At 39.8% G+C, this 288,358-nt stretch overlaps 3 protein-coding genes across 7 annotated transcripts; all 3 read left to right on the forward strand.

Moving 5' to 3' along the window:
• The first annotated feature begins 332 nt into the window (after positions 1-332).
• On the forward strand, positions 333-165,461 carry znf423 (zinc finger protein 423). Of its 3 annotated transcripts, XM_058750851.1 has the most exons (9): positions 333-4,932; positions 31,944-32,003; positions 45,518-45,721; positions 76,151-79,584; positions 80,291-80,375; positions 87,678-87,698; positions 140,008-140,139; positions 142,793-142,908; positions 164,198-165,461. In XM_058750851.1, the coding sequence occupies exons 1-9, from the start codon at positions 4,893-4,895 to the stop codon at positions 164,225-164,227; spliced, it is 4,122 nt and encodes a 1,373-aa protein (XP_058606834.1). In that variant the 5' UTR covers positions 333-4,892; the 3' UTR covers positions 164,228-165,461. The 3 variants fall into 3 exon arrangements, with proteins under 3 accessions (XP_058606834.1, XP_058606835.1, XP_058606833.1); XM_058750852.1 differs by lacking the exon at positions 31,944-32,003; XM_058750850.1 differs by lacking the exons at positions 333-4,932; positions 87,678-87,698 and having other exon boundaries at positions 164,198-165,456.
• A 1,648-nt stretch (positions 165,462-167,109) lies between these two features.
• On the forward strand, positions 167,110-195,993 carry si:ch211-212o1.2 (uncharacterized protein LOC492735 homolog). 3 transcript variants are annotated; one of them, XM_058751572.1, is made up of 7 exons: positions 167,110-167,256; positions 167,488-167,652; positions 183,969-184,088; positions 184,264-184,355; positions 189,050-189,194; positions 190,315-190,527; positions 194,427-195,993. In XM_058751572.1, exons 1-7 carry the CDS (start codon positions 167,247-167,249, stop codon positions 194,546-194,548), a joined length of 867 nt encoding a protein of 288 aa, XP_058607555.1. In that variant the 5' UTR covers positions 167,110-167,246; the 3' UTR covers positions 194,549-195,993. The 3 variants fall into 3 exon arrangements, with proteins under 3 accessions (XP_058607555.1, XP_058607556.1, XP_058607557.1); XM_058751573.1 differs by lacking the exon at positions 167,110-167,256 and adding an exon at positions 167,264-167,384; XM_058751574.1 differs by lacking the exons at positions 167,110-167,256; positions 167,488-167,652 and adding an exon at positions 180,510-181,328.
• Positions 195,994-221,502: 25,509 nt separating this feature from the next.
• Positions 221,503-227,060, forward strand: cbln1 (cerebellin 1 precursor). The gene is made up of 3 exons (XM_058751694.1): positions 221,503-222,114; positions 222,540-222,659; positions 225,596-227,060. Exons 1-3 carry the CDS (start codon positions 221,860-221,862, stop codon positions 225,791-225,793), a joined length of 573 nt encoding a protein of 190 aa, XP_058607677.1. The 5' UTR covers positions 221,503-221,859; the 3' UTR covers positions 225,794-227,060.
• Positions 227,061-288,358: the final 61,298 nt, after the last annotated feature.

A 288,358-nucleotide genomic window follows, 5' to 3' on the forward strand; every position in this document is an offset into this window, starting at 1 on the left:
TGTGTCCCACGACATGCAATTCAGTTACTGTTAAAATTCCGCAATCACACAGAATCACTTTTTTTCCCCACAGAGACACACAGTTGCCATTCCGGCACAACTGGATATCAATCAAAATGTATCACTATGAATATTCTTGGCATTATTGTGTTAGAATTCACAGATACCCAGGTCGTCTCTAAACGCGATGTGCTTCTTTGTTAGGACAGCACCACACTGAGCTCCTGTATGCTGCTGTGAGTGAGATCTTCATTAGAAACCTTGAGCCCTTCACCAGGATCTGTGCCAGGTACTCGGTCTAACAGCCAAACATGTTGATAATTAAACCCCTGTAATCGAGAGGTGTTATCACAACAATTAACAGCAAAAATGTGAGGGTATGAGCGAGAGTCTCAGAACGTGTGGCTTTGTACGCAGTTCCTCCCTTTTTTTTTATTTGATGGAAAGATTTTACCTTCACTCTAATCCTTCTGCTATTTGTTTAAGTGCAGAATTAACTATGCGTTTTTGTTTTGAGTGTACATTTTGCGCAGTATTCCTCTATCAAACCATCTTGGGAGGGATTTGATGTGGGGGGAAAGCGTACGAAAACATAATTTCTCTTCCCGTCTTTTTTCCTGAAAGCACATTTGTCTCTCTCCTACTTTCCCTAATTCTCCAGACGTGTTCCAACCGTTCTCTTTTTTCCCCTCTCCCTCCCCAAAGTTGGCTTCCTCTGCCCTCGTTCCTAGGCATCAGCTGAAGACCCAGCAAGGCCCCCATACACAATGAGCTTTAATTGGGTTAAGTTTGTCCGCCACAGATAACATTTCTCTTTCTGTGGAGAATAAAACAAATTGCTGGCACTAATGGCACTGTTTAATGTAGCTCTTTTTATTATGGATGGAGGAAATTAGGAGGAGACTCCCAACAGAGAGCTGATGTCGTGGGAGTGAGTGCATTGTTGCAGCTCATCAGAAAAGCGTTTTTGCTGGAGCGCCGGCCTCCTCGCCGCCGTTGCTCATCTCTCTCTCACTAAGCCCTTTCATGTGCCCTTTTGAAAACACGGCCATGTACCTAAGAATTGGAGCGTTAAAGCGTATAGCCTGTGCGATCTGACGTGATCGGGCCCTGCGTTTGGCGCCATGTGTTCCGAACCTGTTCTCCGTCCGCTGTTTTTTATGCTTTAATGCCCTAAGTCCATAAAGCTGGTGTTTCTTTGTGTAAGTCTGGGGCAAGAGCCAGGGAAACGGGGGCTGGAGGGGGGCTTGTTATTGAGGTTTTGGCACAAGACGCGGTAAGCCTAAAAGCCTGAAATTTGTTCTGCATTGCTTTCGTTTCTGAAGAGGGTCCCCCTTTTTCAAGTCAGACGTCTCACTGCAGCAAGCTAATGGGATGCGAGGACAGATGCACACCCTGGCATTTAACACGCCAACACCTGAGAGTGTTTGGAAGACAATCAGCAGTAAAAATGTAATGTTCAATCTGGATTTTTATGGTGGCTAATCAGGACTGATGAAGTAGAGGGTACATTAAAGTGCAGCCGAGCGGTCAGCCCCAATCTGCGTTCCTGCTCTCCACCTCTCCCTCGTGTGCCCATGTGCACTCGGCATCAGCACGGCTGTCTGGGTCCGGGGTCACTGTAACAAACAAAACGTGCTGTTTTAAGCGCCGCGCTGTCCTTATATGGACAATTAGTGCTGTACGGCGGCATATTTTAGCAATCCTATATTTTGCTGATGTACACGTTGAGACAATTAAAAGCTTCTGGCAATGCTTTCCTGACATTTTTTGCTTTCATAATAGATTCTATCAGGTCAGGTCACCGCAGCTCGGTCCCGAAAGTAAAACCCAAATCGAAGGAAGCTAATAAAATGACTCATTTTTTTGGCTCTGCTTCAGATCCATTAGCTGGAAACGCATTTGTATTTTAAACCTCCTCATACGGATTGACAGAAGTGACACCGCGAGTGTGCGCCTCTCCTGTACTTTGTTAACGAGACAAAAGAGTGTTGGCTTTGCAGTATTTAAATCAGTTATGTCTAATTATTTCATACAAAAATAGCCTATCTAGGGCAAAGCCAATGAGATGTAACATTGTCTGTGGAGGGGGGACCTGGAGGAGTTGGCGTGAGTTCAGCTGAACAGAACAGAACAGAACAGAGAGAATACGCTGTAGGCAACATAAATATAACATGAACTCTCCAGGCTTGTGACAGTACAATGGGGGAGTGTTTAAGGGTGCTTTCTGGGTCTGCACTGTCCAATGGATGATAGTCGCATAAGAATAGCAGCATACCTAGGTACGGTGAGAGAGGAGACGGATGAGAGAAAGGACAAAACGCTGTTGAGTTATTGCTAAATTTTGAATAATCGTTGCATGAATAATGTAAGGGCATCAATCTACCACCGTCCCTGCTGCGTGAAGGAAAATACTAGCCAATACTGAGGCCATTTGAATTCAGTTAGCAGTGAAATGATGTGTTGCAAATGCCTCCGTCCTTATAATGTCCAATGAGAGATTTTCTTCCTCTTCTAAATGTTCAATATTTTTCAAATCGCATGCAGTCATCCAAGCTCAAAAAATGATTTGCCACTCATTAAAATTGTCCTAAAATAGCAACGGCGTCTATTCCAAACAGGACCACCGCATTTGCAGTTCACACCTCTTTTTCTCCAGCGTCTTAATTAATTTCATCCACATGTCTTGTAAGTCTTATTCTGAACTGTTCATTGTGGCACAAGAAAAATGCAAATCCGTAAAAAGATGACAGAGGGTGTAATCGCGTGCTATGTGATTTCACAATGCCACTCTTTCAAACCATTCATGTCTCGGCTGTCCTTGACCCTTAAGGAGCTTGTAATGTGGGCTATTTTCCTCCTTTGAATTTATCCGAGAAAAAGGGACCACTGTGGTGAGCTTTCGCCCTTTCGTGCCAGCGGCCTCTCTCTCTGGGACACCAGAAGCACATTTAAAAGCGGTCTCCAGGCGTGCGCTCAGACGAGACAAGAGGGGCCCCGGTCCTCCACGGGGGGGGTCAATTTTAAAGGCCGCTCCGTGGCTCCGCGGGGTGCCCGGCTCAATCTGCAGGACGTCCTGCTGACCGAGACAGGGTGCCCACCATGTTATCCATGACAACGGCCGAGCAGCTCCGGCGCGCCGCGTGTGATTTTGACCATTTCTTAGGTTGATTTTTGCACAAATGATCCTCTTTCTGCGACTGCGCTTCTGCAGCACATGCAGACGGCCAGACAGACGCTATGGGGACTAAAAATACTGTCGAAAAGGCCTAATCCTGCCAAAAAGAACGCAACAAAGATCCTAGGAAGAGGGGTTAAAAGTTAATTAAAACATATCCCATAATACCAATGAAAATAAAACAACACATCTGATAATATCAAACATTATTTGCATATGCAGATCTTTTTCAAAAATAAAATGCATGCACTTGATGTTGCAAAGGCTAAACAGTTTTTTTTTTTTTTTTAACTCCAACAAAGAGAAATTACAAATCTGATCTGTTTACTCACCCTGTTGTTGATTCAAAACTTTCTTTTTCTCAGTCACCATTCACTTTCATTGTACGGGGGAAAAGATGCAATGAAAGTGAGTGGTGACTGAGACTGTCAGACCTTAACATAGGCTACAGCCTAACATCTTTTGTGTTGAGCAGAAGAAAGTCAAACGGGTTTGGAACAACGTGAGGGTGAGTAATTGATGACACTGTTTTTTTTTTGTTTTGTTTTTTTTTTTGGTTGTGCTGAACTATCCCTTTAAATCCTAAATCTTATCCGTTTAAACGCAGATAAACGTGTTGCAAAGGCGACGTAGAAATGAGAAATGTTCTAAACAAACCCCCCAAATAGTCAAAATGTCATCGTATCCAATCGTCAGTTAAACGCTGGAGTGAACCCGAGACGATGGCAGCAGTACAAGGAGCGCAAAAAGCGAATCCAGTCCGTCTTTTTTCTTGCACGCTGCAGAGTTTCCTCGAAGCTCCGTGTTTTGGCCCCGATCCGTGCTCCAAGTTAAGCTGTAGTTTCCATGGCTGACCATGGTTTGGTGCTGTTGGCTCTCTCTGTCTGCTCAACCCAGGCTGTGCGGAGCTCCCTGCGGGATCAGAGCGCTCCCCCGCCGGGACCCTACTCTCACATCCTCCTGCTGGGACACGGCTACATTTCCAGCCAAGCCTGGCTTTATTATGTGTGTCTGCGCTGCAGCCCCGCCAGCAGTCGGATCGGGAGGCGGAGGGAAGACCAGAGTCAGGACAAAGAAAAAGGGAGAGAGAGGCTAGCGACTAGAAATATTTACGGCTTTTAGGACGATAAACAAGAAGAAGAAGAAAAATCCCCTCAGGTAAAAATGCTGCGTAAAATGCCATTGAGAGTGGCACCTTCGGAAAAATAACAGCGAAGGAGGGCGGTTCGGCGGGATCACAACGAAAAGAGACAGTTGCGACAACTGTAAAAAGGAGGAAAAACATTGTGAATCAATTCCGAAACACCGTCGAAGTGGCTTTAGCACATTATCGGCAAGTATTGGCACCTCTCGCCACTGATCAGGTGTAATTTGGGCACGCTCCGCTTCTTCAAACTCTGAGCGCGCGTGCCCGCTCCGCCGTCAGCGTCTGCCGTTACGGAGGAACAAAAGAGCGTTCGTTTCTCGAGCACGGGAAAAGCCGCAAGTTATTCGTTAAATCTACAGGTTGGAGAAGTTCAATCATTGGAATATCAGTTTCCATTGCCGTACTCTCTCTTCCTTCGAACGCTTCTGGACTAGAGAGACTGAAGTTGCCGCATTGCAACAGGCAAAGTGAAGAAATCTCCCAAGTATCAGCGCGTGACCTGTCAATATTTCTCGGAGAGGACAAGATACCCTTTAAAGAAAGTAAAATATTGTTGTTAACACGGAGATGTCTAGACGCAAGCAGGCCAAACCGCGCTCCGTTAAAGGTAAGCGTTTTATGTTGGTATACGAGAGGGAACAACTCACATGACCAATGAGATTTCATGGGTAAAAGTGGCGGGGATTGTGAAATTCATCTATTTAATGTGTTTGCTTTCAATAGTGACATTATGTTCAGAGACTTCAAGGAGGATTTTTGACATCGAAAGATAATTAAGAAATAAAAACACTTTCATTTTGATGCCAGGTGCCACCAGGTCTTGTGGTTGGCAGCATAAGTTATCACTTATAGGGAAGGTGCTGTACCTGAACGATTAGTGCTCGAGTTTATTTTAGGTTATTTATTAATATCATTATTATTAGTAGTAGTATTTTAAATGGTATTTAAACAATTTGATTAAATTATATTTGTTTTTGTAATTAAACAACATCACTTTAAACTCATAAATATTATTACATAATGTTTTGTTAAATTATTTAATTTAATATTTTTCTTTTTTAAATATGTATTTGTTTATTTTTTAAATGTAAAAATATATATTTTTATTAATAATACTGCTACTGCTCACAAAATAGACATTTAAATAAGTGTATTCCCATTTTGTCCTCTTTGTGGAAATCCTAAATATTCTGAGATGTTTTTGCAACTCAATTTAGAAACCCCCCTCTCAGTCTGTAGTAGTATTGTGAATGGAATTTGATTCTCTATAGATCTCTGTTTGGTTTTTTGTTTTTTCCCCTCTTTGCTGTTTATTCTCTCGGAATTTATTCCCGGTTGTGACTTTGACATGGCAGAATCAGTCACACACAGTCTCATCTCATTCACGCCCCTCCTACAAGACTCAACACTCACAGGCAGGTGAATTTAGGAGCAATAAGGCCTGCTGCTATTTTGTCTTGTCCACCATCAATGTGCGGCAGATATTGTGCTGCCGGTCGAGATATCACTTGGCACCCTCACCCCAATAGAAACCAGATGGGCTTTCGGGTGGCCATGTGGCCCATATTAGTACCCCCTCCCCCAAATAATAACCAGTTTTTTGTTTTAATTAACGGCCGCAATCTGCAGAGGTTCATCAAGAGAGAATAAAATGGTCGTAAATTTACCTAGAGTGTAAGTGGATAATATTCATGGCGGTTGAACTGGAAATACAACGTGTTAAGAATCGGTTATTGTCATAGATATTTAACATTGACAGAGCCTGCTGGGTGCAGATCAATCCTAAACAATGTTGTTGAGTTGTTTAGGAGAGAGAGAGAGAGAGAGCAGTCTTTTTGACCCTGTAATCAATAACATAATATTTTTTTTATTTTGACCAGCTTTTATTTTTCACATGCATGAAGTGATTATTAAATATTATGCAAATAAATATGCATCTTTTTTTTTTTCTCCCCCAGTCATTAACTAATAATGTTTTTGGTTTGTTCTGTTTTTTTTTTTCTTCAAGGCAATTGCAAATCAAATGTTTTGTTGTATTGCAACAAATACTATTGCAGTTTTCTATCGAATATGCATTGGCCTGCTGCAGCACAGAGGTTTGGGGGTAAACAGTGATTGTATTGACTCAGCGATGCACGTCAATCAGAGGCCAATTAAATATGTAAGCAAGGCTCGCTCTGTCCCTATCTCAACCCAGCACCTTTAGCTTTGATTGCTATGCTCGGAGATTAGAAGGGCAGCAACAATATATCTGAGTGTGGTATGCACAAAATCATTCATGTTTTTTTCTGTCCTGGTGTCTAGTGTATTGGCTCGCTCTTCCAGAGGTTAAGCTTGTTTGTCATTAATTTCTGCTTTGATATCTTCAAATCTGCAGGTGTTGTGGCTGTAGAAAACATATGAGAGGGGGGTTCCTCAAAAAAGCGTTGCCCATTGTCACGTTAGACCGGGGATTATTTTCCAGTAAAGGAAGTCATGCTCTCACATCACATTACATTAGAAACTGTGATTGCCAGTGTTACTCGCGCACGCAAGAGCGAGAGAGAGATTATTTCGAGAGGAAAAAGACAGCGAGTGTTCGTCAGAGGGGGAAAGGGAGCTGCGCTTATCAAAATATTATTTCTCTCAATTAATCCCTTTTTAATGTGTGTCTATGCACTGAGTGCTCGGCTGTGGCATTCCTGTTTCATATCTCCACCGTCCCCATGAGTGTTTCATGCATTATGTAGCGATGATTATTACTTAATTACACATTAATAAATCCCCTTCATTTGCAGGACATTAAGAGGGGGATGAATGCACACGACAGGAAGGGAGACAGTGAGGGCACTTATTTCAATTTTTCAGTGTTGTTTACAGTCAGTCGAATCAAATTGGACATTTTATTCTATGAAAGGTAGAAAACATTTGAGTAATGCTCATCTGAAGCTCACTGAGAATGAAATCTAATGGCATTATTCCCCCCTCTGCCCACTGACACCAGGGTCTTTTTGGGTACGTGGGTATGTGGATGGGTTTGTACCTGGTTCACATGTTGAAATGTCTTTCAGGAATGCATTTAGCTCTTCCTGCTGAATACGTATCCTTTAGCAAGGGTTTCGATTGGGAATTGGGTAATTACTCGCTGTTTTGAATGTAAATTTTCAGACGTGCATTTCAGCAACTGAGGGACTGTGGGAAGGAAGGGATTTTCATACATAGATACAAAACACAACAGCGAGTTGTTTTTGCAGGTACATCTAGATAGAAAATGAGGAATGTCATTTTGTAGATTTCTGAAGTGAGGTTTGAAGTTGTGGATTTTTCCGTCTTTAAAGAACACTGCTGAGATTTTCTGTTGTGTGATTTCAGTGATATTAGCTATCACTTACACTTATCCTTGCACACTTTTTTTCTGGGGGAGCTGTGTTACATGTTAAGAAAAGAGACAATTAAGCTGTAATGTGCTGTTGCATTGATATTTTTTGGTGTGTGTTTATGTAGCGGTACAGATCTCATCTTTTTACTTTCCTCTCTTTCTGGCACCATCTGGTTTTAACGTTAAATGGCTTTTTTATTGTCACCTAGACTTTTGGCAACAGCGCAGAAGTTTCATTGGTCAGTGGGCTGTTGTAAAATACTGAAGTGAGTTACCATAGGGCTGCAGAGCCACAAATGAAGAGATCAGGGAACGAGAACCCCCAGCGTTCTTATGCATCCGCATTTGTGTTTTTCATTTTTGCTTTTATTGGTGTGCTGTTTCCAATTTTTTTGCGGACCTAATCACTCTATTGCATCTGTTGCACATTTTCAAATGATGGTTCATTGAGAATAATAGATTGAATTTATTTTAAGTCAATATTTCCATTCACTTTTCTGTTGTAGTGCCTGAAACATTTCTGTTAAATGTTTTCCTAATTATGTGTTTAATTAAACATTCTTTTAGTGCTTTTTGTATTTTGTATTTTTTTTATTGTAGATTTTATTTTTTAAGAAATGACAATAATAATCTGAAATTGAGAAAGCATTTGTTTCAGTTCTAGACTGTTTATGTGAAGAGTGTAGTATTTATTTTGTGTGTGTGTGTGTGTGTGTGTGTGTTGACTGTTAGAGGGTGTGATTTTGAGGTAATGGGAGATGAACCACAAAATTGATTTTTATGCTCTTGCTTTTTTTGTTTTCATTGACTTCACAGCATGAACAATTAGTTAAACAACTCTAAAAGTATTTCATCAGAACCAGGAAAAAAACGTAATTGCGCACAGTTTGACAGCAGCTGAGGTCTTTTTTTAATGGCTTTCTTTGCATGTTGATGCGACTGGTATCATGATATTAAGAGGCACGCTTTTCTTCCGCTCTTTAACTTTCTTTTCAACTCAAATTGTTATACCTTGACACATCTCGAAGCAGTGACCCCTATTGGTGTGGAGATCATGGCGTAATTCATCTGGTCTGTGATGGGGAGGAAAAGGCGGGTGGGTTTGGATGTGGGTTTCTCCCCGGTGGGCAGTGTGTCTGCCAATGACAACTCCTTATCAGCAGCCTGCCTGCTAGTTTTGTGGGGAAGAATCTGTCTTAATGTAAGAGCTCATTCGTAGGCTCTGCCATTGTACCGGCTTAGCCACATGCTTTATCAGAAGGCCTGGGCTCAGTGGCCCGGAACCGGCGCTCGCTGCGGACCCGCTCCATGCCACGCTTCACTTCTAAAGAGAAGGCGTCGCTCTGACGCCCGCTGTTATTAATTCTGTTTGTGTGGTTGGCATTCCCTGCGCCCCCCTCTTCCTTCCCCACCAAGCCTGCCAGCCAAGGCTCCCCTGTCAGGCCTTCCCGGAGGATCGCGGCCGTTCTAAGATGCTGCGCTCTGGAACCCGGATTGGGCTGCTGCAGAGGGCAGATTAAAACGTGCTGGAACAACGCACAGAGAAAGAGTCTCTCAAAGCTGCTCATACCCATGTAGATTAAACATGGCAGCCATTTTCACCTAGTCCGCTGAGAACGTCGTAGACTTTTGTCTAGAAAGCACGTCGTGGTACGTCTTGGAAGTATTCTTTTACATTTTAGAAAATTAAGTTTGGTGACCTAGAATAGGAATTTGAGTGACGTTTCGTACCGTAAGGCTCGTTTTATAATTTGGGCCTGTCAGACTGTCGATGTTATGAGGTGGGGAGTGGGTTACTACTGTTAAAAAATTTGGGGTCAGTAAGATTATATAAAAAAATTAAAAATAAATTAATTTTATTCAGCAAGGATGCATTAAATGGAAAAATGACAGTAAAGACATTTATAATGTTGAGATTTCTATTTCAGATAAATGCTGTTCTTTTTAAACTTGTAATTTATGAAAAAGTTTCCTCAGAAGTGTTAAGCAGCACAACCTTTTTTTTTGTACATTGATAATAATAATAAGAATGTTTCTTGAGCAGCATATTAGAATAATTTATGAAGGATAAATCAGTGACACTGAAGACTTGAGTAATGGCTGTTGAAAATTCAGCTTTGCTATCACAGGAATAAATTACATTTCCAAACATATTAAAATAGAAAAAATATTTCAGAATATTTCATTTTTTTCCCCCTGTATTTTAATTATAAGCTTTTTTGAGCAAAAGATACTTCACTGACCTCAAACTTTTGAATGGTAGTTTATGTCAAAAGTTAGAAGTGTTTGTCTGTGTGTAATTGACTTTTCCTGATATTCAAAGATGCATTAACACTCTCTCTCTGCTCTTTCTCCTCTCCGGGTGGCTGCTCTACGACCCTGCCCCGTCTCGCTGGGCTGTACATTAAACATAAGGAAAGGGGGCAATTAAGCCCACTCTCTACACCTGGCTGATGCATATATTTATTGGCCTGTCTCCCTGCTGGACAGGCTTCAGGCCCTGGTCTGAGCTTTTTGGGGGTGGTGATTGAAGGGCTGCAGAGGTCATTAATGAGGAGTGCTGGTGCTGGTTTGACCCCTGCTGTGCCCCCCAGAGTCCCCTCTGACCCTTCACCAGGTCATCTGGTCTCCTATGGCAGAGCACTCAGGGAGCCGTCCTAGACCAGTGAAGGACTGGTATAGCTGGAGGTGAAATATTTCTGTGTGTGTGTGTGCATGCATGTGCCCACGCACTGAGAAATCTCTTGAACGCTTGTGGCTCTCTCCAGAGCTGAACCTATCGATTTCACAAGGCCTAAAAAAGTTTTCTAGCAGCAAGAACAAAACCGCTAAAACAAAGATACGCTTACAGAGTTGAGCAGCCTTGCCCTTTCAAACACAGATGGAGTTTGACTCTGCAAAACGAAACTTTTGAGTAATTTGCAGAGTTCATCCTATGTCAGAATGTCTGGCTGTACCTTGTTTCAGATCTTCTAGACAATTACGTCGGCGAATAAAGAGGCGTAATTGATTTGGCAGAAAGATAAAAGACGACTCTGACCCTTCACTTATCAATTAAAGTAACTAGTTTTAAAAATACAGACATGGCTAATGATAGCAAAGCGGCGCTTGTCAGTCTGCTGTTTCGTCACGGGCAGATTATGTGTGCAAACCACGGGTCTCTGAGTTGGGTTAGTAATGCCTTGATAAATTGATTTTAAGGCGTGAAGCTTCTTCGCTTTATCCTGAGGCTAGTCTGGAACCTAGCATAGAAGTCTTTTTGGCTTAGAAAGAATTAGCCTCTCATTGTAAAAGACCCTCGGTTCTGCTAGCCCGCCTGACTCCAGAGAAAGACGAGCCCTTGATCCTGGAGTCAGGCGTGTTTTTCCTTATTTTTCTTCATTTAATTCCCCGTCAAACAGCAAGCCCCCCCCCCCCGCAAAGTCGGGGATAATAACCCGTGCAAACAGCGGGGCTATACTGAAGAAACAATTAAAGTCGCTCTTCGTTCGAGAGCGCTCACACACACATACGCTCACAAAGGGAGAATAAAAGGGAGGGGAGACAAGAAAAAAGCGGAATAATGACATTTACAAAACAGCCGTTCTTCTACAATGTGTTCATTTGTTGGTTAAAAGTCAGGTTTTTCCATTGTGTGCAGTACACTTAGCATGTGTGCTTTTTTGGAGGGCTGCTCCTGTATTCAAGAAGTTCCCAGAGGAACTGAATGAGGCAAAGAGTGATTATTACACTCTCCTCTCTGACTTCTCTCCGTTCACCTCATCTCACCCTTCTGCCTGACTGTACAAGCTCAAGGTTAGAAAAATTAATATTGAAATAAATTGATATTGTATCATTATTTTTATATAAAGATATAAACTTTTTTGAAAAATAAATATATAATACATATAATTTTTGTTTGTATAAAACATGCAAACATATATATAAAACTAACACTTTGTAAAAGATGGGATATATACTTTTTGTATCTTAAATCTTAGGCCTAATGTATTATATTGCATATGGAGTAATACATAGAAAGGGGGGGTTGTGGAATAGGGCACAGCGATTAAATGAAAAATGGCACTTCATGCCAAAAAAGATGTTTAACATAACAGACTTGAACCTGCGTCCCTGTGTGCACACCGGCTCTTACGTGTCGCATATGTGTCACTCACTGCACCATGGCTCTCACAGGTTTGCTATTTCTAAAAGTAGCAATTTTCCCCCAAAATCTGTGTTTTAGATGGTTTATTAGAGTATGTGAGAGTTTTTTGGTGCTTATCTGGGAGTGTTGTGTCAAGAGAGATGACTCGGGCCACATTTATAGAGGTGTGTAGACGCAAATTCACATCTACCTCTCTGCCAGCACATACATGACGGATCTGCATTTCAATGCATCTGACGTGTGTATGTTTGTGTTAGAGCACTGCCAGAGAGACGGAATTCACTCCAAACTGTGTCAAAACGCTCGCCATATCCAAACCAAATCAGTTAACCTTATGTTATATCTCGTCGGCTTAGTCCCCAGGTAAAGTTCTCCATGCTACAGCCACAGCGTGTATTTAATCATCCATCTGCCGGCGCTCAGACGTGTGTGTGTGTGTGAGTGTGTGCTGTGGGCTGCTCTGATAGGTGTGTATCTGTGTTGTTGTGGTTGAACATGATGGGGAAGAGAGTCTCTTTCAGCTACTGCAAAACAAAAAAAATCCAGGGCCAAGAGAAGTGCGCAGAAATTATTAACCATCCACACACTCCGCGCTCCCAATTCTTCTTTATTCTCTCTTTCCTGCTCAGCTTCTCTCGGCTAATAAATGCTTCATGTCACCATCAAACAGGGCCCGACTTGCTCCAGGAGAGGCAGATAGAGGGAGCGGAAAGAAAGAGAATTGGAGATCGCAGGGCGTGGGGGTTGTGTACAGTGGGGCCTTAGTGTTGATGGATGGATAGATGGATGGGTGGATGGACAGATGTTAAAAATGTAAAGTTTTGACCTGTTCTGTAGTGATGGACAGGGGACCAGGCTGTCCGATTCTCTTTCTTCTATCTGGATCCAGCTCAATCATTAAACTCTGATAAAATCCGATATCAGAGGTTTTGCACCACACTATCTTGAGGCAAAGTGTAAAACACAATACTTTACACATTGGTACTAGAGTGATCAATCCGTAATTGTAATTAGTTGGAACACTTTAGTCCATTTATGTTGCACTCATTAAGTGTTATTTTATGGCTTCATTTATTGGCTTCATTTATTGACAATATCAGAAGTAACAGTGCGTTACATAATCACAATTAGCATGTTGAAAAGGTTATAGTATTTTTTTTTTTTTACGTCAACTGTTACCAGCGGTTTTCAAAATAATTTGTTTGGTGTTCAAGAAAAGAAAGAAATTCATACAGGTTTGGAATAACATTACGGTGAGTAAATGATGACAGGATTTTAATTTTTGGGTGAACTATCCCTTTAACTTATTAACTAACAAATGCAAATGAAAAACTCTCCTTTCCTTGTAATGGACAAGTGATTTTAATTAGAATTAACTTATGTAGCATAATAATCTAACACTAACTTTTTAATAAGCAACTAGTATAATTAAATCTCTATGTGTTTAATTGACCATAATTTGCAGTAAATGTATACAATCTATTTATATAATTTAAATAAATTGTATTTAATTTAATGCTCTACATTACAAATGATTCAATCTGTTTATTTAGTAACTCTCAGTAAAAAGTAATAATGTAACTACTTTTAAAAGTATTGTTCACTACCAGCACCGCTTGTGTCTATTTATCTATGTTTTGAGACCGACTTCATTAAAAATTCTCATATACTGGAAAGGAAGACCCTTGAGGTCAAGGACTGAGCGTTATCCCCCCGAACGCACACACTTTCTTTCTATATCTTGTGGTCATGTCCCATAATAAGGGTCGCTGTAAGTGTGGGTAGAGTTCATTTAATAAGAACCCCTCCCACAAAATCCCCATACACAAACAAACATGCGCTGGCACAGTCTCCGGCGGGCTAAACAAACAGTAGAAGGGTCTCCGAAGGAGCGTGATTGCAGAGTTAATCTGTCCTCTAGTGATGCAGGCCGGCCACAAAGCTCCTTCAGAGAGGGACACATTGTAATGCCTAATCAAGTCTGTATCAAACTAAATAATGCTGTAGCGTGAAATTGGAAGCCGAAGTCAAAAAGCACTCCCCAGCCTGTACTACAGGATAAGGCAATTAAGACTCTCTCTCTCTCTTTTTTTCTCTCTCTCGTTCTTCCTGTCTCCTGAGCAGTCAGGCTGTACTCTTACGTCTTTGTGTGGAACAGCCCTGTTCTCTTTCTCCCTCCTGTTCGGTTGATGGTATTGTTGGTGGTGTACTGGGACCATCTATTTCTGGAGGGTCCCGAAGGCGCTGTGATCCAGGGAGGCCGTCCTCCTAGGTCAGGGGCGTTCGGCACGGGGCCCTCCACCTGCCAGAGGGTGTAAAGCAGGCATTTTGGTCGTTTTGTCTTCTCGAGTACTCTACAGATAAATCAATGGAATACTCGGGGATCTGCTCTGTTGTGCATTTATGGTCTATGAGCAAATGCGTCAGAAGGATGTCTTTAGCAAAATGTTATGCTGTTTTTTTTTTTTACCCACATGGCATGTCAAGTTAAAAATGCTTCTTTAAAAACACATCACATATCACAAAAACACATCTTCTTAAAAACACATCACAATACCCCTGTATTCTGTTCCATTTAGTTGCTCACCATCTAGATGAGTGAAAACATCCTAATTCTTGCAATTTTGCGATGAAGCCTTGGACTAAGTCAATGTCTACAGATAAGGCCAAATAAAAATCAATCAATTTTCCAATTAAAATTTGAGGAAGTCCAAAGATCTAACAGTGAATATTTCGATCTTTATATTTTCACTTTAATAGGACCCCAATATATTTGCACTTTAATGGATTTCACCCCAAAATGTAAATTGTCATCATCACTTACTTAACCTCATATCACTCCAAGACTGTATGACTTTAGTGGCACATAAAAAGATGGGTCACAAAATGTTTTTGTCCATACATTGGAAGTCAATGGGGTCCAATGTTTTGTCCTTCTTCAAAAAGTCGTCTTTTCGTGTTTCTCAGAAGAAAGTTAGTCATACAGGCTTGGAACGATATGAGGTTAGTAAAATACTGAAGTAAAAGACAGAATTTTCATATTTGGGTCAAATATTACTTTAAATTTGACATGCAAATTAAGGCTGAACACCCTTAATAAGGTGTTTATTAGCATTAATCTAATATTTTGAGAGTTTAAGGGCAACTCTTATAAGCGTTTAAGAAACTGAGGAAAAACAAGATCTGCTAAAGCCCAAATATTTGACAGTATCAACCCACACAAAACTGATTTAATGATATTCAGTATTGAGAATGCTGACTCTGTTTTCTTCATTTTTTCTCCTTCAGTTTTTCCTTTTATTTATTTTTAAGAAAATCAGACAATATATTGTGCACGTGAATCTGAAACTGTTCTTCTTTTTTTAAACAGTTATTTGCATAAACAGATCATAAGGCAGCACAGCAATTTCAACTTGATTTAATCAATAGGAGGGTCATATAAAAATGATAGACATGCAGGATTTGGCCCGCGGGCTGCTAGTTGAGCATCCAGCGGGCTACAGCATTGACACAAATTGCTGTCTGATGAACTGCTGAAAATAATGCAGAAACCAGTCAAAGCTGAAAATTTAACTCCTTTATGGCCTGTTTAGATGTAGTTAATGCTGAATTTTAATTGGTTGTAAAATGTTTTGAAATTTGAAAGTCCAGTGATGGAATTATTGTGCTTGCATGATAGTCCGTTGTGGTCACTTTCGAATTCTAATGGCCATTCTTAGTGTAAAAGGTGATTTTTAGATTAGGTGGGACGTGTGTGGCAGTTTTGGGCTTTGCCATTGCTGTCCCCATCGCAGCCGCCCACCCGTCCCGTCCCCGTTTGATGGCATCATGGCGGGAAGAACGTGATTATGGTGCTCTCCCTAGCGAGCAGCGATCTGAACCTTGTGTCACAGTCGCTGACAGCCCCACACAGCCGACGGGATTTAATCACGTCTGCTCTCCCTCCATGTTCTCTCTTTTCCTCATTCGCTTTATATCGCTCAGACTCGGCTTCTCTCTGCCTTCCTCGATCCTTCTCTCTCTCTCTCTCTCTCTCTCTCTCTGCACAGGTATATTGGAAACATTTTTCCTCTTGTCTTTGACAGGCGAGACAGATGAAAAACAAATTTCAGATCTGATCTGAGCGCCCCTTTAATCTTTGACTATGTTTTCTTCTAGTGAACACCGAAGCTCCGCCGTGCTCTTAACTTGTGTGTGTGATGCCATTGTGGTTTACGTTTTTCTTGAATCTTTGAGTTGGAGAATGTGCCTGGGTGCGTTTCTAAGCACATTTGTGCCTCTGAGTGTGTGTTTATGAGAGTGAGTGTGTTTAGAGTCAAAGAGTGTCAAGATAAATATATAAACTTCAGTGTTCTGCACTGTGTTGAAAGGCAGAATTGTGGTAAACTGATAAGACCCTGACTGCACTGTGTGTGTGTGTGTGTGTGTGTGAGAGGGGAATGCAGAGGAAGAAGGAGAGTTGACACTGCACCCAGGGCTTTCCTCAGGAAACGGCTGCTGACGGCTTTTAGCCAGAACCTCGCATCGCACGGCCAGGAATGTGCCATGTGTGCGGCGAGGAGGGAGGAGTGTGAGAGACAAAGAATGTGTCTACGTGTGTGACTTTGTGTCTTTTTAATGTTTGTGTCTTCTTGCTGGTAAATGCTATGATTTAGACTGGCATCACGGTGGAGGGTATAATTTCTGGGCCACTAGTGGCGAAAAACAGAATTGTAAATGTAAAGATTAGTTTCAAACATGTTTCCCAAACACTCCCATTTGCCATTCTGCCACACTGTTTGCCAGTGTATGACTTTTTTTCTTTCTTTCTTTCTGTTTGATTTTTTTTTTTTTTTTTTTTCTATCTTCAGTTTCATGTTACAGCTCAGATACATAGTTTGGGAATGCTAAATTTTTTGCCCTCTATTGACATCCTTCGAGATGTAATTGCTCTGAAATCTTTTTTATGAATTGTGAATCATTTAGCTCTGTTAAAATAGTTGTTTTGTCCTAAACCACTTTTTTATATAGTTATTTATTTTATTTTATTTTTTTATTAATGTGAAATTATTATACACATTTTTTCATATGCTGCCTTTTATGTCACAATTCAGGATAGTTACCCTTTTGAGATATGGGAGATATTTGAGACTTCCTTGCTTTGGACAAGCAGATAGTCCTGTCCCAAACATGCGCCATACATTAATTGCTGTGTTGGGTCATTCAAACATAGTATTGTTTTGAGAGTGTTTTAACCCACCATAGTCATTTCTGCTCATTAAACTCTGAGAGGAGAAAGTGTTTTAACATCAAAAAATGACACAAATCATTTTTAAGCTAAATATGTTTTGCTTTCAAGGCTTTGACTGAATAGATATTGTCAGATTACGCTAGAACATGTTGTATTTGCGCTTCTCTGTGCGGCATTTGTTTGTCTGTCTCATCTTCATCTTCCGTCACATAAGAGGTGTTGTGGATCTCTAGTTGGCTCTTGTAAAAACATCAAAGTTACCCTCACTTCAAGCATTCTCGCAAACATGCAGCACACCTTAACTTATGTGAAGGAGAGACAAAGAAAGAGATAGAGAGAAAGAAAGAAAAAGCATAGAGAAATAGAAAGCACAACACTATGAGTCTCTTCTGACCCGAGCCGTCCAAGTTCTCCCAAGAGCACAAAAACTCAGGAAGACAACACAAGTGCTCTTGCCATCCTCCCACTCTTGTATCTGCTCTCTTTTTTCCCTGTACACCATTTCCTTCTTTTACAGTGTTGACTTCCTGTCCCTTAGTCCTCTAGATTTCTTTGCTTAGATTCACTGGTTAGGGTCGTATGATGTATATGGATGTGCTATGAAAAAAAAAAAACTGCTGTCTGAAATAAGCAGTCTAAATAACATCGAAATAATTTGTACTTTTATATTTTTCATTTATTTGAGCTATTTAAAAAAAAAAAAAAAATTCCAGCATCTCGAGCCGTACATAGTCTAAATAACATCGAAATAATTTGTACTTTATATTTTTCATTTATTTGAGCTATTTAAAAAATAATAATAATTCCAGCATATCGAGCCGTACATGTTTTTGAACCGTTCATTCATTCATAATTTTCCAGTGCAGTATATTATTGTGTTGTAATTAGTAAATGTAGAACTGTGTTAGATTATGTGCCTAGTGTCACCATATGTGTTTTTAAAGCGAGAGTCTGGACTCTTCTGCATTTTTAGAGTGATGTAGTGGTAAGCCTTCGGTTTGGGTCCAGTCAATCCTCATTGTGTCCCTTTGCCATGTAAGCCTCGGTTTTCTCCCCCCCCACCCCCCCTTTTGCGTGTTTTTGGCCAGTGCTGCTGGTTTGTGTTTTTAAGGCCATTTTGTGCAGCGGAGCAGTTTCAGTGCTGATAAAAGTATTTGGTTAATCAGCTTCCCTCGCTGTCCCTCGGCCTAGGTTTGGAGGACAGGCTATTGAAGTTGAAGCCCTTGTGGGAAAAGCCCAGGCTGAGAGATTGGCACAGTGCGCTACCAATGTTTGACCTGCGAGATGCAGCTGGCAGCCAATGCGTTCGAATTGCGAGGGTCTGAGGGCGAGGCTGTCAGCTGCGTCCCGTCCAGCAGGAAATGCCTGTACCGCCCTCACGGGCCGGCCTCCAAAGCCTGATTGGACACAGTGACCCAGTTGAGCGATAAGGGCCCAGCAAAACTCCCGCTGTCCACGCTTCCGTGCTGCGCTCGGGGAATACTCATCCCTGTCACTCCATCTCTGCTGTCATTCCACTGCAACTGGAGTGTGTGTGTGTGTGTGTGTTTTCAGGGGCGGAGCTGTCACAGAATCCGGCCCGCATTCAAAACAGCCCTGGCTACAGGGAAGGAGTGAAAGAGAGACATAGACATATTGAGGAAACGGGCTCCTCCTACTGCTGTCAATGCTGGTGTGTCGGTGACAAATGACTGCCTGAGTGTAAATATTAGTTTTTTATGCCACATCTCTCGCTGTCAGGATGGCAGCAGTTGTTTAGATGGTGATATTTTGTAGGTGTGGAAATCAGCAGGGACCTGGCGATACAATATTGCAGTATATTGATATGCTCTTCATGTTTAGTTTATAATTGAATTAATTCAAACTTGTGAAAAATCTTTTACTCATTTCTCATTCATTTTCAGAGAGACTATACTTTTTTTTTATTTTACTCATTTCTTATTCATTTACAGAGAGACTATAATTTTTCTTTTTTCAAATTATAGGCTTATTTATACTAGTGCTGGGAAACGATTAATCATGATTAATTGCGCTCAAAATAAACGTTTTTGTTTATATAATATATGTGTATGTACTGTGTATATTTTGAAAATATTTATATGTATATATTTATTCACATAATTAATTATGTAAATATATTTAATATATAATCATAACATTTTTCTTAAATATATATATATATGCATGTGTGTGTATTTATGTATACACAATATATATACACACACATATATTATGTGTACACAACTTTTATTTTGGATGCGATTAATTGTTGCCCAGCACTAATTTATACTTTGAAATGTTATTTGATTTATATTTTTATTTTAAATAATAGACTTATTTGTAAAGTTATGTTATAAGTTAAGTTATAGACTTATTTATATTTATTTTGTATTGATTATAGATTTCAGTTATAGATTTATTTAATGTTTTAGCTGTATATCTAGCTCAATCTGACTTTGCGTGTCTCGTTTTTTTAGATACTTTTTTACTTTTTTGGTGGTCAGTCTAGAGAAAAAATGTGAATAATGTGAAAGTAATATGAAATATGTGTCAATTTTTGGCACTATTGCCAAACTGCTCACAGTACAATACACATCATACAACATTTGCCAAATACAGTATTATGAGGTAAAATATCACTACATTTTTATAGTTTTTCTCCTCCTCACCTCTAATATTGTATGGCTCTCAGACCTGATGCAGCAGAAATGGTGCAGTAATTCTGCAGCAACGAGTGTTACTACCTGCAGCCATTGCTGAGGTCCAGCGGACTATATTGTGCTTATCGCTGTAGTAAACACACACTAATATCATATACTATACAGAATGAGCAGTACATTTCAGCTCAAAGTATTTGTGTGTGTTTTATGTGCTGCAGCCACCGTTTATGTGTATGTGTCCGTTCTCCATGTAGTTGAGTCCCCTCTTTTGAATGGCTTCATACCGCTGTGTCCGGGTATTGATCTTCGGTGGTTGCCTGTGATGTGTGTAGTGCTTACGGGAAAGAGCGTATGTATTTTTATATGCGTGTTGGCAGGAGTGAATTGCACCATTCAGAGAGCAGGCCTACGAACGGCGTTCTCTTGGGTGTGTTTGTGCCCGCGTGTGTTTGAGTAAGTGCATGGGCTTCTTTTAGCGTGCTTGCCTCTCTCCGATCGTGTGTGTGTGTATGTGTGTCTGTTCTGGCTCAGGTACGCCTCCCCCCTCTGTGCTGCAGCAAGATGACGGTGTCTCTGGAGGTCTGCAGGCCAGCGTCTGGAGACACAGCCGTGCGTGTTCCCGTCATTCTCCCTGCTATTAAAAGCTATTAAGCCATGCAGAACAAGTCAGGCTTTTATCTATTATTAATTATCTGGAAATGAAAGACACTCTGCCTCTCCTTCTCCCGCTCTCCCTCTCTCCTTCATGGCGAGACTGTTCGTCAGTATAGGATGACCGTTAAGGCGTCATTAACCCAGAAACATGGCAGTGATGGACAGCATGCTAGCATCTCTTCATTTATAATGTGTTTTTCTCTGTCCCGGAGAACACGGGCAATGTGAAGCCACACATAGCGGCCATTAAATCAGCTCTACTGCAGGACTTACGGGATGCCTCTGATTTCCTTTATTAAATGTTGATTGCCTTGCCTTATGCTTTTTAACACGGGGTTCAGTGGTCGAAAGGGTTCCTATTGACTTGGGTTGGGTTCATCAGTAGGCCCAGATGGAGTGTGCAGGCTTTTTTGTGCTGATTTTGGCAAAAATATTCAGCACAATTAATTATTTGCAATGAAATTTGTTAAATATTTGTAGCAGGGGTGTTGTTTGGCGCAACGTGAAGCAGAACTATCCAGTCTGTCTGTCTATCTATCCATCGTTCTATCATTCTATCTACCTATCGTTAGTTCTATTTTGCGTTTGTACTATCGTTGGTTCTGTCGTTCTGTCATTCTATCACTGTCTATAAATGCTATCTATCTATCGTTCAGTCGTTCTATTGTTCTATCTTGCATTCTATCTTTCATTCTAGTGTTCTATCTATTGTTTGTTCTGTGGTTTGTTCTATCTATTATTCTATCATTCTGTCTGTCATTCTATCACTCTATTAGTCTGTCCTTTTATTTTATTGAACTTATTTTACACACTTTTTTTGTCAAAATTCACTAAAAACTAAAATTGACATGACTGATTTTACATAATAATATGATATTTGATCAAGCAAGTGTGGTTATGTAATGTTGGCTGATAATATCGGCCTATTACCAAAATGACTATAAAAAATACCCAATATTCAATTAATAATTATGTTTACTAATAGTCTTAGCAGACAAACTTTTCATTGTTTTTATTGCTAAGTGTAAGCTTTTAAATTTAGGTGTGGGTATCCAATCACATTTTAGACCCTGTAGCCATTTTACCAGACTGCCACCATTCGCCACCAACTAGGTTTTCCTTTTGTAATTTCTTTAATTATACATGGCAAAACCCCAGAATTCACCACTACTCTGTGTGTGTCACACATGTTTTTTGTGATGATGTTTGTGCCACATGTTGGACAGGAGGAGATCAAACGCCCCACCCTCAGAGCTATGGACCCCGACATGATTAATCCAGAGCAAGCGTGTGTGTGCGCGACAGTCTGGGGCCCGGGCTCCCAATTCTTAGGGACACGCAACAGGCCCCTGATCGTGATGCATGATGTTGCGGCGGCAGCCATTGGCCCTGCATGGGCCCATTCTAATGAGGGGGCCGGACTGCAGTGCACTCTGGGCCCAAACAGCTCGCCGCTGGACACTAATCCCAGGGTGCCGTGGTTTTGTACTGACAGAATCACACACGCTTTGCTCAGGAAGCAACACACACACACACACACACACACACACACACACTCGTACACAAACAAGGCAGGAGCACAAAGACACAGGGGTATGAACCCATTCAAATGCATGGGCTCAAACACGCACAGGGCGCACACACATACACACACACTGAGCTGCAAATGGGGGGCTGCTAATGGCTTCCAGTGGGAGAGAAGGAGAGCAAGGCTTTATCCCTTAAGTGTAGAAGACTTAATCATACAGAATGGCCCGGGGCCAGTAACAGGGCTGTACGGCACGCCCCTCCACACACGCATTAGGTATTCTGCAGCTGAATCTCCTGCAGACGGCTGCAGCAGAGCCGGGCCCAGGTGAGACTCCCTCTGAGCGCTCGCTCACTCGCTTTCTCCCTTCCCTTCCATCTCTCTCTTTTTCTCTCCATGTCAAACACACATACCAACAGTGGTCCACAAGAGCTTTTTATTGTAATGTCATTGGAGGTGCGTCTGCATAATATTCTCGCCCTCCCTCCGCCCATCTATTAGTCTTTTTGTCTTTCTCAAAATTTATATTCATACAAGCCGTACTAGCACGACTGTTTAAATAACAATCTTTCTTTTCGTTTTCTTTTTTTCTTAACCTTCTCTCTATTCTTTCCTCCCCACTCTTTTCTGGCATGGCGCTGCAGTGCGATGCCGATCTTTGAAGCTTTACCTGCAGTGTGTGAGGCCCTTACTGGGAGAAGCAGGGGGCCGGCGTGCATGTGTGCGAGTGTGAGGGTCCGCATATGCACGTGTGCTCGTTAAGGGCCCTCGCAGCATCAGGTCTGAGGGCGAGGATGTTTCTTCTCGCTGGGTTAAGAGATGCGATCTCGTTCTTTGTACGCGCAGCATCTCCTCATTGTCGGAATCTCTCACTCGCAGTGAAACGCATCCCTGATTTGATAAAGTGGCGGATCCTGATGGAATTCCTCTTTGGTTCAGGAGGAGTGTGTTCTGGTAATCCTGCTAGTCGCAACGACAAGGGTTATATAAACAGATGCTAACCGAATTCACCCCCAGTTCCCCATTTTTCTTGCCGTGGTTATGTCCGGGGGGGGAATTTGATGTGAGTTTCATGCTCGTCAAGCCTCTTATGGACAGCTATCCACACCTGCTTTCTTTTTGTATAGCTCTACGTTGAATAAACCAGTGTAGCAACAACTGCTGTTTTGTTCTTTCTTTCTTTTTTTTTAAAGACTTTTTTGAGGCTTTTTTTCCCACAGTGGGAAATAAGGCAGGAAATTATGAGAGGAAAAGGGAATCAGGAAATATATTGTGAGTTAGATTTGAACCTTTGTGACCACCGTGCCTCAATAATAATTTTCGAGTTCATAATTTTGAATCAAAATGTTGTAATCCCATCTTAATCAGTGAAATGTTTGTATGCTGGACTTCTCTAATCATTTAGTTCATATAAACCCCACCCTTTTCTTACATTTGACCTCAAGCTTGCATTCAGATTTGCCTTCATCCAATCAGCAACTGATGGATCTAATCGAGTGCCCGGCCTTTTTTTCTTTTTTAATAATATTTCTCTCAGATGTACTTCACATCTGAGAAGCTCTGTCACTACTTCTGTTACATCACAACATTAAAAGAATATTAAAATTTTGTCATCATTTAATTACCCTCATGTTGTTCCAAATCTATATGAATTTCTTTCTCCTGTTAAGCACAAAATACATTTTTAATAATGTTGGTTACCAAAAAGTGTCTGGTAGCCATTTACTTTCGTAGTATAGACAAAAATACTATGGAAGTCAGTGGCTGCCAGTAGCTGTTTGGTTACCTGCATTCTTTAAAATATCTTTTATGTACAACAGAAGAACGAAACTCAGAAAGCCATTCTCTTTCAAATATTATTATCGTAAAAGTCGAGCTGCAGTTGGCCTCGCCATTGTGCTCATGCCCCAAAAAGTGCATTGATTTCCTCTGGAAAGTATAAACATTGTGCATCTGTGGCGCTAATAAAACATTTCTCTGTTTGTTTGAAAATCTCGACCAGCAACACTGGCTAAACCAATGGTGTGAGTTTGGGGCAGAATCTGGATCTATTTGGCCAACCAATGGCACACCTGATTTGGAAACCTGTTTGAAAACAGTATTTATTTTTTGCAGTTCCATTTGGTAACACTGGTGACACAGAAATTATACAAGCCAGACCTTTTACAAGTTCAGATACAAGCTGTGCGTGTTCATCTGTGCGTACTTATTGTGATTTCCCCATACCCTTGTTATTTTGGTAGATAAGCATCGCCCGTTGTTAATTTAAAGCGCTCATTTTGAAAACAATTAAAGGCTGTGTCATTCTCCCACCGGCTGGCAAGCGTTTTGGCGGCTAAATGTGAGTGTTGTGTTTGCCATGTTGTTACGACGCGCTTGTTTGATCTCTACCCTCGTCCTATTCTCCGCTCTGCTACGCTGATCACTGTGTTGCCGTCAGCTACACTCACATATATTTGTCTCTGTGATTGTGTGTGTGTGAGTGTGTGTGTGTGTGTGTGTGTGTGTGTGTGTGGTGACGGTGCTGTTTAACACTGCTTAACAGGACCCAGAAATGCAAATAACGCTGCATGCTCACTCCAACACAGCAGTAATTAACTGAGGAGGAATTTCAATAATATAGAAATAAATTGTGTCAAGGATTTGTGTGTGTGTGTGAGTGAGATGTAGAGAGGGAGTTTGAAGATGGCCCTTGGGGGAAATGTGTTTTTTCCTTTTTCTTTCTTCCTTTAAATAATAGTTTAAATGGAAAAAGAAACAGCAGTCCACCCCTGCAATGGTGCTAAAAAGGGGGAGATTTCCCCAGGATGCTGATTATTTATTAACCCCTTCCTACCTGAGATTAACACTCACTCACACACACACACACACACAGTTTGTTTTATTCATAGTTTAGCTTGTTTATAAAAAGAATATTATCACATATTTTATTTTAGTAAAACTTACTAAGGCTGACCAAACAGTGCTTTTATTTATGTAATAAAACAATTATATATTTTTTATGCATTCAAAACAGTCCTCAAAGTGAATTAATATATACTAATATTTAGGTACTGCGTATCTGAGTTCAGTAGCTGTACCAATGGGCACATAGCGTGGGCACAAAACTAAATTGTCCTCCCTTTTAGATGATAATTCAATGATATATTGCCCACTGAACTAAAAATACCCCCAGTTTGCATTTCATAAATCTGGTCACCATATAGCATGATAAGGTCCAGATCCATCTAGAGTTACAGACATTGAGAGACCGCAGTATGTAAAAGCATGCAAATGCACTGGTCAGTGGTGTCCATTTTGGATCTTGAAATGGAGGCACGGCGTCAATCTCTACTCCTCCCTCCAGCTCCTGTGTAGCTCCGGAGCATGTTAAGGAAATGGAGAGTATCCAAGGTAACATTTAAAACATGCTGTTATCATTAGAACGTGCACCCCACTGTATAAAGCTTTTACAAGCAGGAGCTGTTCTGGAGGAAGGAAGCAGTGTCAGTGCCTGCAATGTGGAGCCTTCCTTTCACCAGTGCACAGTGCCAAAAATGAATAAGGTATGCAGTGAGTTTGTAGTGGTAGGCCGATATTGGCAACATAATATAGCTGTATACGCTAACATTTGAAAGTTTGCATTGAAAATTCAGCTTTGCCATCACTGGAATAAATTACTTTTTAAAATATACTGAAATGGGGATTAGCAAATGAGATGTACACTGAATTTAAAATAAGTTGTTTGCAATATTTAATCACAATTAACACATTAACACATAAAATTAACATTTTAGAGATGCACACTGTGTATTTGTAATATACAGGTTGTCAACTGATATTGGAGATATTTTTATTGGTTGATATTGGGTATTTAATTGTGCATGCTTATTTCTTCTATTTTTACATTTATATTTGCCAACGTCTAATGTTTACTTAAAGTTATTCTTTAAAAACATGTATAATTTAATTAATAACACTTTTAAACTATTTAAAATTATTATTGTACATTATAATGCTGTGATGCCTAAATCCTCTTGTTGCATTTTTAGTTTTAAGTGTTTAATTCTTTAGACAAAACGGTATAGAATTATTGATAACTTTATCAGTTATCAATGTAAATACTTAAAAAATATATATATATGTGTATGTATGTATGTATGTATGTGTGTGTGTATTGGCCTGGCTGATATCAGTCAGTCACTAATATGAGTATTTACTATATCGATTAGTCACTAGTATAAGTATTTACTACTTTGGGGCTGTGAAAGTTGGTGATTGGTTGACAGTCACATGATATGCCCATTATATCTCACATTCCCTCTTCATCTCACACTTCCTATGGCTAAAGCCCCCCCATCGCGTCGCAGTTCACAACAGCAGCGCTTTCCGCACACAGGGCGCCAGGGGATGAAGACAAGATACACAGAAATAAATATGCTCAGCTAATGAGGGAGAGCAGGAAGAGGCTTTTAATAGAATGCTGCTTTTAAAACTCCTTCTAATGACTTTTTTTTTCTTCTTCTCCCAATCGTCCTCTTCTTTTGTTTCTTTCCGTGCGGGGTTGTGTTTGGCTATGCGGATCCTAGTGTGAGGTCTTAATATCCTCTTGGGTTTTATGTTTTATTCTTCGTCTTATTTTTCGGAGGGTTGGAGAGTTTGAGTCACTCAGGACTGCAAGTGTGTACTGAGGGCCATCTGTAGTCCAGTGGTCGGCAGCTGGACGGCCCATCCCTGTAGATGAGCGCCAGCCACACCTTGATGTGTTTGGGTTTTTGTAACAGTGATAATTTATATTCTGTAGCATCTGCAATCACTTTCATATAGCTGTTCATTCACTGATATCTCTGACCATTGACTTCACAGTGGGTCTGGAGTTGTAGATCTCTCTCTGTGTGTGTGTGAGACAGAGAGCAAGTAAGTATGTCTTACTTGGCTCGAGCCCAGTGCAGTGCAGTAGTGTGTAGGAGGCAGAGGTCTGCCAGTGCCGCCGGCAGCTTTGTTTTTAGACAGGGATCGGGGCTCAACTGTGTGTGGTGCTGTTGTGCTGAAGCCCGGGGCTGAACGGAGCTGTCTCTGTGTGTGTGTGTGTGTGTGTGTGTGTGTGTGTGTTTGAGGAGACGTAGGGCATTTGTCTACCGTAACCCTCTTCCTCCTCCGCACTCCTGCGCTCTTTCTCTCTGCCTGACTACACTCCAATATCCTTCCTCTAATGAAGCGGGAAATGGGGGATGAGTGGCGCTCTGATTGGGAGTAATTTAGCGTTTTTTCCTCCTCCGTTGGGAAGACGTGTCTTCAGGAATGTGACGTCCCTCGCCTGGTTCAGGAGTCTTAAGTGTTCGCCGTGGTGCAGCTGAGATTTAGGTGATGCTTCAGTTTAAATTTTGGGACTGCACCAAGATAGGATGTTCTGGATGATTGTGAAGGTGTTGATGGGGTAGTACGTAGCCATCCAGATCAGAAGAGCCCACCTTGAAGTCTTTGTGATACTCTGGTCTCTATGTATAGCGTGGGTTCCTTCTTCAAAAGACCTTTTTTTTTTTTTAAAGTCAGTTCCTTCAAAAAAAGGAAAAGCATATTAGGGCTGAACGTTTAATTGTAAAAAAAAACAAACAAACAAAAAAATAATAATCATGATATGCTTTGGTACGATTATCAAATTAAATAAATAAATAATAAAATATGTGCTGTGTTTCAGAGTGAAGCACAATATTGTGATCTTTTACATGTGCGCAGTCCAGGGGTAGCTTGTTGGTTTAACCTTTGAAAATTATGAAATTAAGACCGCCATAAATATTATTATTGAAATTTTACAGTACTGTAATCTAAAATTATTATGATGTTTGTATTTATAGTGAAATAATAATAATTAAATTAAGTACAAATAATATAAATAAATAATTTTTTAAATTGCAGTCACTGTCAATTTTTAGCACTGTGAATTTTTATCAGAAAAAAATGCATTTGCACTTTCCCCAATTCCAGTGAAATATAAAAAAAATTATATTTATTTTGGTTAATATTTTATTTAATAGTAGAAATAATAATAATAATAATAATAATAAAAGTAATCTTATTATACTTATAAAATGATTAAACTTTAAAATAATTAGCATAATAATAATATTAATATATTAATAATATTAATATTAATAATAATTATTAATTGTAATCCTAATTACTATTTTAATGTCGTATTGATATTTAATTCATTATTTTGGCCGTGTTGTGCAGCCATACAAACAAGCACATTAAACTTGGGAGCTTAAAAAAAAAAAAAAAAAATAAATAAATTAATTGCAGAAAAATCACAGATTATTTTTCTTCCAATTTGTGCAGCCCTAACACCTCTCTTCAACGAGCCACAGAATTTCAGGTATCTTTAATGTCTGTAGCACAAATGTTACAGTATTAGTTGCTCACTGTGGAACACAAGGACAATATTTCAATGTTTCATCTTTTTTTAATGTACATTTCAGAAGGGAAATTTTGACACTTTGGACAAAATCAAACTGCTACTTTTTCAAAATATCTTCATTTGTTTTTCACAGACGATATGCATAGAGGTGAACTATCCCTTTAATACTTAGGGTTAGGGGTTTGTGTAAATCTCTAACCATGAATATGAGCAAGTAATCCCCACTAATTATCTCTTCTTAAGGAAGGTAGAAGTGTTGTGTGAGTGTGGGTGTCCGAGTGTGCTTAGCTCCTGCAGTGTAGGTTGGGTTTCTGGAGAGATACTGTGTGTGTGTGTGTGTGTGTGTGTGTGTTTGTAAGTGTGTGCAGTTTTGTTGTATGAGTAGCAGCACTCATAGTGGATCTTACAGACTACCGGGAGCATACCATAAAGCCAGGGGGAGAGAAGCCCAGCCCTGCACAGTGGAGAACAAGAGAGCAAGATCTGACTAGAAAAAGCAGCATGATATCTCCCCTGATAAACAGTACAGCACCGCATCGAAGCGACTCACTATTCTGTGAACAGAGAAAGAACACACAAATACAAACTTATAGTGAAGAGAAGAGGTGGTCAGAGAAGAGTAGGAGAGCATGTAAGCTGGGTAGATGCATTCTGATTTTATCCTGATCAGGGCCACAGTAAGCAATTGTTGGGTCCGGTATAAATGTTCATCACGGACCCCACCATGATTGTGTTCCGGTTGAAATCCCCCCCCTTCCTGATTACAAATGAAATGAATTGCGCTGTGCTAAATATGCAAGGTAAGATACTGCCTGGCTGCAGTCTTGTTCATTTTTGAATTACAAACCAATTTATTACTTTGCCTGACAAGTATTCAATATTTAAATCACACTAATGTATTTTACAATGTAATATACTCAATTGGTAATTTACAAATGGGTAATTTTAAAAATCTTTTTAGGCTTTCTGATTTGCGTTGTTTTCATTCTTTATTTTTAACTAATAACTTACTTACTCTTAACTATTTACAATAAAGCCCAAGATCTACTCAGAATCATAAGATTTAAAATAAAAAATAAATAAATAATAAATAAATCTCTAAAATTACATAAAGAATATACATTGTGACAGAAACTGATTTAAATTCTCACAAAAGTTTTATTTTTGTATTTAATTAAATCAAATTTGTTATTTAATTAAATTTTATTCTAATTTATGTCTAATAAAATGTATAGTTCATTATACTAAATAAACTGTTTAAAAATATTTGTATTATTATTTAGTTTTGCTTTGTTTGCACACTTGTTAGAACTTGAACTAATGTTTAACCTGGGAAAACAAACTGAATTTAAATAAATAACTGTAAATGTAGTAGTTATATTTTTAATAATAATAAGAAGAATACTTGAGTATGAGCAATAGTAAGCACCATTATTATTATCATTAATATTTAATGTGAAAACAATAAATTCAAATCGTCTTGTTTTATTTATTTGTTTTCTTTTACATAATTTTCCAGGTTACACAATGATACCTTTTTATATGGGCTTTCTTGAACATTTTAAAGCTGTTTTTCATGAAAGTACACTCAAGGAACACTATATCACCATATTTTGTGAATGACCCAACCACTTGATGTTTGTAATCTGTTTATGAATTAGCCTACACGTATTCCAGTTCTACTCAACACTGCCTCCAAGTCTGGAACAAGAATAAACAGAAGCAAAAATCCAGCCAAACGTCATTTTAGAGTGGGAATTTGAGTAACAGAGGGGAAAAATGTGAGAGACTTTTAAACAAAGGACAAGAGAAAGGCAAAGAGAGGTGTGACGTATCCCTTGACTTTGAAAGGAGTGGAAGAGAAGACCTCAGTGTCCTGTTAGCAAAGGCCTTCTGTTGTTTCTGGGCTCAAGTGCTTGGCGTCCGGTAACAGGCCAGTCATTCTGACCTGGCTCGGCTCCTCGGGCCTTGACGGCAGGCTTTGCACTGGAACTCCTGGCTGGAGCGTCTGCGGTCCTGATATTCCACAGCACTGAGAGGGAAAACAGGGGCCTGTTGGCCTTGGCTTGGGAGTAGAATATGGAATAGGGAGGTGGTAGTGGAATCGAGTTCACACCGACCACCCTGCTGGGAGCAGCTTCAGCGAGGATGGTGTACGGTGGCCCAGACAGCACTTTCTGCCGTGGTGTGTGTGTTTTTCAGAGGAAAAGAGAGTCTGTGTGTAATTAAGGAACTGATAATGTGGAAGGAATGCAGTATGGCTGTCAGGGACAGTGCAGTTTGTGCCTTACTCTTTCTCTCTCTCTCCCTCACTCTGTCTTTCTCTCCTTTTGTCTCTCATTTTTCCCCGCTTTCTCTGAGAGTCTTTTCCTGAGAGGAAGTGGGTTTAGTGAGACTGCAGTGATGCCCAATGCCAGTGGGAGCATATCTAACCACAATTTCCTTTACACAGAGCAGATTCAGTCTCTCTCTCGTGCTTTCTCTGGCTCTATCTGTCTTTCTTGTTCCCACTTTTGTTTCTTTTCTCACATAAACTCTATTTAAAGGAACCGTTCACTCAAATAATAAACGTCTATCATTTATACTCACTCATATTAGTGTAAACTTGTATGACATCCATTCTCCTGTGAACAAAAGAAAAAAATAGCATTTACATTTATTTAGCAGTGACTGAAAGCGACTTAAGTGAAGTATTAGGCAGAATATGCTTTCCTATTTTATTTTATTTTATTTTATTTTACTTTTTTAAGCCTGACTGCTCCAATCCCTATTGACTTTCATTATAACTGAAAAAAAGCTTGCCTCTTAATACCTCCTTTCGTATTCCACATAAAAAAAACTCAAGGGTTTGAAACAACATGAGAGTGAGTAAATAATAACATAAGTTTAATTTTGGCTTAATTAACGCTTTAAATATTCATGTGGTTAGTTTGATAACTTAATTATGTCTTAGCCCTTTTTGAACCTCATCATTGATGTTTATCTTTCCTGCTTTTTGTTCCTTATCTTCATGGACATTGTTTGCTGAGTGTGAAGACGTCTACACTTAATATAGACCATTCATGCTGAAAAAGTGCTGTTATAAATTACTCGACATATTCCTTCATGCACTGATGCCTCTAATGCGGAGAGGTTACACAAATAACTGACTGTGTTTGTTGAAAAGTTACAGTGTGTGTTTCCATTCTAGACTGTGTGCCAAAGTGCTTGCTACGGGGAGTTTTGTAGAGACCGGTAATGTGTATGTGTGTGAGTGTGTGTTTATGGTGGTGAGGCTGTGGGGGGTGGTCCAAGTTCTTATTGTGTCCTGAACACTGCTGCTTCCTGTTTGTGTGCCAGTGGTGCTTCCTTCCTTGTCTATGCCCAGGAAAACCTTCATCACACATTCCTCCTCTCATCTCACTGCCTCCCGTTACCTGTTTTTGCACCTCCAAAATTAGCACATAGACAAACAAAGAGCACATTCACACAATAAAGCCCTTTGATGTGTATCCAACAATCAGATCGAATGCATCATAGGCTCACGATGGGCCGCCGTTTATGTGGCGCGCTTCTGAGAAGAATGCCGAAAATGTTTGTGTGCCTGAAATGTGTGGTTTGGCTTCACAAACGCTCTAATACGCTCTCTCTCTCTTTTTCGGTAGCGGTGGAAGAGGCCGAGTCTACAGAGTGCGCCAGTGGTTGGGACTCCTCTGTTCAGACAGGTATGATTTCGCTAGCGTGGCGTCCTGCACGATACATCCAACCCCCTGCTCCCTCGGAGACGACCCGCTGCATCACAATCTCTAATATCAATTCCACATGGCCTGCAACCCTGCGCACAGAGGGAGGGAGGAAGGGAGGAAAGGAGGGAGAGTTTTTCATAAGGCACAAGAGGATGGCGTCCAGGTGCATGCTGGACTGGAGGCTTAGAGGCGCTTCCTGTCTGAACGCAAAGGCTCTTTGCCGCACTCAGAATGTAATATCGCACGACTTGACGAGTTTGATTACACCTCCTCTCTGGAGAGGAAAATTTCTATCTGGCAAAATCCGAGCGGGCTGTTTTAGATCGTGCATCTTTCTGAATATTAGATTTTGCTTTTCAACCTATTACCTCAGAAGCCCTTTTCACTACTCGAGCGTTTTCAAATGAGGAGACGTATCTGTACGGATTTGGATGGGACGGGAGCGTGAAAATATTACTATGGCATCAGCCGAGCTGCTTTTTTGGACTGCATGTTATCCTACAAACTACACAGCTGTGCATTTTTTGGATTATGAATAAATTAGTCCTTGCACTGAAAGATACAGGATACAGTAGTGTGGGATGTGATAGCATTCACCTGTTGAGATTTGATTGGATTGTGAAAAGTGGTTTCTATATGACAGGTTAGTGGCAGTAGGGGGTGATGACAGTCGAAAAGGAAGTTTATGAAAGTTATTTTAATGAAATATTACAAAGGCAAACTTTTTTGTGCAGGAAAGTGTATTTAGAAGATAGATTTCATGATCATTTTAAAGTTGCGATCCAGATCACGTGGGTTACTATTGACTGGATTTCATCTAGGAAATATTGTTTGAGCAACAGTAAATGTGACTGCACTTTTAGACACAAAAAAACACAAAAATTATTATAATTTTTTTTCTCCACTGGATGAACCTTTATGGGATCTAATGTTATCAATATGCAATTGAGGCCATTCCCGAACCCGTTCCCCCTTCTCCCTATCATTTCCTGTCATCCCTCTAGTATCCCTATCAATAAACATGTCTAAAAAGGCCTAAGTAAAATAATATATCGCCTTTATTGGAATCTTATTGGCCATTAGGGTATTAAAATCACTGAAGTCAGAAATGGAGAGTGTGTTTGTGCTTTTGTAAGTGTGTGTATGTGCGTGTTGCATCCTGGTGAGCTCAGCAGAGAGAAGGGAGTAAGAGAGAGCGGCCCCCGTGGGCCAGAGGGGATGACGTGGGCCCCTCCTAACCGGCCCTGAGGGAGTGCTGCAGGGGTGCTGACTGAGGTCCTGGGTGGTTGCAAAGTGCTGCGTGTGTGAGATACAGCAGGAAGGGGAGTCCCAGGGCTCTCGCTAAACCCTCCGCTCTTCCTCCTCAACTCCTCCCTCCATCCCTCTCTCCTTCATTTCTCGTGCTGTAACCCCATTTGCTCGCGCTAATCAGCCTTTTTTTTTCCACCTCTGTTCCGGGTGGACTTGGTCGCATTCCGCATCACCTCCTCTTTCTTCCTTTCTCTTTCCTCTTTGTCTCCCTTTTTTTCCTTCTTTCTCTCAATCCCTTCCCCCTATCCATACTCTCTCCTGTGTTTGTTTGTGCTGCTGTGCTAGGGCTCAGGGGGCCGCTCGCCATCTCTTATTTAAAAAGATAAAAAACCTTCCTTCCCTTTATTCCCTAGGAGATGATGTCGACAAGGACACTGGCAGGCTTTTCCTGGTATTAAATTCACTTCATTTCCTCTTTCTCCTCGGTGGAAAATGTGTGCTGAGTTTGGAGCGAGTGCAGCGGGGGGGTTGGAGTTAAGGGGTGGAGAGGTTAAAGGAAAGAGTTAGAGCCCCGCCCCCCCACCCGCGGGCCCCCAAGGACCTGATTGAGGCCCCTTCGGTCTGTCCCGCTGGGGGAGCGGGCCGGAGGTACACCCCCCGTTTCCCTCTCTCTCTCTCTCTCTCTCTCTCTCTCTCTCTCTTTCTCTCTCTCTGTGTCTTTCTCTCTCCACCCCGTGCTCCCTGAGATAGAAAAACAACCCGTCCCTCCCTGGCCCAGAGGGGAAGAAGAGAAGGAAAGGAGAAAAGAGAGAAAATGAGCCAGGTCTGACACTGGAGACTCGGAGAGATGGTGGTGTGGAGGGGGGGGGGTCGGTCGAAGGAAAGGAAGAGGAGGGAGAGAGCGAGAGTTTATAGAGACAGATGCAGACGCTTGTCATTTTTCGAAAGACGGAGCAGGGAGGGGGGAATTGTTTTTTATAAGTGCCATCAGAGCTGTGAAGTTGAGCATTGTTTTTCCTGCTTCCTGTCAAAGAGCTGGAGCGGTGCTTTTGGATGCATTCTCACACACACACACACACACACACACACACACACACACACTTTGAAACAATAGCTCTAGAGACTTTGCTTTGTCAACATATAGGACATCGTCTGATGCACATTTGCAAGGATCAAGTACATTATTACTCACACACACATCGATGCACACAAGCACCCAATTTGTGTGCGTGTCCCCGACTATGATTCATTGTGGAAAAAGGCTGCTCATATCCCTGTGCGCTGGCCGATAGGGGCTGTAATGGTCTTGAATTGAATTATTTTATTCATTTCCTCCCTTAGCTATTGGTGGGCCGGCAGGACCTCTTAACGCAGCCAATCGGATGGCTCCGTCTGCTCTCCCTCGGTCTCACCCACACTGGGCGAGTCATTGTGACCTCACCCGTAATGTGAGCTTTTTGGTCACCTGTGTATTCCTCAGGCAGAAAGGGAGCTGTTGTGTTCTGGTTTTATTTGGCAGCGGGGCACCGAACCAGGCCTATTTATGACCCTCTTAATAGCCTATGCTGTCAAACTCGGCACACGTTAAACTTTTGTCGAGGCCAGAATGAAAGAGAGCGAAAGAAAGGTATGTGCTGCAGTCAGTGCAGTACAGAGCTGTTTTTGGAGGCTTGGTTGGGCCAGAAGTTCAGATTTTTACCTGCTAACATTTTCATTGGCTCCAATTTAAATATATATTAAACAAGAAATTAATTTAGTCTTTTTTGGGACATAATAACACATTATCATGCATTATTTTCAAAATTACTAATCAGCAGTTTGCCTGAATGACTAGCTGACTAATCAGTGTTAAGGAAAGGCCTGTATAATGAGTTGATTTTTGGGTTCACCTGATCTTAGTCAGATGCCTTTCTTGAAGAGTGTTTACAAGAAATGTGTTCCTGAGGGGTCTCAACACTTCAATTAAAGTCAGACTATTGTTACTTTGATGTGGTGTTTTTTTAATTTATTGAATTAGTTTTTTTTTTACGTTCCCCAAAAGTTTGCCTTAAGAGATTAATGTTTATTTAGTCAGGATACAAAAAAAAAAAAAAAAAAGTGACCGCTAAAACTTTGTTACAAAAAAAAATAAAAAATAAATAATGGGCAACAGCTAAGACTTTACAAAAATTCAAATAATGTTAAAATAAATGCTGTTGTTTTGAACTTTCTATTCATCAAAATCCTGTAAAAACAGAACTAAGATAAGAAAAAAGAAACCAAAATTTAATTTAGAAAACAAGTAAATTGTGATAACGTTTACCAATATTACTGTTTTTACTGTATTTTTTTAATCAAATAAATGCAACTAAACTATTTATTAATTTTAGTCAGTCAACAGTAATAATGATTTTTTTTCTCTGAACTCTGTGAAAGCATTTATTTTCTCCCCAATTTCTCTAGAAAATGATGTCATAAGGTGTGAAATATTTACATTTATTTGTTTGATGCTTTCAAGCCTATCACAAGTCATTCATACAGATTTGCTAGAACCAGCTTGGTAACAATCTTTGTGACGTATTTGATTCACTACATAACATTAGCCCGATTAGGCAAGAGCTAGTTCATTTTGGCCCGTAACTGGCCATTTTTTGTTTGGTTCTACTGAGGCAACTGTTGAGAACCAGAGGATTGGCTAGATCTGTTAGATGATTTTGTGTGTGTATACACACACTCGCACACAGAGTGAAATATCAGTCAGTCTCCTGGCCCCTGCACATGCTCTGTCCCCTCTGGAATCTAACCTGAGCTGGATTCAGCCATGCATTCTCCGTTTGGTGGCTGGAACGAGGGATGAGAGGAGGGAGGGTGGGAGGAGGACAGGAGCGATGATGACCGTCGGCTACATCGCAGCCCCAAAATGGCCTTCTTTCTCCATGATGCAGTGGGCAGTTTAGAAAAGAGGACACAACCAAGAGATCCATCTCTCTATCCCTCAAGTGCTTTTGTGTGTCTTCCTCTCTCTCCGTTCATGTCTCGCTGTCTGTCTCGCTCTCTCATTTGTGTCCCTCTCTATTTTTCTTCATCTCCTTGCACGAACCTCTGGAGGTCCATAATATATTTTTAATTTCCCCAAGGCAGCGACAGGAAAACAGTTTTAATGTGTGAAGAGGAGGTGTGCGTCTCTGTGTGTGTATGCATTAGCATGTTGCCGCGCGTGTATATTTCCACGTCGAAGTGTGTACGCGACGCTCGCACGTTCGCGTGTCGACTTGCGGAACCACGGGCTGGAACAGGTGATGGCATCGGTGAGCAGCTGTACGGCTGTTTGTGTTTCTTTGTGATTTAATTCCCATCCTTCCATGACGCGCTCTTTCATCATCTCCAACTCATTTTTTTCTTTTTTTTCTTCTCTGTGTCTGGGTGCACGAGCGTTGGGTGCTGGGTCTCTAGAGGAGGGGAGACTGGTACAGTGTGGCTGGCAAGCGGGGGTCCCGAGGGGCCATGCGGTATTGTGGAAACACAGCTAGCGGAGGCCAGCGGAGCCAGAGAGAGAGGTCTGCTTGCTTTAAATAGGTCCCGTGTTTACTGCGTTAGGCCCTACACTCCCCCGAGAGACCACGTGCACGCATTGCACCTGCTCAAGCTCTGGGCCATCAGGGGCCCTTGTCCCAACTCCAAACCGGAATACGCACAGTACGGATGTAGATGTACCAAACATGTGGCCTTATAGCTAGTGGTCAACCAACATGGGTTATTTAATGGCTCATGGCAATTTATGGAGGACAGAATGACCAGTATATGTATCAATATATACTCCAAAATGGCAAGATTGGTGGCTGATGCTAATAATCTCAAATTTGCAGATTAATCAGTTACATTTGTGACACTTTTTATTTTATTTTATTTTATACAATTTATTTGACTTCATTTTGACAAGATAGCTACATGCTATCGTTAAATGTTAATTTGTTAGTGTTAAAATAGTACATTCAGTAGCATGTTGCTGTTGTTGAAATTGATGTTAAGTATTGTGAAAATTCACTGAAAGTGCTATCAACTTCTGAAATTTTAGTATTGTAACAACATTAATCATTACATATAACTCTTCTGCATGGACTGTATACCCCTGATACAACAGGGTGCAAAAAGTGCTGGTGCCGTGGAGTCCATATTAAACCTGGATCGCCTCTCCACTGTGTCTTGACGCGGTCCAACATCATTAATGTTTTCTATCAGAGAGCGTGTCTGTGCCAGTTTTCAGGGACAGGATGAGCGATGGATTTCGACAGGTAGGCTGTGTTCATGTGATGAGATCAGACATCCCTAATCGAGCTCAGAGCAGCACTACAATTCCTTTGGTCTTTCTGACTAATGCAGCCTTGATCTGGTTTACATTTGGCCACGTCTGGTTCGAGTGTGTGTCCGTGTGTGTGTGTATTTGTGGTGTAGTTGAAAGACAGCCTTGTGCTTTAATGTTTTCATAGGAAAAAAAGTCTTGTTGAAGTTGGAGCTGATATTTTTCCAGTACTGCACGAGGTTTAGTTGTATTCTGATGTGTGTGTACCTCCTCTCGCCTCCTGTTACTTGTATACGACACACGCAACTTCTCTTCTGATCTCTGGTTTTGTCTCCTGCTTTCTTCTCTCCATTGTATAACACGCGAGTGTGACCTCATATGTGGATTTCCCCTTTTAGTACTTTGAAATAATCAAACATACATTCTATTGCGCTTAAACGCACACACGGCACAGCATAACTAAGAGCAGACACAGTGGCGGAAGGGGAAATGGAGTTTTAAGGGTTCTGGTCGTAAAGAGAGTTCCCTAGCTAAGGTCTCAAAACGTTTTAGCCGAGTTGCTGACTTGCCGTCTTGGTGAAGCAAAACCCACAATGCAAAATGGAAAGCTTTTTATTGCATTATTTAAAGATCACGTGAAATCAAAATTGAAATCGGAAATTTGTGGCTTTTAGTCCATGTCTTTTAGTATCTATGTGCTAGTGCACTCTCTTGACTCTTTTAGTTAATATATGCACTTAAATTTCACGTTGTTTTTTTTTTGTTTCCAGGATACAAATGAAAAAGTTTGACTCATAGTGTGCTTATTCATTTTGTCCAATCAGACATTTTTATCCAAAATTCAACTCGAAAAAAACTACGCTTGTCATGCAGATTTATGTAATTTTATATTTAACATTTTATTGTGCAAGGTGGGTGATTACAAAGACAGCATAGTTGTGCCGTTAGATCTGTGGACGCTTAGTGGCACTAAAGCATCTTCTTGATCCTTTGTCGCTTTGTCATTTTGTTGTTCCTCCCGTCGGTCTGGAGGATGCCTTGCGGTGTCCATTAAGGGCAGCATCACACCAATGCTAATTATTTCCCGCTCTCACGATGGAAGCTCCACCACACTTAAAAAAAAAAAAAAAACACATATCAACCTAACGAGGGGTAATTAGCAGGTCCCTGTAAGGCGGGGCTGTGCTCGGCAACATGACTGCTCTGTGGATTCTGCTAATTCACTTCTCCTCATCTAATTACCCCACACAAACATGGCTGTTTGTCTTTCCTGAGAGAGAAAGTGTTTTGGGGGATTTTGGTATCTTGGCGATTGTAGCACCCCCCTCAAACCACCACCACTATCTCACACATGCATGACCTGAGGCTCAACCTTACGTAAAACAAACACAACCCTGCTTAATATAAAAAGTACGAAGGGCTATTAGTAGAACTATGAATATTATACAGTATCATAAGGAAAAACAATCATTAATATATAATGATAACGATAAACTGCTCAAATCAGAGTTTCAGTCAGACCATGTTGTAAGTGCATGTGGTTTAAAAAGTTGGCCAAGCTTTATGAATATTAATATTTTTCTTTTGCATTAGAATATGCAATCTACCATTTTTAGAAAGGATGCCGACCCTTGGGACTGCATTTAATGACTGCAACTCTTGAGCACCATTGAATTACTTCGTAACGTATGAATATGAATATTTCTTCTGTTAAAAATTGCTGAAGCTATTTTTGAGAAATTTTTTGAAGCATCTTTTTACGTATGTGCAAATGGATATGTCTTAGAATTGGAGATAAAACTTTATTTTTTTTCAGCCAGCTGCAATTCTTGAGACCAAAAAAAAAAAAAAAATGTTTTGTTGTTATCCCCCCCCCCATTTTTTTATTGTAATTTTTTTAACTTCAATTTTGAAGGTATACGTGTGTAAAAGTGATAGATCATGAAGTAATATATATTATAAAATATTTTTCTATTTATGATGCATTCATCAGCATCTTAAATCCTCAACAAAAAATATATATATTTTGGTTTAAAAAAATATGTACATTTATAACACTATACTTTGTATTATATCACATTTGTATCAAATTACAAAAAAACTAGTTAACGCTAATGCAAGGGTGTTTTTAATGCAGCGTCTATGGAAGGGATGGTAAATTTGAGATCGTTCTCTCTTCTGACTGCCGTTATAAGTCTCTGTCTGCTTTCGAAGTCAACCCAACTATGACGGCTTCCGCTGCTGAGAAACCAGGAAATGTGAAAAAGGTCTATACCGACTAGCTAGACTCGAGGCTAGGCTCAAACCGAGTCCAATTTAAGCACCAAGCAGATGTGTAGCTCTGACAGAACTATACAATTATGTACACACTCACTTTTTTAGAATGAGTAAGTTTGTTAATTAAGAGTGAATTTGTGTGTGTGTGTGTTGGTTGTACATTTTATAATACCCTTGTGTAGTGCGTTTATGTTGTTTGTATCTGTTGTGTAGGTTTATGGTGGGTAAATGTGTGTGAGTTTTTGGTGCTGGGACAGGCTGTCTCTTTGAGATAATGGCCCGCAGAGTGAGGGACAGGGGCTCCAGCTGGCTGTGAGAGAGTGAGGTGGGCTCCGGGCACATCCCCTGCTGAGGACCCCCAAACACTCATTAACACATCGCTCTAGCACATGAAAGAGGACAGCAGCACGCACTCTAACTTAAAGTATTGATAAAATACTCTCTCACATACATGAACAAAGGTGGGGTGGAAATTGTTTGCCACCTGGGACGGCAAAGTCTCAAAAGAGCACGTGTGTGTGTGTGTGTGTTTGGTGAAGTCTTTGTCATCAACATACCAAGGTCATTATTCTCAAAAACTGCAGTAATCACTTTTACTCTGATAAATGGAGCTTTCAATCAAGTTCGCAACACCGTTGTCCACTCACTAACCCTCACCAAACACGCACACACAGAAGCGTTGTGTCTCTTTGGCTTGTTTCTCACCTAGCCCTCTCACAGTAGAGGGAGTCTAGGCCCTGTTGTGTGCCAGTATGCCTGTGTGTGCGTCTGTCCTCCAACTCCAGTGTTGCAAAAGGACACTGAAGGGACAAAATTGCCCCCCATACTCATTTGAACCACAACAGCCCACCTGAAGCACAACATTATAAAAATATTAAACATCACATTATGTCGCTAACACATTTCTATTACATTAACAACACAGATAGCAGCTCACTTACCACAGACTTGCTAGCTTGACAGCTATTACAGTAATGAAACAAAAATAGCAGCACGGTTTCTGTCAGGAGTGGCACGTGTTGGAGATATATGTTAGCGGAGTATGGAGCAGAGAATTATTTGAGCGCTAAGAATATATCGGAGAGCATAAAAAGAACCGGTTCTTTTGAATGACTTTCTTTAAAATCATTAGTCTCTTTGGATGGTATTTTCAACAGCCCAGATTTCATTGAGCTTGACTGTACCACAGCCAGTCTGTGTTTAAAAACAGCTTGCTGCTTCAGAATGATTCCTCTTAGCCTGTTTGCCTTGACCTTAAGTCACTTCTAGGTTTTGCCTGTGAGGACGGTAAAGGGAGAGTGTAGCTAAAATCTGTCATTACTTGCTCTCATGTTGAAAGCTGTATGGATTTATTTCTTCTCAGGTACACAAAATGAAAAATGTGTGCTTTTTATTCTTTTCAGTCCAGCTGCAATTGGAACTGGAGCTCTCAAGCTTCATAAAGGACACAAAAACACATGGATGTACCAAAAGTTTGGTCCATAATGACACGCATGCTATATTTCCAGTTTTTTTAAATCATACAATCACTTTTTTTGTGAAAAACTGGTTAAAATGTAAGCAATGGATCATTCAAGTTCAAATTATTCGATTCAGTTTTCAGAACTAGTCTGAATGATTTGTTCATGAATTAGACTCACAGACCCAATGATTTAGGGAAGAATATCAGTAAAAAAAACTTTAAATATTTGTCTTTTGGTGCAAAAGGTATTGTATGGCTTCATTAGACTTGCCCGAGATGTGTGAACCACCTTTAGGGTAATTTTATGGTTCTTTTATGTCTTTTTTGAAGTTCCCATTTTATTGTAATGTAAGCAAAACAGCATGGATAACACAGTCTTCCCTTTTTCTCACAGAAGAAAGTCATATGGCAAAAACATTGGTGAGGGTGAGCAAATAACTGTTATTTTTTGCGTATCCTATCTCTTTAAACATTTCATCCGTCAAATGCGCAAAATAAAAAGCAAGGCGCTTTGGGTGAACCCCGATCTCGAAACGTTCATGGACCTCACCTCGACCCCTGCCCCACCCCATGTCCATCAGCCTCTCTTCACACCATGCGTCGTGTTTACGCACGCGTTTGTGCTTGTGTGTGTTTGTCAAGGCCGCGGTCGGAGGTGGAACGACCGCAGCTGAGGTGCGTGATGCGTGTGTATCAATCTTCCACTGCAGAGAGAGAAATGGAGCCCTGTAATGACGGTGGCCCTGCACTCTAATGGAGTGTGTTCTGGAGGGCCCCCTCTAGAGACTCCCCTCCCCTCTTCCCTCCTGAGAGGGCATACGCTTACGGGAAAGGAGGGGGAAGAGACACAGTAATGAAAGGAAGATGCAAAAAGAGAATGAAAAAGAAGGATGGAGGAGTTTAAAAGGCAGGTTAGCGACGTCGAGCGCTTCGCCGGTCACTTTTATCCTCGTTTCCGTGTACACCAGCAAGCCCCGCTTACGACCAGAGAGGTGGAGGGATGGAGAGAGGAGAAGGGTAGGGAAAGGTCCCCTCCTGCTCCTCCCTCGTTGCCATGGTAGCAGGTTGTGCTGGCATGTGCCTTGGTTGGCAGTGCCTGTACCTCTGGCATGAGGGTACCTGGGGGAATCAGGGTGTGTGTGCGAGTGTGTGTGATTGAGTGAGGAGAGGTAGGGAGTGTTCGAGGGTTACTGCCACCATCCATTTTCCCCGAGATTAGAAGCTCTCATGGATGAAATAGTGTAGTTAATGCACCTTTTGTGTGTTTGTGGGTGTGTGTATGTGTGTAACCGCTGCTCAGGGCTCTATCAGTGTAGTGTCAGTTAGGGGCTGTTCTCCTCCCTGTCCAGACGGTGTTCTCACCACTGGACAGATGGCCATACCCCTCCTACCCCCTAGCCCAGCCCGCACCACCCTCCAAACCACCACGACGCCCCCACCTTCACCCCCACCTCTCTACCCTCTGCTCTGGTGGGGGCGAAATAAACTAGAGCACCTCGGCGCTTCCTTATCCAAATGCCCCTCCAGATACCGAGCCCATTGGCCCCCCCCTCACCCATCTCCACCTGCAGTCCGGACTGGGCCGGGGCCCAAAGCGAGGCCCAGGCTCTCCTCTGGCCGGGCTCCGATCCGCAGGCCCCATTAGCGTGGGCTGCTGCGGTGCGGCGTAATGCAGCGCCAGGCCTGGCCAAATTAGAGCTGATCAGAATGTGTGGAGCACAGGAATGGCCACCTCCTGCTTCTCTCTGATTGCACAAGTCCAGGATGATTAGACAGGATGTTAAGCCCAGGGGAGCCGGTGAGCAGCCCTCCCTCTCTCCGGCCCACACTTCCTCCCTCCTTTTTCCCGCTCCCGCTCCCTCTGCCCTCACGTTTCCTCCTTTCCCTGCTCTTTTTTCTCAGCTCCTCGGTTTCCCTTGTTGCCGATGTTGGTTTTTTTTCTGCCTATTTGATTTCTTTTATTCAGTAACACGTTTCATATTCTTTTCCATTTCAGTGTATTGGAGCCGATCGCACTTACACGTGAAATGGAAAACTGGTTGCGTATTGCATCAGAAGTTGCGTTAACTAAACACGTTCCATCATTTAACAAATTTGAAAAACATTGATGGATAATTCAGTCATTTCTGTTGTGCGCTATTGCGTTTAGATACATTGCCACAGTGAAGGATGCTATTAGGGAATAAAGGTGAAAAACAGCTCCCTCGCGTTTGGATAGACTGGGATTGACATGAGTGCAGATTTAGGGATTGAAACGAGAGATTCCAAGTGTAGTCCAGTGGAATAATTTATGGGATATTGATTATAAAGTCAGGTGAACTGATCGTTTGCCCTCTGTTGTTCACATTTAAGTCGTGATGAAACAGAAGTAGCGACAGATCTTTTATTCCGCTTTGCATATGTATATCTGTAGGGTTTTGGTTTTATCTCAATGCGATTTTGCAATCAAATCATAAGAATGTGAATTTGAATTATTTTGTTATATATATATATATATATATATATATATATATATATATATATATATATATATATATATATATATATTACTTGTGTCATATGCGGATAACAAAACATATTAGCATTGACACTTCTGCAGAGTGTGGTCAGTGTGGTATCTAACCACCTCCATATGTGGTCTAGGTAATCACAATGCAATCACATGGCTTTTAAAGTGGTCAAGTGCTATCCGATTGTGATCCGACCACCAAAAGCGCATGTTAATGGCAGGTGTGACGGGGGCCTTTGTGTCTTAATTTGGATCAATCTTATCAGGTTCTCTTTGCTCTCATTCTGTCTCACAATCTCTTACCACCCCACATTTTGTACGCTGCCTTGCCTCTCTTCCTCGGTCTCTCTCTCTTTCCCTCTCACTCAATCTTGCTCTCTCCTCCCTCTTCCTCCAGTCTCGTGTGTAGTCCTTTCAGCGTAGAGCCTTTAATGTGATAATAAGGTGTGAAAATGGAGCCACAATGGCGGAAGGAGGATTGCAGTGGCAGATTTCTCCACTGGTCCTTACTGTGTGCCACGAGCGACTGGGTGGCTTGCGCTCAAGCGGCTCTCGAAGCCTCGGGCCCCTCTCTTACACTTCAGTCTAGCGGCTCACGGGAGCTTTGATGTAGTTTTGACTCAGACTAGGCACACTTAGGGTAGGGATTTATGCTGAGAGGCTGAGAAAGGTGATCTCTTTTAGGTCATTTTTAACAGTGGGGTTATTCCAAAAATGTATTGCATTTTCTATCAATTAGTGACTCTCAAATATAGCATTGGGAAGTTTAATTGGTTCTTATAAATGATTCTTTATCTCATATGCAGCATTGGAATGTATGATTCATTCTAGTGAATTGGTTCATCTTAAATTCTACTCTCTTTTTCTTTCTCTCTCTCTCAAATGTAGATTTGTAGAGCGAGTCTTATTGGTATATTCTTTATGTAACATTTGGAAAGTTTGATTCATTCTAGTGAATTGGTTAATCCTAAATGCTACTCTCTCTTTCTTTCTCTCCCTCTCTCAAATGTAGATTTGTAAAGTCTTATTGGTTTTTTCCTGCATGTTCTTTGTAACATTTGGAAAGTTTGATTCATTCTAGTAAGTCATTCATTTGGATCATTAACTGAAGTATAAAATGATTCGCTGATTTGAATTCCTGCCGAGTAATTTTTGTACTAAAAATAGCATTTTATGTAAAAATTTATGTCTAGATAAAAATGTCTAGATTCAGATTTTTAATTTTTTTTTGGATTTTAGATTTCTAGTCATTTTGATTTTCGTTTTTTATTAGTTGCATATTATGTCATTTTATTAGTTCAATTTTGACAGCAACCCAATCAGTTTATTCAACCCTCAATGTGCTTGAGAATAAAGCTTTTATAACGTGTGTGTGTGCATTTATGTATGTATGTTTGTGTGAATATGTATATGAATACTACTTTTTCAAAAAAGAAACTTGACTTTAGTTTATAAGTTCTATCTTGGCAACCTGCAGTCTCAAAATAGCTTCCCAACACCGGATACAACCTGCTTTTTTTTTTTTTATTGATTTAAGTTTTGACAAGTACAGTAATTTTTGCTGCCCGTGACATTTGCAAAAGTTCTGCATCAGCACATATATGAAGTACAACACATAACAGGCCAGAAATAATTATTAAAGTTTGATTCACCTGTCAATAGCAATCCCTTAACCTCACATCTTGCCCCTTTCTCTTTGCGGTGCGTGTGTATAGATGCAGCAGTATCAGAGCGAGACTCTGATAGAAAGGAGAGCCGGGCGGCGGTTGAGGACGGAGAACAGAGTGTGACCAGTCATGACGAGAGGGTGGGAGAGGAGGATTTAGATGATGACTCCATCTTCACCTGTGACAACTGCCAACAGGACTTTGAGTGCCTGGCAGACCTGACCGAGCACCGTACCAACCACTGCCCAGCAGGTTTGTGCGTGTGTGTGTGTGTGTGTGTGCGTGTGTGTGTTGTTTCTCCACTGTCTTGAAAGGAGAAGTGTCAGTTTAATGTGTCACATGTATGTTTACTTTTGTAGATTGCCTCTTGAGTTAGACTTATAAATGAATGATTGTTACTTAAGACAAACTTTTTTTTACCTACAACAATCATGCAGCTTATCAAACAATTTTGCATTACATTTATAGGTAAGACTTCCTGTTTATCCTGTACAATGGCAGGCGGTGGAGTGTTTGGTAAAGCTACTTGAAAACAGTCATTATTTTTTGCAATTTCGTGTGGTTATGCTATTGGCAAAGAAATTCTACGTGGCTTTAAGTTCTTATTTCTGAGGAAATCATATTGGCAGGAGGCAGAAGTTGGTATAGTTTTCGCGGTGGTGGGGTTACTCAGAGGCCGTTGGCTGTTCTGGAGTCAGTATGCTCCCTCAGGAGAGTGGTGTTTTAAAGCTAACACGCAGTACACGCACACAATAGCCGTTATTACAATCGCGGTAATTAATGAAACGCTGAAAGCGGCCCTGCAGGGGCATCTGCTTCCTAGCAGATTAATCAAGGGCCTCTCCTTAACGAGCATAAAAACTGAGGAGAAGAGGGGGAGAGGTAGATATATCTAGAGAGAGAGTGAGAGAGAGCATGTCACTCCAGCAGTCATATGCAGTATATTTATTGAATAAACTTGCAGTGTCTTTTCAGTTGTATAAAATCCTCAAAGTCACAAAATATGATGCTAGTGGATTATTAATATCCACAGCCTCATCATACCAGAGCACACATGTTTCTGAGGGGACACAATACAGCATGACACAACCCTCTTCTCCATCGCCTTCCTTTATTTTGGCAACTTACCAAGTAATGAAATCATGGCACTGGATCTCAGTTTTGGAGTCATCAGAGAGCTGCATGTTGCATTGTGGAGGGGAAAAATAAAGAGTGAAATGAAATGACAAAATGCAGTTATTCCCAGGAGTGTGCGATCTGGAGATTGCAAAATAATCTGGTGCTGTGTCTGGGGGTTTAGACCAATCACAAAACCTTCTTCATCTTTTTATGATTATTATTATTATTATTATTTATATTATGAGTGTCATTTTAGGAGTATTTATATACTATAATAATTTTTATAAATATTTTGGATTTATTAGCTTTTATTTTATATTTTTAATTTTAATTTTTGTTTAATTTTTAGAAATTGTATGTGCTTAAAAAAAATACTATTTAGGATTGATTTATTTGTATTTCAAACTTTATTTTATTTTAGTTTAATTGCCACGTCAACATTTTCATCTAATATTTACTTTTTATTTAAGCTTTATTTCTATTAACAAAAATGTTAATAGTTTTATTTAATGATATTATCCTGATTATTATTACTATTTATTATTATTATGAGTAGTAGTAATAATAATAATAATAATAATTATTATTATTATTATTATTATGTAAAATGTTCTATCAAATGAATATCAAATTAGATTATTATTATTATTATTACATTTAGAATTATGGACATTTTAATTATTTTAAGTAGTAGTAGTAGTAATGATGATGATGATGATGATGATGATGATGATGATAATAATAATAATAATAATAATAATAATAATAATAATAATAATAATAATAGCAGTAAATAAAAAAATAATTTGCAATCCCTTTCAAGTTCTTGACACACTCCTGGGAACTGGTCTAGTGGGGGAGAGAGTAGTGTGCTGCTGGTGACTTCATCTGATAAGGGACAAACACACGCCATTTTGTGTGTGTGCGTGTGTGTGTGTGTGTGTGTGTGTGTGAGGGAGGCCATGTTGAGCAGTGGATGGTTCCCATGGCCCCAAGGAGAGCCTGGCCAATATCAGCACACCAGCAGAAGGCTCATAAAGCCACTCTATCAATTTACGGTTATTATTATGACCGCATGCCCGTCAGAGCAGGAATATTCTCGAGCACAGCCGTGCCACGCCATGCCACGAAATGAAATTTCTATTCCCTTAACAGTAGACACCGTGGCTATAGAATTACACCTGGAATCCCATCATGTGTTTGTGCGTGCATGTGTGTTTGAGCGTGTCCATCTCGTATTTGTGTACCGTCTTCTTGTTTAGCTTCTCGACAATAATATAACCTCTGATATGGTCGCTACCCGTCTCTACCATCATTGTCTTTCTCTGCCTGTCCCTCCATCCTTCTCTTTTTCTTCTCCTCCCTCGCTGCCATTGATCGCTGCTAATATGAGTTCCACAGGAGACGATATTGGAGACGAGGAACGTCTGCCTTTCCGTCCCTCCAAATGTCTTTGGCTCTGCCTTCCCCCATTACACTCAACTCCTAGCGTTTCCATCTCCTCCTGTTTTGTCTTATATATCACTTTAACTTGTTGTGCTCTCTTTCTGCTTAAGATTTACAGTGGGGTTCAAAAGTCTGACGTCACATTGAAAATCAGGGATACAAAATCTTTTTGTTAAGCCTAGAAATAGAGAAGTTGACTAATGTAAACAAAGAAACATGATGTGAAGTGAATAAAAGATGAAAGATTTTTCACTATTTCTTGATAAGATTTCTGACGCTGATCATGTGACTCTTTGCACAGACAGTAAGATGTTCCTGCCTCATCAGTTTTACTTGTGGAGTTCATGCAGTTCAAATTCTGCTGTCATTAATGCAACATTAATCAAGTTCAAATAATTATTTTATTTTATAACGTTTCACTCAAGTTATGCTCATAATATAATGTGTTAAATTATAAAAGTGCATTTTCAGTAGCGGCCCCAGATGTTTGGACCCCACTGTATGTTTTTTAAGAATGAGTTAATGTGTTGTTACTGTATAAGTGTTATATTTTTGTGTTGAATAAACATTCAATTGTACTTCTAGAAATTAAGTTTTGGTTCTCTCTCTTTTTTACAGTTTAGTTTGTCGTAAGATTTCTTTAAAAAAAGTGTTTTAAAGAAAAGTCTGCATTTGGTCCAAAGTACAGTAAAAACAGGTACAATTATGAAATATAATTGCAGTTTTAGTAACCCTTTTCTGTTTTAATATACTTTAAAATGTAATATTTCTGTGATGGCAAAGCTGACTTTTCAGCAGCCATTACTCCAGTTTTCAGTGTCACATGATCCTTCAGAAATTATTCTTATATCCTGATTTGGTGCTCAAAAATTTCTTATCAATTTCTTATCAATCTTACCGACCCCAACTTTTGAACGGTAGTGTAAATGACCCTGCGTCCCAATATCATGTCTGTTTACAGGATTGCAATGTAAGTGAGTGTTTGTGTGCACTTTGCTGGCAGTTGGACGACATTATATCGTCTTGTGTATGAATATTTGTCTGTGTGTGAATATTTCGGGTCATGAGTGTGGATTAGTGTTTGTGTGCACAAGTATGTGAATGTGTGTGGGTGAAACGTGAGTGTGTGTGTGTGTGTGAGTGTCGTACTGTGGGCTGATTCTGAGGGGAGGCTCTACTGGAGGAGGAATCTGGAACACTGGCTCCCTGAGGAGCGCTTGGAAAAAACCTCAGATCAAATGGAGAACATTCACTGCGCTGCTCCGCTCCACTGCCCTGCAACCGGCCAAGGTTGGGCCCTGGCTGTTAACAACACTCACCTCACTCTCTCGCTCTTTCTTTCTCTCTTTCTCCCTCTCGCCCCCTTTCCTTATGTCCCCTGTGGCGTTGTGCAGCTGACCCCTCCCTCTCTAGTCTGGAACAGAAGGCCTTATAGCCTCCTGGGTTTGGCTCAGTTGAAGAAAGAGGCCCAGTTTAGACTCCACAGCACCAGTAGGCCCGTTCAGGTGTCCTCTCAGCCTGGTTTTGGTTATATGTATTTTTATTGGTCCACCTCGACAGTGTGTTGTATATAGCAGTGTTGACCACCCTGTGAGCTTCCTAAACTCATGTGGCAGGACAGGGGGTGAGCAGGAGGCACGGAGACACGCGTGCACACGCAGAGGTGACCGCTGCATGGCAGCTGAGCTCTTCTAGGCTGAAATGAAAATTCATTGGATGACATCCTTTGACCCATTTCTCACTCGATCAGTTCATATTTTGATCTGTATAGAAAATAAATGTCGGGTTGTGTGTTGCTGTTGGAGAATGGACGAGAAATACTGAAAGACTATGGGGAGTAAGCCAGAGAATGGTTGAGTGAAGCAGGCAGCCGTGTGGGTAAACGAGAGAGCTGTCAGTCAGCTGGGGGGGCGGGCTCTCCACCTGTCAGATACAAATAGGAGGCGAGTGCTAATTAACCCGCCTTCAGAAGACTGAGGGGAACGGCAAGCGCTCCAGAGAGACAGACTGAGAGAGGGAGAGAGAGAGAGAGAGAGAGAGAGTGGTGGTGGGGGGGTTTGCAGTCAGTAGAAATAGCTCTACACCACTCACACTCTCTCTGTCACTGTTCCGAGAAGCAAAGAGAGGGTGGGAAGACAAATGGCTTCTTTTTTATTTTTTTGGCCTTTTTGCCACTTTTATTTATAGGTGTAGTCAGGAAGGACATGAAATGATTGGTAGAATAAGGGGGAATGGGGTCAGTAAATGTCACCAGCTGGATTCAAACTTGCACTCCTATGCGTTAACCACTAGGCCACAGGCCTGACAGTGAGATGTACTTGTCATCACACTTTTTGATTCAGATTTATAATATTCACACATTCACAAGATTTATTCTAACAATATTTCAATATTTTCTGATATTTTTACCTGGCAAACATTTTGCTTTGTTGGTTTTAGTAACAACATTTTTACTGGAATTAATATTTAAACATTTGTATATATTTTTATACTATTTAAAAAATTGTTTAAATTAATTATTGAAATTAATTTAGTTTTTTTTAAAATGAATTTAGTTTTTATTTTTATTAAATGTATTAGCAATTAGTAAATTTAATATTATTACACTTAATTCAATTTAGTTTTCATGCACTTAATTTTATTTAAAAATGCATTGAATGTTTTAATAATTTATAATTCATAAAACTAGTATAGTTAATAAATATTTAAAAAATATATTTTAAAAATGAACACAGAAGTTTGTGAATGATGACAGTGGCAAATCTGCTGATTTTTCTCCTGCGTTTCTCCCATGATAATAGTATCCCTTTTGTTCTTTCTCTTTAAGACTGTAACATTCAATGCACACCAACTCATTTACTTCTATAGACACTCTCACACACACAGAGCGGTGTGCCCTCTCCTCTGTTGGCAGGCTAGGTGGGGAGTTGTGTGTCTGGCAGGCAGTTGAAGTGTAATGGGGGTGTGTGACGGGGCCTCGGGGTGGTTCGGTCCCTTGAGAGAGTAGTCACCCCCTTCATTCTTCCACTAAACACACACTCGCCCAGGGCACTTCACGCTATGAATACATATCCCTTTTCCACTTATCCATCCTTCCATCCATCCGTCTGTATGTCTGTCCGGGCCAACCGAAGACCCCCCAGCTCCTGCCTGTCGTCACGACGGCAGCTGAATCCAGGGAGGCCAAGACTTTTATTAAAGTAGCAGATCATTTTCCCTCTCCCTTCATCCTACAGAGAAAGAGGAGAGTAGTTGGTAACTTAATCTTGCTGTGCTGAGAAAAAAGCTGGACAAGGACAAACTCGGATATTAGTACCCTAAATGAGTTTTATTGCCATTAGCCTAAATTATTTTGTGAATAAATGTGGCTGGACATCTCTATGTATGTTGAAGAAAAGATTTATTAAATTAAGCACTTTTACCATGGAAAATAAACTTGGTTAGGGAATACAAATAAGAATGCTCTTACACGCTTACAGTGGAAGTTTGGTGCCCCCTTTCCACCGACAGGGGGCCAAACTGGAACCATTCCGCATGTCTCTATTGAGCTGGAAGAATTGCCAATGCACTGGCCCCTAAAACCTTCTGAATCAAATAGGAATCATTAGAAACTAAGGTTTATTTTTATTTTATTTTATTTTTTTATTTTATCCGTGTATGTGTGTAAAATACATATACATTTTAAGAAATACTGTTGCATTACGCTGAATTAAATTACTTTTGATGTTAAGATGTGTTCTTGAAAATGTCTATGGCTCATAAACAAAGACTTTGTGAAGTTTTTTGTGGACAGCTTTTAACGTAATCAGTTATATCATTGCTCAACTGTCAAGTCAGCAGAAACGTGGTCCATAGAGAGGTTTGCTGATCCCTGGTTGATCTCGTTGGAAAAGTGTAGCCTCCATACGGCGACATACCCCATATTGCCTCATAGATCTCCATTGGAAGCATGTCTTTTTTGTTTTTACAAATCGCGAGACGAGCTGAAATTGTTGTCTGTGGTAATCGTCAGCATGCCACATGCGTCTTGAGCTGTATTTGTTTTGCGTGCGTTTGCGGCACCTATATCAGAGGAGAGCGTGTGCACGCTTATGCGTATCTCTGTGTGTTTGCACAAATCAGACTACGCGTGTTTTCTCAAAGTGAGAGCTGCTTTGTGTGTTGGTCCTCCCTTACCCCCTCCATTCCCTCTCTCTCTCTCTGTCTCTCTCTCTCAGAGCCAGAGGGTGGCCTGAAGATTCCTCCACTAAGCCTTTGGCACAGATACAAATGCAGTCACAGCTGGTTGTAAACTCAGGTTTTCCAGGGAGAGCAAGAGCCCTGCCTCCATAAGAGAGAGAGATTGAGGGGAGGGGAGGGGGCACAGCATGCAGGGAGAGAGAGAAAGGGAGGGGGTGAGACGAAGGAGGGTTGTTTCAAAGCACACTGGAAGTCATTTTTCATCACAGGGTTCATTTTTCACGATGAAGTTCTTTTCTCTCTCCTTTTTCTCTTTCCCCGTCGCTGTCTTTCAGCGTCTCTTTTTCGTTTCCTCTCCACCTCCTTCCATACGTGACTCTACTTATCTCGTGTTTTTCCCCCCTCGCTCGCTTTCCTAGCCCTAGATTTTCCTCTTCCCCCTCTTATAAAATATGGATGGCACCAGTTTTGGGAGAGTTGAGAGGCTCTCTGGCAGAGAGAGCAGTGCTCTGTCTCTGTAGAGACTCGGTTTGTGCATGCACCTAAACACTTCACTGAGCAATCTGTCAACATGTCAGCAACACATGTTTTGTAAAAAAAAAAAAAAAAGGAGGAGAGAGAGAAAAAAAAAAGAAGGAAAAAAGCGCTTCCAGAGGGAGTAATGGCTCCCACCAGGACTCCGAAAATGCTTTGAATTCAGCAGATTTCTATTGCGGGGGGACTCCCCTGGGGTGCCTTTTTTACAATGCCTGCATTTCAGAAATTTGAGCCAAAGACCCCTGGGGGCGTCCTTTCATAATGCCTGAAAATGTAGGGTTATATTGTGTGCAGTTCCCCATGGGGCCTTTATTAATACCTGAATTCTGAGGGACTGGAAATTACACAGGGACTCTGTGGGGGCCTGCGCTCGCACCAGGAAGGGAGAAAAACTCTGTGGGGACGTTCTCTCTTCTCTTCTCTTCTCTTCCTTTTCCTTCCATCCTCTCCTCTCCTCTCTCCATTTTTTTCTTTCCTGCTCCACGCAAGAGCGAAATAAAAGAATTTGCCAAAGGACACAAAAAAGGAGCGTGTGTGTGTTGGCGGCAGCGTACTTGTATTCAGCTTGCCTTCTCGGAGGGAAAAAATCAGCCGATTAAAAATGTAACTCTCTCTCTTTCTTTCTATCTCTCTCCCTCTCTCTCTCTCGGCTGCTGTGTCGAGCAGGCGGGCGGAAGAGGGGAGAGTAAATATTTGGTCTGTCTGCGTGTGCCCAGGAAGAAGCCAAAATCTGTTGGAATATCCACACACGGTTTTTTCCCGCTCGCGGAGAGAGAGAGAGTTAATATTCCTGCCACCAAACACACTCATTTGTATTCATTGGCTATAGGAAGGGTGTGTACGGACAAATAAATGTACAGATAATCAAAGTACACAATTACAAATCTATTTCTTTTGGTGCTCATCCACACCAATGCGCATAATTCCTACCATGCTTATTTGTGCAACCTCTGGCCATGCGTCCTCTTTGTTTTTAGGTTAAAATCATCTCTCTTTTTTTCGTCTCATACTAATACATAAATAAATATTACTCATTCATACATAAAGATCTGTGCACGCCTCAGGAAGTGCACTAGTTTGAAATGAATTTTCTGCAGATTTAAATGAAACTTTTCGTTCCTGGATGTTGATGCTCAACTTTGAGCCCCAAAGTCAGTCGATGCACTCCCTTTGAACGATTCCAGGGGGCGTAGGTCCGTTCTAAGATGGCCACCCTTTGTTGGTTTTCCACAGGGACCAAGTCTTTGTCAGAGGCTCTGTGGGCGGAGGAGGTCAGGTGTTCCGGTCTTCCTTCGATCGCGTCGCATCTTAGTTAGGGTTTTGTCTGAGAATGTGACCCCCGGTTGGTGGGCGTGACCTCAGTGATCCCGGGCGTTGGAGAATAGAGCCATCACCAGGTTCTTCGCAGGGAGCCGCGGTAATGAGGAACAGCCTGTTCTCTCCGATTCAGTCCTGTCACCCCCTCCTTCTCCTTCCGTCTCTCACCCTGTAGTGGATAACCCAAACTGCCCTCTTTCTCCCCATCTCCCTCTCTCCAGCTCTCCTGCAGTGTTCTTTCTCCCTTTCTCATTTTCTTTTCACTCACTCCCCACCTCCTGTTGAGTTCGGCCCATTTGCCCCCAACTCCCTCGCTCTCTCAATCTCTGGCTTCTCCATTATGGTTTGTGGCTACTAGCTGTGCTCCTCCACTCCTCACTGGCTCCCTATAGCCAGCTTAGCGTGGGCCGAGTGTGGGCGTGGATTGGGCCCCTGCAGGTCCGGCCCTCAAGATGCGCCGTTGCCAGTATTGTTACCATACAGTACCGAGATGCGGTCAGGTGGCGTCGTATGTCAACACACCCTGGAGCTGCAGACCTTGGGTACACACACACACCTAGACCGACTTACTCCTTCACATTCTCACACTCAAGGGGCCCAAATTGTGCACGCACACACACACACACACTCACATACATACACACACTTGGTGCAGTGGAGCCAAAGGGCAGTGTGCCAGGGGGAGAGCTGTTATAATAGTTTTAACCCTGCGCTCAGGTGTGGCTCGCCTTTGTCAAGTGAAATGTCAGGAAAAGCAGTGCCCCTGGGACGTGCGCACGGAGAGAAACGGGCAAGGCTGTCTGAATCCACACTCTTTTCAAAGAGCCCCAGCCTTTCCCCCTTTGCAGACAGACCAGAGTCCATTAACCACAGCCGCCAGCCTACACGCTCACACACTCGCCCGTATTGACACACACTCACTGATTCAGCACGCAGACATGTGCATGCTAGTAGAGATGGACCGTACACGCCCATAAGTGCTTTTCCGTTTGTCATGTTTTGTTACTTTTAAAATGATGTGCGATGGAAGGCTGTTCCTGAACCTAGTAAGTCTACGTAGGCATTTGAAATAAAATGGACCCTCAAAAGTGAGATTTGGAACGCTTGACATAGGCAGCAACTCACAAATAGAGCTGCTAAAGTGAAGCACAATTGACCCTCACAGAATTTGATGCTAAGCTAATGACATGATGCTCTAAGCATGTTTTCATCCCCAAACCAGTTAAACACAAACTCCAGCCTGCAGCCAATCACCATGCTTATTGCCTTGACACAACACTGAAACAAATACTGACCCTTAACTCTACTCTAAACCCTAACCATAACCTTTGTATAACATTGGTAGCACATTCTAATTACTGTTTGTTGCTGTTGGATACATCCATGACTTTTCTAAACTCTAAACTATATCCATGAAGCCTGATCTTTTGTTTACACATGACTGAATATTTGAGTTAACCAAAAATCAGCTGCGTCCAGGGTTTGAGCACAAAAATACACCATGTACACAGATTTTTGGGTTAAATTGTTTATTTTTAATTAGATTTGAACCATTTTATCAATGCTTTTCTATATAGATCTTTTTATTTATATTTATATTTAAATATATTATGTTTTCTTTTGCTGCGTTCCTCCAGAACAGTTTCTACCTATAAGTTAGGAAATCATAATTGACATCCATCCAGTGATTTTCATTGCAATCATTTGGAATCTGTCTGTAATTTAACATTTTCTTGAGTTGTTTTTATTGTTGTTGTTCATAATTAGTAAACGCTATTCATACACATTCAATTTTATAGTCACCGTTCACATCTTATCAATGACAGTTTGTTTCTCACATGTAATGAGGTGAAAAAACGAGCCCACTAGGTTTTGGAACAGAACTTGTATCTGTGTAAGTGTCCTATCTCTAGGTCTCATGAAGTGGTGGCCGATTGCAGTGTGTTTTGTAATAACATAGAATGCTGCCCTACTTTACTGTCAATATTATATCTCCTAAGACCCTCACAAGCTTCACATGCTCTTAAATGCATCACATATCTCATTTTCATATTCTCATTTCCGTAGTTACGAGAAATCACAGCTAATATTTTGCACACGGCCCTCACTCTGTGAAAGTGTCCGCAATTGATAGAGAACCTCTTTTCCAATCTTCCCATGAGGACAGCCCCCCTCGGGGACCTCTGCCAGCCTCAGGCAGGCTCTCAAACACCCATTACGCCCTCCCTCTATCTCTCTCGCACATACACGCACTCATACACGGTGACGTCAGTGGCTGGTTGCTCCCCTGGGTGCCGAGAGCAGTCTTTGTTCCCCCTCGTTTTCCCCCTCCCCTCCAGTCCTGCTCCTCTCCATGTCCTTTGTCCCTGGAAATAGCCATCCAGCTAAGTGCCTGATTGGAATCCTTCGCATCTTGGCAGGGTCGCAAGGGGGGGCCTCTGAAACCGTGAGGGAGTGAGAGATGGATGGATAGCAGGAGAAAGAACAGGACAGGTCTAGATTTAGAGCGTAATATCGGACGAGGGAGGGCATATACGTAGTTTTTTTCCTTCTTCCAGCGGAATTAGTGAGGTGCGTATTGTTTTGTCAAGGCTAGGGACAGTGGAGCATCCCGGGAGAAACAGAGGAAGGGAAATGCGTGATGGGGGTTGAGTGTTCAAAGGACACGGCCCTCTATTGGGGTTAAAGATCTGGAGAATCCTTCTGCTGTTCCTCTGAGCTCAGATCCTACCCGATCCACCCTGCCTTTGTAAAATATTTAAACCTGTTTCTCATTTCTGGGGAGGATAGGAAACTCACTGCTGAATAAGTAACCAGACTTGGGGGTGGGTGGCGTCACCGACACGAACTCCACCTTGGAAAAGGCGATAAATCCAACACGCACAACCCGATGAGAAAAAACAAAACTTGTCACATTATTAGCCTTGGTGTCTGGCCATCGCCGCCTTTCCCTTCTTTTTCTTTCTTTCTTCCATTTTCTTTTATTCTTTCTTTCTTTTTTCCCTCTGTTTAATGAGAGCAGCTCCAGTGGAGCGCAGTAGGGCCATGGCGGACCTGCTCTCTGGCTGGCTGGTGGGAGCGCCCTGCTCAAGTAATGAACTCCCCCAGGACACAGCACAGCAATGCGGGCCTGTTTCCACGCTCTGTTCCCAGGGCAGGCCGGGACTGCTGTTGCCGCCGCCGCCGCCACTGCTGGGTGGGGAGACGGAGAGAAAGAGAGGGAAATGGAGAAACTGGTTACCCCCCCGGTCTGCTGCCAAAGCGCGCGGCCTGCGAACGGCTAGATAAAGTGAAGTGGGGGTTTGGAGGAGAGGGAGCAAGCGAGGGAGCGTCGGGAGGCTCCGACAGCTGTGGGGAGCTTTGGGTTGACTGGTGAGGGGCTGATAATGGGTCGGTATGGATCAGAGATGAGTAATAATCCACAAGCATGCCGGAAAAGTTGAGGAGAGATGAAATGAGTGCAGTTGTGTGTGTTGGTTTGGGATTGTGACAAACACAGTGTAGTGGCACCATGTGTCCAGCTGGTAAACATTGCATCCTGGCATGGTAGAAAATGGTGGGATTTGATATTTAATACTTAAATGTTATGTTCTTTTTTTTGTTTATGAAGTCATTTGCAGGATATAGGCAGACCTAGACTCTTTCTTTCACATTTTCTGCACTGATTTTTTTTTTGGAATTCTTAGGAATGGATTTGTGTGTGTATTATATATGTATGTATGTATGTGTGTGTGTGTGTGTGAGTACACTGTAAAAAGAAAAGAAAAGAAAAGAAAAGAAAAGTTGAGCCAGCTTAAAATTTTAAGGCAACCAGCTTCAGCAGATTTTTGAGTTTGCTCAACTTATTTTTGTGGGAGATTCTCAAATTTTTGTTGTATAAACTTAAAACAACAAATTGAGAAAACTCAAAAATCTGCTGAAGCTGGTTGCCTTAATTTTAAGTTTTTTTTTATTTTTTACAGTGTATATGTTTGTGTGTGTGTGTATGTATGTATGTATGTGTGTGTGTGTGTATATATATATATATATATATATATATATGCATACATTTTTTTTTTTAATTAAGTATTTAAATATGGTCAAATATGGTTATTATGTTGGTCAAAATATTTAATATATTATATTAATATATTAACACTCAAGGTGCAGGATGTATATTAAACATTGTGAATGACTCAGAATTTTAGTTTTTCTGTTTTGCAACCTCTGATTACTTGGCTGGGTTGTAGAAAGTGGTTGTACATCATAAAAAGCAAAATTGTGATTATTTGTGGCTATTTGCTCATGTGAGTTCTGTTGTTCAAATATAACAAGACCCCACAAAAACAACAACAACAACAACAACAAAAATTAATTAGTTTTGTGACAAAAACCATCCCTTGTTTTTCCCCCTATGATTTTGTTTGTGAGACTTTTTGTGCTCAGTTTAACGTGGCTTTTTGTTTTGTGACTGTCCCTTTAAGCGACCAATCAATCTATAAGACAAAACAAATCTGCTGTCCAAATCATGGACATCAGTAACCGAAACCCTCAGAGCAGAAAGCAAGCCCAGTGTCTTCTGGGATAGCAGAGGAATCAGTGGTGATTTTGTTGTGATTAGGTTGCGATGGAGAGTTTCCACCACTGGGTTTGGGTCAGAATGGATAAACTTCTTGATGTAGACGAGGCAGCATCATTACCCCAGAGCCTCAAAAATGCGATATGTGCATGTCAGAGAAGCTTGGCAGGACACTATAGAGATCCAATCGCGCATAGACAAGAAGTTGTTCCACTATTTGAGCCAAGTCTTAAATCTAATTTTGGCCACAATCCGCAATCAATGAAAAATCCTCAATGTGATATTTCAGAACTTTGGAGAGTTGGAAAATGAACTCTGCAGCAGCAGTCATGAAGTGAAGAGACAGTTTAGTGAGGACGGCGTGACTTGTTGCCCGATGTAGACCGACCCCTTGTATTTCTCTCTCAACGAGAGTCATTTCACAGCTCAGACACATCAGAGGCCCTTGTCAGACACTTTCCAGAGATAACAACATTTCTTACAAATGAAATAAGGTATGAACGATTTGTTTTTTTTCCCGCTCCGACGTAATAATACCCATATGTCCTTAATTATTCATATTTTAGTAATGCAGTCTCTTAATGGCTGGAAACACAAGTAAGTAATAAAACACTTGGGGGTTTGATTTAATTTAATTTTTTTTTTCATATTAATTTAATTTTGGGGCATGTGTGCGAGCTTGTGCAGCAGGAAACGCACCCCTTCCATATTGGCTTTGTGCTTTTGCTTTTGTGTGTGGTGAAGAGAGAGAATAAAAGAAAGGCGAGAAACAGGTTAGGTAGACAGGTAAGTCATTATGCAGACATACAGGCCTATGTGTCTTTTCCTTTCCACACTTTCCAAACTTTTCCTTTCTTTACTTCTATTCCTGTGTATAGCAACACCTCTGTCGTCATTTGCACATCTTCTGTCCTTATTTTTTAAATTGCTCCTAAACTATGCGTTTAAGAACAGGTATAAGTGTATTAGTGCTTTTGTACTCTTTTGATTATTGGTCACATTTTTATACAAACCCATAAAACCCTACCTATTTGTATAAAGGGCTCAACAGTATGACTTTAGCCTTCCATTTTCACTGGCTCCACCACAAAAGAATGATCAATTTCTATTTCTATTTTAGTTAATATGTATACTTTTATGTTTGCTAGAAATATTTGGGTTTTTCATTGAATTAAGTAAATTAAATAAAAACATTTCGTTTTTTGTTTTTTTATTATTAAATGGAAATTTAAAAAAAATACATTTGTTTAAATAAAAATGCAAAAGGATAAGATAAAAATAAAAAAGAGCTTTTTAAAAAGTAGGAAATTATAACTACAATGTATGGCTGTACATTCGTGAATACACTTTTGATGTTAGAATGTTATTTTTTTTTGGGGGGGGGTGGCCAGTGATTGTTTTGTAGGCCTTTTGAGCCTTGTGTTGTTTTTGCCTAGTGGATGATAAAAATCCAGTAGACTTGCATTGTCATATTTGATCTTCTTTATCTTGGACCAGTACACAATCACCCACCACGCAGAGCACCATACATAGACCATCCTAGCATCATGGCAGGGACTTTTTCCTCATCATATTTGCATTAAAAATGTATAACTGTAGTTGTAAGTGATTTTAATGATTAAACCCACACCTCTCCAGTGGTTGAGTTTGATAGCATGCCATTGATGAAGGCAACACACATCTGTGTGAAGTTCTTCCATAGGATAGGGTAGGACGAAGGAGGGAGGGGGCGTACATGAAAGCCGGATCATCGTTGAAGCCATTTTAATGTTTCTGTTCTCCCGCGTTATTAAAAAGTGGTGGCGGGGCCGCATTTGATGTCACGATGGGGCTGCACTTTTACTGTTAGTCCCACTGCAATCCTTTTTTCTGCCGTGGAGTCCGAGCAGCTAGTGGTCGCCATTGATCTACTGCACCCGTCATGCTGCCCTCTACCACACTGTGTGCCTCATTGTGTGTGTGTGTGTATGTGTATGTGTATGAGCTGACTTTTTTATTCATATATGAGCAGGCATTTGTATTCATGCTTGCATGTGCATTTCATGCATTTTACATATGTGTGAGTGTCTATACACATTGTATGTTTGAATGCATGTCTGTCTGGAGGTCAGCTTGCTTCTCCTTCCCAGAGAACAGCCCCTGGGGCGATGCTAGAAGTTCCCAACAAAAAGTTTTTTATTTTTTATTTTTTTCAAGTCGTCCAGTCACAGTGGACAGCCATCCCTCCCGTGGGCCAGCAGGGGGGCTCCCTGCATGGGCTGGGGCCTTGCGGGTCGAGGGGGAGGACCAGAACCAGAACGGGATCTGGCAGCGTTTGTGCGTCCTGGTAGGGGTTGGAGTGTGTGTGTGAAGGACTAGCGCAAAGGCAACCCCAGGAGCCAATGGATTGGAGAAGTTTTCACATTGCCTCCATCCTCTCTTTCCCTCTCCCCACGCTTTAGCGGATGTAGGCCGTAATTACTGGACCCCCTGGCTTCCCTTTCTCCCGACCGCAGCCTTTGATCTGTTTCATGTCGGGCAGATTTTTTTTCCCACTCGCTGTACCTTTGTCTCGTCCTCCCTTTCTTTTCTCTGCCGCTCCTTTTCCCCCGGCTGAGCCCCCTTTGATGGAGACAGTTTGCGCTCTTTAATACACAAAGAGAATTTTCTCTCTCCCCACCCTCCATTTTGTTTTAAAGTTGGGTCCTTTTTGTTGACAACCACATTGAACTTGATATGGATTTTTTCTTCCTGTTTGCTAGTTTATTTGGTGTTTTCTCCGTCCTCATGACCTTGATTAAAGGCATGGCCCTCTTTTTTGCCCCCTCTGTCACTGTGTTAAAAGTGAAATAAACTCACAAAGCTAATGGCTGGCCACTCTTTGGGTCGTCCTGGCGTCCTTTTTTGCGTTTGAACAGTGGAGAAACAAGATACAGGCGACGTGTGTTTTAGTTTAATGCGTGTTCTTAACGTTGTGTGTGTAGGAGAGAGTCTCAGGGAGTGCATAGGTTTAACAAAAATAATAATCCACTGATGAAAACAGTCCAAAGTGAATAAGCGGCCCTCACCTGTTGGCGGTCGCGCATTGTCTGTTGTTTAGCGCGCGTCCCGCCGGGCGTTGATCCATAGCCTCCCGCGTGCATGGGAGTGGGGGTTGTGTTTGTTTGTAAAGTAATGGCATTGTTAGCATAATGCTGGGTTGATTTGCTATTTGGTGTGGCTATTCTTTTGGGCTAATTGCCACGCCACATAGCGCTCCAGCAACGTTAAAGGGCCGGTGTGAGATTCTATGAACGCTCAAATCTGATAGGCGCTATCGGAGCGGGTGTGGGTATGGTCCAGCGATCAGCTTTTGTTAACAGATCCCAGACAGCCAGTCCATTGTGAATTTGCTGTTTGCTTGTTGAAAGATTTTGTGTGTGTGTATGTGTGTGATTTTTATTTATTTATTTTTTTCCAGATTTTCTGTTCTTGTCTTTTGATTGATGTTTCTCTCTTTCTTGCTCTCTGTCTGTATGAAACTTAATGGCAGCGGTTAAAAGTAAAGTTCAGCAAAAAATTACAATTCAGTCATTATTTCCCTACCCTGGTGTGGTATGACTTTGTTCTGTGAAATGCAAAAAGAGATGCTAGTTTGGATATTCAAGCTGTCCTTTCCCATACAACAAATTAGGAATGAATGATGTCCAAAAATGACCAAATACCATAAAAGTGGTTCATCAGACTCATGTAATAAAAGTTTTCTGAAGCTGTATTATAGTTTTTCTGTGTGTAACAGATTCTGTTCTGTTCTGAAAAGTCATTATTCATTAAAATCATATTTTTTTATGAGATTTGAGAGCTATGATGGAGGGAAAGATTTTCAGTGAATAATGAATATACATTTTTTTTTTACATTTCTAAAGTTTATACATTAGTAATATTCTTTTTTTTTTTAGTATTCTGTATTATGTATACGTATTGAAGAAAAAAATCTGTTCCTCACACCAGGCTTTAGGAGGCACACCAGGTTTGAGAAAAGTGCAAAATGCCACTGGTTCTCACATCTCTTCTCTGGTTCTCTACTTAACACCAGCTTTTAATATGCAGCAGTATGAATGTAACTTGAGACCCAAGGTTTCAGAATAGTGAATAATGACTTGGTCTGGCTTATTGCTGATTTGCTTTTTTTCATTTTTGGAACCACCATTTATTGTAAAATAAAAAGCCGTTTGAATATCCATCTCTTTTTGTGTTACATGGAATAAATTCATACGGGTTTGGGATGATACAAGGGTGAGTAATTGATGACACAATTTTCTTTTTGGGTGAGCTATCTCTTTAAATGCAGCTGTTTGAGTTTGTGTTGTAAGTGATTGTGTGTGTGAGAATCGAGAGAGACAGTCAGACAGTGCGTGCTGCAGTAATGACAGTGGTGAGGTGCAGCTGTTTGTGTTTATATGTGTTGTATTGGAGTGTGTGAGAGGTTGAGCAGCAGACAGGCAGTGAGAGGCCGTGTGTGCTGCTGTAATGACAGTGCTGAGGTGCAGCTCTCTCTGCGTCCTTGAACCCCGGCTGGGTGCTCTGGTGTCACCCTGGGGAGTGCACCGTTTAATACCACAGTAATTATCCTGTCCTTATTCACCACATTGCCGTCCAGGTGTCTCCTTCACCCTGCCTCGCAGCGTGTGTGTATCTGTGCGCATGGACGTGTATGTGTTTTAGTGTTTTTTTTATAGTGCCGCTGCCCTGTATTTTTATACCTCTTAATATTCATGACACCTTTTCATTAACTCATGTGGGGGTGTGTGTGTGTCTGTCAGGTTTTTTCGCTGTTTGTGTGTTGACGTTATGTGCGCGGTTCTACGTGTGCTAGTTCCTGTTTACTCAACTGTTTGTGCATTAATGTCAAAGCATGTGTTTGTGTGTGTAGTTCTTGTGTGTAGGCGTATATGCACGTGTGTATGTGATGTCTTTCTCTCCAGATCTCCAGCTTACCGTCTGTCTGCTCTCCCAGTCTGTGTGACTAATGGCAGGTCCAGGTGTTCCTCTCAGTTCTGGGGGTCCCTTGAGGTGCCGATGGCTCCCTCTGTGGCAGCATGGGCAGGAGGTACCCGCCTCTCTCTGCCTGTGTGGAGGTTCCCCAGGGTCCAGGAGCCTCATGAGGGCCCCAGCCTTAACCCCCCACTCTCAGCTCCTCTTATAGCTTAGATATTAAAGTGCAATATTAGCTGCTGAAGTGCATTAGCTCATGTTGTGTTAGCCTGCTGTCTGAACTTAGTGTGATGAGATAAAGTTCAAAAACTGCCAAGAAAACACGCCTTTCTATTGTATTTTCTTTGCGTGCTGCACTTAAAAACAAACAGCGCTGCTAGTTTACTTGGATTCAAGAATGAATGACTCATATGAGCCAGTTCTTTTAATAAATCATTCACAAAATCAGTTTGAATCAGTCAGATGAATCATTCACTGAATGAACTCGCTGCACTCCTGTACTCCACTACTGCTCAAAAGTTTGAGATTGGCAAGATTTTTACATGTTTTCGAAATAAGTCTTTTATGCTCACCAAGGCTGCATTTGATTGATGAAAAATACAGTAAAAACAGTAATAATGTGAAATATTATTACGATTTAACAGTTTAAAGTTCAAAAGAACAGCATTTATTTGAAATAGACATTTTTTTGTGACTGTGTAAAACTCTTTACTATCACTTTTGATAAATTAAATTCATCCTTGCTGAACTATTAATTTCTTTCTTTCAAAAGAAAAAAAACTGCCATACTGCCCCGAAACTTGTTCATTTCAGAATGTGTATAGATACAGATATATGTATCTATACACAAACTGAATACGCGCGTGTGTATTCAGTTTAAAGGAAAAGGTTTATTTTTTTTATTTTTTTTAAAAAGGCACATACAGACACACATAGCACAAGTCTATAAAATAGCAATCTTTACCTGTTCTCCCCTCACCTGACTTTAGGGGGCGATACACATGCCAGTGTTTCCTAACCCTGGCCCTGGATTAACTCCAGCACTGCACATTTTGCCACTTCCTAATTAAATACACCTGATTCATCTCAGAGTTGAGGAAACACTGCTCAACACAAATCACATACTGTATAGTGCAGTACAGTTGGTTCATAGGGTGACAGATTCTAATCTATTCTGTGTTCCTGTTCCCCTTCTTTCTTTTTCAATTTATTCAACTATCACTCTTTTGGCTTATGAATAAAAAATTTAAAAAAAGCATTGGATTGTCTGATTTAGCCCCAGCTCTTTAGTGCACTACACTGCTCCAGTGGTCATCTCCTGCACTGCGGGTTTGTGCAGGTGTAAGTGGATTACTGTAGCGTCAACTTGTCAGCTGGGAGCACTTGTTTGAGGGCTTGAGGTGGATTAAACACTCATCAGAAATAAGGTGCTTAGGCTGTCATGCCCCAGAGACAGTTATATGCTAAGCGAAGTGCGATGGCTATTACTATCATGCCCGTTTTTACACTGAATTTGGGCAGTATGCTAACAGCTAATTGTTCTATCATATTTAGCACAAGTAATGCTAAGTTTTGTGATGTGGATGGCAGGGTGTGCTCATATTGTAGTTAGCATGAAGCGTTCTCCATTAGCCTCCTCCTGTAGCTCAGGAGCCTGCGGGCACATAGACTATTTTTAACAATGAGGTTTGGCTGATTGAGTTCAGGGAAAAGAGGGGTGGTCAGAGACAGACACTGTAGACTGTAGAACCTCTGCATATACTGCAAATTGTCGCACTGTCAGCGACAGGACCTCCGAGATTTTTTTTAGGGGGCCAGGCTTTGACTTACCTTTCAGATAAAGAAATTATTACCATATCTAGTTTGTATCAAACATGTTCACTAGACCACGCTTTTTAAGGTAGTTCATGATTTTTCGGGCACATAGTATTTTGTAAATTCAGAAGACACACACCTCCTAAGATTTTTGCAAGTGGACTTTGAATGGCAGATATTTTTAAATACATATACATATACAGTCATGGCCAAAAATATCGGCACCCTTGGTAAATATGATCAAAGGTAGCTGTGAAAATTAATCTGCATTAATCCTTTTGATCTTTTATTTTAAAAATTCACAAAAATTGAACCTTTCATTGGATAATAAGAATTTAAAATGGGGGGAAATATCATTATGAAATAAAAGTTTTTCTCTAATACACATTGGCCACAATTAACGGCACCCTTTTATTCAATACTTTTTGAAAACTCCATTTGCCAGTTTAACAGCTCTAAATGTTCCCCTATAATGCCTGATGAGGTTAGAGAACACCTGACAAGAGATCAGAGACCATTCCTTCATCCAGAATCACTCCAGACCCTTTAGATTCCCAGCTCCATGTTGGTGTATCTTCTCTTCAGTTCACTCCACTCATTTTCTATAGGGTTCAGGTCAGAGGACTGAAATGGCCAGCAGAAGCTTGGTTTTGTGCTCAGTGAGCCATTTTTGTGTTGTTTTTGAGGTTTGTGTTTGGATTATTGTACGGTTGGAAGATCCAAACATGGCCCATTATAAGATTTCTAACAGAGTCAGTTACTTTTTGATTTTTTTATCTGTTGGTATTTGATAGAATCAGTGATGTCATGTGTCTAAACAAGATGTCCAGAACCTTCAGCAGAAATATAGGCCCACAACATCAAAAATACAGCAGTATATTTCATTGTACACATGGGGTACTTTTTATCCCTGTGTTCACCAAACCCATCTTCAGTGTTTGCTGCTAAAAAGCTAATTTTTTAGTTTCATCTGACCATACAAGCCAGTCCCATTTTAAGTTCCAGTCGTGTCTGATAACTGAATATGCTGGAGAATGTTTTTAGATGAGCGAGGAGAATTTCTCTTGAAACCCTCCCAAACAACATGTGGTGAAGTAGGTGCTGTTTGACAATTTTTTTTTTTTTAAAGGTTTTCTGACCCCGAGACTCAACTATTTTCTGCAATTCTCCAGCTGTGGTCCTTGGAGAGTCTTTAGCCACTCAAACTCTCCTTCTTGCCGTGCATTAGGATGAAATAGACACACGTCCTCTTCCAGGCAATTTCGTAACATTTTATGTTGATTGGAAATTCTTAATTATTGCCCTGATGGTGGAAATGGGAATTTTCACTGCTCTAGCTCTTTTCTTAAAGCCACTTCACTAATTTGTGATGCTCAATTATCTTTTGCTGCACATCAGAAATATATTCTTTGATTATATATTTGTGTGTGTATTTATTTATTTTATTTTCCTCTGGTGCCCCATGGCCCCTGTAGTGTCAAAAACTGTATAACAATAATAAATTATATTATGTATTATTTTAATTTTTTCCTGTGGTGCCCCATGGCTCCTGTAGTGTCAATGCAAAAACAATTTAAATAACAATATACTTTTGTTTATTTATTTATTTATATATATATATATATATATATATATATATATGTGTGTGTGTAAAATTTACATTTTAATTTTTACTATCACAAAGTAGACTAGGACTTCCATTAGTGCCCCTGCTTGTAGTCTGTATGTTGTATATTCTGATGAAATAGCAAGGGTCACTTTGTTATGAGAGGGAGCAGGTGAGCTTTAACCTAAACCTTTTTTTTTTTTTTTTTTTCGGAATCAGCTTGATCAAGTAGAGCCAAGAGGCAGAATACAGTGTGTGATCTGCTTAGAGGCCTATATGCCTCCGAGCACAGATCATAGAGAAAAAGACATAGACAGACGGGTACAGTAAGTGATGGGAGAAACGAACTGGGACACATTTAAACACATTCACCTTCTCTCTCCTCTCTCCCATCTTTTATGCACATGCTCTCTCGCTCTCACTCATAAAAAACATACAAACAAACGCAAATGCACATCTCAGTGATGGAGGGTCATGTTCCAGGTTATGTGAGGTAGGTGTTTGTGTGTGTGGGACTCTAGAAGGGAACAAAGTGCTTGTTTAGCACCGCTTTCCTGCATGGCTAGGCAGGCAGCTGCTTCCCATTGACTCGGTACACAGTGGGAACCTGACTGCACTCACTGTACACTTCCAACCAGTAAAACTTGTGACATACACAACTACCAAACAGAAGACAAAAAGAGCGATCAAGAGAGACATCAAATGAGTGCTGTCGCCAGAAAGTTTTCCAGGATTTTTTGTGTATTTGACTCAAATCTGTTTTGTTTTTTTGTAGTCTGACCAGTTAAATAAATAAATAATAACCAAACCATATCCATATAAGATTAAAGAAAAATGTCCCCCACCATTTAATACACAGTGTGTATGTATCTGGAACTGCATCCTAATATGCATTTTCTCCCCTCTTTTTCCCCTTTTTAATCATATAATGAATTACACTACCATTGATATTCATAATTAAAAAATAAAATAAAATAAGACTTTTAATCTGTGAGGATGCATTAACTACACTTTCTGTTTCAAATAAATGCTGTTCTTTTAAACTTTATATTAATCAAAGAAATCCTGAAAAATTAATGTTTCCACACAAATATCAAGCAGCACAATTGATGATAATTAGAAATGTTTCTATAAGCACCAAATCAGCATATCAGAATGATTTTTGAAGGATCCTGTGACACTAATAACATTTGATAAAATATTAAAATAGAAAACATTCATTTTAAATTGTAATGATACTTCAGAGTATTGCTGTTTTACTGTAGTTTTGATTAAATAACTGCTTCTATGATGAGCATAAGAGACTTCTTTTAAGTGTATGTGGTATTCATGATCTAATGAATGAGTGGGCGAGTCAGCCGTTTATGGATGAATGTGTAAGATGACTTCATAACTCAAAATTTCCCATTTTTCATCATCTTTCCACACTTTCCACAACTACTCTTGTTGTTGTATGAAAGTCAGGCAGTGTTCATCATTTCTAAAATGACAAGCCAGATAGAACAAACTTTCTTTCTTACATTGTCACTCTATGCTCAACCGAACGTAGCAAGTATAGTAAAGGGAGCCAAACTTTGAAGGAAAACAGCAAAAGAGAGAAAAGAGAGCGGCAGAAGCCAAACGTCTCATCTCTGATGCTGGAGTTGTGAAGAGGCTTGTTTTGGTACACTTCACATGTAATTAATCTGCAGCTGTTTAACAGTGCGGGCCCCCGCCGCTCGCGCAGACTGAGCAACACAAGAGTCAAACGGAGCTTAACCACTGCCAGTGCCCCTGTCGTCACGCAACCTCTCCCTCAGTCTTCATCTCTCCTTCATCTCACCTTCCCTCTCTCCGTCAGACACACACAGAGTACTTACGTTTCACCTTTGCGCCCCTAAAAATGCTTAGCGTGTAAATCATCCTCGCTAAAACGCCATTGGCTTTTCCGCATCTAAACATTATTAATGGTTGAAGGCTTTTAATTGGGTTTACAGCAACTTTATCTTCTGTAGAAAGGCTTTAGAAGTGATTTCATCTGTTTCTGGTTAGTGTTTAAAGGAGTGCTCTGGGTTAAATACAAGGTAAGCTTTATCGGCAACATCTGTGGCATGCTCTCAGTTACCACTGAAAATAATTTTGCTTCTCCAATTTATAAAGACAAAAAAGTGCTAACTGAATTTTACTTACAGTAGAACTCTATATGGGGCAGTGTTCTACAATTTCCATTGTAGATGTGAAACAGTCAGTCTGCTGTTTTGCACCTGTTAACAAATGCAGAGTTGGAATTGTTTCTGTAGTAATTCACAGCATCTGTTGCAGATGTTTTTTCATTCATTAGCAAACTTTCAAGTCTGACTCCCTGTCCCAGATGATGTACTTCATGTGTACCATTTGTAATTTTTGGTTTCATAAGGGTGCACTTGAGTACCCCCTTTGGGGTTTTATGCATCCTTGATGCACATTTTTGGGGAGTTTATGACCTGATTCATGTTCAGTTTTGATTCAGTTATTGAGGTTATTTAGATTCAATTGCGATTTATTGTATTTAATCCAGTTGATCTTTTACAGTAACTCTATTTTAAGTAACTGCCCAATCACTTTGATCACCGATTCACTTTGGCATAATTTCTGTTATGTCTGTGTATGTATGTGTGTGTGTGTGTGTGTGTGCGTTTTTGTGCGTTTTGTGTATAATGACAAAGGTATGATATAGGTATTACAAGGTGAAGGTGACTTTTCAGGACATTGACCCATGTCCCCACTTTTCAAAACGCTTATAAATCATACAGAGTGAGGTTTTTTTGGGGAAAGTTGAAATGCACAGTCTCCTGTGGGGTAGGTTTAGGTGTAGGGTTGGTGTAGGGCAATAGCACATACAGTAAGTACAGTATAAAAACCATTATGCCTATGGGATGTCCCCACTTTTCACAAAAACGAACGTGTGTGTGTTTATTTTTTTAATAAACATATGAATTAAATGATCTTTCTGCGTAAAGTAGAGTGCATGGAGCAGAAATTTCCAAACTTTTTGCTACAAAAACTTCATTGAAGGCAGTGGGCCAAAAGCATTACTGTAAATCCAATTATATTATTTATAAATTATGATATGGAATGGCGGGCCAGATCTGAGGTCACAGAGCTACACAGACCCATTAAATAAATCTCAGTCAAAAAATTGGAGATTTTAAGAATTAATATCAAGATTGTTCAAATGAACGTGGTTTTTGCAATCAGTCTAGAAAATCTAGTGTGGAAAACATGTGGTATCACATTGGTGTCAGCGATCTGCTCATTCTTCTGCCCATCATTTCCTGTCCTCTCTCCAGCCTCTCTTGTCGTCATGTTAGCACTGCACCCATCTGTACAGCACTCTGTGGTCTCTAGAGGTGAGTGAGTGGTCAGGCTCCAGAACGTGTTCCATTTCTCTTGCTCACCTGGGGGTCGCCAGAGGGGAGATGGGGAGCAGGCTGTCAGCTGTCCTTGCCTTCCCAACCCCCTGCCCCTCACCTTCTGCCCTGGGAATGAGTCCGGCTGCTCGGACGCTTATGGGCGCCAAGTACTCCATATGGGCCGTGGGCAGCAAGAGTGTGTGTCCTCCAGGATTCCGGCCCCTGACAGACAGTCCGTCCTGTGACATCACTGCAGTACACATATGTGTGTGTGTGCGCTAGGGTACATTTGAGTGTAAATACATGGGTTTCCTCCAGGATTATGGTTCCTGACAGACTGGCTACACAATGACATCACCTTGGCATGTGTTTGCGTGTTTGTGTCCTTTAGGAAAAGACCCCTAACAGACTGTGTCCCTGGAGCCCCCTGTAGGGTACCGAGAGCAATGCCAGGGGTCCTGCGAGCACAGACTGGAGAGTGTCAGCTTGATGGAGCAGAGACCGTTAGGGACGGCAAACATGAGTTTGTGTGTATGTGCGTGTTTGTGTGTCCACTAGGACCAGGCCCCTGACAGACTGTCTCCCTTGAGCGGCGGTGGGGTACGGCAGAGGCAGAGAGTGTGTCAGCATAGAAACCCAAAGGAACATGGCAAAACAGTTGGGGGGGGAGAAATACAGGAGTCTGTTTGCTTGTGTGTGTGTGTGTGTATGTATGTGTATGTGCGTGTGTGTGTGTGTATTTCAGTTTCGGTAAACAGGTGTTTGGTCTCAGAGACTCTGCTCCCAGAGGACTGCTGGCCATGTGGTCAGTTCCTGCGTGCCGTCCCCCCTCCCTTCTTGTTCTCGCACTCTTGTCCTCACTCTTCCACTCTTTCTTACCCTCTTAGCAACATAGCTTTGTCCTCTGTTGTGTTTGGTTATGACTGTCCTGTTGCCTAGGGGAGAGAGGAAGGAAGGAAGATAGGGAAGAGGGAGGTCTCCGCAAGAAGTCCAGAAAAAGAAACGGGAGAGATGAACGGAGAGAATTAAGATGAACTGCCAGTAAAAACTCCTATAGTCCTATACTCTGGAAGTTGTTTTCCCCTGGCTCTTGCTTCAGGCCTGTCTGGCCAGCGTGCTGGGTTGCCCAGTGGGAGCCCGGGGTGTAAGTTGTTTTTCTGCCCCCTACAGTGTGTTTCTCCTGCCCCGGGCTGTGGGCAGAGGGCCAGGGGGAAGGGGCTGTGAGCTGGGCAGGGGGGCTGCTGGGAAAGGTGGAGGTTTTGGGCAGGGGGCCAGGCTCAAAGGTGGAGGGGGTGGAGGAGGGGTGAGAGGTCAGGGATGTGGAATGTGACAAGGTGAAGTGATAAGACTCAGGTCTAGTTAGACCATGATTCTACCAAATCGCTTTTTCCTATGTTGTGATATTGCAACATGTCGGAATGATTATATTTATGAGTTGAGTGCACATGAACATCACCTAGAAGTCACCAGTAGAAGTTTTTTTTTTTTTTTTTTAAGCTTTGACTTGGGCAGAATTGAATTAGTTTAATTATAAAAAGTTGTTTCCCACCCAGTTACAGGCACTTTTGTCCTTACTTGTAGAATAAATAAATAAATAAATAGTCTTTTTTTAATTTTTTTTAAATTGACACATATTAAACAATAAATGTCACAAATGATTTATTTAAACTATCATATAGTTTGTATTATGCGCTATTGATGTAAATAATAGTGATAAAGTTTGCCGATTTGCAGCATTATGGATAGGCACCATTTTTAATCTGACATGAATAAAAATTCTTAGATGTGATGTCCATTCAATAGGTTATCATATCTTTAGGCCTTAAGTCATGTCTAATCATACCTTGTCTTCTGAGTTTTTGTTTTGTTTGGACTCTTTTGGAATGAGGTAATTTTAGTGTTTAATCGGCTGAACAGTTAGCGAAATGAAACAACCTTGTACAGGCTCTATGTCTAGCCTCATTTTTTTTGTCAAATTTAATATGGCATTTACCCTTACTAAGGTCCATTACTATTATAATTAGCATAGCTTGAGGCTAACAGCATTAGCATGTTGACGTTTGCGGTCACTGATAACATACTTATACTTTAGAATAGGTTCTCGGTGTAGCTCTGAAATGAAACATTTGTGGAAAAAATATTAAGCTTCTCCAGCAAAAATACACAACATTTTGGTGCAAAATGCACTGTTTCTGGTTTTCCACGACTGCACTTTTTGGGTATTTTTGAAGCAAAATACTTAAAAAGCATTTTAGGACAAAGTGAGATGTTAGTAGTGGCATCTAAACTAGATGGATGATGAGATTAATCAGGCCAAAACCAGAATGTTTTCCTTCATTTGTCAAGTTTGAATAGAATATGTTGGAATGAATGTGAAACTAGTTTAGTGTTGGTGCGGTTGTTGTTGAAGTGGGCATATTTAACCTCGTCTCCCATGTAGCATAAATTTCAGTGTGTTAATCATCGTGGAACGGCTGTATTGTTTTTGGATGGTGTGTTGTTCCAGAAGGGGAACAGCAGTGCTGTATGTCATAAGTGTGGGTCTGCTGTATATGCCTCCAAGCGCTAATGAACACACTAGCCTGTTTTGGCTCTGACGTTTGGCTCGTGTCGGTAGGGGCATTCACAAAATCCACAGCTCTGGTGTTGGGAGAGATGGAGGAGATCTCTTTTTTTCCCCCCTTCTCTATCTGGCTCCCACCCCCCCTTCCTCTATCTGTCCTTGTGTCTGATAAAGAGGAGAGAGGACAGACATCAGACCGAGCACGTCTTCATTACCGTCTTTCACCACGCTTCCGGCCCCGCATGCCAGTGCTTTGGCTAGCCCATTAACTGGCCCGATGTGGTTTAGCCCAGCCCGGTCCGATGGAGGCATGGGGGTCTGTGCAGGGTGGGGGGGTCTGCTCTTGAACCTCCTAGAATTATCTGCAGATTAGGTGCTGGGGTGGCTGCCGCCATCACCATGTGTTTCTGTTATCATGGTCCCAATTACCAGGCCCCGTTCGAGGCGGGGTGGCAGGCCCATCCCTGGACATCAGAATGTGTCCTTCTGCCAGTCCTGTCTTCCCATTCTTCCCTCCCTCGCTACACCCCTCCATCCTGTGCTCCACCCCTCCACATGGGACAGGCTGGCAAGGAGAAGGCCAGCGCCAGGGGCAACCATCAGAGCAGCCTGTTAATTCGGTAATGAGTCACAACATGAAAGAAAGTTTGGGGATGGAATGTGGAACAAGTGAGAAACAAACTGTCAGAGAGGGAGAAAATCTGAAAAGAAAGGGAAGGTCGGTCAAGCCTGTAAATGTGGAAAGAACAGGAGCGTGGAAGGAGCCTCATGTTTTCGCGCCCGCTCCAGTCGCCAGTTCTTTTCTCTCTCTCTCTCTCCCCCCTCACTTTTTTCTTTCTGTTTCTTTTCTAATTTAACTTTTCATTGAAATTTCTTACCCTGTTTAGTGCTCTTGCCAAGTCCCCCGGCGGACAGATGACAAAAGCCCCCTAAAAGCCATGTGATCTTCCATTTTCCGACAGCCACACTTCTGAGGATTAAAGCTATTTAATGACTATAATCTCCCTCTTTCTCAAAAGTGATTTCTCACATTCTGTCGCAGTCAGAGGGATTGCATTAGCATTAATAGATTTATAATTCGCCAGAATGACCACATGTGCCAGGAGGTTTTTTTTTTTCTTTTGGGCTCCATTCTTTTCCTCTACTCTGCCTCTTTTTTCGCTCCTTTTTTCTGGCTCTGAACTCAAGCAAGTGTTTCTTTGTATCTCTTGCACTGTGGTACATGTCTGTGTCTCAGCAGGACGGCCTACCTGTCAGTCGGCACCCCCACCATCATCACCATACCCACCCCCTCTCACCTCCACAGTGGCTGGATCAGAGAATGGCCTGTCAGGGGCCACGGTCTCATTGTGCAGCCAAAGAATTCACCACGGTTAAGTCCCTTATGGGCTTTTCATCTGGGCTCTTTCATTGGACCACTGCAACACTTTCTCTCCCGTGTTGCAAGGGTTTTAGGTTGTGTTGGGATGGCTCTTATCCTGACACGGACACAAAAGCATGAGAACAGAACGGGGGAGGGCACTGTACTTGAAGGAGGGAGGGGAAAGTGGCAGAGGAGGTGTGTGAGAGGTGGGCCGGGATGTCTTACGCTAAATGTAATCTGTGAAAGTGAGTGAGACTGAAACAGAAAATGAAAGGGATACAGAAGAGGGTACTCATGGGCACAAACATGAGTCCTTTCTTTTTTTTTATTAGACATTCTGTGTATATTCTTGTCATTTTGTCTGTATTCTCTATTTTTATTTTATTTTAGTTGATATATTAATTAAAAGACAACATATTTATAGCTTTGTTATGCATTAAAAATGGCATAAGGCAAAAAACTTACAGTGACATCATCCTTTCAAGAAGTGAATTTTTTAAACATTTTTTAAAATCACTTTTTTCTTATATTCTGTTTAACAGTAGGGGAAGTAAATCCCATCATAAAGCTTGAGATGCCACAACATAATTTATTAAATACTTAAATGATAAATCTGAATTATCTTAACCTGGAAAAGGCTCCCATTTGATGGAATGACCTCTTTAAGTATTTTCCTGATGTCACACTTTCTTCTCTTATTTTACTCCTTTACTGATATCTCTATTTTTAACTTTTTCTTTACTCCAGCTCTGAATTCATTTCTCGCTTAGAGCTAAATTCATAATTCATGGTTTTACAAATTTCTACCCACAAACCCCCGTGGAGATTTATTTGTTCTGCACAGCACCTACATTTTAAAGTGGATCGATTCATCACTTGAATTTATTTTCTACAAATTCTGCTGTGCTCACCTTTGTGTAATGGGAGAGTAGTGGGCGGAAGTAAAATCCTACAACTGCCATATGGAGTTGAAGTTATTAGTTTATACAATACACGCTGAGGTGATGCACTTTCTTTGTTCTTTTTTTTCCTTTTCCCATTGCGTTGGGTCGTAGATTGTGACTCTGTTTCAGTGGGTTTTTCATTTCTAATTAGAATACTGAGCATAGGAGGCCATTGTTACATTTGGCTTGTGAGTGCGGATGGAGCTTTTAGGGGATGTGGAGCATTATCCTCTGTAAACATACATTTTTTTGGGATCTGTTATACCAGAGGCTTTTTCAACGCATTAAGAGTGAACATACAACTTAGAGAAAATAAAGCAAACAAACAGTGCACTGATAGAAAATTCTGTGTTTGTCTGAGCCGCAGTGGGACTTTGTGCTCGCAGCATCCCTGCTCAATAAGTCATGAGCTCTCTCCCTTGCTTTCCTTCGGAGTCTGCTAGTTCAGATGCTAAATAGATGACGTGTGGACTGTGTCAGGCCCCATCAGATTGCACAAAGCAGGACAGAATTAAGAGCAACCCGCTTTGTATATCTTTGTATAATGTATGCCTGCATTAATCTAGACTGGCCGTGTGTTTGCACAAACAGCGAAAAAACATAAATAATCCAGTGCTATGATTTTGTATGCGTTGTCCAGTAAGAGGGCCTTCCTTTCTGAATGTGCTCTAATCACTTTTGAGAAGCTTTTCAATCTGGTGACCATAATGAAAATATGATAAAGCAGATCCAAATCTGGGGGATATGGGCATGAGCTTGTTTGCTGAGGGAGGATAAGAGGATAAAAAAATACATCTTTGTCCTTATTTCTCTACTCCTTTGGGGTTTGCTGTCTTTAGTTCTTTGCTTCTATTTTGATATTTTCTCTGCCTCTTTAACATTTTAATTCTGTCTGTGTTTTGCATTGCAGATGGTGATGATGACCCGGGGCTCTCCTGGGTGGCGTCCTCTCCCTCTAGCAAAGACGTGGCATCGCCGTCACAGATGCTAGGGGATGGCTGCTGCGATATGGGCATGGGCACAGGGGAGGAAGAAGGGGGCTCTGGCCTGCCTTATCCCTGCCAGTTCTGCGACAAGTCCTTCAGTCGCCTCAGCTACCTGAAGCGCCACGAGCAGATCCACAGTGACAAGCTGCCCTTCAAATGCACCTTCTGCAGTCGTTTGTTCAAACACAAGCGTAGCCGGGATCGTCACGTCAAGCTGCACACCGGTGACAAGAAGTACAGTTGCCAGGAGTGCGAGGCAGCATTTTCTCGCAGCGATCATCTCAAGATCCACCTTAAGACACACAGTTCCAGCAAACCATTCAAGTGCAGCATTTGCAAGCGTGGCTTCTCTTCCACCTCCTCTCTCCAGAGCCACATGCAAGCTCATCGGAAGAACAAGGAACACCTGGCAAAGAAAGACCAGGGTAAGCGAGATGGATCTAGCAGTGATGTAGCTGACCAGGACCAGGACCTATACATGTGTGATTACTGCGAGGAGACATTCAGTCAGACAGATGAACTTGAGAAACACGTGCTGACGCAGCATCCCCAGCTCTCAGACCGCGCAGAGCTTCAATGCATCCACTGCCCTGAAATCTTCAGCGATGAAGGCACTCTACTCACCCATATTGACAGAACGCATGCCAACAAGAAACACAAGTGCCCCATGTGCGCTGAGCAGTTCCCATCTGTAGAGGATGTCTATTGCCATCTTGACAGTCACCGGCAGCCAGACTCCAGCAACCACAGTGCCAGTCCTGATCCAGTCTTGGGAAGCGTGGCATCAATGAGCAGCGCTACCCCTGATTCCAGTGCCTCCCTGGAGAGAGGATCAACCCCAGACTCCACTCTTAAGCCTGGACAGAGCAGACGAAAGCTTGCACCTTCTTCTGATCATGATGATGGAAGCTGGTCAGGCAAAGTGACCTACAGTTGTCCATATTGCTCCAAGAGAGATTTCAACAGCCTGGCTGTCCTGGAGATTCATCTGAAGACTATCCATGCAGACAAACCTCAGCAGAGCCACACTTGCCAGTTATGTCTGGAAACCCTGCCTACTCTCTATAACCTTAATGAGCATGTGCGCAAAGCACATAGATCCAGTGGGAGCTCTGCGTCAAACTTTCCCCTTCTGCAGTTCAGTAATGTTTCGGCCTTTCATTGCAACTACTGTCCTGACATGTTTGCAGACATCAACAGCCTGCAAGAGCACATTCGTGTTTCTCACTGCTTATCTGGTGGTGGTGTTGTTGCTGGATCCACCACTTTGGAGGGCAACCATGCTTTCTTCTGCAACCAGTGCTCCATGGGTTTCCTTACAGAGTCCTCACTCACTGAGCACATCCAACAGACCCATTGCAGCAGTGGGGGAGGTGTGACCAAGATGGAGTCCCCAGTCTTGCAGCCATCGCAGTCCTTCATGGAAGTGTATTCTTGCCCTTACTGCACCAACTCACCCATCTTCGGTTCCCTCCTCAAACTCACTAAACACATTAAGGAGAATCACAAGAACATCCCACTCGCCAACAACAAGCGCAAAGTCAAAGTGGCAGATTTGAGCCCAGCCTCATCTGACGTGGAGATATCCTCGCCCAAACGCCATAGGGTAACTGGTGACAGCACTCCAGCAGTTGCTAATGGAGACTATCCCTGCAATCAGTGTGACCTTCGATTCACCAGCTTTGAGGGCTTCCAAGCCCATCTCAAGTCCCACCTGGAACTGTTACTGAGGAGGCAGTCTTGCCCACAGTGCAACAAAGAGGACTTTGATTCTCAAGAGGCACTGCTTCAGCACTTGACTATTCACTACACCACCACTTCCACTCAGTACGTCTGTGAGAGCTGTGACAAACAGTTCTCTTCTGTAGACGATCTGCAAAAGCACTTGCTAGACATGCATACCTTTGTGCTGTACCACTGCACACTGTGTCAGGAGGTCTTTGATTCAAAGGTGTCCATACAAGTCCACCTGGCCGTCAAGCACAGCAATGAGAAGAAAATGTATCGCTGTACGGCCTGTGCTTGGGACTTCCGCAAAGAAAGTGACCTGCAGTTACACGTGAAGCACAGTCATTTGGGTCACCCTACCAGTACTGGGGCAACCGGAAAAGCCCGCAAATGCATATTCTGTGGGGAGACATTTGGCACGGAAGTAGAGCTCCAGTGTCACATCACTACTCACAGTAAAAAGTATAACTGCCGGCTCTGTGGGAAGGCCTTCCACGCCATTGTCCTTTTGGAAAGACATCTCAGAGAGAAGCACTGCATTTTTGATGGAGGAAATGGCAATGGAAATGGAGGAAGCCAAAATGGAACGCCCAATGGTGTGACTCAAAGCTCTAAGCGGTCCACAGCAGGATCGACTGCAGCTGCTGAGCAAGCAGATTTGCAGAACATGCTATTAAAAGGAGGAAATCAGGAAACAGCGAACAGCCATGAAGCTAGTGGTGGTGAAGAGGAGCTTGATGCCTCAGAGCCAATGTATGCCTGCGACATCTGTGGTGCGGCCTACACCATGGAGTCTCTGCTTCAAAATCACCGCCTTCGAGACCACAATATCAGGCCTGGTGAGGACGATGCATGCTCAAGAAAAAAGAAGGCCGACTTCATCAAGGGAAACCACAAGTGCAATGTTTGCTCACGGACCTTCTTTTCTGAGAACGGCTTGAGGGAACATGCTCAGACGCACCGTGGCCCAGCAAAACACTACATGTGTCCCATCTGCGGCGAACGCTTCCCTTCTCTGCTTACTCTCACTGAGCACAAGGTCACCCACAGCAAGAGCCTGGACACAGGCACCTGCCGTATCTGTAAGATGCCCCTGCAGAGTGAGGAAGAGTTCATTGAGCACTGCCAGATGCACCCTGACCTGAGGAACTCCCTCACAGGCTTCCGCTGTGTAGTTTGCATGCAAACTGTCACTTCAACGCTCGAACTGAAGATTCATGGAACTTTTCACATGCAGAAGCTCTCGTCTTCTGGGGTCAGTGGCGGAGGAGGAGGATCAGCCTCATCATCTCCCAATGGCCAGCTGCAGGCTCACAAACTCTATAAATGTGCCCTGTGTCTCAAAGATTTCAAGAATAAGCAAGAACTGGTCAAGATAGATGTGAACGGCCTGCCTTATGGTCTTTGTGCTGGCTGCATGAGTCGGGGTACAAATGGCCAATCCCCAACTGTTGTTGTCACCCCACAAGAGGCTGGGGAGAAGGGCACCACTGGACTGCGCTGCCCAGAGTGTGCTGTTAAATTTGAGACCCTGGAAGACCTGGAAAGCCACGTTCAGGTGGACCATCCCGAGATGAGCCCTGAGACCAGTGGAGCTAAGAAAGTTACCGATGCTTCACCTGTCCCTAAAGTAAGTGTCAAAGCCTCACCCTCATGATAACCTGATAAAACTGTCTCAATTATATGTACTTTTGTCTGAAAAGTGTACTTGATAGTTCAATATGAAAACAGAAGATCAAAGATGACTCTTAGCCATTGTCAACAAGCATTGGGCTGTTTGACAGAAATGTTCTATCACAAAATGGTTTTGTATTTGCTTAGGGTATTTTTTAGGTCATTTGAGGTTTTCCTCTAGTTCTCAAATTTGTGTTCTTTCTCTACCTTTTCTCTTTTTGTGTTTCTTTTCCTATTATCCCTTTTCTTTTGGCAGTTCAAAGAAGAATTTTATGCAATTTCTTTTGAAAAGGGGAGACATTGCCAGCAACCATTTTCTGGCAGTATTTTTAGTGTATAAGTTCCCTGTGTTCCCAAAGTGTTCTGAGTCAAAGAGAGATGTGTGAATTCATGGCTACATTACTGCTGGCCCCAGAGGGTTCAGCAGCCTCATCCTGCTGGGCTATTGTACAGCCTGTTCGCTTCACTAGATATTGACAGTGAACTTCCAGGGACGCTCAATCTTTACCTGTGCTTTTGTCTCAGCACAGTGTAACAGATAGGAGAATCTCTGCCTTTTCCCCTCTCGTTGCAGCATAGGATAGGTCTGTTGTTTGCAAGCGTGTAGAGAATTAAAAAAAGCCTTTTCAATGTGAATTCCAATCCTGTATCTTTTTTTGTAGAAGAAGACGTATCAGTGCATCAAATGCCAAATGACCTTTGAGACAGAACGAGAGATCCAGATCCATGTTGCCAATCATATGATCGGTAAGTCAACCTCATAGTTTCCTTTGCTAGTGCGCGTGCGTTCGTGTGTATTTATGTGTGTGTGTGTGTTTGGCTGCTTGCCAGTCGCTCCTCCTGCTTTCCTACCCTTATTTGCTGCCTTAGTCTTGCCCCAGCACTCTCTCTCACTCCCTGCACACAGGTGTGAGACAGACAGGTGAAATGAACAGCTCTATTTCTGGAAGTGCAGACATCGCTCTCAACAGCTGTTCCATTGTTTAACACTTGACTACGCAGCTGAGGCCTCGGCTGCAGGTCTGATTGCTCTGTTAACTCTTCACCATGCAGCCGAGACCAGGACTGCAGGTCTCGCTCCTTCAGCAAAGGCCAACATACAATTAGGATCTCTTTTATTACCCTTCATTTCATTCCTGTAGCCTGTCGTGGACAATTACACGCATTTTGCTTTTTGTTGCAGATATTTTACAAATAGAGTAACTACATGTGTACGTGGAGGGGGTGTTATTTACCGATGTTGGAATTCTAATTATGATAGGTTAAGTGGACTAATAAAGGGCTCAATGGCTTATGTTATAGGAATGCATTTCCTCAAATACTAGCATGCCATAGACTGCTGGGTGGGACTTGTTAATGATTGGCTCCTGGTGGATGATATTTTCCATCCCGTGTTTATTGTTTCTTTGGCTAGTGGCCCTGGCTGCAGTGTATGAGCTTAACTGAACAGTTCCTCTGTAGTTGTTTTATATGCCTCCTTCCTTGGTGTTGTTATTCTTTAAGTAATAATTGCTGCTGCAGCACACTGTAGTGTAGATTAACGAGCTGGGCCTGTGAGTAATTTCACAGAACAAACGGCGCAATGCTCTGAGCCTCAGCAACTTCCCGGCCTTCTCCAGACCTGACAGCCGATACTAGAGCGGAGCAGCCTGATATATTCTTAGAGTCCTAGTGAGCATGCTGCATCTGTCTTTAGAAAGGCCATTGTGCCTAACCACATAGACTTGTGTGTGGTGTGTGTGTTCGCAATCTACACTTTTCTTTTTGTCTGTCCTTATTTTAGGTGGGAGGAATTTTGAGTTTAATTCAAAGGCCCTTCGGTTCCATGTTCATTTTCTCCTTCATATAATGAGCATGGAAGTGCTTAGCACCCAATTATTCCCATATTAACCGCCCTGACTTTAACCTCCCATCCACCTATCTCTCTCCCATCCCTCTTTCCCATCTCACCTGACCCTTCACCATTCAATCACAACCTAACTGCATCCAACCTGCCCAATCTCAGACCAACACAATCCAATTTGGACCACGCTGAGTGCTCTCTCCTTTCATCCCTCCATCCTCTCTCTCTTTTCCTCTCTGAAGATACTGATGCTAGAGATAAAGGCTGCATGTGAGACGGCAAGGCGGATCGTATGTCTCTCCCCATCGCCATGAAGGGAATTTTGGGTTAATTAACATCATAATTGTCAGAAAAGCTGGAGGAGATTAATTATGGAATTGAGGCAGATTATTTTAAGTGCCGTTGTTATTTTATTATTTTTTCCACCCCTCTTCAAAGATTGATGACGTCTTTGAATAATGAAAAGGGAGTCGTGTATTAACCTTTATCAGACTCTGCGTTAGGCGCCAGAAAATTGAAGCGAGATCACAAAGGAGTTCTAGATTTAGCGCTTTTGCACTCTGTCTTCCTCTTTCTTTTTGAGATTACGAAGCAATCATTAAATAGCTACACTATCTGTCAGCTTTGATATATGACTAGTGAGGCTATTATAAGACTTTGATATTTTAGCCTGTCTTTTATGCTGGAATTTACAAGCATGCACAGTGCTTTTTTTTCTTTTTCCATATACTTATACAGAAGGTATACTTGCATCATGCATCTGTGATCACTTGTAAAACATTTGGAGTGACCAAGGTCCAGATAACAGTAATGAGACTTTATTTTTATTTGGCTTTATGTAGGCTGACAACCACAATCAGCCTCATACTTTAATCTCAGTCATAAGTGCTGGTCAGATTTTAAAAGCACTTTTTTTCAATTTCTAGAACAATGTAGTTGAAATCAATTTAGATGTTATTTATGCACAAATGCATTTATAAAAATATCTTGGTCTTTAATGTCTTAAGCAATTCAAGCAATGAAATTCACTATAATTCATGTTAAGTCAAGAATGGTCCTTTCTTATAATAATTGTGTGCTGCAATTTAGGAATCAGTCATTTTGTAGACAGCCTCATTTATATTATGTGTGCTTTCTGATTTGTCACGTCAGTATCAAACAATTACTGAAATAGCTGAATTTTGACAGCAAATGGACTCAGTGTAGTTTCACTGTGACATATATTTAATTGTTGCTGATTATTTGACTTGAACTTACTAATTGAGTGAGCATTTAGTAGGCTACATGTTCTTCTCCTGCCGTGTTAAATAGAACAATTTAGCTTTGTGCTTTTTCCTCACAGTTTGGCAGCTGTGGAAATCGCACGAATTTGATCTCTCCGCCTCCCGTGTTTCATCAGTGCATTCACTATGCATATTCATGCGTGCATCTCTGCCAAAAGCAGCTGAGTGTGTGAGTGTGGTCGTTGCATATACGTTGAATGTAGTTGTTGTGTGGAAGTCCCTATGCATTCCTACCCACACATACTTGCTCTTATATATGATTGACACTTCTGATAAAAGCTTGCATGCATACACAGACAGACACATTCTGTCAACCTTTTTTGCAACATCCTCCCTGCTCGTGGAGACACAGACACACGGTTCCCAGTTTCAGTCGTCCTACCTTTTTGCCGAGGTGTGATCATACCTCACCTAGCCTCCCACATCGCCCCCACTTTCCCTTCCTCTCACTCTTTCCCGCTTTGTCCCCCTCCCCTCTCTCGCTCTCACAGTCACCAGTAGGCTGAGGTGACACCTCATCTCAATCAGTTTACCTCCTCAAACCTGCAACATCTGCTCCCCTCTCTTCCTCTCCTCTCCTCTTTTCTCTTGTGTCCTTCCTGTGAGCGCCCCACCACTGTGTGAGCACGCTGCCTGTGTCATTTTCTGTACCGTCACTTTGCTCCACCGGCAGCCCAAGAGGAACGTGCACCAATCACGAGAGACTTTCCTCCCACAAATTAAAAAAAAAAACCCACACACACCTTTAACATTCGTTTTACACACCTGAAGGCTTCCTAAGGCATGCTTCAGGTGGTTAGGGCACCTTGAGGTTTTGTGACTTGATCTTTAATTTAGGTTTAGATTATGTTGGTGTCGTTTCAAATCTTCGCCGCCTGCGTTTGCATGTAAGCGGCGTTGAGCATAGGTGAGGGAATCGATAAAGATTTCGAGCTGTTGCGGTTTGCTGCAAAAGAGCTTGATTACACTGAGATGGGAGGGGTGGAAAAAGCCTAGTGTTTTAATTAATCCGACTGGTGAGGCAGGCGAATGCGATCAGAGCTCCGTTCTCCAGGAGGCGGTGAGCCTGGAGGAATGTGGGTTTATTTTTCCCTGCCTGTTGATTGAAGCCGTGTGATTATTTAATGTAGACGTTTGTCTCTGTGCGGAGAGACCGCGTAACGATTTTCCTTAGCACGGAGGCGGCAATCCGCGTGTACGGGAAAAATGAATTTCATTAGCGCTGCCCTGATTTCATCAAACAACCGACGGCTCCAGACTGCACCGGGTCATGCAGACTTTTATTTACTGTGTGGTTTTTATACTGCATTATCATTAGTTTCATGTTGCAGTGATCGTCTGTTCAGCTTCTGTTCAGGTTCTTCTCTCATAGGCTCAAGGCTCTGTCAACCTGCACAGCGGACGCATCCCATTGGTCTGTTTGAACTTGATTCATTTTTTTTTTTTTATTCTGAAAATAAATAAGCTTTTCTGAAATGGAGACTTTCTACTGCACACTACTACCCCATCCGGAAACACATACTCCATAATGTGAGAGCCGGTGTAAAACCTCTCATTTCCCCTGTGAGGAGACAGATACTGCACTACACATTTCACTGCCCCACACCAAGACCTGTCTCAGCCATGACACAGACTGGACTGAAGGAGTAGAGCTGAGAATTGTGGTGGGTTGTGGTGTTTATTTGTGTGACTGCTGATGGAATGCAAAGAGACCGTTATAGAGGGAACCTAAACAGGCTGATAAATAGAATACATGATGTGCTCTGATGTTATATTTCACCCAGTTTACTCAAACATAAAAACTGGCATTATTTACTTTTAGGCCATTTTTTTGCCATTTTTTGCCACCTATACAGTATTTGTTACAGATGTTACACAGCCTTTGCCTTTTCACCCAATAAGAGTTTACATGGCTCCACAGTAAGGTTTTAAGGATGTTCATTTCGTAAATATAATAATATTGCTTTCGGTTTGTCAAAATAGATTTAAGTTTAAAGATTAAAAAAGGAAGATTGCTTAAAAATGCTGAAAATAAAACGTATAATTTAATTCACTTTTAGTGTTTTTAAATTATACACACACACACACACGTTTGTTTTTGTGAAAAGTGGGGACAACCCATAGGCGTAATGGTTTTTATACTGTACAAACTGTGTGCGCTATTGCCCTACACCAACCCTACACCTAACCCTACCCCTTACAGGAAACTTTGTGCTATTTCATATTTTCCATGCACTCCATTCTGTGATTTATAAGCGTTTTGAAAAGTGGGGACATGGGGTAATGTCCTGAAAAGTCACCTTCTCCTTGTAATACCTATGTCATACCCTTGTCATTATACATTTATGTCCTCATTTGTCACAAAAATGCGCGCGCGCACACACACACACACACACACACACACAATAAATCTATTTCTAGAATATTACATTCTCTTTACCAAAAATAATTTCAAAACATTTTTAATTGTAAACATTGTTGGATGAACTATCCCTTTATTTCACTCCATTATGGATCAGAATACAGCATGTATTATGCAGGTGTGCATCATAAAAGTTCCTCAGCATCTATCTAATAAAGCAAAAAAGATTGAAAATTACACTTTGGCAGTACAAGCACATAAAAGACGCCATTTTGATTTGTTCCTGTAATGACAGGGGTGCAGATGAAAATGAGAAGGGAAGCTCGATCCAGCTCAGTGAGTTTATATTCATATTAATATAACAGAACCCCTCTGAGCCAGGCTGTTAGTTTGGGGGCAAAAAGATGTCGTGTCCCACTGTCGGGCCACCCTCACGGGGATGTGCCCGCATGGTCACAGACATCTCAGTGCACTGCTTTTAATTTTAGTCTTCATTTAGCACAGCACCCCTTGATGATCACCTCTGCGCAGCGGCGCGCCCTGCTGGTGGGGGGAGAGCCGACGCAAGCGTGCACTCTTGAGAGTGAACGCTAGAAATCACGCACACGTATACGTACATACACACTCTCACACCTGCAGGGGGCACCCCGTGGGTCTACAACTGCGCAGCGGAAAACAATAAAGCCTGCAGAAAAAAAAATCCCCAGTGCTCCTGAGAGACCTTCACACAAAAGATTGTGCACCGAAAAATCATAGTAATAAAAATACAGACAGACTGACAGATAAGCAAGACGAGAGGGAAAATAAGCTTGAGTAGCAAACAAGCAGACACAAAACACAAGGTCTCTCAAACAATACAGTGAGGAACTTGGCCTAGTATTCCACACTTCCACCTTGACACGTTCTTGACACTTCTTGTGATAAGGTGTGATGTTTTATAATGTTTGTGCTTTGCTAGACGCACATAGCCTGGATTGTTTTTCAGGCCTCAATGCAGTCCTTGGGGTTTGACAAGTTTCCTGTATTTTTCTTTGCTTTTCATGTTGGGTGAGAGTATAGGAACAGTAGGAGAGGCGAGCAGAAGGAGGCTTTACTCATTTCACCTCTCCATCCACTTCCTCCCCCCCACACCTCTATCTCCATCCGTCCATTTGGGCACGTCGCAAGGAAAAGCATGCAGACACTAATGTTGCACTAATCACCGGCGTACAGAACTCACAGCACGTCCACTCTCCTCTCAATCGCCCTTAATCAGCCAACACATTTCAATTAGCATATTGTGTTTAACCTCCCTTTCATCTGCCTTTATTAGTGGATTGAGCTGTAGTCAGCCTCTTCACCCCCCTCCGTCCAACGCTGATTCTCCCTCACTCGTCTCAGCTGTATCATTTCTCTCTCTCTCTCCCCGTTTCACTTTTACAGGGTCTCTTGTATCGCACCGCTGTGATCTGTGAAAGGTTCAGGATTGAACGTTAGAGGACAAGTTGTTAAAGGGATAGTCCACACAAAAGGTCCGTTTTGTCATGTCGTTACAAACTTGTACTGTATGAATTCCTTTCTTCTGTGGAACACGAAAGCTACTTGGAAGAATGTTGGTAACTCAACAGTTGCGGTTTCCATTGACTTCCATTGTATGGACAAAAAAATTGGAACCAAAACTCGGTTATCAGCATTCTTCAAAATATCTTCTCCTGTCTTCTGCACAAGATGCATACAGGTTTGGAACGACATGAATGATGACACAATTGTAATTTTTGGGAGGGACTAGTTCATGCAAAAATAAAAATTCTGTCCTCATTTACTGATGCTTTTTTCAAACCTGTTTTTTTTTTTTTTGTCTATACAGTGAAAGTCAATGGGGTCCAGTGTTGTTTTAGACCCAATTGCCTTTCAATTATATGGTCAAAAACAGTTGAACAATTCTTCAAAATATTCTTTTGCATTCTGCAGATAAAAGAACGTCATACAGGTTTGGATACGAGGGTGAGTTCATTTTTGGGTGAACTATCCCTTTAAGTTTGTTCATTTGTATGTGACAAACATTCTGGAAGCATGGTAGGATAATGTATTCTAAAATAATAGTTTATCAAATGTTGGCATCATTTAATCATCCTAATATTCGTCCAAACATGTATGATGTTTTTTTTTTTTTTCATCTGTGGAACATAAAACCAGAAGTTTAGGAGTAATTTGTGGTCTTTTTCTAGTAATAAAAGTGGGTATGGGTGTTTTTAAGCTAAAATGACAAAAATATAATTAAAGTGGTTCGTATGATTTATTTGGAATGGCAAGAGGGTGAGTAAATGATGACAAAAGTATCATTTTAGAAGGAACTCACACCATAACAATGGTTATTTTTCTAGTTCTAGTGTATTTTGACAATTTAAGACATGGAAAACCATGGCAGCCCAGTCTCCCTCCATACAGTCTCCATGAGTGAGCCATGACCCCCATGTCTGACCCCTCCTCCACCATCTAACCCTCATGTGATCATAGAGCTGCTGACTAACTGTCACCCTGCCTTCTCTTTCCACCCTCCCTGCCTGTCGGACGGCCCATAGGAGAGCCCGCCCAGCTGCAAGGTTTGTTCCCCCTTATCTCTCTCCATTCTTAGCTAGATTACCTGAATGAATGACCCCCCTCAAGCACACATACATCTCTCACTGCTTGAGTAGAAGGACCGGGGCTATAGTACAGAACAGTGCATGATTGGTCACATAAAGGGGTCATGCCATACTTTTTTCATTTGTCACTCATTTATTTTCCCTCAGGTCCCCATAATTTAGTTTTCATGCTCATTTTCCATACCCTCAGAATTAAACAGACCGTTTTTGCAGCATGTGAAATGAGAAATGGCTTTTACTCAGGAGCCTCCACCCTTCAGCAACAGTCTTGGCAAAGCCGGATTTACGTTGTGACAGGATTAAAATAATAATGTGTTGTGGACTTTCCTCACATCTTGCGTTTTTGTTCGTTTTATATCAAGTGGAGTAATAGTTTTTTCTTGTCATGGTGGTTTAGTTCCTACTTCCTCCATGTTAACACAGAATAGGAGTTGTTTCCATATAAATGTGGGTGGTTGTGGTGTATTCAGTGAGCCAAAACAAAATGTTTTTGGAGCTTTGTTAGAGTAAATGAATCTATCTATCTATCTATCTATCTATCTATCTATCTATCTATCTATCTATCTATCTATCTATCTATCTATCTATCTATCTATCTATCTATCTATCTATCTATCTATCTATCTATCTATCTATCTATCTATCTATCTATCTAGTAAATTTTTTCACAACTTTCAAAGTGTTTCTCTAGTTTCATAAAATTCATTCTTTGAATACATTTTGTAGAATTTAAATTCTGTTTATTTCAATTCTTCTATACATTCAAATTTAAAATGTAATTCTATTTCTTGTTTCAAATTCAGAAACTTACTTGAAATTTAAAAGACATTTATTTTAGAATAAACAGTTCATGAGACTCTCATTTCAGTTGTAGAATATGATGTAAAAAGGAACTTAAAAGGGTGCTTTTGCTTATATTATCATGTCATTTGGTTTCCATACCCCATTCGTTCTGCCAGTTTACACACAAACACACACATACACCCACACACACTTTGTCATAGTGGTTATTTGTGCATGGGGCTGGGCCAGGGGCATGAACGCACATACACCTGAATGAGGCTGCTCTCCAGAGAGCATCGCTAATGTCACCGTTGATTCTTAGTTATTCATCCCAGTGATTCTGATGCCTGGAGCACGAGTCGCACGTGTGTTGTCAAGGCAACGCCACATAGATGCTTGCCGTTTGACCCCAGGGTGTTCTCTGTGATGTCATAATAGTCTTCTTGTCTCAACTGTGGGTGCACTTTTCCATATTTGAATCTCTGTCTTGTCACATCACAGCTATTATTTGTCGAAAATCTGTTTTCATGTACACAAACAGTCACGCAAGTCAGATTAGAGTGAAGGATTGTGGGAGCAATTGTTGTCTCGTTGTGATAAAGATGACCGGTGCTTATTTTTTTAACTGAAAGTGATGCCACAGAGCAGTGCATGCTTTTTATTTTGCTGGAGGTGATGCCCAGCTCATGCTGTAGAGAGACACACACACACACACTTACACAAATACACAGACACATGCACGGAGGCTGGCTACTAAAGGAGACCTGGCGCGGTCTCTCTGTGTCAGCGCAGACTTAATGAGGCAGCACACAAGAAGCTTTAGGAGTCAATGGATGTAGATAATGTGGATGAGGGTTCACTTCACTGAGCGCCTGTACGCGAGCAAGCCAGTGTCTAGCCTAGGGCCACACTGTGTGTGCGTGTGTGTAGCCATACTCCAGCCCCCTCCATTCTGTAGTCATGAGAGCAAAAGAAATCATCATTCCTTCACATTGCATGTCACTCCCTGTTATCCAGCCCCTGATGTCTCTATTGTGCACACCGAGCCGATGTTAGGTTGAGTGGCTTTGGTGAGAGCAGTTATTCCTCAGTGTTCTGATGTTTTAAAAGGGTTGGGTTGGTTTTTATGGCTTGTTAATGGTGTGGCGCTCTCTACTGCAGCCCATGTGGCAAGTACGTGAGCATGGGAACAGATGACAGCCCCTCATGCACATCATAGACCACCTGGAGCTAGTCAGGCGGAACCTCATAGGAGCCGGGCAACGTTTGAGGGGGATGATGGAGGGTGCGCTGCTAGAGGTGAATAGAGAGAGGGAGAGAGAAAGATTGAGGGAGTTGAGCTTGACCAAATCAGTGCAACACACGTGCACGGTTAAACACATGCACATCTGCATATGTTTGAGTTTTACTATCCAGGTGTTCCGAATACTTGATTCTGATTGGTCATTCTGCACTCAAATATTTTTGTGTAATGACTGCTAAACTAAATAGCTGTACTATATGTATAGTATCTGTGCACTGTCTCATTCAATATTTATGTTTTATTTATTAATTTGGTGTGCTTCAAACTATATCATGCTTTACTTATTACTTATTATAGCATAACCATACACTACTGTTCAAAAGTTTGGGGTCGGTAAGATTTTTTAATGTTTTTGGTGCGTATAGTGTTTTGTGCTTACCAAGGCTGCTTTTATTTGATTAAAAATGCAGTAATAAACATCTAAATTGTGAAATATTATTGCAATTCAAAATAAGTATATTTTGTGTATTTTTTTTCCTGTGATGGCGAAGCTATATTTCAACAGCCGTTACTCCAGTCTTCAGAATCACAATAAATAAATAAATAATTAAAATAATAATCATTCTAAAATGCTACTTTGGTTCTCAAGAACCATTTTTATTGTTAACAGTTGTGCTTATTAGTAGAATGGAAAACTGTACATGGAAATGACATACCGTGAGCCTCAAACACCATTGTTTCCTCCTCCTTATATAAATCTCGTGAATAAAAGACCACTGAAAAATAGGCGAATCAGAACATAACACCGACTGTGACGTAACAGTCGGGATCACTAATAGTTATGCCCCCAACATTTGCATAACGTATACCAGCCCATGTTCTATGCCAGACGCCAGCCGAACCATCAGAAGTTCTGCAGGTATTGTGAAGAAACAAGCGAGAACAACAGCAAAAATGGCAGATCATGGAAATAAATGTTATGTTCCAGGCTGTGCAGGGGATGTGATGTGCAGGGATGGGTTGGTGTCTGTATTCAGAAAGGCACGGAAAGCAAAAAACGTGTTCTAATAAAATAACGCGAGCACTAAAGGGACATGGTTAGCTCCTTGCTAGCGGTAGCCTGTTAAATTACATAAGATTTCACTTACCACAAACAGAGTAAGGAGAGATGACTGAGGATGATGGCGAATGATTTACAGATCCTGAGCACCACTGACAAGCATCTGATCTTGTAAAATGTGTGGTAAGTACTGCTGCTCCATAGTATAAACAGAGTTCGTGCAATCGCGAATCTCCAAAGTGAAAGTGAAACTAAAAAGCAATCGTGCATTTGAAAGCAGTTTCAATGCCCAGCATATTATTAGCGGCTCCCTGATGCCCGCATTTTATTTACAGTATAAATACCCAATGATATAACTGCGCGAGAAAGTATTTTTATATATAGAAAAATATTTTCCCTGTGTTTCCTTCCTGGAAGCTACTGAAATGAGCTGCGCTGTGAAACAGCCAATCAGAGTAGAGCTCAACATTATTATTCATGACCCTTCCAGATAAGCCAATAACAGACCGTTTCATTCTAGGGAGAAATCCTAGGGTTGTAAATGGACATGTAAAATGGTTTCTGGAGAATTTTTGCCCTTACCTAAGCCACATACCTTCTATGTAGATATCAGAGAACAATTTAAAATATTGTATCAATGCATTCTATGGCACCTTTAAACGGAAGTGTATTCAGAATATACAAGGAATGTAAAAATTCTGTTCAATAACCCAATTATTATTTTCATTGATTGACTGATAACCAATATATAGCTGATGTTATTATATTCTATAAATTTTTTTCTATAAAAAACATTCACTATAAAACACGAAAAATTATAATCGGTTGTTTTAAATGGCAAATATTTATTTGTGAGTGTTTTTAAAAGGTTGCATTCGACAGTGTTACGAGTAATTTATGTGTTAAATATGTAATTCGTAGTGTTATTGATAGTGTTATGTTAATTTAAAGACAAAATAAATAACTAGTATGATACTTATATATCATGCATTTTTACTGTACTGTATGTAGATATATGTATGAATTCACATTCAAGTTCAAACATGCTGTGGTAGCACATGACCCCTAACTTTCTCCATGACCAAATACCACCGATTTCATTCCTTTACTGTCTGTCTCTTTCTTACTTCTTTCCTCCTTTGAATAGCCCCCACAGAGAATGTCATGTTGAAAAGGGAGTGAGGCAGTAATGTTTTGCCGAAATGTTTGTTTGCAAGGCTGACTGATGTCTGATCCCCCTGAGAGCTCATTTTGCCACGTTTGCGCTTGATTTGCTTCTTATGCTGTTTATTAAAGGTAATTACAAGCTGTTTGGAGATCTATAAGAGAACTGCTCAGGGGGAGCCTCCTCCAAAAGGTGTGGGAACAGAATGGAAAATGAGGTACACTTGCGGGCGACGTGGCGAAATCGCATGGGTAGGGGTTGCAGGTGTGCTTAGAGAAAATACTGCGGAGGAACGTGTCTATAGTTGATCGGGTTTACTGATACCGCAATCTCTGACACCGGAAGCACTAGATTCGAATGAATCTTTGACATGCTGGTATGTTAGCAGCATGTGTGAACATCTTTCTCAGGTAAATCTGGTAGAGGTGCAGCTTCCCCGTTTCCCCCCTTTCCCTCCCCGCCGTCCCAGATCCGTCCAGGTGTGTCTCAGCCAGCTGCCGTGGAGGGGAAGGAGCGGCGATATCAGGAGCTTGTCAGCCTCCCAACCCTCCCTTCTCCGTGCCGTGCGGTAATTGTTAAAAAGACAAACAAGCTGCCTGCCTATCTGTGCATAATGAAAGAGGGCCAGCCGCAATTTGCTCCTCACTTAATTTGTTAAGTATTCTGAATTTATTTTCTCGAGTGACAGTGTGGCATCTGTCGTAGCTGGCGATGAGGACTTACGTGCACATGACGTTACACAATGGATGCGTGATGAGGGGGAGGAAATGTGATAAGAGTGGAGTATTAAAAGGTTAGTTCACCCAAAGATAAAGATTCTGTAGGTATTTATTTATAAATATTCTTTCTCCATGTTCTTTCTAAGCAGTTACAATGAATAGACTGAATCTTTAAACTTTCAAAACGGACACAATAAAAGTGTTATAAAAGTGTTCCATATGATTCAGTCACTATATATTCCAAGTCTTCTGAAGCCTTGTGATAACTTTGTGTGAGGAACAGAATGGATCTATGCCATTATTGTTAGATTTCCTCACGAGAATTCCTAAAAGAACTAGTAATGTCCAATTTGTGAATGAATCATTCTTTTGTGTTGGATCTTTTCAATGAATTACTTGATACAGTGAATGATTCATTCATGAATCAGACTTTTTTGGTTCTACTTAACTTAAATGTTGGTCTTTCCCTCTTAAAAAGCTTATCATATGTCTTCAGAAGGCTTGAAATGTGGAGCATGAGCCATTTGGACCATTTTGATCATCCTTTTTGAAGCTTTAAAGTCCCCATTCATAGTTATCGCAAGGAAAAGCGGCTAGACAAAGAAAGTCAGACAGTTTTGGAACACCAAGAGGGTGAGTAATTCATTTAAGAATGAATATGTCTCATTTTTAGTTGAACTGTCACTTTAAGGAGGTCAGTCAAGGTGTGCAGGGGTCAAGGAGTGTGCGATTTAGCAGAAGAAAAGGTGGGGACAAGGTATAGATTTTGTAAGAACCCAAGTTCACTTTAGTTGTCGTCAGAAAAGCAGAGCGGTGCAGGTGATACAGCGGTGCCAGGTAACCTCTGCAAATAAAGCCCCCTAAATACTGCCTGATAATTAACATCTGCTGTCTGGTGTGATCTTGCCTCTGCACATCAGCTCAGTGTGTGAGTATATACTGTGTGTGTGTGTGTGTGTGTGTGTGTGTGTGTGGGAGGAAGGAATAAGCGGATGTCACAGCTCATCAGTGCTCTATGTGAGATGCGCAGGAATCAGGGGAAGGCACACTCTCGATGGAAGGGCGGGGGCGGAGGTCCCAGAGAGACGGGTGGAGGCCCCTCAGTGTATGTGCGTGCGCTCAAGCCCGTGTGTGGGAGAAGGGGCCACCTGGGGTCGGACTCTTCAAAGGCCGCTCTCTGAGGAGCGGTGAGAGGTGCCTGTATGACAGGAATCCTGGCTTTGATCCGGAATAGGAGTCAGAGTGGGAGAGGAGATAGAAGGCAGGAAGGATGAATACAGAAGGGAATTCAGAGGTGTGACTTGTAGATAAAAAAAACAGAAGTTGTGGGACACGGTAGATCTAAGATAGGCCTATCCCCTGTTAGGTTTCTTTTAAGGATTCTCTCTAAATCTTCACTTTTACCCTGTGGGTATGCCTCTAACATGCCTCTGCTGTTTGTCTGTCTCCTTGTTTTGTTGTATGTATAACTCTGCGTTCAGAGGCATTCTGTGTTTATGTTTCTCGCTTTGAGTTACATCTGGATTGTTTAGAGCATTCATTTCATTAACTAGTGGTATATTGTTCAGAAGTTTTAAACTTGAACTTGCAACTTTTCCCAGCTTGTTTTGAATACAGACTGTTACCTCAAATCATGTGATTTATTGAGGAAAGTTGTTCTATTACATTTTAAAAGTTTGAACTTAGGACGCACAATTATTGTTACCATATCAGATATTAGAGATTAAAAAGTATATTACATTATGCAATGCATGTATTATATATGGCCACATTCACACAGCAGCAGAATATGGTTGTCACTCCTGTATTTGAGTCCTTAATACGGTTACGTTCACACACAGTTCGGTTATTTACGGGTGTGATAACCGCATTCTGTTACCGAACTCACACCTGTAAATTTTCAGGACTCAAAACAGCATTCTTGGAAAACATGCGCTGTGTGAACAGAACAGGACTGGACTACTAGTTGTCCGTCACGTCACACAGCACGACAGAGAGCCGCTCTGCTGCACAAACGAGCATCTACAGTGTGTTTTCATGTGTTTTCGGTAACTTACAGTGACGGAGAAATGAGCTGCGTGTCATCTGAAAGTTTTAGATCCAGTCAGTTTTCCAAAGGATCCGCTCCCATCAGTTTTGTGTTCTGCACACGATTCAAATGCTCCGCTCTCCACCCAAATTTAAAAGCTGCTGTCAGTTAATGAAGATTTGACGAAGAGCTCGTGGCTTGATTGGACTCTTGTCGTGTCTTGTCGTGAAAACTTTCAGTTTTATGGACGTCGCCATCTTTGATTTTACTTTGGTCACTGTCGCTATGGTTACTGGTAAGGAATACGGGCTTGACTCCCGTTGCATGTTCATACAGACAGTATTCTAAATACAACTGTAAGCTGCTGTGTGAACGAGACATTTCCAGACTCACACCTGTAAAGTAAATGCGGTTGTCAATTCCAAAAACTGACAGTGTGAACGTAGCCTCTGTGATATTATATAAAATATATTTTATTTATTTTTTTATTTTAGTGTATGTTTATTTCTACTATTTTACATTTAGATTACATTTGCCATCATTTAATGCTCACTTGAAGGTAATCTTGCTAATCAGTAAAAACGGTAAACATTTAATAGCAGTTGATTTATAATATTTAGCAAACCTCAAAATTAAAAACTATTTTTTTTCTTACTATAAATAGTAAGGCTCTGATGCCTAAATTATAATATTGTCCATCCCTAGTTTAAACTTGTGCTTTTCTCTCGGTGGGCTTAAAAAAAAAAAAATAAACTCTTTTATTTAAAAGAAAACTCTTTATTTATTATTATTTTTTATTTTTTTTTATAAGTAATCTAGAAGTTTTGGGATGTAGAAGGAACTCTGTGATTGGCTCAGTTTTATCATGCTGTGTCCTCACTGGTTATTCAGCATCGCCAACATATTCAGATATTTCACCTTGAATTTGTTGAACAATTTCAGATGGAAAACGTATGAAGAGATTAAGAGAATGAGTGAGGGTAGAAGATTATTGGGTATCATAAAAAAACGAGGGATGTGACGGGCGGGTGAAATGGGGAGGGATCCGTGGGACAGAGGGGAAATGGGGGAGATTTGGCAAGGAACAAGGGATGAGATGAGAGGAATGCATGATCAGTGCTTTTCCCTCCCTACTCGGTACAGAGATGTTGCGGGAGGAATAGATACAGAGGGAGGGAGAAAGAGAGAGAGAGATGAACTGACCGGGTGCTGATGAGGGAGGTTGACCTTCGGAAGTGAGTGAGAGCGAGCGAGGAGGATGAGGCTGGCTGACAGGGGCTCTCCTGGTTTTTGGCAGCCTCTCAGTCTGCGCGGTGAGCAGCTGGACTTCATTAGGCGCTGGTGTTAATTACTGGGTCCAGGCTGCAGCCGCCCGCCCGCCCGCACGCACAAAACACTCACCGTAATTCAGCCAGGGTCACCTTGAAATTGATCATTTACCATCAGAGAGAGGAAGACGGACTGAGTAGAATGAATGAACGAGTGACACAAACTATTTGGTCTGTTTCAAAACCTAGTAAGGCACGTTCCCAACATTGAAGACTCCTAAAAGCTATTCATCATTTATGGCCTAATTCTAAGGCTATTTGAATCCTTTGTGGAGAATGCAATACCATAACGCATTCCGATAAGCTCAGTGGAAAAAATTAATCAAAGATGGTGGATGAGCCAAGAGAAACATTGACTTTTAAATATTTACATTTCATTCAGTACCGAAAAGTATAGATAGAAATGGTGTGCTGTGTATCATGTTTATTGTCTAGTGGCTTAGCGTAACGCTTTGGAATATGTTGATGCCAGTGTACAGTGTTTAACCCCCCACACACACACACACAATTGTTTTTACTGATTTTAGGAAAGAATCTTCACATTCCATGATGGTTAGGTTTCTCTTTTGGAAAGTTAGGCATCGAGGCAGCTCACTAGGTTTTGAAACAGGTTTTTGAGTTTGTGTCTACTAAAAGAGCTGTGAAACAAAAACAGCTGTTCTGTCGCTAGTGACAGAAACGGCGAGTGTTAAACGCTACAGCTGTAGCAGACGCCGCGTATCGTCAGATACCGGGTGAAGTCGCAGTCAAGGCAGCGATCACTGTGGCTTGGTTTCCTGTGACACTGGCCTGCAAGGTCAACCTCCCTGCGGCGGATGACTCAGCTGACCAAACCTGGGAAAAGGACTGTTCAGGACTTGGAATGTGTGGGAGAGAAAGCTGGCAGAAAGCACAACATTTGGAGATTATTTTCCGTCCACTGCTGTGGGACTTCTTCACACTTATGATAGCTCCGTCGCACACATACACGCACAGTTATACAATTACTTTAAGTTATTCTTTGGAGTGAAGCTCGCGGTCCTACCTTGGCGACACTATGGTAATTACAGTACAAGAGGACAAAGAGAGACAAATGGAAGTCGAGGAGGTACGAGAGAGAGAGGAGGAGGATGTAATAGTCGGCCCGACTCGCACATGGTCCCTCCGTACCAGAGGCATACAATAGAGCGCTTTTATTCAGCATCCTCGCAAAACAAAAGTCTACCACTCTCTGCTCTCAATAATACAAAGGTCTGATACAATCTCCTTCTTAATTCTCAACCATGTCAGTTTTTCAGGAATGTTTTTGCCTCCTCCCTGAAGAAAATCAATGCATTCTGATTTGGTAATTTCCCAGGGTGCCACGCTCTGCGCTCCCTGCGCTGAGAGAGGTGACAAATCCGGTCATGGCGGCGTGAACCTTCCCCCCCTCCCTTCCCATCTTCCTCTGTTTCCACCCTGCTTTTGTTTGTGTTTCTCTCTCTCTCTCTCTCTCGATCTCTCTCTCGCCGTCTCTGGGTGTTGCGACAGAGTGCGAGCTTAGAATTTGTTGGAATTTCGCAGCCCTTCCCGGTGCTCTGGTGAAAAACACTCATTTGTGACGGTGCCAAGCTGCTAATGGCGGATGGCGGGGTCCGTGCCGAATCCCACCTCCGCTCCCCCGCGCTCGTTATTCCGTGCTCGGCGCCGCTCGCACCCCTCCCCTACATCTGCCAAACTCAGCTGCGAGGGAGCGGCATAATTATCCCGCCGGAGCCTCAGACGCCTCCATGCCGTCACAACTGGGGCTTCATTAGAGACCCGCAAGAATGCCCCTGTGTGTGTATGTATGTGTGTGTGCGAGAGAATGTGTTACGTTTATTTGAAGATATTTGCACGCGTCCCTTTGTGTGTTTGCGTGTTGTGTATGCGCGCGAGTGTGTAGCGAAGCATGGATAGTTGCTCCGAGAGTTTTATGTCCATGGCTTGCAGCGCGAGTGTTACTTTGGTGCCGTTCGCGTGCATGTTTGCGAGTCCTGTCTGTGCTAATATTCTGGTGAGTACGCCATTAATGAGTGTGTGGCGTGTGGGTGTGCAAGGAGCTGATGAGTCGGGCTCAGAGGTAATTTGACTTCTTAGAGCTACAGACCCCTGTGCCAACCCCCCCAGCCCCCTCCACCAGCTGAGCAGTCCCTGAGGAAGGCCGGGTTTAACAGGGCCTAGATTCCCCCACTTACAACACACACATGCCGCAATGACACACACTTATATACTGTCAAAGAAACGCGCACTTCAAATGCATGTTCATAATGAGACATTGGCCTCTTCTAAAGGCGCCTGTCCGTGTGCGCATCTCTCTGAGACTTACTTGTCTTGTGTGAGAGTTTACTTGTAGGCTAAAGTGTGAATAGCAAGCACATATGTCAGTGTGTGAATATAAAGTCAGTAAAGCCATGAAACATAGGTTTAAATTTATGTTCAGGTAGTTTTGAGGAGCTTTCAGGAAGTATCACAACATTTAGTTTGATTTCTTCTTTTAGTTTTTGCACCATTTTAAGACTAAATCTCCCCTGCCTTTCTCATTTTAGTCGAATCTCTGCTTTGTCCATGGACCATCCACAGTGCACTTCTGTGTTGCTTGAATCAAATTGCCTGACTTGTAATGTAACTTCCAAGTCAGGTTTTTACCAGTGTGTTTGGAAACTTAAGTACAAAATTACTTTGTAATTACTATTATTATTATTATTTTACAAAAAAAAGAAATGTTATTTCGTGTTTTGTACAACCATTCACATGGACAGTGTATATTTATTTCTCTTTTTGGATAGAAATGAATACTTTTCGTCAGCATGGGTGCATTGATTAAAATACTTTTTCATTGTTACAAAAGATTTCTATATCAAATAAATTCTGTTGTTTTTTTAGCCTTCAAATACTCCTTAAAAATGCATCATGATTTTGCAACTTTGATAATAAGAGATTCATGAGCACCAAATCAGCATATTAGAATGCTTTCTGAAGGTTCGTGTGACACTGAAGACTGGAGTAATGGCAGCTGAAAATTCAGCTTTGCCATCCCAGAAATAAATTGCATTTTAAAATATATTAATATAGAAAAAAAAGTTTTTTAAACTTTTTAATAATATTTCACAATATATATTTTTTTCTTTTCTTTTCTTGAGCAAATAAATGCAGCCTTGGTGAGCATAAGAGTCTTCTTTCAAAAACCGACCCTAAACGGTAGTTCTATAACTGTATATAAATATATATTATACCTGATCTGTTATTGTTGTTTAATCTATTTGAGATAAAGAGAAACTGTAGTCATCTTACATGTCAGGCAGACACACTGAGAGTACGGTTATTGGCCAGAATAAGCTGCGACGTGAACCAGACTAAGACTGTAATGACCTGATTTGAGTATTGAGCCGAAGGTATCTGAAAATGCTAGCTTAGAATCAGAGGATTTGTTGTTGTAGGGTTTTTTCCCTCTCATTAAGTCTCTCTTTTCTCTCTCATTTCTCTTCTTATGTCTCTTTCACCTCCTCTCCTTTTCTCTCTGCTCTCTGAAGAGTCTGGAGACTCTAATTGTAATGATGTTTTGGGTTCTTTTCATCTCTGCCACACATTGATGTTGTAATTGTAGGTCTGTGTGTGTGTGAAAGAGGGAAAGAGGAGGGTTATTACTGTCCGCTGTTCTCTCAGGCCACCGACCGCGCTGTCGTAGACGGCCGTTAGCGCTCCACGCATGCCAGTGCATGTGATGTGGGGCTGGCTATTGCATCACCTTGCCGCTACTACATGCTGCTCTCCCATAGAACTCCAAAACTTGGAAAGACATGTATATTCCTTTTCTGTACTTCTTAAAGAGAAGAGAAATCACTTTTTAAGTCACTTTAAACACATTTGTGCACAATTTGGCATTGCATTGTGTTCTTTTTATGCATTTACTCATGTTTTGCCCTCATGTCAGCCAGAATAGTTTCATGCGAACACTGAGACATCCGTGTGAGGAAGAGAGCTTCAGATTTTCCATTTGAAACTCGGCAGGGACATCAGACCACCTTGGAGGAACCACAAGCCTCCTCTGCGTACCCTCCACCCCAAAGGAAAGCCAGAACTTCTCAGTTCCAGGCCAAAGCAAGCATCCTCTCCCCTCCTGGGCCAGATCTTCTAGCGCAGTTACACTCCAGTGTTCGCCCAAGGACAGAGGGGAAGTTAAGCATGAAAGCTACTTGATACTCTCTCCTCACTTTTATGCACCAGACTAACCATTTTGAACTAGATCTCAGTGTTGGGAACAAGACAGGCATGTTTTCACTCTTTGATGACCTTTGAATGTGGGGTCAGAGGTCAGAGGGTAAACACTGTGCTGACTAGCTGCATTTCCTGCAGGCGTTAATTGTGCTGCTGGCACCTTATTGACAGTGTTTCTTGCTCTCCATACTGTGCACATTTTGTCTCGCTCACACCTCAGCCCCCTCCTTCCTCTGTCAGTAAATCCCCTTTATACTGGAGGGACATGAGGGAATGGTAGAGATGGATGAAGAGGGAGGAATGGATGGATAGATGGGGAGGGAGGAGGGCAAACTGTGAGTTAGGCTTCTACGTAAGTGTCAGTCATATTAAAAGCCGCTGACAGCTTTCGCTTCCAGACCAAACTCTGGACAAATAGCTCTCCAATCAATAGTTTCCCAACAGCAATATTTGGTATCAATGCGTGTCCTTCTCATTACACGATGAGGCCAGAGTCTCCCTGGGCTCTGAATAATTTATCCCCCTGACGTGGAGAGAATAGCAAAGAAGGAAAAGCCGCCCTATCTCTCTCATACTCTACTGCTTCGTTCCAAAACCTAGTGAGCTGCCTCCGTAGGCAGCATTTTAAAGCATTATAGCCATGAAGTCTGTTCCAAAATGTAGGCAGCGTAATTATGCTGCCTCCTAAGATACATAATTTTGGCTAAATTCTAAGGCAACATTGCATTCGCAGAGAAAGTAATCCCAGAATGTGCTGCGACAACTTTAGTTAAAAAAAAAAAAAAAGCAAGATGAAGGAGAAATGAGAGAAATATTGAATCTAAATAAACATTCAACACTGAAAAGTGTTGAAAAAAAAATACATTTAAAAAAGGATGAATTATAATACATTTAAAATGGGCTGTTTAAGCTCAAATAATATTTCAGAATTGAATTAAGAAAGCTTTTTAAAATCCCAATTCTGTTCCCGAATTTAAATCTGTGCAAAAAGGATATTGAATAGCAATTTAAATTAAGTATTCGATATTTATTTTTAATTTTTGAATGTAGGTAAAAAGAATCATTTGAAAGAGTTGGCATTTTAAAAAGTCCTATAGCAATTTTTTAAAGTTTTGGTCCAGAATGTCTGAAACTTTTAATAGATGGATGGATGGATATGTTTGAGTATTACATTTTTAGCTTAGCGGTTTGCTAGCAGTAAACTATTGTTGTTGCGTATGTATAGCATTTCCAGTCACTTATGAGGTTACATTTCAGTTGTCTAAATAGGCAGATGCTTTCCAAGACAACAAGGCAGTTCACTAGGTTTTGCAACAGAGCCCACCACACTTAGCTCCCCATAGCTCATACAATGCACTCACCTCTTTCCCTGTGTTCTCGGCCTGTCCCTTTCTCCTCTTCATTGACACAAATCTTTCCCTCTCTTTCTTATGCTTTTCTCATCATCTTATTTTTAGTTTTCCTCCAGCAGCCCCACTTCTCTTTTTAAGTAGCTTTGCATACATTAATCGCTTGCCATGCCAGGTGCTGCTGGGTAGTATTTGCCTAGACTCAGCAGTACGTATGCGTTTATGGGGTGAGCAGGGTCTATGAGGGTCCTCCATAAGAAGAGGATCAACATATCCATAGGCGTTACGCATCTTGCCGTCGCCTCTCCGGGGAAAGGGCGCTCGAAGAGCAAACTCATTTTAAACACACTTACTCCACTCCGACCGCATCTCTCGCTCATTATGGCGGCAGCCAATAGCGTGGGATCCGTGTGGAGGTGAGCCATCTTGAATAAGTGGTAGAGAACATTAGCGAAGAAGAAGATAATGGAGGTCTGGAAGGCTGGCTAATGAGTGCTATCCTCTCAGGAACAGACCCTCAGCCTTATCCCTCTCTCTCCCTGATCAAATGCGCCGAGGAGAAAGCAGGAGGAAAAGGTTCCCGCTCCATCTTCCGTTATCTTTCGTGACCCTTCCCCCCTCACCCGCCCTCGCCTCCTAATCATCGCTAAGTATTATAAATGTTAGCTTAAACCAGGCAATCATCGCTACACCATAATAATAAACTTTTATTGCCGTGTTCCTATTAGTGAGTTAATGTTGTCTGCTGATGGCGTGTAATTGTGCTCTTTTCTCGGCTTTGCGAGTCCCACATTTCCCTCATGCCCAATCAGCTACGCACGGGGAGAGAAAATAAATAGCCTAATGCTGTTTTAATTACTGAAAACATAAAGCATGAAGCCTACGCCTTCCCTCCTCTCCTCTCCTTTAGCTACCTGCAGCTCTCAACACCGCACTCGCAACCAGCGGCACTGACCGGCAGAACGAGCGGGGCCACGGCTCGCGCCCGCCCACTCTGTGGAGGAGCCGCAGATACCTTTAGGGACATTCGGAAGAGTTTGGACGCATTTGTGCTTCCATCATTAGCAAAGTATGCTCTTACAAGAACGTTCTTGGGGGCAAACTCGCTTAACAGTCGCAGCACAAATACCTGCATCAGATTCCTGCGTTTTGTGAACCTGATTTGCAAATAGACGGGCGACCGCAATACTTTGTGGTGAGTTCGTTCTAGGTGTTGTTTTGCGGTCTTAGCTGGTCATTATGTTCACTATCTCTTCTTAGTATGCACACACACTCCCACCGAAGCACAAACATACACAAGCCCCTGTAATCTACCCTGAGAACTCGGCATTGGTAATCTAGTACATTCTTTGACAATGCTTACTACAATGCAATTAGTCGCATATCACACACATTCTCAAACACAAAACCGCCTCCTGCGGTGTTTACAGCGCGCTAACATCCCGCCCATACCATCACACACTCAATCATTGACACACACACTCTGCACTTCCATGGTGTGGCGGTGTTTCTAAGGAAACAGAGCGTTCGACTTGTCTTTGTGGCTCCCAGTCAGCCGCCTTCCCAGACGCCACTGTTCTTATTTTAACTCGCACCCTTCACACCTCCGCCGAGGCCGGAGAACACGCTCGCCCCACTAGACATGACACTGAAGCAGATGTTAAAAGCGCTCTTGCAGTAATTAATCTGATACCTGTGCTATAACTGTTGATTTAAAAAAGGGGGCTCCAAACTACACAGAGTTATAAATAGATTATGGTAAAAATGACCTAACTTGTGCAAAGAAATGTTAAAACACTGACAAAACGGCTCGTTTTTATTTTTAGACATTAAGTAAATCCAAGCAGCATCTGCAGTGGTTCACAGCTCAGAAGTTTCAGCTGTGCTGGGTTGTTTAAAGGGGTCATTGGATGCAAAATTCACTTTACAAGTTGTTTGAACATAAATGTGTTTTGGAAGTGTGTGTACACATCCATCCTATAATGATAAAAATCCACCCAGTGGTTTTTTTAAATCCCTATTTTAAAATCCCCTTTCTCAAATCAGGCTGTTCTGAGGTTCCTGTCAGAATGACGTAGTTATGTACAGGCCCCTCCCACGATAGTTGATTGACAAGGCTGTCTTACCTTAGACCCGCCCTGCTGTTCGCCATTGTGTCAGCTCAGGTGCAGGGGAAGACAAGATGTCTCAGATTAAGTGATTGAGGTGTTTTGTTGTAGGATGTAATAATGAATGTAGCAGTCGTCATTTACTCCCGACATCTGAGCTGCTGAAGTGGCAGAGGATTAACGTTACTTTCGCTTTGAAGCAGGGGTGTAGCTATCATTTCAGAAGTGAGGGGACAGAAATGTTATATATATATATATATATATATATATATATATATATATATATATATATATATATATATATATAAACGTTATAATATAACATTTATATATATATATATATATATATATATATATATATATATATATATATATATATATATATACATATACATGTGTGTGTGTGTATGTATGTATACATGTGTGTGTGTGTGTGTGTGCGTATATATATAACCTACCAGTCAAAAGTTTTTGAACAGTAAGATTTTTAATGTTTTTTTAAAGAAGTCTCTTCTGTTCACCGAGCCTGCATTTATTTGATCCTAAATACAGCAAAAGCAGTAATATTGTGAAATATTTTTACTAAAAACAACTGCTTTCTATTTGAACATATTTTAAAATGTAATTTATTCCTGTGATCAAAGCTGAATTTTCAGAATCATTAGTCTTCAGTGTCACATGATCCTTCAGAAATAATTCTGATTTGCTGCTCAAGAAAACTTTTTAAATTATTATTATTGTCAATATTTAAAACAGTTGAGTACATTTTTTCAGCATTCTTTGATGAATAGAAGGATCCATAGATCAGCATGTATCTGAAATAAAATGCTTTTGTAACATTATACACACTATACCATTCAAAAGCTTAGTCAATATATAATATTTTTTTTACAAATATTTTTTTTTTGGAAAAGAAATGATAGAAATCAATACTTTTATTTAGCAAGGTTGCTTTAAATTGATCAAAAGTGATGATAAAGACATTTATAATGTTGCAAAAGATTTCTATTTCAGATAAAGGTGAGCAGAAGAGAATTCTTTAAAAAACATTAACAATCTTACTGTTTAAAACGTTTGGACAGGTAGTGTATAGGCAACTTTAATTTTTCTCTAATTTCTAGCTTTTAATTGGCTTAGAAATCAGATACACTGCTGGACAATAACCAATAATAATGATTTGTTTATATACTACAAACACTTTTTTCACATAATAAGGCAGAATAGTTTCTATACTGTAATAAATGCTATGTCAATTAGCACTGCATTGTTCATATACTCTATTTATTTCCTGGAGATGACTTGAAAAACACAAATAAGCCATATATTGTCACAATCACATTCAATGTCTTCATGTCTCCAAGCGTTTCTGTTTTTCTGTGAAAACAACTGTTTTCATATGGCGATAGCTGGAGCTTTTGACCATATTAGGGATTTCCTTTTCTGCATGAGAGTGCCCTCCGGCTTCGAGTATGAATGAAACATACACTGTATGCTCCGTGATGTTATTCTGGGTCCGAATAAAATATCAGGTCATGCACAGACTATCCTGTCTCTTTGAATTTAAATCTATAATTATTCACACCGGCTCTTGAAAACCTCTATGCGAACACACTTGCCCGAAAAAGTATGGAGGACGAATTTACGTGATATTAAAAGTGGGGGGGGTCCGTGTCCCCCACGTGATCTACGCCCCTGCTTTGAAGTGAATGCGCCGATCCCCAATCTACATAAATGCGTCTATGTTCGCTCGAATCATTCGTGATCCAGCTTTATCTACAGAAGAAGTGGCAAAGAAGCAATATTTTTTACATTTATTTATTTATATATATATATATATATATATATATATATATATATATATATATATATATATATATATATATATATATTATTTATTTATTTATTTATTTATTTATTACCTATTTGGGTTCTCAGAGAACCCTGTTGTAAAATACTAATACAACAAATGATCACATTAAAGTTCTTTGACTGGTGTACACTTTTCGCCAGTTGTTTGTAATTTAGTTTATTGTGTTTTTATATGGATTGTATTTGCCAGTGTTATTTTAGTGTTATTTATATGTTTATAGTATTTTTATATATATTTTGAATTTGCTTTTATTTTTATATTTTCATATATTAAATTAATTTTAATTTTAGTAATATTTTGTATGCTTTTGTCATTTTATTAGTTTTATTAACTTATTTCAGTTAGTTGCCAAAGCAGCATTTCTAAGTTCTAAGTTAATTTCTAAGTTTTTTTTTAATTTTTTATTATTATTATTATTTTATTGAATATTTATATTTTATTTTAAAATTGTATTAATAGTTTTAGATTTAGTCAATAACTACTTCCATTTCTGAAAACTGTTTGAATAATTACTGGTAAATTACTGGTAATTATCTTTCATTGTATATACCTACTTGAATTTTGTTAGGTCAAATGAACTTATCAAAATAATTTTGGAAAATTTTGGAAAAGTTGTTAACTTACCATTTATTATTTTTACACAAATATCACTGGGAGCTCTCATACCCAAACATAAAAACAGTCAATCTCAATAAAACGTGAAGGTTGTAAAGACGAAGCCGGCAGGGATGGACACAGATTTGTTGTAGAGTGGAAAGGCAGTAAACCACCCTGAGGATGTCATTGTGACTTGAGGTTTCGGTAGACATCGGATGACAGGCAGAGATTTGGAATAATTATGGGAGATTTTCTGCCTTCATCTCATATTCTCTTCATTTTCAATTCCACATAATGTGTCCTTCCCTGTAGCGAAGTAATCATATTACAGTTTGTATCTATTTAAATGTGTGTGTGTTTTGAAGACTGAAAGAGAGTTAAAAGTGCTAACTTTTAGCAGATGTTGTCTTGACACGTATGTGTGTGCATATTAAAGATGCGGTTCTGCTCTTTTCTGGGTGTATATGGATAAGAGCTGGAGGGGCAGATTAAAGGTGTGGGGATTGTGCCCCGAGGCCTGCTCCAGTCTGCCACAATCCCTTATCCAGCCTCGACCCAGACAGCATTGATCCACACGAGTACGTGCGTGTACAAAGCTTATTAACCCTTGTAAAAAACTACCTGGTCTCTGGCTGGTCAACTATATAACACATAGAGAGAGTCTTTTTGGAATCATCATTTAATACCACATGGCATAGGCCGGTGGAATTTGTTTCTGTTACTTGCAATTGTTGGTCCAAGTAGGTTAGGGGTGCACAGTCATTGCTGGCAGAAATTGTCGTACCAATTTTTATGTATCTTCCAAAGACTGAAAGAGCAGTCCAACTGTGCTATGGGTTCACGTATGGGCAAACACAGACACACTCTCGCTAAAGTCTCTTTGTGTCAGGGCTTCAATGCCACAGACTGTTTTATAAGTTTTCTAGGTACTGTAGCAAGAAAAAGCAACACTGTAAAACTATGAAAATGCACACTAAAAAGCTTAGAAGTCCTGATGTTTTGTTTGATACATCGTACGAAGAATAAAAAATAAATACATACAAATTTTGCTCAGCTTGGCTTTGTGTTTATATCTAGATATGCTGTATCTCTTACATTTTGTTTTGTTTTTCCAGCAGACATGCAACGTTTTTGAACATCTGTTTGAATACATATCACATCATATATTAAATACCTTCCTCTATAAAATTAAATTACGATTTTTGGTGTCATGCAAGATCTCATCTTCCTGCACACCTGATCAAACTGCAGCATATTATCGTAATATCTTGTTTTAGCTAATCAAAAAAGCTTTTCGCAAACAGTTAGCATTATGCTAAGCTAGTTAACTAAGCAATTAGCATGTCAACCAAAGGTTTAATGAAAACAATAAAGTGTATTATGATTTATTTTCATGATTAAGAATAAATAAAGGTATTTTTTTTTTACAATTTATAATCAGACACCAAAGATAAACCAATAAAAAAACATAGCTAAGGAAGGGAAAAGGGCTAATTGCCTAGCATTATGCTTCAATACCAGAGCTAACACTTTAATTTGACATGTCACTCAATATAACATTAGCAAATGCTGACGTGAGTCTTGTGTGAGGGCTTTAACACACTTTAAGCAGTTGACCCATTTGTGTGTCATTATAGGAATGTTGTTTTGTCACACAAAATAGTACTTGTGACGTACTGTAGTGAGGAACCATTTACAAAGAGGAAATAAACATCTGCGGAGTGAGGGGTCGAAATATAATGGCAAAAATCAAAGCAAAGTGCTGCGGTTACTACATAGGCCGTGCAAGTTACCCTTTGTCTTCCTTTCTTTCCTTTTCCTCTCTCACACCCACACGTACATACCCACAGTTACGAATAAAAGTATGCAAATATCGCAGCATGTTTGATTCTCTGACTCTGTGTGAGGTCCCCACAGACTCATCAAGACTTTAGCACCTCCATCAAGTCAGAGCGGAGAGAAAGAGGAGGTCTCAGCTACACCTTACATCACACACCCCAGTGGGTGTGAGTGTGTGTGTGTGTGTGTGTGTGTGTGGTCTCACTGAGCTGCTGATGTGGAAGCTTGGTTTGTTAAAAAAGGGAGAAAATGATAAAAAAAAAAAAAAAAGTCTTGGGTCCAGGGGTGTGAAAATGGACCTATATCACTGTCAAGGACACCTTTAATTACAACAGCAGGGGTTCTGTGTGAGGGTGTGCCTGGAGATGGAGGAGTTGACAGGGCAGAAGGAATTATGGGTAGAACTTGGAGTAGAACTTGTTAGAACTCAGTTTGACTCTTTGAGTCAGACTCTCTCTATATAGTTTTATAGCAATTTTGAATTTATTTTTAATTATATATTTAAATTATTTTATATTTTAAAGGTGCCATAGAATGGAAAACTGTATTTACGTTGGCATAGTTAAATAATAACAGTTCTGTACATGGAAATGACATACCGTGAGCCTCAAACACCATTGTTTCCTCCTCCTTATGTAAATCTCGTGAATAAAAAAGACCACTGAAAAATAGGCGAATCGGAACATAGCACTGACTGTGATGTAACAGTCGGGATCACTACGCCCCCAACATTTGCATAACGTCTACCCGCCCATGTTCTAGGCCTGCCGCCAGACGAACCTACACAGCCGAATCATCAGAAGTTCTGCAGGTATTGTAAAGAAACAAGCGAGGACAACAGCAAAAATGGCAGATCATGGAAATAAATGTTATGTTCCAGGCTGTGCAGGGGATGTGATGTGCAGGGATGGGTTGGTGTCTGTATTCAGAAAGGCATGGAAAGCAAATAATGCATTCTAATACAATAACGCGAGCCACTAAAGGGACATGGTTAGCTTGTTAGCAGTAGTCTGTTGCATTACAGTACATAAGATTTCACTTACAACATAAACAGTAAGGAGAGATGACTGAGGATGATGGCGAATGATTTACAGATCCTGAGCACCACAGACAAGCATCTGATCTTGTAAAATGTGTGGTAAGTACTCCCGCTCCATAGTATAAACAGAGTACGTGCGATCGCGAATCTCGAAAGTGAAACTATAACGCGATCGACTGATCGTTCGAAAGCAGTTTCAATGCCCCGCATATTAATAGCGGCTCCCTGATGCCCGCATTTTATATACAGTATAATTACCCGACGATATAACTGCGAGAGAAAGTATTGAAATATATATTTTCCTCCCTGTGCTTTCTTCCTGCTGTGAGCTATTGAAATGAGCCGCACTGTAAAACAGCCAATCAGAGCAGAGCTCAACATTGAGCTGCACTGAGAAACAGCCAATCAGAGCAGAGCTCATTATTATTCATGACCCTTCCAAATAAGCCAATAACAAACCATTTAATTCTAGGGAGAAATCCTAGGGTTGTAACAGCACATGTAAATCCGTTTCTGGAGATTTTTTTGCCCTTACCTAAGCCACATACCTTCTATGTAGATATCAGAGAACAATTTAAAATACTGTATCAATGCATTCTATGGCACCTTTTGAATTGCAATTTTATCATATTTTTTAATGTTATCTTTCATGAGTGAATACACCCATATGACCACACTACACATTCTCCCCAACCCATACATAAGCTTATAAAAGAACTGGAAGCTCTTTAGACACATACATTATCATTTAAAAGAAAAGATTATGATTTAAAAAAATCAAAAATTCAAACACGTCTTCTATGCTCACAAAGGCTGCATTTATTTAATTACAAAAAACAATGTTATTAATATTATACTATTATTACACTTCATAAGAACAACATTTATTTGAAATAGAACATTTTTGTAACATTTTAAAGTCTTTACTGTGACTTGATAAATTTAATACATCATTGCTGAATAAAAGTAATAAAAAACTTTTAAACGGTACTAAAAATTATTTTTATAAAATTAAAAAATATATATTTTGGATCAAAACAGATTTACTGCTATTTAAAGAAAGTAGATTAAAAAAATAAACAAAACAAAATGTTCATTTGAGTTGTGATGATGATGATGAGTGTGTGTACATGGCCATTTTAGCACCTGTCTGTCCGCTCATGCACACACTCTGCTGAAGACTAACACCCTTGAATTCAGCCACGTTAAGGTGCTGAACGCTAACGACCTCTTACACGTCTTAACTAGGTGCGTTGCAGTAGTGACAAGTGATTAAAGTTATCGCTTCCATGTTAATCTGAATTTTTATCTTACCTGCTGCAGTCTTGAAGACATTTTGATACATATTTTTTATATTTATTATAATTTTTTTAATGTGGCATATGTAGCTCAAACCCTCAATTAAATGCTCTGTTTGTGTGTGTGTGTGATAGAGTTGTTCGCTTTCAGTTTTGAATTATGCGTCATTAGAAACTTGTTGCATTAAACTACCATTAGACATCAAACCTGTTAATTAAACCTCAGATTTTGTGTTTGGATATTTCTTTGCATTGAAGTTAATATGTTCTAGGTCATGTCGGAACGCCTGTCTTGTTAGAAGCTCCTCTGTTCTCATGCTCTGACGTCTCCCTTCCTCAAAGTGTACAAATATATGCAAACGAGAACATTCGTCTGAAAGGCACTCTTTAGTTCTTCATTAGCGGAGGGTGAAGCTACAAAGAGCACAAACAATATGGGGAAAAAAAATGCGATGGAATGAATCAAAGCGGTGAGAGCTTTGTCAGACGAGCAGAAGCAGATACGCTGCCTGCCGCCCCATTTCCTCGGCAGAGCGGCTGAATTAGCATGATAATCATTCTCATCGTTTACAAGGGCGAAATGTTTCAGTTTAATGCCTTGCTTGTGTTACAAGCCATGCACTTAATTAGACGGTAATGACTCCGGCGAGGCGAGCGGAGAGAGGAAGAGAGGGGAAGACAGGAGTTGAGGGGATGAGGAGTGAGAGCCCTTCACATCCAAGAGCCCTGCCACATTCACCCACTCCACCTGTCAGCCATCCACACACACACACTGCATGCTGCGTCCTGTAGCCATGGCGACAGTTTACACAGGTAAACAGTGAGGCACAGTCTAGTGTCATTGTGACCCTAGGTCACTTCCTTTATGCGCTGTAGGGTATTGGCATATCAGGATAAACAGACCTTTTTGCTTTTATGTAATGTTATATCCTGTCCTCCTCTGATTCTACCCGTTTTTATCATTCTTTGGTGTTACCGAAAGAGTGTTTATGTCTGTCTGTCCGTCCACCAGTCTGCTAATCTATAATATACAGTATATAGCTATATATTATTTTATTATTGATTCATTATTATATTATTTCTTCTTTTTATTTAATTTATTCATTTATTTTTGTCAAAAATATTATTTTTATTTATTTTTTATGCTCCAACAAATTTATCAGTGATACTCATATAGGTAATGCATGTTCAATCACTGATGCAATAACAGCTTGTATACATCTCTCTCTCTCTCTCTAAAATACAATAAGGTAAAAAATAAACAATTCAAACAATTATAAAATGTATACATTTTATAATTGTTTGAATTGTTTATTTTTTACTTGTATTTTTTTAAGATTTTTTTTTTAGTCATCATTATATCTACACTACATATCCTCACTAACCCATGCACATTATTGTATGAAAGTACTAGAGCTACTTTATACATATAAATGCAGAAAGATCTTTAGATCCTTTCGACCTTCTCTCCTGTCCCATACCCATCTTTTTCCTCCTCCTCCTCCTTCTTGTAATAGGATGTCAGGGATCATGTTCTCCCTTCTTGCTGAGGAAGACAAAGACTGTGTAGTTAGAAGTGACTGAGTACTTTTACCATTAGAGAATGCGGGCTTGAATCCAACATGAGAGCAGGCCTTTGGGTACAGGCTGGCTCGCCGCGTTAAGCCCAGAGCCTGTTGTCTCGCTGGCTGTTGGATTGGAGCGATACGCAGGTCCATATCTCACCCCGTGCCCTGGCTCTGAGCTCTCCGCCCTGGGCCAAGAGGTCTATCCTTCCCTGCCCACGACTCCTGACGGCCATCCGATAGAGGATGTGAGTTTAGAGCATGTCATTCTGGATATATTGCCGTACCGCGTGAGTGTGTCTGCAGAAGTATAAAAGCCTGGTTGGGAGCAGGGCTGTTTCGTCTCTGCCGTTGATCCTGCTCATGCTGTTCTTTGAAACGGCTGATAAATGCGGATCTTCAGTCACACTCTAATTACAGCAGCTTAAGTGCTTTAACCACTGTTATCGCAAACTGTTCTATTCTCTGAACCCTGTCAAAATACACACACACGCATACGTGCACACCAGAGCGTTTGTTTGTGCGTTTACGCGTCACGTTTGTGTTTGCACGACTGTTCGTTTACACAGGCCGCGGGAACCAGAGTGCCTGTGCGTTCTTGCGGGCGAGGGACTTATCTCCACATGTGTGCGAGCAGAAGTAGGATGTGATGGCACTTGATGTTCTGTCGAACGCATTTTTCACAGCGCATAATTTAAAAGTTTCCTCCTGTTTGCATCTCCCGCCGTTTCTGTCGACTCCCCTCCCTCTCTCGCTCCTTCCATCAGAGGGTTGTACCTCAGTGACAGCCCCCCGCGCCCTCAGACTGCCTGCGGTCTGCCTATTAGCGGCGGTGACGGCATCCGATTCGGCCATAACGCTTCATTTGCAATATGGATTTAATGTGTGACACAGAGAGGAGGTGTCGATGGACTAATGTCTCATCTTTTTATCTTACTCTCTTTCTGTCTTGGTCTCTGGAGTGTAATTGGTTTCTGTCCTGGGTAGCGTCGCTAGCTCCGAGTGCAGAGCGAGGCGAAGGCAGACAGTGCGCAGTGGTTGGCGATGCCTGGGAGAGTTAGGTGTGTGTGTGTGGTTTGGGTGAATCAGGAGAGGTGTGTTTCCAGAGTGGAGGTGATTCTTAATGGGGTGTGGAGTGTGTGTTTATCAGCTCCCTGATCGCTGTTTATTGCCCAGTCGTGTGGAACTAATTTACTAATTGAGTTTGAGGCTGGGAAAGATGTGGCAGGAGGGTTTGCGAAGGAGACATGAAAACATGTCGTACCCCCACGTGCGTGTTTGTGTGTGGAAGGTAGAGAGGGAATGATCGAGTATGTTCACATGTCAAGATTGTGTACATATTGGCGTGATGGAGTAATTTCCTGAGATGTGATGTAACAAATTCACAGGCAGTCAGGATCAGGGTTGCCAACTAATTTTCAGGGGAAGTTGCCAAAGGAAGGTTGATTTGTTGCTAAAAGTTGCTAAATGTCGTTGTGACATCACTGCGCGATGACGTCATTATGTAATCACGACGCAAAATTGTCACTGCATCAAATATTAGCCAAAAAATATATTGTATATAAATGCATAATATAATATTAAAATGTAAATAACTATTTTTAAATGCATTGAATTTTTGAAATCGTTGAATGATTACAATTTAAGTTTTTTTCATTAGCTAGTAAACAAGTAAAACTACTCATTCTGAACATTTGTATTTTTAAGCAGTGTGTTAGTAGTTAGTGTGCTACACTCTTAAGTCAATAAAATAGGGCACAATCTACTATGTTAATATGAAGGAATTTTCTGTATTGATTTTTTCCACAGGATTTTTACCTGCATTTTTAATTATGCATTGTATTTTGTGTTTTCGGGTTACAATGGATAATGGATAATGTCCTGGAATCCAATGAGATTTCACTGTGGGCAGAGCTACGCTGTGATCTGTTACTTCACCTTTGGGTTTTGTGTGTAAGGACAGATAAAGGTTCAGTTCACCTGAAAATGAAAATTCTGTCATCATTTACTCACACTCATGTCATTCCAAACCTGCATGACTTACTTTCTTCTGTGGAGCACAAAAAATATGTATATCTGTACATTTGTCCATACAATAAAAGTCAGTGGGGTCCATTGTTGTTTTGGACTCCATTGTCTTCCATTATACAGACAAATTATTCTTCAAAATAACTTGTTTTGTGTTCCACAAAAGAATAAAAGTCATACAGGCTTTGAAACTACGCAATGGTGAGTAAATGAGGACATAATTTTCCTTTTTTGATGAACTGTCCCTTTAACATGATTGGTATGAAACCAAACTGCCCGCATGATGTGCCCAACACTGCCATTTTCAGCTAGGGGGGCAGGTGAAATGTGTTGGCTTGCTCTCGTTCTCTCTCTTTCCTCGTCTTCCCCAGACTTTCCCTCTGTGTCTCTCCTGCTCTTGCCCTTGTTGGTGGGAGATTTGACCTGGAATGTTAATAGGGGAGTGAGGCTGGAGTCCTCTGCAGATCTCTGGCTCTCTTCACTCGCTGGATAAGACAGGAAGAGAACATCCAAGAGGAAAGAGTGTAACTTAAACTCAACCTTACACCTCACTCTGTCAGTTTCAGTGTAGTGTGCATAAATGGCATGACAAAAATGGCATTTGTGCTTTCAATAAAATGGAGGAAAGGAGTGTAATTTAAAGTACTGTGTAGTGCAAATGGAGTGAACAGGTGATTCATTTGAATTAAAAATGAATAAATTAAAATAAATTTTAGAATAGGATAAAGTAAAACCAAATTGAATTGAATTTAGTCTACACTTTTATTTTTTGTTAAATTAATTTAAAATAATTTAGTGCAGACTAAATTAAATTCATATATTCAATCATTTAAGAAAATAGCATTTATTAAACTAGACAAATTAAGATGAATAAAGATGAAAAAACTTAATATGGCAATAATCATAATATTTGTGAACGTACATGTAGTAAGGTCTTTCTTTGGCAAAGTTTATAATTATGGCTTCGAATGCATCTTTCTGTGCAAGAGAGGAAGTTCTTGTTTTTCATCTCCTCTGGTGTGGTTGAATCACCCTGCATTGACTGACAGCGTGAATCTAGAGTGAAGGAGAGGGAGTAAGAGAGAGGAGAAGATAAGAGAGGAAGGCTCAGTTGTGTAAGGGTTACAGAGAATGGGGGAGCGTGGGTTTTTTAGACAGGCAGACTTTTTTGGGCTAGCTTACAGCAGCTGTGGAGCCCCGCTGGTAGATTAAAAGAGGCTCCCGTCCGCAGAGTGAAGTACAGCAGAACCCCCAGCGGGTGCAGGCGGGGAGGGGCCTACGCAGCTGTCACCCTCCACATACTTTCTCACCCAATTCCAGGAGCTACGACCCAGCAGCCCCACCGTTCACCCACACACCCCACCATCACAGCGGCATGGACATTAATGGAGAGGAGCTGCAGGCTAGAGAGATGGTCTACCAGCAAATGTTTACTGAGGTTGTGTATCTAAGTTGTCAAAGATAAGAAGAGTTTGAGATGGTAACCCTCGTGCTGCGAAATGCTCATAAGATTCATCCTATTCACCACCACCTAAGGGTTAGTTCACATACAGTACCAAATCCTATATCATGATATGAGCAAATTTATATCATGACAATGCTATGCTACCAATTATTTGTGGTCAGTAAGTTATTTTTTTTTTTTTTTTGGAAGAATTTGATACTTTTATTCAGCAAGGATGCGTTAAACTGATCAGAAGTGACAGTAAAGACATTTTAATGTTACAAAATATTTCTATTTCAACTGAATTCTGTTCTTTTAAACTTTTTATCAAAGAATGAACAACAACAGAAAGTATTACGACTTAAGTATTATGCAGCACAACTATTTTCAACATTATGAAATATTTCCTGAACACTAAATCAGCATATTAATATGATTTCTGAAGGATAATGAATATCCTTTCATTCCTGAAAAAATTCAGGAATAAATTACATTTTAAAATATATTAATATAAAATTTATGATATTTTATGATATTGCTGATTTTACTGTATATGATAAAAAATAAATTTATTATAATGTCCTGTAAAAATTTTATATTGTTGTAATTACATGCAATAATGCTTATTTTTCATATATATATATATATATATATATATATATATATATATATATATTCAATTCAATATTGCTTTATTGGCATGACTGTAAAAATACAATATTATACAATATTGCCAAAGCTTAAAATATATGTGGAGAAATATAATAACAATGAAAAGATCAAAATAATAGAATAAAAACCTTATAACAATACAAACTTAAATAAACAGTGTAACAAATAAGAACTTATTATGTGAACATTTCATACCACAGTGTTTAACACATAAACAAACAGGCTGAGGGTCACCGTGGTAGACAGTAGGGAAACACTTTGAGGTCAGACGCAATACACATATTACACACATTATGTACATTCACCTGCTGTCTCTCAGGCTGTGGCACGTCCACACGTATCTCGCAGCCAGTGCTGCTGTCTGTCCCTCTCCTAGTATTAACTTTATTTGCTCTGTTTCACTAATGACTGTAAAGTTCTTTATTAAGTTGGTGAGTTTGTTGAAGTAGAGGTTTCTTATGGATATGTATTTATGACATATTATATATATAAGTAATATAAGTATCATCTCATTTGATTATTTCCCTTTTTAACTGAAAATGGATTGAATTCAAATCACAAACCAAAGGATACGATTATTCATAACAAATACTGTGTATAATACACTATCACACTATGCAGTCCTACCCTGTGTAATCAGCATAAGGGTTACCATCTAGACATTTTCTAATAGAAGATGATCAGAGAATTCCTTTTGAGAAGTCTTCGAGAAGTTTTTTTTTTTTTTCTTACTTGTGAGATGCATTAAAGCAGATTTATTGTCTCCGAGATGGGCCCAGATCCGTTTTTAAGGTCACAGAGCACATTACAGCAGCAGGAGTGCTGTCAGTGTTTGTTTCATGATAGCAGTAGTTCAATATTTTGAATTCAAATGCTACACTGTTAACATAAGCTGATAAGCAGGCTTTTTTCCCCTCTGTCGAGTGGAAGGGAGTCTGCACAGCTGCAGCCAGGTCTGAAGTGAAAACACACGCTCTCAGTATGTCACACACACACATATATAGTGAGGATTACAGAAGGGAAAAAGAAGGATCTGACACTCCTCTCAATGTTCTGACATATTTAGTTGGTTTGCCGGAATTTTGGATTCTCACAAACACACACACACACGCACAGTCACAGGAGGCCTCGGGTTTGCTGAGAAGGCTGAAGTCAGTGGGTCTCTGTGGTAAAGCCGACTGGGGAGGCTTTGTCACGCAGACGCCCTCACCAACAAGCACTGAACAATGACAGTTGTTCAGAAAACACAACAAAACACACACACTCCCTCGCACAAACATGTCCTCGCTCCCCTTAGTCCAGTCCACACTGCATTTCAACACCGACAGCTCAGCCCACCCTAGGGATATGGGTTCCTTTGTTTTAGATTTGTGGGTGTTTTTTATGTCTGCATGTCTTTTTTATAGGTCTGTGCTGGTGTCGTCGTGTTTATGTAACTCTTTCGCATCTTTCATCAATATAAAAGTGGTATGTGTGCATTTGTGCATTTTTGCTCGATTTCGAAGGGGAAAAACGGGGCTTTCAGCAGGTCCTGGGTGAGATGGGGTCAGGAGTGTCAGGACTGGCTGAGCCGGGTTGGCTGGGTCGACGCTGTGGACCCCCCCCCAAAGGCTCCCGGCGCACTGCCTGCTGGGAAGGCAAGACCAATCAAACGCTTGACAACACGGACTGTACACAAGCCGTTCTTTTGATTTGTGGAGAAAGACTCGATCCAGCTGGGCTGTGGAGCTCCTGAGGTGGAAGGGGGATGATAGGGCAGGGGAAAAAAAGGGTTAGTCGGGAGAAGAAGTGTTTGCTAAAGGCAGGTGTTTGGCTTTGATGGATGGCGTGGGCTGCAGGTGCTCCCTGCACCTGTGTTGGATCTCAGGTCTTGTTTCTGCGGACTTGAGGTGCTTCTGTTTCCCATCCAGCCTTGAGTGGCGTACTCACTTGCTAAAAGGCCCCGCAGAGTTTAACATTTGTAGTGAGGTGCAGCGTAATTAGATGGAACCAGACTAGGAATCTGTTCTTACTAATGGAGACGGACCCAGACAGGAACGCTCTCAAGCCCAGTCAAGGATGGGGGACTTCTGCTCCTCTCTGATAACCATTAATGATTCTCTCTGCTTCTGGACCACTGCTTTCCTGCTATAATATCATCTATCTCTGTCTCTCTTACAACCATGGGAGTGTAAATCCCACTCCTTGGAGCCACGAGGAGCAGAGTGTGGTGGCTCAGATCTGACATCCAGCCACTAGTTCCCATTTTTCCAGCTTTCCCTCCTCCTCCTCGTCTTGGCCTGCTCCTTTCTTTCAGATGGACGTGAGAATAGGAGGGGCCGACTTAGAGGATTCATTTCTCCTGGCTCCTTCACTCCCCTGCTTCTCCATTCATTTTCAGCCCGGGTCGTCTGCAGGGTCCTGACTTGTGCTGCAAATGAGCATTGTCTTTTACTGATAGGCCTCTGACATGCTCCTGGGTCGCTCTCATGGCCCCTTTTTGCTTTCTCTCTTTCCCTTTTACTCCTCATCGCTCTTTTCTTCTTACTCCATTTCTGTCTTTTTCCTCCTTCATCTCTCTTTCGCTCTCCGCAAAGTGACAAAAGTGAAGCCAGTAAGAACATTTTTGATGTTTGGTGCACCTACAGTAGTGTGATGGAACCAAAAATGAAAGAAGTAGCCAATAGTATGTCACAAGTTGTATGTTGTTACTTTAAAAGAGTTTATCGTTGTCACTTTAACACATCACACCTGGTTTGGACATAGTGTCACAGTCTTTCCATCTGCATCCATTGCACATTGCATTGCATAGTACTTTGCATAAAAAAACTGGTGTAGGGTTTACTTTAAAACAATTTTCATGCAGAAACTGCTAGTAGATTTATTTAATGTTTAAAAAGAACACAACTCATTTTGTGTGTACACATTGTCTGTAAGTGACTTTACATTATCTCAGTTAGAGAGAAACTTTTGACGTTTGAGCTTGCATACGTGATTGCATATGTATGCACGTGGTGTGCAAGCATGTGCGGGTTGAGAAAGGCTCATCAGCATGCAGCGGGAGGTGTGTTGTGTATCAGGGACTGGGGGGGATTAGAGAGACTTTACTGTCACCAACCCCAGGAGAGAGAGCTGAGAGCACACACTGACACCAGCATCCAGGAGCCAGATTAGAGCTTCGCATCACACACACACACACACACACACACACACATTAATACAAAGAATTTTGCCTCGGCCCTTACACTTTAACACAAGACAGACAACACCCAGTGGTATGTGAATGCCACAACATGTAATCTTTATAGTCAGGATGGTTTCGGTGTCATAGATTATCAAACACGTGTGTATTTAGCCATTTAAATAGGGACATACCATAGACTATGTATTTGTATTTTATATTTATATTTTAAATGTGAATTTTCTTATATATAAATATGAGATGGTGAAGTTATATAATTTATGGATTATTTTTCCAAATGAGGACATCCCCAAAGGGTACTTATGGTTTTTATTTTTTATATTTGTTTATTATATTTGTATATGTTAAAAAAATATTTACTTAATTTATGGATAATTTTTTTCCAAATGAGTATGTCCCTAAAGGATGTTTTGTCAAATTTAGTTCACTTTTAAAGAGAATTTTATCCCCAAACTATATCGAAGTACATACACACACATACTCCCTTAAGCTGTAATATTTGTACTTTCATAAACACATACTCATACTCATAAATTCATTCAAAAGCACAAATAGATGAACATTCCTTCTCAGACTCAAAACAATGTGAACAGACCCCCAGATTGCTGCTAGTCCCCCACAAACACAAAAGGATAAACAGGCATAAAAACCTAAACCCCGCTCCAACACACACGCGCGTTCACACACACATGCGGCAATGATCATGTGTCTCTGCACCCCCCACCCTGAGCCAGGTCCCAGATGCCCCAGTGATTGGCCCAGCTCTGCACAGCAGACTGTGGTATTAGCAGGGAGGGGGAAGAGGTGCCAAGGGAGAAAAAGAGAGAGGGAGAGAGAAGAGGAAGAGAAGGAGAAAGACAGAGTGGGGGAGGATGGAGAGAGGAGAGGAAAGAATGCACCCTTCACTGTAGGGAGCACCAGCCTGCCCCAGACCCCCAGAGGGTTCCCCTCTCTTTCTCCCTCTCTCTCTCTCTCTCTCTCTCTCTCTCTGTGGTGTTTGGACAGCTGTGAGTGGAGATCAGGTTACGGGTGGCGCTGGCACTTCCTCTGTGCTGGCAGGCGTGTGTGTGTGTGTGAGTGTGTGCCGAACGTCTGGATGCCATTACCACCGTTACACTGCTGGAAGCTCAGCTACGCCACTCTTGACTTGATACTCATAGTGTCCTGCTATGTAGTATGCAAAATGCACATCAAATTAATCAGAACGTGCAGTATTCATGAATAAGTATGCTGACTATATCTGAATCACCTTCTGCATCCTGTAAGATGCTGATGTGTGCAGCAAGTGGACATTTTGTACCCCATGAAAGCTAAGTAGACATCAGATTCGGAAAATGAAGTGATTCTTTTCAAGTGAAAGTGTTATAGGTAACAAGCAAATGTACTTAAAAAAGTTCTACAGTTATTTTAACGTTGTTAGTACTGTAAGTCATAGGCCAACATCCAGCATGGTGGATATACTGCAAATAGGATGTCTGGGATATTACACGTTTCCACACCTGCTTCGTTAGCGGTTGAAAAGTACATACTGTACTACAGTTCGTATTTGTGCTCTTGCTTACACTTGAATGTCTATGGCAGTGTTGCTTTTTAGATAGCAAGATATAAACACGTCAACATTTTTACTAACTTGCTCAGCAACCATATGCAACAATTTTGCCCATGCAAAATGTACTTCAGTTGCATTATGAACAGCAAGCTAGAAGCATTTGCATTGACATACTAGCATAGTGTATGTTGAGGGCCTAACAGTGCACTAAACTGGCACACTTAATAGCTTTCCTCTACAGTAACTCTATATATCAGGGTCTGAATATATTATATCCTTCTAGTCGTTGTGAGATACCAGTGTTGCATCTTGACATAGCAGATAATAAAAGTCGTCTGCTGTTTCTAAATTCCCCAAGTCCTTCTGCCTTGCTTCTTTCCCTAGACACTGAGCCTCTCTCTACAAGACTTTATGACTTTTTGTATTTATGCTGTTCTTCATTGTCTGTATATGTGTGTTTGTTTGTGTGTGCGTTGTCTCTCTGCCTGTGAGCCATACCTGCTAACGAGGTCCATATTCAGATGAGCTCTCCAGCCAGGCCAGCTCTGAGGCTAGACGCACTCTAGAGTCTCTCTCCTCTCTCTTTCTCTCTCTCGCTCTTCCCCTCCCCTCACTGGTTTATTAATTCATTCCCTCCTGTAATGGGCTGCAGCTGGGGAGAGGCAAATCGTTGCTCAAATGCTGATGGAACCTTCAGCTGCTGTCTAATCGCCCTGTTTGTGCGCCACACTCATAAAAGGGGGAAGTCAATGCGGGGAAGAATGTTTTAGTGTCATTTAGAGGTGACTACCACTGGAAATGGATCGTATTAAGGTGTGAGTGCGTGACTTGACACCAGGCACACCTTCAGAAGTAGGACACTGAGGAAGTTAGTGATTTGTTATTCCCCTGTTAATATTTTCACTGACCCACCATAAAAATATATATTTCTTTTCCAACAGTTTTGCGTATAAAATTAATACATATATACATATATATATATATATATATATATATATATATATATATATATATATATATATATATATATATATATATATATATATATTAATTTTTATTTATGTATTTATTTTTATTTAATATAATCGTGTGTGTTTTTAATGTTATATTAATGATCATTTCATTTATATACTTGTATAAAATTAGTATATATATATATATATATATATATATTAGTATTATTATACATTGTATATTATATATATTTTATTTTATATTTTATATTTATTCAGGTAATATTTTATATAAACTGTGTGTGTGTGTGTATTTTTATATATTAGTGGTGTCAAAATTAGCGCGTTAACGCAGGTGATTAATTTTTTCAGTTTAACGCGTTAAAAATATTTAACGCAATTAACGCGGGGCGGAGCTAGGGTTGGCCACCCCACTCAAAACTGCTGCTTCTGTCACTTTTTCTCTTGACAAGAAGTGCATTTATTCAGTCGCAGAACGTCTTTACAAGCACATCAAATGGGAGACATTTCAGACGCATTTCAGGCGCGAGTCAAACGAGTGCGGAAACAGTACTGTGCTGGCAGCGCGTGCTCAATTGCACGCACAAAGGTGTCGGTGCACGCTGTAGCCTGTATTATTTCATATCAAAGCGCAAAATAAACTACGTGCATGTAATGTCGTGGTCAGTTAAGTCATGATGTTACCAAAAAGGCGATTAAAGCTGCCTTAAAAGTAATATATTTTATTTGAGTAACATTTAAGAACATGTCTATGAAATGGTTTTCAAAACTGTCCTGGAGCAGCCCAGCACTGTCTCCCTCATCTAACACACCTGATTCAACTCGTCAGTTCATTAATAGAGACTTTATGAACTGAAGTGTGTCAGAAATGGTAAAAAAAATTGAGAGAAAATATGCGTGTCAGATCCACGTCACGTTCAGCAGCGACAGCTCTTAAAGAAATAACAGCCAAAATAACCTAATAACCAGCTGCTGTGATGTCTATTAATCAAATGACAAAGAAAAGAAAAAGAGGAAAAAAGAACTTTTATAGCTTTAAGAATTTATTTATATTTAATTTAGTATTTAGTGTTTGATAATTTCAATTTCTGTATATTTCTGCTGAAGGGCACAGGTAAATATGACATTTATTATAATGGGTTTATGTGAAGATTGTTTTAAGTTCACTTAAATTATAAGTTATTTTATAAAAGTCTAATACATTTTTAAATGGATAGCTCTCAATTATACTGTAATGTTGAATGGATGTAGTCAATAGGTAAATATTGGAGGGGGGTGGGGGGCCATTTTATAGAGAAACCAGTATTGATATCAGTGATACTGGCCTTCAGTCATAACAAAAAAAAAGATGCCATTAAACAAATATAAAAAAAAAATCTTTATGTCTTTATGTTGTTTGTACATTAATTTGAAGATTGAATGTGAAATTATTGCAATATAAAAGTATATTTAAAAACTTTAATGTTAGGTGGGATTAATCACGATTAATTTCAGAAAAATGTGCGATTAATTAGTAAAATGTTTTTAAATGGGGTAAAACATATATAGATAATCTTGAGTACATATAGAGTAGTACTGCATCCTTCATATCTCCAAAAAGTCTTTAGTTTTATCATAATTATAAAAGAAAGATACAGCTTTACGATTCTCTCCGAAAAAAGCCGAGCTCCTGGAGGTGCGCCGTGGGTGGAGCTAAAGAGTGACGAGCACTTGCGCAGATCGCCAACAAAACAGAGACATTTGATGCCATTTCACTTACCATCTGCAGTTCTGAATCATGACCAGGATCTTTTATAGCTGGGACTGCTCCATCTTTCAGTATTAAACGATGTGCAAATCAGCGTCGAACTGGGCCTTGTGTATAAAACGTTCGTCAACAAACACACTTGAAAAACTCTGTTGCTGCCCCGGAAAAACAAACTGCATCCACTGTTTACTTAACGCTGGGTTCTTCGGGAAGCTGAACAAGGTTATCTTTCCCTCACAACCAAAAACTTCTTTAGAGACATTCTGCCCGAGCGAGTCCCGTGCAGTGCAGCCAAATGAAACGCATTGATGGGCGCGTTCTTCCGGGAGAAATGCCCATATAAGGAGTTCCACCGTCGTTTACGTCAGTAAGAGCCACGATCGAAAAAAACTCTCCGAAACATACGAACCCAGAAGTGAGATTTTTGGCACAGAAATACTCTGTTATACGTCCAAATTGTTTTTTGAAACTTTGTCCATGCTTAGCATGAGAATCCAACTCTTTAACATTGTAAACAACTCTGAATGCATGAAACAGCATTGTACCCCCTTAATGTGTGTGTGTGTGTGTGTATATATATATATATCAATCACATGTTTGTCATTGTACAATAATTTAATAGATTTTATTAACAATAATAAACACAATACATCTATAATGTACTGCATAAAAATGTATATTTTTACATAATTAGCATTATAGTATTATACTGTATTATATATATATATATATATATATATATATATATATATATATACTGTATTATATTGTGTGTGTGTATATATATATATATATATATATATATATATATACTGTATTATTTTGTGTGTGTGTATATATATATATATATATATATATATATATATATATATATATATATATATACACACACACACATCTATAATGTACTGCATAAAAATTCAGAAAATAGATTACATTTTTGTCATTGTGCAATAATTTAATCAATCGATTTTATTAACAATAATAAATATACATGATACATGATAATAATGTACAGCAATTTTTTTATATATAATTAGTATTATCATTGGTATTATACACTGTATTTATATTGATATTTTTATATTTTATATATATATGATACAAATAATATATAAATAAGTGTGTGTGTGTGTGTGTATATGTATGTATATGTATGTGTGTATATATATATATATATATATATATATATATATATATATATATATATATATATATATTGCATATTTGTCATTTTGCAATAATTTAATTAATAGCTTTTATTAACAATAATAAACATTATACTTCTATAATGTACAGCATAAAAATTCATAACAATTCATTAAAAACAATGGCATTCCATTTTATCTAAATTACTTCCAAAGATATAACGAATCAATCTCTCAATTATAATACATTTGGTGATGGGTTTAAATTCTCTGCTTTAAATGACTAAATGAAAATTTATTGAGTAGAATAAATTTTTTCTTATTTATGTAAATAAACAAAAAATGGACAGTATCTTAGTAAACGGGTTGTTGTGCAAACATTGCAAATTCATAAAAAAAAAAAAAAGAGAACAATGGCATACAGATATTTAATTTTCAAATAATTTTTTCTAAATCATTTAAAAATGATCATGATTAAATTTCTCAATTTACAACACACATTTATTGTCTTATTTAAAGATATGTCAGAATTCACAACAACCTTGTGACGGTGGAGCGTTTGTCCTATAAGGCAAAACGTTGGTCTGACACGTGTCTGTTCACACGATAACCGCCAATGCGAAGGCGAATCTGCTCCTGTCCAATCAGAGTAGAGACAGTGTGGGATTTTATTCACAGAGCTGTAGGGAAGAGCACGCAGTACATGCGCCGAATGCTTATAAAACACTCTGCAACAAGCGAGCGGACTATCGTAAAAAAACGACCTGACCCAGGCACCGGCAACAGTTGCTAAACTCAGCTCAACAGTCTCAACTCAGCTCATTATCCAACACAAACTGGCCAAAACAGACTTGGCGCACTCAGTATGCTCCACACATGCACATACACAATAGAAACAGAAATGCATTTGCCACGACAGACACAACAGTGTGAGGCGGCGGACGGGCAGGCCCCCGGGAAGCAGCAGCGTTGCTGTTTGATGTTGGGAGCTGATTAATGAGATGTGAGGAGTGAGTGTTTGACGGCTACTCTCTGGGCGCCTGTTTGAGGGGCCCACTGCGTTCATGTGTGTGTCTGTGTGTGTATGCGTGTGTGTGAGAGAGAGGAAAAAGAGGGAGAGAGATAGAGTAGGGGGGTGGTAGACCCCTGCTGGTTACCCTTGAACACTCTGCGGAGGTGTTGAGGCGGCCCTAGCTCCAGCCGCTCATGAGGGTGCTGTCGCAATTAAACCAGCACAGCAGAGCTGCCGTCGGAGAGAGAGGCCTCTCTTCACTACACGCCACCTCGCCAGAGAGAGAGAGAGGTGAGGAGCAGGCGAGGATGAGACAGGAAATCGTGAGCCATGAGAGGTAAACGATAAGAAACCGCGAAGGAAGGAGAAATCGAAAACATGAGCAGGAAAAGTGACTTGAGAATCCGCTGACGGGCGCTTACAGGAGTGAATAGATGTGGATGAGAATGATGGGATAGAAACCAAAGGCAGCTGGCAAGGTCTTAAAGGGATAGTTCACCCAAAAATGAAAAATCTGTCGTATTGTTTCAAACCTTTATGAAGGTGCATTTTTGAAGAATATTCTGTCCACTCTTTTTCACATAATGACTGTTAGACTTGATGAAAAATAACTTTAATGTATCATAAAGTGGTCCGTCTTCTTCAGCCATATGATAGTTCTAAAATCATTATTCGCTGATATTTTTGACATTCTCCAGAGGCCTGTCATATCTGATTCATGAACAGTTCATTCTTTTGAGTCAAATTCATTCTGAATAATTTTTTTATGAATCCGACTGATTTGAATTTTAAGTTCAATATCACATCGCTTCATAAAACTTGGCATTAAGTGTTACTAAAAGTTACTTGAGATACATTTATGGTGTTTTTACTTCCCTTTTTTCTGAAACAACATGAGGGCAGATAAATTGAGTGAACTATTCATTTAATAGACTAACTTCAAAGGCACCATAACATCACATATTATGATTTAAAATCAAGTATATTGATTCCTATATAAGTTCCTATGATGCAAAGCCATTAAAATAATCACAGATATACATATTTATACATTTAATTTTCCGTAATACATTTTAATGGAGGGACAATGAAACATCACCTTAACTTTATTTTCTTTTTTTTCTACAAAAATTAGTTGGAGATCAAACAGTAACTGCAGACCCCCTGCAATACCACCATGGCCCACCTAGGGGGCTGCAACCATGCCGTTAAAGACCTTTGCATATATATATATTGCATATTTATATTGCATTATATATTTAATGACTACAACACTTATTTTTCAGTAGAGACAGAAGCATATGTTGAAAAAATGGAAAGTATCTAAGTAGAATCAATGTTATGCAAATATTGCATTATAAAATGCCTGATGCCTCCCTATCTCGAAAACTACAGCATTTTTTAAGATTTCGAAAACAGCCAGAAAGCTACAAATTTGAATAGCAGTGCAGAGGTCAGCAGGAGGTTGGCGAGACGAGCGAGATGTGGGTGCGTGGAGAGTTTACTCTTTCTTTACAGAGTTCTTAGCCCTCTGACGTAGCACCGGTCGGACTCGCGCTGGGAGCGGCTCTTTAATTAGCTTCTGATGAGGACCTTGAGGAAAAGAGGCAGGTGATTGGACTTCTTATCCAAATAATTACCTCAATTAAGTCATTAAGACCCTGGGCATAGCCAAGCCCAGAACTGCCTCCCCTGTGCCACAGCATGCATTCATCCCTGATCTCACTCTTCAACTGCTGCGGTGTGTGTGCGCCCGTGTTTTTGTCTCAACTGATTGTGTTTCTTGAGGCTAGTGCACATTTGTGACCGTCGTGCCTTTTTCTTTTGTCGTCTTATAATGGCAACGATTCTATCGCACGCACAAAGTCTGTCTCTCATACTTTTACACACGCGCTCACTCACAGAGGTAGGTTAATTACCCATAGCATCTGGATGGCCGTATGTGTGTGAGCCCTCGGCGCCAGTGTGGGTCTCAGTGGCTCTGAAAGTGCCCCGGTGCATCATGGGGGATTAAGCATGGGCAGCCGTGGGGGGTTTGAGGGAGACAGCCGTTTGTGAGACTTTCACACTCCTTTTCCCTCTTTAGTTATAGAATTAGCCCACGAATAAGATGATTTTGTGCATTTGATTTGTAGGTGAAACTGGCCACCATACATGGACAGGACAATTCCCTGCTCCCTTTTGAATTTAGATGGAGAGAAAGAGTGAGAATAGATAGTCTGGAACGAGGGTGAGGGGCTGTGCTCCCCCTTTCCCTTTGTTTTGCTGCTGTATGTGTCCAGGTGTGTTTTCGCCTGCAGAGCTCGGCGGCCCACATCTGGATCAGGCCAGTGGCTGTACACCCAGATGTGCTCCGGTTCTAGACTCGCCCTCCCTCGCCTTTGTTTTTTATGCTTTTGTTAGAGCAGAGGGTAGAGAAGGGGGCATCAGCTGCCTGTCAGGTGTTTGCATCGATGTAAACAGATGTTATTTTGATGAGTGTGAGAGAGAGGGAGGGCAGACGGCAAAACAACAATACCGCTCGTATCAGGAGTTCAAACCCGAGACGTAACGATTGAGGAGCCATCGCTGGAGTGAAGAAACGCGGCATACGGATGAGGTGCACACGCACTTGGCCCTGCCTCGCCTGCTCCATCTGGCCTGTGTGTGTGTGAGCATCTGTGCATGTGTGTGTGCGCTGTTTGCATGTGTGTGTATCTTGCATGTGTTCGACAAATTTGTCGCGCACCTCCAATGAAATTAGACCGACCGCTGATCCTCAGCTTAACTCTTGGTGTCGTTCTGAGGTTGTGAATTTCGTCATTGTATTTGGAGGGAAAAGTTGCCACTTTTTGACCATATGATTTTATATTAAACTAGAAATATTTAACTTTTATTACATTTTTAACATTTCAAGTTGTGTAATGTTAACATTAGTTTATGTATTATGAACAAATATGAATAAATTAATTGTAAAAACAATTAAGATTACAAAGATACCTAGATTTTAACAAAAAAAGAAAGAAAAAAAAAACTAGATCTGATTCTCTTTCATGAAGATAAATTTATAAATGCATTATTTTTGTTAAAACGTGTTTTCAGACTTGCACCAAAGATTGATCCAGATCTGTCTGCCAAGGTCCAGGACCTTAAAAAATAGAAAAGAATGAAGATGGTAAACACAGTGTGAAAACTGGGAAGGAAAAGTGAAAGAAATGGGGGGAAAAGTGGAGTATGCACCCCCTCCTGTGCTGTCCTTCTCATTTCACTCCCGTGAGTGTGGATGTGACATGTTGAATTAGGGCCCTTGGGCTGCTGGGAGCTTTGATTTGACTGAGGACTCTTTAGGTGGGACAGATGAGTTCTCCCAGGGGGACAAACACCCCCCTCCCTCCACTCAGTGGGGGAAAGAACGATGGTTTAAGAAGAAAAAAAAATTTAAGTTAGGATGAAAAAGCATCCTCTAAACAGAAGCACTGACATACTTCCTTTGTTCTGGATGTGTGCGCATTAATATTGATTTTTATTCGACTGGGGTCTTTGAACATCCAGTTTGGTGTCACCCCTCAGGGGAACACGCCCTATGCTCACCCGATTAATGCTTTGTCATCTGTAATAACTCAAATCTTTGACACCCTGATATTAATATTAGTATCTGGTGTTTCTTTGTGGTTGCCTGTGTTTTTTTGTGGTTGTTTCTGCTCACCTTCAAACAGTCTGTCTGGGTCTGAAAGAAAGCGTGAGGGAGTTGCATGGACTGGGATATATAAGGAGTCAGAAAGAAAGGGAAAAAATTCTAGTAAAAGTGACAAAATAACTGTTTGGACGGGACAAGTTTTCCCTGAGGAGATCAGGTAAATTTGTGTTTTATTTTTAATGCTGATTTGAACACGTCTGTGGAAAATTAGACAACCTCTGTAAGAATTATAGAGCAAATTGATTACTTATTTTCGACAAACTCAGGGGACTGCTATCTAATCCCATTTGGAAAGAAATGTCTGGGGTATATTATTTTTCGTAACACTTCTCCTGGTTTATTTTGACCTTTGCCGGATGCTGTAACTAAAGCTTAATTTCTTGTTTCTCTGCCCGGTGCACCTTCATTATGAATGTAGATCTTTTTGCCAAAACCTTTCTGGGAACAGTTGGTGGTTCAAGTACTGCTGGCATCCCATCTTATTTAAAAAGAGAATTAAATCAATACAGAGGGTCTGGACTGTTCAGAACGGCCACTTTAGTAGCAGCGTCAGGTATGATCCTCATCTTAATTCATTTCTTGCAATTTTTTTGATGCACACGTCCAGAGCATATGACCTCCCATAACCACCATAGCCGGAAAATACGCACTGCCATCTTAGTAAGAACTACTAGATCTGTCTAAATCAGTACATAAAGATCACAGATATCGTTTTTGTAAATAATTGTCATTCAAATTGCATTTGGAAAACAAATTAGATAAAGATTGAGGAAATATTTGGGATATTCTATATGAGAATCTTTAGTTGTTTTTCCAAAAATTCCCTCACGTTCTTACACTTTTTAAAGCCTGAGCGACTAGGATTCTCTCCAGCAGCAGGAAATGAGTTCTTTTGTTTTCTGTGTCTGTAAGTACGTCAGCGTCATCTGGGAGTCATTGTCCGAATTGGGAATGCCGTATCCAAGATGGCGGATTTAAAAGCCCTGCTGCTGTCTGAATGCACAAACAAATCTCTAAACACATGTATATTTAATCCTGGCCTTCGAATAATTAATACAACATTATTTATTGATTTGTTTGTATATGAGTATGTGATACTAGCATCACAAAATACACGGTTTGGGTAACCATGGTAACTCACAGGTGCACTATGGCCTGGCCAGTCTCTGTGGGTGGGGTAGGTGGGGGAGAAGCATGCTGGGAGATTTAGACTCAGAGGAGCTGGGCAAGGCATGCTGGGAGATGAAGGCTCAGAGGAAGTGGCATGCAGAGAAGATATCATGCAGGCATAGAGCATGTTGCAGTCCTGAGGGAAGATGGGCCTTCTTTCAAACTGCTCAGTCGTTCCCTATTCCCTAATCTGCAGAAAGAAACCTTTCCATTAAGTCACATCAAAGGCAGCGCCCTGCACAGGGGAGAGAACAGTCATTTGAGACGCAAACACGGCTCCTGCACATGATTTGAGGAAACGCAGTAATGAACAAGGTTATGTATGTATTATTTTTTCGATGTTAAAATACTTTCTTCTATCCCAGTTTAACAAGTGGAGATATGTAGTAAACAATTTGTAGACTGACATTTTAGAGAGTGTAAACAAAACTTGGCGTTTTGAGCAGGACGAGAGTTTACGCTACGTCAGAGAATGCTGCGACTCCATTGATTTTAAAACTAATTGTGTCATAGAGGAAGAACAAAAGGGTTTGTTACAGGAAATCTACATCATGTGACCATCATTTGAGAATTTAGTGTCTTATTTTGAATTGAATTTGAGGTACCAAACATAATGCACAATTGCTAATGAGAAATAAAATATAAGGAACTACAACTAAAAATGGAAAATGAAATATAAATATTAAACAGCCAGAAATATTTTATTTTAAATATTCGTATAAAAGCTTAAAAATGATGGTAGAACATTTAAATTCCAGCTGAATGGACAGGCAGGTAGACTGATTGATCGATTACCTACAATTCAGTAAATTCCTCTTCCTGCCATTCCACTTCAATTTTCCAGTTCAGTTTCATGCGATGTGAGGCAAATTCTAGTCAAATTCACAGACAATTCTTTAATTATAAATTAGTTTCTGTGCATTTTATGAGTTCACTATAGTGTCAGGCAGCGGAGAGGGGGCGGCAGGAGTGTTTTGCGAAACCTGTTTAGAAACTCATGTTTTGGCAATTCCACTGGTGCCGCTAGTGGCATAGAAACAACGGTGTTCACTTTTAATTAAAAAGTCTTGCAAAAAAGACTTGTTTTTGCACCCTTGTAGGTGAGCGGATCGAGCGGATGTGACTAATCTAATCCCTTAATTACATTTATCACACTCTTACCAGCTCTGATAACCTGGATTTCTGCACTTCTCCATCACCGTCCTCCATTCTTCCCCTTTGTCGCTGCGCTCGAGCGTTCCCCTCTCTCCCCCACAGATACGTGCAGATATGTAGGGAACCGCAGCTCTTCTCTTTTCAATGAACTCCCCTAACAGTCTCGGCTCTCTGATCATCGGTGCTGATGATGTGTCTCAGATCAGTTTGTAAACATCCACATAAAACAGCCACTGAAGATCTTTGATATGACAGTATTTACAGAGGAAGAGTCTATAGACGCACCAACTGAGAACAGCGAGAGGAAAGATTGTGATGGAAGGGAGAGGAGGGGGCGTCCATGGGAGCTTTTGGCAGAGGTTCATACACATGACCTACAAATGATGTAGTGTCTTCATTAAATGTGTGATTTGTGCATATGTGCAAGCGTTATTTAGTGAGATATTAAGTGTGTGTGTTAGTTTAATATGATATGTTCACGGTGCCTATGTTCCCTAGAGGCCCCAGCAGGATAGCAGTGTGTGTGTTTTGGCCCTGGGTGAGGGTCCAAAGGCAGGGCACAGTCGGACGCAGGGCAGGGGGCGGGGACGGTCCAGACGCAGCAAGGTCACTCCAACTGCTCACAATCATCCACATAGAGCCGGCTTACTGCCAGGACCCCTCTCTCTTTCTCTCTCCCTCTCTCCCTCTCTCTCTCTCTTCCCTTCAATCTAACTGTCCCCCTTTTCTTAGTTGTTTCAAAATATCCACCATTTTATTTCCACCTCCATCGTTGTTTTTTTTCATGGGAGCGCATTTATCCTTTCAATCTCTTTTCATTTGTATAACTCCCTCCCTCTCTATCCTCTCTTGCATTTCATCTTTCTCTCTCTCTCTGTCTCCCTCTTTCTCTGGAGGTACAGATGGACACATTTGCAGGTTAACTTGAACAGCTGGAGGTGCATTATTAGCGTCCTGCTGCTTCCTCATATTTGCTCAGAATTTTTCCCCCTTCCTTAGTGAGCAGATAATTCACAACCAGCCAACCAAAGATGTAGACGTGTCCTAATGCAGAAAAAAGAAACAGGAGACAGATGAAAGCTAAGGGAACGTGGAAGTGGATGGTAGGCTCAGGCGACCTGTTTCGGAAGTATAGGATGTGGTTCGAATGTCCATGTGATAGAGGTATTCTTTGTTGATTGTTTTTCTATACAGCTGATATGGTTTTGGGTTCAATGGGTTGAACGAGAGGGGGGAGGACAGAAATGAAGTCCCAGGAATCCGCCGTGTCCCAAAGGGCCAAACCGACAATGAGCAATTGTGGTGGAATGGTTCATGGATATTGCTTTTGAGCTGCATTTGGGAGATCTTGCGTGGATAAAAAGCCCCTGGCGCACCCAGGGGCGTGGATTAAATGCGCACGTGCATACATATATTATATAAATATATATATACACAGATGAACACATGCATATGCACACAAAGAGCATAAACGCTTACTGTTTACAGAGCCATATCGTCCCTTTTAGAGGACTGTTGTGTATACTTTGCTGAATGTGACCATTGTGTGTTTGTAATAGTAAAGGCAGCTGCGTCCTCTGGCAGCTCATTGTGTTCGAAAGCAACCCGTCATGTCTTCGGAAAGTCGTGTGGCAGATTGCAGCATTAGAGAGAGACAGACAGTGTGTGTGCAGCCGACTAACAGCTCAGCCAACTCCAAATTCACTGCACCAGGCCTCAAATTCAATAAGACCCCACAAAGACCAGGTCCGGCCAACATCACTGGCCAGCACATACTCTGCTGACCACTCACCAGAGCCATAATTACCCTCTATACTGCAATTAGCAATCTGGGGCTGTGCGAGCGCAGGCGCACTCACGCGTGTGTCCACTTCCAATAAAAGTTTGCAGTTGGCAAAGGAGTTACGGCTCACTTTGACCTTGAAATATAGATTTGTGTCTTCTACATGTTGCTTCGTCTCTCTTGCTTTTAACAAGGCCCTGGCCAAGTCACCTGGCTGTTCTGAGGAGTTTATTACATGGGTAATAATTCTTCATTGAGCGTATTATTCATGCCTTTGTGTTACCATGGCGACTCATGCATTTGCATCACATGCCTCTCTTTCCTTGTTTTTATAGTCTAGATTTACTATTATTTAATCACTGAAGCATATGGTCACACGTGTTGGATTCAGTTGTAACGTGGCTGTTTTGCATTCACGCCATCTAAGAAGGTTCGAGGACACACGGATGATAGGAAAGAGATGGGTGAGGGAGAGAGAAGGAGGAGTACAGTGACTGTTGAGGTATATGGAGGCCATGGGAGTAAGTGCTTCTTATAAAGACTTTATCATGTGAAGGGTTTATTGGTATGCTGATTAGAACTATTCCCCCACCGGCACTTTCCAGCATTCAATTAACATTCAAAACACAAATAGCTGTGCATATATTACACGCTAACAATCAGGTCCTCAAGTGTGTATGACTGTGAGGTCGAGGGTGGTTTGTATGTACAAGAGGATGTGGGTGGGTTACTGTTTGCGTGTGTATGGATGCATGGGCACGCATATAATTTGCCCTGGCAAAAGAGTCACACACATTAATTTTTCGTAATTCGGTTAATTCACTTGCAGGTGTTTAAGCCGTGAAAAAGCCTCGATCAAAACCGTCTTGTTCCATTTTTCAGGCATTGCAAGGTCTGTATGCGGTAAACATGCATGTTTTATCCATGATTTGAGCTCTGTTTTGATTGCAGACTCTATCTGCAGCACAGTGTGCAGTCTTTTTATCTGTGTGTGCTGGAAATGAGAGAGCGCTGCCTCAGTGGGAGCACTGGGTGGCCATCAACACTGCAGCCAGACCAGCCTGCCTCATAGGGGGTTAGACCTGCTGACACGTACTGATTGGTGGAAAAGAAATTAGGAGGGTGGCTCTTGTTAAGAACAGAGCACTTTTATTGGAAGAGTATGTGGCTGGTTTATTATAGGGGCAATTCATTGGTTGAGATGAATGCGAGACTTGTGCAGCTGCTCCTATAGTGCATTATGGGTAATGAAGTTCTCTGGATGAGAGCATCCTGGTAGTAACAAGGCATAATCAGTCTTTGGAAAGATAATTTGATTCTCTGCCGCCAGAGACCTGAAGCAGCAGTCATAATGAAGAGTGTGATATTGACAAGACCTCCCAGTAAGATTAACCCTTAAACCTGAAACACACTGTACATAAATGCAGACTTCTTTCCATCCATCCATCCATCATTCTATCTATCTAAAAAAAACTTTGAAGCAATCATTTAACATTTCTTAAATAAACTTTGCGTTTCTAGTTAAAATTACAGTTATTTCATTTAAATTAATTTGAATTATGACATTTGATTTCTATATTCTGTTGGCAACCTTATATCAAAATCAGGAATTGAATTTGAATTTAAAAGGCATTCCCAATTCAGTTCTGAATGGCACACAAAGCAACAATTCAAAGAGAATCTTGATTAGCAAGTTTAAGTTCATTAAAATATTGACACATTTATAGATATTTACCTAAATAAAGACATATACATTTTTAAAGACACAGACATTTGATAGTAACTTTGTCTCCTTCTTGAGTAGTGAAGTTTGTTACCGCTATAGAAATGCAAAAATGCATGTAAATGTGTTTGCCAAACATTTACCTTCACATTTTCATACTTGTGTTTATAGTCATATACACGGTACCAGGTTTAAATGTGAAGTTCAGTTTTGTCACTTTATTGAGGACCATGGGTCTCAATGGCTCGCTTAAGCTCTGAGTCAATAGCCACAGTTGGTAGAAATTTACCACACTCATCCGTGCACCAGCCTGAGTCAACAAGACAACCACACCAGCAGGGTAGACGGCGGCGAATAAGCAAGGACGCACCACGAGTTAAGATGCACACAACGGCAATGGAGGAAGTAGATGAGCGAAGAGGTGGCTTGCGCTTTGGATGGAGAGTTTGTTTGTTTGCTTGTTTGCATGAAGGTCGGTTTCTGCAGGGTAGAGGGATCCAGCGTCCTACTGTTATGTAATCTGATAGGAGATTCCAAGCTGGTCAACTCCATATGCCGTCCACGTTTGCCAAAAATATCTGGAGCCGGAGACTCCATCCCGTTTGGCAGCCAGATAAAGAGAGAGCGGGAGAGAGAGCGTTCCGGAAATATTTGCTGCAGATAATAGGAAACGTGTGAATCAGACCGACAGCCAGGAAAGAACACGGATGAGTTAGTCGTGTCCCCCACTTTGCTCTCAGCATCGCCGTCGGGCCGTGTGTATGTTTTGTCGAGTCAACGAGGTCTGGGTTGAACTTTTCGGGCATGAATGAAAGTTGTATAAAGGAGACGTTGCGGAGTGAGTCACTGTGTGCGTGTATGGTGTGAAAGTAGAGAGATGGCTCCTGGGATTGTTTCAGCAATGCAGCACTCGCTGTTTGTGTGTAAGAAAGAAAGAAAGAAAGAAAAGAAAGAGTAGGAAGCAAGAGCTCTCGAGACCCCCCTAGCCCTGCAGTAGGAGTGTGTGTGTGTGTGCACTCGGTTTTGGCCCACATTGCCACCCCCACCAGCACGGGTCAAGCTCAGCACGCCGCCGCTTCTCCCTGCTCTCCCTCTCTGAGTTGCCATGGCAACACACCTTGAGCTCGCCCCCTAGAGAAGCCCGCTACCTCCACCCCCTTTCGCCCCAGCTCGCTCCCCTCCTTCCCCTCCTCTCCCACAGCTCTCCCGCTCTGCCTCTCTACCGCTCGGGCCATCAATCCGGGGGCCGGGGCCGCGGGCCTCAGGGCCAGGCGAGAGGTGCCGAGCCACATGGGATGTGCAGCTCCCATCTACACAGCTCATTTGTGTGCCAGTGCACGCTACAGGGGGTGATGGGTAGAGAGAGAGAGAGAGAGAGAGAGCAAGATGGAAGGAGGGAGGCACTCTCATATAGATGGGCCCGTCCCAGAGGAACGGCACAGGCCAGGGCGCCACCTGGCTCCCCCTGGTCAATTAGCTGGAAGCACATTGGCCAAGCTTTGCAGCAGCAGCCACTGCAGAGGTGCAGCAGCAAGGAGAGTCGGCCTGTTCAGTCGGTGGAATAACAACCTGGAATACCACATGAATACGTCCTTTACTCATTTGCTTTCCACCTATCTGTTTGCGCGATTGCTGTTTTCTTGATTCGATCCTCTTGCCGTTTCTCTCTCGCGCTCCCTCTCCGCCTCCCTCCCTCTATCGATGTCCTGGAAAGCCCTCATCAGTGATTCTGCGAATGTGTGGCGGCTTCATGCCGTTTCTCAATTAAGATGCTGCATACCTTTAGAGGCGGCCAGTTTTCTTTTTTTCTTCTTCTTGTTCTTTCCCTCTCAATTCCAGTTAAATATTCTCTCAGACACACATCCCTGCCTCTAGCTGCTCTTATATCTCTATTTTCCCTCCTGTTCCTCCTTTCCTGCTTTACTTAGCACAGGCTCTAATAAGTGATGTACATAGGGTGAAAATCTTTTAGGAGTAAGGGTGGACGGCATTTAAATCGTTTAACCCCTCTCATAATCATATTTCAGATAAAGGAAAGAAATCGGCTGCTTTCAATCAAGCTTTTTACGTGGCGACATGCAAACGGCACTGTGTACATATACACACAACATGCCAAGCATCAATGCTTTCTGAGATGAAGGGAAGGAATTCTGAAATCTCTTCGGTTTGCCTTTCACGATGTGTCGCAGTGCTTGTAAAGTCCTTTTGTTCTTTTTTTAACCCCCAGTTAGTTTCAGTTATGAAAGAGCGTGTTGTTGTCATGCACTTCCTAGGCCCTCTGCTGCACTCTACACGTCTGTCTTCTCCTCTTTAGTGGTGTGATGGCTCCCCTAGCACACTGCAGTCCCCCTCTCTGAGACCTTTGTGTCAGCCTCACTGATCAAATGCTCTCCCTGACAGCACTAGTCTGGTTTGCAGTAACAAGCAACTGTAATCCCAACGTAGCCCCATCACTCTCTCATATAGAAACACATACACACACATACACACAATGAAGTGGAGAGCTTAGTGTTTCTGCGCAGACTGGAAAATAGATGATGGAGCATGTTCCGTACTTACTGATCAACTGCAGTTCTCTCAGAGAGAGGCTTACTTTTAGTGCACACACACACACGCATGCAGAAACACACATGCTCACAGGCCCCTTGGCTACCATTACTTTGTGTTGGACAGCCCAATTATCCCTTTGCTTTCTGCTTTCTTTAGCAGAATTCTCTTCCTCTAACTCTCTTTCTCTCATTTTACCCAATTTTTCACTTTGGTCTAGCTTCCCTCTCGTTTCTGTCCGTGTGCATATCGTTTGGTCCGTCCGTATCCGCGGAACGGATGTAGTCTCGTTTTTTTTTTCAGTGTAGATCCTCCCTCAGAAGGGCATTTGATATACTAAACCCGGTTATAACCTCTGTCTGTCACCGCTTCCTCTCTCCCAGAAAGGAATCCTCTTCCTTTACCTTTCCTTGGTTTTGGGCTTGCTTTTCTCTGTGTGCGGTTCATTCAGTTCATCTGCATCCACAAAGATGCATTTACTTCAGTACTTTTAATATAACTGTATTTTGTACACTGGTAAAAAAAGATGTCACTTGTTTTAATACTTAAAATGTGGATGAACAAAATGCACTTACATTCAAGATATATTCTCTCGATATCTAATACAGTGGTGCTCCTCAAGTAAATGTCTTGTTTCAAGAGTTTTTACATCTTTTAAGTGGAAAACAAGTCAAAAACCACTCATTAAAATCTCATTAAGTAGTAAGTTTTTGCAGTGTGACTAGCTTTAGTATGTCAAATGTCTTTTCCAGAAAAATCTCCACTAGTTTTGAGATTCAAGTAAATCTTATCTAAAATGTTTTTAGATATTTTAACTGAAAAAAAAGTCAAAAATGCTTATAAAGAATATAATTTTTTGCAGTGCGTTCACTTTGGTCTTGCTTCCCTCTTTTCTCTGTCTGTGTGCATAGTATTTGCCTCATTCACAGCCGTGCACTAGATCTTCTCTCATACAAAACATTCCCTTAACTATTATATTTCAGATTTAGCTCCAAAAGCATTTGACACACTAAACCTAGTCATAACCTCTGTCCGCTGATGCTTTCATCCTCCCAGAAAATAATCAATTTTTCACTTGGTATTGTATCCCTCTCATCCCTATCCTTGTGCGTAGCATTCGTTCAGTCTGCATCCGCAAAACGGATTCTGTCTTGTATCTCGAGATGATCTGGTCTCATTCAAACCTCTGCCCCCCGAACTAGAGCAGATTTTCCTCCAAAAAGGCATTTGACATATTAAACTCAGTCATAACCTCTGTCCGCCGCTGCTTTCATTCTCCCAGAAAGGAATCCTCCACCCCTCCCGAACGCAATGTCTTTTAGGAGGCAGTGGGGGAGGACAGACCAAAGCGGTGCCCTTGCCAATCCCCCCCTTCACTCTCGCTGCCCCCTCCACCTCTCCTCCTGCTCCTTTCAAACGGGGATTAGAGCACCCTTGTGTGGGCCTTTGAGACGGAGCGGAGATTGGAATCGGCGGAGGTGGCTTTTGGAAGGGAGGGGTGGGAGGTGGAGGTCAGGGTGATGGTGGGGATATATGATTGAAGACTTTATTAACCCTCCGCGCACCCCGTAGCTCAGCAGCGGGACTCTTCGGGCCTGTCTGCATGGGCCGGCGGGGTGCTGGACGCTTTGGGAAGATGGGGGTCTGTGTCGGCGTCTACCGTACCCCAGGGCTCAGTTAGGGGTTCGGGGGATCGGGGTGGGAGTCCGGCGGTGGGTGTCTGATGGAGCGCAGGCAGGCGGGCTGGGCTCAGGCCTGTGTGGCGGGTGGGTGATAAGACGAGAGCAGAGGCGTCCAGCCAGGACACGACGCCCACCTTTCATCTGTCCCACACCAGCAGGGGGCGGCACTGATGTCACTCAGGCAGGCTTAAAATAGAGCAGCGGGCAGAGGGAGGGCACAGAGCCTGCAGCACTGGGGGGGCAGCAGGCAATTACCGGCCGGGAAAGAGACGGCACTGGGCAGAGGAGGGGGAGGAGGGATGGGACGGGTGGTCATACTGTCCAGAGCTGAAGATTATAAGCCTGGGACCACAAATGATGTGCAAGGACGGGAAGAAACAGAAAAATGACCCCGTTCGCGCGAAAAGACTTCGACCGTTTGCTTACGAGACGCCCTCGCAGACGGTTAATGTGTAAAAATGTCGTGCCTTGTCTTTTGGCAGCATGTGTCTGTGTCTCTCTGTCTCTCATTCTCTCTGTCTGACCCTGCTGGTGTGTGTAACCTGTTGTATCGTGCTCTTGTGTTGCAGAGGAAGGCATCAATCATGAGTGCAAGCTGTGTAACCAGATGTTTGACTCTCCGGCCAAGCTCCTGTGTCACCTGATCGAGCACAGCTTCGAGGGCATGGGAGGCACCTTCAAGTGTCCCGTCTGCTTTACAGGTGAGGGGTCCAGCCCAGGGGGTTGGTGGGGTTGAGGTCGAAGGGTCAGGGGCAGTCAAAGAGTGTGGGGGAGGTGGGGGGGATACACACTGCCAGTGATGAGAGGGTAACTTCACACAGTGTACGGTCACATGGTCATGCATGTGGCCAACTGCAGCCAATTAAGCACCATTTAGCACATTCCCTCATGTAGGATTATATGCAAAAGTGTCTACTTTTTTGTCATCTCTTTGCTTCTTGTCTCTCTACTTGTTCTATCTTTTTCTTTTCTTTTCTGCTTCTCTTTTCACGCCTAGTCTTGTCTCAGTCCTCATGTCAACTAGTTTTTCATCTCATCGTAACTGTTGTCTTCTCTTCTTGTCTCATTTCATTTTTTTGTTTTTTCTTCTCTTTTTCATCTCATTTCATTTTTTCCCAGGTATTTATCTGATCTAACCTGTTTTGTCGTCTTGTCTCTTTTTGTCTTATTTCCTTTCTTTTAGTTTGTTTTTCTCTTCTCTTCTCTTCTCTTCTCTTCTCTTCTCTTCTCTTCTCTTCTCTTCTCTTCTCTTCTCTTCTCTTCTCTTCTCTTCTCTTCTCTACTTTTAGTCTTCCATTCTCTTCTTCACACTTGTTTTCTCATTCTCATCTTGTTCTCTCTTTTTTTAGTTTTCTGCCTTCTCTTCCTTTCTGATCACGTTTTCTCGTCTGTTTTTCCTCATCTCATTTCTCTTTTCTTTCGGCCTCATTTCTTTATTTTTAGTCTTTTCAGTTCCCTTCTTTTTTGCTTTTCTCATCTCATTTTGTCTCATCTATTTCATTATTGTTTTCATGTTCTGTTTCATCCTGTCTCTTTTCTCATAGTTTTCTCGTCTCTTCTCTCTCTTTTTCTCCCCTTCTCTCAATCTTATCCTCATTGCCACCACTCACCCCCTCTCTCTCCCCTCCATTCCTCTGCTCCATTTCTCCTCCTTGTCCTGCTAATTGAACTGAATTAACTATTAAATTCATTGTTCATCCTGGTGAGTGAGAAGACCAGGCATGGACTCACTTTGAGAACACGGATTAGCTTATGGCTTCTGAAATGCATATATGATCAAAATATACACGTTTACTGTACATGTACACACTACATTATACAAATAAATATCAGTTTCACTAGACCTGAGACAGAAGAGAGATATTATGACACACTCTTATGCAGAAGCACACAATGGTTAATAAAGTTCAACGTGGCCAAGACAGGAGGCTGCGGTTCGTGCAGGCGACCTGCTGAGCTGATGCTAAAGCTAATGAGAGCTGATCTCCCCGCTGTGATGCCTGGTGGGACTCATGACCCCTGGGCAGATCGAGCCCCTGTCAGACATTCCACTTTCAGTGGACCAGAAGGCATCTCGGTAGAATAGACAAACAAGAGCCCAAATCAAATCATAATGGCCATTTTGTACGCTGTAAAGTTTCACATACAAACTGCTAGCTTTTTGTGTAGGCCAGTTGTCATGCTGAATGTCTTTGAGGTGAGAAGATCGGTGTGTGTGTGTTCAGGAGAGGAGAGGTCAGAGAATAAAGGGCAGGTTTATAGAAAGGCAGTGTAATCCGCTCTAGCTCTCCAGGGTGGGACCCTCCGTGTACGTGTGCATTTAGTTAAACAGGCCCAGTGTGTGTGTCTCCTCACACTAAGTTTGAAAGTCACTTTGGACTGTTTGTCAGCTAACCTTTGGGAATCAGAAATCATTACTTGAGCTTGTCAACATTAAAGACTGGTGTTGGAGGCCATATTGTCCCCAGCACTGCAACACGCCATTCTCCAGATAATTTCGCACTGGTTTTTTATTCGATTCATCTTTTTCTTCCCTCACCCATTCTTTATTACTCCTCTCCCAGTTCCAGCTCCTTCCAAATTCACTGTACACTCCCTTTTGCTTCTCTATTCGTCCTTCCCTCCATCCCTCTGATCAAATCATTTGTTCTTTTGCCTTGTCCGTCCCTTTGTCTCCCTCTCTCTCTTCCTCCTTGCGGATTAGTTCTCCGTCTTTCTTTCACCTTTACCGAGTTGTTTGGCTACACCACGTTCTCTTCCCCCTTTCCTCCCTTACAGGTACGCAGTCCTCTTTTAAACTTTAACACTATTCCTGTGTGGCTCATGAATAAGTAAGCGGATGCCTTCTCCTCCAGGGACGCTCAATAATTCATAGTCTCCACACACAGCAAACTTAAGTTTACTGAAACAAAAAAAAAAAAAAAATACACGAACGGAATTTAAAAACCCGAGGAAAGAGGAATGATTTATTGATAAATATCACAAGGTCTGGTGGGGATACTTTAGTCTGTCTCTGTCTCTCCCTCCATCTCCGGCTGTCATCCCCTGCTCTCCGATAAAGAGAGTTTGAGAGCTTTTCATTTGAGAACGCCCCCTCCCCCTTCCTCTATCCTCAGTGCCGACACATTGTCTCAAATCCAAAAAATTCATTATTTTTATTCTCCCTCTCCTACCCAAAGCGTGAAAGTTGGTAGTCATGGATTATTCTTTCTGTTTTTTTTTTTTTAATTCCTCGCTCAGGATTAGTTCTTAATCGAATCAGCTATTTTCACAGCCAATTCACTGTACACTCTTGGGTAAAGCGTTTCGGCCAATCGTTTGACTGCTGTTTCCCTTCTGTCCTTTTCCCCCCAGTGTTTGTTCAGGCCAATAAGCTGCAGCAGCACATCTTTGCCGTCCACGGACAGGAGGACAAGATATACGACTGCTCCCAGTGTCCGCAGAAGTTCTTCTTCCAAACTGAGCTCCAGGTGAGTAATGCAGAAGCACATGGCAGTGCAACAAAAGCAGGTGAACATTCATGACTTTCTGGACTAAGTCCAAAATTCACTTTTACAAGACCCGGCAATGGTGGTTGAGGATGTTTAATATGTGTTAACAGCTGTGATTTTCTTTTCTTTTTTTTTTTTTTTAAATATCGCTCCTACAATTTGGTGTAAAGCCCACATTGTTACACAAGAAGTGATAAGAAAAACATGAATCTAGAACAACCACTGTATGTAGGAAATCTGTCAGACCTTATTTGACCAATCAGAATGAAGTATTCCAGAAAGCCATGTAAGAACTTCCAATGTTCGTATTTTAAGGTTTTCTGATCATATTTTATGTGTCATATGTGCAATGAAACTCCTTGTAGTAGCAAAATGTGTGTCTGCTTTGTGATGTTTGGAATATAGTGGGATTCTGTAGTCGATCTCAGTTAGCCCTGATAGACACAGATGTGACACAGATCACAGCTAATAAGGGAATTAAAGGAGAAAACAAGGTGCATCCTCAAGCCAGTAACGATTAGACCCATTACTCTGCAAATCAATCACACCACCTGCTGTGACTGCTGGAACTCACATTCATCCACACACACACAAACACACACACATGTGCGTGCTTTGTCAGGGCAGACAACTGGGAATGCTGTCCCGGGCCCACTCTCACTCACATTTGCAATGCATGTACAAAAACAGATTGCCATTCATAGACATTGTGTACTTACACACACACACACACACACACACATACTTGAATTTGTGGTTTACGGGGACTCTCCATAGGCATAATGGTTTTTATACTGTACAAACTGTATTTTCTATCGCCCTACAAAAACCCTACACCAAAACCTACCCCTTACAGGAAACTACTGGCAATTTTTGAATTTCATAAAACACCGTTTTGTATATTTTTTTTTTTTACCCTTTTGTTTTATGGGGACACAGGAAGTGTCCTCATAAACCATGTTTACGTTGTAGTACCCATGTCATTATACACATTTGTGTCCTCATAAACCATATATACCGGTACACACACGCACACAGAGAGAGAGACTAGTACAGTGCTTGTCAGCTTAAAACTGGTTTTGGGGAGAAAAATTATTCATTCAAACTTTTTTATAGTATTTTCTACCCCGTATAATTTTAATTATGGATAATTAATATTTATTAATATAATAAATAATTTTGCATAGTTTTGGGCTAATACCCTTCATAATATGAAATATTAACATTTATTATTTTTATTTTAAAGGCATTTTGTTTACTTTTACTACATTTTCTTGAACTCTTTTGGTACTTTGTTGGGTCACATCCAGTGTAAAATCAAACAAAACCAGTTAAGAACCACTGCACCACTGAACATTTTATATATATATATATATATATATAGTATTTGAAAGAATATACACTAATCACAGTTCAGATGGCCTTGAGCAGTTAGAGATATTGTACAGACAACTGTATGCCCTACAGGTTCACGCTCAAGTTCACAGCACAATCTGATGTCTGACAGCTCATCAAAAGCCGTTTGCCTACTGTAACAATAACACACTTTGTCCACTTGACATTATTTCTTTCTGGATGAGTCTCTGTTTCTTTCTTTCTCTCTTTCCCTCTTCCATTCTCTTTCTTTTTCTCTTTGTATCTGTTTCTCTTTCTGTCTGTTCTACTGTGATAGATATAGTCTCTCTCTCTTTTACTGAAGCCTTTATCTGAGTTCCCTGAGGGAGGCCCTGAACCCTTCCACTCAGAGACTGACACACTCACACACATATAGACTTTAGCGAGTAAGCGCTGCCACACACGTTTCCAAAGTGCTGCCACACTCTGTGCACTTTTTGTTATAACTTTCCTTCTTGACGCTGTGGCACCCGAAGTCCCTTTCCTTTTGACATGACTGTATACCTTGATGTGCGTTTTCACTGACAACTATTTATTCCTGTTCAACTTTGTTGCACTGGCAATGTTTGCTATTGCTATTACGTAGCCTCTCAAAATCACCTCCTTTTAAAAATAATTTACTTCTGGTCAGTTTGTCCATGCTAATCACTGTCAGTGTAAACACACTTTAAGAAATCTCTAATTTTTTGACGCATTTAAATACTCCTTATTGACATTCTTTGGAACCACAGTGTAGTTTTGTTCTTTTTTGGGCAGGAGTTTTGTGTCTTCATTGCCCAACCAAAAGATGTTTTTGTATAGAAATACAGACATTCTGTGGCTGTGGTTTGGTTTTAAGCACCTCTGGATGTTCCTGACCCGTGGTAATGATTCCCAGCGGATGCAGACATGGCAGAGCAGTGAGACACATCTGCTGACTCAAGTTTAGCTGGAGATATCACAGAGCTGTGAGGTGAAAAATAGTATCAATTTAAGCACCAACTCAAATGCAGACATCTCAGCCAAGCCTAAGGGCCAGGCAGAATTTAAATCTTTCTCACACACACACACATTCTTCCCACGCAGTCCCTTCTAAAGGACTAGAACTAAATGCACTGGTTAAAAAAGTTACTGCTAACTGGTTGATTCTCCTTTAGGGACTTGTCTGTAGTGGTGCAACCTTACACTCTGATAGTATCAGGCCATTTTTGAAGTTTTTCTTGATTGTTCTTGGATTAGAGTATTGAGTATTAGAGTGGACCAAATATAATGGTTAAAGAATCGCAATTTTGATAGGCTAAATCAACAAAATTGTGACCCTTATGAGCACTCTCTTTAGTTTGCAATAAGGTGCAGTCATATTTACAGTTGCTGTGAGATATTTCTTGGCCAAAATCCTGTCACTTCTGTTGGAATCTGTGGATAGAGATTGCTGTAGGAGTCTAGAAGTTGGTGCATGTTTCATGAAATCTGACCCAAAGCTTGACAGCTTTCCATGTCCTGTCAGAGTAGCAGACCTTTAGATGTGTGTTTGAATCTGACTCGCATTCAACATTTCCTAATCCCATTTCTTCTCTTAAGTGTCAAATAATCCAGATATAAAATGCAAAATGTGTCCACTAAGAACTTAACAATAATCTTAATGTACTGTTGCTAGGTCAGTGCTTCTCTCTCGGTTTCTCTCTCTCTCTGTGCTGATTATGGGGCAGACAGATTGAGTAGGGGCAGGACTGTGAATAACTCAGCCCACAGTGGCTGCCATGGGCCGCTGGGGTCAGCTGCATCCTGCCCTAGACCAAGTTACATTCATCTTTGTGAGCTATGGGCCACCATCCCTGCAGCCCCCTCCAGCGCCCGCCTGTGTGTGTTGGTGGGTGGGTCTTTATAAGTAGCAGGGTGTGAGGTTAATAGCTTACTCAGGTCCATGACTTAATATTTTAGGGGCTTGGGGGGTGTGACCTAAATCTCCTGCATGGTTCAAACACCCCACCCCTCCACGTGAGCCCCCGGCCGCGGCGTGACAGTGATATAAGGCCGGCGGCGCTGGGCATATGGCCGGTCAGTCCATTTAGCAGCAGGGGGAGCGCTGGACCCTGTCGGTCACTGTCTGCCTCACCCTGAGGCCGGCCAACCGAGATACTCGCACCAGCCCATGGCTCAGCGGGCCCACTGCATCACTCCCATCCGCTCCGTCCCCCGCATCCACTCCGGGCCCACCTGAGTGGTGACGGAGGTGAGGAATAGAGCAGTCAGCCGCACGGACAGCTCCGTGCCGGGTTTTACCCCGCTCCTGCCCAGGTGAAATGAGACTTGAACGTGTGTGTATGTTGTTAACAAGACTGAATGGATGGACTGGCATGGCCTATGTGCCCTACCCAGCATGCCCTCCCAGTGCGGCCCCACTCTGAGTTAATCCTCGTCTTCCCATGAGCCTTCACAAGACACGTTACTGTATCATCCCCCTCTCCCTTATGGCAAACTTTGCTTCCATCCTTTATCTTGTCTCTAATTCTTTCTCTCGTTCGCACTCCCACCAACTCCCTCCCTTCCTCAAACTGTTTCCAACTCTCTCTCTCTCTCTCTCTCTCTCTCTCTCTCTCATTCGCCTTTTTATGTCTCTCATTCTTTCTCCCTTTTCCATTTTCTTTTTTCTGGCTCCCAGAAGAGCCAGCCCCCATGCATATTTTAGCCCCTCTGTGTTGCCCCCACCCACCCCTCTCTCTCCGTCTCCCTCTTTCCTTTCTGCCTCTCCCTGGTGCCCCATAAATAGTGCAGATGTAAGCTGGTAAATAAGTGATGCTTCGCCCCGATCAGCGCAGCTAGACCTACTCTGCTGGATCCTCCACTCCTTTGTTAGAAACTTCAGAGACTTTTTGTGTGAGTGAGTGTGTGTGTGTGTGTGTGTGTAGATTTTCTTTCAGTTGTTATTTTGTTTCCCCAGGTGAACTCCCAACCGCCCACCCTTCGGCCCTTCCATAGGCACTGCTGTCACTCTCTGACAGCGCGCCTCATTTTTACACACTGCCGGTTCTGATTGAGCCCTCCAGGGGGCGCCGCATTCCCCCCACGCCCTGTATCCCTTCCCCGCTGGCATGTGTGTGCGCACGTGGGTGTACGGTGTTTCCTTTAGCGCTGGTTAATATTTAACCGTACTCAGCAGTTTGGATGGATGGATGGGTGAGTGAGTGTGTGTGTGTGAATAAAGGAAGGAGGGGGGTCTTTGCACTTGTTTGTTTGTTGATGCCTCCTTGTCCCCCCTTGACATTGCGAAAGTGTTGAATATTTGAGGGCTGTGAGTTCTCATACAGCGCTGAGTGGAGTGATGTAAGGGGGCGGCGTTCATCAGGGCGTACACACGCACTCGCTTTCTCTCACACTTTCCGTTTTTCACAGAGGTGGAGGAAAAAGGAACTGTTTCCAACATTGATAATAATAAGAAATGTTTCTTGAGCACCAAATCAGCATATTAGAATGATTTCTGATGGCTCATGTGACATTGAAGGCTATGGTAATGCCTGCTGAAAATTATAAATTACAAAATATATTAAAATAGAACAAATTTATTTTTAATAGTAATATTTCATAATATTACTGTAATGCTGTATTTTGATCAAATAAATGCAACCTTGTTGAGCATAAGAGACTTCTTTCTTTTTTTAAGATTTAAAAAATCTTACAGACACCAAACTTTTGAGTAGTGTATTTAAAATGTAGGCAAAAATAAAAATGCAATTATTATAATTTGTAAACCAATTGGGCAATTTTTGCATGGTAGATGACAAAAATGTAAAAATCCCATAGAATTAAGAAAGCAGAGAACCAAAATATAGAATATAATTTTTGGTTTGTGGCAGTTATCACCTAGAACACAGAACCTCACTGCAATACATTAAAAAAGCCACTAAGAACACTTTAGCCACAAAACACTCGGTTTAAAATCACCACAGACATTTTCTTCAGAAAACATAAAATCCTCCTTAAACTAGATTTATTATTAGTATATGAACATACAGGCACATTTTTACTCATATAACCCACATTAAGCAAATCAAGGCTTTAACAAGTGTAGAAGCTCTAAAAACATCCATAGAATCTGTTCCATTATGAGTCATATTAGATTTATAATGTACGTGGAGAGTTTGTCTGGTGTGCCATGAATCTGCTTTTGTGTGCTGTAGATATTGATATAGGTTTCTATTGTGATGCTCAATTTTATTAGTGCCAGTGTGTGTGTGCGTGTCCCAGCTGCCCTTGCGTCTGGAGTGGCAGTGTACGTTATTAGAATGGGGATCTGGGGGGCTCTCTTCAGAGCCGTAACCCCAACACACACACACATGCCTACAGCTCCTCAAATCCACCTTACCTGCTGCTGATTGGCTGGCTGGTTGAGGGGTTGTCAGGGGACTGCAGTATAGTGTCTCCAGCTAAAGCTATGAGCCCTGTGTTTAGAACAGCTCCCTCTCGAAGACCACGACATCCCTGAGTCTGCAGCCACGCGCTGAGCCTTCTGACATGCTAGGCCTCGGATGTCTCTGATGGCTTTAGAGCCGTGATATTGAGAATAGGGCGTATAGCGGGAACTTAGCCAAGAGTTGATAATGAACTAATGAAACCGTTCACTAATGTATTCGGCTATCTAACTATGCTGGCGTACCAAACGAGAGCGGGTGAGAAGTGTGTCATGGTGTTACGGATTTACATTGCCACACGGTTTTCGATGGAAATTCTCCAGGTGGTGGGCATTGGAGTAAACTAGAATCGGAGGGGACATGTTTAAGTTGTTTACCTGTTTGCATTTGTTTTGTTGCTCTGCCCTTGCTGAGACGGAGATTCAAACAAAGCTCCGGCCTGGCGAATTCAAATCAAAAACACTCACCATGGGGCGGCACTAATCTTCAGAGTAAATCAACACATTCGCATTCATTTATTACAATGTGGGACACCGGTTTCGGGCCGCGAGCGTGCACGTGCGTGTTTATGTTGAGATAAAAATGAAGTAAATGCCTTTTTGCAAATTTTCCAGCGAACCCACCCACACTCCTGATTCTGTCACGAAATACCCCTGCTTGGAACAATCTATAAAGTGGAGGAAAGAAGGGAGGAGGACGTGGAGGGAGAGAGAACTTCAGCGGGATGGCACATAGGGAGATATGGTGTCTGTGCTAAATTAAATAATTTGGGGACTGGCATGAGAGGGAGAGAGGGAGGGGGTAAGGAAGAGTGAGGGGGAAAAAAAGAGAGATGTGTCCACTGGGATCACTATAAAGCGTTTTCTCATATCCGTCTCTCATGGTAGCCTGTTCCTTTAACGCACAGACAGAGCGAAGGATATGTTGAGACGCAACATGAGAGAAAGCGAGCTGAAATGAAAATGTGAAGACAACAGAAGAAGGAGGGGGTGTGTACGGCACATGCCCCAGTCAGATATGACAGTTGAGCAGGGTTGTGCTGTGGCGCTACAGCTCCGCGCTGCGTGGTGTGTGTTGTTGTCTCGCGTGCGGGTTGCCAGCTCGGGACTGGAACTGTCGTGGCTGTGACAGTGACGTATGAGTCTAAGCGCTGTCGGTGAGATGACTCTCGCTGCTCGACACTCTCAACGCTCGACGCAAACGCGCGCGCATGCACACTGAGCGCAGCTGTGATCTGGAGGGTTTGGGAACTGTGGATACTTCACTCTGTTTGCCTCGCTCATTAACATAGCATAACAGATGAGAAGACTGTATCTTAAAGGAAAAGTTCACCCAGAAAGGAAGATTCTGTCATTATTTACTCCCTCATACCGTTCCAAACCTGTATGGCTTTATTTTTTTGTGGAACACTGAAGAAGATATTTTGAAAAATGTCTCAATGAAAGTCAATTAGTGTTGTATTGACTTTCATTATATGGATAAAATCAGTTCAAACGTTCTTAATATATATTCTTTTGTGTTCCGCAGAAGAAAGTCATTCAGGTTTGGAATGACATGAGGTTAAATAATGATAAAAATTTGTTGTTTTTATTTCTTTATTCATATATTTAAAAATATATATTTCAAAATCCTGTAATTTTGTCTTTGTGTTTGGAACAACGTGGGTGAATAAATCATGACTGAATAAATCATGACAAAAAATTTCAACCGTCTTTAAGGCCAAAACAAACAAATTATATTTCTTTATTAATTTATTTAAATTCATGTATTTGCATTTTTCAAAGTTCTGTAACGGTTTATATTAGATTTAAATGAGATTAATTAAATCCCAGATTTTCAATATGGTCTTAGACTTTTTGTCTGTATTGTGAAAAGTCTTAAAGGTACAGTAGCAAAAAGTTTGTTTAATTCTAACTAGACAAGTCGCTGTAAAATGCTATATACTGCTTTTTAATTTATATTAATCATTATGTATGGATGAGGAGAGACTGATTTTGGAAGTTTAGAGTATTAAATATTATGAAATATTAAATGTCAAATGCCTTACGTTCCACAAGGAAAAACGTGTGTGTGTGTGTGTGAGTGAGCAAACAGAAAGAACTGTTAAGTTAAGTTAAGTTAAGTCGTGACGTATTGTCAAGTATGGTGACCCATACTCGAAATGGTGCTCTGCATTTAACCCATCCAAGTGCACACACACAGCAGTGAGTAGTGAACAAGTGCACACACACACAGTGAACACACACCCGGAGCAGTGGGCAGCCTTGCTCCAGCGCCCGGGGAGCAATTAGGGGTTCAGTGCCTTGCTCAAGGGCACCTTAGTCATGGTATCAAAGGTGGAGAGAGTGCTTCAATTCCTGCAGGAATCGAACCAGCAACCTTCAGGTTACAAGCCCGACTCCCTAAACATTAGGCCACGACTACCCCCTGATAGTTCTGATTGGCTGTTTTGTGTTTCACATCAGACCCTATTTCTATGTTTGATGTCAACATACAAATTGTTTATGTCGTCACACCTGAGTATGACAGTGTCTTATAGAACAAAATTGCTAGTGTTTTGATTTCAAGAAAGCTTCACTAACATTACAAGTGGACAATGCTACAGAAGTGTAGAATATGGCCTTTAAAAAGTTGTCTCCTCTCTCATTCTCTCCGTCTGGTTTTTTCTCTCTCAACACACAGACACTGGTAGGGGTCTCTCTCAACCTGACACTTTGGTTCAGCAGCTGGAGTCTGACAGCACACTCTATAAATCACACAGCTCTGACAGCACACCTCACACACTCTCCTATTCTCTTTTCCTCCTCGCTCTCACTCTCACTCTCTGCCTGCTAGGCTCACATATCGTTGTGACAACAAAGTGTTGACGTTGACTGGCTGTAGATAACACACACTAGCCCTCTCTCTCTCTCTCTCTCTCGCTGCACGCCGCATCGTTCACCGCGTAATGCGTTTTCTCTCTCTGTCTTAGTTTATGGCTGCTTTGGAGTCAAAACCTCCTCCCTGAGGGGAAGCAGGGAGGGTTTTAGTGAGGCTCTTTGAGTGCATCTCTGAGTGGCAGAACACAGCTAGCGTAGCGTAGCCTAGTGTTAGCCTAGCGCAGTGCTATCGCCCATGACACGGCTCTATTGAGGCCACCGAGCTCATCTAACATTCGAACCTCCACACTCCACAGATCTCACGAACGCACAACTGTGTGTGCATGTCCATAAGGGCTTGTGCATGCATGCGTGTGTTGTTTTTGTATGCAGTCTGTCTTTATGTCTGCGTATTGTTGTTTGATGCCTGCAGAATGTGTGAAATTTTATATTAGAGACTGCTTACAACAAAAGGACAGCATTTACCATAGTAGAATCAAAATACCATAGTAGACGTAATTAAACTGAGGAAGCTTAACCATTGTTAACAAGAAATGGCATTTTCAACTAATTTTACTTACATCAGTTTATCCATCATGAATGAAATCGTAAAAAAAATTGTCTCTTATGCTGCATTTAATTGATTCAAAACTGTAGAAACAGTAATATTGTGAAACATTATAACAGTTTAAAATAACTATTTTCTAGTTGAATGTATTTTGAAATGTCATTTATTCCTGTGATGGCAAAGCTGAATTTTCAGCAAATCATTTTAATATGCTGCTAATTTGGTGCTCTATTATTATTATTATCAATGCTACAACAGTTGTTTTCAGGATTACTGTAATTTTTGATCAGTTTAATGCATCATTGCTGAATAAAAGTATTAATATCTTCAACAACGAAAAAGGAAACTTGCTGACCGTAAACTTTTAAACGGTAGTGTATATATATTACTACAAATTATGGTTGTAATATATTTTTTTACCAGTCTGTATGCCAGTCATGTGCCGCTATTTGATGCCTGCAGAATATGTCAAATGTTATATTAAAGACAGCCGACAGCGTATGTTGACTTTTAGAGCCAGCTCTACTCTGTTGCTGAAGATTACATCATCGAGTTGCTTATGTACATCATTGCTGTATAATTAATCCCCTGTACATTTAGTATTTATTTGGCAACCTGGTGCTTGACAGAGATGTACCGATGTCGGATATACAGTATGTATGAGTGTAAACAGAGCATGTGTGATGGTGGGGTTATATGACCGTGTGTGTGTGATGAATGTGAGGAGGCCACCCTGGAGCACAGAGGTCAGAGGAGGTCAGTCATAGTGGAATCACTCCCTCCGCTCTTTTCAGAGAGAACAAAACGACCATACAGATTTTGACTGATATCACCTGGATTTTTCTCTCTAAGTTGCTAAAGGCATAAAGAAAGTTTATGAATCCAAATGAACCACATCTGAAAGTGTGAACAGGTGTGTTTATGCTACTGTTATTGTGTGCACACTTTTAGGTGCACATATATCTTGTATCGATTATTTACATATGGTGGCATATAATACAAACAGTTTTATAATAAAATGAATCGCTGTGTTTTTTTAATTTTTTTATATATACAGTGGGTACGGAAGGTATTCAGACACCCTTAAATGTTTCACTCTTTGTTATATTGCAGCCATTTGCTAAAATCATTTAAGTTCATTTTTTTTCCTCATTAATGTACACACAGCACCCCATATTGACAGAAAAACACAGAATTGATTTATTAAAAAAGAAAAACTGAAATATCACATGGTCCTAAGTATTCAGACCCTTTGCTGTGACACTCATATATTTCACTCAGGTGCTGTCCATTTCTTCTGATCATCCTTGAGATGGTTCTACACCTTCATTTGAGTCCAGCTGTATTTGATTATACTGATTGGACTTGATTAGGAAAGCCACACACCTGTCTATATAAGACCTTACAGCTCACAGTGCATGTCAGAGCAAATGAGAATCATGAGGTCAAAAGAACTGCCTGAAGAGCTCAGAGACAGAATTGTGGCAAGGCACAGATCTGGCCAAGGTTACAAAATAATTTCTGCTGCACTTAAGGTTCCTAAGAGCACAGTGGCCTCCATAATCCTTAAATGGAAGACGTTTGGGACGACCAGAACCCTTCCTAGAGCTGGCCGTCCGGCCAAACTGAGCTATCGGGGGAGAAGAGCCTTGGTGAGAGAGGTAAAGAAGAACCCAAAGATCACTGTGGCTGAGCTCCAGAGATGCAGTCGGGAGATGGGAGAAAGTTGTAGAAAGGCAACCATCACTGCAGCCCTCCACCAGTCGGGGCTTTATGGCAGAGTGGCCCGACGGAAGCCTCTCCTCAGTACAAGACACATGAAAGCCCGCATGGAGTTGGCTAAAAAACACCTGAATAAGATTCTCTGATCTGATGAGACCAAGATAGAACTTTTTGGCCTTAATTCTAAGCGGTATGTGTGGAGAAAACCAGGCACTGCTCATCACCTGTCCAATACAGTCCCAACAGTGAAGCATGGTGGTGGCAGCATCATGCTGTGGGGTGTTTTTCAGCTGCAGGGACAGGACGACTGGTTGCAATCGAGGGAAAGATGAATGCGGCCAAGTACAGGGATATCCTGGACGAAAACCTTCTCCAGAGTGCTCAGGACCTCAGACTGGGCCGAAGGTTTACCTTCCAACAAGACAATGACCCTAAGCACACAGCTAAAATAACGAAGGAGTGGCTTCACAACAACTCCGTGACTGTTCTTGAATGGCCCAGCCAGAGCCCTGACTTAAACCCAATTGAGCATCTCTGGAGAGACCTAAAAATGGCTGTCCACCAACATTTACCATCCAACCTGACAGAACTGGAGAGGATCTGCAAGGAGGAATGGCAGAGGATCCCCAAATCCAGGTGTGAAAAACTTGTTGCATCTTTTCCAAAAAGACTCATGGCTGTATTAGATCAAAAGGGTGCTTCTACTAAATACTGAGCAAAGGGTCTTAATTCTTAGGACCATGTGATATTTCAGTTTTTCTTTTTTAATAAATCTGCAAAAATGTCAACAATTCTGTGTTTTTCTGTCAATATGGGGTGCTGTGTGTACATTAATAAGGGAAAAAAATGAACTTAAATGATTTTAGCAAATGGCTGCAATATAACAGAGTGAAAAATTTAAGGGGGTCTGAATACTTTCTGTACCCACTGTATATAATATTAGCTTTTGATACTGTAAATATATTTTCATTTATCTTTTTTGTTTATTTATTTATTTATTTTTGGTTTGTATCCATCAAGTAAAGAAAAGAAAATAATAATAAAATAAATGTATTATTTTTAGTATTTTTTCTAAATTTTGTATTTATTCGTAATAGTATACCTTGGCTTAGTGGGAGCTAATTTCTAGGTCATCTATCGTAAGCATATTCATGTTTACATTTCATTCAGATTCACACATACGCCTCCAGTCCTGGTCAGGCCAGAAAGGGGAGAGCATTTGGGCAGTGACGTGGGTGTAGTTTACTTCAGTACAGCAGGACGTAGTTGCAGGGAAGGTGCTAAATTCAGGGACAGGCACTATCTGGGTGGAGAATGGTCTGAGTAGGTGGGAAGAGGGGAGGGATGAGGGAATCCAGGGGCAGGGCAGGGGGGCATTTATTTGTAGCACACTCCCAAGTGAGTTTCCTGTCTCTGGGAGGTGAGAGCTGGGAGCATATGAAGCTTTAAGACAGCCCATCTGCTAGTCTCCGGCCATTGGAAGACTGTCAAGCGGGTCTAAAAATAAGCTACTCTAAAGTGCACCAGGCGGCAAAGGTGATTTTTCATTTTGTGTTAAAAACGGAGCAGAGAGGGACAGACTAGCGTCCTAAGAGCGAAGCCCCCACCTCTCTCTCTTTCTCTCGTACTCATTCACGCTCTCTCTTTTTGACAACTTTACTCTCTCTCTTTCTCATTCTTTCTCATTCATGATCCCTCTCTCTTTCTTTCTAAACCCCCTTCTCTTCACTTTTTCTATCAGCTTCAGTATTTCCTCTCCCTGTCTATGTTTAGCCATATAGACAGCAGACAGACTCGACAGAGAGCACTTTATAAACCCGATAGCACAGAGACACACTGTCTGTTCATTTGTGTGTGAGTGAGCATCTAGATACAGTAATACAGTGTGTAGTGCAGAGTGGCTCCTACTCCTCTTCTTCAGTCTCTCTCTATTATAATGTATTGATATATTATTTATTAGAGATAGAGAAAATAAATATGTATAAAGTAATATGTGGTCACAGGTATACTGACTAATTAAGTACTTAAGTAAATTTTTTCTTTTGCACTGATACAAGACATATATACATATATTTATATTTATATATATATATATATATATATATATATATATATATATATATATCTATATCTATATATATATACTGAGATAAGTCTTGTATCAGTGCTATATATATATACAATATATATATATATATTATTTGTATATGTATTTTATAGTATTTTTACAAGTATTTTATTTTATAGTAATTTAAATTTAACTTTAAAGATTAATAAAATGGCATCATTATTTATAAAATTTATAAAGTAAAAAATAAATTATATACATTGAGAGAAAGTATATTATAATAAAATAAATTTAAATAACATAGAATTTCCAAATTTATTTATACAAATGTATAAATAGTATGTATAGGTTTTTAAAAAATAGTTATGTATATTTTATACAATTTATGTCATTTATTTCATTTAAAATATTTTCTAGTAGTATGTTAAAAATAAAGACATTTTGTAATATGAATGTATTACATAATTTTTGTTCCAAATCATATAGCAGTAGATGTACGTGCCTTTGCGTGCGTTTCGCTGGGGAGCCACCGTTTTGCACTGTTCTGAGGTCAACTCATTCCAGTAATTCCAAAGAATCCTGTTACGAAAAACAGTTTACTGACAGAACGGCCACCCTCTCCAGCAACACTCTTTTCTCTCTCTCGCTCTGTTCGCTCTTGCAGAACGAGCCAACACATTAGAGTTTCACTGACACTGCACCGTCCCCAGGGGGCACCATGGAGCCGGGAGCCAGGGGCCCTGCGGCACACACACGCTCGCACACATGAACAGCCCTGATTGAAAGTGACATGACAGCCGCTCGGTCCGGCTGTATGTGCATGCTCTGTGTGTGAAAAGAGGCTGCGAGGGAAACATAGATTTGATTTTCCTTTATCTTTATCTCCCACCGCTCCCCTCCTCCTCCTCCTCCCTCCCCTCCCCTCGGTGAGTGCAGCAGTCTCGCAGTCACTGCATCAGTAATGTGACTGGGCCATATTTCCCAGGAGTGCACAGCTCCGCAGGATTTAGCCTCTCTTTATAACCAGTTTAGGAAAACAATGACAGCGTAGATATTGACTGAGCTCGCAGGGGCTGTTCTGCCCACCGTGCCGCCTCCCTCCGCTCCGTCGCCAAGCCAAGGGAGGGAAGGGTAAGGAGGCTGTTCCACATTACTCCATGCCCTCCTCGCGTTGCAGCGATCAGGTGTACGAATAAAACTACAATGAGTGCCTAAAACTGCACTTGAAATCGAGAGGAAGTTGTCACATTTCTGTTGCAACAATGGCGCGTGAACCGTGAGCGTTTTTACAAACTCTTCAAGTTCTCGTGCAACCGATTCGACGAATGCGCGTCCATGCGCATGTTGTGGTGCGTTCAGTCGCAGCTCATCCATGACTGTTTAAACAGCTTTCCTCTGTGTTCTCCACCTCTCTCGTTCGAACTTCCCCCCTTCAAGAATATATCAATTACAGCTGCATTGCACTGATGTCATATTGCGAGTCATTATCAGATTCAGAGACACACACCATTCTGGCGATCGATCGCCTGCGGCTTAATCAATAGCGCTGCCCCCGACGACGCGCTCGGATGAAGAGAACAAACTGCGAACGGCCTGAAAATGTGTTTGTTCCAACACACTGATTAACTAATTTAAACAAGTGTTGCTGGTTTGATCGCCCACACATCAGCTGCCATCTTTCAAGAGAGATATCGGAGCGATAGAAATAGATGTGTTGGGGTGTGTGTGTGTGTGTGTGCGGTGGGCAGCTGAAGTGCGACAGTGTGTTTGCGTTTATAAGGGTGTGTGTGATTAGACTGAGCAGATGTATGATACCACAGTGGCTCGTATATGCCAGAGATCATGAAATAAGCCGACGGTGTGTGTTGATTGTGGCTAGTGGCCGTGTGTGTGTTTATGTGAGGTAGTACATAGGCATGTGTGCGCTGGGGAGTCTGAGTGCATGTCTTTTGTTTTAGTGAAGGATCTATGTGTGTGTATGAAGGAGGTTGTGTACTGTATGTTAGGTCGGGCTCCCTGCACCCCTCCAGTCCTACTGTGCAGTTTCCATCAGGCCACTGCAGTGCTGGTGTAACCCTAGACCCCAGGGAACAACACTGCCTCTCTGTCCCTCCACCTCCAAATCAATACAGCTCCACACAGCCCTGACAACCTGGGGGAGACCATACACACACACACACACACACACACACACACACTCAATCACACACTCCCTCTTTCTTTGTCACAAATGCGGACACTTCAATTCAAACTTACTCTTACTTGCGCATTATTTGAAAGCAAAACCAAGAATGCAACAGTATTTTAAACAAATTCTCTCTTGTAAAGATTTTGAATATATATATACACAATACACACACGCACAAACACACACACACACATACACATACACACACACACACACACACACACAGAGTAAGTGTATATATTGCAGGTTATAAGCTGTAATGTACATTGTGTACTATTCCACATGTTTTTATAATTTTTTTATTGTATAAAAATAATTTATATAACTTTAGAATTTAGGTTTTAATCAAAAAAAAAAGATTTCAATAAAATAAAATTTCAAATTTTATATGTGTATATATATGTGTGTGTGTGTGTATATATATATATATATATATATTATTTGTATATGTATTTTATAGTATTTTTACAAGTATTTTATTTTATAGTAATTTAAATTTAACTTTAAAGATTAATAAAATGGCATCATTATTTATAAAATTTATAAAGTAAAAAATAAATTATATACATTGAGAGAAAGTATATTATAATAAAATAAATTTAAATAACATAGAATTTCCAAATTTATTTATACAAATGTATAAATAGTATGTATAGGTTTTTAAAAAATAGTTATGTATATTGTATACAATTTATGTCATTTATTTCATTTAAAATATTTTCTAGTAGTATGTTAAAAATAAAGACATTTTGTAATATGAATGTATTACATAATTTTTGTTCCAAATCATATAGCAGTAGATGTACGTGCCTTTGCGTGCGTTTCGCTGGGGAGCCACCGTTTTGCACTGTTCTGAGGTCAACTCATTCCAGTAATTCCAAAGAATCCTGTTACGAAAAACAGTTTACTGACAGAACGGCCACCCTCTCCAGCAACACTCTTTTCTCTCTCTCGCTCTGTTCGCTCTTGCAGAACGAGCCAACACATTAGAGTTTCACTGACACTGCACCGTCCCCAGGGGGCACCATGGAGCCGGGAGCCAGGGGCCCTGCGGCACACACGCGCTCGCACACATGAACAGCCCTGATTGAAAGTGACATGACAGCCGCTCGGTCCGGCTGTATGTGCATGCTCTGTGTGTGAAAAGAGGCTGCGTAGGGAAACATAGATTTGATTTTCCTTTATCTTTATCTCCCACCGCTCCCCCCCTCCTCCTCCTCCTCTCCCCCCTCCCCCCTCCCCCCCTCGGTGAGTGCAGCAGTCTCGCAGTCACTGCATCAGTAATGTGACTGGGCCATATTTCCCAGGAGTGCACAGCTCCGCAGGATTTAGCCTCTCTTTTATAACCAGTTTAGGAAAACAATGACAGCGTAGATATTGACTGAGCTCGCAGGGGCTGTTCTGCCCACCGTACCGCCTCCCTCCGCTCCGTCGCCAAGCCAAGGGAGGGAAGGGTAAGGAGGCTGTTCCGCACATTACTCCATGCCCTCCTCGCGTTGCAGCGATCAGGTGTACGAATAAAACTACAATGAGTGCCTAAAACTGCACTTGAAATCGAGAGGAAGTTGTCACATTTCTGTTGCAACAATGGCGCGTGAACCGTGAGCGTTTTTACAAACTCTTCAAGTTCTCGTGCAACCGATTCGACGAATGCGCGTCCATGCGCATGTTGTGGTGCGTTCAGTCGCAGCTCATCCATGACTGTTTAAACAGCTTTCCTCTGTGTTCTCCACCTCTCTCGTTCGAACTTCCCCCCTTCAAGAATATATCAATTACAGCTGCATTGCACTGATGTCATATTGCGAGTCATTATCAGATTCAGAGACACACACCATTCTGGCGATCGATCGCCTGCGGCTTAATCAATAGCGCTGCCCCCGACGACGCGCTCGGATGAAGAGAACAAACTGCGAACGGCCTGAAAATGTGTTTGTTCCAACACACTGATTAACTAATTTAAACAAGTGTTGCTGGTTTGATCGCCCACACATCAGCTGCCATCTTTCAAGAGAGATATCGGAGCGATAGAAATAGATGTGTTGGGGTGTGTGTGTGTGTGTGTGCGGTGGGCAGCTGAAGTGCGACAGTGTGTTTGCGTTTATAAGGGTGTGTGTGATTAGACTGAGCAGATGTATGATACCACAGTGGCTCGTATATGCCAGAGATCATGAAATAAGCCGACGGTGTGTGTTGATTGTGGCTAGTGGCCGTGTGTGTGTTTATGTGAGGTAGTACATAGGCATGTGTGCGCTGGGGAGTCTGAGTGCATGTCTTTTGTTTTAGTGAAGGATCTATGTGTGTGTATGAAGGAGGTTGTGTACTGTATGTTAGGTCGGGCTCCTGCACCCCTCCAGTCCTACTGTGCAGTTTCCATCAGGCCACTGCAGTGCTGGTGTAACCCTAGACCCCAGGGAACAACACTGCCTCTCTGTCCCTCCACCTCCAAATCAATACAGCTCCACACAGCCCTGACAACCTGGGGGAGACCATACACACACACACACACACACACACACACACACTCAATCACACACTCCCTCTTTCTTTGTCACAAATGCGGACACTTCAATTCAAACTTACTCTTACTTGCGCATTATTTGAAAGCAAAACCAAGAATGCAACAGTATTTTAAACAAATTCTCTCTTGTAAAGATTTTGAATATATATATACACAATACACACACGCACAAACACACACACACACACACACACACAGAGTAAGTGTATATATTGCAGGTTATAAGCTGTAATGTACATTGTGTACTATTCCACATGTTTTTTATAATTTTTTTTATTGTATAAAAATAATTTATATAACTTTAGAATTTAGGTTTTTAATAAAAAAAAATAAGATTTCAATAAAATAAAATTTCTAATTTTATATGTGTATATATATGTGTGTGTGTGTGTGTATATGTGTATATATATATATATATATATATGTATGTGTGTATGTTTTTGTTTATTTTAGTATATATTTTAAGTAAAAAAAGTAATATAAATGTATATTATTTATGGAAATATATATAAATTATACAAATAAATTTTAAAATAAATAATCAAAATGATCATATCATTAATACAATTATTGAATATATTTTTTATTTTATTATTTTGTTTATTCTATTCTATATTCACTTTTTGTTATAGGAAAGCATACACTCTTAAAAATAAAAGTGCTTCACGAGAACCTTCAACATCTGAATAACCTTTCTATTTCACAAAATGTTCTTTGTGGCGAAAGAAGGTTCTTCATATTATAAAAAGGTAAGAAAGAGATGGTTCTTTAAAAAACCTTTGACTGAATGGTTCTTTGTGGAACCAAAAATGGTTCTTCTATGGCATCGCTGTGAAGAACCTTTTAAGCACCTTTATTTTTAAGAGTGTAGTGTAGACAGGAAAGTGCGGGTGAGCGAGTGGTAATGGTTTCAGGACCATGTTAGAGTCAAACCTGGGCTCTGACACTGTATTGTGTTTTAACTGGAATGCAGTATTGACCAATCAGAAACCAGAAAAAAATCAGTCCGTTTAACAACATGTAGTAATTTATTCTTAATTTAAGATGTCAAAAACAAGTCACGAAGGCTTGATCAATGCCAGTACTGAATGAATTGAGATTAAATGACATAAGATTATTATTACTATTATTAGTGTTTTTATTGTTTTTGTTGTCATGATCATCAGCGTAAATGAAAAGATAGGCGACCCAGATGTTAATTTGGTTTCACATCGAGTCGTAGTATCAGGTATATAATGACAATGGCTGAGTTGCATTTGGCTCTGCAGCAGGTGAAGATTGAGTTTGGAGGGGGATTGGCTTTGTGGGGAATAACTGATAATTGATTGAGCAGCAGCATATTCTTGGGGACTCAGCTAAGGCAGGTTTGGGTAAATTGGGTCGTTAGTTGCTCTTGACATGTGCACATGTGACAGTGCGGGCAGGTACGCCGTATTGACTCATTGCTCATTGTCATGTGAGTCCCAGGATTATTTTCAGTTACGTTTCACCATGCCGCTGCTTTTTCCCGTTCCGTTTTGTTGTAATTCCGATATGTGAAACAGGTGCTTGATGATGAGGACAAATGATTTGCAATATGTTTGGGTTTTGTCCGATGTACACCTCCGTCTCGTTCTCCTCTCCGGCGGCGCTCAGAGCGAGACATAGACAAGGCTGGCCTCTGCTGGAAGGGGGGCGGCAGCGCAGGCAAGAGAATGCAAAAGGAGAAGTGCTTTGCTCTCATAATGGGGTCAGTGGCTCCCAGAGAGATGCGTCTCCTCGCTCAAGAGCCCTCCTCGTGCGCGTCTCCTCTCTGTTCCACGCAGGAGGGGCGGGAAAAGAGAGAGAGAGAGGCCGGGATGGAAAGAGAAGGAGGACGCGAGACGCACATCCCCTGACAGGCTGCCATTGATTCGGTCTGGGGTTTTAAGACCCAGTGGTTTGGCCTTCCTCGGATGGAACTGCCCATCCCCTTTCGCCAGCAATCATTTGCAAAATATGTGCACTAAGATAAGAGGACGAAGAATAAGAATAAGTATTTATCAACCAAAAACCATGTTTAATCCTTCAGATTTGTCTCCCCCTTTCCGTTTTTTTTATATCGGGGCATAAAAACACAGCCTATCTCTCTTGGAGAGATTAATCTGGGAAAGGAGCTTTGAGAGGGAAAGTGGGATGATTGCCGGCTCTTCTCTGGGAATTGGGTTTATGGTCCAGGGAAAAGCATGCGGAAAAGCAGGGCTGCCGAGAGACCACGGCAACACAATAACCATTTAGCCTGTGCATATCTGCTCCTGTTTAACCCCTCACGCAACGGCTGATTGATCTGTTTGTATGATCCTGGTTTTAGGCCATTATGGCTTCCTCTGTGCACAGTTGTGTGCGGACGATGTATGATGATTTTTTGAAATTGTAAATAAAACAAAGATTTCACTCTTAACAATAAGAATAAGTTCTTTACTGGCATTGATGGTTCCATGAAGAACCTTAAACATCTATGGAACCTTTTAATTGCACAAAAGGTTCTTTAGATCATCAAAATATAAATGGTTCTTTTATGAACTGCTCACTGAAAGATTCTCTGGGGAACCAAAAATGGTTCTTCTATGGCATTGATGAGAAAACCCAATTTTGGAACCTTTATTTTTAAGAGTGTTTTACAAGAAAATACTATTTTGATCTTTCTACATCAAAATGTAATGTTTAATTCAATGTGTTACTTGCCATTTCTTTGTCATTATTTGTGAATTTTACTAGCAATTTCTCAGTCAAAATTGTTTTTTTAAAGTGTACATTCTTAAAAATAAAGTGTTATTGGCAGCTATGGTTCCATGAGGAACCTTTAACATCCATGGAACCTTTAAATTGGACAAAAGGGTTCTTTATATTTTAGTATGTTCCTTATACTAAAATAAAAATTTTATTTTAAGAACTGTTCACTGAAAGGTTCTTTGGGGAACCAAAAAAGTTTCTTCTATGGCATTGCAGCTGCAAACACCCTTTTGGAACCTTTGTTGTTTTTTTAAGGGTGTAATTTGACACAAAACAGTTTTCTCCTACTTTTCTTCTACACTTCAATACAGAGAGATTTGATATGTTATCAAAAATGTATGTTCTGTTCTCTGGAGTCCATAGAACAAGAGCCTCGTAAGGCATTGTGCTGATTTAAAAGATTCATAAACATGTATCCAATACTCCAGAATAAACAAATCAGTATTTTTGCATTAGAAACAGAGAACTCTAAATCAAATGGAGGACGAATGTTGTTTCTCTGCCCGGTGCGGAAGTGCGGTGCGTGTGCGCGTGGGTGGATGAATGGGATCGCAAGTGCACATGTGCCCAATATTTAATGGGAGTGTGTGGAGAAGAAAGAAAATGGGGAAAAAAGGAAGGTGTTCGCTCATGGCTGCAGAGCTCGAACTCCTCTGTCAAAGTGGGGCTACTAGCCTTGAGATGGACGGACAGGCCTGGTGGGTAAATGGAAAGAGAGATGGATAGAGGGAGAGAGCGAAGGAGACGGGTGGAGGTGTGGGCACGTAGCTTATTATTTCTCTCCTCATGTGTTCTCTTCTGTTCCCCTGCAGAACCACACACTGAGCCAGCACGCACAGTGAGACCGGGCCCCGCAGGACTCCCGGTTCAGCCTAGAACCCCGACCCAGGCCCGGTGGGGAGGAACATTTCAACATCACAGCCAATCAAAGTGTCATTTGCTACTCACATGTAAAACTCTAACGATTCCGCCACCAGGCGCAGCTATTACGAACGGTGGGGAATGAATATTAATGGGATATGCTATTAAAAAAGAAAAGGAGAGAAAAAAAGGAGATGGAGAGAAAAAGGTATTCTACGTGCAGTATTTTTTATCGTCCCTTCTTCCTGGTTGTGTGTTCCTTATTTTCTCCCCGTTTTCTTTTTTGCTTTTTCTTAATTTTTTGGGGACAAAAGATGAAAAAAAAAAAAAACGGAAGGAAAAGACACCCTCTGCCTGATTTTAATCTCTAGAAATACATATCTTGTCCTCTGTTGCTTCATGTATCAAACTTCATACGTGCCAATTTTGTTCTTTTCAATGCATATATTCTCAGCCCTTTTTATTTGTTGATTTATTTGTACCATTTATTTCTTGCAGTAAATAGGTACTTGTGCTGTGCTGTGATTGCTTGCCAGTCGTAATATTTTTCCTTTCTATTATTATTGTTATATATTTTCTTTTTTCTAATTACAGTAAAAAGACAAAAAACATATAAAGAAAAAAATAAAAAACATAATGGTTTTGATTGGATTTTCCAGTACATGGGCCTTATGGATGTTGTAAAAATGAATATCATTGATTTCAGTGCAACTGGATGATGTCTGCTTTTTAAATGTGAATTAACCAGATTGCAATAAACTAGTACAGTTGAAAATAAACAAATAAATAAATCATGAATAAAGGGAATCCGTGCATCTGAAGTGAGTGTTCTTTCAAAGCGCAGATAAAGCGTATTGAAGCGGCTGAACTCCTTAGAGTGTCTCTGTTCCCCGGATGCTGTGTGAGCTCTATTCTTCTTGTCATGCTTTCTATTTAACAATAAATATCTGGGAGCCACAGTAATGCTGCTCATAAAACATACAGATAATTTGCATTAAAAAAAAACTATAACGACAATGATAAAACTCTTGGACGGGTGTGAACGTGCTCAACACAGGCTTAGTTTATTAAGTTCATTAAGAGATATCATTAAAGAATAATGGAAATATTTTGCAGTGGATATTGTTATACATGTTAACAACTTATTTAATGAATGTGATACAAATTCAAGTCTACTATGATTCATCTGCAGGAGTGAAGAACAGTGAGTCGATATTGCATCACAAACCATGATTCATGCTGCTTTAATAGTGTTTAATTCAATGCAAGAGGATCTGAATAAAAGACTTGAATCTTTGCCAATTTTATGTGGTGATTATAACACTGCTTGCCGTCACGAATTAAACTGCAAAATATGGGAAAATGGCAACTGTCATTGGTATACTTCAAATTTATTCATCAGGTTTTAAAGGGAAAGATTTTATCTTGTATAATGGAAAAAAAAAAAAAAACTATGTATGATGCAAATTTCCCTGAATATGATTGCTGTAAATAAGGAAAAACCCAACAATGATCATCAGATGATTTAATGCCTGTGACTCACTGAATAAGGGCAGAAACATCTATTTAAAGAAGTGTTTCTTTTACCAGAGCAGTTTCTGCTTTAATTGCATCCATGTGTTTAAGCAGCTGGTTCGGCCGCTGAGTCTCATAACTTGAGCCGGACAGAAGGTCGGTGCTGTTCCCAGAAATCAGCCATCGGAACGCATCGATACACTATGGCCCCGGGGGGCCTCTGAACCTGTCCGCTTGGGAAACAGGGTTCAGCACACCATCTGAGTAACTCCTAAATACTTGAAAACTAGCATGTGATTTTATGAATCATCCACAAATACCCAATATTACTGAAAAATGCCCTTAATAGGCTACTGGTGTTTCAGTTAAGTATTTCACTGTACTGCACTAGTTTATCAAATCTGTGCTGTATTATGAGCATGTGCTTTTTAAGGGTAAATGGAGATTTCCAAATGAGGCAAAGTTCGAAACTGTATATTTGTATTTTGTGGTAGAATTATTTAAAATATTTGAGGATATGATTAAATTAGCCAATCAGTTAACCAATCTATCTGACTGTCTAGGCGTTGCCAATCTTCACAGCCTCAGAGGGTTTTACAGACACTCAGCATCCCAAGGACTCTCAATAGAGATAGATTTTCTCTAAAACACTTTATAATTACTTTCATTACGAAAATTCACCAACATTACCACATTATGTAATGCTTAACTGATCATTAGCTAGCAAGTTAAAAAATAAATTCTCAATTACATACATGCAATTACAATTGCATGTGTGTGCTGTACAATTTTTTTTTGTTTTGACATACCGTTATAAATTATATATATTTTCTTTTTCTGTTTGTTTTGTTGATTAGCCTAATATATTATATTCATTATTATACATCCGACAAAACAAGAATATATATTCATATACAGTGATATAATTTATATTATATTGTGTCTGTGAGCGTTTCAGTATCCGCATAATCCAACAGATTAACATAAACATGAGATAATATGATTATCTTATCTGTTTCTTATCAACAGGTAGTACAGTAGTCGTGTGTACAATTTCGCCTCCAGATGTTTCTCTTATCAGCGTCTCGAAGTCTTATGATAGACTCGCATGAGCTGTTAGGGACCATCAATAAAATACCGCGCATTTTTATACGATTATAACATTTAATGGACACCTGTATAACCACACACACATACACACACACACACACACACACACACACAAAATCGTTAGTAAACATTTAAAATATAATGTGTTTTTGTGAATTATATTAATCCTCCAAAGAATAACAGCAAGTGATTGTAACGATTGTTTCGCGTCACAACGCAAACATACATTTTACGACTGTCCCTAAGAGCACTCCACACCAGAGAGCACAAGAAAAGTTTTGCAAATATTCACTTTCTTCAGGCTGTCGGACAGTTTAAAGACCTGGCTCGGATGCCCTGTGGGGAGCAATATTTATCAATCATTTAGTTCATGAGATGACACAAGGTAAATATATAATGATTATTATAATCTGTCTGTTTATTGTAGCGAAGTGTCAGACAGGCAGTTCGTGCGTATTTTAGTTCCGGGTGTGTTTCACTAAAGTAGGAACCTCAGTGGGCTTACCAGGAAAGGTGTGTCGTTCAGCGCTAAACCTAAACCCCTGTGTATTGGTTACTAAATGCACGATACAGCGTCATTATTAATGCATTTTCTCTGAAAACTGGCCATCATAAGGGAGCATGGCTGCGGCGCTGCTGTCAGAGAAGGAGATCAGGCATCGGTCTATGGCAGAGGAGGATCCGAACGGGAATGAACATGGGGCGGCTGCGCGCAGCACCGCGCCTCGCTGGGGACCGCAGCACGCCGGGGCCCGACAGCTCGCCAAGCTTTACTCTCCGGGTAAGACAAGCACATCGGGTGTCATTAAACACATCTGTGTTTATATGAATCGTTTTTCTACTGTTTCACGCTGCAGCAGCATCGGGCCACATTAAGGCCAGGAAAGCACGCGCACACACACACACACACACACATAAAAGTTACGTGCAGCTTTGTGTATAGAGGTCAGTTTGAGATCAATAATATGTGACAGCAACCCATGAATGACAATAAAATAATATAATGAATGTTGGTGCTCGTATAACATCCTCCTGCACACATAAGCCTTCCCAGTTATGGGTTGCGTGTTTTGTGTATTTGTTACTTTGTAAAACTTGTAACGCTACTGTGCATTCAAACCTATAGAAGTAACTGACATTAGAAATTGTACCTGTTTAGAACAAGAGACTCGTTTGCAACTTTTAAAGGGACTGTTCACTCAGAATTGAACAGTGTTTTGTGACATTCTGCCTTGAGTAAATGATGACATATTTGTTTTGGGTGAACTGTTTGTGATTTGCTGTACAACAGTTACATATTTATAGACTGCATAGGTGCATATGAATAATACATTAAGTTGTGTGTTTTTATTTTTTTTGTAAATGTGTATGCATATTCACATTGGAAATATTAGGAATGTTTTATATTACTTTTTATATTTTATATATTTTTAATATCAGGACTATATAGAAAAGTCATGGTCAATTATTTAGTCATTTAATATTTCATTTTTCACAGATAAGTGTAATTATTTATATCTTTTAATTTGAAGAATTGGTTCCTGCTATGCAGAGGAAATATTCTTCAGAAAATCTATAAAATTATTATGGTAAAATTTTTCAATAAAGGTACCATCTGCTCTGCATTAATAACATTAACTAACAATAAGCAATACATTTGTTACAGTATTTATTCATCTTTGTTAACGTTAGTTAATAAAAAATAAAGCCGTTCGTTGTTAGTTCATGATAGGTTAGGTCTAAATAGTATTAAGAGATACAACTTTTGATTTGAATAATCTACAGTATTGGTAAATGTTAAAATTAACATTAACTGCGAAGTCTGCGATGCTTTAGTATTTTTCTTCATTAGTTCATGTCACCTAATGCAGTTAACAAATAGAACCTTATTAAAAGTGTTACCGTGATCTTAAAAATCAAGCATGCAATAATCTAGAATGACAGCGGAAGTCTATTGTGATGTTCCTTGATGTTCCCAGTTACTAAACATCTTGGACAAGCAGTGCTTTTTTTATTTGACCTGTGTTCGCTGTGGGGAGTCTGACACAAAACACCAAATAAACAAATTAATGCATGTTTCAGATTTGACTTCATTCCACTTTTGGCTTAATGGAAAACAGCTCCATCTCAGCACATCATGAGCCGGAGATCAGCAGCGTTAGGAAAAGCCTTTAACAACCAACCCCACCATGCCATCCTTCTACCCCCACCCCCCCCCAACTAAAACAAGATTTAGCATCGAAAGTCCCCCTCCACTGTCCTCTAGCTGCAGAAGCAGTCTCATTGTGTCATGGGATGCTTGTAGTTTGCAGCTGCAATTAAAACTACATCGATTTAACTCAAAATGCTATTAAGAATGATAATGACCACTCCATTTTCTTTGGCAACGCACCCAGAGCGCTAAGCATATGCTACCACCGGCACGTCCAGCATGTAAATTACTTGGCCATGTTGAGAACATTTGAGAGAAGTTTTGCGAGGTTAATAAGATAATGTTGTGATGTTTCTCTCTGTGAATGGGGGGGTTGGGTGGGATTGTGGATGGGATTTTTGGATGAGCTCAGTCGAGTTTAGTATCCACCAGCTGTGAAGTGCATGTCGGAGAGGCTTATCTGTGGGATTCTCAAGGAAAGTACGCTGGGATTGTTGTTTTGCTTGTGCTGTGGTTTGCATGCTGTTTGCAGTTGTAATTACCACACTTTTAAAGTTTATCGTCCATGACATACAGGATTGTGGTTCGGGGAAAAATAATATTTCATAGTATTGCATATTTCATATTTTACCTCAAAATGTGAACAAATATTCTATTTTTTAGATATACACTAGCTTTCAAAAGTTTGGAGTTGTTTAGGATCACCAAGGTTGCATTTATTTGATAAAAAATCCAGTAGAAATATTATTTCAATTTAAAATAACTGATTTCTATTTTAATTTTAAAATTTAACTTATTCCTGTGGTGGTAGAGCTGAAATTTCAGCAGTCCTTACTCCAGTCTTCAGTGTCACATGATCCTTCAAAAATCACTCTTAATATGCCGATTTGGTGCTCATTTGGAAACATGTCTTATTATTACACTATATGTTTTTCACTATATCACTGTTTTTCTTATGTCTTATTATTATATCAACACAACTTTCTGCATAATATTTTTGAAAAAACTGTAATACATTTTCTCTTTCAGGATTCCATGATGAATAGAAGGTTCAAAAGAACAGTGTTTATTTGAAATATATTTTTGTAACATTATAAATGTCTTTACTGTCACTTTTGATCAATTTTGAATCCTTGCTGAATAAAAGTATTAATTTATTTAAAAAATTACCTCCATTAAGAGCTAGTCTTTAAGAAGACGAAAAGCACCCTGAATTATTTCTGATTCTGATTTAAATGGTGTTAGCAAACAGGATATAGAACCACATTTTGAACATGAATGTAAGGAAATAGTACAATTAAATTAATTTGTAATAAACTGCTAAAGCAAGTTTGTTGAAACAACTTTTGATTGTTTTGAAAAAAGTCTTGAAATTTGAAGGTTTGTAGGCCTTACAGAGAAGTAAATCGATTGATTGTAAATAAGTGTGAGCTATGGCCAGTTTAATTCTAATTCAATGCATTTTGATGAAGACTTGGAATTTTAGATTCTTTAAGTGTTTATTTCCGTACAACCAGAACATAAGAATTGGTTTCTGCAACTTTTACGCCATAGAATGGCGCCATGTGGTTCCAAAATTGTAATGACTCACGGCTCACTTCTTGCAGGTATCGAACCATCAACCTTGTAGTTACCATTCCTGAATCTTTAAGTACACCACACCACCCCCCAAATGGTCGTCCACTTCAAGCCCTTGTATATTTCCTTTAATTCGATCCTTTATCCACAAAAAATGCCATAGACTTGGAATCCAAAGGTTCGGTTACCCGAGGGACCCTTGACTTCTTCTGATGGAATTCAGCTGGCATGAGCTGATGCTGAACTGTGGTCCATCTGGAGAGGCCATGGAGAGCAGAGGGTTGAGCCACGGAATATAATGTCAAGGATGCTAAAAGCAGACGCTCCGGAGGCTTGTCTGAGGCTGGTTTGTGCCTGAGATGAGGTGAGCGGGAATGGCGTTTGGAAGTGTTGAGGCTTACTGGTGAAAAGGGATTGATGAGGCTTCAGTCTGCTCAATGAAGCCTCCGGCTCATTACTGTAACCCCAGGACAGCAAAACAGCTGGACGCCTCTCCCCGCCATATGTCTGCGTGTCATGCACCACTGACTGCTCTTTGTGCTTCTTATCCCACTTTACAGATTCGCTGCAAAGTAAACAGGATTTACAGGCTACTTTCTGTTTCCCCCATCGCCTCTGCCAGCCGCCATGCTCTGGTTACCGGGGCGCTTGCCGTGTGTTCGAGAGTGTGTGTTAGAGAGAAAGAGAGATCAATATAGTATTACATCGCAAGATCTAGTTTCCTATGCAGTCAGCGATCTTGACTTCAATTGGTTTAGTCACTTCTTATTTGTGGCAGGCTGATGTCTTGACTACAGAAAAGCTTGAACCGTGCCGAAAGGTGAATGATTCAAGCTGTAAATGGGCGGACGACACTATAGACACACTGACCTACAAGTGCGAATGTGATTTTAAGCTTATCAGCTGTCAAACACCGCTATATTTATTTATGGTAGCAATCCTGCAGATAAGCCAACAATGTGTCAACACTGCACACCGGGAGTGTTACTCTTCTTTGTGTCTGAATCCGTTCCACCATAACAGTCCACTCGGAGATACATTCCTCTTGTACACGCACCTTTATGTTTGCGAATAAATTGATTCTTCCTCCTGCAGGCTTTGAAGTTAATGTGAAACTTTATACAATTCAAGGGCACGTTTATCTTTTCTTTAATCTTTCTGCCTGGAAACAAAGCTGTATTTCCAAGGCAGAGGGTTGATACAGTTGAATGCTTTTGTTTTATTTTGATGAAATAACCACAGGTTTTGCCGATATTTACAAGATTGGTGACATCACCTTTTTTTCATTTTTTTTTTTTTTACTTATTTTTATATGGGCATAATTTTCACATTTTTGTGTTTTCTGTATTTTTTCACACCACTCTATTATTGTGACATGGTCCATTTCAGATTAACCCAGTGCTAAACAGCTGTGCTTTTATGCAAATCAAACTGTGGTTGATTGTTTTATGTTGGTCAGATGGTTACTTTCTGGCTAGTTCTGGGCCAGAATAAACTGCAATATGTAGACCGTCTGCCAGTTGCAACAAACTCCTTAAGTTACAAAAAAAAAAAAACGGAGTGATAATTTGTTTACAATTATAACTTAGGCTTTTCTTAACTGGAGGGATTGAGGACAGGCTACACAAAGTCTGACCACTTGAAATCCAGCTGTTTGCTTTCCTGTCACTTTAAGTTGTGACCTCTTGCCCTAGATCAGTCTGAGGGCATCTGGTGGCCTTGGAAATGGAAATTTACCAAAGAAATTCGGTCGCAGCTGCTATGTCCAACTTTAACCCTGTGATCTTAGGTTCACTCCCCTATCACTCTCTCTTGATTATCGAATCTCTGACTGACTCTGAATGCCGCCACTGTTTCATCTGTCCTTTTAAATTCTCCTGGATGTAGGTGAAGTGAAAGTGTCTCGGAGCATTTGGAAACTTTCTTCCCTTTTTTTGAGCTTTTACCAGCTGCTCTCAAGGTGATTTTGATGAACGTATGACATCAGTTCATACAGATGTTCACACAGATGTGCTAGCAGAGTAATCACTGTTGTATTTCTTCACATCAAATGGGAACATACACCACCACAAAAAGCTTGGGGTTTCTTTATTTGTTTGTATTGTGATTTATCAAAAGTGTCAGTAAAGACATTTATAATGTTACCAAATATTTCTTTTGCACTTTCTATTCATCAAAGAATCCTGAAAAAAAAATCACTCTTTCCACAAAAATATGAAGCAGCACAACTCTTTCCAACATGAGGTAGAAGTCTTTATGCGTCAGCCACAGTAAAGTATATTTTCACTGTTCTGCACCCGATATCTGGTAATAGTAAGCTAGCAACAGAGACGCTGCAACATTTCCATGTAAGATATAAAAGTTACAGAAGAGCCTGAGCCAAAAGAAAGCAGTTGATCTTTCGGCTTGCTGCCTCGTAGGCAAATTCTCCGGTCTGTGGCGCAGGGCCAGGGGTGTTTGTTACAGCACAGAGAAGAGACCGGGCCATGGAGTAGAATGAGACACCAGACACGTCTGCTTGACACGGAGCATAACCCTGCCTTCAGTCCTGCTGCACTGCACCACATACTGTACAACACATCCAAACACGCCCACAGTCTTCCATCACTCTGATGAACACCTCCTTGTACAGTATGAGTATGTGCTTCTAATAGATTGTAAATAAATCTATTGGTTAGATTTTAATCACTTTTCTTTAGAATGCATTATAAAAATAAACTGATTTACTGTGCAATGAAAACTGAATGAGAAGACTGCCTTGACGAATGAATGAATGAACATACACTCCATTCAGAAGTTTGTGATCAGTAATTTGTTTTATTTTTTAAATAATACTTTTATTGAGCAAGTATGTTTTATTTGATCAAAAATGACAAGATTTTTCAAATACATGTTTTTTTTGTTTTTTGTTTTTCAGCTTTATATTCAAAGAATCCAAAAAAAAAAAATTTAAGCAGCAAAGTTAAGGATCATGTGACACTGAAGACTGGAGTAATGATGCTAAAAATTCAGCTTTGCCATCAAAGGAATAAATTATACTTTAAAATATATTAAACGAGAAAACAGTTGTTTTAAATTGTAATATTTCACAATATTCCAGTTAATTTTTTTTATTTATTTTTTTGACCAAATGAACAAAAAAGCATTAATAAAAACAGATAACACTTTATTTTAAGGTGTCCTTGTTACATGTACTTACTATTGTAATGACAATAAATTATGCATCATTACATGCAAGTAACCCTAAACCTAATCCTAACCCTAACCGTATGTAGTTACATGTAGTTAATTAACACTACTCGCTACTTCAATGTATAATTACGCTGTAACAAGGACACCTTAAAATAAAATGTAACCAAAAAATCTTACTGCCTCAAACTTTTGAACAGTAGTGTATGACTAGAGCAAATGTTTCAGTTGTATTATAAGAAGTCGTATTGGACTCTCCCATGTTCCTTCCTGTGCAGATTTTGTTACAGAAGCCAAAATATGAAACATCTGTACTTGTATGACTTTCTTCTGTGAAACACATACTGTAAGGAGATGACTAGCAGAATGTTCACACTTCTTTTTGCCATATAATTAAATTATATGGTGGCTAGGGACTTTAAAAAAGCACTATGACGGTACTTGGTCTTCTGAAGCCATACAATAGCTTTATCAGTTTCTCTGACACCGCTCTGAAATTCCATTTGTGCGTTTGAATATTTAAATATGGTTTGTTGTGATCTTGACAGACTGCTTTAATGATGCAAACCCCTGCTCGCAATTCACTTTCACTGTATGGAAAAGCAAAACTTCACAGTCTGCTAAATGTCTTTTGTGTTCCACAGAATAAGGAAAGTCATACAGATTTGAAAGAACAGGAATTGAGTCGCTTTATGAGGGTCAGAGGTGTTGAATCTTTGTGGTGATACATGACATTTATCTACTACTACAAAATATATTTTTCGGTTGTTGAATTACACTCTAGTTCTTGCAGATTCTGTCCTCTCTTTTGGCAAACTGCAGACTCCAGCTAATGGTCTGTGCAGTCTGATGACCGCAGTTTTCTTGCTAAAGCTGCTGGATGTGGCTTTCAATGATTTTGAGAGCCGAACACCTCTGGGTGTGCAGCTACTCTAATCTCATAGTCACTTTCTGACTGCAGAACTATAGCATTTCTAACTGGGTTCCTCTTGGAAGTCCATTCACACCGGCCCAATCAAACACTTAAAGTTGCTTAGCCATGTAATCTTATTGGGCCCGACCCACTGCCAGGCCAACACTGCCCCCTGGCAGCACCAGAGCCCAATCTTTAATGCGTGTTCTTTTCTTTCTACATGTGCATTAGAGTCCCCTTTCTCAGTGGAGTCTGACCTGCTGTATAATTTATCCTGCCTTCCCTTCAAACTCACACCAAGTTGACCTCGTCATGCCTGTCGAGTGCTTTTGGCTCTCGTACGCTGACCCTGGGGTCAAAAGGTCACGGGTTCAAGGTTCTGAACGGCTAGCTCTTGGCCATACACCTGAGATGGTCTTGTGACCCGGGCCTCAGCAGAATCTGGCACTCACTATGTGACGCAAAACATATAGTGTTGCTCTGGTTTTCACTGCGCCACTCTGTCCAGCATGAACTGCACACCGGCAGCGTAAACAAAAGCCAAGTGGGCTCTCGAGGGGAAAGAAGGAGAGAAGAAAAGAGAGGGAGACAGAGAGACGAGGAGGAGGGGAACCTGGCTACCTGCAACCTCTCCTGCTGGGCTTCTCAATTATACACACACCAGGGCAGCTAAATGCATTAGGACCTCAGCTGTATACATGATACAAAACCGGATTCGCTCACTCAAATGCACACACACACACACTCGAGCACTTTTGGGACGGGGGTCAAATGCGGCAGGATGTTAACAGTGCACATAGAAAATTGTCTCTTTTGCATGCCTACACGCACATAGAAGCGTACCAGGGTGCCCAAATACATTTGGACTGGAACCACACAGCCTGTTATTAATATTTGATGGAGTTCTCCATCAGCTTTCTGTGTGAATTCAGGTGGTTTGTGGCAGTTGGGGACAGGGACAGTGGGTGAGCCGTATAATTACTATTATCTAAATTCCATTTCTGAACGCGGCCCTTCCCGCGCCGTCCTCAATCAGCGCTGTATTTAGTATGGAGTTCTCTGTGAAGTGGCTCCGCTGTGAATTTTCAATATTTAAAATCCACTCTCTGCATTTTAATCCCTCTCTCCCTTATTAATGAATTTCAATCTAAAGGCCATAAACCTGCTTAACTCTTTGCGTTCTTGAGGTCAGCGGTTCAGATTGTAGTTCGTAATGTAAAGATGTGAGAAACATGATTTCGAGTTTACGGGACGACATTTTTCGTTCAATCTGTCTGTCCTGACTGATTGCGTACAACCTCTCGCCGTGACCTTCAGCGCTCGTCACTCTGGAGATTTGAAGATATTAAAAGGTAGTGGGTGTGGGTGTGTGGGGGGAGGGGGGTAGGTGGTCTCAGGGGTCACTCTTTCCTAAGCCTGTCATTTGTGGCCCTTATCAGGGTCGGTCTGACTGGGGTACACGTACACAAACCTATAAATGTGTCTATCCATCTATCTCTTTAAAAATGGGGGTAACTAGAAGGAATGGGAACCGAGAACCAGTTCCTTGTTTAGAAAAAAATTTTTTGTTATGTAATTGTATGTGTGTGTGTGTATATACAGTGGGGCAAAAAAGTATTTAGTCAGCCACCAATTGTGCAAGTTCTCCCACTTAAAAAGATGAGAGAGGCCTGTAATTTTCATCATAGGTATACCTCAACTACGAGAGACAAAATGAGGGGAAAAAAATCCAGAAAATCACATTGTAGGATTTTTAAAGAATTTATTTGCAAATTATGGTGGAAAATAAGTATTTGGTCAATAACAAAATTTCATCTCAATACTTTGTTATATACCCTTTGTTGGCAATGACAGAGGTCAAAAGTTTTCTGTAAGTCTTCACACACTGTTGCTGGTATTTTGGCCCATTCCTCCATGCAGATCTCCTCTAGAGCAGTAATGTTTTGGGGCTGTCACTGGGCAACACGGACTTCCAAAGATTTTCGATGGGGTTGAGATCTGGAGACTGGCTGGGCCACTCCAGGACCTTGAAATGCTTCTTACGAAGCCACTCCTTCGTTGCCCGGGCGGTGTGTTTGGGATCATTGTCATGCTGAAAGACCCAGCCACGTTTCATCTTCAATGCCCTTGCTGATGGAAGGAGGTTTTCACTCAAAATCTCACGATACATGGCCCCATTCATTCTTTCGTTTACACGGATCAGTCGTCCTGGTCCCTTTGCAGAAAACAGCCCCAAAGCATGATGTTTCCACCCCATGCTTCACAGTAGGTATGGTGTTCTTTGGATGCAACTCAGCATTCTTTCTCCTCCAAACACGACAAGTTGAGTTTTTACCAAAAAGTTCTATTTTGGTTTCATCTGACCATATGATCATCCAAATGCTCTCTAGCAAACTTCAGACGGGCCCGGACATGTACTGGCTTAAGCAGGGGGACACGTCTGGCACTGCAGGATTTGAGTCCCTGGTGGCGCAGTGTGTTACTGATGGTAGCCTTTGTTACTTTGGTCCCAGCTCTCTGCAGGTCATTCACTAGGTCCCCCCGTGTGGTTCTGGGATTTTTGCTCACAGTTCTTGTGATCATTTTGACCCCACGGGTGAGATCTTCGTGGAGCCCCAGATCGAGGAGATTATCAGTGGTCTTGTATGTCTTCCATTTTCTAATAATTGCTCCCACAGTTGATTTCTTCACACCAAGCTGCTTACCTATTGCAGATTCAGTCTTCCCAGCCTGGTGCAGGTCTACAATTTTGTTTCTGGTGTCCTTTGACAGCTCTTTGGTCTTGGCCATGGTGGAGTTTGGAGTTGGACTGTTTGAGGTTGTGGACAGGTGTCTTTTATACTGATAACGAGTTCAAACAGATGCCATTAATACAGGTAACGAGTGGAGGACAGAGGAGCCTCTTAAAGAAGAAGTTACAGGTCTGTGAGAGCCAGAAATCTTGCTTGTTTGTAGGTGACCAAATACTTATTTTACCGAGGAATTTACCAATTAATTCTTTAAAAATCCTACAATGTGATTTTCTTTTCTCATTTTGTCTCTCATAGTTGAGGTATACCTATGATGAAAATTACAGGCCTCTCTCATCTTTTTAAGTGGGAGAACTTGCACAATTGGTGGCTGACTAAATACTTTTTTGCCCCACTGTATATGTGTGTGTGTATGTATATATATATATATATATATATATATATATATATATACATATACATATACAACCTTTCAAAAGGTTAGTTTTTTTGTTTTTGAAAAGTGTCTTATGTACACCAAGGCTGCATTTATTTGATAGAAAATACAGTAAGACCTGTAATATTGTGTATTTAGCAGCTATTATTCCAGACTTCAGTGTCACATGATCCTTCAGAAATCATTAATATGTTGATTTGATGCTCAAGAAACATTTCCTATTATTAAATAGTGATAAAAACAGTTGTGCTGCTTAATTTTCTTTCATTATTTTTCAAGATTCTTTGAATAAAAGAAATGCCATCATTTATATGAAATAGATTTGTTCTTTTTTAACATTATACATTTTTACTGTCACTTCTGATCAATTTAATCCATCCTTACTGGATAAAAGTATTAATTCCCTACATAAATATTATACTGACCCCAGATTTTTGAAGATTAGTGTATGTTTTCTGAACATTGTACTATGTAATCTACCGTTTCTCCACAAAAGAAATGCTGTGGTGTTAGTTTATGATCTAAACTGAGTGCAACAAAAGAAAACTGGTCACCGTGAAATCATACAAAGTCAATAAATAGACCTCCTCCTTTATATTTCTTTGTATTTGTGTTGTTTGATTTGTAAACAGTAGTCAGTCATTTCATGAATTGGTCAAGAAGCCTCACAAAACAGCCTCAAAGCCATTCATTTGAATCAATCTAATGCCTCCGTTGTTTCCGAGTGGCTCACTGACCTACAGAACGGAATTATTTGCTTCCTTAAAAGTACTAAAATATTTGTTCATCTTTAAGGAATCAGAGTCACGATTGTTCTTTTTTTTTTATGATTCACATCCCAAGTAATCAACTTTTGTCCCTAGTGGTGAACTTTTTTTTGTTCACCCAGTCCAAAATGTTTTTGTCTCTCTTTTGTAACAAAAAAAAACTGTCTATCAGTCCTCACATACTTGGCTGTTTTTTGAAAATAACATAGAGCATTGTATGGCACAAAGTGTGTGTGCGAGTGTGTCTGGGTACATGTGTTAGCGTGTGTGTCCCAGGTTGAGTTGTCCACTGAGAACAGATGAAAGCAACAAGGCCTGTGACTGATCCATTTGTCCTGATCAGGGGAATTCTACCTCCCTCTCTCTCACTCTCTTTCTCTTCCTCTCGCCATGTATGACCCACTTTTCCTGTCTCTCCCTTCTTTCCCAAAGTCCCCTCTGAAGACAGGCCTACAGAGAGCTGGCAAGGGGACAATGTGTGTGTGCGTCTGTGCCATTATGTATCCCGCTAAATATAATTGTGTGTGCTAATATGAGGTTCATTTTCCTGGCCAGCATTTGATGTTCCTAAATCAATACCGTTTCCTTTTTGCCCACATGTAGATGCCCTTGGCATTGTTGGGGGGGAGGTGAAGTGGGGTAGAGAATGGCTCAGTCATGGCATGTTGGCAGGACTTTGTGGCGTGGCCGGCCCTCTGAAAGGCTGCTATTCTGAGTCTGTGAGTTGCTTTTTGTCTGCCTCTCTGGAGGAGGTGAGAGCCGTTCTTTCAGTGCCGCGGCTGCACTGAGAACAGAGGGGCCCGCGCACCACCGCAGCCCCATCAGGAGAGCCCGCCGAAGAAAAGAGCCCTTTGTTCGTCGAGGATAGAGACAGAAAAAACACCCATCTCTCCACAGCACAAACAACACATACTGTTCACACTCGCTGACTTCTGCTAGCGTGACAGGTGATAAACTGCCACCACGCCCCCCACACCCCACCCCTTTTCATCTGAACTCACCCCGACTCGGCATGGGATCTAAGCGTCCTATCAGACGTCCCATCAGCTTGTTAGAGCTGTAAAAGTTTTTCTATCCTCATTTATTACAGGATTAGTTCATCCAAAAATGAAAACTGCCATCATTTAAGTCTTTCCAAAACTTGTTTGACTTTCAGGAGGACACAACGCAGGATGTTTGCAGTAACGTGATAGGTTCCTCTTTTTCTATGTAATTACATTGAATGAGGTGGAGAGTTTAAGCGCTGAAAAGATTCTGAAGTATCATAAGTGGTCTTAAATGACATAAAAAGCTGAATTTAAGTAGCTGTTAAGTAACTTAAATTTTGGTTTGTTCGTCACACAATTCTATTGTATTTCTTCAGAAAACATGCACTTAATATTTTATGACTTTTATGGTACTTTTAAAGGGTTATTTCATGCTGTATGCATATTTTCTTCTGTGGAACATAAAATAAAACATTTGGAAGAATGTTGGTTACCAAACCGTTTCGGGTCCTGTTGGCTTACATTGTAATTTTCGCTCATACCATGCATCAGAGAAACAAGTGCAATCTTTAGATTTTTGTCTTTGAACTTCCCTTTTTGTGGTTTGCTCTATAGAATTACTGTTGAAGAGTAATTAGCTAGTGAAGTGGATTTACTTATTGTAGAGTTAACACAATTTATCATGTGCAGAGTAATGTTTGAATTGGATGTCTTAACAAATGACAGCAGACTGGGAAGATTTTAAAATGCATGAGCTTACCTTCACACTGGAAATGCAAATGAAAGACAGAAGACAACTTGAGCAATACTGAAAAAGGTTGGAGTTACATAAGGTCTATAGTAAGTCAGTCGATGGGAACTGAAACCATCTATTTAAATTTCTATTTATTTATTTATTTTCATTTTTGGAGCCTTGCAGTCCTATTCACTTACTGTAATTATATTCACGTTTTGTTTTCAACAGAAGAAAGTAAGTCATACAGTTTTGGAATGGCATGAAGATGAGTACGTGATCATATTTGGGTGAATGATCCCTCTGAACCAGCATTTTTTAAATTTACAGAGGTGTGATGTTGAACAAAATGGCTTACCCAGGAAAGATTCACTAGGTTTTTCGCCTCAACCGTGCTTACATGCATCAGCAGGTGAAGCGCGGTGAAACTTAAGGATGGACGACGGCGTATTACAGCCTGCCGCAGAAACTTGCGCACATTATGACAGAGCGAGAGAGCAAGAACGCCATTAGCATTCACGGACGTTGTTTGGCACTCCAGCCGCCCCTCTGCGTCGAATCAGGCGTCGTTGATTAATTTCAGCCTATTAGCACCCCCTACCCTCCCCCCGCCCCTCCCAGGTTAATTCCCCATGCCAGCGAGCGGGAAAGGGGGCTGCGGGTGTGAGCGATGGTGCAGGGGGTTGCAGGGGAGCACGTTGTTGTCAGGACTGTATTAATGAGTGCGCCGCTCAGGTCCCGTGGACAGGGGGACGGTGTTCCTGGCTGCGCACGGCGACGGCGGCTCTGTCGAGGCCTGGCCTAGTTTCTGCCCTCACCGGGGAGCAGGAGGATCCAAGGACTGACGCTGATCACCTGACAGCGGCCCCACTGCTGCGAGAGAGTGTGTACGCACATGTCTGTGTGTGAGAAAGAAAAAAGGCAGGAAAGAGAGGACGCAAGTGCTGGAGTGGGTAAATGTTTTTTTTGTTTTTTTTAATTTCAGGTTTCTGTCTCTGAATAATTTTGGAAGTTCTCAGAGATGGTGTCATGTGAAGTGTTGAACAGCGGTAGATATTTTCCCACTTTTCCTTTCCGTGATATTCTGTCAACAGAGCTGTAATATTGTTCCTCTACAAAAAAGAATTCCTGTAAAAGTGCTTTCATGCAAACCTCGTTCAGATTTCGAGGCCATGTTTGGGGCTGCTGTGATATTGTTGTAAAGAAAAGAGCACTATGTCTAGTTTTGAGCCCTCGTGGTCATACACCTGGATGTGCTGCACCTGGACTTTCTCATCCCTCCACTTCCTGTTGAGCTACCACATTAAGTCCAGCTTCGCAATTCATTGTGCCATCAGAAAGTGTGTATGTGCTCTATAACAACATCAGCTGACCCTGGATCATCTGTTCCCTTATATATTTACTGGTATTTAGAAACAGGTGTTTTTTTTGTTTGTTTTATGTTCATACATGGTACTACACAACATGAGTCAGAACCAGAATTTTATATTCTCCCTCTTGATGATGGCGTTTACAGTATATTGGTATCAGTATATAGAATCTTCATTATCACAGCAATCATATTTTAAAATAAAAATGAAGTCATAATTTATCCAAGTTGTGAGCTTGCAATTAACATCAAATGTGATATTTTGTAACGCTTTACAATTCTGTTCAATTTGGCAGTGCACTAGTCACACTGTATGTTTTTGAGCGCCAATAAAAATGGCAGCATAGAAAGATGAATTTTTATTGTCATTTGAAAACTTTGTAGTACTTTTGTAAGATGGACCCCAGAAAAACTTACATTTATTGCAAGTGCAGTTAAAGAACCTTTTATAGAGATATGTATATACAAATCGTTTAATCTTTTTAGTCTTTTTTTTTTTTTATGTTTGCGTCTACCCAAAGTTGTTTACTGTTAAATAATGGCAAAACAAAACATTTTTCTATTGGAATGGCTGCAATAAAATATGCACACACACACACACACAAAAGTGATCCACTAAAAAAGTATTTGAGGGCAATAAATGACAGTTCACTGCAGCCACAGATTGTGCGACGGTTTATTTTAGGTCAGACCCAGGATTTGGTTGTTGGTGTGCAACCAAATTCAAAACACAGCTTTCACACTAATCCAGCAAACAATTTTACAGTCCATTGAACTCAAGTCTGCACCAAAACCTGTGCATTGTGGGATACAAGCTGTTAGGTTAAGGATTCCATAGGTTGGTGCTCTCATAACTGCACAAAATATAACGTAGACTTGTGAGAGCATTATAAGAACCGTGGTTCATCGTTCAGGCACACGGTGTTGGCTGGCCCACTGAGGCGCTATAAATAGCTGTCATCAATATCTTCTTCTCAACCTCCTCACGTTCCCAATCCACTCAGGACGGCTCCTCTAATGGCATTAAATTTTCAAAAGAGCTGAGTCCACTGCGCCTCTCCGTGCCCACATCCGCCCAACAGGAGAGCAAAGGAAAGAGCGATGGAACGAGAAGAAAGAGTCACAGTGACAGAACGAAAGACTCAGACGTGGTCGAATGCGGTTTAAAATTGAATATGCAAGTTTTTAAAAATGGAGATTGAATGTAGGCTGTGGAGAGATGGGGACATGTAGATGTGGTCGGTGTCCATATAGACTAATTCTCTACTCTGTTGTGAATAATGCATTAGCACTTTAATCATCCTCCACGGCCACCCGCCGTGCCACGCCGCTGTCATGGTGGTCTGAACAGTGCCCGTTGTGGCCCCTCCATTGGTGCCCTCTGCCCTGACCTGGGACGTTTAGCTGTGTCAGGCAAACGCGCCATCGCAAGAGATCCTGACCCTCGCCTCTACCTACAACTTGTCCTAGTCTAATCGATTACTCCTGAGCACACGAGATAATGGGACACACACACACGGTTACACACGTTCGGCTCGTCTCCTGTCCACCGACCCTGATGACCTTTTCTGCTTTTGAGAGATGTCGGTTCGCTGCTGTCTGTGACCTCGCAGTGGACACTGTAGTTAAATATACTGTTACTAAGGAGAATTAATAACATTCAGAAGATGGCACTTTGAGTTCTTTCTTTTTCTATTTTTTTTTTTTACATTTAACACCTGATGAGAGTCATTATGGTCTACTATTCATCCAATTACTGACTAGTCAACAAGGTAGTTATCTATTTATTTATTTTTTCCCCTCTGTCCATACAATTTCAAAAGTGTGTCTTTTTCCCATTCTGTTGTATCTCAAAATGTTTGTTTTGGTTGTTTTCCCCCTGTTCTTCTTTCGAATATTATATTTTATTTTATTTTATTTTATTTTTCTCTTCTTTTATTTCTTAGTGTTGTTGGTATTGGTCCAATAAGTAAATCAGGCCAACATACAGTATTTAAGCCAGGAAATTAAGTGATATACAAATTATCATCAGTCCAAATTCATAGTTGGTCTACCAATTGTTAAAATATATTTTTTTAATGTATGTGATGTATACATTTTATTTCCTCCTGTTGTTGTTTGTTTTTTATTTTTAATTCTTATTTTACTGTTTTTTTTGTTGTTTTTTTTAGTATTAATGAAATATGCACTAATGTGCCTTTTTATGTGTTTGTTGTCCCTGTAGGAAAGCGGCTGCAGGAGTGGATCTGTGTGACTCTGTGCCTCTCGCTCTTTGTTATAAACCTCTCCTTCCTCTTCTTCAACTTCTCCACAGTGCACATCTACAAAATCATCTTTGGCATTGGTAAGTCTTATTCTTTGTGATCTTTCTGTTCATGTCTTTCCTTTGTTTTCTAATAAAGTTCTGCTGTCATTATCTCCAAAGAAATCCATTGGATGTAGTGCACTTTTTTCCATGTCATGGTCACTTTTATTTCAATACTGACTGAATTTAACAGCTTTCTTTCTTTCTCTCAAAGTGACTGGTATTGTGACAGCAGACTTTGCCTCTGGGATCGTACATTGGGGAGCCGATACATGGGGTTCAGTGGACATCCCAGTAATTGGGAAGGTAAGGACCAAGGCCTATGCATAGTTCAGCATGTATGGCATTAACTGTCTCTATACTATATGAATGTGATTGCCTGTAGGTGTTTGGGCACATTTAGGTACAATGGCACCATCTTTCCGGCACACATGCATTTTCCACACACTCATATGCACAGTGTGGTCTCCAAGCGTAGTATCTTGTTTGATTTTAACAAATTACCCTGTTTAATTTTCATATCAGCTTTTGCTCTATTGGCCTGTTGTGGTTTACCAGGCTCAAAAAACGGCTAGTGTGAAATGCCATCTCCACCCTGGGGAGTTCAGCCCTTCCTGCTTTCCTGGAGCGCCACATCTTAACCCCACCCACTCTCAACCCCAAAGGGTGCTGGGGATACTCAGGAGGGTTGCATTAATGCATAGTACGGTCGCACTCTCCTTGCCCAATCAGAGAAAAGGTCACCCCCTCGTTGTCCAATTAAAAAGCAGCCAATACTTGCTTTCTGTGTCGGACAAGTAGGGGCCATGAATCTGGGAGCATTTATGTGTTTTTGTGCTGACAGGGGTCATTGTGCTATTATGTGGAAGGGGGCAGTAGACTGGCAGTAGAAAAATGGCTAACGTAAGCTAAATCCCGTCCCGTGTGCCAATTATTAGGCTACTTCTGGAAATATGGACTGTTAAATTTGATTACATCAAAAGGAAATGACAAGTATACAGGTTTAGCAATGATCAGAATACACTTGACAATGAGTGCAGCCATGAAATCTTCACAGTTTGAGGCCTGTCCTTTGAGTAACACCAATCTTTCCTATTGTTCTCTGGCTGATGTGTGCTCTATATGGCAAACTATATGACTGGGCGGTATGATGCTTTATACTGTGCAGCTCCAGCTAGTCTGCTTCAGCATTTATACCATGATTTGATGTGATATATGTATATATTTTTTCTCAAGAATCTAGTGTTAAATACAGGAAAAATTAAAAGGAGTTCATCTAATTTTATATATTCACATTGTCTAAATAAATAAAAAATCAGTCTGTTTAACATTATAATATATAGTGTAAAAATGGACAGATGTATCACTTATTACACAGCTTTTCACCATATAAGTAATAATTGGGATATGAAATATTGATTTGAGAAGTAACCATTTTAAAATCTTGCCTGTTTATTACTTTATAATATATTGCAGTGTGCAAAACAATCATTCTAGCAACAAGACGAATACTTCAGCAATATTACTGTAGGCCTACAATTAATGCCGAAATACTTTGGTTTCATTTTACAGTAAATGCAGTTAATAACTGAGGCGCAAGATGGTAGCAGCTGTGTTTCAATGAAATGAGAGAGTGCGTTCCTCGTGTGATATAACAAGACACGTGAAAGAAGCGCTGGTTAGGGCTGGGAATCAATTCCAAAAGAATCAATTGCGAGGCTTTGGGAATCGAGAGTCGATTCCAAAAGTTGGAAACGGTTCCATTAGGGGAATTCGCTCCCCTTTTTAGATTTCAGAGCTAATTATTAATTTGCTTTGCTAATAGTGATTGAAAGCCTGATTAATTTCCGTGAATACTTTCGTTTGATTCAATGAAATCGTTTCAGAAAATCTATTCTGTAGGTCTTTTGCTCTATTGTGTAATGAAATCACATAGAACACATTTCTGACAACTCAGTATTGTGGTATGTCACTCTAAAACTTTCAAATAACTGCACATGTACGCATATAGCTACTACGTTTTCGCTATATGCGTACTTTCAATCTGTGGTCTTGCATGTCAAACCTGTCCAGAATGTACAGTAGGCTACTGATAAATATTGAGTTGCCTACATATTGGACAAGTTTTGTGTTCCACTCAAAGCACACCGTACAAACAGTACGGTTGCTATAATATTGAACGCAACTCCATGCGCTCTTATTTCTTATTTCAGTGTCCTTAATGTTGTGGTTATTTCAGGGTACAGTTTGCTTTGTACATTCTGTGCAATGGCATAAAATTAAACTGAACTGTGCACATGCAGTTTAGACATGTTATGCTCTTGCTCCAACCATGCAATAAATGCATGTCATTCAATGAGCATTTTTAGCGTGTTTTGCTGCTTATCTATGGGCTAATAATCGTTTCCGATTGGTTGTTCTCCAGTAGTTTCCAAAAAAATTAAAATCTCAGTCAAACAGCCATACCACTGGCCTCAAATTCCTGGATGAGTAGCCATTATACGCCATTCATTGTCAGGGAATAACTGACTTAAAGAATGTCTCGACTGACCATTCATAATCAAGCATTTCTGAGAGCCATGTAATTGATAATTTAAGATTCTCTAGTATTGTCCATTATGGTTCCAAACCGATGTACCGTGGTTTTGGTCATACTGCCCATTCCTTATGCCCCGCTTCTATAAAGGGGGCCGTGTTTACATGCTGGTCATCGAGGCCATGAATTGTCCTATATGGCCAATACTTTGAGGCCGAGAGCAGGATTGTAGAGAGCAGGTGATCTGAACGGCCCGTCCAGCTCCCGCTGTGGGTCAGGCCGAGGGGCCCACGTTCTCTCGCTTTCATCATCGTCCGTCTGTGCTGTAAAACGGCTCGGCCACACCGCCCCACCGTGAAGGGGTTTCCACCCGGCTCCGCAGCCACCGCCGATCCTTCTGCTGTCGAGGATAATTAGGATCCGCCACCTGGGAGTGATCGAACTTCAAAAAAAGCGAGGGAATTTACAGACATCCAGAACGCCGCGCTTTAAGACCCTTAACCAGCAGATTAAAGACGGCACTTAGCGGACCGATATATATGGCTTTTTGTCCACATGTTCAAACAAGAAGCACCAACTTGAGGGAGAATCATTAATGACCGTGATTAAACAGGCACTTAAGAGCAAAGAGCGTAGGGAGGAGGAAAAAAGGCAAGAGAAATGAAATGGATCTCTCATGTGCGCTCTGGGTTAAGGGTGGGGGAGGACGGGCTCCGGTCTTCGGCTGGGTTGCTAGGGCAATCCGAAGATGTGAGTCGTGATTAGGCAGAAGGCGGGTGAGGCGAGACGAGGCAGGCCGTTAAACGGTGTGGGATTAGCGGCGGCGAGGCACAGGTTTGCCGCAGCGTGCCGGTGAGTCGACATGCACGCCGTGTGCTGTCTGGGGCTTAGCGCTCTTTTAATCTCGCGCACAGAGAGACGGAAAGGAAACGAGGAGAACAGGAGGGAACATAATTGTCGAAATATCAACAGATAGTTTTCTCCGCTCCAGCAGAGTGTCGCCACGCGCTCTCAGATATAGGTGTGATTGAGTTCAGCCCACAAACACGCGATAATGACATTTTTCCCCCCGCGCTCTGTCTCTGAAACGCTATGGTAATGTGGCTCCAAACGATTCCTCCTTTTTATGTGGAAAATAAATTACCTTCATTCTTGTATTTTCCTTTGTGCTTATACGATCCTTTCTCTTACTCCCTTTCATTTTGCGACACCCGCGCGGTCGCAGACGGGTGCCCGTCTCAAAGCAGCACTCCTGGGCGTGAGTGACAGGTGCTGCTGGGTTATGCTTTTTCATGATGCTGGATCTGAGCCGTGGGGAAGTGCTGTTTAATGCCAGGTTATCTCTCCGCTCCGTAACGTGTAGCTCGTGCCACATGCGTCATCTTTCATTTAGGACCTAGTCCCGCTAACGCGCCAATTTGCGTCTATCAGTCAACATCTAACCCCACCCAGCCCTGTTTTACGGCCAGATCCGGGCGAAATCTGCCTTTTCGCATTTTCAGTGCTGGTTTTTGTGGTAAAGCTACGGTGGCTACACTCTTACTGGCATATCTATTTTTTTTTTTAATTGACTAGTAGCACACAGTGGGTTGAACACCTGGTTGGCTGATCTTTCTTAACTAGAAGTACTGTATAATAAATTAGTAGTCTGGTTTGGCTTCACCTGTCTGTTTTTCTTATACAAGGCACATTCTTGCTTTCATCTAGACATCTAGATGAGTTCAGTGAAATGGCACAGCGGTTTTAAATGTTGGACTATTTTTTTTTTATCTTGAAAATGCAACTCTTGTGGTGAAATTCTCAAAAATGAATTTGGCTGTAACAGTGGTTCTTTAATGGAGATCAATTTTAAAGGTATAACTTTTCCACAAGGTTTTTACTCTGCACACTTTTTAACCGCTTAAGTACAACATACTAATTAAAGTGCTATTACTAAAGATATAAAAATGAATTCATTCAACCTTAGTAGTCGACTAGTCAATTGACCATTGTGACCCATTTTTATTGGTACAGTAGCCAAAAGAATGATCAAATGAGCTAAAATATTTATTTTAAAAAACATGCAAGGGTGTCAAATGTGTAGAACTTTGTGACTGATGTTTCTGAAGAGTTCTCTGCACAGATTTTCTGTGGGCTTACAGCTCATTATCAGTAGGCAACTTCAAGCAGAGGATGTTTCTGGTTTCTGTACTGAATATTTTAGATTAACCTCTTCTTCTTTTTTATTTCTCACCTTAAAATGCACATCCAGTGTTCTTACAGTTTGCTCAGAGTCTCTAACTGTAACGCAACAGTAGCTTCTAGTATGACCCTGCACTGTCTTTATCATAGATGTACCCATTCGTTACCACAGGGTAATGGATCTAAATCACAGCCCTAGACACCCCTGCCCGTTTTTCAATTGAACCTTAACCTCCCTTTCCCTGCTCCCCCCATCTCTCTTTACCTCTCTCTTTCCATTCAGGCATTTATTCGCCCATTCCGGGAGCACCACATTGATCCGACGGCTATCACACGGCATGACTTCATAGAGACTAATGGAGACAACTGCATGATCACCATCCTGCCTCTGGCCCACATGGCCTATAAATTCCTCTCCTACTCACCAGGTACACACACACACACATCCACTCACTTTTCCAGTGTGTTGTTAGAGTGAGTCAGCGTGAGTATTTTAGAACCAATGAGTGTGACCCGAATGTGACTCCTTGTCCGGGAGCCGTCGGTGTGTCCCACATTCATCTTAAAATACCTAAAAATTCGGAAATCGACAAACGAGGATATGGGTTGAAAAGGGTCAAATGTTTTCAGTTCCATTTTTGCCCTGCATGGGTTACAGGAGCAGCTCAGACAAAAAATGAAAATTGTCATCCTTTACTCATGCTCACATTATTCCAAAACTGTATGACTTTCACTCTTCCTTAAAACACAAGAGTGGACATCTAGCAGAATGTCCTAGAGTGCTTAAACATTCAATATATTTGGATAATTTTTTAAAATGTATTTATATTTAAAAATGTTCCAAAAAAAAAAAATTGTATGAAAAATCCATATTGAGTGGTTTTGTGTAGTGATTTTATATTGCTGTGAGAAAATGCTGGTTGAAAGGAGTTGGTTATGATGGAGAAAATGAAAATAGTCATCCTTGTGCTTGTGTTATTCCAAACCTATATGACGTTGTTTTCTCCTCTATAACATGAGGAGAAATTTAGAGGAATGACTTGATTGCAATTTTAAAATGATTTTAAATTCTGTTTTGTTTCTTACACAAAACTATCATATGAATTTATAAGACTTTGAATACTTCAAACACAAGTTGTGTAGTAGACCACCTGAATGGTCCTTTTTTCCATTTTTTTTGGAGCACAACAGCATCCATCCCATCCCAGTTATGGTTTCCAATCATTCTTGTTTAAGAAACATGGTTGGTAAATGGTGACAGAATGTTCATTGGATAAAATTCTGTGAATTCGATTGAATTAAATTAAGTTCCATTCAAACATTTCTGTTGCTGATGATCTGCTCAATCCTAAGAAAGTTGAAAGGTCGATTCGTTTCGATGTTTCTCATGCTAAAGGGTAAGGCTAGGACTTTACTACAGGGTTAGGGCATGTTGTATTAATTTGCATATCATTTTTTTTCTCTCTCTCTCGCTCTCTCTCTCTCTCTCTCCACCTTTTGCCATTGCTCCTTTATCTCTCCATACACCCCGCTATCTCTCTTTCCCAGATGCCCTTGCAGAGTCCTACCCCTGGGAATGTTTTGTTTTTGCGTTGGCGGTTTTTGTAACCATGACTAATCAGATCCACAAGTGGTCCCACTCCTACTTCGGCCTGCCACGCTGGGTCACACTACTGCAGGACTGCCACCTAGTGCTGCCACGGAAACACCACCGGATCCATCATGTGTCGCCACATGAGACGTACTACTGCATCACCACAGGTACACACTCGTGCTTCACTTGATGAGGTGGAAGCCTTGTGTTAGTGTTGTCTTAAAGGCATAGTTCACCCAAAAATATGAAAATTCTGTAATTATTTACTCACCCTCATGTCATATTAAAACATAAAAGGAGATATTTTGAAAATGTTGTCTAAAACAACAATAGACATCATTGGCTTTCATTGACAAAAACAGTGGAAGCATTCTTTAAAGTCTCACAGGTTTGAAACAACACTAGGGTGAGTAAATTATGTTTTTGGGTGAACTATACCTTTAAATATACCCAGAGTCCTGTAGGCATCTTTACAACAATAACACTTGCCGGATCGGATTCAGATGAGGTACGTGAACTTCCCCTGAGAGTCTTTTATGTAGTTGATCATGGTAACCTACAGTATCTGGCAAGGATTCTTCCACGGAGCGTGGCCTGCATCGCCAGTAGCTGTGAAGAGTGGGTTAAAATAACTTTTTTAAAGTCAGCTGTGTGTATTCGCACATAAGTGTGTGTGTGTGAAGGCATTAAACTCCCATGATAGCTCGAGCACTCAGTATGCGACGTGCGTCTCTGGGAGAGAGGGGAGCGAGGATGCTTGTGCGTCACCCTGCGCCCCAGCGGACGACAGATGTGTGTGTGCACGCATGCTCCAGAGCACAGACCGGTCCTTTTGACCCTCCCTCTTTCCTTTCCACTGCTGCTCCCTGATCCCACTGGGAGACGCTGATGAAGGGAGAGGAAAGGGTCTCTCTCTCTCTTGCACACATACACAAACGCGCACGCTTGGGAGTCTCTCTCTGCATGAGCCCTGCTCCTCCACCCTCCCTGCCCGAGTCCCCGGGGGCCAGAGCCCGCCTTTGTGTGTGCCAGTGGCTGACAACCTCCATGTATATTTAATGCTAACCTGCTGTCAGTGCTAACAAATAGGCTTGCACGAAGGGGGGTGGGGGTAGTGTGCGTTTGACAAAGATGAAAAATCAAACAAACATGATGAGCTGTTCTGCTCTCCTCCTGCACCAAAAGGGTCACTGTTGAGAGAGGGTACACACACACACACACACACACAAACCCAGCTGACACAGACGTGACCGAGGAACAGTGTGGTGCTTATATACAGACATACAAGGGCAATGGATGACCATGTGATGTCATAATCAGGGGCGTTGAAAACAGTACTGTGTCAGTACCATGGTACTGTGATGTGTCAGGTGGAAATACCATTGGTACTAAATGATTAGTATGTTCCTATACCATTACCTTGGTATTTACGTGGTACTTCAAAGAACACCATTGTACTTGCACATAGGGGTGGACTTGCACAAGTTATTGTGAATATCAGGATCATATTAATGCGTTTTTGTTGTTTGACTATTAAAGTATAGTTTGCCTGAAAATGAAAATCATCATCAATTGCTCATGTTGGTCCAAACCCATAAGGCTTTTGTTCATTTTCAGAACAGGAATTAAGATATTTTTAATGAAATCCGAGAGATTTCAGTCACTTCGTTTAAAGTCCATTCCACCAAAACTTTGACACTTCAGAAAGTTTGTAAGATTATAATTAAAATCCGTCGTCTTCTGAAGAGACATGGCATACACAGAGAACTTCAAATATGGTAAACGGAAGCTCAGCTGCTATTGCTTGACCTGTGAGAACAAACTTTATTGGTGTATAAATAGATTTGTACAAAAAAATATTGATGTTTATTACTAAGGGTTTCAATATTGCTGCGTGAAAATGGCTGGATTTTTAACTGTTGTTTTTTTTTTTATTCTAGTTGGTTGTTCCTCTGATTGATAGAAAACAATCACCCTTTAATAATGCAGCAAAAAATATTGATATATATATTAGAAATTGTAACATTTGAGATATTTTTCTTAGCTATACCATCATGTCATACTACTATAATGAGTGTCCAAAGAACATGGTACAGTAGTATCATGGTTAATTTTTAAGACTTTTGATTTTACATGTATACGAGAAGTTGAGAGTTCCATCGAGATAATGTCCAACAAATACACTGTCCAGATTCGTCTGTCCATTGTATGACGAGGATTTCAACGGTTGACTAGCAATTTCTTTTGCTGCTGTGAGAGCAGCTAACAGTAAACCTCTTTGTTGGACGGACAAGGTGAAGTCCCAAAAGTCATTCATGAAAAAATGGCACGGAGTCAAACATATCTCCGTACCCAACAAATATGATGAGAGCTGAGTCCAAAAAGGTGAGAGAGGGCACTTCAAAAATGCAAAACGTGCCTAAAACTCCTTGGGAACAGAGATTACACTTAGGAGAAGATGACAGATTCGTATAAAAACATTTCTTTGGAGTCAAGTAAACCCTATGAGCCGATACTAATACTTGTAATACAATTCTATAATGGCAAATAAAATATACACAACTTGTTGAAATGAGAAGAAAACATTTTCATGATTTACATTTTCACATTCAAATAAAAATGCATTTATATCCATTGGAAAAAAACTGAAAACAGAATTTGGAATTTCTGTTCATTTCTCAAGTATACATGATTATCAGCCAGATGCCTCATTATTCGGCCTGGATGATATATCGTGCATCACTGCTTTGAACTTTGTCCTGCACGTTTTTGTGTGTTAAACCTCTAAACGTGTATGGTTGAAATGGTTTTCTTGTCAAAACCCAATGGAATGCATGTCTGTGAGCACAACAGAAGTGTGTGTGTGTGTGTGTGTGTGTGTGTACATAGTGGAGTTGAGGCGGGCTGGCTGGGGGTGGGGTGCTGCTACATATTTATAGCAGTAAGTGTGTACATTACTCTACTGCTAGCGCCTGATCTTCTGTCCATCCCTTGGGAGTCACCATCCAGGAGCTTCTGTGTCTCACTGCTTCTTGATGTTGTTCTCTGTACCTTCCCCTCTTTCTTCCTGTCTTGCTCTTTTGTCCTTGCTCTCTCCTTTTTGCTTGCCTTGCCCTCTCCCTGTTCTCTCTCTCCTGCATTTCTCTCTTTTCTCTCGCTGGTGAGATTCAGTTTTCAGAAAAGTGTGTAATTCAGCGAGGGGAATGAATTTGTATGGTTGGTTTTACACATCAAGCCTGTGTGCTTCACCTTTTCTTTATTCCTTTTTCATTTTAACTCCTGTTTCATAGTACTCTGGCATCATTGTTTTATGACTGTTTTACATACAAAATTAATGAAGCATCAACAGGAAAAAGTACTGTTTTACATGTATTACAGTTTATTGATAATACATTAATTAAAATGTGGTGATAAAACGTTTATCCCACTTTAATCTTGAAATTTAATTTGTTATATGTTATGTTTTCTAATTATATACACTACTATTTAGAAGTTTGGGTTATTTTATTCCCTGTGATGGTAAAATGGAATTTATTTCAGTCTTCAGTGTCATATGATCCTTGCAAAATTATTCTGATATGCTGATTTGTTGCTCAAGAAACATTTTTCATCATAATCACAGCTGAAAACAATAGTGCTGCTTAATTTTAATTGAATTTAATTTATTTATTTTGGAAACCATGATACTTTTTTTCAGGATTTGATGAATAGAAAGTTTAAAAAACAGTATTTATTTGAAATAGAAATCTTACTGTTGCTTTTGATCAATTGAATACATTCTTGCTGAATAATATTATTCTGTTTTTATATTTTTATTATTTCAATAAAAATAGCACACACACGCGTCCAATTTTAAATCCTGTCTTTGCTGCTAATCTGTACCACTTAATTATTTAGTCTTGAATTCATATTAATAACTACTTGGAAGTCAAAAGTGGTTTTTTTTCTGTTTTAGTCATGTCTTATCTCGCCTACGGCACTAAGTGAGCCGCTGCCATTTGATGTCCCTTCATAAACATTGTTGCCTGACACCCTGATTCTCTTTCTCTATCATTCTCTCCCTCAGGGTGGTTGAACTACCCGCTAGACAGAGTGGGATTTTGGCGGACAATGGAGTGGTTGATCGAGAGATTGACGGGTCGGAGGCCACGCAGTGATGACATGGCCTGGGCCAAGAAAACCGAGTGACCAGGAAAGCAGGACTGAACCCCTCCCTCATCCATCTTTCCCTCTGTCAAGGGGGAACAGAAACCGAATATGGGCCTTACCTCTGTATCCCAAAACCTCTGTGTCCATCCATCTCCCCTAAACCGTCTTCTCCACAGCACAGAACCACAGAGCACTCTTACTGCTGGGGCCTTTTCCTGTCACAGATCTGCTACACACAAGCCATCACCTGTTCCTCCTCTATTGGCTTCCTCCTCTGTTTTGTAGATGTCCACATGCAACAAAATAGTAGAAAGACAAGATGGTTCAAAACGGTGGTTTCAAACGGTTGAGATAATGATGAGAGACACTGTTCCTCTCACAATCATTTCCTCAATCTCCGTGTGCTTTCTCGTTTCGGTGTGTAAAATGTATGTTTTCTGGAGGTTGGGCTCTCCAGAGGACCGAAACCATGTTGTGATTTTCCCAGCATGGTTGTCATAGCAGTGCATGGAATGAGAGAAGCAATTAAATGTGGATTTGATTCCAGAAACTGCAAGAAAAGATTTCTCGCCATCTCAGACACTCACAAAAGCATCTCGGCAGTGTTAGTTTGGACCGAAGGACGCATGGAGGATCCATTTCGCAAAACGCAGGGAAAGGGTTTTGTTGGCCAACCAGCGTGGTCAGTGCTCAGTTGACCCAACTGAATGTTTTCCCTGAATGTTCCTTATTGAGCTCGTGTTGGCCTTAAGTACAAACCCATTACACTTATTTCTAATCAGCTTACCGGGGCTTAGCGGTGATGAACATTGATTGCGTCTCTGGTGTGTTAGCGTGACATGTTATTGATATTTGGAGTAGTATTAGCAGTCTAGCTAGTGATGTCCTCCTGCTGTATGCTGTGGTACAACGGTTAAGCAAAGGTTGTAATAGCAAAAGGTCACTTTAGAAAAAGGTCAAATTGAATCTGAGTTACCAAGCTTTATAAAAGAGAATCATTAATGTTTTTTTTTCTTTCTTTCTTTCTTATTGAAGGATGTTAGCACTCTATTTGACCAATGGTACTTCTCATGCAAAACTAAAGCAAAAACAGCCAAATACACTCCCTATTTTTTTTTCTCACACACATATTTACAAATGCACACTTGCGGATTTTCATCATGAACCCTGAAAAACACTATGAATTTCCTGTGGATTTTTGTCTCTTCATTTGCGCTGTATTAATAAATGGAGAGAATAAGGGTTTTATAAAGTGTTTCAGTATGGATTGTTTCACGTTCTTTTACAACAGCTGCAGCTCCACAATATGGGTTTCATTATCTGGCTTTTTTTCTTTCTTTTTATCATAGTACAATGTAACTTTCAGCCTTGTATTTGTTATTTGTTCTTATTTTCCATCTCGCAGCGAATGCTTGCTGCTAGTATGCCTTAAACCGATGTTTTTAATAGCTCTATGATTTAATAAATATCTAATAAATAACATTATTTATGATTATTTATTGTTTTTTATTTGTAACTCGAGTGATTTTTAAATGTTGCTCATTACATGTAAAAGTTAGAAGCAATAATTTAGTTCTCTTTGTTCAAATGAAACTGTAAAACAATTACAAAGCTTTGCAAAGATAATTGCGCCTGAAATCTGCAGGGTACTTTGAGGTGATTTAACAATGAGTCACAAGCGTCTTAACGCTTTGTTCTACTCAAGTAGAAAATGTTTATGAGAGATTCGGGGGGGTTCATTCAGTAAAGCACGAAACTGCCACCTTAATTTAATAATTTGTAACAGAATTGATTGGAGTTAGCAATTTATGTAAAATGGACTGTGAGGACCGTAAATGATGAGTTAAGAGCTCCCTCTGGTGGCTGAACAATGTCCACACAGTTAAATGAATGATACAGTACTCTATTTCCAGAGTCCAGCTTACTATGCCCTAACTAAAAGAATCATAGTACTACCATGTGTAGTAAATGAATAAGGCAGATATTCAGTACCATGATATATTACCGGAAATATATTATCTGAAATCATCACTGTACCATAGTATCACCACAGTACCTTTTTATTATAGTGGGCTCACAATTATCTGATCATTATGTAATGTATTTGTAGTCATTAAAATGTTGTTATTGTGACTGCATAATTAACAAATGAACAGTAAACCTGCCAGCTATCACTGAAAAAGTTGTCTGAGAAATCAGGCTTTCTGTCATTGACATGAGATTGGGAAAGGACTGCTTGTTTAAGTGAATAATGGCAGAAGAGGTAAGTGTTTTCAAAACCTTTTTGGTTTTTCTATTTGGTGCTGGTGACACAAAATCATTTACAACAACTTTAAGATTCTCAGATAAAACAATTGATGGTAAACGTAGTGCACAATGCCATTGTCAGTCCTTATCACAGTGCTGCATTGTTTGTCCTGTCAGCTTCCTGTTTCCTGCAGCAGAGGGTCTCTTGTGGGGATGGAGTGATGCTGCTCTAGATCTGCCTGAGAAAATAAAATGTTTTCTTTAATGATAAATGATGGGTGTTATGTAATGAGCTTTAAACAAGTCTTATATTCGAAGCCACACATATTGCCATTGTATTTTTAATTTGCGATGTCAAGCAGTTCAGAGGCACTTTGTATTGGTGTGAAATGATTTCTTGTTTTTAATGAACAGAACCCTTGTTGTGAAGCTGGGGTAGTCTGACCTCCGTGACCTGGTGATGAGGACAGCAGTAGGGTTGGGTTTTTCTACTTGATGATGGGACAGGGTGGCAAATGCATAGCACATTCTTCTTTTATAATGATCTTGACATTAGCGAAATGCAGTATATAGGACAGGGCAGAACAGAGAATATTTTTTTCCCCTCGAGTCCCTGAATGTAGTAGAGGTTATGTAACCACAAAACAAATACTGATTGCAATAACATACTATCAAATTAGCCATGATTCAGCTGCAGAAATTCACTAAGCTTTGGAAATTACAGATTGCACTTTAATGCAGTACTATTCCTAGAAGTCTCTCATTTTGGAGTCAGTTTAGGTTTTTTCAAGTGCGTATTTACATTACCATTCAAAAGTTTGGGGCCTGTAAGATAAAGTTAATACTTTCATTCATCAAGGATGCATTAAATTGAGCAAAAGTGACGGTGAAGACTTGTGCATTGTTATAAAGATTTCTATTATAAATGAACTTTCTTTTCATCAAAAATCCTGAAGAAAAATGATGGTGGTTTCTCCAAAAACTATTAAGCAACAATAAGAACTGAGCACCAAATCAGCACATAAGAATGATTTCTGAAGGCACATGTGACAAAACGTGAAAAATTCGGCAACATTTTAAAGTATATTCCGATTGGAAATAGTTATTTTAAATGGTAATAATATTCACATTATAATGCTTTACTGTGTTTTTGATAAAATGAAAGCAGCCTTGGTGAGTATACAATGATGGTGAGAAATTTTAAGGACCCTAAACTTATAAATAGTAGTGTATGATGGTCTTTGCTGAAATTGAACATTTGACTAAATTCACTGGGATAGACTTTTTAAGACGATCTGTTCAAGAGTTCCAACACCTGGAGCAATATCTTTCTGTGGTTAGTGGTAATCAGTCATGAAGTTTAACCACATGCCATTTATGCTCAGGGAATGGCTCATATTCTTAAACTAAACAAAGAAATATCCTTAAAAAATAAACATCACTGACATGATACTTCTGTCTGGTGGTATTTTAAACAGGATAACTTTATATAATTATCTACGTAATCCCGTATATAATACACTGAAGCCATCTGCTGTAGCTACCAGTCTACTGACGTACACATAATCAGAGCCTTTCTGTGGTTGGCTTTGTGAAATAGTTTGACAGTTTTGCTTCCAATCATGTCCAGAGTGACAGAGCCGGATCTCTGGCACTCCATTTCAGTGAGGGTATGCTGACAAATGATGGACAGACCATCTGATTTGCATAACAGTCTTGATGCTATCTATTAGAGTGCTGGAGGCAAGTTCCTTCCCTCTTTTTATTCACCGAAGAGTGCACTGGAAATGATTGGGAAAGTGGGAAAAGTATAGGGAAATGCTGTTGGATCTGAATTCACATCATTCTATTAGCACCACAGCTCGATATGTTGGAGCACATGTGCTGATCACTAGGCCACAGCTTGTGTTTAAGCTAAATTAAAACTAAAGACTGATGACACAGTTCCCTCAACTTATTCTGAGGCCATCACATAATGCTAAATATAATAAGAAGACTGGCCACATCTTTAAAGGCTGTGGGTGATATTTAAAGCAGAGAATCACATCATGAATCAAGTCTACTAGTGCTTATATTTTAAAAGCAAGCTTGTAATTAGCAGTTTGATCACAAAGGAAGTGATTTCCAGTCTGTAATGTAACGTAGCTTTTCAGTAATGTTTTGGTACGTACCAAAACATTACTGAAAAGCTACGTTACATTACAGTATCTTCAGCAGGTTCTGAATTCAACAGATGTTGATTGTCGCAATGTAACCCTAACAATAGGCTAAATTATGTTAAATGGAGCTCAGAATTTTTACATATTACTGTGTTTGTCCTTTGGTATATGGTTAAGGGTGTAGGCAAAGTGACATACAGGGTGAACAGCAGTGGTACAGAGATAGATATAGAGAGAAATGAACTGCTGATTCAGGCCACTGGAGACCACAGTCCTGTCAACCTGTCAAATCACACACAACTGTCGTGTACTGGTATAGCTGCTGTAGTCTAAACTAAGTGTTCAAGCTGAAGTCAGCATACTTATGCTTGTCTTTCTCCTCCAGGCCTTTAGATGGCCCCCTTGTACCTCCTCTGTGACACCTCTTCCACATGCAGCAGTGGGCAGATGTTATTCGTGTCGCTGACAGATGAAAGTAAAAATGTTAATTAGGTGGAAGATGTAAGATCTGTTCTTGATGTATATTCATTGAGTATGTACTTGTGTCTCGACTTTCTTGTCAGTCGCTTGTACAGAAATTATTGTTTGTTTGTGGGTGTGGCCCAGATTTCTGGAAAAGTCCCTAAAGATAAAGTAAAACGTCAATAAACTGACTTTAATTTGTTTCATGTAAAACAAATTATGTCTCAATTAAAGTAAAAAAATGCCATAAAGTGTTGTTAAGGATCAGTGTGTAATATAAGCTTAATTTAAGAACAACAGAAGTCAGCTGGAGGCTCTGCATAGATGTGAAGGTTTTCATGTACAGTGTTATATTTCCTAGACAGCAAATGGAGGCTTTAGTTTAAGTTTCCTGCTTCTCAGATATTTTTCCCGAAAAAAGACTTTTCTTATCAAATTCTTCCAAGACAAATTTTTTTTATACAATGTTATTTTAAGGTATAGATATAGATTGATAGCTATAGTATCATGCTCAGTCTGTTACATTCATTTTTCATATTATATCCCAACAAATATTTTGTTTGTTTCTGTTTTAAACTATGCATCTTGTAAGTAATTTTATAGAAACGTCTGAGACAAAATTCTAAGAATCCATTCTGGTACAGTATGTATCACCCACTCAAGTTTTTCTCACTGTGTATCCTGTTTCTCTCAGAAATACTTCAAATTATGGAAATAATTCACATTGGCTTCAAGTATCCTGAACTGCAAAAGCATAACCTCTGAGCAATTAAATTTCCCTTTGGGTTTGTGTGTTTGTGTGTTCGTGTGGGCATGTGCTGGAAACATATGAACTGTGAGTCAGGAGAATCAATATGGGTTTTGAAGAAATATCAGTGAGTGGTAGTATACATCTCAGTAGCGTTGGAGAAAGTATAATTACACTTATAGCATCCCTGCTGTACGTTAGCCTATGCTCTGATTGCCACTCTAATCAGTGACTGATTAAGTCCTCTGTTCAAAGCTCCAGGTCTGTGTGAGTCACTGGCCTTGCTGTACTCTCTCCTGGGCCCCTTGGGGCCTCTCTGATTGGGTTTTAATTTGCCGGTCAGGGGTTGGCACTGGTGCTTTATTAGCTCAGCGACGGGTTGAGTTATGTACAGCGTCGCTTCGTGCTATTGATCTGTGATTTCCACAACAAGGTCATTGTAAGGAGAGACAAGGGAATGGATTAATCAACAACCAATAATGCCATCGCTGCACCAAGAGTTACCTGCAGACATTAAACATTTCCGTCAAAGTTTCTGTTTAATTGCTGTCCGTCGCTTCACTAATGGCATCAGGGAGGATCTGTATGTACACGTGTTCAAAGTGCCAATAAGAACTGGTGGCAGAATTAATTCCATTATTAATAATCTCAAAAATAAGTACATTTAATATTGTGAACACAAGAACCAATAAGTACATTTAATCAGTGTTGGGGAAAGTTACTTTTAAAAGTAATGCATTACAATTTTGCGTTACTCCTGAAAAAGTGACTAATTGTTACTTGGTTACTTTTTATGGAAAGTAATGCGTTACGTTACTTTTATGCTACTTTTTAAATCTGGGCATGGCTTGCTTCTTTGTTTTTAATATAAAAATTCTATTGTAAAAGCTCTTTTGCACCATAAGTGAAATGAATTCACCTCAGGCTGAAAGAAAATTGCATTCATGCAAGAGAAGATCACTCTTCAGCTATAAAAAATAAAGCACAAATGTTAGTTTATCTAAAGTAATTTCTGCTTATTAGTATGGTTGAATTGCATCATCAAAGGTCAGCAGCAAAGACACTGGTTAATAAAACGGGATTAAATACATAAAGGATATTTGTATTATTTAACCTATTTAATTATTGCAGGTTTGCGTCATATTCTGAGTTTGCTTTTCACTGTTTTTATTAATTTTGAGGAATACTGAATCTGTTTTTGTGAGTGAGATGAATTAATGCATGTTCACATTTAGTCTAGAACTACAGTAACATCATGTTTACTCCCGATTTGCCGACAGGAGACTTGTCAGTCAATAAATGGGGGAAAAAGTAACTGGAGTTACTTATTTGAAAAAAGTAACTCAGATATTTCCTTAGAAATTCAAAAGTAATGCGTTACTTTACTAGTTACTTGAAAAAAGTAATCTGATTACGTAACTTGCGTTAGTTGTAATGTCGTTACCCCAACACTGCATTTAATATTGTGAACACCAGAACCATTTAATTTACATATATCATATATATCATATATCATTTCTAAATATAATTGCATTTTTCTTATAATATTTCCTATTATTTATATATTTTGCTTATTGCACAGTATGTATTATTGCACACATTCAAATTTCTTCTTTAGAAAAAAGAAAGAAATCCTTTATATTAATACAGTACTGTCACGTCCCTGGACCGTCTTGTGTGTGTTTTGCTCCCCATGTGTGCCCTGTGACCTAGTTTCTGTCTCCCCTTGATTGGTTAATTTGATTCCAGGTGTGTCTCCTTTAGTTCCTTGATTGTCCTGTCTTTAAAACCCCAGTCCTTTCAGTTAGTGTTTGTCGGTCTTTGTACGTCAACCTAAGTGTCTACGTAAGTGTCTACCCTACCTGTGATCTGTGTTCCTGTCTATATATTAAACTCCCGTGTTGCTAATTCCTCGCCTTCTCGTTCCTGGTTCCCGTGCTCCCCTGTGAGATGTGACAGAAAGACCGACCTATACAGTACCCTCCGTTTTGTTTCCGTTTTTACCCAGTGTTTTTCTTTCCGTTGTGCATCTATGGATCCCTATGTTCGGCCCGAATTCCTCCTCCTCCTGCTGGAGCAGGGGAACGATCTCGAGGACCACACCAGACTATTCCTGATGATAGCTAATGACACCAGCTACCCGGACGGCACGCCTGCTCATTCTACAACGCAAGTCTGAACACCGCGTGCAGAGCGCTGTCGTCCGAGGATGGTCCTCGAGAGGATTTCGCCGCCTGTGGAGTGGATTCTGGTGAGAAACGGATCACCCTCACCGCCTCTCCGAGGATGATCTCGCCAGATCCACTCCAGACCCAGAGCCCAGCCCACCAACTCCCAGCGGTACGGAGCATCAGCCCGAGCCCACCGATGACGGAGAGCCATTCCCGCCGCGATCTACGAGCCAGCGCGGCCGAGCGACTGAGCGGAAGATCGCCCGGAAGTTGAGCCCAACACGCCAGATCAGGTGCGAGAGCCGCGACGGTGCCCATCGCGAGGGAGCCAACCGTGGACGGTGTGAGCGCGGAGTGGAGCTCCGCCCCCTGCATCACGGCTGAGGATGAGCTGATCATCTATCTGGGGCTGCTGGACATGGAGGAGGATTTACTGGACTGGGAAACGGATCTGGAGGTCAACGTTTCCCTTCACCAGCCGCCGTTCGCGGTCCAGGAAAACCCGCCGGCAGAGAGTATGGCAAGCCCGCCGGCAGAGAGTATGGCAAGCCCGCCGGCAGAGAGTATGGCAAGCCCGCCGCAGAGAGTATGGCAAGCCCGCCGGCAGAGAGTATGGCAAGCCCGCCGGCAGAGAGTATGGCAAGCCCGCCGGCAGAGAGTATGGCAAGCCCGCCGGCAGAGAGTATGGCAAGCCCGCCGGCAGAGAGTATGGCAAGCCCGCCGGCAGAGAGTATGGCAAGCCCGCCGGCAGACAGTATGGCAAGCCCACCAGAGCCGGCCCTCGCAAGAGCCCGCCAGTTCCTCAACTTATTCTGAGGCCATCACATAATGCTAAATATAATAAGAAGACTGGCCACATCTTTAAAGGCTGTGGGTGATATTTAAAGCAGAGAATCACATCATGAATCAAGTCTACTAGTGCTTATATTTTAAAAGCAAGCTTGTAATTAGCAGTTTGATCACAAAGGAAGTGATTTCCAGTCTGTAATGTAACGTAGCTTTTCAGCAATGTTTTGGCACGCACCAAAACATTACTGAAAAGCTACGTTACATTACAGTATCTTCAGCAGGTTCTGAATTCAACAGATGTTGATTGTCGCAATGTAACCCTAACAATAGGCTAAATTATGTTAAATGGAGCTCAGAATTTTTACATATTACTGTGTTTGTCCTTTGGTATATGGTTAAGGGTGTAGGCAAAGTGACATACAGGGTGAACAGCAGTGGTACAGAGATAGATATAGAGAGAAATGAACTGCTGATTCAGGCCACTGGAGACCACAGTCCTGTCAACCTGTCAAATCACACACAACTGTCGTGTACTGGTATAGCTGCTGTAGTCTAAACTAAGTGTTCAAGCTGAAGTCAGCATACTTATGCTTGTCTTTCTCCTCCAGGCCTTTAGATGGCCCCCTTGTACCTCCTCTGTGACACCTCTTCCACATGCAGCAGTGGGCAGATGTTATTTGTGTCGCTGACAGATGAAAGTAAAAATGTTAATTAGGTGGAAGATGTAAGATCTGTTCTTGATGTATATTCATTGAGTATGTACTTGTGTCTCGACTTTCTTGTCAGTCGCTTGTACAGAAATGATTGTTTGTTTGTGGGTGTGGCCCAGATTTCTGGAAAAGTCCCTAAAGATAAAGTAAAACGTCAATAAACTGACTTTAATTTGTTTCATGTAAAACAAATTATGTCTCAATTAAAGTAAAAAAATGCCATAAAGTGTTGTTAAGGATCAGTGTGTAATATAAGCTTAATTTAAGAACAACAGAAGTCAGCTGGAGGCTCTGCATAGATGTGAAGGTTTTCATGTACAGTGTTATATTTCCTAGACAGCAAATGGAGGCTTTAGTTTAAGTTTCCTGCTTCTCAGATATTTTTCCCGAAAAAATACTTTTCTTATCAAATTCTTCCAAGACAAATTTTTTTTATACAATGTTATTTTAAGGTATAGATATAGATTGATAGCTATAGTATCATGCTCAGTCTGTTACATTCATTTTTATATTATATCCCAACAAATATTTTGTTTGTTTCTGTTTTAAACTATGCATCTTGTAAGTAATTTTATAGAAACGTCTGAGACAAAATTCTAAGAATCCATTCTGGTACAGTATGTATCACCCACTCAAGTTTTTTCTCACTGTGTATCCTGTTTCTCTCAGAAATACTTCAAATTATGGAAATAATTCACATTGGCTTCAAGTATCCTGAACTGCAAAAGCATAACCTCTGAGCAATTAAATTTCCCTTTGGGTTTGTGTGTTTGTGTGTTCGTGTGGGCATGTGCTGGAAACATATGAACTGTGAGTCAGGAGAATCAATATGGGTTTTGAAGAAATATCAGTGAGTGGTAGTATACATCTCAGTAGCGTTGGAGAAAGTATAATTACACTTATAGCATCCCTGCTGTACGTTAGCCTATGCTCTGATTGCCACTCTAATCAGTGACTGATTAAGTCCTCTGTTCAAAGCTCCAGGTCTGTGTGAGTCACTGGCCTTGCTGTACTCTCTCCTGGGCCCCTTGGGGCCTCTCTGATTGGGTTTTAATTTGCCGGTCAGGGGTTGGCACTGGTGCTTTATTAGCTCAGCGACGGGTTGAGTTATGTACAGCGTCGCTTCGTGCTATTGATCTGTGATTTCCACAACAAGGTCATTGTAAGGAGAGACAAGGGAATGGATTAATCAACAACCAATAATGCCATCGCTGCACCAAGAGTTACCTGCAGACATTAAACATTTCCGTCAAAGTTTCTGTTTAATTGCTGTCCGTCGCTTCACTAATGGCATCAGGGAGGATCTGTATGTACACGTGTTCAAAGTGCCAATAAGAACTGGTGGCAGAATTAATTCCATTATTAATAATCTCAAAAAATAAGTACATTTAATATTGTGAACACAAGAACCAATAAGTACATTTAATCAGTGTTGGGGAAAGTTACTTTTAAAAGTAATGCATTACAATTTTGCGTTACTCCCTGAAAAAGTGACTAATTAAGTTACTTGGTTACTTTTTATGGAAAGTAATGCGTTACGTTACTTTTGCGTTACTTTTTAAATCTGGGCATGGCTTGCTTCTTTGTTTTTAATATAAAAAATTCTATTGTAAAAGCTCTTTTGCACCATAAGTGAAATGAATTCACCTCAGGCTGAAAGAAAATTGCATTCATGCAAGAGAAGATCACTCTTCAGCTATAAAAAAAATAAAGCACAAATGTTAGTTTATCTAAAGTAATTTCTGCTTATTAGTATGGTTGAATTGCATCATCAAAGGTCAGCAGCAAAGACACTGGTTAATAAAACGGGATTAAATACATAAAGGATATTTGTATTATTTAACCTATTTAATTATTGCAGGTTTGCGTCATATTCTGAGTTTGCTTTTCACTGTTTTTATTAATTTTGAGGAATACTGAATCTGTTTTTGTGAGTGAGATGAATTAATGCATGTTCACATTTAGTCTAGAACTACAGTAACATCATGTTTACTCCCGATTTGCCGACAGGAGACTTGTCAGTCAATAAATGGGGGAAAAAGTAACTGGAGTTACTTATTTGAAAAAAGTAACTCAGATATTTCCTTAGAAATTCAAAAGTAATGCGTTACTTTACTAGTTACTTGAAAAAAGTAATCTGATTACGTAACTTGCGTTAGTTGTAATGCGTTACCCCCAACACTGCATTTAATATTGTCAACACCAGAACCATTTAATTTACATATATCATATATATCATATATCATTTCTAAATATAATTGCATTTTTCTTATAATATTTCCTATTATTTATATATTTTGCTTATTGCACAGTATGTATTATTGCACACATTCAAATTTCTTCTTTAGAAAAAGAAAGAAATCCTTTATATTAATACAGTACATTGTGCAATATATTTTACACTGTGGGAGGTAAAGTAATATATAATTTTTTTAATTATAAAATGCATTTACATTTTTTTAATAATATTGATATATATTCTTGCACATTCACATTTCCTCTATTTGTATCTTACTATAATATAATATAATTATAATAATATAATATAATATAATATAATATAATATAATATAATATAATATAATATAATATAATATAATATAATATAATATAATATAATATAATATAATATAATATAATATAATATAATATAATATAATATAATATAATTTAGCTTTTTGTCAGAACGAATAGCTTTTTTTCTCCATGACTGTCTGATTCTGGCAGGTCTGCAGGCCATGTGTTTAACATTAAAGAACATTTAGGTGCATTGCAAATTGTATATTTAATGATTCATATGAGGCAAAATATTGATGATATGTCAGAGAGATTGGGTGTTTGATGATGGAGACTCAGAAGCAGTGCTTTTGCCCTGGAGGTCTTTTTCTTATCTGTGTGGTCTCAGATTGAGATGGACCAGCTCTAATCCAAATTCACTTGCTGCCTGGGTTTTACCATACAGCTATACAATGTCATCACTAGAATGCTCTGATGAGTCTTGGTCTGAGATCTCTGTCTTTGTCTCATTCCAAGGCCTGATGGGAATTTACAGTGTTTGTTTGAGAAAGAGAGAGCAGAAGGGCACAAATACATGTCTTTTCTAATACAGCGTGTCATAGGCACAATGTAAAGGTGTGTGTGTGTGTGTGTGTGTGTCATGTTAAAATCTGTTGCTCAGTGAGGGAAGAAAGACAGATGATGGGCCCTGAGTGAAGTGACAACACATTTCTCCTGTCATCCTTCTCTCATCTCATCACCTTCTCCCCTCAATGCTCTTCTCCTCAGCAGAATGCACAGATGCCCTCCACCTGGGTCGCCAAGGTCCCGTATGCGCCTTCCTCCTGCTCTCTCTCTCTCTCACACACTTCTACCTGCTCTTCCTCAATTCTCTACTTTCCTCATATTTCCTCATTTCTTCACGCTCATACATCCCAATTAACCGCACGTTCGCAACTCTCTGTTTTCTCCTGGGCCATATCTCCTTGCAATTGGCGTTCTCTCTGCTCCCCCGATTCTTTCCAAAGTGATCCTTCATGATGATCATGTGGCATTTTCATACGAACAATTTAAGGAAAACTCACTGTGCCTTTTAAAGAGTGCAAAAAGAGGAATTATTATGTGTGTAGGCCACAAACATATTCAGGATGAGGTTTTATATTGAAGAAAAATACACATGCCACTTATTTCAAGAAAATGGCTTTTACTTATGAGTTGCAGTGTAGCAAGCAAATGTTTCGATCGCATATAAACTCCACACATGGGAACCATATCAAATCCTCAAATAAAGTCAACGAACATAAACTAAAAAGGTGTTTTAATGTCAGGACTGTATATAGACTAGTAATGTGGAAACTTCATACATTCATAATTAACTTGTCAGCTAATTAAAGTGATAGTTCACTTAAAAAAAAAAAAATCTGTCATTATTTATTCACCCTCATGTCCTTCCAAACCTGTAAGTCTTTCTTCTATGGAACACAAAAGAAAATTCTGTCAGAATTTACGTTAATTATTACAGTACTGTATAATTAGACTGTTTTTGTTTCATATTACAGGGATAGAGCCACAGATATAAACGGATAGAGACACTTTCTTGGTGAAGTGACGCAACTGGCAGCACTTATTAATACAAAGTTCCAGCTTTTCTGAGAGTTTTACTGAGTGAACTGTCTAACATCTAAAAAACAGCACGCTAATTAAAACAACACTGCTAAAAATCATTGTCCAACAACTAGTCGACCATTGTGGCCTATCCCTGTCTCGCACTATGACCACAGGCCTTTGAGTGTCTGATCCCATCAGGGTTTTTCTGAGACCTGGAACAGTTGTAGCGGGCTAGATGTGGGCCTGCTGGTCGGGTGATGTTGAGCGAGAGGCTGGAGGGTAGATGTGATGTGATATCACTGACAGAGGACAGTATGATGCTGAACTGCTGCTTCACTATAGGCACACAAGCCTTGAGGCTACATGGACCTAGTGACAGTAAGTGAATGTGATTGAATGAGAGAGTGTGTGGGCTATATGTTCATCATGTGCTGATAGATGCGTACCACAGTCAGTAGTAGTGGCCCATTAGAGACCTCATGGCATCCAAATTGAGGCTAGTAGTTGTCTATTAGCTTTAATATTGATGCAGAGATTTATACACTGCATTACAGAGCCCATTTTCTACTTAAAAAAGGGACAAGCCCTATGATATGTTGATATGTCTAACCCAAACTTATTTTTTCTATAGGAAATACATCAATGGAGGAAAGAAAAGTGTGCTTGTTAAGCATTGGTGGGATTTTTAAACCTCTTATGCAATTAATTTCTGTTTTGTCCACTAGATGGCAACAATTAAGCAAAATGACTAATATCGTCTTGGCTTCCTCATTGGCATAGAGTGGCTCTGACTCAATATGCATTCATTTGTCCATCATTTATCCAGCCACCCATTCATTTATCTTTATTTTTGCCCTTTTTTCTTTTGTGCGGTTGTCCTTTATGTCTGTTCATCTGCTTATCCATTTCACTATCTATCATTTGAGTTTATTATGCCTTTTTCTCTGAGTGGCTCAATGCAGGTGGAGGCAGTTGTGTGTGTGCTGCGTGTGTGTGTGATATCTGTGGGCTACTCTGACAGCCGTGCTGAAGGCCTGTCATTAGTGACCTTTCTCCAGCTGTACGGAGTTGCTCCTCGTTCGACTAGTAGGAGGCCGTTCTGTTTCTGTTCTTCCACCAGAAAGAACAGAAAGAGAGAGAGAGATGTGGTGGAGTATTACAAGAGATTATTGAGCAAGAAGAGTCTGAATTATGATTTAGGTGCAAGAGAAACCAGCAGACAGAAAACTGAAATCAAGACATGGAAGGAGTTTAGGGAATTGTTTTAGTGTTGATGTCTCTCTTGCTCCCTTCCAGGAGATCGATTTTACACACATATTATGCTGGATACACTTCCTGTGTAACCATACTTTGGTAATCAAATGTACAAGTTTGTGTGTGCTTGTTTAGCAGCCAGATATAAGACACAAGGATGTGTTATGTGATTTGTCCGAGCTTTCTTCTATCATAGTAAGCTTATATCCAAACAGGTTCAAACAATGGTATGCCTGATCAAAAATAGAGTAAAAATTCACATTATTAGAGAGTCACATTATGAAATATTATTACTATTTAAAATTGTTTTCTATAATATATTTGAAAATTTATTCCTGTGACTGACATTACTCCAGTCTTAAGTGTCACATTATCTCAGAAATCATTCTATTATGCTAATTTGCTCAAGAAACATTTCTTATTATTGCTACAGTTAAAAATGGTTGTGTTGTTTAATATTTTTGTGGAAACCATGTTACTTGGATTCTTTGATGAACACCATTTATTTGAAATACAGTAGTTTTGTGTGAGGAGCAGGCCAAAATTAAATTTTTAAGTTTGCATTGAAATTGCAATTTGGACCTTTGGCCACCATTGCAGTCCACTATATGGAGAAAAATCCTGGAATGTTTTCCTCAAAAACCTTAATTTCTTTTCAACTGAACATCTTGGATGACATAGAGGTGAGTAAATTATCAGGAAATTTTCATTCTGGAAGTGAATTTCTCCTTTAATCTACTTTTGTTGAACAGAAAATAGCTGTATGGATATTCTGCAAAGCTTCTCCTTCGTATGGTTTTGGAACGATTTGAAGATAAGGAAATTATATTACAATTTTACATTTTTAGTGAAATATTGTTTTAAAAGCGACAAGGAAAAAGTCCCATTTACTCTCACATCAGTCTTCTCTGCATGTCCACAGCTAGCCTGTTTTTTCTTTCTGCCTTTTAAAGAACACTTTTCTGTTACCATGACATCACATCTCTTTCCTTCCTCTTCATCTCTGTCTTTTCCATCCTGTTCTCTCCTTTCTCTCTTTTTTTTTTCTCCTCATCCTTGTCCTGTTGGCCCCTGCATAGCTGGCTATTGAGGTCTGGAAAAGATGAAGTGTGCATCTATCTGCATAACCACATTTTGAAACTGTCTCTCTGTTTGGCTGTCACACATTCTCTTTCTCTCTTTAAATGTGTGTAAAGAGTGCACTTTAGGAAGACCTCTCTCAGTGCAGTGTTAACATGGTCAAGTTGGCTCGTATCTTTGCATACATTTAGATTCATTAGGACGTACGAACCAGAGAGCTTTTTACCTTCAAAATCATATAAGGTACATTTTTAAATGCAAATTGCTACCTGAGCAACACTTCTCTCTCCAGGCTCATTTTAGAACGCATATGTACATAATGTTCCTTTTGTGAAATGGGATAAAAGAATGATGCTGTACACAGGCATTTATGGTTTTCAGCTTTTTTAGCCAGGGGTTTTTAGTGTGTTTCAAACAAAAAAATATTATTTCATTTTAAATTATTATAGTATTTTTTTTTTTTTTTTTTTATCTGTTAAATGTAGATTTAAGAACTTAAGAGATTAACTAAATTTAACATAATTTTTTCATAATACTATGAGTTTTCATCCACTTTTATTCAGCAAGTATCCATTAAATTGATCAAAAGTGACAGTAAACATTTTTGCATTGTTACAAAACTTGTATCACGGTTTCCACAAAAATAGTAAGCAGCACAACTGTTTTCAATATTGATTATAACAGGAAATGTTTCTTGAACACCAAATCAGCATATTAGAATTATTTCTGACTGTTCATGTTACACTGACTGGAGTAATGTCATCTAAAGATTCTGCTTTGCCATCACAGGAATAAAAAAAAAAGTTAAATTGTAATAATATTTCACAATCTTACTGTTTTTACCGTTTGATCAAATAAATGGAGCCTTGGTGAGCACAGCAGACTCAGAAACACTCAAAAACATTAAAAAAAAACTTACTGACCCCAAACCTGAATAGTGTATGTTAGTGTTAGTGTGTTTACAACGTTTCACTTCTGTAAATTAATGTATTTAGGAGTGAAACAGAATATTCTATATGAAGAAAATGTAAGGCAGGGTTTGATTTCTATAAAGGGAATGTTTGAATCTCAAAAAGTGGCCGTTACATACTAGAATGGAGAAAAATGAGCTTGGTGACAATCTTTGACAGACATTTGATTGATACTTTTAAGAATTTATTATGCTTGTCAGCCAAAGTACCCATCCAATCTAGCTCTCCCACTAGAATCTTGTCTCTCATGAATTCAGTCAAGTGTGCACAGCACAGTACTTGTTCACATTTGTGGCCACCAGGAATGAATATAGAGTTTGAGATGCAAGAACCTCATGCTGACTCGAGCCCAAAGCAGCCATTGCCCCCATTCCAGTGATTCATCAGATCTGATGAGCATGTGTTTACATGCATGACTTGTTGCATTTGAGTCATGCATGTATATGTAATATGTCATTTAATACCTGTGCATGTTCAACAGTACTTTGTTTGAACAACATCTCACAAAAGTTTATTAGTGTGCATGCATCTGTTTTTCAGTGGTAATGTGTGAAGTATACACACAGAGATATTGGAAGAGAGATTGTAAGATGCTCATCAGGCTGAGTGACAAGTGTGTGTGTGTGTCTGTGACACTGGCGGTGTTATTACCCAGGGATCAGAAGTGAAGATTGTTCCGTTTCCCATCAGCAGTGGCCCAAGTATCGATCTTTTCTGTCAACACACCACTCCTATACTCTGTTTACTGAGGATACACACACCTCATGTGCTGAGCGCAGACTGTATCTGCATGCTACAGGGGCTGTTGAGTGTTTACGGTATTTATACAAACAGTCTGGTGTGTCTCAAACGTGAAACGCACATTTCACATACTGTACACATGAAGAGAAAATACTCACACAAACATATTGCTCCTTCGTGTGATCACACACCACCTGTGCATTGCTTATGCTAACACCAGGATTGAACTACAGTCAAACTTCAATCCGAAGAAAGCTATCTGTTAATGTTAGCATTCTTAAAGGAAATTTTAAGATTGCTTGTGCATTATAGTAATGTTTTTTATCAGTTGTTTGAACTCTGGGGATCCAGTGATATAATGCTTAATTTCTCCAAGTCTGTTCTGAGAAGAAACAAACTCATCTACAGTATATCTCTTGGATAGCCTGAGGGTGAGTAAATTTTCTGCAAATTTTCATTTTTGGCTTTGCTATTCCAAAACATTTTTGTTAGAATATTCAGTTTTACATAGCTGTCAATGGAGAAAGATGTTTTTTGCTGCCAGATGGTGTAGCTAACTGGGTCACACTAACCAGCAAAACCTCAACCTCTTAGTCCGCACACATATCGCAGTCACAGATTCACAGAGTCACTACCCTCACCCACTTAAAATAGATATGCTCACAGCTAATTATCATAATCATAATCTCTTCATTATACAATCCAGTTATTTTCCACCACTCACTCATCAATACACAGACTATTTCAGTAAGTAATGAACACGCTTATGGAATATTTTAGGTTGTTATATCTGGCCTCATGAATGATAGCGACAGCTCTGGGCGAGGGACGAGTTTTGTGCTGAAATTTGCTGCTTATTGATTATGACTTTAGAACAAACCTTTTACTTCATGGTATTAATAATTAAACCACTTCAAAGCATGACCTATACCCAAGTTATCTTCTGCTTTCCTAAGTATCTCATCACGTCTCATCCAACTATAAGTTCTTTCTCACCATATCTCTCTCTTCACACATCTCTTTGCACATGCTTCTGATTCAGTATGACAACAAGGTGACAGGTTGGTTTAGTGGTGTGAGCTATTTCTGTGATAGAAAATTATGTAAGCTAGAAAAATGAGAGTAAAATACGCCACTTTAGTGAATTCCACTATCTTACATATTTTCTACTTATGTTTTTATATGCAGTATACTATTCTAGGCCTGTTTGCTTATGGGTTCAGACACTGCATCAGATATCTTTATTCACCACTTCTGTGCTTTTGAATGAGTAGCTAATATAATGTCCAGCACCTCAAAAACTTGAAAGAGATAAAAAATAATAATAATAACAGTGACTCAAAATGTAGCTACATAGACCGTAGAGAACTGTATAAAACAGGGAACTGCTGGTTATTTAAAATAATATATTAAATATATTAAATTTTATAATATATAACCCCCAACACCGCACAGTTTTGATGTCTCTCTTATCTATATTTGCGGTCTACAAATCTTTACTAATGCCACCCCTGTTTCAAAATATCTTCTTTTGTGTTTAACAGAAGAAAGGCATTCATACAGTTTTGGAATAACATGAAAGGTGAGTAAACGATGATAAAATTTTCATTTTAGGGTGATCCATCCCTTTTAAGTCTGTGTGTTGTGCATAAAAGGGTCAATTTTAGGGCTTTGAAACATTTAACACATTTGAAACCCTGGTTAAACGGAATCTTGGGTTATCTTATTACTCAGAGTTAACAAATTAATCCTGTGTATTCATACGCTGACATTTTACATTGTACATTCCTAAACCCTGAGTTAACAATCTGTTTTTATGTTTGTGGTGCAGTGTTACTAATTGGATGAATGCAGCACACGACCTGTTTACATAATGGCTCTAGCATTGTGCATACTCATTTGCCGCCTTATTTTTCCCGTAAGAGTGGGTGCGACCATTTGTAAATTTAATGTGTCTGGCTTCCGGTGTCATCCACTTATTAATTTTAATAACTGTACATACAGTAATTTTAGCTGTACAAAACAGCTCGTTTTGCTGTTTAATATTGCAAACTGGTGTTTTCTTAGCATATTATTTTAATCTATTGTCTTAATTATAAACACACTGGTTTGTTGCACAAACTGTTCTACCGTTCCCTGTACTTTGTTAGTCTTCTCATTATATCCTTACATTGGCTAATGAATCTGAGGTTTCCTGAATGGACTTTTCCAACTATAAAACAAAGAGTTAAACGGTCTTTTCTTCACTCCAGTTGACATGTTTTCAGTCACCATTTGACATGTTTCCCCTCAATGCGGAAACAGTTTATACACGGTGTTTCTGTGACTGTCAAAAGATTGTGAAGAGGCACAGGATTGGGTGTCTGTTATACATCTAGTCGAAACATTTTAACACTGCATTATTTCACACTGTATAAGTTTATGAAAAGCAGTGCTAACCCTGTTACAACTGTGAAATGTTCCAGGGGTCAAAATCGGGGTTTAGAACAACAATAAACCATGGTTAGCATAGGCTATAAAAAGCCCTCTTGACTTGTTTTTTTTTTTTTTTTTTTGTCTTCTAATCGCATCTTGAGGTCTCACCTATACAGATGTCTGGAGTCTTTACTAGCACCATAACAGAGGTAAATACTCCTCATATTACGTGACTTGCTCTATGCACATAGTGTCTCTTCCTGTTTTTCTCTCTCACTCTCTCTCTCTCTCTCTCTCTCAGGAGCATCTTCCCTCTCTCCCACTTTAGTTTCCTTCTCCCCTATCCTCCATCTGCCTCCTATCAGGCTGTCTCTCTTTATTACAGACCGCCTGCGTCTCTCACCTTGTCCCCTGAAAACCCCGCCTCACGAATTAGACCCAGAGAGAGACGGAGTGACTGAACAACCGAACCGATAGAGGACCGAGAGAGCGGCCAAAACCAGCGGAAGTGATGACAGGTTATTTTTCACCAGCCCTCCCTAGACAGCGCAATGCTGTTTTCTCTTCTCCTCTGACACATGGAAGATTTAATCTAGCCATCTCTGGGCGGCCCTTCCGCTCCTGTAACCAAATGAAAGCCATGATTACACACGTTACAGGCGGAGGGGGGTCTGGAGGCCTCTGCGCCAAAAAAAGGCCGGAGCAGCAGATTCGCTGGGCTCAGCAGGGTGATTCAGAGTGCGTGTGGGTGCACATGTGCGGACTTGCTTGCATGTAAAACATTGTCTTTATTGTTATGGAGGTTTATTGTTTGTGCGCCAGGTGGGAGTCATCTTGAACCATAAAAGTGAATCGTACACCGAGGACTTGCACGCCGCTGCTTTAAATGATTATTCTAATGGCCTCCCTCCTCATCTAAATTTCTCCTCCCTTCCTCTCATCCTCTTCTGAAGGAGAACCGCTTTGACTAATATTACATGCAGCAGGGCACAAGCATAGCCTTCTATTTTTATATACAATGACATATGAGTCATAACAAGTTTATGGTGCTGTATACTAGAAATTATACCATGTGGATTTCTCTAAGAGTCTCCTTAACCTGATGTATCAGAAGATGGCACAACCCTTTACATTCATGCAATTACAACAGTTGGTGGAGATTTTCAAAATGATTCAGTGGTTTCTGCAGTTTTGCCCTCAAGGAGTCTTGTGACTGTCTCTTTAAGAGTCAAGTGAGCCCTATATCACTGCATGCAATATTTATTCTATTCCACTGCAAGGCCTTAATGGTTATTTTCCCAGCCAGCTGAGTGCACCATAGCTCCAGTGCAAAGCAGCAGGGAACATGGAAATCAGAGGGATATTTTATGTTTAGATAAGAACGTCTAATCGGAGAATGCACTCGGATAAAAGCCTCTCTTACGCTCATGATGCTGTGACTACGCAGTTTTATGTTTGCGAACTCTGATTAAGGTGATGATTTTTCTGATTTTGACTGAAAACACACAATTTGAATAATTTAACCTTATTGTCACTGGCTTAGAGAGCAAAGCGTTCATTATTTTAAGTGTTCAGTGAATGCCTATGTCTTTTTATTAACTTGATTAGGATTGTACCATCTGTATAGCAGTGTTGTGCAAAATTCAGAGCTGAATCTCTCATTGTCTCTCATTCTCTCTGCCCAAGCAGTCACAGTTTGCTTCCCGAACTTTGCTTTTCTAGATAGTTATATGAATTTCAGTTCATTGTAATTGTGCTTCCTTACATTCAAAATCGAATTGCAATTCTACATCCTGTTTGCTACCAAAATTCAAAATCAAATTGGAATTTAAAATACATTGTGAAGGGTAAACAACCATACACACCTTTCCCTTGCTGACACATAATAAATAGTTTAAAGCGGTGACACCGATGTACACTTTCCCTGTTGTCCTTGTGTGTCCCCGCTGGAATGGACTCGAGCCAAACTCTTTTAAAATCATATTATCGAATCGCCTACAGGACAGAAACTATATTTCTGACAAGCCACCAACAGGCCGCCAATAACAGACTAATGTGATTTGTCAAATTGCATTTACAACGCTTTACATTCTTGATTGGATTACTCCCAGCAAAAAATTGGTTGCAGTCCTCTCCTAATCAAGTTAATCATCACTTTCACCTCAAAATGTGTAAAATGAATAGAGAACAAGGTTCATTAAATATACAGTGCGCCAACCTCAAGTTTTAATATGATTAGTATCAATCTTTCATTTCAGAAAGGGAAACAAGCTTGCAGCAATATCAGTTATGCCTCCCAATCCTGTTTGGAATCGAAAACAGTTTAGCTCGGAGGATTATTTGCAGTCAATTGAATCTGTATTTAGTTACAAAACTGCAAAGCCAAGGCACCTCTATGAGAAGCTTACTTTTTAGTTTTCCATAAACAAACAATAACTAAAGAATGCTTGGAGTTATGGAGGCTCTCAGGGAAAACATGTCATTTGCAAGGTGATAAATATTTTAGAGTGCTAATTACTTTGGTTGTTAACTTCTCCTTTTGAGAACTGAAGTGTTTGCATGCTAATTGTTCTTTAATGACTGTGTACTGGGTAGTCTTACTCTGCTGGGAGGGATATATACTTACCTTGATTTTCTTTTTCTCATCATTTAGACAGACATGCATTTTGTTATTATGTACTAGAGGTGTTTTCCCGCACTAGCAGCCAGGCATTGCGAGCCAGCTGGCACCAGCACACACACCGTCACACCCAACATGTCACTGACACACCTCTCTTTCTCTCGCTCTCTCTTTATTTCTTTATTTACACCATTCTCGCTTCATGATGCAGGGAGATGGAAGCACCTTAGGCAACAGAATGATGCAACAAGACCTGCGGGATGTGGAGTGTGACAGGACATTCCTCACAGGGAAGCTGTCACAAGACAACATCTGTCCTGACGCTCCACTAACCTGGCTTTCATTATTCATCTACAGCATCAGACGACTGTCATTATCTATCTATCTATCTATCTATCTATCTATCTATCTATCTATCTATCTATCTATCTATCTGACATGGGTCAGGTTATGAATGTGCTACTCTGGGCCTACAATCATTAAGTTACATATGTGACCCCGGACGATAAAACCAGTCTTAAGTGTCAATTTTTTTAAATTTAGATTTATACAGCATCTGAAAGCTGAATAAATAATCTTTCCATTGATGTATGGTTTGTTAGGATCGGACAATATTTGGCCGAGATACAACTATTTGAAAATCTGGAATCTGAGGGTGCAAAAAATCTAAATATTGAGAAAATCGCCTTTAAAGTTGTCCAAATGAAGTTCTTAGCAATGCATATTACTAATCAAAAATTAAGTTTTGATACATTTACGGTAAGAAATGTACAAAAAATCTTCATGGAACATGATCTTTACTTAATATCCTAATGATTTTTGGCATAAAAGAAAAATCGATAATTTTGACTCATACAATGTATTTTTGGCTATTGCTACAAATATACCCCAGTGACTTAAGACTGGTTTTGTGGTCCAGGGTCACATATGGTTTCCAAAATGTGTTTCTGTTTGTTTGAATATTTAAAATGTCACATAAAGACATTTGATTCTTAAGAGAATGTTTTTTATTTGTATTTATAACCATCAAACTCAAAATGGAGAGTGACAAATTACAGTTTTTCTCAGTCGCTTTGGAGCATTTCTCAGATCAGAAATGAATTTTTCAAAACAACTTGTTCAACCTCCACATCATCTAGTCACTTATCATAAAAGCAGTTTCTCATTCTTTTGAACAAGTTGCGATTGCATTAGTACATTCTTGCAACTGATTATGTACATTTGTCTGCGGTTTCTTACATTATCAGTTGTTAATATCATGTTGCTCAAAATGTATTATTTAGTTCTCCGTGCAATAGTCTTGCCCCTCAAAACATCTAGTTATTAGTTCATCGTACAAGTCATTAAATGCAAAATGGTTGATCTAGTTGTCATAAACTGTCAAGCATATTTTCTACACATTTCTATTAGACTTTTGTAAATTTGTCATGAATTGTGAAAGTGAATCTTGACTTTCACTAATGAAGAGAATATAGATCAACCAATTATAAACCACTTCTCTGAAATAGCTCAAAGGTACATATGAACCTTCAATTGGAAAGCATATGTAGACAGAGGACAACACAAGAGTTACAAATTCTGATGATAGATGAACATCCAGAAAACGATCAGGGTCAACAACCGAGAGGAAGAAGAGGAGTAAGGATGCATGGTGGAAGGGTACAGAGGCGCATATTACAGTAGATGAAATAAAGGCCACTATTGTGGACCATGTTGTCAATCATGGCCTTACAATGGCTGAAGGGTGCAGCTAAATATTGGGAGATCGACCATATCCTTGATAATTCAAACATTTCGAAACAGTCTCTTTCAGTCAATATCCCACATACAGTAATGTGTAAATCTGTACTGTTGAAATGGATATATGGCATACATAAGAAGTACAGCCTTCTGCACTTCAGTAACTCTCATCCATACTCTTGTCATAGTTTACATCAGGTAATACTAACTGAGTGCACTGTTATATTGACAACATGACTAAGCATTTTGACTATCTTGTTTGTGAACAATGACACAAGGACTTTTCATTCTGATGGCACTGATATGTTCATTGACATAAATACTTACTGTTGAGAGATGAACTAAAGATTTTGAGTAAGTTACAGGCTTTTGCAGGAAATCCATTGTGTGGTGCTGTTTGTACAAATTGTTTTGAGAAATACACATACTTCTTTGCAAATATTAAGGACGATTCGAGAAATGCACCAAAGCGAGAAAAACTGTAACACAAAAAAGAATAGAAAAGTATAATATATATATATATATTGCTTATAAATCTTTGCCTTCCTTTTCATCTAATTACTGTGTAATTTTGACTCTGAGTTGTTAGATTGAGTTGTTTTCTCAATCTGTAATTAAATTCAAATTGTTGAGAAGAGTGCATTGAATGTATAGCTGCATTTTTTTAAAGTTCAACACCACTTTGATTTTTCTTTTCTTTTCTTTTTTTTAAGGCAGAATTTAAACTTTTCAATTTTAGTGTTTTTTTTTTTTTTTAGACATTGCACCACTGCAGTCTTGTGGGTGGCTGACCTCACTAAAGCTGTGCCTACAGCTCATCATCTCTTCTTTAGAACATTTCTTTTGATAAAGTGACTAGGTGACTTGCTGACTCCAGACCAGCATGCTGTCCGCTCCTGTTGAGATATAGCGGTGAGATACAGGTGGTGATATACTGTTTATTCTCTTTGCTTTCACCACAACAGCAGGTGTCCATACATTGGTGTGCACACAAAAATATCTGTGACTCAACAAATATATATATATATCACTCATCTCTTTACCAGCTTCAGGTCTGATACCAAACAAAAAAACTGTTCTCCTTGATAGAATGGCATCCAATTTAATGAACTCTTCAGCTCATCTCACGTATTCTCCTACATGCTTTGTTGTCGCTGTTTCTTTCAAATGTCAAGCTCGTCCTCTGTTCTTGTTTAGCTCGCCATGTCTCTTTTCCTGCTAAAACCTGCTCAGTGATCTCATTTATTAAATGTCATGTAGGAACTGCGCTGGCGCAGAATGAGTGCTGTCAGAAAAATGAGAGTCGCGCGGGCCTCGGACGCCACATCCCATCAACATGTTCAAACTCTGGGCGAAATATTTTGAGCAACAGCATATGCTCCCTAGATTTTGTGGCATATATATCCTAAGCAGGCTTCCTCGTGTATTCACAATGCATCATTCATGAGAAAAATGTGGTAAAGATTGATGGAGTAATATTACATCAGTATATTACAGTCAGGTGGAAGTGTAATATGATATTGATTTTGATATCGATTGAATTAACGAGTTCCATTAGTGTTTTACATTTGTATAAAATTCTTTAAATGTAAAATAGAAAGGTCTCATCCGTGGTTGCCAGAACCTCACAGTACAAATCAACGTTTCAAGCGTGATGGGAGGCATTGTGTCTCTATATTTTACATTTCACTACTATGGACTATACTGTGTCATTAACTGATGTTAACTTACCAACGTACTGTAGGTTACTTGAACAATTAAAATCTGCTTTGTGGAATATAGCAGATTGTAGAATCTTAAATATAGGATAATGATAACCGCCATAATTGTACAGGTGTTTAAACAGAAGGCCACATTAGCCTATGGCTTGCGTTAATCAAAAACGGATTTTTTTATATGAACCATAGCTAAAAATAGGCAGTATTATATTATTAGCCTATATACAGTATTATAAAACACCACCAGGCTTTCAAATGAAATAATTCAACAAACAACTAAGTCAAAACATGTAACACCTTAATGAACGTAAATTATTCCAAAAATATAGCCTCATAAAATGCGACGCGAGATCTCTTGCTGGAAAGTATTTACTATTTTCTACCAGGAATGTATTTTCACCATTTTAAACGGTTTAGAAACAAAACCTAGTTATTTCTTGTTGAATGTTAATGAAATGTTGATGCAAATGAAGTACATGGTAATTTATTCTTTTACGTCCAACCCCCTTTTTTTTTTCTTTACTACAGTGAAATAACATTTATTATCCATTAAATCTACATTTCATAAGGTTATCCAATTAACACCTATTTGCTGTAGCATAATTTTTCTGTTCAAATTACTTTTTTAATACAATAGTCCTCCCTGCTTAAAGCTGGCTTGTCCATCTGTAGAAGAATGTCTAATCATCACTGCTCTCGTGAAGTGTCCTTTTCTCAGCAATAGGTGTCCGACAGTGAGCAAAAACAACTTTGTGAACTTCTTCCACCCGGCGTTCGTAGAGACAACCTCCGCTGAGTTTCCTCGCGCTCACAATCCATTCATCTTGAGTAACATTTTAACATGGCACGGAAGAACAAATCGCGTCCTTGTGTCCGGTAGAACGATGACAAAATAACGCGCCCCCATTTTCCGAGGATCGGGGTGTCATCCCCTTCTGTCTGCTGAGTAGGGTCCACCTGTAAGATACTTCTTTTGAGGGGTGGGACCCCACCGGCGCTGTCACGAGAAGAGGCGGTCCGTGGACTGGCTTGGAAAAGGATTGGAAAAGTAAAGACCGTCTCCTGCGCTGATTGGGGGCCCGGAGGGGAGAGCGAGGAGGGCGGGAGGATTGCGCTCACGAGCCTTTGTGTTTCACTTCTAATATCTCACATATCAATAATTGAGCGCGCGAGCAGACGGACCCCACGCGCTATGTATTCTACTGCGCGCGAGCTCGGTAAGGGCCTTGATCCGTTTTCAGTCGGCTCTTCCACTACGGATTGAAACGGGAACGAGGGGAAAAACTGTTGTAGTTTTGACTTGAACTGTTTGGGAGGACTTGGTTTTACAGTGAGGACAGGTTTGGAGTGGTTTTGGTTTGGGATTTGAGCGCGCTGCGTCTTTGCAAGAAGACTGCTGTTAGGTGCGGAGTGAAGTTGGCATGATGTTGACGTTGGTGCTAGGCGCAGTGTGGTTAGTGTGCCATGCATACGCACAGAACGAGACAGAACCCATCGTACTGGAGGGGAAATGCTTGGTCGTGTGCGACTCAAATCCCACCTCGGATCCCACTGGGACGGCTCTTGGGATATCGGTGCGCTCGGGAAGCGCCAAAGTGGCTTTTTCCGTGGTGAGGAACACGAACCACGAGCCGTCGGAGATGAGCAATCGAACAATGGTGATCTACTTCGATCAGGTAAATTTTCACTCTGGAAATGGGCACTTCTTTTGTTTGATGTTACTTTTTACGCGTTCGCCGGTTGGGAATTGCGGGAGGATTTTCGTGTACAAATACAAACTAGATCACAAAATCAAAGAAATATCACAGCAATTAAACATTTATCTGATATGTGTTAGTCTGGGGAGGCGTCACATTCCCTTCCACTTAGTTAAAGGTCAATTACTGGCTAATGGCTTTCAATTATATCTAATAGCCGTGAACTTCTTTTCGTGTCATACAACTATTTTCCATTTGCTCTTGTATATATAATGAATCATGAAATGCTTTAAACAGTTTGCTGCTCTTTTGTAAAGCTTCAATTAAGAGCCATAACTTAAAGTACAAAGACGCTATATTACATATTTTTTATCTTCCATTCTGATGTCTGCATCCTCCTTTAGGTACTTGTGAACGTTGGAAGAAGTTTCGATGAGGAAAGGAGCAATTTCTTCGCCCCGCGCAAAGGGATATACAGTTTTAATTTCCACGTAGTGAAAGTGTATAATCGTCAAACGATCCAGGTAAGTGCTCATACCTCTATGCTCACCAGTGTCTGAAGTGTTCTGTGGGGCGCGTGGGACAGTAAAGTGTGAGACGAAATGTGAAATTTTCAGTTGCCTAGAGAGAAACGCTTTCTTCTATTCCCCCAATTAGCACGAGATTAACAACCAGCCAAAAACTGGCGAGTAGACAAGATTGGCGCGTGTTCAGCACCATGGACAGAGAACGCGCGTGATAGATTCGCCTCCTGTTTTTGTTGAAGTCTGCACAGCACAAATAATGAAATAATTCTATATGTTATAATATATTTATATATGCGATGCGTATAAATATGTAGGTTGTCTTTGGATAATTAAAGCGCAGTCGCTGTCTTGTCTCTCAGAGGATTCACAATTAGCTACATCCCGTTATTCCGCTCTGATCGGAAACTGATCACACATTTCCCTATTCATCACTGAAATGCACTGAAACATTGACTAATTGAAGACAATAAGCTGGAGCTGTGTATACGACACACACACACACACACACACACACACACACACACACAAACAAATATAAGATGAGACGATAAAGCTCTAATCCAACAAAATCATTTAATTAGGACAAATATTACAAGAGCAAGCACTTAAATAGTCTTGTATTGGAGGGCCTATTTAAATTTTTCTGTTTTTCTACCATGTTCGCAGGAATTACAAGAATTATATTTGTATCTTATACATTTATTTATACCCTTTTTATCAAATGCAATGATTTTGCACACAATCAGGTAATGGAGGAGCTTATGGGCTATTAGGTTGTGCTGTGCATTAAGTGTGAAAGGCCAGACTTTTGAGGACAGAACAGTGTTTTCAATGGATTCGCTTAAAATAAAAGGATTGTTCTAATAATGCTTAGTTACTAATTCTTTACTAACTAATTATAACTAGTTTGTAACTAATGTGTCCAGCCCAAATAGAAAAGGTATTTGTATTTTTTTTAAAAAGCATATTATCTTTGACAAATTGTTCATTTCTTTTCTTTTTTTTTTTATTGAACAAAGTTGTTCTCAACTCCTTCCATATTTTTGGCTGGAGTAACACAGCTGACTATGTGTGAAATGCTTTGTTTAGCTGATAGAATAAATATTTTCTTTGTTCTTCTATACACACTTCACACTTAGTACTTCAAAGAAAACATGAATTCCACTCTGTTGATCTGAGAGGGAGGAGCAGGCCTCTCTATTAGCATGCAGAACATATGATAAACACACACACACACACACACACACAGTGATCTGAAAGGCTCCATAAATAATCCAGCAACACACACAGTATCTGTATGGATCTCTGAATTGTTAAGAAGTAAAACTGCATGCTTTGGGTGTCCATATATTTTAGCTAATTATTGCAAAACCTCTGGTCATATCCCTATAGTCAATTTTATATTGTCACAGAGTACTTAAATCCTCAAAGGACAAGTCCATCTGACAACATTGGAGTCTGATGAGCAAAAGCTTTTTCAATTCTGGTCTGGTTCAGGTGTCGAAATCAAGGAATTACATTGTCTTTTTAAAATTCTAGTCAGTTGTTTTCATTATAAGTTAATTGTATCATAAAACTCACATACATGATTTAGTTAACGCATATTTTGTTAGCTTTGGGGATACTGACAGAGACTGAGGAGACTAGCACAATGCGATGCAAATTGTGACAGAAAGTTCTTCTCATGCAAAGCTTGAAGCAACACTTTTCAATAGACAAAGCAGCAGACAGCCATGCATTTGAATATTGATTGCAGATATGCTGCCCATGTTTTGTGGAGCACAATTCTCTTTGAACCCGCAGATGTGACAGATGGTAATTAAGAAAATTACTCTCTGACCTAAAATAATGACCCTGTGAATAGATATGACAAAGGAGGAGGAAAAACATTTTGTCGTCGCTCGTGTCCAACCATTATGTCTGACTGAGACAGGCAAAGGAACTGAGAGAGAAAGAGAAAGAGGGGGGTTGTCCTCCATCACTCCACTGCGTCATTTGGACAGGAAGGTTCTGTCAAATGCAGCATTAAATTGTGTGTTGAGATCTGTTCGCATTATCTTACATCTCGGTTTTGGGTTCTTCCATACAATGGTCCATTTGTATGTTTTACGTGTACTTGAAGAACGAGGATAGAATTAGAATTACAGGGCCTTAAAGCTGGAGGTTTGTTTTTTGAAAGGTGAAAGGCAGCCGAAAAACGATATAGAGTGCATGATGATTTTCTCACTTGTGATTCTGCGAACAAATGCATTGAGTCATGATGAGGGTTTGTTAGTGGTGAGCCTTTTGTGGCTTTTTATCTCTGTCTAAGAGTGGTTTCTCATTGTGTAGCAGTGTTTTTGCATATTGATAATGATAGCATCTGATTTCGTCTATCTGATGGTCACGCACAACATTCAAAGGTGCCTTTCCAATAATCGCAAGCTCATTCCTCACTGAGAGATCTTTTGCGGTATCAAATGTCATTTTCACACGTTCTGGCTCGGTCTGAAGATGGCTGGCGTAGGAAAACAGACACAAATAAAGCAATGTGCCATTTTCATTTCCCCTGGCAAAAGCCCATAAATGCTTTGATCAACTTTTATGATTTCATGGGGAGCTGCCTACTGTATTATCAAGGGGCTTGTCAGCGTGCAAAAGAAAGGGAACAAACATGTATAGATTATGCATATTATTGTTGGTTAGGAGATTAAAACGGGCTTTGATTTATACTAATAACATTACAGTTTCCAGTTGCCCCATTGGGGTTTTGTATGCGTGTTTTATTCAGCCGAGCAATACCTGCTTAGTTATTTATATACTCAATTGTTCAAGAAAATTCACTTTCTTCAAGTTTCTTAAAGCAAAATTAGACAGACAAAAGAAAGTATGAGCATACGTCCTTTTGCACCAATGGGATTCGACCAGCTAATCTATATGCTTCCATGTTCTAGGTGAGCCTGATGCACAACGGCTGGCCGGTGATCTCCGCCTTCGCTGGGGATCAGGACGTCACACGCGAAGCGGCCAGTAATGGCGTTCTGATTCAGATGGAGAAAGGTGACCGCGCCTACCTCAAGCTGGAGCGAGGCAACCTGATGGGCGGCTGGAAGTACTCCACCTTCTCCGGCTTCCTGGTCTTCCCTCTGTAGAGGAGGGGCACGCCACGGAGGGACTATTGCTCTTTAGCTCGCCGGCTTGTGGGAGATAGAAGGGATATGAGGGCGGATGAGAAGTAGAATGATAGCGAGAATGTAAAGAAAACATATAGGAAGAGAAAATTTAGTGTGGCAGGCTCTCAGTCGCACTCACTTTGCTCTGCTGCTTGACTTCAGCTCTGGACAGCCAAAACTTTTTTTTATTATCCTTATGATAATTGAAATAATATGGAAAGAAAGCATACAGAGGACCGTAGCCCTTCCCACCCCCCTCTTACTCATCCCATCACAATCCACCCTCAAAAGTCTTCATCTGCTTTGAGGATTGTCCTTCAACAGCCCAGACCCCCATTTCACACAGGTCACATCTTTGTATATTCTATCCATACGTACATACTGTGAGTCTCAAATGCCATTGTCATTCCTCTCAGTCCAGTTGCACCTTCTTTTCTGGCTTCCTCCAGCTCACGCTTTCTTGTCTCTGAGAGGGCGTCTTTGCTCTGTCATGACTGAAGGATCTCTGAATCCCCCACGAAAAGACTGCATACTGGATATATACATATATAAATACGTAAAAAAGTTTCTATATGATTATGATATACTCAATGCCTAACTGAATCTGGTCAACTCTCTGTATTTCTGTATTTCAGTGTTAATACTTAGTGATTGTGTGTGGATTTTCAGGCTGCTGTCCAACTACCAATGCTTCTTGTTTTTGTTTCGGTCAAAAATGTGGCTAAGATGAAACTATATCAGAAATACTATAAAGTACAAAGTTTTATTATCATTGATTGTAAGATATATGTGAATATTTAGCAGACAAAATCCTCCCTTTTAATCAATTAACCATTGTTTTTTTTTTTCTTTGATTCAATAAAAATTAAATGGTACTTTTTATTTTTCGTAATCTGATTCTGTGCTTTTGAAATTTTAAGATTGTCGCCTACAGGTTTTAGAGAGCTACAAACGCAAATCATTTCACTAAAATGACTCCTGACAAAGCTCTGTGTGTGTGTGTGTGTGTGAGTGCCACAGAGACACAATGACACACTCTCAGTGTGTCTCATTGTACTCTCTCATGATGTAGATATGCTTGGCTGGTCTCTCTCTCCCTGTCTCTGTCTCTTTCTCTCTCTACCGGGTGATTGGGGCCTCTCTCTGCTGCACTCAAGGCTCTAATGAGCTCCTGGGGGGAAATTAGCGCTTGCATAATAAGCAAACCCCACTGTTTACACAAAAATCATGTTGCGTGTACATCTTTCCTACTCTTTTTCTTTCGTTTTTACTTTTGCTTTGTCCTTGAGGCATTTCATACCATGAAAGGGATTTTTAATCCATGTGATTCTTGGTTTCATTTGATGACAGCCTCCATCATCCCATATTTATTTTAGCTGTACCTAGCACAAGAGCTGTAACCAAACTAAAAATAATTGGACAGAAAGGTTGAAATTGAGTAATTTTTGTATTTGCATAATAACAAACACAAAAGTAGAACCAGAGATGAACCCTCACCCTACCCTTCCAACATACCAGCAGGAGCTCAGTGTTCTGACAGGCGACGCTCACCTCAGCACATTATACTGCTATGTCTTCACAATGCGAAATAATGCTGCATTTGAGGGCCCTCTCAAGAAAACTTGCTGCTTCAGTGCTCACCGTTCTGAGGATATGAAGAGGGTGAATAGACAAGTGTTGAGCTGTGAAATGTTAACACAGCACCATAAGAGCTGTAGTGTCCCTGCTGGCCTGCACCCAGACAGTACAGGCCCGTTTAAAACCACTCATTAGTGTCTGCACGCTTATCATTTGTCTGAGCAGAACTATGGAATGAGAGCTGAGGGGCATGTGGGAAGTGAAGAGGAAAAGAGTGTGAGAAAAAGAAAAATTGAACTTAGGCTGAGTGGTAATTATAGCATGTTGATGTTTAAGTGCATTGCATATTTTTAATTTGTGTAGTTATGATTCAAAATCACTCCTTGCCATTTGTTTGAATATTACATTATATATTAAACAGAGGCTACGCAGTTTCCTAACCCTGCAAAGCTTGACATAAAATTAGAGTCAGAAAATGGAACAGTATAACAGGAAATCTATGAGAAAAGGTGTTTGATGTTTATTTGAAACATCAGGCTTTTATAGCCCATATGGTATGATATAGTGAGAATATAGAGCTCACACTCAAGTAAAAAAACTAAATCATAATTTTGTTTTGTGCAGTAGTTATTTATATGGCCAAAAATATAATGTAAATTAATGAGATTTTTTTATAACACTACAACAGACTACTTATATAAATAGCATATTACTATCATTTGTCACTCTGTATGTAATTTTATGATGAAAGCTCTGCAGTTTTCATTGTAGGGGCAAAACATACAATGCAATGCTGACTGATAGATACACAGATAAATCTTCCTCAAAAGTAAAATATTTTTTCAAAAAAAAATAAAAATAAAAATGCATCAAGTTGTATCAAATATGATATAGTAGGTTATATAGGGTTAAGACTCATTGTCAGTGCATAAACTTGTTCTTTATCTGAGTAAGGTGCACTTAGTACACTGCACAACATGCTGAACTCATATGACTGACCAACATTTATTAGACTCTTAAATCAGCCATAACATAAAAGTAATAAAAAAATATGAAGTCAGACATCTAGATTGATGTCGGCTTGTGAGCGCGGTGTTATGGAGTGGGGTAGCCTACACACGCGCCAAATGCTCCCTCCTGTGGCACGTGCCAGGTGCCTCTCTGGGCGCGAGCCTGGTCCGTTGACTGGAGGAAGGCGCGTCATCCATCTTTCCTGCTCTGACTAGATTCCCAGAGACCTCGGCCTTCGCTCATTATTGCGACGCTAGAGCGACCCATAACGACGAAAAACAGCCATATGGTGTCTCTCCTGGAAGTGAGTTCCCGTTTTAAGATTGATAGAGGGGGGGATTGAGGTGGTTACACTTACATGAAGAGATAAAAAAAGAAGGTGGAGGATTTTTGTTAAAGTGCATGGGTACGGTGGCCGAGAGAGCTTAACGCTTTGCAAATAGAAAAAAACACCTGCAAATTAAGGCCCCGATCACACCGAACGCGTTTTTTAGTTCTGAAAAAAAGAGCAGTGCGCTGCGGTTCTTTTATGTTGCTAGGCAACCACCAAATCAACTGTCCTGTCAGTCTAATCAAAGGAATATAGCGCGAGCGCTCTAAAATCTTGGTTTTATTTTATTTTTTTTGCTGTTAAGTAATCTGTCATATTAACAAAAACCTTAAAAAATACAGCTCCGGGTAACCCGCGACAGACACCACAAGTTTCACATCCATTATTACAGTCTCCGGACTTTCTAACAAATAATCTATACATGTTTGTTCCCTTTCTTTTGCACGCTGACAACGGTAAACTTTCGTCACCACAACGGAAGGCCCGCCTCTCCATTCATTCGATTGGACAATGGAAAAAAACGCGACGGCGTGTGGCGCTTTTCGAGTTGCTTTTTTTTTCATGTTCAGGCGCTCAGAGCGCTCCTACAAAAGCACACCGCGCCTTTTTTTTGTTGTTGTTGTTTTTAGTGAGCAGAACGCTCACTGCTAACAGAAAACAATTTCAAAAAGGCGCCTTTCACTGCAAAAAACGCGTTCGGTGTGATCGGGGCACTAATCAACCAAAAATTATTCAGACAGCTGTTAGTATGACAATATTTACACAACTATCAATACTTAAGAAAACAACTTGGTCAATTTTACAGCACATGTGCTGCAAATGCTCACAACACAACCAAATAAAGAAACGCACTGCAAATAGAAAAAAAAAACACCTGCAAATTAAGAAAACAACTTCATCGTTTCTTTATTTGTTTGTGTTGTGAGCATTTGCAGCACCTGCTGTCAATTTGATGAAGATGTTTTCTTGATTTGCTGGTGCTTTTTCTATTTGCAAGTGTTTTCTGAAGTTGCAGACGATGAGCTCTCTCGGCCACCTTAGTGACCTTACAAGGGTGACTGGAAAAAAGACATCAGACTGAGTCATTGTGCGGCATAACGATGGCTACGGTTTCATATGCACAAATAGTCAGATTAAGCAAGGAATTGGGTTGGATTAATATGTTTAGGAATACTTAAAGCTATTTTTAAACCCGGTAAACCTTGTTTCATTGCTTAAAATTTTCGATCAGAAATGTGATTGTTTTGACCGCCATTTTGTTTATATTACTTGTACTTAAACCAACCACACAATTTTTATTTGTCCTTTTATTTGAAGCTCATTTCCACCTCAGTATAGAAGTGTGATTTTATTTCTCACAATTTCGCATTTCGCCTTTAGTTCTTATTTTAAAGTTTAATCTTTATTTTCCTTCTGTTTCACCATGTTTTGAGCGTCCAACTTGAGGCAAATTGGGGAAAAACGTTTTTTTTTTTTTAAGTGTAGGTCCAGCAAGAAGAAAAGCTCATGCACATAATCATAGAAAAAATTCTTACAAAATGCTTTTATTCAGATAATATCAAATGTTATTGCTATGCTATGCTTTGGAAGCTTTGTCAAATGTTATCGTGCACATTAATGCATATTAAATCCATTTCATTAGATGCTGTTTAGTAGATACTGAATTGAAAATGTTTTGTCTTTGCACTGAGCAAGTTTTTTTTTGCCACTGACCTCTGAATAAAATCATTTTGTAATATTTTCTACAATTTGGTGTGCGATCTGCTCTTATTGGATTTAGTTATCATTTTTTGAGATTACGCACCAAAGTAATTTCCACTTACAAACTTATTCAGTATTTGCCCCAGAGGTTTCACGGCCTTTCTGCCGGTCTTTTATTTTAAAAATGTAATACATTCCAAGTGCGACTAAAACCACACTATACTGTACTTACGTGTACTCTGATTATGGGCATGGTATTATGTTTCAGTTAATTGCAGAATTGCCTTAATCAGTTGTCAATGTAAGCAGACAGGTTCTGATCTAATACAGTGTAGGCTCTATAATATTTTGGTAAAATTTTGAATAAAAATTCACGTAACTCACAAGATAAGTGAAGGCCTTGATAACTGAATAAATGAGTTGAATGTAATCTGTATCTTTCTTCTCTGTCAGACCAAAAATGACTCTTTCTGGCTCTTGGCAACGGACAACGTCTTTCTGTCCCAATGTTTGTAAACCTCGCCAATTTCAAAATACAGCTCCTAAAACCATGGCCAGTGACAAGCAATTAGAGGGCGGCTCAGTGGTAGTTATTTCCTTAAACGCTAAGGCAAAAAGAGAGGTGAGAGAGAGCAGCAATTAAAAGGGGAAAGCGGTGAGACACTGCAGATTGAATTTTAATTGCCATATGAGGAACCATATTAGGAATGTTTACTTTAACTGATGTTTACTTTAACTGTGATGCTTGAACAGGAGTGGAGTAATTATAACGGCCTCTGAAATTAAATGAACCGCCTGCTGAATTTGATTTGTGCTTTAGAAGCGAGTGACAGAGATGTTGACATCATTTTATCTGCTTTATCAGGGTTATGCGCTCACGTCACACCAACGCTTATAATTACGCAGCATCATCAACATCTGCTGCAGGTGGCTCGGTTTATGAGTGCTTGATGCTGTGCAGGGTGTTTTGCTTCTAATTTGATGTTACTGTGTTATTTATCCAGAGAAGTGGTGTTTGAGTATTTCAGACCAATAATGTGCTTGGTAAAAAAAAATAGGCATACATCCAATAACAGTCTGTGAACTTTAAATGTACCTTTCTCATGTGGTGGTAAATCATCCTCAAATCATGAATATAGCTCAATGAGTGATAAAACACTATTTAAAAAGAGACATTTTTGCTTTTTGAAGTGTTCGCTAAATCACCTTATAGTTTAATCTCAACTCTGCAGCTTGACATTTGGTGAATTATGCATTCCAGGATTTTCAGTTTCTCCCTGCTTTATTTCACTTGTGTGAAAGTGTATGGTTGTAGTTGAGTCTGTTAATTTTTCAATAGACTGCCTTGACCCCATGAAATCAAAATAGGTTTTGTGGTTTTTAGTCAACTCATTGGTTTTTAGTCTTGTCAATTCATTAAGTAATTTACGTTAACAGATAAACAGATTTGAAATTTGCAATATTTTTCTTGTGGCTCATCCTGAACAATATTTGTCAGATCAAATATTCTCTAGAATGACAGTGTCCCACCCTGGTAGCAAGTAGGAAATCATGGTTCATATCTGTGACTACACTGTAAAAGTTTTAAAGTGTATTACTACAGGTGCTGGTCATATAATTAGAATATCATAAAAAAGTTGATTTATTTCACTAATTCCATTCAAAAAGTGAAACTTGTATATTATATTCATTCATTACACACAGACTGATATATTTCAAATGTTTATTTATTTTAATTGTGATGATTATAACTGACAACTAAGGAAAATCCCAAATTCAGTATCTCAGAAAATTAGAATATTACTTAAGACCAATACAAAGAAAGGATTTTTAGAAATCTTGGCCAACTGAAAAGTATGAACATGAAAAGTATGAGCATGTACAGCACTCAGTACTTAGTTGGGGCTCCTTTTGCCTGAATTACTGCAGCAATGCGGCGTGGCATGGAGTCGATCAGTCTGTGGCACTGCTCAGGTGTTATGAGAGCCCAGGTTGCTCTGATAGTGGCCTTCAGCTCATCTGCATTGTTGGGTCTGGCATATCGCATCTTCCTCTTCACAATACCCCATAGATTTTCTGCGAGTTTGCTGGCCAATTAAGAACAGGGATACCATGGTCCTTAAACCAGATACTGGTTGCTTTGGCACTGTGTGCAGGTGCCAAGTCCTGTTGGAAAATGAAATCTGCATCTCCATAAAGTTGGTCAGCAGCAGGAAGCATGAAGTGCTCTAAAACTTCCTGGTATACGGCTGCGTTGACCTTGGACCTCAGAAAACACAGTGGACCAACACCAGCAGATGACATGGCACCCCAAACCATCACTGACTGTGGAAACTTTACACTGGACCTCGAGCAACGTGGATTGTGTGCCTCTCCTCTCTTCCTCCAGACTCTGGGACCCTGATTTCCAAAGGAAATGCTAAATTTACTTTCATCTGAAAAGAGGACTTTGGACCACTGAGCAACAGTCCAGTTCTTTTGTCTTTAGCCCAGGCGAGGCGCTTCTGATGCTGTCTGTTGTTCAAGAGTGGCTTGACACAAGGAAACCCATGTCTTGCATACGTCTGTGCGTAGTGGTTCTTGAAGCACTGACTCCAGCTGCAGTCCACTCTTTGTGAATCTCCCCCACATTTTTGAATGGCTTTTGTTTCACAATCCTCTCCAGGGTGCGGTTATCCCTATTGCTTGTACACTTTTTCTACCACATCTTTTCCTTCCCTTCGCCTCTCTATTAATGTGCTTGGACACAGAGCTCTGTGAACATCCAGCCTCTTTGCAATGACCTTTGTGTCTTGCCCTCCTTGTGCAACGTTTCAATGGTTGTCTTTTGGACAACTGTCAAGTCAGCAGTCTTCCCCATGATTGTGTAGCCTACAGAACTAGACTGAGAGACCATTTAAAGGCCTTTGCAGGTGTTTTGAGTTAATTAGCTGATTAGAGTGTGGCACCAGGTGTCTTCAATATTGAACCTTTTCACAATATTCTAATTTTCTGAGATACTGAATTTGGGATTTTCCTTAGTTGTCAGTTATAATCATCAAAATTAAAAGAAATAAACATTTGAAATATATCAGTCTGTGTGTAATGAATGAATATAATATACAAGTTTCACTTTCTGAATGGAATTAGTGAAATAAATCAACTTTTTGATGATATTCTAATTATATGACCAGCACCTGTATATATGGCAAGGGAAGATTTTGTAATTTTACAGTAAAATACTGTTAAATGTACAGTTTTGGGTGAAAAAACTCACCATCATCATGCAATTTATAGTGAAAAACCACATTCGTCCCTGCATGACACTTTACATTTGATGGTATTTTGTTAAAATTTTTAAACAAAAAGTTTAAAGAAAACTGGTATTTTGTTATGAGTTTTGTACATTTGACATTTATTTCACATCTTTTGTTGAATTAATTTTTATTTCATTTCACCATGTTTTGTATTTTTGTGTATTACACTATGCATATTTTATATACTAGTACTTACCTCAGCTTATTATCAGGCTATTTGTAATGAACTGTAATTCATCATTTTGTGTCTTTTACCTGTATTATTATGGCGATTATCAGTATTATACAGGCACAAAAGAGATTTTATGCCTTTAGATAGAATATTAACATTATATTGAATAGCGAAATATAAATTTTTTTCTCCGTAAATTTAAGTTCATAAAATGTAGCTACTGTATATTTTACAGTAAAGTACTGGCAACCACAGCGACTGTTTTTACTATAAATTTCACAGGTTAATTTTCTACAATGTAAAGCATAATGGTTTCATAATTAAAACACGTTGGCTGGTTTTTAATTTAGTATGTCCCAACCCAACTTCCAATAGGCAGGAAAACTGTACTCGTCAGGTGATTTCATGCATGGGAATGTTTTTAAAGAGGTTATGTATTTGAACAAATGTCTGAAAATACTATATTGTGGAATAAATGGATAGCAAGGCAACTTTGATGTGAACTTGTCATATTTGTTGTCAGTAAGCACTAGCTCGCTTCTACACAGGCTACCTAGATGATGACCGTTTGACCTTCACAATACTCTTTGTTTGTATAATTAAGTATCAGGCAACTTAAGTTTTTGAATTTATTTTATTTATTTTTTGCTGTTTTTATTGCCATGAATGATCAAAGGCAATTGAGTCATACAATATAAGCACATTTGAAACATTTCATGAAGAATTATGTGGTTAATGGCTTGAAGTGAATTTGGGGATTTAGCGTTTCTCTAAATGTTTCCAAGGGGAAATAAGATTGTGAACTGCAATGATATTGATGATATTGATGACTGAACACCAAACACTTTAAATATTTAAAATGTTAGGAACTGATGTTTCAGCAGATTGTGTCACCTTTTAAAGCCAGACAATATGTCACTTCAAGTGTTAAGCGCCCTCCACTGTCAGTCAGATGATCAGTTAGAGACCTGTCGTAGAAAATGTGCTTCGGTGGTCGCTTACTGTGTGTCAACAGTTATTTTGAAAATGCATCTGTTTTATCTTTGTGCTGCATATATTTGAACAGACAGCAATTTGAAATTGTCATGTTATGTTATCTCAGGAGGGATTCAGATTTTTTATTTTTTTTTCAATAGACATAACAATCTGAGTAATGTTCAGTTTCTCTCAGTATTTTATTTTTGCCTTCTACAACTTGTGGGCGAGAATGCCTATTACGTTAATGGGGAACAATTGAATGTTAGTGTCACAAATTATCTCTGCGAATGATATCATTGTGCAAATTAATCCCCTTCCCATAAACAACACCGGCATGCTTAAACTGAGAGAGAAAGAGTGAGAGAGGTTTTAATCATGCTCATAATTAGTTTATGTGCGCTTCATTTAGCTACAGCGCATTTATCCGAGTCCTGTTGTACTCACTTTAGCAGGTTAATGTGTTTTCTGTTTACCAACAAAAAATGCAATTATCTCTTTAATCAAATTAGGCACATTTTGAGTGCATGCACCTAGTCTACCATCTACCACACTTAAGAAACAAAAGTGTGAGTTGAGCTATTATCAAACATCAGCGTTTAACAAAATGTATCATCATTTGCTCTGTGCTGTGTTGTGAATTTTTCTAACTGTCTGTCTATAGATGTCAGAAGGAGTTGGGTGAGAATAAGAAAGGGAGTGTGGATTCAGAGAGCACGATTTGGCTGAGTGGTGCCATAATTGGGAGGAATGACTTGGTTTGGACTGGAGCGAAAACACAAAGCACTGGAATATTACATTTATTTCCTGACGCGTTTCTAAGAGCTCTTTAGCAGCCCTTAAACTGTCACCAGGCTCAAGTTTGTCATTACTATAAAGGGCTGCAAATCTACAAGTCATCAAATATGGATGCAGGACCATGGAGGGAGGGAAATTTATGTGGAGAGAGGAGAATAATTGTATGACTGCCTAAGTATTTTAGATAAGTCCTAATTATGCCGCAGAAAGCAGCACAGAGGGGCGGTTAAGAGGAAAGTGGGGCTCGAACGTAATGTTGCTCGTTGTTTCAAGAGGGTTACGATCTGACGCAGTCATTTGAAGTGAATTTAATTCTCTATTGCTTTAATTGCAGATGAACTGCATTCAAGCAAATTATGTTATTCTGAAAGCTAAATCTCAGTAGCTTTTTGGCATCACGTTTAACATGATGATTAGGGATGCAGTCATCAGATGACAGGGATTTTATTTCCATTATTAGGGTTATTATAGTTAACTAAAACGAAGAACATAAATTTGTTTTTTCATTTCTTAAAATAAAATGGTGTGTGTGTGTGTGTGTGTGTGTATATATATATATATAGATAGATAGATAGATAGATAGATAGATAGATAGATATTATCAGCTACTTTCCAAGGCAACATTTCTCATTTTAATTTAATTTAACTTGATGTAAAATTAAATTAAATAATAACTAAAATAAAATAAATAAAAACTCTATGCACGTATTAAAAACTAATAAAAAAAGACAACACACACAAATACTAAAACTTTAACTAAGATTACAGAATGAACTATAAATATAAAAACTATAATAGTCTCACAATGACATTAAAATAACACATTATTATTATTTATTGTATTATTTATAATTTATTGTATCAAATAATTTTGGATTTATATTTGCCAATATAGGATATTTAATTACACTCTCATTTTGCCTATTCTTACAGTTATTATTATCTTTGCCATCATCTACTGCTCACTTAAAGTGGATTGTGCATTGATTAAAATTCTGGCCATTACTGTTCTTTTCGTGTTAAAATTCTAGTAAAAAAATTAATTAAACACTAAAATCGCTATTATTTTATTTATTTATTTATTTTAAATTAATACAGTATTTATTGATTTTTATTATTGGTAATTTATAGTTATGTTGTTCATGAAAATGATCAGCTTATTGCTATCACCCATTATCATGGTGCCTCTGTATTGACAATACAATGAGTGTTGTTTGTTTTAGCGCCCCAACAAGACTTGTGTGTGGAATGACCATTTACCATTAAGAGATCTTAGAACCTTGCATGTGTTCTTCTTTAGCGGTGCTCAGTCCGAGCCTCAGATAACTGATTTCATTTCCCCCCCTTGTGTTTGTGAACAGAGGGTCCCGGACATTAGCTGTCTAGTTGCGGTGACACCGAGTTCTCCATTCTCACACGTGCCAGTACAATCCGTTCCATCTCTCACATACCTTGGTCCCCGCAGCCATTGAAGATGATGAAAACTTCTCTAGTGACATTTAGTAACCTTTTCCACTGAGAGACAGGGGGATGGAGATCTGAAAGACTGAGAGGGGGAGTGAGGGAGGGGCTGACATCTATACGTGGCATTCTTCTTTGTGTCACCTCGCCACATGTCCTCTCCTCCTTCCTTTTTTTTCAGCCCACCTCAGTCCTTGGCACTGGCCATTATGAGCTGTATTGTGCGGAAGCTCCGTCCACAGTAATAGCAGCTTGTGTTTGTGTGCCAGTGTGACCATGAAAGCCGTTTAGGGAGGGGTGCTGTCCTTAAATATGTCACAGAACATCAGGAACATCTCTCATAAGAGTCTGTTGAGTCTTAAGAAGAGAAAATTGCTAATAGTCTTGTCAAATAAGGCAGGCCTGATGTTGTGCTGGGTCTTGTGATGAAGGGGGCCTACTAAGGTGGCAGTGTTATACCCATTTAGAGTAAACTAAAGTTTTTCTAGAGTATTCTAGAAAAAACCCATGAACTGAGATAAATAAGCGAGCAAATAAAACTTGTATTGTGCCATGTGTAGTCTGTAGCAGAGATGTAAAGTATTTGAGTATATGTAACTAATTACTGTACTTGAGTATCCTTTTGGATACTCTGTAGTTTCACTGAGTATCAAAGATATTAGCAACTTTTACTCTCTTCTTGACTGCATTTTTGAATAAGTATCTGTACTCTTCACTCCACTACATTTAGAATGAGTGTTGCAATGACACGTTACATTTGCATGACACCTAGCTTTTTCTGCAGCAGTTTATTTCTGCTTCAAAAGACGTGATATCGCCAAATACAGGGCACTGAACGTACTAGGCCTATATCTTGTGTGTTTTGCCCTTACTCACACAAACTTGTCAACAAGACTACTTTATGTGACTGCGAGTTCCTTAGAAAGTAGTTGTAAATCAGAGGGGTTATGTTTTATACATGGGATGAGGACATGACTGCCGCCAGCGATGAGACCGAAACCAGCACATCCAGTGCAAGAAGGCTTCGACTTTTTAATTTTACTTAACATCATTTTTTTATCCGTTATACTGAAGATACCTTTTTGAGGGATATTGTTTTTTGTTCGTTTGTTTTGGTTCCCCTTGATTAGTTTCCCCAGATATGTCTTGTTATCTTGTTAGGCTTGTTTGCCCGCTGTATATATATATAGCCGTAGTGTTTCTTTAGTTCCTTGTGAGTTGTTGAATGTAGTAGTTGTCTGTTTGCCCCTCTTTTTTACATGGGTATATGCAGTAATTTTAACATTTTACAGGCACTCAATAATTTCATGATTGTCCAAAATAGAAATGCTAGTATTTTTTCAAGTGCCTCAGGAAAAAAAATTAAATAAAACAATTGGGCAGCATTCCCTATTAATTGATTGTTTAATTGATTGATTGATAAACATTAGGTTCATGTGGTAATTTAATTCACGTCTGAATCTCTTGCAAGCAGGAACTCATTTTGAAAAAAAATTGGACCAGTGTTAACTTCAAAACACAGATTTGACTTTGTATTTTCTATGCAAAAGAAAATATGGCTTCACCATAATAAAGCTCATTCATTTTGGAAAAATTGGGGGACGAAGGAATTCTGTGACAAATTCAAGACGTTTAACCCTTTATGGACAGTTGTGAACATGAACATATTCCACATTCCATATTCCACCAAATAGATATGCATTACTCTAACCTGACTCAGTAAAATGTCACAAATGAGAGTATCCTGTGTTTTCATTTATAATATATGGAAAAAGATTCTGTGCTCCTGGGACAGGAAGTGAGTAATGGCACAGAGGGCATCGTATTGAATACACAGAACCACAAACTCAAAGAGATGCTCCTCTGTGCCCTCTCACTGTCTGTCTCTTTCACTCACTCAATCACACACACACACACACACTTGCGCACACACACTGACTATTAGCAGATTAGTCAGCTGTTTTATCTGATAAAGGAAGCCTATCGTGGCATGTTAAAGAGAGGAGGAGAGCACAGACTTGAGCCGTGGAGGGAGCTGATTTCTCAGGCACTCAACAGCAGCTCTGCTTCCACTGTTACTGTTCTCCCTCATTCTATCCTAGATTTTTCCATGTCTCCTTCCACGGTGGTTTCAGAGCAAGGTGATAAGATTTCCCAGCTATTCTCCTACCATGTTGCCCTTTTCAGCAATTTGTACAGGTGGCATGAATCTTAAGGTTCAAAGTCCCGTGAGATTAACTCCTGCAGACCTTTCAGCTCTAGCTCAGTGATTTGATTTTTATGTCATAAATTGTATGGACATGTAAATCCGGTGTCTGTTGGTACCAGCAGGTAATGGAGTGCTGCAGCCTAATTAGAGTGGAAAGGACCATCTAGAGATTTTGCTGTTTAGACTTTAGGTGTTTATTTGAAATGCTATGTAAGTGTTTCACTTTTTTGCTCTTGTTTTGCGTGATATTACAGAGGTAGCATATTTGGGAAATTGGTCACTTGAGATTACCGTTCATATCTATGTAAATCTGCCGAATTGTATGCCAAAAAAAACTATTACTTTTGACTGATTAAAAAAAAAAAAAAAAAAAAAAAATGGATTACAATTATTCTTATTGTTTACTGAGAAAACCCTTAATTTAAGAAAAATCATTGAAAAGTAGTAAATCGTTGAAATGGTGCCTTTAAAGTCAATACAGTATGTTCTATGTACAGTATGTCACTGACCTACACAGCAATCCATTTTGCTTTCAAAATCTGTCCGAAATAGACTTGTCAGTCTGTCCAAAATGCTGTCCTCATAGAGCGTATTTTTGAGTTCCATCCACCGATCTATATAAATGACTGGATTGCTCATTGCGTTCTAAACTGCCATCAGGCGATGAAGCCACCATAAAGTGTTCGAACCGCCATCTTGATATTCCCTACCGGCAGAGACCATTGAACGACAGCCTAAACACTGACCTAAAATCACCCGATTTGAAGCGTATCCGTGACATAGGATTAGTTTTTATGTTATGTGTATGTAAATGAATTTTTACTTCAGATGTTATCTGCCATGTTTACGGTCTTTTTGGGCAGGATAAGCAATGTATTGAAATTGTTAAGGTGGGTGTGTCTGCTGCACACTGCTGACACAGGTAACTGACCCAACACAAAATATATTTCTTTATGCAGGAATTAATAAACATGAACATATATCTGGTATTAGTATCCGAATATACAGTGAATAATAAAAATACAAGCCTCTGTTACTATATTGCTTTATGTTGTATTGTAATTCAAAGCTTGCCATGCATCATCTTGGAAATAAAGCTTCATGTCTTTAAGTCCGTACCATATGTAGTCACCGTTTTTTCTCTGAATAAGCTGTGATGTGTATATTTTTAATGTCCTGATTGAGGAACATCTATTTCAGACTCTACAAGATCGCGCAAATATGGCCTTTTACTAGCATTACCGTCTCCATGTAAAATGTTATCTCTCATGATTTACTCATCTCTCGACTTTCGGCTGTGGGTATATCTGGTACTGCTCTTTCCTGGTTCTCTTCATATCTATATGATAGACACTTTTACATTTCTGCTCGGGATTTCAGATCCCCTACTGCCCCCTGAAACAAGGCGTCCCCAGGGTTCCGTTCTGGGGCCTTTGCTGTTTATTATTTACATTTTACCACTGGGTCAGATACTACAGCGTCACGGCTTTAGCTATCATTTTATGCTGATGACATCCAAATCTACACGTCATGCAGGCCTTCCCTATCCACCCAAATCGACAAAATTTCTGTTTGTGTGCAGGATATTAAAACTTGGCTTAACTCTAATTTTCTGAAACTAAATATGGAAAAAACCGAGATCATCATCATTGGTACTCCTGCACTTACCACCAAAGTTCCCGCTGACTTTACTTGTGATATTACTGGCACTCTAATCACTCCATCTAGTATCGTCAGAAATCTCGGTGTTATGTTTGACCCATCTCTTTCATTTCAGTATCATATTAACTCTCTCTAAATTGGCATTTTTCACTTACGACGAATTGTCCAGCTCCGTCCTTTCATAAGTACCAAAGATGCAGAAACTCTCATTCACGCTTTTGTCTCATCTCGTCTCGATTACTGTAATGCCCTCTTCATTGGCTTGCCAGCTACCACTATTGCTAGATTACAGTATATTCAAAACTCAGCCGCTCGTATTCTCACTCGCACCAAGCGTTCAGCCCACATCACCCCTATTCTAGCTGATCTGCACTGGCTACCAGTGGCCTATCGCATCAAGTTTAAAATTATCCTGCTTACTTTTAAAGCCTTGAATGGTCTGGCTCCTTACTATCTCTGCAATCTGCTCCACCCTATTCTCCACCACGTTCATTGCGGTCCTCTGATTCTCGCCTTCTCACCATCCCTCGATATCGCCTCTCTTCCATGGGGGGCAGATCGTTCAGTGTTGTTGCCCCTAAATTATGGAACTCTCTACCCAGATCACTCTGTCTTGCCAATAGCCTGTCTGAATTTAAATCGCTGCTCAAAACTCACTTGTTTTCAGAATGTTATCTTTCTTAGTTAACCTCTGTTTACTTTGTTTTATGTTGTATATTACTCTTTGGATTTCTGATGTTGTTTTCTTTCTGTTTATTGTTCGATGTTTTCCTCCCATTTCTGATGTTTATTGTAAAGTGTCCTTGAGCTCTGGAAAGGCGCTATATAAATAAAACTTATTATTATTATTATTATTATGTGTTAAATTAATAATTAATTTAACCAATGTTTAAATCATTATCTTGCTTCAGAATGAATGCTGTTAACAAAAATCATTGTTGAAACATTTGCAGTTAGCCTACTGTACAAATAAAAAAACACTATAGCAAAATTACATAAACAGTGAATAATTGTACAAGGCAATTGTTGAATGTGTAACTTAATATTTTTGGCTATTTCGTTTAATCTGAGGCAGGTGGGGAACGATTAATCGCATTTCATTTTATTTCAATTAATCATATTAAATTGAAATGTTAAATTGACAGCCCTATATTTTAACATGTAATGTAATTAGCCTTATATTGCCACATTTTTTGGCACATATATTGCCAAATGGAAGACTGTTCATCTTAGCTTAAGAAAATCTAAATAAATAAATAATACTAGGAAATAAAATAAGGAAAAAGTCCTAGAAAGAAACTTGCTCTCTATTTTGGGGAACATTTTCCAAATGTTTATTTTTAAATTATAATTAGTTTGAGGTTCAGTTTATTTTAAAAGTGCAAGCCCACATATTTTAAAGGCCCACTGCTAGATCTACAGTGCAAAATATTAATATTTGTGCCAGGTGAGCTGAGAAACAGGGCAAAAGCTTTGCAATACATTTAGACGTAGCAACAGGTTCAATAGGCAGTAATAAGTGTCTTTATTAGCTGAGATGTTGAATGTGAACTGAATTTCACTTGAACAGCGATAACAAGAAGTTAGGTGAGAAGCATATTCGCCATCTGAAAATGAAAACTTATTCTATAATTTAAAGCTTTGGCTTTTCTGTATGTTTTAGCTTAATAACAATTTAGAATCATTTCTGTCAGAAGGTTTGTCTATAATGCACATAATATTTCACAGTTAATTTGACTTGCTGTTTGTGAGCGTGTATTTGGACTACGCTGTTCAGTGTGTGACTTTTTGCTCCGTATTTAGTGTAAGTTATGTCCTCATGGCAGAACGGCACAAGCTGTTTCCCCTCTGTCTGAATGTTTTGGCCATGCTTGAGCACTGCTGCTCTGCTTGTTTCTTTAATAATCATTTTTAATGAGCTCTTCCTTATGCTATTCCCCTCTGCAGGCAGCTCAATTAATGCCTCGTTCCATATCTCCACATCTCGAGTGCAGAGAGCCCCCCCCAGAGTACACACCAATCCACGGCACAGACTTCCTGCTTTCCTCTCCTAGGGTCAGATAATATGCTGTTTTTTTTAAATTATGCCCTATCTAATGCAAGCTCTCCAGGTAAAAGCGATGTGGTTTGTTTTTTAAAGGTGTCAGGAACATGCTGTTTAAATGCAGGGAAAATGGGAATGAAAATGCTACCATGTGGGTCACTGTGTTTGAAGTAAACAGTTCAAAAAGAGGATTTGAAATGCACTTGGAATTGTCAGAGGACATTACGAATTCTATTTAGTACTGTTAACTTTTCCACCCAGGAGTTTTAAAAACCTTTAGTAAATACTTATTTTACTTGAAATGTCATTTCAAGTTGTACTTGTTCTGAGGTTTTGCGGTCAGATTTGAAAAAATCACCATCTGTGCCCTTTCACATATTTTACATTTTTGGTAAATTATTGATATTAAAATAAAATGGTTCATTTTAGGACAATTCTCCAAGATCTACTTGTGAATGTTTTGTCAACTTTAAGTACTAAGTTCATTGAAGTGGATTAGTTTTTTGTGTGTGTGGATTAAATGCATGCAAATAAAAGTGTTAGACTGTCTAATGAAGTCATTTTGATGGAACTGTCCTTCGAGTTAGAGACTCAGTAATGCCTGTTGCCATGGCATCCTTTACCTTCAATCTGTTTGCTTGCATTTCAATGTCAGCTCTATTGATTGGCGCTCTATTGTCTGTGGCCCTGAAGATGGAGGCTGTGCCGTTCTGAGAAAAGTATAGACGGATTAAGAGATCGTGTGCCCTGGGCACAAAAACTGTTGATTTTTTTGTTTTTGTTTTTTTACTTTTCTACTTTTCTTTTTTATTGTGCCACGCAGTATGGGTTTGTGCCATTTTCAGTTTCTCTGTAGATAATGCAAACTAAATCAACATGCTTCTTTGACATGCAAAAATTTCCTTCAGTGCAAACTTATTGACAGGAATTTAAAAAAATTATAATTTAATAAAAAATTTTTTTTTAGCATAATGTATATTATTTATTTTTTAATTTGCTAAAATTAATATACATACTGTTTTATTTGATGTCAGATTATAGCAGTTGGATAGTGTCACAATGCTGGTAGTATAGGTTCTTTCTCTCCAAGACTGTGGTGTTTCTGTGTTCTGTGGCCATGAGTCAATGCACTAACCGTTTTAGTGCACTGTCCTTTTCCCCGCAAATCTCTGATCACAGTATCTCTCTCCACAGGCGTCTCACTGAGGTCTTGAGATGAGAAACTCGGCAAAGGTTTGCTATAGTTTTTCCCTATGAAAGTTTTGCCAATCAATTTCTGAGTATATGCAGGCCTGACAGATCTCGCATCATTTCTCCGTTTGACTGACAGCCCTTCTCATTTTCTCACGACGCTTGCAACCTGATCATGGACGGTGTGTGTGTGTGTGAGAATGCAGAGAAGCGCTTGTGTGTGTGTGTGTGTTTGAGTATGCATGTTCCTTTGTAGATATAAAAAAAGAAAATCCAATCTTTGAACAGCATATTCCTGTCTGTCTTCGCTGGGCGCTTTCCTTTAAAGTCTATATATTGGGGTTGAGCTGTGATATCTTGTCCTCTGTAAATCAGTTCTTATGTCAAGGGCTGTCAATTTAATTCAATCTAAATATGTTTTCTTTTGTGGGCTGTCAGATGGGCGACGCCGCACAGAGCCCAACTCTCCTCCCCTTCTTTTAGACAGTAATGTAATGAGAGACACAAGGCAGATCTGTGGGATTGCGTGCATCGTCAATGTTTTGATTCACATGATTCCATCAAGACTATTGGAAATTACTGCTTAAAGCAATCTCTCTCGCTCTCCTTATTTCTTTGTCATTTCACCCCATTCCCATCTCAAAGCACACTCACAAAACTAAATTAGTGCCACGCACACAAGCGTTGAGCAATGATTATTCCTAATAGAGGGCGGTTTACCGTTGCAGGGGTGCTAACGTTTTTATAATTGACTTCTGATCAGTCAGATGCCGAGCAGCAGAGACAGATGTTGTGGCTCATTCTGGCTTGTCGCGGGGCTTGCCAACCATAATTTGGAACATTCCCTGCACCTGTGCCCTGTCCTCTCCAGTTACAGACGTGTAAGTGTGTAATCCCAACCCAATGAAATCGCTATTGTCACCAAACTGAAAACAAAAGGTGCTTGTTGGTCAAGCAAGTCGTGAGCTATTCGGAAGTGAATTTTATATTATAAACTGTAATTTTTAACCAGAAAAGCAGACAGCTGTCCCCGCCGATAACCTTGTGGGCAGTGTGCCGACATAAAGCGTTGTTGGGCTACAGGCATCCCGAGTTCGAATCCCAGCTCGAGGACCTTCCCCCTCTCTCTGTCCCACTTTACTTCCTGACTCATCTATACTGTCCTGTAACAATAAAGGCAAAAAATGCCAAAAATAAATCTTAAAAAAAAGAAAAGCAGACTGCTTTTGAATGCTGCTTTGAGAAATTCTGGTTAGAATCTGCCCATTTTCAAGTAAAGGGATAGTTCACCCAAAAAATGAAAATTCCGCCACTATTTACTCACCCTGGTATTATTCCAAACCTGTATGATTTTCTTTTTTCTGTGAAACATAAATGAAGACATTTTGAAAAATGTTTTAACGGACAGTAGATGCCAATAGTAACTAAAATTGTACCAACATTCAAAATTCCTTTTGTGATCAGCAGAAAAATAAAGTCATACAGGTTTGAAATGACATAATTTCATCATCATTTACTCAACCTTTTTGGGTAAACAATTCCTTCAAGACCGAATCCTATGCAGTACATCTCTTTGTAGCGGCGTTCTAGGACATAATTCCCCTACAGAAATCTATCTGTCCCCATGTGTGTAAGATAACATTATAAATGCATTGCATATATCATCTCTGATTGATTGAATCTCATTTATTTAAAGACCAGTCCTCCAGAGAATGGCGTAAATGGAAGAGTTGGAGGTGTGGAATAGATTGAAAGGTGTAGAGGGATAATCTGTTCAGAGCTGCGTGGTCTTGGCCTTGTGTTCACACTCCTTCAGCACTGCATGATGGCTTTAGAGCGGATTCATCCCTAGAGAGGCTTTCATCTTTAATAACAGCAAGATATCCTGTAGAGACCGTTAACCAAGCTCATATACTGAACCAAAGGCAGGGAGTGAATTTCAATGAATGAAGCTAATTTATAACTTAAGGAGGGCGTTCCTGAATGGGACGGTAGTTGTTGAATGGGACAGAGCAGATTTTTTGGTTAGTTTCTTTTTTTCAATGTATTAATTCATATTGTTTTAGAAATTTAGTCAAGTCAAATTTAGATTTTTTTTTATCATTCTACATTAAGCTTCATTGAAATACTTTAAGTGAAAAGCAGGGACGATTCTATGATTTCATTTTAGGGGGGCTCAGCCCCCAATGAGGGTATAATAATAAAAAATAAATATTTACAAAAGAATTGATTGAAAATTTGTACAAAAGAATTGTAGAACTGTTTTACATAAATTCAATTCAAACAATAAAAATTATTATTTTTAAATTAATACAAAACACACACACACACACAATGTTTCAATCTCTGTCAATCACTCTGATATGCAATTAGAATGAGTGCACTGACTGAGTGCTGTCACTGTCTTTAATCATTGCCACATGCACTGTAGTATTATGTTCTATATTGAAAGCTAAATTTTCAAATGAAAATAGCAATAACGTGATCGTTTTATAAAGTATGCGTTCATATGTGTTAAGGGAAGGAAAGAGCTGTGGTGTGATGTGGTGAATGCAGCGAAAACTTTACAGTAGATTGGAAACCGATTGCTCTCCCATGACTTTTTGTAAACTGCATTTATGACAAAGAACTGCATAGATGTAGATTATAACAATCTATCGATAAACACACACCTTGTCCTCTCCTCCGCGCCACCGCAGTCTGTGGATTGAAGAACGCGCAGAAAGATGGGGAGGAGCCGAAGTCTGCTGCCGTTTTCATTTAAAATTTAAAGGGAAAGAGTCACAAGATTTTTAGGGGGGCTGAGCAGAAATTTAGGGGTGCTAAAGCCCCCCTAAAAATGGCCTAGCGACGCCCATGGTGAAAAGCAAAACTGACCATAAGCTTATTGTCAGAAATGTAGTTTGTAGTGTTTGTGTGTGTGTTACTGGTCCCATGGATGTATAAAAATCCCTCATTTCACCAATTAGGCGACCAAGGCACTGCAGGGAAGTTGGATATGAATAATGTACCCGTGTCATGAAGTCAGCCACTGTAACCTTTTTCTAGCTCTTTAAGACGTCATTTTCAATGAAGCTGCATCTCCATCACTTAGCACAGAGTAAGAGAGAGGCTGGTGGGAGGGATTCGAAAGGAGACAGGTGGAATTGCACAGCCTCTTAGAAGGTCAAACCTGGAGATCAGGTCTATCAACTGCCTGCTTGTCATCTGTTGCCTATGAAGGAAAAATGAAGAGAAGAAAAGGGAAAGAGCGGAAAATATTGTAGTCCAACTGCAGCAGATGTTAGAAGGACAAAAATGACAGATAATAAACAAAGGAGAGAGCGTAAAGTTACCAGTGCATCATTTCTCAACCATTGAAAAAAAAATTATATTCTTTTTTTCTTCTGAACAAATAATTTTTTGGATGTGGACAGCCTGTGTAATCCACGCAGTTACTACACTTGTATGCATTGCCCTTCACTATAAGTCAAATACTGTTTGCAATGTAATACTGCTGAATAAAACTGGATGTAAATTAAACAGTTGGCATTATTCCACAATAAACATTTCAATTAGCAGCATTCTGCTTTGTCACATGACCTCATCACATTGCACGTTCAATTATGTGGGTAGCGTTCTGTTATCATCTCATAAAATATATGTGCATATAAACCTAATTGTGTATATAGCCTAATTAACTCTGTTGGTTGTAATTGAGGAAAAGGTTTGATTATTGCTGTACTAACTAAAGAGAGGAGTTAAAATGAGTAGGTTGTATCCAGTGGTGATTTTCTTGTTTACAGTGATTTGAGGTGACCTTTCAGTTGAACTTGGCAATGGTTCTTTTGAAGCATTTTGGCAAAATGATTTTGGTGAAACATTCTATTTAAGTAATCTCGTCTAAGGAAAATAAACAAATTTGTCTTGTATCACCCCCAATCTAATCAGACCCAAAGTACAAAGACAAAAACATCTTTACTCATCTCTTTACAAGCTTGAGGCTTTAAACCATCATGCAGTTGTGTCGATTTAGTATGCAAGCAAATCTGAGAGCCATACAGCAATCATAATATGGATCAAATTGTTCATCATAATAAACCATATCTCTGAAAGGCTGGAATGACTTGGCCAGAAGAGGGAAAAGGAAAGCACCTATTTTTTTTGAAGCTCAATAATACAGTGATTTGCCTAATAATGTTCTTTTAGGCTTTGTTGGCACCAGTAAAATTCAATTTTACATACAGTAGAAGCACTTACTGCTACCTTAAACAAGCATTGAACTTTACCCAACTCAAAAGCAATTCAGAGGTCTTTCCACATGCCACTCAAATTTATTTTGAAAGCAACTGAAACCAGGCCTAAAAACTGAATATTTGCATACACTACCACTATATTTCTATTTTAATAGATTTTATATTTTAATAGCCCACAATTTCTGTGATGGCAAAGCTGAATTTTCAGCAGTCATTACTCCTGTTTCAGTGTCACATGATACTAATACTAATATTTCTCATTATTCTAATAATTTTATACATTTTAATTAATAAATAATTTTATTAATTTTATTATTATAATAATTTCTCATCATTATCAATGCTGAAAGCCATTGTGTTTCTTAATGGTTTTGTGTAAATTATAGTTTTTTTTCCTCCATAGAATTCTTTGATTTAATTGAAAGTTCAAAAGAACAGCATTTATTTGAAATAAAAATATTTTTATTAATATTTGCAATAATGAGTATATTTTATTGCATGTATAATACTATTAGTCTAACGTTCATTTTGCCATTCCAGTGACAACATATCCTTCAATATTATTTATGGATTTCTTTAGTTTTTTTTGTGGGGCATTTGAATTAATCTCTGCTGTCATCTACAGTAATGTGTTTTCTATTAAATCATGTGAATATCTAGAGTGCTTTTTCGTTTCGCTCATGGTGTGAGTAGGACTATTTTTGCCAGTTAGCTTCACTTTTGCATTTTGCTCTTGGTGTGAACAGGCATTTAGATAAATGGCAAGGGTGACCCAAAAACTGGAGCTCCTGAGATCACAGTCATGCTGTAAGAGCAACGCACAGCAGGATAACCCGCAGAGACAGTCCCTCCAAGTGTACTATCACATGCTTTGATTGAAGCACAGTGGCCAACAGTGCAACGAATGAGTAACAAATGGCAATCATATTTACTTTTGTGATCCAGTGTTTAGCAATGTCACAAACTACTCTTTACCTGTTGTTAATATCAGAACTGAAAAGGATTTTTCTTCTCTAGGTTAGTATCTGGTGCTGTTGCCGTTCAGGACCACGCTTCTTAAATAAAACTGCAGTAAGCAAAACTGATGGGCGGATAATGTTTGAAGCGAATGGGGGAATTGAAACAACATGATAGCTGCATTCGCACCCCTTCAGGCAGGTTCCCCAGGGAGCACGCTGTGTTACAGTCTTCCCCCATCCACTCCACAGTTCTGAGATGCACAGAGACGATAACACACTCTGTTAAGTGTGGTGGCCTTGATCTTTCTACCGCTACATATCTCTCTAGTCTCTAGTCTATGAGAGAAGACGAGGAGAAAAAGACCCTCTCATACATTCAGCTGTAATCTGTGATTTGGGCCGCACTATCCACCTCCATTATCACCTCCTCTCCCAAAGGAAGAGGGAGAATTGCATTTACCACTAACCTCACCTTGGCTGCTTGCAGTATCACATACACATATTGATAACATGCAAAGGCTTTGGGGGATAATTCATCTTTCAGTCATTTCAAATGGAATAGAGAAGGATGGATATAACTTACATAAGAGTTTATGATATAACGTGGCGTCCAGGGTTTCCCAGAATGCATTGCAGCTAGTTCTGATTTTTAATGTACTATAGTTATAATTGACAAGTTAGATAAAAGTGTAATAGTTTGCCATTATGCTGGTTTCATGTGCTACCACGTTTAGTGAAATGTTTACTGTTTAGTTTTGTTACATTAGAAGTTATGTTAATATTATGTGTATTATATATGGACAATGGAAATTTTACATTATTACATTGATCTCTAGAATAATTCATTCTGATGGTCAAACTTGCAAATCCAGCTGTTAGATTTTTCCTAATATTTGCCATTGTTCATGGCAGTGTTCTCATAACATAGCATTCTGGGTAATCTAAAATGACACTGCTCTCATAGACTTATTCCCTCTTGTTTTATACTTATGCAACTGGTGCCAACTTGCATTTTTGTTATCGAATGTAGAGAAAATGACCTCAGAGAACATCTTCATAAACATTACTGTAAAACTGTTAGGGGTCATAGAACGGTCAGATGTCTGTCTAGTGCATGTTTACAAAACAAAAAAAGGAAAAGTAGCTCAGTGGAATTTTGAAAGATGAAAGATAATATACAGGAAATATTTTAAAATAATTTTAATTCAAATCAATATTTCATGCCCTCATATTTATTTATTTGTTGAGTTGCCGGGGTCCTGATAACCCTGCCAGGGTTTAATTAGCAAAAATGACTGTCTGGTTGTGCTATCAGTGTATATTCAAGTGTTTGAATGCCTTCATTAGCTGTCTAAAACATGAACTCCACACAAAGGTGCTTTCTTTAAATGTTTGCTCTGACTTTGTGCAGATCAGAGCAATGCAATATCTCCCAAGAGCAATCTACACCTGTTTACTTTTAGTAAATGAGACATCATACATTACTCAAAACGCTCACATAAAAACATGTTTATCTCTTCTAAGAGATGGTGTTGCGGCAGTTTATTTGCTAGGTGAGAATTTAATGCGAGTCAATCAGTACAAAAGAGGCAGTGATATTTACACATTGCCTTATGGTCTTCAGAGGCACGGGTTTGCATACAATAGGTGCACTATTAAGGCTTTACAGATCTATAGACTTCTTTAACCTAAGAACTATGGGTTAAAGTATACTTGATTACATTCCACAAACATCCATTTATTTTCACTTTTCATTTCAAGGCTGACTTTAGTAAGCTGGTGCCAATAGGAAATATAAAGAATTATCAGGATGTTAGAGTTACAGTTAATCTACAAATCAGAAGTATTCTATATCACGTCTTTAGTCCCACAGATGTTTCGCATTACAGTGTTTCTTCTTTTATTGTGTTTTTGATTGCTTGAAGGTTCTCATGTGGGTGTTTGATATTTTATTGTCCAACTGTCGTGTTTGCTGCCTCTGGTAAAGACAACAATAGAATATGCAGTGAGCAACACACTCTGAGCCTGGTATGGCATGCAGCATCCATTAGTGATCTCAGGCAGCTGGTCACATGACTGGATTTTAGCCAGTGGTGGAAAAACCAGGCCAGATTTTCCTGGACTGCTTTCATGCGTTTCATCCATTGTGGTCAAAAAAAAAGAAAGAAAAGTAAATCTATTAAATTTTAAATGTATTATAATGTACCTGCCACTTTGCTTTAAGATTATACTGAAAATACAGTTGAGTCAGTAGTAAGAAAGCTTCCATCCCAGCTAACAGGGAATGCTCTCAGGGTTCTCTCAAACATTCTTCCAGTAATGTTAATAGAATGTTGGTTTAAAGCTGTCTGTCTTTAAAAATGTTCTCAAAACCTCAGCACAAAAATGTATTTACATTATTCATGCGTTCATGGAATGGGTTTTTTTTTTTTAAGAAACATTTTAGTTGGACGTTTGTCTGCCATTTTTTAAGGTTTAATGTTGCTTGTTTCATTCAAAATGAATGTTCCCATAATACTTAATGATATGATAAAATGGAATGTTCCTTTAACCAAGAAAAAAAAAATTCAAACATTTAAAAAACTGGACACTTAATGGGAATGTTAGCAAAACGTTCTTAGATTAAAAAATTATATTGTTAGTACAGTGTTTGTACTTGCACTAGAGCTCCATGAGCTCCACAAGTTTGTGAAAAACCTGATATAATCAAGCATGATTTGAGAATGTTCCAAAGAGCATCCTGTAACAAGACATTTAAAGAAGGTTAAAGAAAACCTTGATCACTACAGGTTTTCTTACGTTAGGAGTTTGTTGTAACAGACTGATGACCTTTTGTTCGAAGGAGATCTGTTAGAAGTGCAAAATCTGAAATATTTATTTTAAAATTTTGTGCCATAACTTGTTGAAAAGTTATTCTTGTATTTCTTGTATATTTTTTATTTTTTAAAGAAATCTTTAATCTCATCTGTCAGACTTTCAATCCTCTCTGTAATTTCAAGGTTGCTACTTCAACCCACCTTCATTCATCACGTTCCTTCTTTCTCTTTTAGCACTACTGCACTCTTTTTGTCTTTCAGTGACATTTTCCATATACTAATTACGTTACTGTACCACACCACAGCACACAGATCAGTATTTAGAAATCGGTCAATGGTAAACTAATTTGCCTTTGCACAAAGTAAGATGTTGATAGGTGAGGTTGACATAACTGTATGAGCTAGCTGCTACACTGCATACATCCCTGCCACTGTTACAATCAGTTTAATGGTTATAAGACCAAATATGAGAGCGTTTTATGGTCAGTGTATGACTGCAATACAATACACAGCACATAACAATATCACTGTAGTATCAGATGTTTGGATATAAGTAGTTTTCCATCCAGCGGCCCTGGTTGTTGTTTTTCGCTAAGTTTTCATTTGCAGGTCTTAATGAAAATGTATTGTTTATGAAGTCCAGGCCACAATGAAATCTGTCTGGAATTTCAACCCCAGAATTCATTAGTATTGATTTGGCCGGACCTCTGTTGTCTAGCTGCTGTTTTGGCCAGCCTGTGTGCACATTGTATTGCTCTGCAGATAGAAAAAGGTTTTGACCAGAGCCCTGAACTGCTGCTCCTACTTTCAGTATTTATTCTGAACATTTGTCCTTTAGAGTGGTTTGTTTTGTGTGTGTGTGTGTGTGTGTAAGTGAAAATGACACCAGAGCTTTCAGATTTTCTTTTCATGTGTTACCTATGTGTAAACAGATAACAGGGACATTTCTGTCCCCGTGGAGGCACTCTAAATATTATATAAACTTAATTTTTAATATATGAAAGGGATTAGAAAAAGAAGGGAATGACTGTAGAATTTTCATAGAAATTAATCACTTATATATTATTGCATTGATTAATCAATTAACATTGATTGTAAAACACCTTAAATTTTAAATTTGATACAATGCACTTATTGTGTATAAACATGATTTTTCATTGTGCTTATTTTTAAAAAAATAATTACATTTGAAATTAATTTCTGTAGATATCTCTATATTTACACTGTTGATCCTACCCTATTCACCTTAAACCATATCACTAATCCACTTCAATAGCAGCGAAAGCGTTTAATCCATTATTTTATTATTCAGTACATAGTATTTAAAGACTCCCAATATAGAGTGGGACCAAAATAGTTCTTCTTCTTCCTCCTCTTCCTCTTCTCTTTTTATTCTCATTCGTATTCTTCCAGTTATTAAGGCAGATCCAGCCAATCAGAGGCAATGTGACAAAATGTCTCTTCTAAGTATCTGTGAATGTTAAATCCAACACATAGTAACAAAATAAATAAATTCAGTAAAACTGAGACTTCACATTGAAAAATGACAAGAGATGAAAAGGACCATAAAATACAACAAAAATAGCTACAGACCAAAAAGGCAACTGTATTATGAAAACAAGTTATGTTTCAGAAGACAAAACAGCGTCATTTTGATACCATCAGTCAAAATCCTTTCAGACAGAAACGTTTAAATTTTTGTATAAATGGAGACGGATTTTACCCAGCATCTATGTGTTAAGAGTCAGACTGTTTTCCGGCTTACTGGCAAGGAAACAATACACATACTTTCAAATCCACCTCAGAATTTAAGGCTTAGCTCAGGATTTTGGGCAAATAAGGTATTGGTAAAAACAGTTAACGTGCTTAGAATGTTTAATAATGAGCATAGATTACACATTCACACTTTACATAAGGGTTAATTATATGGGACTGATTAATTCTAATGAAGAACATGCACTACATGTGTAATTATTCTGCAGACCTTCTTATAATGACACATTGTTATTGTTGTTTTTATTGTAGTTTACTTCTACAGCATAGATTCAGACAAAAACGCACATCTAACAGAAATATTCTATTCCTATACATGGAATACTTTATGAAAATACTATAAAGCTAGTGTGATTCAGAAAGCTACTGAGTTCTGAAAATACAGGGCAAGTGCTATTTTAATAACAGAAAACATAAAAAACTCATCCGTAGAGAAAAGCATACTGCAGCTGTTGCTGTAAATAATGTGTCAATAAACATTTGTGTGGTGTGTGTGAGAGAGAGAGTGAAAGAAAATGTTAGCAAACACTGTCATATCAGTCAGTATTTTTAACGTTTTAGTATTTTTAACGTTGTGCGCTAACAGCACAAAGAAAGATTAAACTAAATAAATGTCATTCATTTCACTCAATTAGCTTCTTTTTCAGTACTGAATGAATTAAATTCATAATTCACATGAATGTTGCTTCATCAAACGTTGTTTTAGACCTCATTGACTTTGACTGTATGGACAAAATCAACATTGCTTAAAATGTCTTATTTTGTGTTCGTGGATGAAAGAAAGTCATACAGATTTGGAAAGACATAAGGATGAGTAAATAATGAAAAAAAAAAAAACAATTTGAGGTGAACTTTAAGCTCCTTAGCGTTTGGAACAGCCTTTATTTCTGAAACACACCTACAGTATAATCCCTTAAAATGTTCCCTTATTATGCAACTCACTAAGAAATGAGAAGGATTCTTCATTAAGTTCATTTGCCACTCTTTGTCTTTTATTCCTCCTCTACTTTTCTCAATTCTTTAAATGTACGGACATTGATGTATTTTCACCCTTTCAAACAGCTATTCTTTAAAATATGTGACAGACTGCAATTAAAGGAAAGTGCTACTTGTTCTGGGTTCAAAGACGCTTTGAGACTGATAAAGGAAAGTTTTAGTCAGAATGTGTGTGCCACTGTGTGTGTGTTTGCATCCAGAAAAAGAGGGAGCACTAATGTCTGTGCATTTTTGCCCTGCTCTATACAGTGCGTGAGATCTTGAATACCAGTCAGCTGTCGTGTGTGAATCCCTGGATGAGTATTCAGCTCTCCGTCTGCCCTTTCCGCGCTTGCTGCCTGCCTACCTGTCTACTCGCCACCTCAGCTGTCCACGGCAGAATAGAGCTGTGCCTTTATCTGACAGCAGCGTCAAGGCCCCGAGACGACCAGGAGTGGACACGGCGCGTGTGGGCAAACGCACAGCAGCGACTTAAGACCAAACCGATCTGCTGAGACTGAGCACCATGGGCTCCTCTTAAATTGTAGATATATTAAACCGTGTGTATGTGTGTGTGTGTGTGTGTGTGAGTGCGATTGCTTGAGCTGTTGGTGCAAGCTGACATACCTTAAATCTGTGTGGTGATGAATGCATGCAATATGTGTTTGTGCCAGAGGGGCTTTATCATCTTTCTTTGAAGGAAAAGTTCTGGATGATTCATTAGAGCGAGACAGAGAGGGAGAGTTTGGATGAGGGGTGTTTGGAAGCCTTAGCATTAGGGAGGGATGGAGAAAGCAAAAGAGGAAATATAAAAAATCTAACTGAGTATCACTGAGAGCAAATCACATCTGCTTTGGTGTCTTTTAGCAATTATTTGCTGCTGCAGATTAGCTGATCAGTCAAAAGTGCAAACTCTACTGCATAAATCAATTATTTAGCATGAAAATCAAGGACTCAACAGTATTTATTTCTGCCTGGTTCTGCTTGTTCTTACTTTATATATTTACATTATATATATATATATATATATAATTTTTTTATTTTTTTTATTTAATTTAATATAAAGTATTTCATTTATTCTTTTATTAAATATATTTGTATTTAATAAATATTAAAGCTGATGGCTGGTATATTCTGATTGGACAAGCCACATCTGAAGCTGTTGTGAAATGCAACAAATGCAACACCTGCGACATCGCATAATAAAATATATATAAATAATTATAAAATAAATGAAATATATATCAATTTAAATCCTCAGCTCTAAAATATTTAATCAGCTTAGATAACACAGTGTGCAGTGTCAATGAAATCATTTTTACAAATTGTCTAGGAAAAGTTATAGAAATGTATTGGTCAAAAAGTGTGGTAACCTTACATGTTGCATGGCAACTGTAGTGTTCATCCATCCATCCATTGTTTTATCTCATTCTATCTATATATAGTTGCATTTGCTGCAGTAAACAATAGCTATTTTCTCTCAAAAGTTAGTAAAGTTGGAAAGTACAAGTCCTCAGTGAGACACTTGAATTAATGTGCTCTCTTATTTCCCATCACTAATTCTGAGTGAGTCTCCATATAGACTGCATCTCAGTGTTGCCAAGTCCGCAGTTTTCCCGCGGAATTGGGCTACTTTAACGCTCTTTCCTCGGGGTGTTTTTCATGTCCGCGGGTTGAAGCGACCCTAGTACGTGATATTTAGCCCCTGGAATGCAACTTTTATCAGGGGGACTCTGCCAAAAAACGTATATTTTACCCCATCGGAATGCTATTTTTACCGGGAATCCCCACTGAAAAGCGATTGGGCTAGTTTTGAGCAGAGCCATAGAGAGAGAGAGTTGCGACAACTCCGTTGACTCCAATGGACCGTTTTTTTACAGCAATGGCGGATCATGGAGCCGCTCAATAGTTCCCGGAAGTAGGCTCTCATACTATCAGCGCCTTAGAGATGCAGCAGAAGAGACCGCTGTGATGAACTTTTAAAAGGTAAGACATTTATAGAACAAAATTGTATATTATCAGCACAGCTAATCAAATTACATTGTGCTTTATAACAGATTATTATTAGATTATTCCTCACTTAATTAGTAGATTTACGGGATGTTATTCATTCTCTTTAGGCAGTTTCATTCTTTGTTGTGTAATTAAGGCTTTTAAACGTGATTTCTGCTGCTGGGAAGTTATTTAATAGATTTAGATTTATTGCAAAGGATGCTGATGGACCTAAGTGAGAATAAAAAAAGTTTAAAATAGGCAAGCAGTTTTCATTTCAGAATCATGCTAGGCTAAATTTCCAAAAATGTATTATATACCACTACTATTTTATAGTAGAAGTAATCACAATAAACCTGTACTGTATTTTATACTTAAATGTCTTAGCTACTGTAGAAGCACTGTGTTGAAGGAGCAGATGCCACAGGACTGAAATGTGATGGAGCATCACTTAACCATTTCTCCTGTGTTTTTCTCCTCTGTCTTTCTCAGAACAACCACCTGAAGACTCCCTGTAATGAGATATCACCCTCACAATGAGTCTTCACTGGGTTTGGCAAGTCTTTCCCTGTTCTTTGTGAAAAAGTGCCAGTTCCCAAGTATGATTACATCACATTTTGTTGGTGTAATCTATAGATTGCTCCTGCTGACTATATCCAGCCTCTCATGAAGACTTCAGATGACCAGCACCTGTGAAGAGATGACGCCAGCCCTTGAGAGGACTTCAGATAATGCTGACTCTGAATAAACATACAAAACTGACCAATTTTCCTTTAATCAACATGATCAAATCACATAACCATTGCTTTAATTTATTCATTGTTTCTGAACTCATGACATTACTTAACTGCATGATTTGTATAGCCTAATTTTAGAACATTTCTGCCATATGAACATTACTTTGACACCGTTACACCTGTTAACAGAACTCTTATTTGTAATGGAGAAACATTCATTTTCTGTAAAGCTGCTTTGAAACAATGTTTATAATAAAAAGTTCTATACAAATAAATGTGAATTGAACAAAACTTGATGCATAATTTTTTCTCCTCTCCATGTCAGTAGGGAAACCATTCATTCACACTCCTTTCTGTGAGTGACTGGAGCGCTCCCATGCAGCACAGCAAACTATAGTGGAGACTGTTCAAGGACAACGTGCTTTATAGCATGTAAATAAGTGCATAACAAAAGTTAACATACATAAAATTTATGATTGAATGGGTAAAAATGTTTTAAGTTATTTTAAATTTGAATATACTACAAATACAGGTGCTGGTCATATAATTAGAATATCATCAAAAAGTTGATTTATTTCACTAATTCCATTCAAAAAGTGAAACTTATATATTATATTCATTCATTACACACAGACTGATATATTTCAAATGTTTATTTCTTTTAATTTTGATGATTATAACTGACAACTAAGGAAAATCCCAAATTCAGTATCTCAGAAATTTAGAATATTACTTAAGACCAATACAAAGAAAGGATTTTTAGAAATCTTGGCCAACTGAAAAGTATGAGCATGTACAGCACTCAATACTTAGTTGGGGCTCCTTTTGCCTGAATTACTGCAGCAATGCGGCGTGGCATGGAGTCGATCAGTCTGTGGCACTGCTCAGGTGTTATGAGAGCCCAGGTTGCTCTGATAGTGGCCTTCAGCTCTTTTGCATTGTTGGGTCTGGCATATCGCATCTTCCTCTTCACAATACCCCATAGATTTTCTATGGGGTTAAGGTCAGGCGAGTTTGCTGGCCAATTAAGAACAGGGATACCATGGTCCTTAAACCAGATACTGGTTGCTTTGGCAGTGTGGGCAGGTGCCCAGTCCTGCTGGAAAATGAAATTAGCATCTCCATAAAGCTTGTCAACAGAAGGAAGCATGAAGTGCTCTAAAATCTCCTGGTAGATGGCTGCGTTGACTGTGGACTTCAGAAAACACAGTGAACCAACACCAGCAGATGACATGGCAGCCCAAATCATCACAGACTGTGGGAACTTCACACTGGACTTCAAGCAACATGGATTCTGTGCCTCTCCACTCTTCCTTCAGACTCTGGGACCTTGATTTCCAAATGAAATGCAAAATTTACTTTCATCTGAAAAGAGGACTTTGGACCACTGAGCAACAGTCCAGTTCTTTTTCTCCACAGCCCAGGTAAGACGCTTCTGTTCAGAAGTGCCTTGGTAGCCCTTTTCCTGAAGACGTCTGAGCGTGGTGACTCTTGATGCACTGACTCCAGCTTCAGTCCACTCCTTGTGAAGCTCTCACAAGTGTTTGAATCAGCTTTGCTTGACTGTATTGTCAAGTTTGCAGTCATCCCTGTTGCTTGTGCACCTTTTCCTACCCAAATTCTTCCTTCCAGTCAACTTTGCATTTAATATGCTTTGATTCAGCACTCTGTAAACAGCCACACCTTTCAGTAATGACCTTCTGTGACTTACCCTCTTTGTGGAGGGCGTCAATGTTCGTTTTCTGGATCATTGCCAAGTCAGCAGTCTTCTCCATTATTGTGGTTTCAAAGAACAAGAGATACCGGGAATTTATACTGTAGGGATGGTCATTAATTGAAACTCAAATGTAAATATTCAAAATTTCTGAGATACTGAATTTGGGATTTTCCTTAGTTGTCAGTTATAATCATCAAAATTAAAAAAAAATAAACATTTGAAATATATCAATCTGTGTGTAATGAATGAATATAATATACAAGTTTCACTTTTTGAATGGAATTAGTGAAATAAATCAACTTTTTGATGATATTCTAATTATATGACCAGCACCTGTATATATTAATAATGGAGGGGTGCACAAGAATCAAAAACATTAAAAGAGATTAATTCCCACTTAATCTTAAAATATCTTCACTTATTTGGAATGAATTTTCAAAGACAACAAACTTAACATTTACCATGAGATTAATAAAACGACAATGAACATTAAGATGTGATTGCACTTGACTAACATACAAGTTGTTAGAAAACACACACACACACAATTATATTTATACAGAGAGGCTGAAGTTACCTTGGTAAAAGACCACGATGTCGTTTATATAGCAAACATGGACTTTTACCATGGTAACGTCAGCCTAAAATATGTTAACATGGCAGGTAAGGATAGCTGACCACGTTAATCCTCAAATATTAGCGGATTTTATCTTTTAAAAGCAACGCTGATACAGCTACATATACTACGTATAAATTATTTTATAAATAATGTAAATAAATTATTTTATTGTCTACTAATTACCAAAAATCGCAGTTCTGTCTCTCTAACTCAATGCATTCCAATTACCCGCTATTAACTTCCTGGAACTATTGAGGTCTACGTGAATCACGTGACGATCGAGCGTTTTGAACTTCCGTTGTCGCAACTCTGTCTCTCTATGGCTCTGGTTTTGAGTAGCAATTGGGCGGGTTTTGCTGAGAAAACCTGGCAACCCTGCTGCATCTGTTTCACAGCGCACACACACTGCAGTGCACAAAGGCTAGTGTGAGACATCCTAGAGTGAGAAAAGATAGGAAGAAAAGGGAAAATGTGCGTGTGGTCACAGACAGACCTCTGTAGTGTGTGTGTGTGTGTGTGTGTGTGTGTGAGTGAGAGAGAGAGAGAGAAAGACACATTGGGCAGTATTAATCTGTTCCTGTAAATGATCTGACTGGCACTCCGCTCTCCTGTAAACGGCGGCTGTCAGAGCGATAAGGGTGCAAGCTTCAGTTGAGAATCTTTTTTTTCTTTCTCTCTTTCTCTCTCTGTCCACTTCCCCAGAGAGAGCCAGATAAGCCCAGTGTGCAGAGGGGCTCCACAAAGCACCATCCCCCAAAAAGAACCCCATTATCAGCTTGTCAAAGTCACTCCTGATGCGCTACACACACGCTCAGAGAGGTGCCAAGGACATCAGTTGGCCATAAGAGTGCCCGCATGCTCATGTTTTCTGTCTAATACAGCATGCGCATTTAATTTTTTTTGTCGAAAACAAAGGCATTTGTACTTTATGAATCACACTGGTTTTATTTCACTCACACATACTCTCAAATTGTCACATACACACAGATGCTTAACAGAACAGCTTGGGACTCTTTTTCCATTTGAGCGGATGGGGTGTATGGGGAGATTTGAGCCCACAGGTCTGATTGGCTCGCATGGCCTGGGCGAGGCCGCTGGGTTATCCAGCTCTCTTTGGGTTCCTGGAGGTCTGCTGTGAAGAGTCTCATCTCCAGAAAGCATTACCGTACAATTTCACACACACACATACTGTGTTAAGCACTTGAACTGGAGTGTTGATGTCTGGATTACTAATGCCCTGTATGGCAAAAAAAAACAAAAAAAAAACGATATTGACCACAATATTACTGTTTTTAGTCGCTTATTAATCAAATAAATGCAGCCTTGTTGAGCACTTCTTTCAAAAACATTAAAGAAAATTACAGACCCCAAATGTTTTGAATGGTAGTGTATATTGAAATATATATATATATATATATATATATATATATATTTTGGACTGTAGATGGCTAGAGATAATTTCTCCATTTCAGATGCCACTGACAATTTCCACCACAATTCTCATGAGCTATGAATGTGGTTTTGTAGAGTTTTTGTTCCACTTTGTTGTTTGTCCCTGAATCAAACAGAGATCTTTTTAATTATATTGCTCTCCACACATTCAGTTCATTTTTCTCTTGTTTTCTGCATTTCAGCAATGCATTCTACCCAAACATTCAGACTTTTGCTGGCACGCACATATGCAATCCACTGTGGGATTTTGCAACCGCTCCCTAGTCTTAATGGAAAGCACAACAATGGAAAGTGAGCCACAGTGCCAAGGCAATTAATTCACTTCTGCAGTCCATGGTACCGTAATGGTCACATGAGAAGTAGTGAAATTCTTTCAGTGACACTCAAACGAACGGTGGTCTCAGAAGCCTGCGGTTGCTTCATTAAGGCCACATAAAAGAACGTCAGGGTCACAAACACGGAAAATATAATAACCACATGTGTGCTTTATGCTGCAGAGTTCACACACCCATTTGCATTTAGTAAGCAATTTAAAATGTACACAAACACAAAAACAGCTTCGCTTCATTTCCAATCGCCCCTAATGAAAGAGACATTATTTTGTAATCCAATGAGGAAAATGTGTGATAAATGTGATGGGGCAAAGTAAATGACTACGGTAATTAAATGTGACAATTACTGTTTGTGTTTTGCACCTGATTCTTAGAAAACAATGCCGTTTGCTCCCTAGTGAAACATGGCGCAGTATTGCCCTGTCTTTCTTCCTCTCCCACAGATGACAATGGTATAATAATTACAGAGTAAAAAATAATCTGTCTCTTTTTTTCCACCCTTCCACATCCAGTTTAGCTTGGGGCTGATAATACACTGTACTGGTTTTGAAAGCTATTTGAATATTTCTTTGGCAGGAAATCATATTACAGGGCTATTAAAAAGTAGTTATTTGTACATAAATTCCTAGGGAGTCAGTGGTGGATCTTGGCAGAAGAAGTGCATGCGGCTCGATACAAAGGCAGTTAGGAGATGATATTTCGCCAGCACCGTGTTTATTAAAAAATCGGCCTGCTCCTTCATCATCCTCTGAGGGAACTGCGTGTCAGCTAGCTCATATTTCATAGCTCATGCTAATGTAATTAGCGCTGCTTTAGCGCTGTCACGCGGGAAGGAAAACGCTCATTACCACTCTTATAAATGTTGATTTCACTGGGTGGCAAAAGATAGCAGCTCTCAGCACTGGAGGTCTTGTTTGGAATTGTGTTTGGTTTCCTGGAAGGTTTTGTTTTACATGTTTTTTGGATTGTCTCTTGTGTCAGTCCATACCTTCTATTTTGTTCTAGTGCCAGTTTTGTTGTTAGCAGGTTGTCTGGTACTGCGGTTGGTGGATCACAACTCAGAAATGGGTTGCAGGTCTTTTGTGATAGGGTTATAAACAGAGAGGGAAAAACAATAAATGCAAATAATAAAAATTATATAAAATAAATTATAATAAAAACACTATTCTTGCCCTGTCTATGCAGTGTTACTAATTTTGCATATTGTTAATGTGTTGTGTCATCACTTGATGGCACATAAATCTGGGTCCTGAAGCAAAACCACTTGAGAACCACTTTATTTGTAGATTAACAAACGTATGTATTTCTTCTGAATAATACAAATGTATTATTCAGAATGTTTAGAAGAATGAAGAATGTTTTGACTCTTTTTGCCCATCCAATAAAAGTCAGTGGGGTCCAAAACAACATTGGACCCCTTTCCAGTGTAGTCAATATGAGATATTGTGCAAATATCTTGTATAATATAAAAACCATGAGTATATAATGGAATATAGACCAGCTGATGTCTCATATGCTGATATGGACAATGTATTGTGGTTTTACCCTGTCTGAACTGTTGACTCTGATGAAACCAGATTCTGAAAAGCATGCAGACTTGTTGATTTGGTTCCCAGCTCTCAAAACATCTGGTTTGTATGTCTCCTACATATAGTACAAAAGCAGCAGCTCTTGTGTTTGTGCTATTTTCATCTCCACTCGTGAACCTTTTCCCCCTGATGTGTAGCAATGTGCTTGGGGCATTAAGTTAGTTCAGTCAGCTGATTTAGTCTCAATTTGGCTGGAGATGAATACTACTAATAATAGTTAACATTGGGCTGTAGCTTGTGCGAGCGACTCGCTATGGACTCGCAGAATCTGTTTGGATGAAGCCAACACTTCATTCTAATGCACATTGTATTCAAACACACTCTATCATTAGCGCTAATGGCTCTGTTTACCAGCTTGGATATGACTGCCGATCCCACACACTGTAGCTTCAATTTCAAAACAATAAGACTTTTTGTTTTACCCTCTCTGTTATTAAATTTCGAATGATTATGCATACGGTTATAGAAAATCCCAAACAACTAGGAATGATTTGGTGGCACTGTGAAGAAATCTTGAATTTTTCTTTCAAAGGAGACAGCGAAACTTTAGATGAGGCTCTAGATCACTATAAGTTGTTATAGGTAAGTATTAAGACAAGAACTAAAATATTGTGGAACACATACTGTGCTTTTGGCACTAGCATAAATTAATAAAGTAATTGGCCCCACCCCAAAAAACAGTCCCTTATCTTCGTTGTCATGGCGAGTGTGTCAAAATGGCCCGTTGTCTAGACCTGTGGTTTTAAATGGTGCTGCTCTGCAGTGTCGGCTGCATTTGATTGGACGCTTCATTAACGAGCAGTTGGAGAATGGTCTGTACATAGCAGGCAGACAGGAGAGAATGGATAATTACCTCACTCTCCCAGAAGGTTTTCCAGCCTGGTCCTTACACACACTGACAGACCAGAGAGAGAAAAAAGACAAAATTGCCTGGAAGCCTCACTTTGAGGTTTAGACAACTGTCTGTATTAGTAGAGGTTGTATTGGAGGATAATGATGACAGGACATTTACAGGTCAGTCGAACGACCAACTGAACTGATTTGACAAAGACATATTGTCGTGTTTCACTGCTCTCTTCGATTGCTTGTTTTACCATCCCGCCAGCAATTATTTAGCTGTGTTTTGCAAACTTAAGACTGCAATAAAGATGTGTACAGTTAGGGATTTCAAGATATTTTATTAAGACCACTATAGTCACATCCAGACATTTCATGGACCATCTGCTTGATATTGCACACAAAAATAGCAATACCTGGCTAAAATTTATTTCTCAAACAGGTGTTTATTAGTCGTCAGAGAAACTAAGTCTTGTGTAGAGGTACCAGGCTGATTAAAGTAGCATTTAGAAGGAAGATTTGTCAAAGTTTGTAAATTTAGGACACAAACATTGATATTTAATGAATGGGATATTCTTTATCATACTTCCCACCCAGCTTTGCTTTTAAACTGATGATTGGTCAATCTGGTATAAGGTTCTTCATCAGAAGGACTGTGCTGAATAACCAGTATTTATGCTGTTGAACAACGTCTGTGTGAGACTTGAATCCCTTTTTATTTAAGCAATATCCCTTTTCATGTTTTCTGTTTTAATATCAGTTGTTGTAGAGGGCTTGGAAGAAGTTTGGAAAATGATCTTCTTGCATCCTTACATTGGTCTATAGCTAACTAGTGGATTACTGAGGTTGACTAGTTTATCTTTGTTAATGTGTATATAACATTAGGAATATACTGTATGACATTGCTTTAAAGGGGATGAAGGCACAACTTCTTAGAGAGGTTTTTAGTGTGCTGATGGCATGTTTTACTTTTAGCGTTAGACTGTGAGCACGGACCCTTACGGAAAGAAAATATATTTCGATATATTAATATATTAACGAATTTTCAGTATATTGGTAATTATATAGAATAATACATTGTCGTAATATATTACAATATACTGAATAATAATACATCAGGAATCGCCACTTTCCATATATTGGGAAATATATGTCAACATATATGGTGCTCATATAGTCACATTTATATGGGAATATACAGTGGGTACGGAAAGTATTCAGCCCCCCTTAAATTTTTCACTCTTTGTTATATTGCAGCCATTTGCTAAAATCATTTAAGTTCATTTTTTTCCCTCATTAATGTACACACAGCACCCCATATTGACAGAAAAACACAGAATTGTTGACATTTTTGCAGATTTATTAAAAAAGAAAAACTGAAATATCACATGGTCCTAAGTATTCAGACCCTTTGCTCAGTATTTAGTAGAAGCACCCTTTTGATCTAATACAGCCATGAGTCTTTTTGGGAAAGATGCAACAAGTTTTTCACACCTGGATTTGGGGATCCTCTGCCATTCCTCCTTGCAGATCCTCTCAGGTTGGATGGTAAACGTTGGTGGACAGCCATTTTTAGGTCTCTACAGAGATGCTCAATTGGATTTAAGTCAGGGCTCTGGCTGGGCCATTCAAGAACAGTGACGGAGTTGTTGTGAAGCCACTCCTTCGTTATTTTAGCTGTGTGCTTAGGGTCATTGTCTTGTTGGAAGGTAAACCTTCGGCCCAGTCTGAGGTCCTGAGCACTCTGGAGAAGGTTTTCGTCCAGGATATCCCTGTACTTGGCCGCATTCATCTTTCCCTCGATTGCAACTAGTCGTCCTGTCCCTGCAGCTGAAAAACACCCCCACAGCATGATGCTGCCACCACCATGCTTCACTGTTGGGACTGTATTGGACAGGTGATGAGCAGTGCCTGGTTTTCTCCACACATACCGCTTAGAATTAAGGCCAAAAAGTTCTATCTTGGTCTCATCAGACCAGAGAATCTTATTTCTCACCATCTTGGAGTCCTCCATGCGGGCTTTCATGTGTCTTGCACTGAGGAGAGGCTTCCGTCGGGCCACTCTGCCATAAAGCCCCGACTGGTGGAGGGCTGCAGTGATGGTTGACTTTCTACAACTTTCTCCCATCTCCCGACTGCATCTCTGGAGCTCAGCCACAGTGATCTTTGGGTTCTTCTTTACCTCTCTCACCAAGGCTCTTCTCCCCCGATAGCTCAGTTTGGCCGGACGGCCAGCTCTAGGAAGGGTTCTGGTCGTCCCAAACATCTTCCATTTAAGGATTATGGAGGCCACTGTGCTCTTAGGAACCTTAAGTGCAGCAGAATTTTTTTTGTATCCTTGGCCAGATCTGTGCCTTGCCACAATTCTGTCTCTGAGCTCTTCAGGCAGTTCCTTTGACCTCATGATTCTCATTTGCTCTGACATGCACTGTGAGCTGTAAGGTCTTATATAGACAGGTGTGTGGCTTTCCTAATCAAGTCCAGTCAGTATAATCAAACACAGCTGGACTCAAATGAAGGTGTGAACCATCTCAAGGATGATCAGAAGAAATGGACAGCACCTGAGTTAAATATATGAGTGTCACAGCAAAGGGTCTGAATACTTAGGACCATGTGATATTTCAGTTTTTCTTTTTTAATAAATCAGTTCTGTGTTTTTCTGTCAATATGGGGTGCTGTGTGTACATTAATGAGGGGGGAAAAAAATGAACTTAAATGATTTTAGCAAATGGCTGCAATATAACAAAGACAAAGAGTGAAAAATTTAAGGGGGTCTGAATACTTTCCGTACGCACTGTATATTAGCAATATATGAACACAATTCAAGGTAAATATTTATTTTAATATATGCTCATGTATGGAATTATATATTTGTAAATATATAAATATTGGCTACACATATAATTTAACATATATACAGTATAATGTCACATATGTGAATATGTATGCAAAATATATGTATCCAAATATGAGCAAATGTATTGTTTCATGTATGTGTGAATATATATATATATATATATATGTGTGTGTGTGTATGTATATATGCATCTGTGTGTGTGTGTAATGTATTTTCAAATGTAGCTGCTATAATTAGGGGTGTGCCATACCGTCCACGATAATGCCGATATAAATTTTTACATTATTAAAAAAGTGTCATATGGCGATATCAATTATATAACGTTAGCGACTTGATGAAGCATTTACTAGGGATGCACCGATTGTTCGGCAGCCGAAATAAGCAAAAAGACCAAATAAATTGTACCAAACAAAGACGTGAAGCGATCAAATATAGGCGCGCACTAATGCAGCAAACATGACTGCAATGTGGAAGCATTTAAAACTGTCCGAGAAAGACGCAAAAATCATTACAAGCACCGACAGCGAGAGACTGTTTAGCACTGCATGGCATGTTTTCCATGAGAGGAGGAAGAGGTGGTTGTTGCCAGAACACCAGTTACTGTATGATGATTAAAATCGCAAAATGGCCTTAAACAATAATTACACTGCAGAACGTTATGTTTTCTAATACATGCATCAACATTCCTACATGTTAGTATTGTAATATTACTGTTGTTCTGTTAAATAAAATTAAAAAGTAAGACAATAATAATGATAATAATTACAACAGCTCTATTAATAGGCTACATTTATTATAACATTCACACATAGTGTTCAAATTGGGATCTGTAATATTTTCTAATGTTTTAAAATAATTCCCTTCTGCTCAGCAAGGCTGCATTTATTTGCAAGTCAGATTCATGAAGGATGTCTCAAAAATGGCCATAAAATATTATTTTACTAATTTATTAATTTTTAAAATTGTGTTTTGTTGGTATAATGTCTGCTAGAATGTTAAAAAATGATCAGTGTTAAATAAGTATTTTTAAATTAATATTTTGTATTAGTCTAAAAATAATGATTTATTCCATGTGGTGTCCATTTCATTTATTTAACATTTAATATTGGAGGCATCCGAGTTATTTGACTTTTTTAACGCAATAGTTACTTTCCCTGCTTACTTTTATAATGATGTAACTCAGTTACTAACTCAGTTACTATTTGTGAGAAGTAACTAGTAACTATAACTAGTAACTATAACTAATTACTTTTTTAAAGTAACTTGTCCAATACTGGTCACTACAATTGCACTATAATGGTGCTTCTGCCACCTCATGACAATAGATTACACTTCGAATTAGGTAGTCTGTCATCAATGACAGTAGCTCATTGGAAAATGATGGAAAATGCCCTTATAAATGCAATCACCAATAAAACGCTGTTCCATATTTTTTTGTATATCGTCATAAATATCAATATCGCAAACATTCTTGAAATATCGTGATATAATTTTGAGGCTATATCGCCCACCCCTATACACACGTGGTCAGAATTGTTGGTACCCTTGGTAAATATGATCAAAGAAGGCTGTGAAAATAAATGTGCATTGTTAATCCTTTTGATCTTTTATTTGAAAAAAAAAATCAAGGCTTTCATTGGAGAATAATAATTTAAAATGGGGGGAAATCTCATTATGAAATAAATGTTTTTTTTTTTTTCTCAAATACATTTTGGACACAATTACTGGTACCCCTAGAAATTCTTATCAGTAAAATATATCTGAAATATATTCCCATTCATATTCACAATTTTGAGCACACCAGTGTGATTATGAACATGAAATTATCCAGCCATGGCTTCCTGTTTCACAGAAATATAAATAGGAGGGAAAACAAAGGCCAAATTCCAAATGAATCACTCATCACAATGAGAAAAACCAAAGAATATATTTCTGATGTGCAGCAAAAGATAATTGAGCTTCACAAATTAGTGAAGTGGCTTTAAGAAAAGAGCTAGAGCAGTGAAAATTCCCATTTCCACCATCAGGACAATAATTAAGAATTTCCAATCAACAGAAAATGTTATGAATCTGCCTGGAAGAGGATGTGTGTCTATATCGTCCTAATGCACGGTGAGAAGGAGAGTTTGAGTGGCTAAAGACTCTCCAACGACCACAGCTGGAGAATTGCAGAAAATAGTTGAGTCTCGGGGTCAGAAAATCTCCAGTATATTCAGTTATCAGACACGACTGGAACTTCAAATGGGACTGGCTTCTATGGTCAGATGTAACTAAAAAAAATAAAGTTTTAGCAGCAAACACTCAAGATGGGTTTGGTGAACACAGGCATAAAAAGTACCCCATGTGAACAATGAAATATACTGCTCTATTTTTGATGTTGTGGGCCTATATTTCTGCTGGAGGTCCTGGACATCTTGTTTAGACACATGACATCACTGATTCTATCAAATACCAACAGATAAAAAAATCAAAAAGTTTTGATGAAATCTTATAATGGGCCATGTTTGGATCTTCCAGCCGGACAATAATCCAAAAACAAACCTTACAAACAACACAAAAATGGGTCACTGAGCACAAAACCAAGCTTCTGCTGACCATTCCAGTCCTCTGACCTGAACCCTATAGAAAATGAGTGGGTGAACTGAAGAGAAGCACCAACATGGAGCTGGGAATCTAAAGGGTCTGGAGTGATTCTGGATGAAGGAATGGTCTCTGATCTCTTGTCAGGTCTTCTCTAACCTCATCAGGCATTATAGGAGAAAACTCCTATACTATTTTGGCAAATGGAGGTTTCAAGAAGTATTGAATAAAAGGGTACTTAATTGTGTCCAATGTGTATTAGAGGAAAACATTTATTTCATAATAATTTTTGCCCCCATTTTAAATTCTTATTCTTCAATGAAAGGTTAGAGTTTTGTGAATTTTTTAAATAATAGATAAAAAGGATTAACAATGCAGATTTATTTCCACAGCCTTCTTTGATCATATTTACCAAGGGTACCAACAATTCTGACCACGTGTGTATTAACATTTATATGGGAACATGTATGTGTCAGGATTCAGCTACTGCTACTGTGTAGGAACAAGGAATCGAGGAGACGTCAGAGTAATTCAACACAGAACCATCTGTATTCATCCAAATAAAGAGACAGAGGCAAGACGCACACATAGCAGGGGGAACAGACGTTTAACAGCGGACCGGAAACAAGGGGCAGAACACACTATAAATAGACAGAATTAACGAGGGGAAAACAAGACACACCTGAACAAACCAAACATGGCTGGGACTAAATTAACTAATAAAAAGGCAGGAACAGGAAAACCAAATATGGGCAAGAGAGGAAGGGAAATACAACACACAGGGAGACAGAACTGACAGTATGTTACATATATATGTAACCAAATCTGACAAATATATTTTGTAATATATATCCATATATGTATGCATATATCCCGTAATGTATGACTATACATGTGTGTGTGTATATATTCATATATAGTAAATATAATATTGTTAATATCTACTAAGTGTATGTGAAAATACATTTGTACTATATACACACACACACACATATATATATATATATATATATATATGGTAACACTTTAGAATAGGGAACACTTATTCATTATTAACTACGACTTTTCCCTCAATAAATTCGTAATTTGCTGCTTATTAATAGTTAGTAATGTAGTTGATAAGTTTAGGTATTGGGTAGGATTAGGGATGTGGAATAAGGTCATTTAGAATAAGGCATTAATATGTGCTTAATTAGTACTAATAAATGGCTAATATTCTAGTAATATGCATGCTAATAAGCAACTAGTTAAGATACCCTAAAATAAAGTGTTACCATATATATATATATATATATATATATATATATATATACACATACTTGCTACATATACTGTGTTAGGCTAACCGAGACTTATCACAACACTTACATATTATTGCTCTTCTGTTGGTTTGATTGCTATTGTCCTCATTTAAGTTACTGTGGATAAAAGTGTCTGCTGAATGATTAAATGTGGACGTTAATTTGCCTGAATCTTTATAGAATTGGGGACCTTTGTAGGCATATTGGGAATGTATTTTTGAGACATTTAATTTTGTATGTAAACCCATGTGTTAATAAAAAGGAATGAGTTTTTCAATAAAGCTATGTAGTCACTGTATTATTTCTTATTGCTAAATATATATTTTATATGTATCAATATATGGCTATACATGGTTCATGCATATATTGCAGAATATTGAAAAATATAAGAACTAGAGTCCCATATATCAAAATATATTATTTCATATATCACATTATATTTTCCAATATATTCACATACACATTTTTGTTTCGTAAGGGGAAAACTCTTTCTGAGAATATGTGTTCCTAAATTCATCCTTTTTAAAACACAGCCAGCCATCAAAGCACCACTGGTGTAACAAATTCAGCGCTTCAGTAATAAACTTCAAGACAATTACTGTTGGATTTATTATCCATAAAGCATTTGTTTATGAGGAACATTATAGATTTGTTGCCATAAAAGTTTATTGCTATTTAATCTATTTACTTGTTGAATATCTGTCAGTTTCCCTATTGAAATGTTGAGCATTATATTCATTCTGTTTTCGGCTGTTGTGTCTTAGCTTGTTGTGTTTTTGCTGTTAAAATGATGTTTTGGGATTTTTTTAAAGCAACTTTAGAGCTCTGCATTCTACATTCTACTCTATTTAAACAAAATTGTTTGGATAGCCCAAATTTTAGTGGATTTTTAAAGTATGTAGTTACACATTCCTACCCTCCTCCATCCAAAGTTCTATCATATAATAATCAGCTTCAGTTAGTTAACTTGGTTAGTAGTTTTGGAGGAAACTTACAGCACAAGCCAGGTCTCATGCGCAGTCCTCATATTGCAGACAATAAGCCAAATCTATTCACTTTTATCACTCTTGTGGATTGAAAATGACCACCAGTCAGTGACTGGGAATGTGTAACTGGCTATTATAGAGTAAATAAAGGTTTTTAGAGCCATTGCTCAGCCATTTCTGTAATGTTTGCTGTGTGTTTAAAAGCTACAGAACATGTCCCTCAGGTCTTGTTGCGGAAGCAGAGAAATCATTACATAGGCTACCTGAGCCAGCAGAGCAATGGGAAATTCAAACTACTAACACACAAACACATGTATACACGCCAGACCACCTGCTTCTTTCTCAAGGGTTCTGTCCAGCACAGCATGAGGTTAGAACCAGCCACATCTGCCTTTGGTGTTCAGAATAGAGCGGTGGAGCGAGACAAAGAAAGCCGAGCCTGAGGCCTAGTGAGAACAGTGGGAAAATCAGTTAGAGATCCTGTCTCCTTGTGTGAGCACCCGCTGTCACCCTGTAGGCTGGAATCGCAACAGGTTCCTTGTCTCAAACAGGCTCAAACAGACCTGGGGTGTTATGACTTGGCAGAAATTTGACAATATTTAATGCTGAGCATACAACTACATGTCATGGTTTCAGTAAATATTATTCTGATTTGGGGTGCTTGCTTTTGGTACGAGCCCAAGCACATTTTACGTCACAGTTGAGTTTATGTGGTTTAGTATGAAAGCAGTTTTCCAATTCAGATGTGTAGTTGCACACCAGAGACCAGTTTAAACAGGTGGTCTGGGGTAATGGTTCGCAACTGAAAGAAATCTGTCCAGACATAAGTGAACCGTTAATATTAATATAAAAATTGCATCTTTGCATGCTCTGGTCTCACTTACAATACTATAATGTAAAGGCAAAACGTAGTAGCTACATATTGTTTTTTATTTTTTACTTTATAAATTGTATAAATTAAATTTTATGTCATTAATTGCATTCTTATTAGTATTTTATGATCTTTTATATGTTTTCTGCAGACCTCCTTGTGGCCTCTATAAAAACTTCCAAAATCAATCCAAATTCAATCATAAACTTTTTCTCCTTGCAGTGTTAGCATAGTTACCGCCGTTTGCTTTTATGCATAGTGCAGTGCATTTCTCATAGCTTGTCTCTGAGTAAATTGCCTTTGGTGATTTTTGCATTATTTGGCTCTCTTACACTGCATCTGGGACAGACAAACACAAGTTCTGTGCATGTGAAGTTTTAGTGCTAAATCCAACATGACAGAAACATGAATAAAACAGTGAAGCTGGCGTCTTCTCATCCTGAGTTGTTACCCAGCTACAGTGGTATACAGCTGCTGCCAGTTCAACCGGTTGTACTGTGGTTCAGACCCAAAATAACATAGCAAACTCTGGTTTGGATCAAGCAGTGTGTGACATTATGTGACTTAATGTGGGCAGAAGAGGAGATTTTTAGCATTCAGGATAGTGGTCAACTTTTCATTGATTTCCTGAAAAGTGATGTACTCGCCTGACTTCTATGACAATATTTCCATGTCGTGTGTTAAATCGCGGTAATTAAAATGTCATCAGGGCTTTGTAATATGATTTAGTTCGCGACCAGCCCCAGGTTCTAAATCTCACGCGTTAGTACACAGGCAAATCATCTCAAACACTCAAAAACGCTGGTTGTTTAGTGCTTGACCTAGCGCGGGTGTGTTGGCGGCACTATCTGTCTATTTACAGATAAATGCTTCTTCTGGCCCGTGGCTGGTATGGTGTACTGACCTTCCCAGAAACCTGAGGGGCAGGGTGTTCAGAATCAGGGCTGCTGACCAGTGAGGTCACGCTGGTGGGTAAAGCTTGGTGGAGCCATTCCAAACAAACACTCCGACCCTGCCATTCAGTCCTCTACCCGTTTTCTCTGTCCCTTCCTCTCCATTTTGAATCATTCAGCCTTGTTTCCATTTTCAAGGGCCGGTGAATCACATTGTAACTACAGGGAGCGCTGACATTTAAAGAGACTGGATGAGAAGCAATTAGCATGCTTTGCAAAACAATTAGACCACACTGACTACACAGATGATCAAACACTGGCCCCGCAGAGTGTTTACTGAAACAGCCTTCGCCCACAAGCATAGCTCAACGACCACGCCTGAAGCAATCCACTGCTTCCTCAGCAAAATCCACCTCCTCTGTATCTTAACATGCTCACCATAAAGCAAATACTGTATATATGTTAGTATGAGTAAATTGTTGCCTGGATGTACTTTTGTGGTGACTGTTTAATGAAAGATACAAATAAAGTTAGCCTTTAGAGGGTTACTTCTGATTTAACAAAGACTTCAGACTGTATTAAACTCTACAGCAAACCTTATATGTGTAAGTAAGAGTTTGACATTTTTATTCATTTGACATATTGATATATATATATTTTTTTTTATTATTATTTTTTTAAGTGTCTTTTTTTTCCCATACAGGTAAGGTCATTGGTGTTTTGGCCCTTATTGATTTTTAATGCATGGACAAAAACGACTAAAGATTGTCGCTACTGTTTGAAAGTTTGGGGTCCATAAGATTTTTTTATTATTATTTGATCATCAGTAAAACAGCAATATTGTGAAATATATATATATATATATATATATATATAAATAATATAGATATAATTTTTTAAAAATGTAATTTATTCCTGGGATGGCTAAGCTGAATTTTTAGCAGCCATTTCTCTGATCTTGTATCACATGATCATTCTAATATGCTGATTTGGTGCTCAAGAAAAACATATTATTTTCAATGTTGAAAACAGTTGTACTGCTTAGTATTTTGAGGAAACTGGTATTAATATTACTTTCTGAAAAAGAAAATCTTACTGACCCCAAATGTTTGAGTTATTTATTTGGTAAGTGGTCGGGTCTTCCCACCGCAATGTTGCAAAGATTGACACAATACCCTGTTGCTTGTGGAGCTCACAGCTAGGACAAAAACTCTGATTTACATGGAGACTTGAGTGCTTTTAGTGCTGTTTCTTACCTGTTTCATGCCTATTTCAAAAATCTACCCATTTGAATTAAAGGGTCATGTAAAACTTTTGTTAAAAACTACTGTTTTTGTATATTGTAACATTATAAGAGAACCTCTGGGAAATAAAGCTCAAATGCTTTTAAAAATGATGATATGACTCCTAAAAGTTTATTAATGAGCTTCTCTCCTCTTTGTTCACAGTGCTGGTATACGGTGAAGTGTGCAGCTGCAGCAGTTTGGAGGAATGCATCATGGAGTTGCTGGTAGGACTGGAGGAAGCTACTGGGATAAGGTACTGGATCAGTGGTGTCATGAGACGCAGACAAAGAATAATAGAATCTGCATAATGTTCCTTCCCCTGTCTCCCTCAGTGCCACACTCTCCCGCCCCACAGGGCATTGTGGGTAATATATAGAGGTGCTCAAGATGCGCTGGGCTCATGCGCTTGTTTATGGTAGAAATAAAGTGCAGTATAAACTGCAAACAAAGCAGCCGGAGAGACGCTTAATGGCCTCCTCCTCCATCTCCTCTATACTGTCTTCCCTGTCTCTCTCTCTCTAACTCTGTATTTCTCACTCTCTCACTTTCTCTGCTTGCTTACATACTCTCTTTCTCTCTCTGTCTTTCTTCTTTTTTAAACAAGAAGCTGGACCACTGAGATCATTTGCTATTTTCTGCTGGTCTCTTGACAACCTGACAGCAAATTACAGAAGCATTTTTTGTCGTCGGGTAAAATGTCTCTCAGTGGTCATTTCATTAAAACTCTTTCTATACTGTAAGCAATCCCCACCTGTCTTTGTTTGCATGAGTGTGTATGCAGGCTTATTGTCATATCCAGAGCCTCATTTGGATCTCATAGTCCCAGACACATAACCACACACGACTATGAAATGGCAGACTTAATGGCACTTTTCACGAGTTTTTCTGCTCACTGTTTTGTACAGTTAGTCAACAGAATTCGTTAAAGGTGACGTGGGTAATTTTTTTGATAGTGAAATACCTTTTCCTTGTTCAGTTTAATGTGTAGAGACAACTCTAAGTAAGTCATTTGTAGGTTGATTTCCTAGAAAAGTGTAAAATGTTTGGCTTTATGGCATTCATTAACATTGCTTTATTCGTTTGAGTCAAGGGAGTCTGTAATAACTGGAGAAAGTTATCCATTAGCATTCCTAGACATCTCAGTGGCAGTTTTCCAGCTGGTGCAAGACTCTCTGAAAGTAGACGACTTCTCTATCTTTGCTAATGGAACTAACTCTGAATTTATTGAGTCCAGAACTATGAATGCAGTGTGACTAATCACTCAGGAGCCACAGGAAATCATGATGACATTATAAAATGCCTTCAGTCCTTTGCCCATTATCTTGAGCTGTGACGTAGAAGGCAGCTAAAACTCCATTGCACGCTTTCAAGAGCCTTCCAAAGAATTGGTAAAAACATAATATAATTAAATATTTCAGATTTAAGTGTTGCTTGTTGCAAAGTCAGGATGCACATCATCTTTTGCATGACCATCAATGGATATGAAACTGGGACATGATAACCAACCAAACCATCAGTCCTTTAAGTGACTGAAAATTCTGTCATTATTTACTCACCATCATGCCATCCCTGTATGACGTTCTCTCCTCTGAAGAAGATATTTTGAGAAACGTCTCAGTTGTTTGTCCATACAATGGAAAACTGTTTGGTTAACAGCATTCTTCAAAATATCTTATTTTGTGTCCCACAGAATAAAGAATGGCATTTAGTTTTGGAACAACATGGTGAGTATATGAGAGAATTTACATTTTTGGGTGAACTATTATTTTAGGTTTAACCAATGATAAGTGTTTGGGGTCAGACTTGTCTGCCCAATGACAGAATCAAGGAACAACTTTTAGTGTAGAATTTAACGATCAAGATTTTTGTGCATGTCTATGCATTTCTCAGTCATTCCATATGAAATACAGACTCAAGATTCTCAAGAAATTAAAAAGGTCTTTGATCTTGATCTGGTTCTGGTCTGTATTTAGTCCTTGTCATTGCAATAGATTATCATCATCCTTGTTCCAATATATTTGTGTATGGACGTTGTCTCACTTAGACTGATAAGAGAACTCAATATGAGCTCCTATATTAAGATATAAGCTCATAATGACAACCCAATTATAGAAGTTTAATGCTCTTTGAACTTTCAACCATAAGCAGCCAGTCATCCGCTTCATCATCAAAGGTTCAATCAGTGACCCACAACCTTAAATATACATTGTCAGTCATTAGTTTGAGTCTTAGTTGAACCATTGGAAGAGAATTGGTGCAGTGCTGGCATGAACATAGCGACTAAACATTTGTTGGATCTAAGTATGTAATGAGTTAATCGATTAGAGCTGGGCTCAAGGACTACGCTGTCTCATAACAGGGCTTCCATAGCCCAGCTCCCTTTGCTGAGGGAGTTCAGCCCTGATTATCAGAGGGGCTTGGCACTGAAAGACTGGAGCTTACCCGTTCTCTGGATGTAATATTAGGAGCAAGCCACCAGAATGATTTCACATAGCATGGTCTAAATCCCTCATAATTGACTGCAAATCTGAGCACACTATTCTTGAGCCTAATCCAGTTTATTCCTCTATCTCTCCCTCTCTCTTTTTATAAATTCACGTATAAATATGTGTGTGTGCATATAAGAATGTTTAGATGATAAATGTGTTGATAAACCCAACTTTCTTAGTCTCCGTTTACATTAAGGCTGCGTGAGTGTATATCATGCTGATTCATTTTCAACCATGCAAATGAAATTAGACTCTATTTGTCCTGCTCGAGTTAAAACCTCTATCTTTACAAACATCAGCTCATTCATATACTTCACACTAATATAATTAGCAAAAATATAAATCTCTGTTCAATTACATTCAGCCTTCCTTTTTTTTTTTCTCCATTGTCTTTCTCCTCTAGTGTGTTTTAGAAATATCACACAAGCAAGACTGAGAAATACAGCCTATTTGCCTATCTGCCTTTCAGCAAATAAGGTAAAACTGCTGGCCACTTAATTAATATTAATGAGACAACTGTTAGATTTGTCCCTCCCATTTTTCAGTTCAATATGAGATCAAAATTTTATTAGCACCTTTGGAAGGCAGTTTGTTCAATCCGATTAGAGGACCCGGAACTAATTATTGTTTAGGACATGTTATGATATGATGAATGATAATTGCCATCGGCTCTTTAGCAGTGAGAGGTCACTCATCATTTCCTGCCGGCCTTTCTTCCTTTTTTGGCCGTCTGGTTCGCTGCTGGATAAGACAAGAGGGCAAAGTCTTTGTGGGATGCAATAAAGATCTCTCCAGTTATCTAGGCTATTTATCACCAGATCTCTCTACACTTTCTGATTTTGATTCTAGTCTTTAAATGTTCATGGGTTTCCTTGTTGATAAACATTATTTACTTTACCTAGTGGTGCCGATGGTATCTGCTGAGTAGTTTTGTGGTATTTTTGTTTGTTTTCACATAGGCAGTGCCCTTTCCAGCTGAGCTGATTGAGTGAAGGGCGTTCTTTGAAATTAATGATTGTCTTGTTTGAGTGAAAAGCACTAAATATTCATGAAGTGAGCAAGAGAGAAACAGAGAGATAAAAAAAAATCAGAGAGTGAGAGGCAGAAAGATACTGAGATAACGGTCAATATTTGGTCAGTATGTGAATCTAAATTACTGTCACCATATACGCTACACTGTTAGACATTTCAAAGGGTTTTTACAGTAACTTACTGGCAACACTGTTGCCAGTAAGTTAGTGTAATTAAGATTTACAGTAGCAAACTGTATTTGATTTACAGTTGCAAATTGTACTGTTTTACAGTAAATTACTGAAAAAACAATCCAATTCATCGGTATACTACTGTAATTCATTCATTTTAATATAGATTTCATTAGATTTGATTCATTTTTATATAGAATTCATTTTATTTTTACTCTACATAGGTACTACTGGCATTCAATTAAAACAGACACAATAATTACAAAATATAAAACGCTTTATTTAAAACATTGCATGTATAACACTTAAAAATACAGTCTTCCAATGCTGGAACAGTGCAACTTCACCATTTCTCCTGTCTTAGGACATTTTGCAGTGCATTATGTTGTGTCCTCTGGATTCATCCTCACAAAGAATCTTTAGGCAACAGAAATATAATAGGGAAAAAAGACAAACAGCCAAAGACAAACATCTGCAAAACCCAGGTGCTACTCCAAAACGTGGCCACCACCTTTGCTCACCCTCCACTTTGTTAGTGACAGAAATGTCTTCTCTGAAAAACAAGAAGTAGAAATTACACACTTTTAAAAGGCAAACCCCATATAGAATACACAAACCTCTCAAAACCAGTTGTTCTCTTACCATGAATTGTCAGTCTCAGGGTGGCTGGCCTGCTCATGTCTTTCTTGATGCTTCATTGCAGTTGCCTTTAAAAAACAAAAAAAATGCAGTAAATCTTAAATTCCATTAAAAACTATAACAAACTAATTCTAAAACTAGAAAGGCAGCTAGCCATAAAACTTGTTTAACTTAGCTAACATAGGATTTTATTTTCTCAGGCTACTGGCCAACATTAACTACTAATACCTGAACAAAATTTCACATTAGTTAACCTAATGTTAATATAAGATAAGCATTGCTCGTTAACTGACAAAAGTCGTTTGAAATGACAGCGCAGTTTATCATAGTAAAGTTTGTTACCGCCATGTTGACGGGTAAATGTTGAAAATCACATAAATAAAGGGAAAAGCAATGATGGATGGATGGATAGACAAAAAGATTATCTTTCAAATTCCAATTCAGTTTCCTGTAGGGTGTGGCCAATTAGATTCAAATTCACATTCATGAATTTAAAAAGGAGTCAATTTGGTCGTCAGTCTCAAACACTGTGTGAACATAGCAGCAGCCTAGAAGTTGTATGACAGAATCTGACTGATTATGTCGAGCGGGTCTGTGATTGGACTGTACTAACTAAATTGTTTCTACCTGTTTCCGATCTCATATGGACTAAAGACATGAGAGCCTCATTTGCTGGACAAATGGATTATTTTTGTTGTGTGCGTGCGTGTGTGTGTGTGTGTCGCTTGGGCCTAATGAGGCAGCAGGACACACAGAGGAGAGAGCTGCTATACCTGCACAGCATGGACAGTCAGCAGGGGTGGACGAGAGTTTAGCAGTACACACACTGTGCAGAGCAGCTGTCATCACATCCGCTCACGCACACACACACACACACACACACACACACACACACACACACACTTTCATACTGAGGTGTGGCTGCTGAAGTTTGGAGAAAAGAGAGGCAGATGCTGTTGGAAGCGGCACAGTATGGAGCCCCTTGTTTTTCACACCAGACACACACACACACACACTCACACATACAGCTGGCTGTGTTGGAAGAAGTACAGGTTGAATGTGACTTATTATTTATGCAATGTAATTTGTAATCCTCCTCTTTCCTTCTTTCTGTACCTACGGGTGTGCTTACTAAGAAGTTTGGCACTAAATTTTGTACATAAGTAAAATTCCACATAGCGCCTAAAAGAACTGTAATCTTCTCCAAGAAAGTTGTGCTTCATCAATTGTCTTGGTCCTTTTTTTTCTTTCTTTTTTTTGTCATTGCTATTTTATTTTTCTACTTGGATGATTTTTCTACTTTGATCAAAAATACAGTATAAACAGTAATATAGTGAAATATAAGTATACAAATATTTTTGTGGAAACAGTCATGCACTATTCCAAAGTTTGGGATAAGTAATATTTTAGAAATCAAAATTATTCAGCAAGGATGCATTAATTTGATCAATGGGTGACAGTAAAGACACATTGTTACAATAAATGATTCTAATTTTCATTTCTAATGAATGACCTTTTGAACTTTCTATTCACAAAGAATCCTGAAAAAAAATGTTGCATGTTTTCCACAAAAATATTAAGCAGCACAAATTGCTTTCAACCTTGATAATAATAAGAATCATTATTAATAATTGAGCACTAATAATAATTGCTAATAATTGAGCACCACATCAGCATATTAGAATGATTTCTGAAGGATAAAGCAACACTGAAGTTTGCATTAATTCAGCATTGCCATCACAGGAAAATATTACATTTTAAAATATATTAAAATCGATGGTGAGTATAAGAGACTTCTTTTTAAAACAAACAAAATTACAAAATAAAAATGTTGAATTAAAATATCTTTGAATTAGACAGGGGTTTGTTTATATATTTTTTTGAATATTTGAATATTTAAGATTTTTAAGTGTCGATTTGAAAATAATAATAGCAGTAAAAATGTACTTTAACTGTAAATAAAAAATAACTCTGAATTTGCCATGTTTTTGATTCAGCTTTTCACTTTTTAGATGATAATATTGTTATCTATTATAACCATAGCTTTCTATTCTTCTTTTTCAGTCTCTTTCTTTCCACTTTCATTCTCTCTCTCTTTCTTGCCATTTAGAATGCCTGATGTGCATGTGTGGCTGACAGTGAGCTTTCACACTCCACTGTCAGAGTGAAGTGATAGGAGATATGACAGACAGACAGACAGATGCCCAGCGCTCTGCTCTCTTTTGGCATACAGAACAACCACACCACAGAAAACCGTTTAGAAAACATTTTGTTTGCCTTTCCCTCCATTTGACCTACACTATATTCCTAAAAATAAGTGGCCACCCAGACACCTTACCAATATGTGCTTGTTGAGCTTTAATAGAGTCGGTCCACCATAACAATACCACTTGATGTGATCAAATATGAATTAAGCTTCATCTCAAACTGTGGAGCTCGGTTGATTGAGATGATGTTTTAAATCGCTGCACCTCACATTTATGTCCTTTCTGATTTTCTCTCTAATCATCCATCCCTCCTCCATCCTTTTCTCCTGAGTGACAGTCTGATGTTAATCCTCAGGGTCAGGGGGTGGCTCACCCCTCCTTGCTGTCGTTGTCCTTGGCCCTGTTTCTTAATTCATCCAGCACTCATTACACATGCCGCTGTGTGTCTGAGACAAGTGGCCATTTGAAACATGCTGCGGTGAGCACGCCTCGGTGGCCAGCGATAATTAACATCAGCTGGGGCAACACACATCTATACCTCCTTCTGAGAAATGTGGGATGATGGACCTGACACAAGGAGAGATGATTGAACAGAAGCAGGAAGAGGGTTAAAGGGTGGAGCTGAAGAATAAATAAGAATATAAGAAGAAGTTGGTTGACCATGGAAGGTTGACGTTATTTCACATGTATGAAGTATCATCTTTATGGCCCTGAATGTGTCTTCCTTGCTCCTGTCATCATCATAGAATAAGCATAAATCTGTTAGAACTTCCATTGACTACCTACATAGGTAGGAATGCTTTCCAGAATACAGTGTGAATGTGCTAGCCAGAGGTCACTGCTTGCCAGAACGCTCAACACTTAGCTCTCGCTTCCGTTTTCACAGTCAGGGCAGGTCACCTCTGGCTGCCCACCCATTTTTTTTCCAGGCTGTGAAAGATCAGCAACCTTTTTGTCTTTCAGTTGCGCCTCTATATTCAAGGTCAGTCTGTCGACTTTGCTTTTTGAAAAGAGGCGGAATTTTAATTTTTGCTTTCATGCCGTAAATGGATTACTGTGGGGCTTTTTTTGTTGTTGTTAAATATTCTCGCAAAGCTTCCTGTCCAGCAGGCCATGTCAGTCAGATGTTAACTATGCAGCTCAAATATGAGGATTGGAGGATCTAGTGCATTTTAGGAGAGGTGTCACTTCTGGACAGGAAAATTTACGGATGCAGCATGTTTTGCCTTGTAAAAATATGCATAAATGCTGGCATGTGATTGGCAGGGCTAGTTGGGAGGGATTTACTTGGCTAGGACATATGTACCGTGGACATGCATAAACATCTCACGTACAGTATGTATTATTGCACAAGGGTTTGAATCAGGAGTATATCAGAGCAAAAGAGGGTCAGTTTGCATCATATCTGCTGCACTGCTCGTTTTCTGTGACTACCTAAAATAATAACTATAGCACTGACCATTTGAAAAAAAAAAAAAAACTGTTATCATTTATTCACCCTCATTGCCGTTTTTGGTAAATGATTTCTTTAATACCAAAAAAAAAAAATTTCACTTGAATCTCTTCATATTTTAAAAATAGCCCTTATCTTCTTAATTTATTCCAAACTTCCTCTCTGGCTCTCTCTCGCTTCTTCCTTTGATATCTTTTTAGTTTTGAGTTCTTTTGTCTTTATCATTTGCTTTTCTGCGGTGGATCTTTTCACAGCAGGAATGATAACAGACGAGCAGGATCTGGAGGCAGCACTCAATCCCGAGTCCAGAGGGTGGAGGAGACGCTGTGATGTGTCCGTGGTTGTGGTGGGCTCACGCTGAGTGGGGAGATTGAAGAGGGAGACTCCAGAGCACACTCTCCACGAGCAAGGAAGGAAAGAGGAAAGAGAGATCTGTGATGTGGTGAGATGAAGGAGAAGGAGGGATAGATGATGTGGTGCAGCGGGTGGGGACACTCTCGTAAGCTGGATGATCACAGCCACACCGGCCCCCCTTGTCTGCAGCATCACTCCAAAACATCCCTAACAGATCAATCCATTACTTACTGAAACACACCATGGCCTGCCTGTGATTTTTGTCTGGCGGTCACGCTGAGAGAATGCATTTTGCTGTACAGTTTTCAAGGCAAGTAAATGTGAGCGTAAAATGAGAGGTAATATTAAATCAACATGATGTGAAAAGGTAATATCTTGTCTTTGGTTCTGTCTTAAATAAGTCAGATTTTGCTCATGTCCAGTTTGTTTTGCCGGGTCACGGCACCAGAAAATCAGTAGCATACAAAACAAATGAAAGTAGCAAAGAAAAAAAATACACAGTAAGAAAACCCCTGACCTTGTGGACCACTGTTGTCCATAGCAACAACAGAATGAACCACATTTCAAGTTTTAAAGGTGCAATAGGTGATTGTCTTCAGAAACAATTTTTGTTATGCTGGTTGAAAGTCTCTTCGCATCCCGATAGCAATCATTAAGTTAAGTGGTCTAAATGTATTTATCTGTATTTTTATATATTCTGTGGAAGGTGTAGGATCTGAATGTTTTTATTGACTTTCTTACCTGCCTGTCAACGTATGTATTTGCATACCTCTGTGCACCCTGTTTGCCCAGACAGGATACGTCATCAGTGCGTTCACTCACGCTGTGCAGACAGAGCGAGAATGGCAGACAAACATCAACAACCCGACCTTCCCTCCTGGTATTGTAGTACTTTTACTAACTGTACTAAAGATTTATGTCACCAGTGAATGACATATGATGTAGCCCAGCGGTTCCCAATTCCAGTCCTCGCGCCCCCCCAGCTCTGCATATTTTGCATGTCTCGCTTAGTTAACACACCCGATTCAGATAACCAGCTCGTTAGAAGAGAGCTACGTGCATGAACTGTGTTCCCATTGATATGATCCCTATACAGTGTTCTTTGCTCTCTACTCTCTGAGCAGGGGAAATCCGTTTAAGTTTACTTCACTTCGGAACATTCATTCATGGATTTGCACTGCACAGTGTCTTTACACACAGACAAAACTTACTAGAGAAGTGTGACATAATATACCTCTGTAAATAAATACTATTTAAATTCACGTCTCGCACACTTTAATGCCCTTTGTATGGAACATATACGCTCGCTTCGATCTGGAATCATGGCGGTATATCTGGTGATATCCACTTCGCAGGTCACTTAATAGAACAGACGTTGCACGTGATAAGATGCGCGAGGACTGGGATTGCGAACTGCTGATGTAGCCTATTGTAGTAATGTTGTCTCTGGTATTCTGGTCTGTGAGCGTATGTGTGTGCAGGAGGCGTGGCTTTAGACGGCGATTGCAGGGAGGGTGGGACGTTCGCTTTCAGTGCTATCAGGCTAAAGTTAGCATTTTCCAAGATCTCCTACTGCACCTTTAACAACACAAGATACTATTGGAGAATTACAAGCAATTTTTGCTTTCTGGCTTTCTTTTTACTAATGGGTGTTTCTTCAAGTTCAGGCACATTAATGTCTCAGGGTTGTTTTTCCCTGTCTTTTTCTTTTCCTTTTCCTTTTTGTTATATGAAAACTATATATCAGAATCAGAATCAGAATCAGAATTAGCTTTATTCGCCAGGTGTGTGCAAACACACGAGGAATTTGTTGTGGTTTTAAGGTGCTCCTGGTACATACATACATACATACATACATAAATACACATGTGACATGAGAACAGAAAACAAATTTAAATAGTAAGACTTAACAATGGATAATAATCCTAATAATAATGAGTATGAATCTGGAACAGTAGATTTATGTACAGATTTGTGCATTATTTACTCTATATACAGCTGTATAGATAAACATATGTATGTGTATTTACATAATACATGAAATCACATGTATTATGTGATTTTTCATATATATATATAACTACATATATATGAAAACATATAACATTTATGTAATTTGGCAGATAATTTTATCTAAATGGAATATAAGTATACATTTTATCAGTTCTTGCTTTCCCTGGGAATCAAACCATGACCTTGCTAGCTCCATGCTCTACTACAGTTTGAGCTCAGATGCTTTTTACATGCTTTCATGATTTATATTCCCAATGCTTTTCAAATGCTTTTATGTATAGATTTAGTTTTACCCTTATACCAGGCCCAGTCTTTAAATCCTGAAATATGAAAATCCATCATAAAAGACTAGTAACAAAGAGTGATTGTCCCACATCTGTGATTTCATTTCATTTTTTTCATTTGTAAAGTATATAAAAAAAAATCTCTGAAGATTGTGAATAACATATTTACAAGTTTATTTACAATGGTCCAATGACCCAAAAGTGCCCATAATTGATGAAATGCCCTACTAACAACAAACTTAATTTATTCATTACCTGCATGAATAGCTGAGTCCTTTGTGTTTACTTTGAGAGACCCAAATCCCCACCATTCCCAAAACCCAGGGAGAGAATGGCACAATCATTTCCTAACATAAAATTTCAGCTACAGAAACATTTGTCTGTCCTCCTCAATGACCTTCTCTCATCAAAAACATGGCAAGAGAGGGAGGGATTGAGAGAATAAGCGCATGTAAAAAGCAGTATATTTCTCTCTCTTCTCCACACTGGCCTTGGGCTGTCTCTTCTGTTTGCAGAAGGTCTTGAGCTCGATGAAAAGACCCATTGGCAAATATACCGGCATGCTCCCAGAAGTGCTTGCGTGTCTCTTTTGTGTGTGTGTGTGTGTGTGTGTGTGTGTATTTGTGTCTTTGTATGTTTGAGTGCATGTTTGCATCTCTGTGTTTGTGTGTGTGCACTGCGCCACACGCCGCTGCAGCCTTGTAGCCTCCGCATCAGCCTTCAGGAATGGGATCCTACACGCATTCGCAATACTTTCTCTTTTCTTCCTTTCAAACAAGTGGTAGACTGCTTTAATAAAGACATGTGAATCAGCTCTGAACTAAGATCTGGCTCCACAGTACTGCAATATATTGCATATCCCAGAACAGTCTCCTGCCTTGCTGAAACAAACTGCTTAATCCATCCACAGTTTCCTGGTCTGCCCAAACTGTTTAGACTGGTCTTGTTTGATGGATTTAATAGTGTTTTATAGTGGTTTTCTAATTCAGAGCCCTGTCTTTAAAATATATCCTATTTATATAGCTGTTCTCTCGTCATTTTCCATCTTTCTAAAACAGAATTCACCCTGTCACACTCCATCTCTCTGTCTGCACTGCTGTACTCAGGTTCAGATTTGTCTTTATATGTTACAAAAGAGCGCACAGAATGCCTGTCATTTGAAAGGTTACCTGGCTAATAGAATTGCCCCATGTACAGGGACTGGTATACTAGGATAGATTGAGCTTGTCTCTTCGAAAGTGTGGTAAGAATATTTCTAGTCCATCTGTTTAAATGTTTCAATTTAATGTGTGATTTTCAGGCAGCAAGGTGCAGAGGGAAAAGATGTAAGACAAGCAACATTGTGAGTATTTGCCCAGCCTTTTTAAAAAGTCATGAAGTCCTGAACTGAAATATCCATTATTGAAGCACCGGTCCAAATGGCTTCTCATCCCTTTGCGCAGATTTTATCCTCCTTTTGTTTTGTTTTTTTGGAAGGAAAAAAAAAAACCTAATACCTCTGGTGCACCGCAGTCTAGTGGGAAATGACCTGTGTCATATGTCTCCTATAGGCTGTCAATACAGAGCATAGTGATTATAGCCCCTGAGATGCCTATGATAAGTGTTTTTCATTTATGTGGTTGGGATATTGATTGTGGAAAATTAGGGTCATGTTGTTGGTGAAATTAGTTATGAGAAAATAAGAGAGAGACATGCAGAATATATTGTAAAATAGAGTATAGTCATTATTGCTATAAGCAGTAGCTGGTTGGCAACCAATCATAAATTCAGTAGTAAATATTTTAGTTAATTTAATTTCTGATAACTCCAGCTGCTTTCAGCATGAGAGCCACAGGGAGACAGTTTGATTGGTAATCAAAAAAAATATATAAACAATTACAGGAGTCTAGTCGAGAGAAGTGCAGATTCACATGAAACTAACAAGTATACAGGTGCTGGTCATATAATTAGAATATCATCAAAAAGTTGATTTATTTCACTAATTCAATTCAAAAAGTGAAACTTGTATATTATATTCATTCATTACACACAGACTGATATATTTCAAATGTTTATTTCTTTTAATTTTGATGATTAGAGTTTACAGCTCATGAAAGTCAAAAATCAGTATCTCAAAATATTAGAATATTACTTAAGACCAATACAAAGAAAGGATTTTTAGAAATCTTGGCCAACTGAAAAGTATGAAAATGAAAAGTATGAGCATGTACAGCACTCAATACTTAGTTGGGGCTCCTTTTGCCTGAATTACTGCAGCAATGCGGCGTGGCATGGAGTCGATCAGTCTGTGGCACTGCTCAGGTGTTATGAGAGCACAGGTTGCTCTGATAGTGGCCTTCAGCTCATCTGCATTGTTGGGTCTGGTGTCTCTCATCTTCCTCTTGACAATACCCCATAGATTCTCTCTGGGGTTCAGGTCAGGCGAGTTTGCTGGCCAATCAAGCACAGTAACACTATGGTCATTGAACCAGCTTTTGGTACCTTTGGCAGTGTGGGCAGGCAAGTCCTGCTGGAAAATGAAATCAGCATCTCCATAAAGCTTGTCAACAGAAGGAAGCATGAAGTGCTCTAAAATTTCCTGGTAGATGGCTGCGTTGACTGTGGACTTCAGAAAACACAGTGGACCAACACCAGCAGATGACATGGCAGCTCAAATCATCACTGACT

This window comes from Onychostoma macrolepis, chromosome 18 (assembly GCF_012432095.1).
Source record: "Onychostoma macrolepis isolate SWU-2019 chromosome 18, ASM1243209v1, whole genome shotgun sequence".
NCBI lineage: Eukaryota > Metazoa > Chordata > Actinopteri > Cypriniformes > Cyprinidae > Onychostoma > Onychostoma macrolepis.

Excerpts from the sequence above, each read along its gene's own strand:
- cbln1 (XM_058751694.1), top strand. The coding sequence starts at position 221,860 with ATGATGTTGACGTTGGTGCTAGGCGCAGTGTGGTTAGTGTGCCATGCA. Across the intron at positions 222,115-222,539 it reads TGGTGATCTACTTCGATCAG|GTACTTGTGAACGTTGGAAG; the intron begins GTAAATTTTCAC and ends ATCCTCCTTTAG. Across the intron at positions 222,660-225,595 it reads ATAATCGTCAAACGATCCAG|GTGAGCCTGATGCACAACGG; the intron begins GTAAGTGCTCAT and ends TCCATGTTCTAG.
- si:ch211-212o1.2 (XM_058751572.1), top strand. Across the intron at positions 184,356-189,049 it reads ACATCCCAGTAATTGGGAAG|GCATTTATTCGCCCATTCCG; the intron begins GTAAGGACCAAG and ends CTTTCCATTCAG. Across the intron at positions 189,195-190,314 it reads ATTCCTCTCCTACTCACCAG|ATGCCCTTGCAGAGTCCTAC; the intron begins GTACACACACAC and ends TCTCTTTCCCAG.
- znf423 (XM_058750851.1), top strand. The coding sequence starts at position 4,893 with ATGTCTAGACGCAAGCAGGCCAAACCGCGCTCCGTTAAAG. Across the intron at positions 32,004-45,517 it reads GGACTCCTCTGTTCAGACAG|ATGCAGCAGTATCAGAGCGA; the intron begins GTATGATTTCGC and ends GCGTGTGTATAG. Across the intron at positions 142,909-164,197 it reads TCTTCCAAACTGAGCTCCAG|AACCACACACTGAGCCAGCA; the intron begins GTGAGTAATGCA and ends GTTCCCCTGCAG.